We start from the raw sequence: 264659 nt of genomic DNA, 5'->3' as shown, positions 1-264659 counted from the left end.
TCTTCCCACTGTCAACATTGTGCAGCTTTCACAGAAAGACCATGCTAGTAAACTGGGAGTCTTTCTTGATCCTTGGTATAGTGGTTAGGAGTGCGGACTTCAATTTGGCATGCTGGGTTTGATTCTCCGCTCTCCCAAATGCATCCAGCTGGGTGACCTTGGGCTTGCCACAGCACTGATAAAACTGTTCTGACCGAGCAGTGATATCAAGGCTCTCTCAGCCTCACCTACCTCACAGGGTGTCTGTTGTGGGGAGAGGAAAGGGAAGGCAACTGTAAGCCTCTTTGAGATGCCTTCTGGTAGTGAAAAGCAGCATATAAGAACCAACTCTTCTTCAGTAATATCAGAGCTCTCTCAGCCTCACCTTTCTCACAGGGTGTCTGTTGTAGGGAGAGGAAAGGGAAGGCAGATATAAACAGTGGCATATAAGAACCAACTCTTATTCTTGTTTTTTGTTTGAGAAACAGATGTTCATGACAATGAATAATGTTTTTTCCCCAATTATATTTACTTATTATTATAAAACTGACTTTCTATTTGTTGATGCCTGATCTGGCCATGCCAATCCATGCTCTGGTGTTCTTAAAGCCAGATTACTGTAATGTGTTCTCGACAAGGCTGCCCTTGAAGATGATTCAGAAGTTGCGGCTGAAACAAAACACATTTAGAAGCCTGGACCCTAGTGTTTTAATCACCGGCACAGGGTGTTTTATATTTTACTAGGAAATTTATTTAGACAGTCGATATGCTTGTGCTTTCATTTTTCTTGGTAGTTATGGCGAGTCAACCAACTCCCTGGTTAATATTGAATATAATTCAAATTCTACCCATGTTTTCTCCTTTTTCCTACAAACAAAAGTTATTTTCTTTTATCTTGAATAAAACTGTCTCTCTGGGAAGTTTTCTAGCCCGTTTCCCTACATCTGACCAGGGACCAACCCCCCTAGGGTCACCCCACATGACATCAAATGCTGTTCCGAGTGTTTCTTAACAGGTTGCATATTAATATACTCTTCCACTCCATTCTCTTCAGAATTTCAATTGTAGACAAAGCATGGGACTAGTAAACAGGAAGAAGGGAAAACCAGATTTCAGTTCTTAATGCATTCTCACTATTGCCCATGCAGGGAGAGTGACAGAGTGGAACTAAAATATGCAAGGCGGACAGGCGAGGGAGCAACTGAGAGGATTGGCAAGCAAAGCACAAGGTTTTGACCTACTTCTGGTACCACACAAAATTAGCTCAATGGCCACATGTTGAAAATCTTCATGCTGGCAGCTACTCTGTAAAACATGTCAAGTTATAGGCACTTATCTCTATTTGCCAGAGCCCCAGTGCTGGGGGATGGTCCTAAGAACTGCAAGCAGTGAATTGCATAGAGCCAGGGATTCTGCAAGGTCAAGAGAGTATAAGGAAGCTTATGCAAGACGGTCTGTCAAGTCCTTAAAAATAAATGTAATCTCAGCTAAATTGGATTTCTTGCATTCAGCATTACAACAATCTGCCAAAAGGTGGGAGGGCCGCCCTCCATGCTGATGCTAGCAAGAAAGTTCTTTTAGAAAGAATAAACCAGCAATCCCACTTTATATGAAGAACTGGTTTAAGCCAGGAGCACTTGGATATGAAATTGTATGATTTCTTCCCCTTTACCCACTGGCCACTTTGTGCCTTTAACATAACCATTGGAATGAACTCCATGTGACAGGAAGTATCTGAATAAAATAGGAACATGCATAGCTACATCAGTCATTAAATGTCCATTTTCTTACTGGCTCCAGCATTTATCCTTTTCACTGAGATGATGCAAATTTGGGCCTTGGAAAGATGGATTTTGGTGTTTTCATGTGATCTGTTTTTAAGTGCTAAAAGGTCTTGGAATTAGGCTGCCTGCATAGTACAGAATGTGATAATGGATGATATCTGCCTGTATCTCAGCCAAAAAATTATTAAAGCCTTTGTCTAAGAGCCAGCGCGATGTAGTGGTTATAGAGTAGAGAAATCTAATCTGGAGCACTGGGTTTGATATCCCACTCCTCCATATGCAGCCAGCTGGGTGACCTTGGGCCAGTCACAGTTCTCAAAGCTCTCTCAGCCCCACCTTCCTCATAGGGTGTCTGTTGTGGGGAGACTATCGGACAGTGAAAAGTGGGATATAAAAAAACCTCTTATTCTAAGATAGGAATTAAGGCATGCAGAAATTCACCCATGCTTCAAAAACTGTGCATTGCCTATCAGACTTGCCACCAACTTGCCTACCATGGGAGCAGCATAGTCTGGCATTTAGTCTATGCATCACCACTTTTCCTTTCTCTTGTATTATTTCCAGCATTGTTTTTGACATTTCCTTCACTTATTTCCACGGCCATTCTGTGCCCTTAATTTCGAAGTGTCCCCCAAATTCTTGTTAAATATTCAAATAGTCCTGACCCTGTTGCCCCTCAACCTATAGAAGAACAGAGAGATGGGCTGTTGCTGCCTTGAACCTTAGTTGTAAATGAGACCTCACAGTGCAATCCTCACCTGTGTTGCACTGCAATTGACAGGCTGCATGATACTGCTACTGTTCACACAGTATATAATTCAAGGTAGTATAATTTACAATTTCTAAGCTTTTGGGCATGTGGCATTAACTATTAGCTATTCACGCAAAAGTAGTATTAATTCATTAATGTGTTCTTTCAGGTGAAAAAAAAATTATTCTAGAATGTCCCAGTTCAGAAGAGGAAAAAAATCATGAAATTTTATGAGTGGGGAGAAGTGGGGAGAATTGTTGCTGTGTTTTTTCTTGTCTTTCCGTAGAAGGGAAGCCACATTCCTATGCAATGTAAAAACAAGAGAGGTTAATCTTGAGGGAATTTGTTATGTTCATTGTGTTGCTAATCCATTATGATACTAGGTTTCCCTGTGACACACCTTTTACAAATACATGCAGTTGTGGCTGAAACCCCTTTTATTCCTTCTGCCCCCCCCCCCCAGGACTCCTTTTGTTAAATAACCAGCTGTGCTACTGGTTATCTGCCTGATGGCTCCAGGTTCTACAGGACAAGAAACTGCCTTTGAGGGAAGAAGAGACATTTCACAGAGAAATTTTACTTTATTGAAAGCTTATAGCTTACCCTGACTTCAGTGAATTATTTAAATGGGTATTTTGCCATTTCATAACGTTATGAATGCTCGGCAGAAAACAAATAGTTTAGTTCAAATGTGAATTTTTACATGATGTAATTTTGCAAAAACTGAAGGTATATTTTGTATATACAAAAACTGCTTGCAAACTTAAAGATCAAAGTTGTCTTAAAGATCCATTCTAAACTCATCCCATTTCTTTTCCCTGCTAGATTTTCTGTGGCACAGTTAGACTGATGGGACCTGATATTATGATAATCAGGGATTACAATAAGGCACATTTATTTTTTCCCACTATTTTAAAACTATTTTCATTAGTAAAAGAAGAAACTAGCATACCTTCCTTTGTGCAGATGGAGTATGTGGGCTAACCATGGTTGGTATAGAAGGATGATGATTCTGGTAGCCTTCCCAACCTAAGACTTGAGAACAGGGAGCAGGATACCTTTTCCACCTGTGTTTTAGAGAAGAGTGACACTGAACTGAGAAAGCATGCTAATGTTGAGATTCTATGCAGTCCGTAGTCTATGTTTCTACCCAGGAGACGCTAAACCGTCCATATTGTACAATGGCCCAAATTATCATATTTCAGGAGTGGTTTCTAGAACCATTGGTGTCAACCTCTGGGGTAAAAGAGATTGCCCGAATCTGAAAACTAGTATTGACCTATGTCATCTGTAAAGTTTGGTTTACTAAATTTTTGAGCATGGAGAACTGGAATATCTCCAGGGACAAAGACCTATTACCAATTCAAGCCACTGAAGGCAATTATTTTCCTTTGCAGGGTCATTAACAGTGGTGCTTCCTGATAACAATTGACACAGGTAGGTAAAATCTTTCTTTAACCTCTACAGGGGCTATCATGTCACAGCTGAATAGAACAGAAGCAGGTGGGAATGTCTCCTTAATTTATGAGCAATTTGTAGTAGCCTGAAGCTGTAGACAGATTTCTTCTATTGCAACAATATGCTTTTTAATACTAGGTAATCAGAAGAGAAATACTGTTTATTCATATTCCCTGAGAAAATGTTAGCAACTAATGGGGAAAACGGTTATTCTATCCCATTTTCAAATCAGAAGATCAAAACTGTAAACATTTTTAGATAGCATTTTCTTAGCAGATTCTTAAAATCCTATGACAGATAAACAAAAAGATCTGCCTTTAAAAGTAAAAAATCATGCAAGCAAGCATTGTATTATACTCCTAGCTAACTAACTGGTCTAATTGATGGTGTTCAGGGAAACATTCAGCTTTATTTTTCTGCTGCTTCATGAAGTCAATTCATTGGAAATTCTCCTCTAGGCCTTCATGGTGTAGTTTATATTGTATTGTGTTACAGAATGGGTAAGCAATGACATGACAATATGACCATGGAGCAATATGCTTCTTGCCCATTAAATCTCTTGTTATAACAAGAGATTTAATCACTGCTTTCTCAAGAACAAATCATGTCAGACTAACCTTCTCTCTTTTTTTGAGAAAGTTATTGCCTTGTTGGATCAGGGGATTACAATAAAGCTTTTGACAAGGTTCCACATGATATTCTTGTTGACAAGTTGGTAAAAGGCAGTATGTATCCTATTACTGGTAGATGGATCAATAACTGGTTGACAGATCACAGCCAAAGGTTGCTTGTTAATGATTCACCATCCTCTTGGAGAGGAGTCACAATGGGAATGCCTCAGGGATCTGTTCTGGGCCCTGTGTTATTCAACATATTCATAAATTTGGATTAAACAATAGAGTCAATGCTTTTTAAATCTGCAGATGATACTAAACTGGGAGGGATCACACAGCAGAAGACAGAATCAGGATACAGGATGATCTTGACAGGCTGGAAAATGGGTCTCCCCCATCCTATAATGATGCATTTGATTTTTCCTACCTAAATGCAGAACTTTAAAGTTTTCATGCTGAAATTCATTTATCCCATTTTCCAGCCTGTCAAGATTATCCTGTATCCTGTATAGCAGTGGTCCGCAACCATTCTAAGGCTGCGGACTGGCGGTGGTGGGGAGGACGATCGCGCTGCCGCGCATGCACGTTTGCGGCCACGCATGGTGCAAATGCGCACGCGCGGACCTGCTTCACTCTCCCCCACCCTCCCACAAAACGAAGCTTGCCGGACCGCAAGCTAATCAGCCGCTTTTGCGGCCAATTTGCTTGCAGCCTGGGAAGTTTCTTACTGCGGGGGGGCGGGGAGAGGGAGCCGCGGCCCGATGCCGGGGCCTTCACGGCTCGGCACCGGGCCATGGCCCGGTGGTTGGGGACCACTGCTGTATAGGATGGGGAAGACCTGTCTTGGCAGTAGTATATGTGAAAAGGATCTGAAGTTCTTAGTAGACCATACACTGAACATGTTTCAGCAGTGTGACTCAGTCGCTAAAAAGGCAAATGAGATTTTTGGGCTGTATCAAAAGAAGTATAGTGTCCAGATCGTGTGAGGTGATGGTTCCGCTTTACTCTGGTTTAGTCAGACCTCACTTAGAATACTGTGTTCAGTTTTGGGCACCACAATTGAAGAAGGATGTACACAAACTGGAGCGCATCCTAAGGAGGGCAATAAAAATGGTGAGGGGTTTGGAGACCAAGATGTATGAGGAAAGGTTGAGAGAGCTTGCTCTGTTTAGCCTGGAGAGAAGATTACTAAGAGGTGATATAATAGCCATCTTCAAGTACTTGAAGGGGTGTCACATAGAGGAAGGGGCAGAGTTGTTTTTTGTTGCCTCAGAGGGTAGGACCAGAACCAGTGGGAGGAAATTAATTCAAATTAATTTTGGGCTAAACATCCAGAAGAAGTTCCGGACAGTTAGAGCAGTTCCTCAGTACCTCAGTAGAACAGGCATCTTCAAGAGGTGGTGGGTTCTGCTTCCTTGGAAATTTTAAAGCAGAGGCTAAATAGCCACACAGAAATGCTAATTCTGAGAATTTAAGCAGTTTGTAAGTGGCTGGATAGAAGGTATTGTTTCCAGTGGCCGTTTTTTGCATGCCCAGAGAAATGCTGATTGCCTTGGAGTCAGGAAGTGAATTATCTTCCTAATTTCAAAGTTATCAGTGGGATGAGTCTTCCTAGCCCACCTCTCACTGAACCCAAAAATCTTACTCAGATGCTCCCTCAGAACAACTTGGGTAAATCAATAAAAATGCCCCCCTTCTGTCAGTAGAAATCCATAATGGGATCCAACCTGGTGTGTTCTGCTGCAGACCACTTTGGCTACGCAACTGAATCTGTCCTAAATATCAGTTATTCAAAGATCAGGTTTTGTGGTGAAGTGATTTTCACTAGTCAATTCATTGTCAGCTTTCAGTTGACCTGTATAGATGTTTTAAATATTTGGGTATCATTTTAAGTGACACATTTTCTTGGAAGGATCATTTAGTTTCTACAAAATCATCAGCTCTTCGGATAATGGTGGCCTTCCAGCTTGGTGTAGTGGTTAGGAATGCAGACTTCTAATCTGGTGAGCTGGGTTTAAATCTGCGCTCCCACACATGCAACCAGCTGGGTGACCTTGGGCTCACCACAGCACTGAGAAAACTACTCTGACTGAGCAGTAATATCAGGGCTCTCTCAGCCTCACCTACCTCACAGGGTGTCTGTTTTGGGGAGAGGAAAGGGAAAGTGATTGTAAGCTTTTCTTCTTCTTCCTAAAATTTTATCACACTAAAAGGGTCTTCTTTTTCACATCAAGGTAAATCATTCAACTTCTTTATATTGCAGTAGTTTGAGGGTGGAATGATGCCTTAGCTAACCTGGAGAACATTCAGAATCTCTTTATTAAAAGGCTCTTAATACTCCCTCTGAGCACTCCTGCTGCTTGGGGCTGAATTAGGTCTTCTTTCCATTAATGCTGAGAGCTGAATTAGGTCTTCCATCCATTTGGGCTCATGTGCACATTGCTCTAATTAATTACCAGCATAAACTGAGGAGAGTTCCAACTAGTCATCTTTCAAGTCTGTTTTACTCTATTCTAACAAAATCCTGTTTGGAGATTGCCTGTTATAATAATATCCTTCATCTTTGTAAGTTGTCTGACATTATTTGGGGAGAGGGTGTCACTTTGACTGACTTCAACTGTCGGGCTTGGGTATTTGTGCATTATGCCATTTTTGACAGGCAAGCTATTTTATGTTCTGAATTCTCTCCTTAAATTAATTTAGAAGAATCATAATAGAGTACACTATCAGTCTGATATTACCTTCTGTATTATATTACCTTCTATAAACTTCATTCAGCCTTTGTTGCTATTCATTTCCAAACTATGTAATCTGCCATACTCATAGGCTATTATATAAATAATGTAGTGCAACAGCATCTATGGAGCATCTTGTGGAGTCCCAGAACTGGAAGATCATTCCCACTATCTGCTTTTCTGTCCATCATATACAATCCCCAGACAAAAAAAATTAGATTCAGTCTTGGCCAGTTTAGGCTTGAGTTCCGCAACAGAATAAATGTTATTTCTTCCTGCAAAAGTAGTGCCTTCAATATCCATCAAAGTTGCTCTTTTAGCCATAAATTACTAAGAAAATCCTGTCTAGGTCTGAGCCTGCCGCCTAGGCTAATGGTTTGCTATAGTTCCTTTTATTGTTGACTGAATATTCACAGATTTATTGGATCAATTTTAGTAAAATAATTTTAACTGTTCTGTATTTGTCTTTTTTAACACTGTTCAGAAGCAACCTGGTTTGCTTTGCAGGGTCTTAATAGTCGCACCTAATAAGGACACTGTTATTTTGGGCATGAAAATGGCCACAGCCATTTTATTAATAGAGAGTGGCTCAAAACGGTTATGCCCTCTTGTGGTCAGCTGACCACAAGGCAGCCCATTTCTTCTCCAGGTCTCTTTCAACGTGTAATGCTGGCTCACATGCCTGCTTATTCCCGGACATATGACCTGCAATCTGTGGGAGGTGGGCGTTTTTGCCTCTGCTGGGTGTCTCCTGTCACCTGGAAATGTGAGCCCACCAAACAGGCTCTGTATCCACACAGCCTCTTAGGGGGGGGGGCCCATCTGCAAGCTGAAAAATTCCGCTTCCAGCTAACCATCCGCCAGCTGTGACAATAAATTTGCAAAACATTTGCAACATCTTTGTTTCGCTCAAGCACAGAGCAGGAGAAGAAGCTGGGCCCGCTGTCACGGCTCCTTATAAAGAAGCATGGCCCTAGCCCCTCCCTTCACTGCCGTCACTCACGGTGCTGGGACATGTAGCCCCAGCTTTCCCCTTTCAGCGTCTGAGGTCTTTGGCTGGCCTGGTGCATAGCTGGGATCCCAGGGGCAGAGTACAAGGTAGATGCTGACCTACTGGATCTCTACATTAATAAATATATTACAAACAACATCAAAAATGTGGTGAATTACAGACAACAAAACAGAATGATAAAAGTGTATCAGTTTGGGAGGAGACTATCCCAGCAAATGTTTGGAATTCACATATTAGGCAGCATCGTCTCTCTGTATAGCTTGGGTTGTGTTGAGACAAATGTAATATGAGATGATGGATGCAGAAAAGAAAACATGACTTAAGTCTCTTCATACCCAAAGAAATAACATGTTACTCGTGGAAATTACTTCTCATTATGCATTTCAGAGAATCAATGGGAATTCATTTATGAAAATATGCTGTTCATAAATGTGATATGAAGCAAATATGTTTATCTCTTTTAGCTAATCTACTTACCACTTTTGGAGCAAGAAGGGAGAGCGTATTATTCCACAGCGTGGTGTAGTCTAATGCTAATAATTGGTTTAATCAGGTGCTTAATGGTACTTAATAGGGAAAAATTAAATTGTGTATGTATATTCCCTACTCTGGAAAAGCCCAGTCTTTCTTGTAGACTGAAATTGTACTCCAAGGCTATCGTATTTCTAGTATGTTGGATGGTTTAATAATTCCCTGCACTCACAAATGGCATTTCTGCTGTTTGAGAAGGGTGTGTGCGTGGGGGGGGGGTTGGGGTCTCAGTTCCATGGTGATGTCACAGGCACAGTGCTGATTGCTACTTATAGATTCCAGCTGGGCTTCAAATTACTCTGAGGTAATGCAACCTAAGCAAATCCTATTTTCCTCTTTACAAGCAGCTTCCCAAAGAAGTGTCCATGCCAAGAACTCCTTGCTAAACATCATTTTGTGGTCAGGAGGATATTGGGCTTGCAGTGTCTATTAACTGTTTTACCCTGCTGCTTTAACAACTTGTGGCAATTGATGCCAATATTCACAAATCATTACAAAGCTTCCATATTTTAATATGTATACCTATTGTTGTAAGAGTTGTCTGAGGAAAGAAAAATGCAGCATTAATGCTAGCTCTCATTTCATAGAATAATAGAGTTGGAAGGGATCTCCTGGATCATCTAATGACTAGACCAACCTTTTTATCACTGGGGACCACTCAATGCCGGGGACCACTCAACGCCTTTTACTGAGGCTCGGTGGGGGGTAGTTTACTCCTCTACTCTCAACCACTGCCCTAACGCTCTCTGATCGCTATGGTAATGTTTAAACATCCCTTCAAAATAAGATACAGACACGCCACAACAATGAAGTGTGTTGTAAAGAGCTGGGGGGGATGAAGTAAAGGGCTGGGGGGGGGAGAAGGTGTCCTTCGGGGCCCACCTCCAATTAGTCGAAGGACCACATGTGGTCCGCGGCCCACAGGTTGGGGATCGCTAATCTAGTCCAACCTCCTGCACTATGCAGGACACTCACAACCCTATCGCTCATCCACTGTAACCTGCCACTCCCTTGAACCTTCACAGAATCAGCCTGTCAGATGGCTATCCAGCCTGTTTAAAAATTTCCAAAGAGAGAGAACCCACCACCTCCTGAGGAAGCCTTTTCCACTGAGAAACCGCTGCAACTGTCAGGAACTTGTTCCTGATGTTTAGACGGAATTTCTTTTGAATTGATTTCATCCCATTGGATCTGGTCCATCCTCTGTATGGAACCATTTTAAATACTTGAAGATGCTTATCAGATCCCCTCTCAGTCATCTTATCTCCAGGCTAAACAGACCAAGCTCCCCCAACCTTTCTTCATATGTCTTGGTCTCCAAACCCCTCCTCTGGACATGCTCTAGTTTGTCTACACCCCTCTTCAGCTGGGGTGCCCAAAACTGAACACAGGACTCCAAGTGACGCCAAACCAGAGCAGATTTCTGAGGGAACATAGTCGCAAGTCGTGCTACATTCTGCCAACATTAATAATTCCTGCAAAGACAAAGTATTTTATTCTTCTGTGGAAACTGATACAATTGCTCAGTGTTTACATGTATTTCAGTGTGTCCATGCTTGCATAATGAATGTGAAAAGCAAAGAAAACAGTAATTACAGTGGGAAAATATGTGCATAGGCCTACTTTAAGATAATATATTCATTGTGATCCTTGTTTTTCTTTGGAACATTCTTTCATGAAATTTTTAATTGCCTACTAGTTTTGCTACTCTAATATAACTACAGGAACCTATAGGTAATATTTCAATGAAACAGTACCTGGGTTTAAGATTGCAATTTTTCTTATGGTCAAAGTAAACAAAGTTATGTTTTCATGGGTAAAAATGACTAATTGGTTATTATTAGAATTATGAATCTGAAAGAAACTGAGGAAGTCTGCATCCACCACCTTCTGTTTCAAAGTTCCAGAAATACCTTGAACACATGCAGACTGTCATGCAGCATTGAGTAGGTACAGAACTTGCACTGAAGGCCTGTAAGTCCCATACTGGGCAGCCAGAGATTTCATATTCAGGACATGGAGTGGAAGAAGGAAAGATACATCCACTTATGTTCTAAGTGGAGGCAACTGAAAAATGGCACACACCTCACATGCTAAGAAACAAGTTCAGCCTTTTGCTTGAGATGGCAGGTTATTACAGACATTGTAAAAAGTGAATTGCTGTCCCTTTGAATGACTAATGCTGGGAACAATTGTCCAGTAAGGTGATCTGAACTGACTGTGTCAAAAAGCTAATCCTGCAGGTACCTTCCTACGGACCTGTATGCAAGGCAATTGATAGCAAGATCAGAATTTTTCAGTGTATGTTTGGAAAGTTAATTTGCACGATGCTCAGGATGTAGGTTATTACAAGAATGTATACTCGACCTATGTATAACAAAGGAGGCTTATGCATGCATGTTTCATAGAATCATAGGGGCTTTTTGCACGCCTTCAAAATCGCACAATGGTTGCCAATTGGAAACGCTATTGATTTGCCATAACCCACGACGTCGTAGACAATCTGCCACACACCTGAAACCAATCTGCAAAAAGCGCTTCCTTGTAGCGCTTTCAGGGGAATCCCAAAAAGTGGATTCACCCTCCAGAAAGCGCTACACTCTTGCAACCAATCTGCAACACTAGCGAAAAAGACCTGTGCGTTAACATTGTTGCGGTTTCTTCAAAGTCCCTCCTCCTGAGCCTGTCCTCCAAACTTCCGGCTAAGCGATCGCCATTTTTTTTTCTCCGAGCGAGCGGGGATAAACGCACCAGCGAGCCTCTTTCTGTTTAGAGGCTTCCCTGGCTTCAGTCCTTCACCTTTAGTCACTAAGCACAAACCACAGAAAAGCCCGTTTGCTGATGTATTTTCCCATTAATTTTTACACATTCATTCAGCCGAAAATCGGGCCTGTGAGAGGGGGGGGGATTTTTTTTTTTTCACTCGAGGCAGCGTGGCCACGATCATACGATCAAACGACAGCTCAAACACATTAGGCAGCTGGATGGGTCTCTCCGTTGCAACGAATCTACACAGATTCGTTACAATGGGTCTGTTTTTTTTTTTTTTTAAACCTTTCTTAAAGGGAAAGGGGCTGTTTGGGAGCATGCTAACGGCTGCCCATTGGCTGCTTGATGGCCAGGGGTGGGACGAGCTCGGCAATAGCGCTTCCTTTCTAGCGATTTCTGCTGAGACCGGAAGCTGTGGGAAACGCTACAAAACGCAACTGGATTCCACTACAAAGGCAGGTATGCATAACGACGAATTCCACTATTTTAAATGGCGATTTTTCATTCAGTGACCAATTTGCAACAAAGATCCCGGTGCGTAAAGCCCCATAGAGTTGGAAGGGGCCATCCAACCCCTTGCTCAATGCAGGATCAGCCCTAAGCATCCTAAAGCATCCAAGAAAAGTGTGTATCCAACCTTTGCTTGAAGACTGCCAGTAAAGGGGAGCTCACCACCTCCTTAGGCAGCCTATTCCACTGCTGAACTACTCTGAGTATGAACATTTTTTCCTGATATCTAGCCTATATTGTTGTACTTGTAGTTTAAACCTCTCCTCTGCAGCCAACGGAAACAGCATCCTGCCCTCCTCCAAGTGACAATTTTTCAAATACTTAAAGAGGGCTATCATGTCCCCTCTCAACCTCCTTTTCTCCAGGCTGAACATTCCCAAGTCCCTCAACCTATCTTCATAGGGCTTGGTCCCTTGGCCCCAGATCATCTTCGTCGCTCTCCTCTGTAGCCTTTCAATTTTATTGCTCTTCGCTTTTGCCCTGCATTCCCCTCAGGTGTATTTTTCTCTTATGCATACCAGTTCATTCTTACTTCACAGATCCCCTTCAGGGATCAGTTCATATTCCATTTGCTGTATGTCCATTTCTTTTTAAAGTCCTATAGCCCCAGTTTTTCCCCTTTCTTGGCTCCCAAGGTAAAGGAAATTCACAAGCAGAATGACTCCTCAGATTTTCTCCCCATGCAAAGGCCATGCCTCCACTCCTGCTCATTGGTCAATTTCAGGTGGGTGGGGGTTCCTTATGAAATTGTAAGGAGAGATTCTTACAAGCTTCTTACGATTCTGGGTAGTTTTCATGGTAGAAGGTTTTCCCGCCTTCATCTTGTCTAAGCTCTTGTTTTGCTTAAACATTTAATTTATAAGCCCTCCTTAAGTCTTACAAGAATTGGGGTTCAGTGTTAGTGTCAGAATTATAGACAATTCTTCCTTGTGGATTTTCTTCCAGCTTCTCCCCCCTCTTCTTCTCAACATGTGCATCACACAGTGTGGCGTGTGTGTGTGTGTGTGTGGGGGGGGGGGTTGATAAATGCTCCCAAGGATCACCATCTGACATCTGCCCTTCTCCCCTTCCCCTCCCATTCTGTCAATTTCTTTTTTAAAAAATTAAGGGACCTCAGTATAGTCTGATTCCTGGTTTGGGTTTTTTAAAAAAGAACATTCTAGCCAGGCATTGCATTGCTGTTTAGAAAAAAAAATCAGAAAAACCTTTATATACTTTTTCTCTGCTCCAGAATCCAACTCAGGCTGGATAACTCAGTCAGTAAGACTTTAGTCTGAGGATGAGAAATTTATGCATTCTAACCTAGCTGTGGATATTAACTTTTTTTTCTCATAGAAGTGGCCATGCCATTTTTTGCTTTTGAAAAGCTCATGTTTTAAAAATGGCTGTACCATGTTTTCAAAACAAAGCAAAACTAGGTACTAGACACTGTGTGTAGTGCTATAACTGCTTCTCATGCATTCTCTCACTCATTAGTGTGTGTTTGTGTGATTTATACACAGCTCTACTCTATAGGCTCTATATTGCTTAACACTAACACCAGGAATTATGTTTGAATCATGTTTGTGTCATTTCTTAAAATATATAGAAAACTGTTTCCTATAGGCCAACTGTGGCCATACTGTGGCATTCCAGATGTCCATGGACTACAATGCCCATGAGCCCCTGCCCAGGGCCTCATGGGACTTGTAGTCCATAGACATCTGGAGAGCCATAGTCTGGCCATCCCTACTACAGGCTATATATATAGAGAGAGAGAGAGGGGGAGAGGGAGAGGGAGAGGGAGAGGGAGAGGGAGAGGGAGAGGGAGAGAACTTCTGTGTGCATCATTCAGCCCATTTTCAGGAAGAAAACAGGACGTGCTGTTGATGTCCTTGCCTCCCGTGAAGCTGTCCAATACATGACGTGCAATGACACATGCTAACTGCAATTTTACAATAATAATTTTACAGAGATGAAAAGCTCATATTCTAGCTTCAGTTGAACACATGTGACATTCTTTTTAACATCATTTCCTTGCCAACCCCTTCCCCTAAAAAACTCATCCATCTGGTTATTCCTATAAGCAAGATGCAAAATAGTTTAAACAACAAAAAACAGTTCTCTGCTAATTCAGTTTCATTGTGTGGTAATACATTTGAAAATTCCAAGATATGCAGGTGTTGGAAAAGCTGATATCTTTTTTCCTACTTTTGTTACCTGCAACAGAATTTCCTACAAATGTCACCTGCAACAGGTGCAAATTTCCTACAATTGTCACCTGCAACAGAAATTTGCTTCAAAAGCTTGCCTGATTTACACACATTGTTCAGGGTTACTTTTTGCTATGTAGAAAAAGATAAGGAATCAACCAATGATTTGGAGATATCTTTTGGTCCTCAAAGACCATTTACACACTGGAGGTTTCATGATGGGCTGCAGACTGGAGTTTTAGTCGTGGCAGGTTGCCCCACTTCTTCCTGCACCCACACGGGGGAGCATTTGGCCTGGTGCGCCTCAATTTATGCTCCTGCACGGGAGCTGGGACAGTGAAGTTCTCAGTGCATAAATGGTCAAAGAGCTTCCGTTCGCTTCAGACTGCCCAAGAACTAGAGAATATAGATGTTGTGATCAAAGTATGATATCTGTAGCATGCATGTCTTGCTGAGAACATCTGTGCACATTTCACCTTAAGGGAACACTCGGATAAATAGCAAGCAAAACTTGAGTGTAAAAAATATGAATACTATTTAAGCAATCTTATTTGGTTTGTACATTTGGAATGTAAATGCACAGGCAATAATTCTAATACCAACTAGTAGACTGGGTTCTTGCTCATAGTCTGTGATAGAGAGAGAAGCCACAATAACCAGAAAAGGGGGGGGGGACATTTGCTAGTTCTTTTATTTTCATGATAACATATACATGTACAATATAATTGTAAACCTGCCTGCAAACATGGAGGCTTATTTATGGTTTAAAGAAATTGCAAATGTTCCATTCCCCCCTCCTTCTGGTTATTGCGTTTTTTCCTAATGATGGTGAGATCTCAAAGGCCTGGAGACATTAGAAGGAGACATTGATCAGTTCACTTATGTCAATAAGTTAGAATATCCCAAGGAAGACTAAATACATGAGAATAATTTTACTTGGGATAGATTCCCCCTCAACAGTGCTCCAATTTCTACCCTCATGTGGACCAACTGAGTTAAAAATAAAAGGTGGAAAGGAAAAGCATAGAAGCCTGATCCTGAAGAGAGGAGATGGCTGAAATACTAGTGGGGAGCATGGCAAAGAGTAGATCCAGGAACGGAGCCAACCCCTGGATTGAGGCAAAAGGCTCAGGAAACAGAACCATCTACCAATTTGGGAATGCTTGAGAGTTGTTTTTATGTACCCCAAGATAAGTATCTGTCATTGGGGATGCCAAATACAGAATAGGAATTCAGTTTCTCTTTGGGATTGAATCTGAAGTTGAAACTCCTATTTTCTGGAAAACTTGAAAACTGACTGCTAACCTGGGAGGGATTGGAATGTGTGTTGGGCACACACACATATTGGGCAAGAACTCTGCCCTGCTGATGGTGATGAGGTTAGACATTGTGTTGGGGGTAAACAGCCACTTAGAAAGTCACTTGATTGCATTAGTCTAGGGGTTGAGAGTTATTGTCATGTTTCAACTCTTTTAGTTATTATCCAGCAGATCTTGTGGTTGAAGTTTAGCTAGATTTGGAGGGGCTCTTAAGTTGGGCTTTCTAGAACCTGCCACTCCTCCAGGAACTCTGAGTCACATGTCAAAATGGGATATTTAATCCAAGTACCTGGTAGTACATAGTCAGTAGGTACACATATGTGAGGTTCCCTGATGCAGGGGAGTAAACCGCACAATAGTACTGGTAGAGTTGAGGCACATAGTAACTAAAGACAAGACTTTTTCAGTGATGGTGACTTTTTTCTGAATGCTGTCTTCCTTGAGGCTTGCCTGGCACCTGCCTGCCTATCCTTTATTTGCCAGCAAAAAATTCTCTCTCTACTCAGACTTTTAAATAAAGGGTTTTATCTCTCTTACAGTCTATTTTAACAGTATCTATTTGGGTTGCTCGGTGGTTGTTCTGTGTTGCTATTATGCTTGTTAATTAAAAAAAAATTTTTTTAATTTAAATATTTTAAATTTAAATTAAATTTTTTTTTAAAAAATGGTTTAGTTTGATTGTACTAGTTATAAGCTGCCTTGAGCAAGTCTCTGGAGAGATGGCATAAATATTTTCCAAAAAAATAAACAGATAAGAAACTAACTTCTAAACGTGCTATTTATGGACATATTTCACATGAATTTGCCTTATACTGAATCACACTGTTGGTCCATTGAAGTCAGTATGCTCTCCGGGGTCTCAGGCTGAGGTCTTTCCCATATCACTTCCTGCCTGGTTCTTTTAAACTGAGATGCTGGGGGTTGAACTTAGGACTTTCTATATGCCAGTACTGCCAGTGAGCTACAGCCAGCTCAATGTGGTGGCTTCTAATATGGACAGCCGGGTTTGATTCCCCACTCATCCGAATGCAGCCAGCTGGGTGATCTTGGACCAGTCACAGTTCTCAGAGCTCTCTCAGCCCCACTTACCACACAGGGTATCTGTTGTGGGGAGAGGAAGGGAAGGCAATTGTAAGCCACTTTGAGACTCCATGTAGTGAAAAGCGGGTTATACAAACCAACTGTTCTTCAATGTTCATTTGCTACAGTTAAAGTCATTTGGAGCATTAGCTGGCTGTGTCCTTTCCACCTTTTGCCCAGAAATCTATGTAAAATGCAACATACAGTGCTTGCTAACAAAAAAGCTTAGTGAGAAAAATTGCTGGGGTGCTTTCTGAAATACACAGTAGCAGAATTTTTTTCAAGTTGAAGACTATAGTTTGAATTCCAAAGCCTAGAATATGGACTGAGAACTCAGTCATACAAAATAGGAACAAGAACCATTTTTGTGTGAGAGATCTTTATGTTGATTTCAATAAGTAAACAGAGTAGAAAGAATTGGAGAAACCTATTTAGATATTCAACCATGTATAGTTTTTCTTGATCTGCACTGTCACCATGTTGTATGAACAGGGTCAATGGGTTAGGATATGCAGTGCATGACAGAACAGGATATGATGAATATTCTACAGGGGGCATTTGAGGAGATTTGTAGTTAGCATGGTTAGATTAGGAACTTCCTGATATGCCCTGTGTCCTGATCGACTCATTTGGAGACTTCTTGCTTATTTATTTATTTGTTTATTTGTTTATTTGTTTATTTGTTTGTTTGTTTATTTATTTATTTATTTATTTATTTATTTATTTATTTATTTATTTATTTATTTATTTATTTATTTATTTATTTATTTATTTATTTATTTATTTATTTATTTACCGGCCTCCCCAAAGGCTAAGGGTGGTTTACATGGAACTGAGAACTATACAAATAACCATACATATAAATAACTAACATTAATAATACTAACTGATGATAACAGGGTAACAGAGCAACATTAAACTGCAATAATTCAAATAGGTCTAGGGGCAGAATGCCCTGATGGATTTCTGGGGATGGGGAGAGGGAGGGGGCAGGGGCCCTGTAGATGTTGTTGGTTGTGCCTGATCTCAACCAAATGTCTGGTAGAAGAGCTCCCTTTTGTAGGCCCTGCAGAACTGTTTTTGAGCTTCCTTCCTGCTTGCTTCCAGAATGAACAGACAGAATGAGGACAACAAAACAGTAAGACAATTAGGTCTCTATCGTTTTTCAAGTCAAATTTTGTTCCTCTTGATGACATTATTCTTTAAGGCATCCTGATGCTTTACTCCTCCTTGCATATTTAAGCTGTGCCAACACAATGTACATATTTACCATTCATGTACATCTCTGGTATGCATGAACCGGATTTCTCAGGGTCTGAATTCAAGCATACCAAGGCTGTAGGTGCATGGCAAGTATTCACTTTGCTCCTTCTTCATGCATGACCACATATATTGGAAGGATCTACAAATAGTTGGCTCCTGGGGTGGATGATTATAACATCTGAAAAGGGCTTATGTGAGTAGTCTGTTACTAAAATAATTACGTAACCATTTTAAACATTTATAAGTGGCTTCAGTTTAGTCATTTGCCTAATTCAAGTAGGAAAATACTATGTCTTGTGGGAAATCCTGAAAAGGACAACTACTACCAAATTGTACATTTGATCAGAAATAATAATAGTATCTTTTAACCAATGCCAGCAACATCTGTACTCATTTAACTACTGGCTCATGGTTAAATTCCTTTCAAGAATGTGCTAATTTCAAGAGGGCAAGAGTGTGTCACCATGATCCACTCTATATAAGGGTGCCTCATGTGTATTTCAATTGAAATCCTTTGATAATAAAAGCACACGCCTTTAGTTTCCAACCCCTGCTGGATGATCTTTGGTTTCCAAAAGCTTGGATGATTACATATGAACGTAAATGTACACTTTGTGGTTTTGATGGGGAAAGAGGAGGAAATGGGATCCAAATTGTGTTTGCAGCTGTGAAACTATGGACATGATCCAGCCCTGCATGTGTGCAGAAAAAACTAAGCATGAGGATAATTAGAACCTTTCATCTGCCTTACTATTTACACCAACATGAATAGATGCTGCAATGGTTGGGTCACATCTGCTTCTTCTGACTCCAGTTCAGCCTTCACTTCTACCTGATACAAACTATTTCGACTGCAATAGACAGTGGCAATTTCAGAGTTTTTACACACACACCATAGCTCTAGTCAACCTGGTTCTAGAGAGCCAGTTTGGTGTAGTGGTTAGGAGTGCGGACTTCAAATCTGGCATGCCAGGTTCGATTCTGCGCTCCCCCACATGCAACCAGCTGGGTAACCTTGGGCTCACCACGGCACTGATAAAACTGTTCTGACCGGGCAGTGATAATAGCGTTCTCTCAGCCTCTCAGCCTCACCCACCCCACAGGGTGTCTGTTGTGGTGAGAGGAATGGGAAGGCGACTGTAAGCCGCTTTGAGTCTTCTTCGGGTAGGGAAAAGTGGCATATAAGAACCAACTCTTCTTCTTCTTTTGTGCTCCAGAGTAAATTGAGCTTTAGGAAAAACCTTTTCCCTTGAATTTCCACATCAAGAAAATGTTGATAAAGGACATTCAGACAAAGGATGCAGACAACCAGAAACTGAAACATCCAGACATCAAGTGTTTTCAGTGTGAACCAGTCAGGAAATGTTTGCATGGTTCTGCCCCGAATCTGTTCTGATACTTCCCAATGACCGCTATACCATGTATGGTGTTTCCTTCATTGTTTTTGAATGTGTAATTGCTGTTAAGGTCAGTCGTTGTCCTCCTTTTGAGGAAATCAAATGACAAAAAGGAAATGGTAGTTTGAATAGCTTCTATCTGAAGAGAATAGATGTCCTTGTGGCCAGTGTACACTTTAAGACCTCTGGGAGAAGCTGCAACATCTTTTTAGGATGGAAATGTTGGTTATCTGTATAGCAGTATTTTATTCCATTCTCCAAGTCAGCCACTGTAGCTATTCTACTGCTACTGAAATTTTAAACAAGCAGTGGGCCAGCCACAGGAACTTAGGGTTGGGTAGGGATGCCAGACTCCAGGTTGGACCTGGGAATCCCCAGGAATTACAGCTCATCTTCAGACTAAAGAGATCAGTTTTCCTGGAGAAAATTGCTACTTTGGAGTGCAGACTCCCTAGCATTATACTCCATTCAGGTTCCTCCCAGTCCCAAATCCCATCCACTCCCAGCTCCACCCTCTGAAATCTCAATGTATTTCCTCATCCACAGCTAGCGACCCTAAACTGCAGCAGTAGAATGTCCATCTGAGCAGCTGGCTTCAGATTCAGAAGTAGCAAAAGAATAGTGTGTTTATGTCACTTTATCAGGAGTCTCAAAGCGGCTTACAATTGCCTTCCCTTTCCTCTTCTTGGTCAGAACAACTCTAGCAGTTTTGTGATGAGACCAAGGTCACCCAGCTGGCTGCCTGTGGAGGAGCGGGGACTCAAACCCAGCTCCCCAGATTAGAAACTGCTGCTCTTAACCACTACACCAAACTGGCTTGGAATGAGGGCTGTTCATTCAGGACAGTGGAGACAAAAGGTGAGATTAACAGCTCAGGAAAGGCAAAGGGGTGCTAGGCTATTAACATAGCATCAGTCATGGCCTCCAATTCAGAGTAGCTGCAGGACCAGGGACTTTATGAAGCAGAACATCTGCATTTCAGCTAATTAGATTGATAAAAGTGAAGGTGTGGAGAAGGGCTGGTGTGTGGGGGCAACTCTGCAACCACTGCTCTATTATCCAAGTCTTTTGCTAAAACAGAGTCTTATCTGTGCCTTCTTGCTAATATTGTGATTATTTTCCAGAAAGAGATCCTTCCTGATACCCTGCCTTGACTGTGGACATTGAACTCTGGTCTTCCCTACTTTCTTGGCCTTGGATAGAACACCTGGTTCCCAGACCAGCTGTGGACTGGTTTGCTAAATCTGACTTGTTATTTACTTTAATACCTTGTAATTGCCTCTGAGTCTCCTGGAAACTCTCAGGCAGAGAGTATTCAGGCACTGGCCTGAATACAACAGTTGAATTATTATCATTGCCTGTGTGCACTCCAAAGACTGTGTTGGTAAACACCAGGTGTAGTTTTGAATGTGACAGTGGATAAGAAGAGGCTCTCAAAACAGTGCATTGTGCATAGCAGCTTAAACCTTTCTCTCTCCCCCCTACTTTTAAAAACACATTGTGACCTATATGAAGTCTAAAGACTAGATACTCTACCTAATATGGAATTATTATCCATGAAAGAAAATGGAAATTCTCCTTCCTGTTGACAATTTCTGAATTCATTGTGTTGAAAGAATCAACGGGTGTGCCAGAAAATATCAGAGGCTAAAGGCAGGTATCATTAATTTTTCTATGAAGCATCCATGAATTTTGTTAGACAGGCACATCTTATTTTTAATAATAATGTATTTATTACCCACCCTTTCTCTGGTTACTCAGAGTTGGTTACAAGTCAAAAATTACATTAAAAAGATAAAATCCAGCATAAAACTTAATCAAATCAATTAATCACAAACATTAAAACTATTACCAAATATTGCCCCATTTCCACTGTCCTATCAGAAGGGGCAGGGGGTGGGACTTAAGACCTTTTAGCGGGAGTAAATTTGGTGGATTTCTGTCATTGAGACCAGCACGTCCAGAGGGTATTCTGGCCTCAGCAATAGGCCTATCATAACAGCTCCATTTTACAAGCCCTGGCTAATATCGTTATCAGTTTCTATATGAGAAACACTGAACTGAAATCTAATTGAGGGCCTAGTTGTGCCAAACAATAATATAGTGTGCGTGTTTGAACTTGAACATTTATCTTGACTGCTGCAAGACTCGTGAACAACAATCCAGTATAAGTAATCATTTAAGGTAGCTATACCCTGTATTTGATATATTTACTTTTTGTTTATTTATTTTATTTATCATCTGTCCTCACAGCTGAAAGAAACTGCTAAATGTGAAGTGAACCTGCACCCTGGTGTGTGAATGTTTGTAATGCCACAACTGTGTAAGTAAGAAAGAGGTACGCTTGGACCAGTGGTTCTTTTTTATAAGCCACTGAGTTTTGGCAACCCTCTAGGGTTTTCCAAGGCAAGAGGCTGTTTCCAGTGCTCTGCCTCTATGTAGCAACCCTGCTATTCCCTGGTGGCCCTTGGAGACCAACCTTTTTTAGCTTCCATGATCTGACAAGATCAAGCCAACCTGGCTGTGTGGTGTTAACTCTTTCACTGCAGTCTAACAAGGATTCATTCTCTGATGTTTCAGGTGTCAACTATTTAGCCAGACCTAATTCTTCCTTAGGAAAAGTGTTACAGAAAAAGAAGCATTTGGGGCTTGTTACTTATTTTTCTTTCCAAAATTTCCCTGAATGTATTCAGATCTCGACAACTGAAAATTGAGATCCAAGAAAGGCAACTATTTTGGTCCTCATGCGGAGGGCTTGTTTTAGTGAATTCCCTCCAGCCAACTGAAATCCGTGCAGCATTGGGGAACATTAATTCCAATAATCAATCCTACTTTTAGGCACTGTCATCAATTGGATGATGACCCGTCAGCAGTAATGAGTAATAATCAGACGCAGGCGTCAAAGTCATTCCATTAAACGTTGCACATATTGACAATACTGCCTTACTTAAGTGTCAATACCTGGTAAACTGACATAGAAAGATTGTTCAAGTTAAACTAGCATATCCCTACCCAGGATCTGTGTATCGCTGAATCATCTCAAACTCTTCTGCTGGAGGAAATATTTCAGCCTGTCAAAGAGAAACAAAAGCGGTATGTTGATCAGGCATGTTTATCCTGCACTGACCCTTGTCCTTAAACTTTGGTGGCCATTCCACATGTTATGAAATTAGCAATCACAGTTGCACGAAAGGATAATACACTTCAGTGTGTACAGAAATGCAGCGACAATTGCTCCATGTAATGATTCCTAGGGCACTCCCATACTGAAGCTAATGCCATGGGTATATAAGGTAGATATGCAAAAGGGTCATAAGGGCTGCACTCTCACTGTTTGTACTTTTGATACAGTACAAAGAGACAAGTTCAGTAGGAAACACCTACATTATGGTCAGAATAAGCACAACATCATGTGGAAGTTCCTTCCAAAAGCAGGGGAATCCACCTAGACACACAGGGTGAAATCCTAGTGCAAAAGCATTCAGGTACTTGCAGCTTGCCATTACTTAGCACTGGATAGTAGCTGAAACAACCAAGCATTACAAATGGGGTGGGTGACCAACAATCTGGAATCTTTCCTTCTGTAAACTATTCTTGTCTATTGGCATAATTTATGCATGTGCACTGGGTGTTATATATGCGACAATATATCTGCTGAAAAAAACAAACAAAACCACATGATGATTCTAGTAGAGTTACTTCCCACATGGCTTGCTTAGTTGGAACCCCACTAGCTCCACTCCAGCCAGCTTGGTGAAGTGATAAGGAGTGGTGGCCTCTAATCTGGAGAACCAGATTCAAGTGGGTAGCTGTTGTTGGTCTGAAGCAGCACAACTGTAGCACCTTTAAGACCAACAAAGATTTATTCAAGGTGTGAGCTTTCAAGTGCAAGCACTCTTCCAGGTTTGATTCCCCATTTCCTCCCATGCAGCCATCTGGTGGACCTTGGACCAATCACAGTTCTCTCAGAGCTCTCTCAACCTCACCTTCCTCACAGGGTGTCTGTTGTGGGGAGAGGAAGAGTGGGCGATTAAAAGTCCCTTTGAGATTCCTTCAGGTAGTAAAAAGTGATGTACAAAAAAACAGCTCTTTTACTACTTCTTTTTCAGAGGATTGTGTGGATATGATTTAAATGGGTCAATGGAGAAGAAAGCCATTTCAGGACTTGTATTTCTACTTGGTGTTATCCCCAAGTCATTGTGCTATCTCTGTGTAAATGGAATGACTGGAGTTGGTCCTTGACAGACATCCTGAGGAGCTAGGATATGATAAGTGGAATGTTTCCAAGTCCAAACTCGACTGATTACAGAAGTTTCCTCATTTATTTCCCTTTCCTGCAAAAGGGAGACCACAGCACTGAGGGATAGGATGTTTCGCCTTTTCCTTGTCACTGCTTTCCTGATCTATAAATTACCCACTTCATTGTTAATGTCAACTAATAATGTCCCGTATTGTCTAACCAGCCAATTAAGAGTTGCCTCACAGGCCCTGCTTCCTGTGACCCGCCTTTAGAGGTGAGCAACCAGAGACTGGGGCATGGTCACCTGGTGCCTACGTTGCTTTCTTTCAGATGCCAGGCCAAAATGTTTCTGTTCACCAAGGCTTAATTAAGGGCCTGATTATTTCTACTATTTAAGTGTAGACACTGGCATTTTAAGCTGTCTGTGGTCTGTTTTTATGGTGTATATTATGCTGGACTGTGATTTTAAACCTGGATTTTAACTACTCTCTTAATGTTTTGTTCTTATCACATTTATTTTGTAAGCCACCATGAGCAGGTTCCTGGAGGGATGGCATACAAATGTTCTAAAGAAATAACACAAGTAACATTAGGTGATGAATCTTCTGGATTTTATATTTGACTGGTACTGTGTGAGTGTAATTCTAGAGGTGATATCTCTCTGTGATATATACATTATGTTTTGTTCGGACTACCACAATTATTAACGGCAACATGTGGAACTAATCTTGTTCATTACAACACTGAACACTCTATAGAATACTGACAAGGGGGGAAACTTGCATTATTTAAACATGAGGAAATTAGCTACTGCACTGAAATTACCTAGCTTGCAATCACGAGGGAGCTAGACTGTCACAGTCACCTCATGAGGCGTTTCAGAAATAGAAATCAGTTAGTTACCATAATTGGCTTGCTGCTGGGGATGCTTCTTCTGTTGAGATAGCCAAAATCTACTACCCCCCAGCCAATTTCTCCCACAACACAGTGTCTCTTGAGCCACGCAGGAGGGTTGTGTGATGCAGGTCTCCACAAGTACTTAGCTTCACTAGTGCCCTCTTTTGGTGAACTTGTTGCTCCTACATAAGTAGTATGCGCTGGGAGCCATGACCGGTAATCACCTGTACCATCTGGTCCTTGACAAGAGAAAAGATTTGAAAAGACATTTATAGGGAAACCAAGGTGGGCATGCATAAAACAAGATTAGCGCTTCCATTATCGACTCTGAATGGATTTTAATATGAATTTGTTCCAATGCTTTTCTTTACTCATTCCTTGCTAACTCAACTGATATAGGCTTTGTACTTGGGTGGGTGTGGTTGTCCCATGGCCACGTAGATCTGACAGCTGCAGGCAGCAGTGGTTCAAGAGGCTGGAGTTACATAACATACTTGTTTGTCCAAAGGTGATAAGAAAAAGAAAAAAAAACTAAAAGCTTCCAAAGAATCATCATCAATAATAATAAAAAGCTTTAAAACAACAGCCAGCCTCCCACCCCAAACAGGCTAGTATCCCTTTTCCAAAACCCCACAAGACAGCATATCAGTCCAGGAACATTTTCAATGTCAAGGGCACCAAAGACACACTTCAAAAATTCAGCTTTTGCACCCCAATATGAAAACTGGCCACAACCAGCCCCCCCCCCAAAAAAAGGTGAAATAGCCTCAACAGAGATGAATTTCCCTAGAGAGAATGGCTGCTTTGGAGGTTGGTCTGCAGGGCATCTCCCTGCTGGGCTTCTTCCCCCCACCCAGCACCCACCCAAATCTTTAGAAATTTCACAACCAGGGAGACGCAGCACATAAGGGACACCCTGAGATAACCAATGAAACAGTCTCCAATGGAGGATTCACTTCTTGTTTTCAGGTGCTCATCCTCCCAGATGCAGGGAATTGGAACGAACAGTAACACAGTAAAGAGATAAGACATAAAGCAGGTGGGAACAGCAGAAGAGGCCTTTGTAATCAAGGTCCCCACCCATTATTTGCCTTATCATTTTAATGTATTCCTGTGAGAACATGCATTCCGTGAGCAAATGGCTGTGGGGGATGGGAGGGGCTCAGGAGTTTGCAGGCAGGCTTTCTATGCTCAGTCTGTTTGTTTGTTTTTAAATGGAGGGTAAAATCAAGCATCGGGAGTCTATGTGATTTTAAATATACACATTGGCTCCTTTGATACCTTGAATGCACAGAATTTTCTCTCCTCAGGCATTAGCCTTTACAGACCATAAATTGAAGAGGCCCCCAGTACATTAGACTTGACTAACGTACACTAGTACATATGTTGTGACTGCAGCACTACTCTGGCGTAATCTTTCTGTGTTGGTTTTATAAATGGTATGATCTGATAGCACCCAGCAAGTTATGCTATGAACTCTATGACTCATTTCATTGGCACTCAGGAATCGGCAACATTACAAACAAATGCTAAACTCTGGAAGCAGTGACTGAATCCTTTTCAACTCTGTCGCGATAACCACGGCTACCTGCCTGACCCCCTAACCTGCAGTGGGTCAGATCTTGGAAGCTAAGCAGGGTCAGCCCTGATTAGTATTTGGGTGGGAGACTGCCAAGAAAGCCCAGGACTGCAACCTAGAGGCAGGCAATAGCACACCACCTCTGTTCTCCCCTAGGTGATCTCCAAGGGTCGGCTGTGATCTGACAGGACCTTCCACCACAGCCACCTGTCTGAACCTGAAACTGCCTGGCATTCATAAACGGTGGGAGCTCTAAGCTGTTGCCAACATCAGGATGAAGTAGAAGGTCTTTATTGAATTATGGGTCACAATAATGAGAAGCTAACATTACTTTTTTGGAATTAATTACTGATGTTTATGATTATTACAAAATCCATTAAATGGAAACCATTTGTTGGTTATGGAGGATATGAGAAGGGTGTGTGTATGTGTATGCATGTATGTTATGGTTACCAGCCTCCAGGAGGTACCTGGAGCTCTCCTGGAATTACAACTGATCTTCAGACTACAGATATCAGTTTTCCTAGAGAAAATGGCAGCTGGGGGGGGGGGGGGCGAGAGGCAGTCTCCATGGTGTCACATTCCTTTTGAGGTCCCTCCCATCCCGAAACCCATCGGCCTCAAAATCTCCAGGAAATTCACAACCCAAAGTCGGCAATCTAAATCTATATATGCATCTAGGATTATTTTTTTTTTACTCTTCATGTTTTGTCCTTGGTAATGTAAGCTTTGCTCACTGTAAGTTCGATGTTATATAAACTATCTTTGTAGTCAGTGCTGAGGGACTTTGAAAGCTTGTGAGTGGACTGTGTGGGATGTAAATATAAAAATAAACTAAAACAATAATAGTTGTTGCATAAATGCTCCACACTTTTTCCTGTTTAACCTATCACAGTATGGGTTTCTCTCAGGGCACACCTGGGGACCAGACTGCGTCCTTCACTTATTCATCCGAATCCTCCGACATCTATTTCTCGTCATTAGTCCTCTATCTTCGTTTCACTCATGAACTACCACAGATAACTTGGGCAGTGGGGGGGGGGGAGAGGATTTATCTGTAGTTAGAGTGAAGGTGGTTTCATTAAAAAAAAAACTTATGTTACACTTAAGCTTTTTTGCTTTTTTCCCTATTGGAATGTTTTCTACAACTTGTGGTTAGCGTGTCAGACTAGGCTCTTGGAGACCCAATTAGGAATCCCCACTCAACCACGGAAGTCATCCGGTTAACCTTGGCACTCTCTACCTAACCTACCTTGCAGAGTTGTTGTGAAGATAAAATAGGACAATTATGTAAACTGCTTTGGGTCTCCAGTGAGGACAAAGGCAGAGTATACATAAAATAAATCCATTATTTATTACCCATTTTTGCTACCATGTTTCTTAGAGATCCCTTGAAAGGAAGGGTTGTTCTTGTTTGTGTAGGGGGGGAGTCACTGAGTATATTGGCATTTTAGAAAAGTGACTTGATTGAATTTGTTTATTCAGATATTTATTATCTGCCTTTCCCCCAAAGGCCCCAAGTGATATAAAAATATATGCCCACAGGCATGAATAATAACTGTTTAAAGGAAATCATTTTTAAATGGCCCAGCCAGAAATCAACCACTAACTCATACCATAAAATCCATTTTTAAAAACTCATGCAGGTTAACTGATCCATGCACTTAAAGCATTATTAAAATCAGAGACCAGTAGCATCTTTAAGACCAACAAAGATTTATTCAGGGTGTGAGCTTTCAAGTGCAAGCCCACCTATCAAGTGCCAGCCACCTCTCTCTTTCATAAAGAAACTAAAAATCAAGTAATAAAAAATACCAATCAGAATGTACATAGTGTGCTCTCCTCCCCACTGCAGCCTGTCTCCTTATGCTCACGGCTTCCTTCCAGGGCAGCAGATGGATGCTCCTATGCAGCCGTGATCCCTAGCGTTTCTTTTTCGCATGGCCCCACCTTCTCAGAATAGCAATCTGTGAACACAGTTCTATTTTTTTTTTGGGGGGGGGGGGTTAAATTTGCATAGTTTATGGTGGTCCTTCTATCCCACCAACCTTATGCCTGTGCTATGTTCCTGAATGGCCCTCCTAATTGGAAGGGTCTGGGCTTCAGTGGTAGACAATCTGCTTTTGAAACAGAACGGCTACATCTCTCATTGCACTGGCACAAAAAAACAGGAGTGGTACCAGTCCTGCTGTTGCGTGATGAAAGAATGGGCTGTGATTTCTTGTGCTTTCAGACCTGCATATACTACACAGGAAGTTTCAGTGGGTGATCAAAATGAGATACAGGCAGGTGCTTCTTGGAAATATCTGATGTGATAATAATTGTCATAGTTACACTACTTGACTATAAAAGCTAATTATTTCCCCCCCATTATTTTCTTGTATAGAGAAAACCAATGTTTGATAATGGATCTTGGATTCTAGTTGGAGGAGATCCATTATTTAGATTCTGGGTCCAAGGTGTTTGCCCTCAGAGAATCTGAACTGTTTTTTCAAGGAGAGGACAGTATAGCTTGAGATGCTTGGTCCCCAAGATGTATGCTTGGCCTTTTTGGTCCTGCCCCAGGTAAGTGGAATGAGATTCTGGAGCTCTTCCACCAGGCACTTGGGTAGGGCCAGTGAACATCTAACTGGTATCCTCCCATGAAACCGCAGAAGAGCTTCTCTCTGAACACAGGATCTGAGGGATCTAATATCAGCAAGTAGGCTTTCCTGAATTTGAATTTGAATTATCCTATAGTTTTAATTCTATTGTTTTATTATTTTATGTTGTATGTTTTAATGTATTGATTATGTTGTGAACCACCCCAAGCCAATATTCAGGAAGGGCATTTATATAAATCCAAATATAAATAAATGAATAAGCATCCCAGGTTCAGTACCTAGCATCTCTAGCTAGAAGGATCAGGCAGTAGGTGATGTAAAAAGCCTCCCTCTGAGACCCTGGAGAGCTATTGCCAGTGAGAACCAACAAGGATTAGTAGACCAGCAGTCTGACTGGGAGCCATTCCGCACTCATTCAAAATTGCACAATGGTTGCAAATTGAAATCGCTACTGATTTGCTGTTATGCACAACGTCGTTGACAATCTGCAACACTCCTGAAACCGATCCGCAAAAAGCGCTTCGTTGTAGCGCTTTCAGGGAAATCCCAAAAAGTGGATTCACCCTCCAGAAAGCGCTACACTCTTGCAACCAATCTGCAACACTAGCGGGAAAGTTCTGTGCGTTACCATTGTTGTGGTTTCTGCAAAGTCCCTCCCCCTGGCCCTCTCCTCTCATCTTCCGGCGAAGCAATCGCCATTTTTTTTCTCGGAGCGAGCGGAGATCAACGCACTGGCGAGCCTTCATTTACCCAGCGAGGCTTCCCTGGCTGCCATCCCTCCCCAGAGCTGTTTTAAGTCACCAAGCACCAAGCAACACACAGCCCCATTTGCTGGTTTATTTTCCCTTTATTTTTCACTCTATTTTCGGCCGAAAATTGCGCCCGTGCAGGGGGGGGGGTATTTTTTTTCACTCAGGGGGAGCGTGGCAACAATGAAACGGCAGCTCAAACACCACCTGCTAGCTAGATGGGTCTCTCCGTTGCAACGAATCAACGCAGATTCGTTACAACGTTTTTTTTTTTAAACCTTCCTTAAAGGGAAAGGGGATTTTCGGGAGCATGATAACGGCCGCCCATTGGCTGCTTGATGGCCAGGGGTGGGACAAAGCTCGGCAATATCACTTCCCGGCTAGCGATTTTTGCCGAGACCGGAAACCTGTGGGAAATGATAGAAACGCAACTGGATTCCACTGTATGCATAACGACGAATTCCACTATTTAAAATGGCATTTTTTCCTTACACAACCTATTTGCTACATAGATCGTGGCGTGGAATGGCCCTGAGTATAAGGAACCAAAACAAAAGATTCAGGAGAACATAGTGAAACAAGCAACCAAAACAAGAACCTGTGTTGACTCTAAACATCAACATGAATAAAGTTTATGCAAAGAAACTCGTGTACAATGTCTTCTTCCTTTTATTCTGAAAAACCGTGTGAAAGGACAGTTTCTAGGAGTCTTACTTGCCACAGCATGCACCTGGGCTGATCTTGATGTTTGGAGCTAACAGAGGTTCTAGTTTTGGTTGTCAGTATAAGGAACCTTTGTGTGTTGCAATACTGTCTTGTGTGCTATGAAACCCTGCGTGTGCAGCTCCAAGAGCTGCTGGCAAGCCATAGGAACTGTATATTCTGTTACATTTGTCAGGTTCCATCATTTCTTTGTCCTTCTATGTTCTTTTAGCAGTGCTTGTAGCAAAGCACCTATTTATAGTATCTAATGATGATGATATAAAGCCAGGATCCGCAACACTACCTGTGATGCTGCATCTTACAAAGTAGCCTCACTTTCCAGTCTGGGCCATTTATCTGATGGATGTTATTGCTCTGGCATCATCTGCTCTAATCCATGTAAGCTATTGTTGAATGACTGCTGTCACCTGTATAGATAATTCTTTTCCCTGTGTCCTCGGCAACTGGTGGGGCTCTGGAAGACAAACCACATCTTTGTGTCTTGCCCTTGGCAGCCTGGCTATCATCTGCAGCACCATCCATCAGTTATTCCTTGGCAGACTCCCTCCAGCTTGGAGCACTGTGGCAGCTGTTGTTGCTGGCTGTCTCTCTAGACAGCACAGACAGGAAAGACGGCAAGCCAGACCATTTGGGAGGATGCGAGGCTATTGGGTGTCATGTTCTACATTGTGACATATTGTCCTTCTAACCTTGGAAGCCATTCAGGATTCCTATGGCTGCCTGTGCTCCCTCCCCCCCCCCCCAGCCTGCAGCATGAGATCAAGACCCTGGAGGGAGGCTGGACTCTGCAGCCCCTTCACACACTCCAGGTGGGAAGATACTGAGCCAGCTCTTACGTGTCCTCCCAGACAATTGGACAGCTCAGGGACTATCTCCTACTTCTGAAAATAACATATGAGCGAGAGAGAGCTTTTTCACAACTTTCCCAGGAGTTTTGGGCTCAGTTTTTATCAGTCTGGCTAGGGGCTTGTAACAAAATTTTCTTTTTATTTAAAGACTACTTGGTGTTCAGAAAGAGAAACTGGGGTTCTGTTCTCCAGTTCCCTGGTCCTTGTCTCTTCCTTCTCCCACTTTTTCTCACTGTAATATACACACCTGCCAGTAGTTGGAGCACTGCTTTTTTCTCACACTCTTAAAGGCTGTGTGTGTGGCAAGGGGCATGAGAGAGGTGAAAGAGAAGAGGGGACTGCCACACCTTGTCTCCTCCATGCTGAGTCTCATCCAGCTCTGACAGGTGGACCCCCTTCTAATTGCCCTGTTCATGCTAAGTATGGAGCTGAAATCCACATCTTTCTTTCCCCCCTGGTGTTCTTAGTTCGACTCCTCTGACATGCCAGAAGCATTTGTGGCCGGGAGCTCTGCATTCTCTGCACTGGGGACTGCGGCAGCTGCTCACTAGTTAACTGAGCCCTCTTCCAAGCTGTGAGTTTCGGATGCTGGCTGTAATGTGCATTCCGGCATGCCAGGCAGTCTGCTCCTGTACTGATCAGCTGACTCCAACAGGAATAGACTTTTCCAAGTGAGAATGACCTTTCTCGTCAGCAAGGGTGTTGTGCAAGTGTTCATATAAAGTGACGATATGCTCTTGGCAGAAGCTTTCACTAATGAAATGCATTTGGCTTTCCTTAGAGAACTGGGATCATGATCATTGGCTTTCAAGCCCCATTTAGTTTGGGGTGCCATTTGGCACAGTCATAGTGGGGACGGGATGTATCCTACCATTCTGTTCCAGTAATGCAAGCATGGGACAACAGAGAAAGGCTCCTTGTGCTGGAGGAATGTGCTACTATTGGACAAATGGAGTGGTAGGATGGTTTGAGATGGTCTAGAGCAGCCTTTTTCAACCTTTTGACCCTGGAGATGCCCCTGAAATATTTTTCAGGCTTCGAGGTACCAGGAAGTGATGCCAGCTGGTCATGCCTCCCTGCCATACCCTCCCCCTCGGAAGTGAGAGGAATTTCAGGCAGGAAAGGTTTGGCATCCCTGGGGACTGGGGCCCTGAGGCGCTGATGTGTGTGTGTGTTTGTGGGGGGGGGGGGAGACATGGGAGGTGGAGGATGCTTTTTTTTTTTCTCATCGCCAAAGTATGTTGGGGTTTGGTTTTAGGGTTTTTGTGTTTTATGTATTGGGGTTTTATTCTTCTTGTATCCCGCCGTGAGTCAATACTGAGAGTGGCAGGTAAGAAATCTAATAAATAATACTAATAATGATTATAGAATCATAGAGTTGGAAGGGGCCATACAGGCCATCTAGTCCAACCCCCTCTCAATGCAGGATCAGCCCTAAGCATCCTAAAGCATCCAAGAAAAGTGTGTATCCAACCTTTGCTTGAAGACTGCCAGTGAGGGGGAGCTCACCACCTCCTTAGGCAACCTATTCCACTGCTGAACTACTCTGACTGTGAAAAAATTTTTTCCTGATATCTAGCCTATATCGTTGTACTTGAAGTTTAAACCCATTACTGCGCGTCCTTTCCTCTGCAGCCAATGGGAACAGCATCCTGCCCTCCTCCAAGTGACAACCTTTCAAATACTTAAAGATCATGTTAAAAATCATGTTATGATAATAAATAGTAATAGTTGAGGCTCTCCCCTTTTTACTCCCTCCAGGAACGTGGCCACTTTGGAAGGGGGCAGGCCAACCTGACCAAATAAGGATAGAAAATTATTTTTAATTTAAAAAATTATTTCACAGGGTGGGAGGGATCTTTTTAATAGTGATTTTGTAAACCCCACATAGTATCCTGATTTAGTGTGATTTCACATAGTGTAGAACACTGCAATGGATGTAAGCTGAAAGCAGAAACTTAACCACTATTTATTATGCCAAATGCAGCTTACAACTCAATAAATATTTACGATGCTAATGTTTAACTTCATTTTGATATCTTTGCAGCAGCATAATGTGCATGGGCTGAGCTCTGAACCAGATGTCCTGTGGACCGCTCACCTCATTACTTCTCTATGGTGTAGTGGTTAGGAGTGTGGACTTCCAATCTGGCATGCTGGGTTCGATACTGCACCCCCCCACATGCAACCAGCTGAGTGACCTTAACAGAGCACTGATAAAGCTGTTTTGACCAAGCAGTGATATCAGGGCTCTCTCAGCTTCACCTACCTCACAGGGTGTCTGTTGTGGAGAGAGGAAAGGAAGGTGATTGTAAGCCATGTTAGTAGAGAAAAGTGGCATATAAGAACCAACTCTTCTTCTTCTTCTGTGTTCCGAATTCAGCAGCATCTTTCTAGGCCACACTGCCTGCACTGTCAGTTTGAGGGTGACCCTGGATTACCTTTCTATATGGTTTCACAAACAGCATATATACCACTCCTGAACTGTGGTCAGGGAAATCCACACTTATTTGTCTTTTTGAAGCAGGAAAGCACAGAGATGAATGAAGTGTAAAAGTGGATATCTGAGATAATTCATGATCCATGGACTTTGGCATCTCTTCAAGTATGCTTGGTGCTTCATGTAAAATCCTTTCAAATGCTGTGGTGTGTTAATCTGACAGAAGAAACTCTTTGCAGTGTTAGTCATAAAAGCAGATAAAGTGATACCTTTTCCTGAGCAAACAGGAGTCATTACATCAGCCACCAAGTGGAACTATCATGCACAAGATGCTGTTGAGCCCCCCATCAAGTACAAGAGGTTTCCACTGAACAACATTTATCCAACAACATGAGTGTCTATTCGTATGGCAGTTCTTTTGGGTGAGTAGCCTTTTCTGTATGTTAAACCACGCCATGCTACATGACTTCTCTGCACCGTTCACATAGCAACACAAGGCAGCCAAAATCATGGCAAATGATTTAGAGCCCAATTTGCCTCAGCTATGAGTCAGTCTGGGTAGAGGGGTCCCTAGAGCTGTGCAGACGTGAACTGATCTTCTCATTTTCTTGATGAAACCTGTGTTGTTTTACTGGTATAAAAGGGTAAAAACAAGCTTACAGTACAATCCTACACAACCTTCTAAACTCACTGACTTCTCTGCGGCCTTCCAGATGTCCAGGGACTACAATTCCCATGAGCCCCTGCCAGCAATTGCTGGCTACCCCTGAAGGTTACAAGTTGCTTAGGATGACACTTGATATATTTGTTATTCCAGTCATTCAAGAGAAAGATTTACCCCTATGTTTTAACAATAAATGATAAATAATAACAAGTCATGACCTGCTCTACACCTTTGGGGATTGCTGCCTGAGACCTGCTCCCTGACTCTCTCTTTGGCAGCTCTGCACTGAGATTGAGTCAGCAGTGCTATTGCTGGGTGAGAAGAATCCTCCTCACCCACCTACAGTGTCCTTGCCTCAGTCTTGGCATCCTGCAGCAATTTGAGTCAGGGAAGATGACTTGGGTAGTGCCACTGCATGTGAGTGGCTTGATGAGGAAACTTCTTCTCATCCACTTGGCCAACTTGAGTGGCAGTGCCTGAGCTGCCCTCCCCAATTCTCTCCACAGCTGCTGAGTTCTGAGATTCAGATGAAGATGCTGCAGTTGGGCAGGTGGGTTAGGAAGATTCTTCTCACCCAGCCTCCTATCTTCATCGCCATCACCTGAACTGTGCTCATATGAACTAGAAGAACCCTGCTGGATCAAATGAAGAGGCCATCTAGTCCAGCATCCTGTCTCACACGGTTCCTCTGGAGAGCCACCAGTGGGGCACAGAGGCTGAGTTCTTCCCACCATATTGACATCTCTCTCTGGGATTCAGAGGCTTAGTGTAGTCTAGTATTTTGGAAATCTAGAAATAGGTGCATAATTTTTAAACCACTATAATGTCCCCCTTAGTTGTCTCTTTTCTAAACTAAAAAGTCCAATTCAAGAAGGTGCTCCAACCCCCTCATCATCTCAGTTGCCCTCCTCTGTACTTTTTCCAGCTCTGCAATATCCTTTTGGAAATATAATGACCAGAACTGTACACAGTATTTCAAATGAGGCCACACCGTGGACCTATACAGGAATATTACATTATTGCCTGGTTTAGTCTCAATCCCTTTCCTCATAATCTCTAAAATAGAGTTTATCCTTTTCACCGTTGTATCACATTGGATTGATACTCACTATGACCCTGAGATCTTTTCCCCTCTCAGTCTCAGCAATTCAGAACCCATTAGCCCATGGGTAGTCAACCTGTGGTCTTCCAGATGTTCATGAACTACAATTCCCATGAGCCCCTGCCAGCATTTGACTACCCCTGCATTAGCCTGTACTTGAAGTTGGGATGTTTTGTTCCAATGTGCATCACCTTACACTTACCAACAATGAACTTCGTTTTCCATGTTGATGCTCACTCATCCAGTTTGTGGAGATTCTCTAGGAACTCTTCACAATCAACCTTGGTTTTCATAATCCAGAATACTGTGCTGTTATCTGCAAGCCTAGCCACTACACTACTCACTCGTAGTTCCAGATCATTTATGAATAATTTAAACAGTGCTAGACTAATACCGATCCCTGTGCCCTTGAACAAAGACCCCACTGTTTACTTCTCTCCATTGTGAGAGCTGTCTCTTCATTCTTCCTGTCATTTAACCAGTTTTTAATCCATAAGATTACCCGTCTTCTTGTCCCAGTACTAGGTTTTCACAAAGGCCTTTGGTAAGGTAACTTGTTAAAGGTTTTTTGGAAGTCCATATGCTTATTCACTTTCTTCCCTTTTCAGAAGTTATGCTGATTTTTCCCTCAGCAAGCTTTGTCCCCCCTATGTGCCTAACAATTCTATATTTGATTACAGTTTCTGCTAATTCACCTGGTGCAGACCTTAGGCTGACTGTCCTGTAATTTCCTGATTCCTCTCTTTTTACCTTTTAAACCAGTGTTTTACTTTTTTAAAACACCGAGAGTGAAACTGCTGCTGCCTCCCTTAAAAAAACTCTCACACTTTTTGGGGGGAAGAAGGTTTAAGATTTATTTGCAAACCTACAGTCCCTCAGATTCTGAGAAAAATCTGTCTTCTGTCAATTGATAGATGGGCTACAGTAGGCTCTTAGAATGTGCCACCAGGCAACCCACCAGGATTTGTGGGTCAGTATCTAGTTCCCCCCCTCCTAAAATATTTTCTCTTTCCCTTTTTTGAAAGCTCTCATAATCTTTCCCTTTACCCGTTTCCTTCTCTCCTTCCCAACCAACAGCCAACCTACTATTATCTGCCCCTCTGTCTTCAGCTCTCCCTACCCAATGACAGTCTTTACCTGGGGAAACTATGGCACAGTTGTGTGACGTTGGACACTGAGCCAGGCCTACTTGCATGGTAAGAAAACCTCAAGGACTTGTAGGGGACACCTCACTTTCCCCTGTGTCCTCTTCCTCTTTCCTTCCTCTCAGAAACTCCCATATCATCTCCTATTCCCTTGCCTCACTCTCATATTAAACTATATTTATTATTTATTTACTTCATTAATACCTTTCTCCACAGTGGGGATCAAAGAAGCTTACATCATTCTCCTTTTTTTTATCCTTAGAACAATCCTTTGAGGTAGGTTAGGCAGAAAGAATGTGACTGGCCCATGGTCACCTAATGAGTTTCCATGGTAGGCTGGTGATTTCAATCTGGGTCTGCCAGACCCTAGTTCTAACCACTACTGGTTTGGTGGAGTCTTGCAAGTCAGGTGGCAGCAAGCCAGGGAGTCTGGTCCCAATAAGTCCTCCTTCAGACGCCAGCAGAGAAAAGGGCTCTTTTCTTGCTGTTCACTGATAGAAACCAAGCATGGCATATTGGAGAAACTGTTTTGGTTGACTAGCAACAGTCCAACTGGGGAAGCTGCTCCAACGCCCTCATCTTAAAGCTACAAGCACTTATCAATGGGGTACGTGTGTGTTTATACCCTGCAATAATAATAATTAAAAAAAAACGATTTCAGGTTTTTCTGCCAACCTGAGGCATTTTTTCAGTTTTGTGGAATAATCTGTTTTGTCTCTTCATGGTTCCTATCTGTGGACTGAAGCACCTTCAGATTTAGCCGGGTTGTGAGTAGGAATACATGGCAATGAAGATGATAATTCAAGAAACAAGAGAAGTCTCACCCTTTAATTTGCTTCTGTGTACTTTGTTGAGCAGGTTCAAAAATTCAGTCATTCCTTTAAATCTCATACACCAGACAAATGTACATAGATCAAGAAGGGAAATAATAAAGAATGCTTACAATTTTCTATGAATCCATTGAAGTGGAAGGTGACTTTTACTTACAAGCTTTAGAAAGTTAGGTGCTGTTTGGGTGAGCGATGCTTTCCTATCAGTCAGCATCAGCTTTGCTGAGCATGGTGGCTTTGATTCAGCTGGCCATATGATAGGAAGAGCCACAAAACTAGAGCATTTGAATCAGCACACTTGGTTGCAGGCTATTCACCACCACAGAAAAAGCAGCTCAGTATTTGCATTGAATCTGATTCTAACAGCATTGTTACATATAGCAATATTCATTCCGAACATGCATTTAGCCTAATCCAAAATTAGGAGAGTCTAAAGTTAGGTAGAGGAAATCTGGGTATGGTTTAATTTACTGTTTTTGGCTGCTACTGCTGTTATCAAGCCCCGCCTCTCACCTAACCCATTCCTGGTATGCTTTGCTTGCTTGCTTCTACACGATGACATGAAAACACACCCTAGCAGTGCCAGCATGCAGAAATGGCATCCATATACTCCCTCCTTATTCTGTATTCTATTGCCACCACTCTGTTCTCCTTGCCCTTACCTCAATTGTGCCGATGCTTTTGATGGTGATTCCGGGGACCCCCCTTTGCCCAGTAATATTTCTGCCCCCCTCCATTTCCCCTTCTCTGCAAAGTTACAACACAACTCAGTTGGAGAAAGGGGAAAAAACCTTTCAGGAGCCAAAAAGTAAAGGGATAAATGCAGAACTTGCGGCCTCTATTTTAATGTGGAGTTCAGTCCCTCTATTCCAGTACTTGCTGCAAGTAGTGCATCTACTCAAAGATTTCACTTGCAGCCATCTTGCAGTGATTCCTTTGAAATGGATCAAAGGCAGTTTAATCCCATTTCTAGGGGAGGTCATTGGTGCACTGAGAAAGAGTATACTAGTATATGGAAGCTCCCGTTTAAATCAGGGGTTTCCTTGTTCCATTCAGGGAAAAATCCCTGTGAGGAATCAGTCATAGATAAGGCATTTGTCCTGTTAAATGGAATTGGTGAAGATATTAGGCAGCTCTCTTAAGTTCAGATACAGGTTAGACTTTATAAGCAGCTGCTCAAAGTTTACCTGTTACCTGATTCTAAAGCTCTACCAGATAAAAAGGCTGAAAAGGATACAGGAAATTAGGATTCTTTTTTATACTGATGGCCAGCTCATTTCCCAATTACCATGTACCCAATAAATCCTCGAAATTCACATGACAGAAACTGGCATTTGAAAAACACTCACATGATTGCTGAAGATCACAAAGACAATAGAATTCTACTTGCCATAGCAGCTCCTAAGCATTTATCTTCTTTCTCCACATCTATTATTTCTACCCCAGAATGATTCCCCCCTCCTTAATTATCATCCTCAGCATTATCCTCCCTAGAGTCTTGCAGCTAATTGCTTTGTTCTCTAGCATGTAGTAATTAAAGTGGCCTGAAATACAATCTGAAATTTGGTGATTTCTCTTGCATGTACAATGCTGTCATGAACTGGGAGAGTGCAAAGAAGATGCCAAAACACACACACACAATCCAAGGGAAAGGAGCATCTAAAACACACCTGCATGGTCATAATTCAGTTGTGACACATCAGTTGTAGTCTCAACTCAAAAGAATGCTGATACTATCCATGACACCAGAAAATGTGAATATTCCTGATTGAACAGAATATGAAGAAGTGTCCTGCAGGGGGTATCAGGGGGCATGTGTATTTGACATAGACTCTCAGGGGGAGGAGGTATAGGGGGAAAGGCAGTCCTGTGAATACAAGGATCCCAGACCATTTAGAGCTTTGCAAGTAAGAATCAAAACCTTGAACCTGATTTGGTTGCCATCTGGAGCCAGTGCAGTTGGGAGAGCATAAGGACTCAAACTGCTGCATTCCGGACCATTCTATGATAAAGGTTTGGTCCCAAGGAGGGGACCTTCATAAAAGTGGTGAGGTTCAGGTAAATGTGCCTGACTACAAAACGTCTTAAGCTCCATTCAACTTCTCAGGAAAGAGATTCACATATGATTATTATGGACTATAATTCACAGTATTTTGCCCAATCTCATTCCATTTACTGTGTATACGTTCAGATAGGGATGTCAGTCCCTAAGTGGGACCTGGGGATCCCTTGGTCTTATAGCTCATCTCCAGGCAACAGAGATCAGTTCCCCTGGAGAAAATGGCTTCTTTGGAGGGTGGATTCTGTGGCATTATATTCCATTGACGTCCTCCCCACCCCCAAATTCCACCCACTCCTGGCTCCACCCCAAGATCTCCAGGTATTTCCCAACCTAGAGCTGGCAACCCAATGCTCAGGTGCTAGCCAGTGTTATTGGGCCAAGCTCATCACCCCTCTGTGCCCTTGAACGAAGACTGCATTGGATTCTTCACACAAATTAAACAAATATTCCCTGTCCATCCTTCATGTGTGCTGTGTCTTCTTCAACCTTCTGAATCAGCCTCTCCCAGAGATTCTGAATCAATAGCCTCTTTTTACTTTTTATATAAATGCACACTGTTTACATTACTCCAAGCAGGCGATGAAAAAAAAAACTGTTGTGATACCACTGCAAATCTCAACTGTTACTCTGTATACTGACACTGTGTGTGTGCATGTGTGTGTAACTGGCAACACAAAATGCACACAAAGATGCTGGCATCTCCAGCATAAGCCTCTTTGTCACAGTTCCAGCCTTCCTGCTGACTACTATCGCTAAACCCTAGGCCTTTCCTAAAAAGAAAAACATTTACTGTAGTTTGAAATAAACAGTATATATGATGCGGAGGAGGGTTAAAATAGCTTTTGAAATCACATATTTTATGAACAGTCCCAGAATCATCTTGGCTTGAATTCTAAAGCAACTTTGTCCACTGCTTTTGCCCTCTCACTCTCCCCCATCAGTAAATTGGTACCACTGAGCATGCACTGCTACTTGTTTCCATGTGAAACTTGAGGAACAAGACATTTCTACCAATCAATGCTTTTATATCATCTGAGGTCTACAGGTCTATGAAGCCTATGAAGTGTGAAGACTGAGTTCACCCTCAATTCCATGGAAGTCAGGAGAAGCACTGCAGGATTGCAATGGTGGCCGGTTCCCATGCAGCTCCTGCTTATCCTGGGCTTGAAACCACACGTGCTGTGAATGAGACTATTGATAGCAGCAACCTGAGACATGATTCACCTACAGCAGTGACTAAAAAGGGAGATGCCATGACTTAGCTGGCTTTAAAAAGGATCTGACAAGTTCATGGGGGAAAGACTAATATAGTTTAATGGGAACTAATGGGAATTTTTAATGGGAATAGTTTAATGTCCAGAGAAGTCCACCACTAAATATTGGATATTGAAGACAAAGGACAGGAAGAGGCCTGTACTACTTGCAAGCAAGCTCCACCAGACATCTGCCTGACATTTGAGGGAAACAGCGCTCAGCTAGATGGATCCTGACTTGATCCAGCAGAGCAATTTTCATGTACTCAAATTGGCATGCTGTTTGTGATGGAAACAAATGTCACAAAATAATCATGTTATCTCCTCCTTTGATCTTCTCATAGCCTAAGGCTAAGTAGAACTCAGCCTAGCCCATGTCTTAGTTGAAAATGTTCAGAGGAGGAGATGCTTCAGGCTTCAAACACTAATTTTTGGCCTTCTCTGAAAACTGGAAGTGGGCCAACCTTCTTCCAATGACCATTTTGGTGCTAGTCCGTCCTTCCCCCCCAAACAGCCCTTTCTAACAAGGCCCTGAGAGAGTTTCAGGTTAACTGGGAGCTCAGGGTTGGGGTATTGTTACTGCACATCTATACTTCACACTTTTCTGCCTATACAAGCTTCCAAGGCTGCCATAGAGACCCACAGCCAAGAGCACAGTTATTTGGAGGCTGGGCTTAGCCTTGACCTTGTGAAGTAATTGTACAACATGTGCCGCAAAGCACGTGCAGAATGCCTTTTCCTTCCCTATTAATCTTCAAGTATATAGAATTGTTTCTTACTAGAAACACACGAGAGGCCACAACCTCAGACCTAGAATGCTAACAGCTCTCCTTTTAGAAATTCTTTTATGGGTTTGTGTGGGTTTGCCTCTACCCCATGCCAGAAACATGCTGAAATACACAGTATGCATTCCCATGCATCTCCTAGTAGTAAACATGCTGCATATTAACATTTCTTCCATTAGGACTACGACAGCTGACCCTTTATCATGGGAGGAAGAAGGGTTTTAATAGCTCAGCTGGGAAGACTGACTGAGTTTTCTCTGGTTCAACATTGAATTTCTGCATGATGCACCTGTTCGAGCTTTTGCACAACATGACTAAGGAGGTACAAGAGGCGTAATAATCAGAAACCAGGGGAAAACTCACTGGGTGCAATTATGTATGTTTGTTCCCAGCAGTCTGATATTAATGTGCCACTGTGGCACAGCATGAGTGGAAAAGTATCCACAGATGGCTAGACACAAGAAGGGGGTGGGGGGAGGAAAACAAGCTACTGAGATGTATTGTCTGGCGACAGAAACCTCAGATGGCTTTCCATAGCAGCCTGTAAGGCCCAGAGTCTCCTGTGATGAGCCACATTTGAAAGGGCCCTTGGAAGAGGCTGGGCAGGAAATTTATTTGCCAAAACAAGAAGGGAAACTGCAATCCTAAACGTCTTTTCTCAGGAAATAAGTACCTGTAGGACTGCAGCTGAGCAAGGAGCTCAGGATGACCATTTATGCACTAGGAACTTCACTGCACCAGTTCCCATGCAGGAGCACAAATTGGGGGTGGATGAGGTGCACCAGGCCAAATGCTCCCCCGGGTGGGTGCAAGAAGAGGTGGGGCAACCTGCCACAACTAAAACTCCAGCCTGCAGCCCAGCATGAAATCTCCAGTGCGTAAACGGTCGATGTGAGGCATAGGTCTCTCCTCAATTTTATCTTGAAAACAACCTTATGTGGTAGACAATGAAATAGAATGACTAGCCGAAGGACACCTAGTGAACTTAATCATGAGGAGGGACTTCTGCCCGGGTCTCTTAAAGCCTAGTCCAACTTTCCAATACTTTTTGGCTCCCGCACAGAATCATTGGGGCTTGTTGTTAAGGGAATGCATAGGACTGCGGCCTTGTGTGCTGTTCTTTTAGCAGCTTTTAGTTTTTAAGCTTCCCTCTGATTATTACATGTGGGACACAACAATTGGAAATCTCCAGTGTATTCTACTTTATGAGCTTCCCAGGGATATTGAGCACACATATTTTGGGCAGAGAGTACCAGATGGGCCTTTGTTTCTCTCAGAATCTGTGTCTTGGGCTCTAAAAAATTATCAACTGCTGAGGGGAGCTTGGTTCATACAAGTTTTTATTTTCCTGGTTGTCTGTCATGGGGTTCTGTCATCCATTCCATGGGGAACTGAAAACCCTTTTGTGGTAATTAACACTGCTTTCAACTTCCAGAGCATCTCTGTTTCATTTTTAAAAGCATGCATAGCTAGATATGGCTGCATCTGTTCTATTACTGTGGGTCTAGCAGACACTGGAGTTATGCTAGAAAGAGAAGGTAGTAACTGAATCATCAAGCAGCTAGAGTCAACCCAGTTGCTTTCTGATGGCCTTGCTGTAGGCTTCATTTTGTGATGCACTACGAGGGGAGGAAATATTTGTTTTGGCATCTGATGGCAGGCTACTTTCTTACAGGAAAAAGGATGTACAGCTATATGACCAGAGAGAGCTTGGTGGATGGGCTTCCCATTGCCTTAACTGGTGCATGGTGGGATACTCCTTGCATTTTGGCCTTTATAACTAACAGCCACTCTTTGACGGGGGGGGGGGGAATGATCAAAGAGTGGCTGTAAGGACCACTATGAATTATCCCACAAAGGACATGTCCAGAGAATTTACCGCATGCATCTGAGAATGTTGGTAGTAAAAGCTCTTCAATCAAATGACACTTTGCACAAATAGCTGATTCATAATAAATATTAAAGGTAAAGGTAAAGGTATCCCCTGTGCCAGCACCAGGTCATGTCTGACCCTTGGGGTGACGCCCTCTAGCGTTTTCATGGCAGACTCAATACGGGGTGGTTTGCCAGTGCCTTCCCCAGTCATTACCGTTTAACCCCCAGCAAGCTGGGTACTCATTTTACTGACCTCGGAAGGATGGAAGGATGAAAGGCTGAGTCAACCTTGAGCCGGCTGCTGGGATTGAACTCCCAGCCTCATGGGCAGAGCTTTCAGACTGCATGTCTGCTGCCTTACCACTCTGCGCCACAAGAGGCTCATAATAAATATTAAAACGTCATTATTGACTCTCAGAAAACAGGTAATCTGCTTTAGGACTTAAGCAAACAAGAACCCCCAACAGAAATCTTAATTCCTCTCCTCTGCTGTTTGCAAGCAAAAGGCTTAGGGAAGCAAAAGAGGCAGTCTCAACCGAGAACTCTTTCATTGTTCTTAGTTACTAAATATAATATTCCCATGACCTGCATGGGAGTTGTTAAAATAGTGGTGCTAGGAATTGGAGCCCATTTCATGAGAATCCTCATCCCCTGCAAAGTACATTTAGGGGGTTGTCATCCAGGGCTTTGTGAAACCTTGGTGTTTCTTGACTGTTCTAGAAGGGTTTCCCAAATAGGTGGGAGTTCATTCATTTTGTATATTTTTTAAAGAATTGTTTAAAATTGTTAAAAATTGTTTAACATTCACCGGGTGAGCTGACCATATATGGTAATGACCTGCCTCTCCCTCCCAAAATGGTCCTGGAGGGGGTGGGAAGGGGTCTTGCATGAGCATGTACACAGCTATGCTTCCCAGCCATATTCTGCATAATCGTGCCACTTCTGGGGGTTTTTGAAGCCTAAAGAATGTTTCAGGGGTTTCTCAGTGGTAAAAAAGTTGAGAAAGGCTGCTCTATAACCAAGTGAAACTGTTTGCCCATTGAGTGAGAGGACAGGAAGAACTGCCCTCACTCTGATTTGGTTTTGTGATAACATCATATAATCAAACCTTACTTTATAGGTGCTTTTTAAAAGGACTGAAGCTACTGAGAGAGGCAACAAAGAAGACCGAAAAGATTTTTAAAGGTAATATTTGCTATGGTCATTTGAAACACACTTTAGGCATTCCTGAATTATTTTTCTTTAGATTGAAAATGTTCATTTAGTTATCTGCCCATACGTACATATGTCCTGTCAAATCACAACATACATATGGTGACCCCAGCAAGGAGGTTTCAAAGCAAGTGTGAAGCAGGTGATTTGCCATTGATTTATTCTGCAGAGTTTTCCTTAGTGGTCTCCCGTCCAAATACCAACTCTGCTTAGTTTCTGAGACCTGAGAAGTTTGGGCTGTACCATGCTGCCTTCTCTACCATTCTGCCCATAGTTCTTGAAAAAATTTCTCAGCAAATAAGAGGAGAAGAAGAATTGGTTCTTATATGCCTACTACTAACCTGCTGGAGACCTTCCTCACTGAAGTGCCTGGCAACTTTGAAGAAGCTTGTTGAGCTATCTATATTTCCTGGCATCTTGTCCTGTGCATATATTTCTGAATGCACCAAATGCAACAGCTAGTGCTACCTTAGAGAGCAGTCCACAGTAACTTACATTGAATGAGATTCTGTCTTCCAGATTCTTCCTCTGAGCAGATCATGGCTCCTTCTGCTTAGCCCTGGCCATATGGTATTGGGTCCATAGTGACGTCCACAAAAATCTTGGGTTAAGCCCTCTGATTTGGCAAATGTGCAACATGTCCTTTGAGTTTTATTAGGTGGCAGATTTGACTTTACCATGAGATGAATTGTTAACTGGATTTTAAGCCTGATGTTTTTTATTGTGTTGGCTGTGTATGAATGTTTTGATTATGTTTACTGGAGCCAACTAAGTTTTATAGGGAAAGGGGGTTTATGAATAATGTATATTGGCATTGAGAATAATGTTGATAGTCTATGCACATTTTGAGTTGCTGTAAATGCACGGGCGGTCAGTCAGTGTGGCCTGCCTCTTTTTTCTCCCTTGTCTTGTATTTACCACTGAATACTTTGGCAGCAGAGAATGTTTTCCTTATTTTTCTCACCCTTCACAAAAGCTGTCCTCTGCTTAACATGCACATTCTTTCTTTGAGTGCTATTTGCTCCCCCTCCACCATCTATTGAGATTGGCTATGTGCCAAACAGTAGGGTGGTAGGGGGAGGAAACTTCATCATGGACAAGCTGTCTTGCAGTTTCTTTTTTGTACTCAAGGTGCATATGGATGCTATTACAAAAAAGTTTTTAAATATGGATAGGCACAGCTTTTTACAGAACCAATACACAAAGCCACGGCTACTGAATACTTGTTAAGTAGACAGGATGTTGTTGCTTTCAAAAATAGTAATCTTCACAGTTGACTGACTGCTATTATATGAAAGAAAGAAGTGGCAGGAAAGGGTTTTTTTCTAAAAAAATAGAAAAAAATAGATGAATTTTATGTACATTTACCCAAAGGTATGGCCCACTGGTCAAGACAGCTTCATGCACAGAATTAAGGTGTGTGGCTGAAGCGCTATGCATACTTCCTAGGAAGTGAGTGGCATTAAAATCAATGAGATCAGTCAGAGTAGCTTCTTTCAGTTTATTTGGGACAACTGCTGCTGACCAAACCAACAGTAAAAGGACAGCTAACCGGGAGATCAGTTTAAAAGCTGGCAAATCCTAATTCTGGGTGGTGCTTCTAGGATACCTGGATGAGCTGGACTAGATGAACAAATGTTCATCTAAAGGTGCTCCTGGACTCAAATTTTGTTCTGCTGCTTCAGACCATCACAGCCACCCACTAGAATCTATCTGAAGTAGGCGGTATAGTGAAGCTGGGCAGCACTGGAAACTGCAATGGCCTGCCACAATTTGGCTCTATTTTAAAATGAAGGCGCTAATGGAAACGAACCTCTGAAAAGAGTTCACAGAATCCAGATCCCAAGTCTTTCCCAACGTGTGGGAGAAACAGACTCCTTTCCCCTGCCTTACACCTGCGCAAAATGCTTCAACCCAATTTCAGCTTCAGACAAAGAAACAAACACAAACTGTTCCAATTAAATCTCCACATCTGACAAGGTTCACCCCTCAACTGAACAATATGGACGGGGGAGGAATACTGTTTTCCCCTTCCCCTTGTAATTTTCCAGCCTTCTTTCTACCCACAACTGGAAACAAATGCATGGATGTGATAGAGATATTTCAAAGGGGAGGGAGAGTTGAAGGGAGGGAAATACAGCTGGCAGACATTATCAACATTCTATATGTTCTGTGCTTGCTGTCATCAACATCAGATGCTCTAATTTTGCTTTCTAATAGCATAAAAATATACATCTGGCACGATTAAGGAGCTCTTTTTTTCTGCTGTTGTTAATTTACTAGGGAGAAAGAACCTTCAACATGATGCTCATTTGGGAGATGCAAAGGGAAGTGCCTTGCATTTCATTCTGAATCCAAGAGCTGGATTACTGGAAAAACTCAGCACCAAAGAGATCAGTAAAATGCCAGTGACAGAACTCTAGCATGCTCCATCAGATCTATTGGCTGTATCTAGCTGCCAACAGAAGTTGCTGGTGGACATGCATTTCCCCCATATTCCCTTTCCCCTAAGGATCCCTGTGTAGAGAAGATAAGGAAGGATACACAATGATTTAAATGATAAATAAATGTGAATGGCTGGGTGGGCTGCAGGGGGTAGGGGGCATTGGATGAGATTGCCCCATCACCACGATTAGAGTGTTTTGTTCATGCAGGTCACATGATTTAAGGCCTCCACTTTCCAGGGTCCAAAAGGGACTGGGGGGGGGCAGGAAAAATCCACTGTGTGGTTAATTGTGCTGGTTGTGCTGATGGTGAGTTGCCATCAGTCCTCTGTTTTTGTGATGTTACATTGTACAGATAATACTCTACAGGCACAGAATCCTTTGTAAACATTTTGGGGAAGGGTATTGATCTGACAAATACTGATCATCCAAAGAAGGAAAGTGCCTGAATTCACTCTACCTGGATGTTATTCTAGGGCTGGACTAGGATGTTTTTTTGGTGTCCTAGGCAAACTACAGCCTTGGTACCTAACTAGTTCACCATTCCATTTTATGCAATGGCTAGGCAGATGTTTTGAAGAACCTAACAAAGATTTCACCAAGGACACAGCTGCCACCACTATAAAGCCCAAGCCAGCAGCATGTCAGCATACATAGCTTTTGCATATGGAGGTGATGTTGCAGCCTTTGCCCACCCTCTTCTCTTCCCTCCAATCCTCATTAAGAGTCTCACTCATGCTGGTGAATGAACATCAGGACACATTTTACTTGGTCAACAGCACTGAAGAAAAAAAATAACCTATAGTATGACATGGAAGATACTGCTTCCAGGGTCAGACCATGGTTTGCAAGATACAAAAAAGAAAGAAATTGAAAGGGCAGGGGTAGCCATTAGGAAGGGGTGGCTTGCAGCCTACTTGCAGAGGATTCACAAACCACTTTTGGACCCTGAACCACAGACTGGAAAACACTTTTCTAGGTGAAGTTCACAAATGTTTCTTATGGATTGATACAGAAGATTATATGTGATTCTATCCCAGGTTCTAAATTAATTATAGGATGTCTGATTGAAATGTTTAAACTTGCTGCCCAAAATTAATATCAGAAAGAAACCTAGGCTTTTCACTGACAACCCAGTTGTTTGTTTGTATACACCATTCTATATAGAAGAGAATAATCACCACTTTAGGGGAGGAGCCCTAGCTCAGTGCTAGATCACTGGAATTTATTTATTTAATACAGCATTTAGCCAGAGCATAATATACATGCATAGATTATGAACAGAATAAAAAGTATAAAAACAATATCGATACACTGAAGTTAGTTTTAAATAATAGAATCCTATTTTTACCACTAATGATCTTTGAGATCTAAATAATAGAATCCTATTTTTACCACTAATGATCTTTGAGTGCTCTATTTGCAATGGCACAAAATTTAGCAACCTGCCTATAAGTGGACTCTTTCTCTTTCCATAGGAGGAATATGCTTGAGCATTTATTTTGCATGGAAACATTTATGCCAAGAGGTCATCTAATGTTCTAGGATTTTTTTCCAATCAAAAGCAAGTTACCTAGAATGTTGCCACAGACTATGGCTATTTGGAGTTTTTACTTTCTTATCTAGATGTTTAGCATTTTTTGTTTATGTATAGACAGACACACCCATCCTGAATATCCTGTCTTTGATTTTTCTCCCACCCTCCTTATCTAGATACTGATTAAGATTTTAATATGTTCTTATGAATGTGAAGAAATAGCCAAAACATCCTAGTAGCAGGAAGTACCTTCCACCCCATTGTCATACTAAATTGCCTGGGGAGGGGAGGGGAAACACAGTCCTCGGCCATGATGCTCTTTCACCTCTATTCCCTTATAAGGTGGACAGCTATGGTCTGGAACAATAACGGGGAAATATTGACAGTGAAATGTAATATTATGGCTTAATAAATGTTATGCCTAATGTTTTCTGAACTATGCATACAGCAGTATATATCTTTTTTTTATATTAACACTTCTGACTGATTATACAGTAATGTTCCATTAAATGCATTTTTTCATAATGAGCATTCATGTTCAGACAAATCTTTGGGCAGGAGAAAGAAGTCGTTTAGGAAAAGCAGAGGAGTTTGGCAGTCAACACCTTAAGATCTGAATACCATATTTAACAGCCATATCAACATTTCAGATTTTAAAGACACTTTTCAGATTTAGCAGGTGATGCATGAAACTGACTGTACTGGAACCATTAAGATGTTTTCCATAGGCTCTAAAAGAGATGCTGCTGCCTTGACTGTACTCAGTCATTTGGAGTTAAAACGAATCAGATGTTTTGAGCTGCTGCTGGGAAGGCTTAAATAACAGATGCTCAAGTGTATCTTGAAATGAATGAATAATGAAAAAAACAAATAATTTGCTTCTATTCATGAGATCAGGACACCTGCAACTTGTTAACCATGTACAGGCATCTATGAAGACAGACTGAAAGATAACCATATGACTTTGTTCTTTCAGTTGCGTCAGAATGCAGTGGTTTTTAATGGTCGATGTAGGCATGAGGGCATGCAGGGGAGTGAGCACCAGCGGGAGCGGGGTCTGCAGTCATTTGCTTTGCGGATTACCAGACCTGGGGCTTCATTGCAAATGAATTATGTTGTCTCCTCTTGCAAAACTTGTTTTTTAAAAATAAGGCACTTAATAGTACCTTTGGAAAAGGAGTGTTCATTTTTGTGGGCAGGAAGTCAACAGCCCTTCCCTCCAGCCTTTGTTTATCCCTACTTTGTTTGGCTCAGGTGTGTTTTGCTACTCTTCAAGAAAGAACTGGAAAATAATGATAAAGATTCAGAAGCCAAAGATCTAGCTTCAAAGTTCAAATCTCCCACCATTTGAAAGGACTGTCACACAATAAATACACTGTTGTCATTCTGTTACTACTGTGGGTTCAGGTGTGTCCTCCCCATTCTATTTGTTTGACAGTAAAACATATCATCAGAGCTGCTCATGTGGAGACAGGAGCTGATATGGCCAGAACAGGTCATGATGAAGCATCAAAAACATCTTGTAAAACACTTATGAATGCTTACGAGATGGCATTGAAGGCTTCTAAGAAGGAATTCTATGTGCCATTGCCTCCATGAGCTCATGCCTGGCACAACTGTTTAAAACAATTAAATCACTGACATCCTTAGGATCATCCCAAATCTTGAAACTGGATATTTGCTATGAGGCTTTTGCAAGCTATTTCATGGAGAAATCTTGTTGCTTCACCAGAACTTTCCCACCAGGTTTGATGCAAAAAGTGAACTAGAGGCTCCACGACAGTCTCTCCTACTTTGGATTACTTCAGTCTAATCTCCCAAAGCAATTTATCTATCTTCCTTCATCATCGCACTCTACTAGTGTGTGTTTCCCTACTTGTGTTTCTGTTTGATGTTCCCTGACTGACCCTTCACTGAATTCATGAGTTTTTAATTGATGATTTTGTTTTATATGTGTTTTTAAAGTTTTTGATTGCTGCCTTAAGCTCGTGGACAGGCAAACATAAAACTGTTTTAAATATATATATTAGAGCAAAGACAGGGTGGGAGAACAACCTCACAATGACCTCATCTGCACTAAAGCTGCCTTGCCTGGTATCTGTGTATGGGATATTGTTGCTATTGTTTCTGATAAAGACATTTGCAGGAATTTCCTGCAGCGGCTAAAAATGCACTTCTGACATGTGATTGAATTTATATTTAGTATACTTTTGTATCCTGCCCCTTCCTCCAAGGAGCTCAGGGTACCATACATTGTTTTCTCCTCCTTCATTTTATCCTCACAACATGATGAGGTAGGTTATGCTGGGTCCTGCTTTGAACCTGGCTGCATGATCTTGGGCCACAGTGGGGGTTTGGCCCTGGGTCCCCCAGATCATTGTCCAAGGCCCCAACTACTTCATGCGGACATGCCCATGAGCCTTAGTCAGAACAGCTGCATTTTGGGTAGTGCTTTATGCCTTCTTCTGTTTAAACACTGATCTGCAAGCGGTTTGATGACTAACGCTTAGCATTTGGTAGTTTTTGGATTTGTAGAGATCCTCAAGGAAAATAAAGGTTGTAGTCTGAGCTGTATGGACTGAGGTTTTGAGAATAAGAGTTATGATTGACTGGCACATTCCCAGCAACATTTCATTACGCCAATGGCATATGCTGTTAGAATCATAATAGTTGCAGAACAGTGTCATGAAGTCACTGCTTGCTGAAGCCTGTCACAACCAGACTGGCATAATAAATGAGACTGCATTAAAAAAACACTCCTGTCCTTCAAAGGAAACAGAAGTCTGATTCATATTGTTTTCAGTAATCCCTATTACTAATGAATGCTTTAGGTAATCTTCTCCAATTGCCACTTGTATTAAGAAATGCTTGTGATTTTATTTACAAGGAGAAATGGGTTTTTTTCATGAGGTAGGAGAAAGGAAGGATATTCCGTACTTAATCTCCCTGGGTACTTAAAAGTAATGCTACAGATGCAATGAACCCCACCCCCTGCATATTTCATTTTAGACTTCCTTTATAGTGTGATTGTGGTGGGGGACACCTCTGAAAGCAAAGAAGATGAGCTGGTTTGATGACTGGGAATGTTCTTGAAATGATAGAAGGGAGAACAGGCCAGCCAATAAGGTGAAGACATCAGAGCATAGGGTTTGTGGGAGTGTGGAAAAGGGATCCTCTGGGCTATCCAGAGGCAAGGCAGATAAAGAAAAGGCTGAGAAAAGGGGGAACCAAAAGTAAGGTAGGTGGAGAAAGAGGCATGCTATAAAGGAGGCAGGCAAATGAGAGAGGTGATTAATCTGGTAAAATCAGTGAAGAAAATTCATTTAAGATTAGGAGGGGTTATATGCTGCGTTTGGGGACGGAACAGAGAAAGAGCTAGGGATGCTGTCCAAGAAAAAAGGGACCAGCTAAGGAAGTGGGATTAGCTAAACAGTGAACAAAAAAGCAAGGCATTTCACTTTTTATTTTGAACTAACCAGACAATTAGAGCCTCTTGTGGCGCAGAGTGGTAAGGCAGCTGCCTGAAAGCTTTGCCCATGAGGTTGGGAGTTCGATCCCAGCAGCCGGCTCAAGGTTGACTCAGCCTTCCATCCTTCCGAGGTCGGTAAAATGAGTACCCAGCTTGCTGCTGGGGGGTAAACGGTAATGACTGGGGAAGGCACTGGCAAACCACCCCGTATTGAGTCTGCCATGAAAACGCTAGAGGGCGTCACCCCAAGGGTCAGACATGACTCGGTGCTTGCACAGGGGATACCTTTACCTTTACCTTTAACCAGACAATTATTTACTTGCAAGCTTCTAAGGCCTGGGCCATGCATATAACAGGAAACTATAGTAATGCGAAAGTAGAATGGATTGTGCCTCTTGATCATGTGGGTGAGATTTTGCACTTTTCTGTATGTTCCTTTACATTAATAATTCTGTGTAAGTGGAAAAATTAGCACTGCCTGAAAAGGACTAGGCTGCTGTTTTAACATTTTTGCATGTTTTTTTTTTGTACAAGTGTGTCTTATTCACCTCCAGTGGTACAGCCCATTCAGTCATTCGGAAAGTTACCACCTAATTTTGACGCATGTAGAGACAGGCCTAATATAGCCAGATCCCATGCATCCCAGAAGGAGGTTTCAGGTGGCTACCTGGGTTGATCTGCAGTGAAAGAGCAAGGTTCAAGACCATGGCACCTTAAATTCAACGTTTCAATGGTATAAGCTTTTGAGAGCCAACATTTTCTTTGTAGATAAAGGTAACTTTGACTGTTGAAAACGTATGCCTTGGAAATCTTGTTGATAGAAAACGTTCTCCAATTCCTTAATAGTCTTGCCAGTTTGGTGTAGTGGTTAGGAGTGCTGACTTCTAAGCTGGCATGATATCAGGGCTCTCTCAGCCTCACCCACCCCACAGGGTGTCTGTTGTGGGGAGAGGAATGGGAAGGCGACTGTAAGCCGCTTTGAGCCTCCTTCGGGTAGGGAAAAGCGGCATATAAGAACCAATTCTTCTTCTTCTTCTTGGTTGACCTCTTCTGTATTTTTTCTAGTCTTAGTTTGCTTGTCGAGGTATGCCAATAGGAAAGCATTCTGCACAGAAAGCACCTGTTTCCCAGAATCTAAGAATAATACTGTCTTGTCATTATCTGCTTTTAGTACCTTTTTGGTTGCAAGATTTGTAGTCTGCATGATTCAAAAGGATATGAAGAATTTCTACAGGGGCATTGGAGGAGATGTGTATTGATGCACAAGAGCCAGCGTGGTATAGTAAAGGGTAGCGGCCTCTAACCTGGAGAACTGGGTTTGATTCCCCACTCCTCCACGTGCAGCCAGCTGGGTGACCTTGGGCCAGTCACAGTTCTCAGTGCTCTCTCAGTCCCACCTACCTCGCAGGGTGTCTGTTGTGTGTAGAGAAAGGGAAGGCAATTATAAGACACTTTGAGACTCCTTTGGGTAGTGAAAAATAGGGAATAAATGCCAACTCTTCTTCTTTAGCATAGTTAATTAGGAACTTTGTGATATTTTTCAAATAGTATTTTCAAGTGTGCTGATTGGTTCATTTTGAGAATTCTTGCTTCTTTGACCACATTTTGACTGAATGAACATAACAGAAAGGTTTGTCAGGACACTCTCTCCTCCTTCTATACTAAGTTATTTCTCTTCTAAATAAATCTATTTTATTCTTTTAAGCAGCTTGGTGCTTTGCTGTCTTGCATTTTAAAACTCAGGAAGCACTGTGGGGAGAGAAATTCTGATTGTTGTCCCATGTGGAAAGTAGGGCAGGATGGAAAATTGGAATCTCCTTTTGTCCCCTTATAGTGGCAAGTGAATGAGCACTCTTTAAGGTGAGCTTCCCTGATGTACATCAGACTGTGAGTCTAGTCAGACACCTGTGACCCTGCACATCTTGGGCATATTCAGGGCTGGATTTACATGAAAAGAGGCCCTAAGCTATTCCACGTATGTGGCCCTTTCACCTCCCATTTTTAAGCTTGTAAATTACATGAGAGATAATAAAATACATAATTACTGTGATATATATCAATATGTTAAATGAAACATGTTGTTATTGGTACTAACCTTTATAAAAATGTGGAATATAGGCCCCTCTTGATCTTGTGGCCCTAGACTGAAGCCCAGTTAGCCTATAGGAAAATCCGGCCCTGGGCATATTGTATAGTCTGGCCCTTAGCTGAGCATGGCTTGGGAAATGAGGGGAAGAGAAGAGCATGGATGGAAAAAGGGAGAAGTGTACCTCCACCAGAGAGAGAGAGAGAGAGAGAAAGAGGTTTCTGAAGAAGGACCCTAGATAAAGGATAAAGTAAGAGACGGGAAAGTAAGGACAGCCAGACACCTGGGTGAACTGAACAGAAAATGTTGAAGATGGGGGTGAGAGGGGAAAGGAAACAGAGTGTTTTAGGGGGAGAGTTCCATATATTGTCTGATTCTGAAGTGAGAATATGTTTGTCATGGTGGTACATAGACAATCCTAGGGTGAAGATCATCAGTGGCAGGCCAAGCTAAAAGCAGGTCCTTTTATCCTTGATGCTGAGTTATTCTAAGGGAATGCTAATGGAACAGGCAAAGGAGTTATCCTGTTAATTAATTACTTGATTATGTTATCTGGCAAGACTGCAGTGTGAGGAATGCCTTTGTGTGGAATAGAAGGTTATTGTCCTGTGAGTACCAGTTGTACCATCTCACCTGGGCATGGGATACCCCACAACTATGGCTGCATGGATCTAGAAACCTAGATCCATTTTTGATAACAAGGGGTAAAAGTTTTGATAACAAGGGGTAAAAGTCTAATGGCAGCCTTGCCTCTTGAGGGATTCTTATTCTACACACATGCAGGGTAAGTGCATTAGAATCATCTTGTCAGGTGTAATTTGAGCAATTCCACAACAGGCATTAGACTGCTTTAGCAGTTCACTTCAGCTTTGACTTACATCGAATGAACTTTGATGGGATGAGGTAGCGATTAGGTTTTAATGACAGCTGATCCCCAGGATTCCTGAAAGATGTTTGAAGTACCTTACGGGGGAAAAGGTAGCTTTTGAACAATAGGAAGCTGCTGATTTATAAGTGGCACGGAAATTTTCTTGTCTCTCTTGTTTGTAACCTTAACTGCATTTTAAATCTGCTTTTCATGAATGAAACTGAAACCTTGTAGAACATGTCATACTATTAGGTGGGTGGAGATTCAACTAAGAATTTGTACTTGGAATGTATAACCAGACAGACATGCATTCATTCTCACGCCCACGAGTCCATATGTTTTGAACAAATTTGAATAATAACCATGGAGTGAATCAGATAAACATCCCGTTTCCAGATAATTACATTTAAAGCAACAGAACTACTTCTGAGTGAGTCATGATTTTTTGGAAAGAAATATATGATATTAAAACAAACAGGGTATCAAAAGGATTGAGAGAGCTTTACTTAATGAGATCAGACAACTAAGAACAAAACATGGGGATGGTTGCCAAGAAATGGTTTTGTCACTGGCTAATATAGTAAACAATTTTTATTGACAAAAAAAATTATCAGTAATATTCTAAGTAGGCACAGAGCCAGATTTTTTAGATCTTGGTGGAAGGAACTCCTTGTGGTCCTTATGTCAGTCCTACACTGGCTCCCTGAATACCATGGTATTTATATTTGAGAATTCCAGGCATATATTGATGAATTGCTTTATTGCTCCCCGACTCACTCAGTGTGAGTATGTTCCTGGGAGTAGCCCCGTTGGATAGACCTCAGTAGGATATCAGGTAGTGCTACTATTTAAATGAGCCAAGTCATGTTCTCCACATCTTGAAATTCTGAGGTCTGCATGTTAAATTTTTAACTTAATCGTTATTGATATTTTTGCAATGTTCTGCCAAATAGCTGACATTAATATTACATCAATGGATTCATTATGCGGCTTTACAGACCTGCTCTGAACATGTACAATGGAGTAAAACATTTCTATGTACTTTCTATCTTTGTGTGGTTTTCACATTACATATGGAAGTTCCCTTTTGCCACCATGGTTAGTTGCCATTCATGGATTTCTCTATGAGAAATGCTTTTGAAAACATTCATACTTAAACCTATTACTGTGTTCAATGGCAGAGAATTATCCAGTTTAATTACCTACCGGGTATTTCCTTTTGTCTATATGAACCTTTTGCCCAACAACTTCTCTGGATTCTAGTATTATGGGGAAGGGGAAAAGGTCTCTCTATCTACTTTCTCTACCCCATGCCTAGATTTATAAACTTGTAATATGTGTCTCCTTAGGTGTCTCTTTTCTAAGATGAAAAGTTCCAGATTCTTTGGCTTTTCCTCATAGAAAAGGTACTCCAATTCCTTAATAGTTTTGGTTGACCTCTTCTGTACTTTCCCTAGCTCTACAATGTGCTTGTCGAGATATGCCAATAGGAAAGCATTCTGCACAGAAAGCACCTGTTTCCCAGAACCTCAGAATAATACTGTATTGTCATTATCTGCTATTAGTACATTTTTGGTTAATGCTGCACAGAGTGCATTGGGAACATTTATGATAAATTAACGTGTGCAACGTATATGTTATGAAAAGTACATTGTATTAATTGGAATACTCCTTTTTCAGCATGAACAACTTGATTTTCTTAACCAGCCAATCATGAAAAAAAAATCTATTTTGTCATTAATTTTAATCCCTAGAGATACACTTTTACAATTTCATGCTTCCTATTTTGGGATAATTTATTGGCGCAACCTGTTAAGTCGTATAAAATAAATATGATAACAAACAGAAAAATCCAGATGGACAATTTTGCAGTACATACATGTATATAATAGAACTTAATGCCTTTTATAGAGATACATAATAAAAAAGAACAAAGTATTGTTAATAGCAAGGAACTGGGAGTAAATTAACAGTGTGGGTGCTTTTCTTCTGGAAAATACTGCAGTACCATATACAGCAGCCATTCTCAACCTTGTTTTGACCACGGTCCTTTTAGGAGCTTTTCTGTGGTTCTAGGGCCCCCTGTAGCAGGCTGGCCACTTGCACAATGAGCTAATAAAGGCCTAAGCTATGATTGAAATAACTATACTCAACATACCTTGTCTTATTCACATGTGTGAGAAATGTCTAGAACATTTGACCAAGAGAAGCATGTGCATCCATTTTTTTTTCTTGAATGCATTAATTCAAGCACAGACAAAGGAACAGAGTACATGATTTCTTTTTCTTGATGAAGGTGAAACTTTCTAGCAATTAATTATGTCATATGTGATAAAAATAGTATTTTATCAGTTCTGTTACCCTTTGGGATCCCCTTCTCACATATTTCAGTTTGTGGTCCCCTTCAAATCTGCCAGACTCCCCCAGGGGGGCATATGCCCCCTGTTGAGATTGGCTGCTCTATAGCAACAGGTATATTGTCGGCACTGAAAGAACAATTAAACCATTAGTATGTTACATTTTTAAAAATTCATTGGGATATGCAAACTGGGTATCCATAAGCCCTTTGTAAGGACAGGGAGCAAGCCCCTTGTCTTGTCAACCCAGCTAATGTGAAAGTGGAGCACTTTTCCTTTTTTAGGAATGGGGTCCAGGGAACAGGATCAGTGGAGGAGCTCATGGAATCATTACCAGTTCAGACCTGGTTGACTAAGGGGCACCAAGGAGATACAAAATAGAGCTAGTTTTCTATTTTCCAATGTAAAGGATTTTTTCATAGAAATAGAGATGTGTCTCTGGATCCATAGACGACAATAGGTGATAGCAATTTTCAGTTGAATACTGGAAGATCAGATTTCTATGGAATGCAGATCCTTTTTTGTTTCTGTGAGCAGTTGTAAAATATTTTTCTGGGTCTCTTTCTATGCACTCTCTATAAGTTACTATCGGCAATCATGCAGAATATGGTTGGGAAGCATAACTGTGTATGTGCTCACCTGGGGCCCCTCCCTTTCCCACCCCTTCCAGGCCAATCATTGGCACAGGTCGAATAAATGTTCAACCAATTTTTAAAATATATAAAACATTAACTCCCATCCATTCGGGAAACCCTTCCAGAGCCATCAAGAAACCCCGGGGTTTCATGATACCCTGGTTGAGAAACCCAGTAATAAATTTTAGTGCAAAATTCTTTCAAATCAAAAGGTGAGTCTGTTTAGAACTTAGGATCACCACCTACTGACCTGTGGCCCAATAGAATCAGCTATCCCACTCAGACCTGACCTCATCAACCATGTATGAGTATTTTATCTTACACTTAAAATGTAGTTGATGTAATTCTTGCTGTATTGTTTTGATGATACTAAATGCTTGAGACATCCATGGGGCGTAATGTGGCTTTCTGAGCACTTTTAAAAAGGATTTGTCCGGCAAGTGGAAGATGCTGATGACTGATGAGAAGAGGGTTTGGGGATTCATGTAAAATTGCAAATCCAAATGGGAGTCCTTGGGTTGCTGAAATTTGAGAACAGCCACATTAGAGCATGCCCTGACCTGGATGGCCCAGGCAAGCCATGCCACAAAAGCTAAGCAGGGTTGCCCCTGGTTAGTATTTGGATGGGAGACCACCAAGGAAGTCTGAGGTTGCAATGCAGAGGCAAGCCATGGAAAGTCACCTCTGAATGTCTCTTGCCTTGACAGCCCTCTGAGGTTGCCATAGGTTGATTGTGACAATGGCACTTTCTACCACCACATTAGAGCATAAAGCTAAGGGTCTTTGGAATAATAGCCCTGAAACACTTGCAAACCACGTGCTTCAGTACTGCTAGGGAATTTTCCTGTCAACTTCAATATTATTTGGGTTGCTAGCAGAGTTATGCACACTTGCTGGCATTGTCTCTGCTCACATTGACTTCTGTCATCCCTATGACTTTCAAGTGCTTAAGAACGGCACAGTTCAGGCTATTGATACTCAGCATTTGGTAAAATGAAAACGATTCATTGTTAATCATCAGTCTTTGAAAACACAGTGGCCTTCAACCTAGTGAAGTTCAGCATTCATAAAATCTCATTTCAATAGCTATGGCTTCTTTTCTTGAAGTTTAAATAACTCTGATTCTGCTTTGAATTACTGAATTTAAAGAAAATGAAAGCATAACTAGAATGTAAGAAAATAATCTCTAGATAATTGTGTAAAAAGGATAAAAATCAGTTTCCACTTAACAATACTTTCAACTCTTGATTAGTTCTACTATGCAACAATAAAAGGCTATACTGTGTGTACTCACTACCAATTATCAGGTCATCAAAGAATTTCTGGAAAACTGTTTTTGTAGTGACAGTATCATAGTTTTGATAGAAATCCGTTGAAAGTCCTCTGCTGATGGACAGATTAAAAAGGAGCAATAATTTTAGAAGTGTTTTGCATATCCTTTGCCAGACCATTTAAGACAAGTGAGTTACAAATAATTTGTTGTCTTAGGTGACTAATATTTGACTTTGTTGAGGAGGGAGCATATTGTTTGCTACATGTGGAAAAGGTGATGACAACTTTTTTGAATGAGGCACTACACATAAGACCACAGTGTGAAATAAGGGAGCACGGTAACCTCTTTGATCTACCCATTCAGTTGGCTTCTCTAAAACTAATAGCATGTGTCAATCATAATTTCCCTTATTCATCTTGTGTCATCATTATAGGGGACCATAAATATTATGTGATTTTTCAGCTGAAAAAAATTAGCCCTGAACCTAACCATCTGTTACTGAAGTGTATGTTGACTGTGGAAACGAGTGAGGGAAATTTATTGGAGTTTCCACAAAAAGCAAATGTAGTACTTTATAAGTATTCATTTTGACATCCAGTTACTTTGATATCTGCAGGCCTGTAAGGTTGAGCTTTTCCATCAGACCTTCCCAGTTGTGACTATTTACAAAGATTAAGTATGGATACTTCATTATCAGTTGCGAGTTATTTGCTTGTTTATGCTTGGTATTTTTTATCCTGTTTTAATTATATTGTTTGTTTTATGTTGTGAAGCACTCCAAGCCTTGCTTTGTGGAGGAGGGGTAGTAGAAATGAATATCTACCATGTCCAATTTTTATTTGCTTCTGTTCTGTGCAAAACCCTTAGCAGCTCTGCCACAACACATAGACAAACATGAACACATGAAGCTGACTTACACTGAATCAAACTCTTGATCCATCAAGCCAATATTGCTTACTCAGGCTGGGAGAAGCTCTCCAGGATTCAGGATGAGGTATTTCACACCACTTCCTACCTGATCCTTTCAACTGGGGATGCTGGAGATAACATCATTAGTTCATGGCTAGAAGAAACCAATCAAGAAGAAGCCCTCCCTGGGGGCTCAGAGCAGTTTACATGGAACATATGAACGATACATAAAACAATCTATAACACACAAATAACCATACAATAATATTAATAACTGGTAGTTGTAACAGTAAAACAGTGTAAACAATACTACAGTGCAACAGTGCAAACAGGTCCAGAGCACCCTGGTGGAGTTCTGAGAGGGAGGGGAGCAGGAGCCCTTTATTCGCTGTTGGTTGTGCCTGGTCTCAACCAAATGCCTGGCAGAAGAGCTCCCTTTTGCAGGCCCTGCGGAACTGTTCAAGCTCTGTCAGGGCCGATCTCCTCCGGGAGCTCAGTCCACCAGATGGGGGCCAGAACAGAGAATGCTCTGGCCCTGGTTGAGGCCAGGGACCATTAGCCGGTTGGTGGTGGCGGAGCATAGAGCTCTTTTGGGGGTGTAGGCAGGGAGGCGGTCCTCAGGTCCACTGGGCCCTGACTGCATATGGCCGCGTAGGCAGGGAGGCGGTTCTCAGGTCCACTGGGCCCTGACTGTGTATGGCCTTGAAGGTAATTACCAGAACCTTTAGTCTGATCCGGAATTCAACTGGCAACCACTGCAGTTGGTGGAAAATGGGCCAGATGTGGGACCTCCATGGCGTTGCTGTGAGGATCCTGGCCACTGCGTTTTGGACCAGCTGTAGTTTCCGGGTCAAGGCTAAGGGCACGCCTGTGTACAGCAAGGTACAGAAGTCCAGTCTAGAGGTGACCGTTGCATGGATCACTGTGGCTAGGTGTTCTGGGGCCAGATAGGGCGCTAGTACCTTGGCTCAGAGGAGGTGGTAAATTGCCAGCCATGCTACCTTTGTGACCTGGGCTTCCATTGTGAGGAAAGCATCCAGAATCATGCCCAGGTTCCTGGTGGAGAGAGCCGTAGTGAGCTCTACGCTTGTTTCTCATATGTTAGAACAGTTACCAGTGATCCCTGTCACTTACCTTCATGTCCCTCATTCACATAAACTTCTTGCAGCAGCCTTGGAAGTTAGCTTGTAAAACTATCTTACATATTATTTAAAACATTTATTTATTTATTTGGTACACTTCATACTCCCCTTCCTTTCAAACAATATGTACCCTTTTAATAAGTTCATATTAACTTAGAATTAATGTAGATGTGCCAATCAGTGCTTATTCTAACCTTGTCTATTGTTAAGATTGTTTATATAAAAAGCTAGAACCCAGGAAAACAAATTGTTTAAGGCGAGCAAATGCAGTTTGCACCTTGCTTAAACTGTCATTGCAGTGAATGTAATTACTATTTAAGCATGTGTGGTAATGTGTGGCATTATACAGAAACACAAACATAAATCTCACTTATTCAGTTTAAATAGGCAATGCAAGACAAAATCTCTCACACAATAAAAAGATGCATTCAGTTTTATTAAAATCATTTTTGCTTTCACATACTGATAAAGCAGGGACAAGTGTCTGAAGTGGGAAGTGAGAAAGGTGGCTTTGCCAATTAAATGACACATGCTTTCCCCAAAAGGAATAGGACTTTAACTCATGATCCTTTATTAAAATTTGGTCCCATTCCTGTTGAGTCTCATACCCATTTTGCAGAATGGTTTGTTGAAGTTGTCCATATCTAACACCTTTAGATACAGATTAAACAGTGTTTCTTTTACTGATATTAATCCTAAATAAGTGTAGGCCCCAACTCAGATAATCACAGTTAGCATGATTAGAGATGGCATAGCACAATGACAAAGACCACTACAAACCAGAGAATCCCTGATCTGACTCTAACTTCTATGACAAAATCACCAGAAGGCCTTAGTCAATCCTCTCCCATTTTCAATACAGCATTGTGGCCATAGTAATTAATAAAATTCCAATATATGAATAGCGTATACAGTGGATAAAGTATCATTCTTATGTACATACATATGCACACAAATATAGGCCTGCAATACTCCCTGGAGGGATTCCCTTTTTTGCCAGGCCTGTGCCCAGAAGAACTCCTGGGCCCCTGATACCAGCTGGCCCTGTGCAGCTCCTGGTGGTGGCCAGGTACAGTGTCTCTTCCAGTGTTCCCTGTCAATGTGGCTACCCAGAGCAGCAGAAGCAGTCAGCCCCTCAAAAGTAGTGTTTTTCTGCATACACAGATGATACTTTTTATTGGGAGTGGGGATCTAAATCCTCCATGATTAAAAAAAAAACATTTCAGATTTTCCTGCATTCCTGGGGAGTCCCCCTAGTTGGCTGAAAAAATCTGTTGAACCTTGGTGTGGGCCAGATTTAGCTATCTGCAGATGGGGACCATGGGTGGCTAATAGCTTAGACTACAAGACTCACATGAGTTTTGTTTTGGATTCATCTGTACTGGATTCTGTTTTACCAATGCTGAACAAAATTTGGTTGTACAGCCCAGTGAGCTGTATAGACACAATTGTTAATAAATGGAAACGGTAGTTTTTGAGGATTTTACTCAAGATATCTAAAACTGATACTGAACTCTTCCCTTTGGTTACAAATCATGCATGTTAAATTAATGCACACATGTACAGGAGCTGCTTCCCTATGGTGCAATCATATATTGAGGAGGTATGTATGTAAACATGGAATCATATGGGTAGGACCAACTGCATCAGTCTTTTCATTTCCAAAAGCTCCAGGAAGGGAGAGCAGGACCCGGATGAAAAATAATTGTGATTGGCTCTGCTCATAAAAATCTGTGATTCACAAATGCATGGAAACTTGTTAGTAGGAAATGACTCTCACACTTCTGTGAATGCAAATGATTATGCAATGAACAGCATAGAGTGTTCATAAGGATATTTTTTTCTATTATGCCATACTCCAAATTATTCTAAAATTATCCTCTGCAGCCTGGTCCTTTGGACTGGTGATGCCAAATAGATGGCACGGCATGTGATCTCCCACTGAATCACAGCCTCATCCTCCAAGGTTGGGTGTTGCTGCTCCAGCAGCTGGCGCATGACCCAAAGCCAGACTGTTCATTTAGGTTCTAGAAGCAAAAGTTATTATCAAGGAACGCAATCTAGACAGCAAACAAGGGAGAACACAATCCCATTCAGAACAGGTACTTCTCCTGCCATATACTTCACCTCTCTAGTTGCCAACAGGCTCTGAGTGTCTGTGTGTGTGTGGGGGGGAAGTGCTGTCTCTTTAACAGAGGCTTAATGGAAAGAAATAGTTGTTGATGTTTGTCACGGCAGGGAGGTAAAGACCTGGTAAATAACGTCCTGCGAACCCCTTGTTCACTTTTCCTCCAGACTGTCTGGCAGTCGTGTCACCGTGTCTCACCTCTTCCCACACACAGCTTGTCAAGCACTCGCATGATCCCTTCAGTCAGGGGAGAAAGCGGGTCCCCTCCCCAGTGGCATGACGGCCGGTATAAATTTAGGATGAAATGCCGGCAGGTGTCCTATAAAGTTCCTCCCCTGCGCGAGGGGCCGGCCTCGGGAATTCTCCCCGGACTAATGAGCAGGGGCTGAGGGGAGCGCGGGAGGCCCGGCGGGGGTGTGCCTCTGAGCCGAGCCCAGCGAGCAGGAGCCCTTCCCGGGCTCTTTTGTGCGCCGTCTCCGGCAGTAGCAGAGGCCGAGTCATGCCCCCGCCGTGAGGCAGGCAGGCAGGCAGGCAGGCGGCAGCGGCGATTGCGGCTGCCGAGAGGAGGCGAGGAAGGCTCGAGGGGCGGCCACGGCTCCTCCTCCTCCTCCCTCGCTGCCGTCGTTGCCGGTGTGGCGGGGCGGGCGCTGCTCCCTCCCCTTCTCCCCATGGTGGCCGCGGCACAAAGCGCCGGCGAGCGCAGGAGGCCGCTCTCGCCGTGAAGCCTCGGCTCGCCCCCCGCCCGCCCGCCCGCCCGCCCTCCTTCCCTCGCCGAGCCACAGCCCCTTCCTCCTCCTCCTCCTCCTCCTCGTAGCAAGGCCGCAGACGGAGCCCCAACTCGACGAGGTCGCGGCGGTCCCTCTCCCGCCCAGCCGCCCGAGGGGATGCGGCGGCTGAGCGGGGAGGAGGAGGACGACGACGACAGCGGCGGCGGCAGAAGCAGCAGCAGCAGCGGCGGCGAGGAGGAGGAAGCTGCTGGGCAGCCCGGCAGAGAGGGAGGCGGGACTCCTCGCGGCCCCCGACGCCGCCCCAGCCCCCCGCGAGGCGGGCGAGAGGCCGTGACCGCTCGGCGGCGCTGCTGAGGCCGAGGGGCTGGCCTTTGCCCTCGCCGGGGAGAGGCGCCGGCGGCTTCCGCCCGCCCTCCCTCTCTCTCTCTCTCCCTCCCTCCCTCCCTCTCTCCTCCGCGGCGCCTCCCGCTGCCCGGCCGCCAGGGCTGCTCGCGAGCTCCGCGGGGCCAGGACGAGGCGCCTGAGAGCGGCTGGCAAGCAGGCGGAGGGGCCGGGACGCCGCGGCCGGCCCGGAGCCAGGAGGGGCGAGATGGCGTCCTACGTGGATAACAACTTCCGTCAAGCAGTCATGAAGAACCCGGCCGACAGGAGCCCCCAGGTAGCCCCCTCTGCCGCCGCCGCCTCGCCCCGCTGCTTTGCCAGGGATCTCACTCGGCTGAGCCCCCCCCCCCCACTTTCAGAGAGACTCCAGCTGCAATACGGCCCTCCCCCTTCTCTAACCCCCCCACCCCACCCCCTTTAGATGTAATTTGCCCTCCTTCAGCCTGATGGAGGCGGGAGCCAAGCCGTGGCTATTTTGTCTCACTACTTTTCTCTTTTTCTCGCCCCCCGCCTACCACCTCGGGCCCCTTTCTTGGTATGCGCGCTCTGTTTTCCGTAGCTCATGTAGCCCCCGAGATACGTTGACCTCATCTGTCTCCACAAAACTGGGAGGGGGTAAGGGCTTGAGCAGTGAAAGACGGCATTCTCTGCTTGCATCTCTCCCCCCCCCCCCCCTTCCCCAGCCTTTATGTATAGAGTTGTGGTGCTAGAGACTGAATGAATACAATGAGTGAGTTACTAGATTCATGACAGGGAGGTAAGAGGGCGACTACAGATTTTGGCTTGGCTAGAACCATTCATTTTTACTGCTTTGTCTGGCTTTTCAAAAGTTATGCATGGTGTGTGGAAACCACAAAACAATTCATTTGTTTTTAAGTCCTTCCTTTTAACTGCATATGCTTGCATCAGCTAATCTATTTTCAGATATCTTTCCCCACTTAACAGGAAGGAAAGCCTCTCATTCATTCACAAGCATGCTTAGGCTTCCCTTCCCCCACCCTCCATCATCCATGGTACTCTTAGATGAGTGTATGCATTTCCTTGGAGTACATAAATTAAGTTCTTCTTTTAAGCAGTACTTCTCAGTACTGAGAGCAATATGTCTGATTTTATGGGGCAGTAGTCTGGTTTAAGACTTAGCTCCTTCAGTTTAGTCATTGACTTTACTACTTTAGATGCAAAGGAGTTATGTTAAAAATCTACTATAATAACGCCCCCCTCCCCAAGAATAACAGTATTTAAATTTTCTAAATGCCGTATCCTGCAGATTTTGTTGTTAATGTTTTGATGAGTGTTTAGTATTCTATGGTGAGGAAGCAAGGATTGTTATGTCAGTTGCTATATTAGTTTGTAAATAATGATGCAATAACAATGCTTGTGGTGTTTAAACAGTCTACAGCAAAATGTTGGTGGTAAGCTTTGCTGGAAAGAGAACATTTCGGTAATACAACTTTTTGCACATTATAAATATTTATTTTCCTTTACTGATGATTATTGGTTAGGTTTCTAGTACCATCTTCCAATAACAATAAAGTATCAAAGAAGTAGGTGGCTTCAGTTCTTATTCAGTATGTTTTACTATTCTGTGTCTCTGAAGTCTTCCTGGCCAAATATGTGACTCAGAAGTGGAATGAAATCCTTGAACAATGGAATAAGAATACATGGCAAATGGGGTCTAATGCAGAAGAAGATGACGATAGGATCATTATTTTTTATAAGAGAACCCTTTTAAATTTGTTAAACAGAACAAATTCCCTTTGCTCTGTGGCTGTAACCGTAGGGGCTTGTATTGTTAATTGCATAAAGATAAATATATTTTAACCACCCCATCAAGCCTTAGCTTAATAGCTAATGCTTCATGGTGTTAACATTGCTTATTGGAGTCAGTGCCATCTGTCCCTTTTTCTAAAGAACTTGTATTGCCTGTCTACAAAATTCTGCATATCTGGTTTTAACAAGAGGTGTTAATTTTTAATTGCCATGGTTACTGGGAATCTTGAGGCATTTTCAAGTAACAATGTTAACTATGAATACACGATGGTCTGGTGTTATTAATTGATCCGGTGGCTACACAGCCTGTATGTATGTCAGTGACAGAAATAAAACTACATTTATAAGCTTTTGTCTGAATATTGTCCTCTGCTGTCCTTTTGATAGTGCTAAATTCCTGTGTCCTTGCTTGACCCTCTGTTCCAACTATAGTTATTTCTCAGGTAACAAAGGAACATAGTTTTGTTACCTTGGAAAGATCCTGTTTGTAAAATTGGGTTTTTAATCATGTCACTCTGACTTGTATATGAGAATATGAGAGAAGAAAAGCCAGTTGGTCAGAAGCAAGAAGACTGACAAGTTTTGAGCCTCTAGCAGTCATGTAGCGGCCTGTGAAGGTAGACTGTGAGAGACAAAATGTGTGTTCTGTGCCAAATAAAGTGATATGTCAACTGTCGTATCTTGGTGCATATCTTAGACTAAAGGTAAGAAGTGACGCAGTGAAGAAATCAGCTTCAGTGCAGAGATAGGGCCAGCACAAGAAACAGTATGGAATGCCAGAACACGAGGCCCGCATTAGCGCTGCTACTGTTTAGTATCTGTAGACCTAAAGCCACTGATACTTGATGAGTGAGACTACAGCTGGCTCAAAATTTTAGTGATGAATAGTCAGCAGGCAGGATGGGAGTGTTTTAAGGCTAGCAATACAATAGGGTTTCTCTCAGAAATGTGTAGGGAAGGAAATGTATTGTGCTTTTAAATGGCATTTTTGCTTTTTAAAGGTAACTTGTAATTTCTGGGCTAAAATTTGAAGCAAAATTTAAATGTTTGTTGAAGTTTCTTTAATGATTGTGTATTTTTCTTGTCATTGTAATTAAATCTTACAATAGCTAATCTAGTTCCTAGTTTACCTCAGATTTTAATGAAACATATGTAGTTATTTCTGGGTGATCTTACAGAAGAATTGTTCAATAAGACTCTACTGGGAATTTTGATACTTTGTTTCTGGATATAAGTTGAACCTTCTTGTTGGTTAAAGTGACTTTCAAGTCTCTAAATGTCCCATTTCTGTGAGCACGTGCTATAAATGGGCAATCCTAACATTTTACAAGTATGATTTTAAAGCCAGTATTGCCAACTGGTGGCCTGCTGGTTGCTCTTCTGCTTTCACAGAACAAAATGTAATAGGTATTCCCTAGTGCAGGGGTAGTCAACCTGTGGTCCTCCAGATGTCCATGGACTACAATTCCCATGAGCCCCTGCCATCAAACTCTGGCAGAGGCCCATGGGAATTGTAGTCCATGGACATCTGGAGGACTACAGGTTGACTACCTCTGCCCTAGTGAATGTGCATTATAAAGTGTTTCTCATTGGTGTAGTGAGTTTTTGTTGTTATATTATCCTCTCCCATACCCTTGACTCAACATTAGTTTTCTCTGGAACCCTTTGTATGAATTACACAAGAGGACATGACTGTGCTGTGATGTTGCTGAAGCCAAGGGAGTCACTTTGTCTGCTAATAGTCTACATACAGTGTTGGGGGTATGGGAGGGCTCAGTGTACCTCCCATAATCCCAGCAAGCCCCCCCTTGATATAAAGGGATGGCTGGGCTAGTTTATGGGGGGTACACAAAGATCTGTAGTTCCTTTCCTCTCATAGCTTGATGCATTGCCTACATGGATGTAGTCAGGGAGTTTTATTAGGGCTTCCTTGTGCCCAGGTCCTGCACTTGTGGTGTACTAAAGGAGCATATGTCAATAGTAGTTTGACAAGCCACAACCCAGCATTGTAGATGGGTAATAATTATTACATTATCTTAAACTGTTTAGGCAGCTTTTTGTTATTTGCTGGCAAGTTTTAAATCGAAGCAGGTTGTTGATTTCTTATTACTTGCTTTTGTCCATTTTGGCTTTCAACCTGTCCACGGGGGGGGGGACAGCTCTGGTCACCCTCATGAAGAATCTCTGGAGAAATCTGGATCGAGGTGGGCTGGTGCTGCTGTTTTTGCTAGACTTGGCAGCAGTTTTTGACACTGTAGATCAGCATTTTCCAACATTTTCCCTGCTGCCTCAAGACAGATGGGGGCCAGGTGAAGGCACTTCATCAGATGAGGTGAAGGCCACGGCTGTAGCTGGTTAGGCACCGGCATGGGGTTGTAATTAAAGGTAGAAGGTGGAGCACCAACCTCGGTGCAAACATGTGTTGAATCTGCTAGTTGCTCCAGGTGTTTGTTCCTGCTTGGGCTCTTTTGCTGGTGGCCTGCTGGTTGCTCTCCTGTAGCTCATGCTTTTTAGGTTGGGGATTCCCCAACTGGCGCTTTAAAATGGAGGATATAGCGAGCAGTTTGCTGCTTGGATGCTGGCAATGTTATGCGGAGCGGCTGGATTATAACAACTACCTAAGGTAAGCATTTCACTACATTTAACGCGTGTGGAATTGCCCGCACTCTATGCAGGGCTGCCATTGAAACTGTTCCAGAAACTCCAACTGGTACAGAATGCAGCTGCTTGGGTCTTTACACGAATTTTACCAGTGTTCTCCCAGCTGCACTGGCTCCAGATTGGAGAAGTTCAGGGTTTTGATACTGAGTTTTAAAGTAATAAATAGTCCATGACCCTTGTATCTGTGGAACCATATCTTCCACTAGGCCCCCTAAGTGCGCCCCCCCAAGATATAGGGACAAGGATCTGCTTATGGACCCTGGTCCCAAAGAAGTGAAATTGGCCTCAACCAGGTCCAGGGATTTTTCAGCCCTGGCCTTTTAGAATGCTCTACCTGATGATCAGGGCCCTGCAAGATGGAGCTGTTTCTCCAGGCCTATGGTTGAGGCTGAGAAACAGTACCAAGATATAGCCTCCCTGCTTGAAAGTCCACACCTAGACAAACCCTCTAAGGACTCTATTTGGCTCCCTCAGTTCAGTAACCGTCTATAGTCTATAAGTTCCACATAAAGAGGAGGCGGCTGTAAGTTTTGAATTAGGTTGATTATTAATTTAAATTACTAATTTGTAGAATTTTAAAGCTTACATTAATATTGGATTTGCTGTGTATTTTAAACTTTCTTTATGCCACCCTGACATTCCGGGGAAGGGTGTGTGAATGAATGAATAAAGTTGATGGAATTATTCATTTTAATATTAAAAGCTAATTCACACAAACTTTGATAAACAGTAGGAGTACATGTACTCAGGACAATTATGCCACCTTTCAGGGTTTTTTTTTTTAATAAGCAACTTCCTAAAAGTAATCTGGCTTGTAAAAAGCTACCCCTTTGTTTACCTACTCAGAAGTAAATCCCACTCTCTAGTGAAGAATTTACTGCTATGTAAGTATGCATAGGATTTCATTCTTAGTGACGTAATATACAATGTTAAATTCTTTGATTTGAAGTATATGTCAAGCAGGCATCTTTTAGGTTTCATATCCAACTGTTTAAAATATTGCCTTCATATTCTGAAGCTGTGTCTTAATGACCACTATCTTAATCTTCTATTTGGCTGTCTGTCCCATTTTCTACCATGTAAGTTTTTGAACTAAAATTCTGCTTGGTACGCATTCCAGTACAGCAGTGCCAAATTCCCATGAAAAGAATGCGTGTAGAGAAGCAGCTTTGTTAATCAGCAGATTAACATATATGGTTGCCATATATTTCTTATTACTATGTTTGTGATAAACTCAGTCATTCTCCTTATATATTGTTTTAATGGATGGCCTGGCCTATGCAACTTTAGCTAAAGGTTTAAAGGAATATAACACTGCCATTTAGAACATATCCCCTGTCGCAAATCACTGGCTGATGAAGGCAGGGAAATATACAGAATATGATGATCATGTCACAGGTAAAGGGAAATATGTATTATCAGGACAGAAGTGAAAATGTGATCTGGTGGTTGCCTAATAGCTTGGGATTTAAAAATAGTTTTTAAGACTATTTTGATATATGGACAGTGCCATCCTAGATGGCATTGCACTTCTTAACTCCCATTGATCTGTGGACTTAGAAGGGTGTAATTCTGTTTAGGACTGCACTGCTGGATGTTTAGACTTCAAGAAGGCAGCAGTTACAGTGTAGATTTAAATTTGGACCTCTTTGTTATTGGAAAACAGACCTAGGCAGAGTCTGCACTTACTTTTTTTTATTCCATTGTCAATCCTGTTGAATTCAGATCGCTTTGAACTCGGGTCGTCCTCTTCCCCCCCTCCCCATTGAAACAGGAAAGTCTTCTGCACGTGGTTAGGGAGGCTCAGAAGAGAGGGGGGGGAGGCAAATGGAGACTCTTTCTTTGTTTTCTTGAAGGGGGAAGAGGATCCAAGAAGTCAGAGGAGAGAGGAAAAAATCCAAGACCAACAGAAGTTGAGAGAACTTAGAGGCTTCTCCTTTAAGGCTTCACCTTGTCACATGACCACCTGCAGCCAATCACGGGTCCTCTACCACGGAGGAGAGCCCAGATTCAAAACAATGTGATTTTCTGAATATATTCAGGCTTAAAAGCACAGGAAGATATTGCACAATAAAGGTAGGGTCACTCCGGATCAATCCTTCTTGCTGCAGAAGGAAAATTTAAATTGCCCCAAATCCAAACGGAAATCGCATTCTGTGTAGAGGGCAGGGACTGAATCGACCTGGGCTTGGAATAAAAGCTCCGTGCAGTTTACACCCTAGTCTCTCTGTAAAATTAATGGAGTGATCCTGTGTAGTGTTGCTGTGGTCTGTGCCATTGAACTATGTGGTCCTACACAGGACGAATCCTGCATAGGATTGCTCTCTGAAACTCCTTTCATGCAAGAAACTCTGGCACAAGTGTTCATGCTATGAGTAGTTCTCAGGGTCTTAGAACACTGGTCCCTTTGTTTCTTCTGTTTTCAGCACACCTGCTAACTACAGCCTTGTTGGGGGGGGGGCGGGGTTGAAGAATTTCAGTTTTCAGGGGGCATCTCACAGTTTAGGTATATATGAACTTGTGCCATACATGAATAGTAAACTAAAATAGACTGTTGACAAAGAGTCTGATTTAAGAATTTGTGCTGCATGTCATAAAATGTTGATTGAGACAAGAATAACTTCAGCTTCTCAGTTGTATGGTATTTGATCTATTTAGAAAATGGCAAGAAAGATCGCACGGTGTTTAGCAAAACTATAATTATTAGCTGACTATGGTACTTTATTTTTGTATTCAGTCATGCCTAGTAGTTTCACTTGGTATCTGTGTTCTGTTTTGCTGCTTCTGAGATATTACTTACTTTTGTGAGAACTGCTAACAATAAGGAACTAAAGAAATAGACATTATGAACAAATTAGGAAAGGAGTGTAACTAATAGTTGATAAAATTGCATGCCTATAAAGGTTAACTATGCAAACTGATAAATTAAAGTATTTTGAGAACTATATGTAAACATTGCTCAACACTTTCCCTGTGTTCAGTTGCCTGAAGATCTGATGAAACATTTATAGTTCAGTCTGGCTTTGTCTTGCTTGTTGCTACTATTAGAATATTAAGTTTCAGATATTGAGTCAGTGAGGTAAGAGATGCCAGTACAAAGTGGTTTTCTCTTAGAAATTCTTACCACGGTTGTTTTTAAAAGAAGTTTTTGCTAACTTTAATTTTTTAATGAATGTCCACAATATAAGGAACAAATACCCCATTTCATCGATTGGAATTTACAGTATCTTCCAAGTTCTAATTATAACTATCAAAGAGAAGGCAGGTCAGTAAAGGGATAGAAGAGTGAACTAAAGTACTGGTTTCAACTGGTACCACTAGTGGTAGGTACACTGAGGTACTCTAGGTGGGATTCATGGTTTTCATAAAAATTGCTAAGATTTCACTCTCCCTTAGTCTGTTTGGCCCCCTGCAAGTGTGTATGCTATCTCCTGCCAACCCTACTTGCTACTGATTATTATCTGAGATTTTGGCATGCTAATGGTAACATTGGAGAGCCAGGGCACCCCTTACTGAACTTATCTGTGAGATATTATCAATTAAAATTATGCCAATAACATTTACTCCCAACAGTCCAGTGCAATTTTTATGTCTTTAAAGTTTACAGTAAATTAAAACATACAGTTCATGAGAAAGGCGGGATTAGAGGAGTCACAAATTGGGATCAAGATTGCAGGGAGAAATATCAACAACCTTAGATATGCAGATGATACCACTCTAATGGCAGAAAGTGAAGAGGAACTAAAGAGCCTGTTGATGCGGGTGAAGGAGGAGAGTGCAAAAGTTGGCTTGAAACTCAACATCAAGAAAACAAAGATCATGGCATCCGGCCCTCTCAATTCCTGGCATATAGATGGGGAAGAAATGGAGATAGTGACAGATTTTATTTTCCTGGGCTCCAAGATCACTGCAGATGGGGACTGCAGCAAAGAAATTAAAAGACGCTTGCTCTTGGGGAGGAAAGCTATGGCAAATCTAGACAGCATCCTAAAAAGCAGAGACATCACCCTGCCAACAAAAGTGCATTTAGTCAAGGCTATGGTCTTTCCAGTTGCAATGTATGGCTGCGAAAGTTGGACCATAAGGAAGGCCGAGAGTCAAAGAATTGAGGCTTTTGAACTCTGGTGCTGGAGAAGACTCTTGCGAGTCCCTTGGACTGCAAGGCGAACAAGTCAGTCCTAGAGGAGATCAGCCCTGACTGCTCTTTAGAAGGCCAGATCCTGAAGATGAAACTCAAATACTTTGGCCACCTCATGAGAAGGAAGGACTCCCTGGAGAAGAGCGTAATGCTGGGAGCGATCGAGGGCAAAAGAAGAAGGGCGTGACAGAGAATGAGGTGGCTGGATGGAGTCACTGAAGCAGTAGGTGCAAGCTTAAATGGACTCTGGGGAATGGTAGAGGACAGGAAGGCCTGGAGGATCATTGTCCATGGGGTCGCGATGGGTCGGACACGACTTCGCACCTAACAACAACAAAACATACAGTAAATTATATAATAGAATGCTTTTTAACCATAAATGTCCTTGTTGGCAGAATGGGTCTTTCTGTTTCTATCAGTAGAAGCCACGCTGTTTAACTGATTGATAGGTGGGATGTAAGATGTGAGGACTGAGAACTGAAGTAAAGGAAGCACATGAACTTTAACACTGATGTGTCTGCCCAATATGTGTATTAGGCACCTCCGTACTACACTTTTCTTAAAGAAAGTATGACTGATGATCTCTTCAGCTAGTGTCTCTCATTGCCCTGATGAGAAAATTCTTACATTTTAATCCAGGCACAAGTCCCTCAAGCTAATACATTTCCGTATTGTTGCATGTTGATTGAGTTTGAAAGCAGAACGATGTAAGTCACTTTTGGTTCCCATTAGGGAGAAAGGTTGGGGTGTAAATGAAGTAAATAAAATGAAACTCTGTATAGAGGGTATTTCTTTGACTCCTATAAATGTCTAATGTAACATGCCCACCAGCACAATCCTAAACAAGTCTGCATAGAATCCTCTTGAAGTTTACACAATAGAGCTACATGCAGGAAAGTGTTCTCAGGATCAAATGATGCATGGCTTCCATGCAGAGATTTCTGTGAAGGATGAAGAGAGTATTCTAGTTTGAAGAATAAAATATTTTACATATGCCTCAAAGCCCAATAATTTGTATTGACTAGGGCAGCTTTTCTCAATGTTTTTTACTATGGAGAAATCCCTGAAACATTCTTCAGGTTTCCAGAACCCCCTGAAGTGGTGCAATCAATGCATAATATGGCTGGGAAGCATAGCTGTGTACATGCCCACCTCGGGCCCTTTCCCTTTCCACCCCCTTCAGGCCCATCATTGGCCATTTTTGTTTGGGGGGGGGAATGGGTCGACATGGCCATATATGGTCGACCCATTCCCCCCCCCAAACAAAAATGGCCAATGATGGGCCTGAAGGGGGTGGAAAGGGCCCCAGGTGGGCATGTACACAGCTATGCTTCCCAGCCATAAATGTTTAATTTATTATATCTAATTTATTATATCTTTTCAGTCCTGGCCCCTGCCTGGTGGAATGAGCTCCCGGCTGAGGTGCGGGCCCTGCGGGATCTTCCATCGTTCCGCAGGGCCTGCAAGACGGAGCTCTTCCGCCAGGTTTACGTTTGAGGCCAAGGCTAACATCTATGCCCTCCCCGGGACTTGGGATTGGGATTAGAGAGGGGTACCTCCAATATCCCCTCTCCACCTGCTAGTAGGGGAAAAGGGTAGTGGACTATCCAATCTTGCCGGGTTAGCTTGATAACTAATAATTGCTGGATTGTAGTTGTTTTAACTGGATTTTAATGGATTTTATGGGGTTTTAGAATGTTGTAACCCGCCACGAGCCGCAAGGGAGTGGCGGGCAATAAATCGAATAATAATAATAATAATAATAATAATAATAATAATAATAATAATAATAATAATAATAAATGTTTAATAAATTATTATATATATACACACACACACATTCACAAAGCCTGCTGTATCTTGGGGATGCTGCTAAAAATAATCTGTTTGTTCAATACGATGATTCTGTGTGTAGCTGCTGATACTTTGCTTTATAAATCCATGGGGGAATTTGGATAGGGGGCTTTGTGCAGTGTGGTAAGCGCCTTTCCTGACAGGCTTAACAAAGTAGTAATTTAGGGTTGCCAGCTTTGGTTTTAGAAATTCCTGGAGATTTGGGAGCAGTAACTAGTGAGTAAGGAATTGGGGAAAGGGAAGGAGCTCAGGTGAAGTGTGATGCCAGAGCGTCCAGACAGAGCTGTCATTTTCTCCTGGGGACTGATCTCTGTATCCAAAATAAGTTGTAGTTCCAAGAGAACCTATGGCCCAGCCTAGAAGAAGAGTTGGTTTTTATACCACACTTCTCACTACTCAAAGGTGCCTCAAAGCAGCTTACATTCATGTTCCCTTACTCTCTCCACAACAGATATCCTGTGAGGTAGGTGAGACTGAGAGCTCTGACAGAGCTGCTCTGTGAGAGCAGCTCTAACAGGACTGTGACTAGCCTAAGGTTACCCAGCTGGCTGCATGTGAAGGAGTGGGGATCAAACCCAGATCTCCAGATGAGAGGCTGATGTTCTTAACCACTATATCAAGCTGGCTCTAGAGGATGGTAACCTTATACCAGTAACCACAAAACCCTGCTGCTACTGGGGACTTAATTAATTCTATTCTTAACCCACATTCCTGTTAAACTAAGCCCTCCTCAAACTTTCCTCTCTCTGCTTCCAGCTCTCAACGGTCAGTTTTTAACTCCCTGCTTTCCATCATACTGTTGTTTTAGGGCATCACTTATTAGCTCCTGCATTGTTAGGGTCATTTTCAATGTTCTGTCTTTCACGTGGATGCTCTGCTCATGTTTCCCTTTCACATTCCCTTCTGCAAATTACAAAGATGTGCTACCAGTTTGGCTGACAATGCTTCCTGTAGACCTTGAGGCTCTTCTTAGTCCTTTTTTTGTCCTCTGTGCCTTGGCTTCATATCACCTTCCAGACTAGTAATTCTTACAGATTATATTACTGCAACTTTCTGTGTTCCTTGGAACCTGGTATGTTTCAAGTGTGTATATAGGGTAATTTTAACTGTTCATCAGAATTTAGCAGCCCAAATCAGAGATGCTGATTTCAACGATTCTGTAGATGGTTAGGTTCAAAGATCACAAAACTTTTATAAAGGAGGCGATGTATAAACTTCTCAGTTACAACCACAACTTCTTGTGCTTCCTTATGTAGGGAAGTAGAAAAGGGAAGAACTACGTACACACTTACACACACATACATATACAATTAAATCCTTTCCCCTCAGTTTTAAAAACAAGCAAACAAAATACCCTTGGAAGCATACTCCTGTCCATTGCTAGTTTTTGAATGTCTTTCTGAGCAGGGGTAGTCAACCTGTGGTCCTCCAGATGTTCATGGACTACAATTTCCATGAGCCCCTGCCAGCACATGCTGGCAGGGGCTCATGGGAATTGTAGTTCATGGACATTTGGAGGACCACAGGTTGACTATGCCTGTTTCTGAGTATTACTGATGTATATGGCACATAATTCTCCACAACCAAAAAGAGAAAATATCCTGGACCAGGTCAAGAACCCACCCCCAAAAGGGTCAAAATAGAGTAAAATGTGTTGTAAAATTAAATATTAATATTTATTAGAAGCCAAGGCTTGAAATGTAGCCTCATTAAAATCCAAATATACATTCATGCTAATGCCGCTACTGACCAGATGCGTTTCGGCATCCCTGCCTTTATCAGTGGTCAGGCATAAATAAATAAAGCAGCATACCTAAAATACAGGAACAGCTATGTTAAATATACAGTTGGCTCCTTTACATGCAGTGATTTAATATGTTAAATATGTAGGACACTAAGGACTTTACTTGATTTGATGGACCAAAGGCCAGAGGCCTTCTTTGAGGCCTCTTATGTTTCTAAAGCAGGCCCTGGTCCAAAAGAGTACTTCCAGCGTCCAGTGAGTGTCCTATAGGAGCCAGCCTTTCTCCAAAGTATGCTGAGCACATGATTCTACTAGGGAAGTGGAAAAAAGGAGAGTACCAGAAAATAAGGCCCATATAGTGGGAGTGTGGGGAAATCAGTTTCAAGTTGATGCATGATAGTTTTGAAAAGCATGCAAAAGATTCAGGATTTACTGGTAGCAGTCTTTTGTAGAAGGAAATTATCTTTCTATATCTTAGTATGATATATTCACTAAATTGTTGAGTCAACGCATAAGCTTCACAATTTGTCTGTTGTCCAAATGTATATACGTTGTAAATTGGGCAAAATCTAATCTGCTGTAGTTGTGGCACTCACATGTGGAAGAACCTTGTTATTATCTTCTGCTGCCAGCTCCCTGGGGAGTAGCTGTAAGGGTGCATGGGGAGGCTTGTGACTTCCTATGTTGGTATGGGATCCTTGAGCTCCAAATTGCCATAAGTCACAATCTCAGCATTAGGCAAGAAAAGATGCTGAATGCTGATTTTAGTCATTAGTGATTTTTCAGCTAGTGTGTGACATAAGATAATTCCAGGTTAAAAATTCTCATTCCCTTGCAGTAGAGTAGTTTTCCCAGACAACTTGCAGAATTCCCAGATGGACATTTAGTCACAGTTCTTTTAGAGCGTATTTCAGAGATGCAGAGCAATTCTACTGTCGCTCTGTCAGCCCTATCTACCTCACAGGGTATTTGTTGTGGGGAGAGAAAGGGAAAGGTGTTTGTAAGCGGCTTTGGGTCTCCATCAGGTAGTGAAAAGCAGGGCATAAGAATAGTTCTTCATTTTTGAAAATAGTGGATTAGTGGGTTTGAACTAGTTGTGATTCACTCATGGAACATAAATTACTGGATGAATCCTGTTGATTTTGGCTGAGAGAAGGTGGAATGGATGTTCCTTGCCTCACTTTATATAACTTTCCTGCCTCTCCCCTCCCATCGCAGCTCATTATTAGTTACAAAATGCTGCCGCCTCTCATGGTCAGAGAGGGAGAATTAGAAAATTGTACCAAGTGGAAATGATTGGCAGGATCCAAATCCACTTTGATGCATGCATTAGAAACATTCTGGTGCATGTGTTAATAAATCCCACAGCTGGGTTACAGTGTCTCAGGCTAGAAGAATTACAAGTGGCTGTTCTCTTGTGTTCCTAGCAAGTTGAAATGTATTTTCATCTGTTCATGATGTTGCTAGTAAAAAAAGCTTTCTGTTTCTCTCCATTTACCCTATAATGTCATACATGAGCTCATGTTGCCTTATCAGACCACTGGTTAGGAGTCCTCAATGTGGTGCTCGTGGATTGCCACGGTGCCCGCTGGACACCTTTCCTGGTACATGCCAGGTGTTTTTAGAAAGTGGTTGGAGCTGGGTGGGACTTCTCCCGGCAAGTCTTCTGAGTGGATACTGGAGATCTCATTGGATGAGATAAAAAAATGTTGCTTTGGTAGCAGCTGCCATCTTAACAAGAACCTTTACTGTGTGACTGAAGGAAAACTGCAGCAGTTATTTAAGGGCTGGTCCCACCTCTTGTGGCAATCACTTTGTGGCAGTCACCCAGAAACTCTTTCTGGGTGGCCAGAGTGGTATTTTTTCAAGCAAGTGACACTAAAATTGTAGTAAAACTGGTCCTGCCTTTCCACTGACATGTTTCATGTGAATTGGATGAAGAGGTCCAATTCTGTGGGCTTGTGAACAAGGTGCCCCCATCCATCCTACTTGTCTCCATTGTTTCCTCTGAGGAAGCCAATAGCCAAACATACAATAGCAGCCACTGGCCAAAAGCTCCAATATGCAAACAGAATCAACAAGCTTAGAAGAACCAGTATCAAACCAGAGAATCCTGCCAGAATCATTGACAGAATGATCTCAACCAGTTCTAAGCCAGAGAATCCAAGCTAAACCAGTTTAAGCAAGGGAAATGTATCAAGTCTAACAGAACCAGAAAATCTAACTTAGACATCAGCTCATACACTTTAAAAATTAAAAACTTTTTAGGAGCAGGTTGTTGACAATCACCAAATTTACCTGTCTTCTGTTACCCACCTTACATTCTCTGTAAACCGCCTTGAGCCACAGAGGGATATATATAAATGCAAATAAATAAAATAAATAGTGAAAATGCAAAACAGTTAAAAAATCTGAAACAGGCCAAGAGCAGAGACCCAAAGAAAGCCACACAAGTCTTTTAAACCCTGCTAAAAACAGTACAAAACAAAGGAAAACTATTTTTAAAAGAACTGAAAAGAAACAAAACACTTCCTTCCCCCCAACTATACCCTCCCAGCAAAAACAAAACAAGAAACTCCAGGAAAACTTGAAATGCTATTTTTAATAATATTCTAAAACAAAGTCCACTTGAGCACAGCTGTGCTGAAGACGGCCCAGCACAAAACAAGAAGGTCTTTGCGCACAGTAGAAATCCAAGGCATTGAGTGGTAGCAAGCATCACTCTTACCTAAAATAGACTTGTCTCCTAAATTTTGAATAGGGGAATTAGTGATTTCTAGGAGACCTGAGCAAGAAAGGTAACAAATGAAACCTCGACCTGAGTTTTTATGAGGGTGTTCCTACCAGCAAACTTGTACAGAGACCAAATTTAAAATGAAACAAAAATGACCGTAATTAAAAAACAAATTAAAAAAAGATGGCACATTTGTATGCAATTTAAAAAACTAGTGCGCAAGAAAGTAAAGGGTTCAGATGGTTTGGTAGGGGGTATAATAATTTTGATCAAAGAAAGATTAATAGCTTCTTTCTGTAATGTCAAGAAGTCCAGAGGAGAGGCACCAATACAGCCTGAGTACTGTTGGTTGCATAATTTGGATCCAAGAACAACACATACACACACAGCTGTAACCAAGTGTGTCTGCTTCAGTACCCAGTTTCATGTCTGGAGCTTAAGGCTGGTTAGCTAGCCCCTAAAACAAGAGCCTCTTGTGGCGCAGGGTGGTAAGGCAGCTGACATGCTGTTGGAAGCTCTGACCATGAGGCTGGGAGTTCAGTCCCAGCAGCCGGCTCAAGGTTGACTCAACCTTCCATCCTTCCGAGGTCAGTAAAATGAGTACCCAGCTTGCTTGGGGGTAAACGGTAATGACTGGGGAAGGCACTGGCAAGGCCACCCTGTATTGAGTCTGCCGTGAAAATGCTGGAGGGCATCACCCCAAGGGTCAGACATGACTCAGTGCTTGCACAGGGGATACCTTTACCTTTAAAACATAGGATTTAATGTGTTTATCAGTGTGAGGCAAAGAAATAGCTCTGGCCTTTTATTGGTTTACCAGTGGCTTCTAGGTAAGGGAGGACACTGATAATTGCATCAGGATGCACCCTAATAGGTTCCCCAAGTGAAGACAAAAGTGGCTAACAAGAATGCCAATGTGTTTGATGTTCCAAGTAATTAAGAAAGGGTGATTGCTGTAGGGATGAATTAATTAGGGAAATAATGGCCACAGGTATGAGGGAACTCAAGAAAATGAATAAATGTATGGGTGCCATTATTCATTAGAATTAGGTTTTCTCATTCAGGGTTTTGTGATGGCCCTAGAAGGGTTTCTCAAATGGGTGGGAGTTAATTAATTTAAAAATTTGTTAAATATTTATTGGGTGGTATGACCATATATGGTCATGTTGACCTGCCCCCCCCCCTAAAATAGCCATTGATAGGCCTAGAGTGGGTGGGAAGGGAAGGGGTCCTGGGTATGCTTACCAACCATATTCTGCATGATCATACTACTTCTGAGGTTTCTCAAAGCCCAGGGTTTCTCAATGGTAAGAAAGTTGAAAGAGGCTGATTTAGGGTAAGAGTAAAGTAGGGAATATAGATTTCATTTGCTGTGGGTGCACAAAGGCGTCTGGTTCAGCTTCTTAGGTGAAACTGACATTTCTTAGTAGATTTCTGACTAAGCAGTGTTTTGCTTAAGATGCAAATATAAATATAAATATAAATAAATAAAATAAATGCAGGCAACAAACTGACCCTTTGCCCAGGCAGTGGTCTAGGCACTAATATCACCAGGACACCCCCCCCCCTGACACACACACACACACACACACACACTCACTGTGAAGTTGAGGCAAGTTTCAGGGGAAGCCTGCTTTTTATCCTCTTGGTCCATTCTCAGAGAACCATGGAGGACTATAAGAGGACCATCATGATTTAATGATCCACCTAACATCTGATTCTATTACCTGGGAGAGCTGCTTTCCTCCTCCTCCTGTTGCCTGAAAAACCTGCTAAATAGATGGAGGGGTGGTGGTGGTGGCTTCCCTGAAGCAGCCAGGTCATGGGCTAATTTCTGTAATGTCCTCTGAGACACTGGACCAAAGCCTGTGGAGCGGGGTGGGGGGTCTGTTTGTCACCACTATGCGTGGGTTTTAACTGATTTTAAGGGGTTTTATTCTGTGCATCATATATTGTTAACTGCCACGAGCCACTATGTGGCAGTTGTTATGAATCAAACAAATAAATAAATGAAAGAAAAATAGGCCTGGGGACCTTAAAACACTGGAGCTGCATGTTCACAAATAATTTGGGGGTATGTATTGAGACCAGATTTCACTAAATGTACCTCTCTACTCTTGAGAGCCAGCCATGTACTCTCTTTCTGATAGATGATTATTTTGTACAGCTCAAGTTCAGGACCCTTTGACTCTATTACCATGGGTAAAAGCCCTCATAATTGCATTGACCTGGCACAACGTGACCCTGCATCAAGCTGCCCCCCATACCTACACTGGTCTAGACATGGGCAAGCCAGACCACCAGCACAAGGCACCCTGAGAGCACCAGTAGCCATCTTTGGACCAGCTGACTCTGCCCCTGAAGTATGCCTTGCTACACAAAGACTGGGTGTCATGTACACATTTTTCATCAAAACAAAGAGTATTTGTCCTTTCAGACCCTCTTCCCCTCTCAGCCATTGTATTGCAAAATAGTGGCTAACAGATTTTTTACTCAAAGTCTCATGCTGAAGCTAAATCTTCCCAATCAAATCCTCTTGATATGGCCATTTGTTAAGTACCAATATGCAAGGTGTTGTTCAGCTGTGGCTAACTAGCTGGATTGCCATTAGGAGTACATACTTACTAATAACAAAGACCTGAGTGAGAGGTGCCATGACTCAGTAGCAGAGCATTTGCTTGTGCATGCTGATGGTCCTTGATTCAGTGCCTGGCATCTCCAGTTTCAAAAAAGGATTAGATTACTAGTGATGTGAAAGATCTCTGCCTGATACTCTGGAGCGCGAGGGCTAGGCTGAATAGACAATACTATTCATGCATATGATTGCCCCCAGCTCCTCTCCACCTATTTTAATGGGGGTAGGCTACATTTCTGTTCCCCTTTACACTTTGTAAGGAGCAATGAATTTCCTTTCTAATGCTACCAAAACATTTTAATTCCTTTGTTACTAATTAGTATGGGCATGGTTTGCTCCCCAGAGGCAAATCCCATGGGTTGGAAAGTGCAGCACCAACAAGTCTGAAGGTTATTTTTTTATATGACTGGTATTTTAAATCTGCAGTTTTTGTGGATTTATAACTCTGTGCAGCATTTAGGCTCAGAAGTGCTGGAAATCTTGCTGGGAAGGGAAAGAGGTTGAACCGTATTTGTAAAGTAAAGACAAATTGTGGCGTTTGCTTGCTTATGTAACTTGGCACCAATGCAAGCATTTTTTTCCAGAGACCTGAAGAAATATTTGACCTGTGTGTAATACGCCTGCCAAATCTATTCTCAGTAAAAATTCCTAGAGAAGACACAATAAAGAGATTTAAATAACACTGCATGAATGAGGCTCATAGAAATACTCCTCTTGGTAAATATTCAAAGTGGTTTGCTTCCCGTTCTATTCCCTTTTCCTCTCCCATTTATTTCCAGTATGTAAAATTAGCTCAGTTGTGGGAAGATTTCTAAATTGTTAATGTCAGCTTCATATACCTTTAACAAAACCTTCAAATTTTAAGGTGCAAGTAATCATAGATATAGAGCCCCTTGTGTCGCAGAGTGGTAAGGCAGCAGACATGCAGTCTGAAGCTCTGCCCATGAGGCTGGGAGTTCAATCCCAGCAGCTGGCTCAAGGTTGACTCAGCCTTCCATCCTTCCGAGGTTGGTAAAATGAGTACCCAGATTGCTGGGGGGTAAACAGTAATGACTGGGAAAGGCACTTGCAAACCACCCCATATTGAGTCTGCCATGAAAACGCTGGAGGGCATCACCTCATGGGTCAGACATGACCTGGTGCATGCACAGGGGATACCTTTACCTTTAATCATAGATATGTTGTGGATTTCATAGAGACCCTCTATGCATTGCATTGACCTGGCACAACGTGACCCTGCATCAAGCTGCCCCCCATACCTACACTGGTCTAGACATGGGCAAGCCAGACCACCAGCACAAGGCACCCTGAGAGGCACCCCCCCAGCATTGAATAAATGTGGGTAATATAGATACACTGCTTTGTAAATCTTAACTAATTTGATAGGTTTTATTTTGGCATAAACACAGTATGAGAAGAGGGGAATACTAGAATGTCCCTAAAATAGCACTTGAAAATCAGATTATGCTGTGGAAATAACTGGAGAGATTGATTCATACTTAATATGCACAGTGCTTGATAGATTTTCAACTTAATGTTTGTAATCTCTGCTGATTGACTGTGATGTAGAAGTTCTGTCTGCAGTACTTATGATCTGTTCAAACTCATTTACACTTGCAAGTCATCAATGATACATGAAGAGACAAAACTTTTATATTACATGAACATACATGTGCAGATCATTTAGAATGGCAGAGATGCAGTTTACATTATTGAGAAATAATGTAATTCAGAAATAATTCAGAAAACTGAATTAGGCTTGGTTCAGAAGTATTTGCTTTTAACAGTTGGAAATATATTTTTTGCAGTTAAGTGAATCAGTTGAAATAGCTGCATGAGAAGGAACTGGATAAGTGAGAGGAGGAAAATGTATCTAATTTGAGATGAGATGTATACTAAGAACATTCATTGCTAGGCCTGGGGGAGAGGCATGTGTAAAAATAAAGTAACTTAAGTGACCACGAAGTGTGAGTTTTGCAGTGAGTGTAATACAGGAGCCCTTAGCCACAGGCCTTTTATGATTCAGGAAACAAACAGTAAACACAAAAAAAAGCAAAAATAAAAAGATTGATAGAAGAAGTCTGTTGAAAGAACCTCCTGTCAAAAAGGCAATGAAGCACTGCACTGCTGACTATTAATGTGAATCTAAATGGAGAGAGAATGTTTTCAGGTTCTTGATTAGCTGCATATAATGAATGCAGGTAAATAGCATAATGTTTCTTCAAACATGTTATGTATTGCCTATTGACAAGCACCTGCAGATCGTGGCAATTATTTTTAAAAGATTCGGTAAGTAGAAGTGCTACTCTAACATTATAGAAAAGACTGAAGTAGAAGAGCTACTCCAGTCTTTTCTATAGAAAACTACACATCTACAGGTTAATTCACTGTATTTCAAGTGAAGTTAATTCACTTGATTTCATAATAATAGGCTTGAAGGACAGTGTTTCATTTCAAAATGAATGAATGAATTTCTTATAAAAGTAGAGAAGCCTTAAAATGCTGTCTGCTGAAGTAAAGTTACTATTTGGTAATCATATGCACTTCAACAATAATATGGATCCCCCTCCAATAATTACTTTTGTGAATTAAAAGTATGGGGTTTTAGACGGAACTGATCTCGGTTAGTAACCAAGCATGTTAGAATAGTTATGGGCTTCTGGTATTCTTTAAGAAACAACCATTATGTGCTTTATTATGTACATTATTAGGGATAGATATGAACAAGCTGACAAACTAAATTTTGTTACAAATGTTGGCCAGTTTGTGGTTTGCAATGCAATGTTTGTGAACTAAAGAGCTACCATGATTCATGAATTTTGTTGTGATTCTTGGCTGTTCATGAACAGCAGAAAATGGGTTTAAACTCAAGCTGCTTAAGTTGCTCCGTTTTCTGCTTTCCACTAAAAGCTACAGGAATCAGAAAACGGGATTAAGCTGACATGGCTCAAAAAAATGATACAAACTTGATCAGTTCATGAATCAGCCTCCTGGTTTGCATGGGTTCATATTTCAATTTCATAGGTCAATCACGACCACAACCCAAATTGCAAAACTGTGGTTTGTGCTCATCCCTAGTAACTATTGCTATGTAATGTTCTCATGACAGAAATATTTGGAAAGATTTCTATGCGTAGGCCATTTGTAGAGGATTATTGGGGGCCAGCAAAACAACTTGAAATCCATCCCAAGAACACTTTCTTACAAATAAGCTCCATTAAATAGATGGGATTGCTCTGTAAGTCAAGAAATGGTAGTCATATGAAAATGGTAAATAAATAGTTTAATGAAAAGAAACAATTAACTTAACACAAGGTTCATTTGCAGCAAGCACATTCTGTGGAGGTAGCTTTAGGAAAACTTTGTTCGTGAGGGCTGGAAAAGTATCTCAATAGCTAATTTTAGGGGTGGGTGTGATTTTGCTGGATTTGTTACCAGTGACTACTGTAGTACTGTGACTTGGCATACCAAAGGGAACAATGCATGTAAACAAAAAACATGGTCAGATTACATACTGACTTGAACTAATCAGCTTATTGCTTGGCTCCAGGATTTTTTTTTTAAACTTTCAGTCCTCAGGGAAGGTAGGTCAGTATTATTGACCCATATTACTGGAAGATGTGGACAGTGTGTGGCTTGCCTAAAGCTACCTAATGTAACTCAAATCAGTAGGAATGAGAATAAATCAAACCATAAAGCAGAATTCATCACAATTTTTGTGACAGTCTGCCAAAACAAACTTCCATGAACTTTACAGAATTTCATGGGGGTTCATGAATAGAGCAGAAAGAAGTTTTTAAAGAGACTGAGTCCCCTTAAACCTCTGCTCTCCATTCCCTGTGAAATCCACAAAACAGCTGAGTTATGGGGAACAGACAGTTCCTTGCCTTTCAGCTATTTTGTACATTCTTGTACAGTCTCTTTAAAATTTAAAGGAGGTATGCAAGAAAGCACCAAAAAAAACCCCAAAACAACTGAGCGGTGGGGAGCTCCCACTCATCTCTTTCTTTGGGCTTTCTGCAAGTGCTGTTTAAAGGAACTGAGGTCCCTTTCATTGGGGTTTGTGGAACCATGAACTGGTTTAGGAATTGAACCCCCCCCCCCCCCCGTTCAATTTGATTTGTGACTGGTCACAAACCAACATAAACTGCATTTTTCCTGTTTGTGCCCATCCCTACTAATCCGATTCATAGCATAGTCATTGAACAATTGTGCTATAGTCTGTTTGCAGGAGTGAAACTTGATAAATAGTTTACATTCTGCTGTTCTTTTCCACTTACAGACATTTATATTAAATTCAACTTTAAATGATGCTTGTGTTTTATGTCTTTTAAAGGCTATAAATGCCCCATAACGTTTCACTTCAAACATTTTTCAGCTGATTCTGAATTCAAAGGCAACAGTTACGGGCAAAATGGAACTTTTGGTATCAGTGCACTTCTGTATGAATTTCCTTTTTCATACTTAATTTAAAACACTATTTCTGCTAACACAGCTTTTGAACAAAAGCTGGGGAAAACTCTTTGTAGATTATCTCCATAGATGTGATCTGGTAATACATCGATTGCTTATTTTCAGTCTTTTCTTGCAGGCAACTTCACCCTTAATTTCAGAATAACAGAAGCTAATATCACTGACAACTGACAAGAATATACTACACAGACGGGCAAATGCAATTTCTTTTTGTTACTGAGAAACTGGGATCTTGGATGCATTTCGTAGCAAGTTCAAAAAAGTGTCGATGGAGGTCTTTGCTGCAAATTAATACATTCAAGGTTAATGTGTAGCTGACTGTTGTTCAATAATGGCAGTATGCAGCTGAGTTTTGTAGAAGCTGTTTTCCCCTTTGATCAGAAGCTCAAGTATATAGCTAAATACATCCTGTTCCCCCCCCCCCCACTTACCCACCCTCTTAGTCAGGCTTCTGAGGGGTTGGCTAGTTTTCCTCCTGCCTCTTACAGTTACACTTTGGAATTAATCTCATCATGTAGCTTTATTACTAAACTGGGTATGCAGATTCTTATTCAGCTGTTTGTACAGCCATGGTCTTTCCTTGTATTCAGGGCTAAATATTTGCACTGGAAATAAAATAATTATATTTAAGAGAACTTTCCCCCAAATACTCTGTGCTAAGAAGCTGAATTGATTTTCCTTTTTGGCCAAAATTTTCAAAGCAGATGTACAAACTCTAGTTGGCCCCCTCTTACCTAGTTGTTGCTACTTTTCAGTTATAATATGAATAGGTCTCCAATCCTCTATTTCTTCTGCTATCCATCTTCTCCAGATAAAACCTTATGTTTAAGAGCAGATTGTAACCTACATTTAAATGAGTATTTTGGAAAACAGCTCCTGCCGCACTGTGTTAGACATCCACAATAGCTTGAGAGAACATGGATGGGATGGGTCAGATATGTTCCATAAATAGTGGCAAGAGATAAAAAGGATGTGGAAGCATCTGGTAACTGGGTGAAAATAAGAAACCAGAAAACTTATGAAGACTATGATGGATTGTTCTTGAAGGTCAAAAAAATTTGATGAATGGATGCAGTTTAATATAAGAATGATGAATACCACCTGTAAAGTTTGAAAAGTTAGAAGAAATTACTTTCATATGTGTCTCTTCTGTGATGAGCATTAGTTTATTATGTGATTAATTTGCTAGAAAAATTATGGATTTGTCTCTGAAAGTTTTTCACCCTTTCATTAATAGGCACACTCTGTAATTTACATTAATGAGGAGATTAAAAACAAAACAGCTGTTGTCATAGATGGAGGTTGCGCCTCTATAACAGTAAAATAATGGAATTCTGTTCGTATGTATTAAGTATGAAGCTCGTCTACTGACTTCTTTTTTTAGTATATAACTCTGCATCCTGTTTAGGCAGCATTCCAGTTGTATGCATAATAAGTCTTCTTGCAAGAGGATTGCTAAATCAGGTGACTAGGTAAATTAGGTAATTCTCTTTTATTAACTGAGGTTAAAAGTTTATTTTGAACTTGCCCTTCTAGAAGATGCCACCAGTGTTAAAAAGAAACACTGAGAGCAGGATGTTGGATGTCCTGGTTATAGCCAATTGGACTATTAAATGCATTTAAACAAAATGCTATCTATACCATACATATTGTCAGTTTTCCGTACTCTGTCATGGAAGATGTTTTTGCATCTAAAGTGTGGCCAGCTGTAACCTGCATCCATCTTGCCTAATTGAAATCAATGGAACACTTCTGGATTTTGTATCAGCATGTGGGTAATTCTTTAGTGGCTGTGACTTGCCTGGCTCTCAAGACTTTTGATCTGGAGCTACAGAAATTTCAGATGCCCACTCTGACATGCAGCTTACTTGATGACCTTGTTATGATAATTGTTGGGATAAAAGGGAATAAAGGAATATCATGCATATGCCACCTTCAGTTTCTTGGTGGAAGGACAGAAGAAAAATGTGACAGATGTTAGTAAGTTCTGTGTTCTTTGAGTTGCCTCTAGATATTACTGTTTATGCTGTTTGTGCGCATTTATAAAATGATGACGATTATGTCACTTGGGAAAAGCATGTGTTAAAGATTTGTGTTAAGTGTTCAAGGGTTAAGCTGCATTGTGAATGTTATTCATATGTGCTTGTTCCTTGTGCATTTACAGCCTGATTCTAATCTAATAGTAATAATAACTATTTTTATAGCCTGCCCTTCCCGGTTAGGATGGGTAACAACAGGACTTGTACAATTAACTTTACACTCATAAACAGTTTTTTTGAACATTTTAAATTACATTGTATTAATTAAATTATATTAAATTACATTCTTAAACTGCCTTCTTAATTTTATAATGGGAGCTTGATTTTGCTGGGCAGGCTGGTGTTTCTGTGGATAGTGTATTTGCTGCTTTGTGGGTAGGGAGTGTTTTCTTGGTGTTAATTTCCTGGCCTCAACCGTAGGCCTAGCGGAAAAGCCCTGTCTTGCAGGCCCTCCGAAACTGTTTTAAGTCCCTGGAGAGCCCTGTTCTCATCAGGGAGAGTAGTCCACCAGGTAGGTGTTAGGACTGAGAAGGCCCTGGCTGTGGTCGAAGACAGTTTTACTGTTTTTGGGACTGCTGTTTGCTCTTTGGGGGCTATAGTGGAAGAGGCAGTTATGCAGGTACAGGGGTCCCAGACTATTAAGGATTTAAAGATTAGCACCAGAACCTTGAATCTGATCTAGTCTCTGATCTGGAACCAGTGCAGTTGGGAGAGCACTAGTGTGATATGGGCTCTTCATTTAGTCCCAGTAAGGACTTGTGCCACTGCATTCTGTGCCAGCTGGAGTTTCCAGATCAGTTTCAAGGATAGCTCTGCATAGAGCGAGTTACAGAATTCTAGTCTGGAGTTGACACGTGGAACACTGTGGCTAGGTTAGTTTATGACAGATACGGTGCAAGTTGTTGTGCTTGACAAACGTGGTAGAAAGCCTGATGGGCAACTTTTGTGGTCTGGGCTTCCATGATAAGGAGGCATCCTGAATCATGCCCAGTCTTCTGATAGTGATCGTAGATGCTAAATAGATGCCATTAGGGGTAGGGAGTTGAGTTGTAACTGCTTCGGCATGCTAGCCCATCCATAGGACCTCTGTCTTTGCTGGATTTAATTTCAGGCAACTCCTCTTGAACCAGTCCGCCACAGCTTCCAAGCATTTGGCCAGAGAGCCAGGGGGTGTTGGTGGTTGACTATCAGCTGAGTGCTGATATTCCAGCCTGAAATTGCAGACCAGTTGGGCAAGGGGGTACATGTAGATGTTAAGTAACTTCAGAAAGAGAGTAGTTCCCTGCAGGACTTCACATATTAGGGCTCTCCACTTGGATGTTCTGTCCCCGAAAGCTACCCTCTGTCCCTGACCTTGGAGGAAAGACTGTAGCCATCTTAAGACTAGACCTCAAATCCCCACATCATCTATTCCAGTGACAACTTCTCTGTAGTATGTAGTTTAACATTAGTTTTCATTAAACAATACCTATTGCTGCGCCTTGACAGTGTTTAATTTTTTTTAAACAGTGTTTAATTTTGTTCATTTTCTCTGCATTCATGTGGATGGGTGAGAAAAGCCTAGGAAAAGACAGGAGGAGGGAGACAGGGAGCAAAATCTACAAAGAGAGGCAATAGTAAATGCAAGTGGGGTAGGAAAAAAGGAAGGAATATGGGAAGAAGAGAATGAAGCTTGCAGAAAGTGGGGAGAAGAGGTTTCAGGCAAGAGGGGGGAGTGAAGCCTGAAAATCCAGAGATTGGGGGGGGGCAGTGTGGGAGAAGAGGATTTTCTCCCCCTGCAAGTTTTGCTGATGTCCAGGTTTTGAAAATACCATTGTGACAGCATTAGAAGTTTTGTGTGAACTATAATAAACTATTAAAGCAGCAAAGCATGCATAATGCCTGTTTAATTCATAACAATAATATAATAATAAACCCTTATTGTCATAAAACAATAAGAACATAACATCTATAAATGCTAGACTGGCAAGGATTTTATGGCGATAGAGTTGAATGGAGCCTGATGTATGCAGGAAAAATGTTGCAGAAACTTGTTGGATATTACAGACTGCTTGGGATCTTATTGGCATATATTTCCCATTTTGATTAAACTATGACAGAAACGATTACACTTTTGGTTGGGATCTTTCAGTGTATGTTGGATTTATTACTAGGATACATCTACTTTATGTTTGAGTTGTATTAAAAGGGGTCACTTTGACAAAGGAAAAAGAAATTGCACAGCAAAACTTAACTCCTTCCAAAGCGTTCAATGGCTTATGGATGCTGAAGATAAGCACTTTTTTGCACACACACAAAAAGGCTGAAACTGCATTCTGAGCACTGATTTACCAAGGAAGTTACCTTCTTGACTTTGTACGTTAAATGAATAATTTATGTCAAGTTGCAAGAGAAGCAGCACAATATTTCTACAATTTCTAATACCTATCTTGAGTCAAATGGCTCAGTTTGAATATATAACAGTTGTGCCCATTATAATTAGGGCTTTTTAGTGGGAAACCTTGAACAACTCTACACTTTTTTAACCAGAACCCCTAGGGAGGTCAGATTGGTTCAGGTCATGGAGGGAGCTGTCTCAGGGGGGAGACCAGCAGATTTTGTTGGGTCAATCAGCCTTAAGCAAATGTCTGGTGGAGGAGCTCCCTTTTGCAAGCCCTGCAGAATTGTAGGAGTTCGGGCAGGGCCCTGATCTCTTCAGGAAGCTTGTTCCACCAGGTGGGGACCAGGACAGAGAAGCCACTGGCCCTTGTTGAGGTCCAACGTGCTTCTTTGGACACTTTGAACACTGACTCTTTACCACAATAAGCCTATCTATACAATCTATGTAATTAATGATTCAGTTAATTATTAGTTTGATTGAACTGGCAAAGTGCTGTGTACTTTGATATGGAATTCGTAAAAGTAGCTCTTTGATCCTCTTCAGAACATAGCTGAAATTTTTCTTAGCTATTAGGTTTGTATTTAGAACTCAGTTTTGAATGGATTCCAAGTGGTTATGTGGTATTCATTAGAAGTGGAAAAGCAGTGAGCTAAGCTGTTATTTCCAAGAGTGCATTCCCTGGAACTTCATTGCCAATACAGACATAGTTTCTACTATCAGTGCAGGAAGAAAAATAAATTGGAGAGTTTTGGACAGTTCCCCTTCCCTGTTTCCAAAGAAGACAGCCAGTTAGCTTGACATGGGAAGTTTTGTTGGCATCTCAGAGAAAGAATGCATTTTTATATTTAAACATTTTGCGGGGTTCTGTGATTTATCTTTGGATCTTGGAATGCATGATTTATTCCCAATATCAATTGTGATTTTGGACTTCCTATGATCAAGGAGGGAGAAGACAGGAACAAGTTAGCGTTGCTTTTTAACATCCATTCAACTGTTGGAGCTTGCAAATAGACTACCGGGGGAGATAAACATATTTTCATCTTCAGTCTTCTGTGCAGTCCCACATTGGGACTGTGATTGGCCAGCCCAGCCACTAAAGGCTCTCCTATAGCTAGTAATTTCAGTGCTCTTTGAATTAAGAATTCTCTAACTTAGGACATACACTAGATTTTTCAGCTGCAGGTCCATAAGAAATAGTTCACTCCGCCGGGAACCTGGGCGTGATCCTGGATGCTTCCCATGGAAGCCCAGGTCACAGAGGTAGCACGGCTGGCATTTTACCACCTCTGCCAAGCCAAACTACTAGCTCCCTACCTGGCCCTAGAACACCTAGCCACAGTGATCCATGCAACGGTCACCTCTAGACTGGACTTCTGCAACTTGCTGTATGCACGCCTGCCCTTAACCTTGATCTGGAAACTATAGCTGGTCCAAAATGCAGCAGCCAGGGTCCTCACAGTAACACCATGGAGGTCCTCCATCTACTGCATTGGATACCAGTCAAATTCTGGATCAGACTAAAGGTTCTGATAATTACCTTTAAGGCCATATGTGGGGTGTGCCCAGTGTACTTGAGGGACTGCCTCTCTGCCTATGCTCTTCAAACAGCTCTGTGCTCTGCCACCACCAACTGGCTAATGATCCCTGGCCCAAAAGAATGCCGCTTGGCCTCAACCAGGCCAGAGCCTTCTCTGTCCTGGCACCCACCTGGTACAATGACCACCCGTAGGAGATCAGGACCCTGACGAAACTAAAACAATTCCGCAGGGCCTGCAAAAGGGAGCTCTTGGTTGAGGTCCACCGCAACATCTACAGGCCCCTGAACCTCCCTCTCAGGAATCCATACACAATCTGAACCATGGACCTCTTTTAATTGTTATTCTTATTAGACTGTTACCTTCAGTTACAGTTGCTAATGTAAATGTTATTATTGTTACAGTGCATTTATGTGTTATGTAGAAACACAGTACCATGTACTGTATTTATATTTCATGTAAACTGCCCAGGGGAGTCCAGAATATAAATATAATGAATGAATGAATGAATGAATGAATGAATGAATGAATGAATGAATGAATGAATGAATGAATGAATGAATGAATGAATGGGAATTTATTTGGGTCAGTGGAATGGGGGAGCTTTAATTTTCTCTACACTTCCCCTACTACAGCTTCACCACAGAGAAATTTCTCAGAAGAAATTTTGGCCTTGTGTACCTTCAAATGACTTATCCTTTTCTCTCTTCTTGCTTGTTATTCTTGGCATTGCTGCCCAGCAGACATATAGGGATTAGAGTCTCAAAACTATCTCGTGACACTTTTAGCCCAGCACCGCTTTCCTGTTACTTAGCTAAGTAAAGGTAACTGAATTGCATGCTGTTTACTTTTTCCCATTTCCATCTTTTTTCCTTCGTTATGTGAGATTTTAGGTTGTGAGCTCCTTGGAGCAAAGCTCTTGTAACGTGTAAAGTGTTTTACACATTGATACTATATAAAAAGTAATCTTCTTAAGTAGTGAACATTTAAAGCATGACGTGGTTTGCAAGTTTTGTCTCTTGAATTGCAACTCTCAACTAAATCTGCTTGCTGTACCCATGATTTTAGTATGACGTTAGGTTATCTTGAAGTTCAAAAATTTAAAGAAATTGAGGATAGAAAAATAGGTTGATGGTTGTTTGTGAGGAGGAACAAATATGTAACATATTTTAATTGTGGATGTATCTGTTTTGTTAATTAAAAAAATATATATAGGCAGTGCATGCATGAGATGAAAGGTCTTTCTGCCATCTTCATCCTTTTTGTTTTTATTCCCTCAGATAATGTATCTTTCAAGCTGGAATGTGTTCTGTTTAAGAGTTTGATCGCCAGTAAAAAATATAACCCTAGGATGCCAATGGTGGCCTGACTGTAGTTCTGGCCAGCTCTTGTTGAGTTGTACAGCAGAATTTTGTAGTGCATTGCACTCTGGGCACAACTTTTTTTTTTTTAATGTTAAGTCACAGCTGCCTTATGTCAACCCCAATAGGGGCAGGAGACTTTCAGAGGTGGTTTGCCATTACCTGCCTCGTGACCCTGACATGTCCATGGACTTTCATCCAAAAACTAGTGAGGACTGACCCAGCTTAGCTTCGGAGATTTGACAAGATCAGGATAGCCTGTGTTATTCAGGTCAAGGTAGCACAGCTTTAGTTGTGTATGTCACTTCATAGGAGAGAGCCTGCTGAATAGCAGTAGTACTAGACATATTAGGCCCTCCGTTAGTAATGTGAACTTTCATTTTGTAGAATCTTTCATACCGTGTTGGATTTTCAAAGTTTTTTTTCCTTTTAGTTGCAGTGCAGATACACCCTGGATACACCTAATGTCATGTTGTAGATTACATTAAGCTGTAAATTGCCTTAGATCTCTGTCAAGCTTAACAAAATCTTTCTGAGGAATAATTGAATGGGAAAATAAGTCGGGATCCTCTGAAGAAGTGTAATCAAAATGTAGATACCACATGAAATGAAATCCTAACAATTATAAAATGCTGCTGTAGTGATTCCACAGAGAAGAAATATGCTCTGACAGTAGTAGCCATTCATAATTAGTATGTTGTTAAAGGAAACATCAGTTGTATTGTAGCTCTTTTGGTGTAAACATCCTGTTGGTTTATTTAGTTCTTTGTTCAATGGTGACCTAGAGATAAGTAGACAGGAATTAGAAATTGATTGATAGTTGATGCTAAAACATTTTAATAAGCTGGTTTTACAGGTTTATGGTAGGTGGTTTTAATTTGGGTGATTAGTCTCCTACACAATTGATTTGAGATGCCGCAGGCATTTAATTCCAAAAGAGCATCCATTAGCCTATAGGTGCCATATGACATAAAGATATATTATTAGTATCAAAATGCTTAATGCAAGTGGGTTCACTTTCTTAATACCCCAAGGTATGACCCCAACATTAAACTCATCAGTATATTTTTCATTTTAGATAGTTTTCAGTATCTTCACCATTCAGCATTATATTCCCAGATGAAGTACCAGTGTACTCCAGACAGCTTGAGAATCACCCCTCGAACCACTAACTTCCTTTTGTCCCTGGAGGCAGAAAACAGTATGCTTCTTGTTCACTGTCATTTACAGGGATATTTGTGTCTCTCAGGTGGCTTATATCACTTAATTTCATCCCCTAATACAAGAATAGGAAGACATATACAATCACTTTCAGCAAACAAAACCACCCTTACAACAACCTGGTAACACACATGCCAGTCCTGTTTCAGGGTTGTATGACTAGCCTTAAAAGCTCACTGTACATACTAAAGTTGCAGGAAGTAAGAGGTAGGTTTACATTCCTGCCAGTGACTTTGGAAAGCTGAGTAATTTGCAATCCTTTGTTTTTTTCCCTCATCCTTTATGTGGTTTGGTTTTCTTACGTTGCTTAGCCAATGTGGTGTGTTTGGTGTCATTATTATATGTCTCCCAAAACATTATTCACAGCACTAACAAGAAAGCAACTTAATTGTAGGGTGCGTGTACGCAAAACTACAAGAAATGCATTGTGAAATCAGTGGCTTCTGGTTTTCAAATTGGTATTTGGTTTCTGACACATTTCACTTTATTGACTATTTGTTGAAGAATAATCATTTGCTGTTTTTAGATTGTCCTAAAACCAAAGAGGGGGGGGGGACTAGAACTGGAACCATAAAAACCCAACTGATAACAGTTAGGACCTTCAAAGGTTCAATGTTTTATCGTTAAAATTATATTACTTTTATTGTGCACAATTTTTAAAAACAGCTTTAGGAATTAAAAACATATATCCAGCCTTTAGGCTATTGCAAACCAGTATGCTATGCACGATGCAAACCGATGCGCTTTGGCCCTTAGAGGACCTTCTTCAAAGGTCTGGTTTTAATGCATTTAAAATATGTACAGTGGCCAATAAAAGCTCCAAAGTAAGAGTTGTAAAGTATCAGAGTCACTTAATGAAAGAAGATATCTAGTTATCAGTCATTAGCTCTCTTCCAAGGGCTGCCCCAAATTTTCAGTGGTGTGTTTCCTTATTAGTGCAATTAGCGTCATCCAATGAGTGAAGTCCTAACCATTCAAAGAAGTTAGAAGTTATGAAGGATTGGAGGCTAGGGGGAAGCAGTAGGCTCTGAAGAGCCCTTCTCTTGGTAGCAAGTCATGGTGGCAGAAGAAAATTGCGCCTTGACCTGAATGAAAGGGAGTTGGATTGGTGTGGAACATGGTAGCAGTAACTGCTGAGGAATGGCTGTTTTTTTCCACCTCCAGTAGGAAGGGCTAGGTTGATTGGCCTGGTTCACCACCCTTTCTCTGTATGCTGATACTTTCTGCTATATAACACCTGAAAGACCTTGATATGGTTACTTTTTCAGCTGCTAGAAGATCAGGATCCTCAAAAGTGCTCTTTTGGTGAGTGTTAAATGGTTTACTAAGCTTCCACCCTGAGGATTCTACCTTAGAATTATGTTTGCTGATTTTTAATAGAATATCTTGCATGCAAGCAAGAGTACTATCTGTCTTCAGGATAAATTTCACAGTCATTATTTTGGGAGAAGTTTATTAAGCTTACTTAACAGTCAATCAGTCAAGCTTCTCAGAAGAAATGGTAATCTGCAAGATTTGATGTACACATGAAAGACAGGACTTCTGGTTGTTGTGTGAACTCACAAGCTACACAGTAGCATGACAAATGACCCTAGGCAGCTCTGTGTGTGTGTGTCTACAATGAGAGGATGAGAGCAAAGACTGCTGCTACTTATTTTCCTGTACGTCAAGCTCAACTTGAATGTGACAGTAAAATTATTATTTTGGACAGTAGTAATCTACGTAAAGAAGATGCTCTGTAGATTTAAAATTTTTCATTTTGTTTGAAGTGAGATTTAAATAAGGCCTGAAGTTGATACTTTACCCCTGGGGATAATCTTGAAAAAGATAATGTATAACCATAATGCTTTCAAATATCCTTTCCCACTCTCTTCACAATGGAGACAGGAGGTTACTTGAACTGGACAATTTTACATTTATTGAAGAAGCTGAGGGAATAATGAGGTGATAAAGGCTTTGGGGCTGTGGGCACGTGTGTTTTTTAAAGTTAATTAACACTTACATTCTTTCTGCATATCTGAGAATCCTGTGTCTGCTACTTCTTGAATAGCTTTCTGGTGTTATGGCTTTAAGAAGAAGGTCAGGTACATGGAGAAATGCTACTTGTCACTTGTTGACCCAGATAGTTTTTTATTTGCTGCAGAGCTCATAAATCATGTGAGGAGTTGGTGGTATTAATGAAAAAGTTTTATTTCTCATCTACTATTGAAGTCAGCTTAATGAAACCCAGGACAAATATTTAGGCGAATCTAGCTATTGGAAGTTTAGGAGTGCCAGAACAATAGAGATTTAACATTTAGCTATGTTTTTTGAGCCTCTTGTGGCGCAGAGTGGTAAGGCAGCAGTCATGCAGTCTGAAAGCTCTGCCCATGAGGCTGGGAGTTCAATCCCAGCAGCTGGCTCAAGGTTGACTCAGCCTTCCATCCTTCTGAGGTTGGTAAAATGAGTACCCAGCTTGCTGGGGGGTAAACGGTAATGACTGGGGAAGGCACTGGCAAACCACCCCATATCGAGTCTGCCATGAAAACGCTAGAGGGCATCACCCCAAGGGTCAGACATGACTCAGTGCTTGCACAGGGGGATACCTTTACCTTTACCTTTGCACAGAAGTCTCTTGAATCCATATTAACTTAGTTGCTTGCTTATCAATAAGTCATGTGGTACAGGTATATGTAGCACTGTTTAGCGCATTTGTAAATTTTGATTTCTCTAGAAATTGTCGACCGAACTCTCAAATTCTTGAAAGGTTTCTGCATTGGCTGTGGCAGAGAAATTCCATAGTTTTCTACCCTCTTCGGTCATACTTCAGGCCTAGCTTTGGGGCAAAGAGGGCCTTAGAGTTTGTAATGGAAAAGCTTATGAAACGCTCAATATCCTGAAACAAACTAAAGTCTCTGTATTTATTGGGTTACTTCAGGGTTCTATATTGAGTGACCTCTGATTTTAACTGACCTTAAATATTTTAGTAATTTGGGATTTTAAAACACCTTGAGTGCCATTTAATTTAAAGTTAAAGGACACTCTCAATCCTTGTCTCAGGTTCCTGGATTGAGTCAGTAGCAAAAATATCAAAAGGAAATTTCTTAAGGAAAGAAGAAAACATATATCTAGGGTGACTCAGTTGGAATCTAGCCAGATACTAATTGGGAATTTTGAGATACACTGTTTGGATATTGAAAATTGCCAAAATAAGAATTATTGAATTGTATATATCTTCACACTTTCATATCATTTGCTCTTTAAAATATTATTTGTAGCTTTTCAAAATATTTTTATCATTTCAAACGACATTACTTCCGATCCAGAAAAGGCTGTATTATTGTTTTGACTATTGTCTGTGAAAACAGCATACACCAAATTTCCATATAGCCTACATTCAATAAGAAATGCTGCCACCTACTGTTCTTATGATCAGAATGGATCTGTTATCTCAAAAACATTCTGCAGTTGTATCTACCGTTTAAAGCTCTAGCAGTGCAAATAAAGCAAGAAAATTCAAAAGTCCATGCTCAGCTATTGTAGATGTCACAAACTCTTTGTCATGAGAAAACAGTTTTCTGAAGAGCTAACACAAGAGATACAAAAACCAATAGAGAGAGAATTGATTGAACTGTCAGAGGAGAATTGTACTGTGATCCCTAAGCCCAAATTGAGAGTCAACAATTTGCATCCTCAAGAGAGTCTAGATGTAAAACCAGAGAAAATTTCAGATTCAAAGATGACTCCTTGAGAGATCGTTTTCAGCTATAGGAAGATGAAAGGAATGCTCCATGGAAATGTACTGGAAGAAAAAGATTCAAATGAGCAGCCATGTTGGTCTGAAGTAGCACAATAAAATTGAGAGTCCAGTATCAACTTTAAGATCAACAAAGATTTATTCAAGGCGTGAGCTTTCGAGTGCAAGCACTGTCTGAGGAAGAGTGCTTGCACTCAAAAGCTCAGGCCTTGAATAAATCTTTATTGGTTTTAAAGGTGCTACTGGACTCAGATTTTATTGGGGGGAAAAGAGACATACATACCACAAGAAATATCTCCAAGGACAAGCGATCAAATAATGTACCGTATTTGCTGGTGTATAAGATGACTGGGCGTATAAGACGACTCCCCACAGTTCCACTCAAAATATAGAGTTTGTTACATTACATTACAGTACTATGGGCCACTCTGGGCAGCTATGTCTATCCCAACTGAAGTGCACCCGACGTATAGGACGACCCCCCCCCCACTTGGAGGCATGTTTTTCTGGGGGGAAAAGTAGTCTTATACGCTAGCAAATACTGTAACTTAATCTGACATGTGAGATGCAAAGGTTTGTTTGTGGGAAATGCTTTTGGGACAATAAATTTTTTGGCATAAAGGGTGACCATATTATTTTTGAAATTTGGGATTATGTATATTAGCAATTATGATATTATTATACTACTAGTAATCAAGCCCGCTGTACTCACAATACAGCGGGGGCTCCCTGGCCGGCGGCCTGACACGGCGAGAGGTGCTTCGTGCCTCCAACGCATCAGGCCGCCGGCCAGGGAGCCCCCGCCAGCGCCAGAGCAACGAGCGAGACTCACGGCTCTGGTGCTGCTGCGGGCCACCTACTGGCTTGCTCCCTAAGGCAGGACAATGGAGGTCACGTCCGTTATTTTCATTGTAGGGACCTCACCAGTATATGTTCCACATCTAAAGAGAATTATTGTAAGTGGAAAAGATACGAGGCAATGATATTGTTGATAGTTTCCTAGGAGAAAAATCTAGATAATGTTATATGTAACATTCCAGACTAATATGTTCATATGATAAGAAAATTTAGGTATGTGGAATTTGATGTAGGGCAAAATTTTGTTTATATCAGAATTTAGAGATTCGATGTCAGTTGATAATAGAATGGATGTAATAATTAATATTATAATGCAAATTTTATGTGTAATCCTGTTCTACTTTCAGATTTTAAAAAATGTTAAAAAGAAAGCTATGAGACAAAAAGAGTATCATATGACATGTGTGTAATATACCCGGGAGATCCTTGGATTGCCTGGCTGCCAGGCAAGAGACATTTGAAGGTGCTGTTATGCAGATTAATTTTCGTTAAGCAAAAACACAATTCATGACACTTTTTATTAGGACTAACCAGAATTACACAAAACAATGTGTAGATTATCAAAACTCCTTATAAGGCTGGAAGTTAAAATTTAAGAGTGTGTATGTGCACTTGGGGAAGCTGTTGTCTCAGGCTATGATCTTAAGACCCATTGAAGTCCACACTAAGTACTTAATGATGACCAGGCATTCAGGTTTTTGGGTTGCATCCTGGGAGCAAGAAGTAACAAATGACATATATCTAAAAACTAGCTATAGTACCTATATCTCTGTAACACCTGGAGAGTTTTGCAAATCGTTTTTAGACTGAGAGCAATGAAATTAGTTGGTAGTCACTAATCAACAGTTCTGGAGATAAAATTAAGGTGAGGCATATCAAGTCAAGCTGAACTGAGTAGCTTTAGCTCACATTGCAGATGAATTTCCATATGCACAATCTCTTGCTGGTCACATTCTTCTCCATTTGACACATCCCTCTCTATATTGACTGAATTCAGGTGGCCTCAAACAATAGAAATTGACTGAAATCATGTTGGTCACAGGGTCAGGTCCAAAACCAAGAACACCATTCATATAATACCTTTTAATACCGGAAAATTGTGTGGGCAAGCTTTGAAGTTCACCAGAACTCTTCATTGGTCTGATCTATATAATAATAATAAAAAGGTGTGTGGGAGGGTTGGGAGGGGGCATGTAGGACAGATGTCAATATGAAGTAACCCAGCATCTGATTCTTCAGTCTGTCTTTGCTGTCTAGACACCGCTAAGAAGATCAGAACAACACATGTTTGTGAGCTGAATAGGTGGCATTGTAAAAGTTAAAGGCCTAAGTAAATCAGTAGCAATTGCTGATGTAAGCTGTGAATGCCTTAACTATACAGCATAAATCTCTCATATGGAGAAAATTAACTCAGGTGCCACATTTCTCTTTTGTGTCTCTTCAATAAAACTGGCTCAACCATTGGTTTTAAAAAAGAATAGCATATATTTTTGAATTTGAGCTGTAAAATGCCATCTTTGTGTTTAAACCACTGCCATTCTGTTAAATTATTGGGGTTTTTTAAGTGATGATTCTGGGTGACATTGCTTTTATGTTAGAATTGCTGATTCGGAGAGCAACTGTGGGCTGTTGCTGGTAAATCCTGTTACTTGCATCCCCATCCCCTTCTACAATATCTGTAGATACCACAACCTATTGGATTTGCTTTTGGTACTTTATCAGTTAAGAGAGTATGCTTAATAAATTGGACTCTTATGCACAATAACAAGAAAAATGTTCTGATAAGGTGAGAAATACTACTATGGTTATTGTTTCTTGCTAATCTTTCCTGCATCTGATCTAAAAACTAATTTCTGTAATCTTTGTCTTAAATTTGTCTGCTACAGAGGTTTCTTGTTAAATAAATTAATCCTTTGGTCTTGTGATTACATGAAATGTTCTTGTTCTTTAAGCTCATTGTGTGATTGGTTAATAATTAGGGCGACTTGAGGCTTGTTCTGGCCTGAAAGGATTATTGTTTCACATAGAATTCTGAGGCTAGAATGGGAAACAGTGGTGACAGCTTAGATGCCAAGATAATTTTATCAACCTTCTACATAGCATTAATGTTATTTGTGGACTGCATTTGCTAAACATGTGCACCAGGAACACCATATTCATTAGAAGGATTCTCAATTTTAAGCATCTGTACTGTACAGTGGGCAAAAAAATGCACTCCCTTGTTTTCCATTAAATGCATATTGATTTGCATCTTTAGCCCAGTGTGAAGCAGTGGTTTATCAGACAGCAGACTCTAGTGGAAAAGGCTGTGACCTATTGACTGCTGACTTAAGAGAAAAATCCTGTTTTTATAATAGCTGGACTCAACTTGCTTTCTAATGACCTGCAGAGTTTCTGTTTTCTTTGAGTTTTACCCTTTCACGTAGAACTAAAGCTGTATTTAAACCCCTTACTTTGCCAAAATATTAGCATGAAGAAATGCAATGAGGGAATGCATAAATTTTCATTTCTTTGTGGTGGTGAATATTCTGAGCATTTGTGTTGAACTGTCTCTTAGTATGACAGATTTTGAAATCTGTGGATATTATCCCTACCATTTCATTGGTGGGTTGTTAAAACCTAGTAGATCATACTTCTTCTGCATACATTATTTCAAATAAGTGATGGCTCTAATAGTGTGTGTGTGTATACATATGTGTATGTACACACACACACACACACACACACACATAAATACACAAGCACACAATTGTTTCTATTTTTTAAAAAGATGTTTGGGAGAACATGTACATTTATTGTAGATGTATTCAACTTTTTTTCCACTAATAAAGTAAGGGATTCCTTTTAACTACCAAAGATTGACTATATTGGGGGATAATGGGCCTGTATGGTCAAAGGCCATGTGAAATGGGGACTGTAGGGGGAAAAGATAATTGAACATGGTTGAGTGGAAAAGGTAGCTGTATCTAACCTAGTTTGTCTGTTGGTATAAGTGGCATGAAACAGTGCATGTTTCTGAAAATAAGGATAATATTTTTATATTATACAAAATGTGACCTATACCTTTATCTCTCTACAAATGTCATAGCTAAACATATTAAAGGGTTGTTGGCTATCATTACTAATTTGCCCTTTGTGAAATTGCTATATATAGCCCCCAACTAAATTCAGGGTTTGAAAGGAGGAGGGTCAAATCTTTCCAATCCAGTTTTAGTTAATGATAGTGAGGCCATGTACCTGGTGTAACAGCTCTGTCTTGCAGGTCCCTTATCTCTCCTGGCAGAGTGTTCCATCAGTCCAGGGCCAGGTCAAAAAGGCCCTGGCCCTAATTGAGGCCAATTTTACCTCCTTTGGGCTGGGGATCCTCAACATGTTTTGATCGGATGAACTTAATGACTTTTGGGGGTGTAGTAGAAAAGGTGATCTCATAGATACATTGGTCCCAGACTGTTAAGTCTTTGATTAATATCAAACCTTGAACTTTATAGTCTCTAATAATCAAGTTCATCCTCCAGATCAGCTGGTGACAGCCCAGCACAAAATCCCTAATGCCACTCTTTGTCCCTGACTCTGTTCCTGAAAAGACTGCAGCCACTTAAGGGCTGTGCCTCGGATCCTTGTGCTGGCTAGGTGATGGGTCAAAAGCTTGTGGGTGACCATGTCAAGCACCACTGTTATTTCAAACAAGAACAGTAGCGCTGACCCACCTACATCCAGTTTCCTCTGGAGGTAGAACATAACAAAAGTATTTATGAGCTTTAATTGGTAGAGAATGATGCAAGAGTGTTTCATAAGGGACCCTATCAGCCCAGTTCTGGTCCAATCTTCACTAGCTCCCAATTTTTCCCCAGCCCCAATTCAAATCCTAATAAACTTTGGGACCAGCATAATTTAAGGATCACCTACTTATGTACAAACCTGCAAAATTGCTACAATCATTCCCTGAAGCCCTACTTTGGGTACCCACACTTTTTGAGCCTAGATAGGTGGCAGTCCATGAGATAACTACTTTGTTATGGTGCCAAAAGTATGGTATTCCCTCACAATGGATATTCATTTATCCTGTTTTTACTGCCGTCCAACTGTAGACGAAGACTTTTGAATACTGTCAGTCTTAAATAAATTTTGTGGCAAAAATAATCACTGTCTTCCATTATCATATCTGAATTTCTTGCTCTGGTCTTAAACATTACGTCCTTTAATTGTCTGACTTCTGACAGTGTCTCTGAAAGTCGCAGAGGAAGATAAGAACACCCTATAATTTTTTTGGGGGGTGGTGACTAAAAGAGGTGACAGGCTGTAATTTTCCATCTAACATCTTGCACATTTATCCCTTCCTTACGGGATCATTATAATTGTGGATGCCTTATTTTCTTCTTTATTCTGTTAAAAGCTTTAGCAGAAAGTAGCATATATATTGAATAATTTATATCAATTTGAACCCAAGTGCTTAAATACCTGCTTGTGTGAGTTTCATTATTTTGTTTGTAGACTGTGTTTGTAGACATGACTTCACAAAAAATATGGTTTTGCATCACTTTTATATTACACAGTGAGACCATACATCTTTTTCCTATTATTTTTCTTTAAATAATATTTTTTAAATGGGAAGTTATCTGATTTAACTCAGAGATCCAGAAGATGGGGCAGCAGTCTACTTTTCATCTGAGCTACCAGTTGGATTTCCAAATGTCAATAAAAAGGGCTCTGATTAAAGTTCTGTGTAATATTTTTGATTGTTTTCCCTACCATTTATTTTCTATGATTGTTTATCCACACTACTTGCAATATTCCCTTTGTTATAGGACCAAGGTATTCTCAAGAAATATGTTGAGCTAACTTCTGAAATCTTATTTCAGAAGTTATGCGAGTTATGAGGTCCCATGGATGTAATGCTGCTGGAAATGGGGGGGGGGTTGCTGTGAGGAGGGCAAACTAGGTGACATGATCCTTCAGTCAACAAAACATTTTCACATATAGGATCATGGATGGTAATTTAACCTTAACATTGGTCCAAAAACTGTTTGTACCCTTTCCTTCCACCAAGAAACACAGATTAAAAAAAATCTTTATACCGTCCAGAGCAGTATGGAAAGGCAGTATAAAAATCAAAATATTTTTTGCAGTTTGTTCCTGTATCTGAGCACCAGGTTTCCTGATGAGGGAGGGGAAAGGAGTACAAATTCCTGGTGCCAAAGTGCTTAAGGGCTTAATGAAGCCAGCATCACTGTGCATTCAAGAAATGTATCAGTATCTACACTGCAAAGTAGTATCTACACTGTATCTACACTGTATCAAATGTATCTACACTGCAGCCACTGGGGGTGCAATTAAGGGAGGGCAAATAAGTAGGCCCTTTTCTTAGTTTGTGTGTTTGCCACCCCTTTTTAGCAGTATTTTAAAAGACAGATTTCCATGGCTACATTTTTTTAAACTACGAGGCTGAGGAAAACATTTTCATGCTCTAAGCCTATCAACCAAGTTGGGATGACAATTTATTCTCTCACCATCTAATTGTTCTATATTTGTCCCTTTACCATCCAGCCTGGTTACTTCTCATCTTACCTTGGCCACTGAGTTAAAATATACTTCATAGTAGAACAGGAAACCTCAGTGTCAAGTTAATATTTCCCAACTATTTCATTAATATTTCCCAAACTATTTCATTAATGGAAGGGTGGTTTCCATTCCTACTTTATAGTCATTGTGATCTGCATTAGAATATAATAGTAGATGCCTTAGGTGAGTTTTGGGTTATATGACATCACATGCTGCATAACTTATTCATTGACTAAATACTATGAGGTAACAGCTACTGATTCAGAAGAGAGACATTATGTTGTAGTGCAGCTTTTCTCAACCCTTTTACCATTGAGAAACCCCTGAAACATTCTTCAGGCTTTGAGAAACCCCAGAAGTGGCATGATAATGTAGAATATAGCTAGAAATCAAAGCTGTGTACATGTCCACCTGATTAATGTTTAACAATTAAAAAACATATTAAAATTAATTAAATCCCACCCATTCAGGAAACCCTTCTAGGGCTGTCAAGAAACCCCAGGGTTTCACAAAACCCGGACCTAGTGGTTAACAGTGTTGGACTCTAATCTGGAGAACCAAGCTTGATTTTTCCCTCCTCCACATGAAGCCTACTGGGTGATCTTGGGTCAGTCACAGTTCTCTCAGAACGTTCTCAGCCCTACCTACCTCACAAGCTGATTGTTGTGGGAAGAGGAAGGGAAGGGGATTGTGAAGTCAGGTATAAAATTACAAAAATACAAAACCATATAGCAGAAACAATAATGATAACCCCCATTAACATGCATGCTAAGGAAGCTTTGACACTTTATATTTGTTAAATATATAAGTTAAATTTTAAAAAGCTCATATGCAACGGAATTGGTAACCTAGAGATAAGACCTATGAATAAATGGGACTTGCTTCTAAGGATAGTTGTTTAAAATGATTCCCCAAAGAACTAACCTTTGAACTGCTAAGGATCTGCAAGTTCAACATGGATTGGGTCACTTTGGAGATCATTTCTAAGGTAATTTCAGTTGTCCAGGGAGTCCACGCTCTCCTGTTTTCTTTCTTTTTTCTGCTTTGAGGCATCAGCAGAAGGAGAGTACGGAGTGATGTGGGATGAGAAATCTGGATTTCCGCATCTGGGGACTAGAATCACTTTCTAAAGTTAGGGAAGACAATATCATCTGGATATTTGGCTCACTTGCCTCCTCTCTTTGGATGATGAAACTGCCTTCTCACATCTCCCTCATTTTCCTTCCCCCATTAAGTATAATTTGTCGATAATTTTTTGTTTGTTTTGACTTAGTAGCAGTATTTTTAAATGCTTTTGTAGTTAGTACCATTTGAGGGAGACTGCTATCTTATTTAATTCAATGACATTTATTCCAGGTAACAGTTATTATTCTGTTCACAGTAACAGAAAGTCAGGTGATTTAATTTACTATCCTTAGCGATGGTTCCTCTATATATTTGTGAAACAGCCTTGGAGGTGGAACGTGTCTAGCTGTCCAAGTTGGAATAGGGCCAATCAGGGTACAGCCAGCAACTCTGGCTACACCCTGATTGGCCCTGCCCTTACAGCTTCCGCCCTCCCTCCCTGGACGCTAGCCACGTTCCTCTCAGACATGCCAGAGACAGAGAGAGACACACAGAGCCCTGCCAGACCAAACACAAACCCTCATTCCCTCCTATCACTCCTGCTGTGAGGGAGGCACAGAGAGAGACAGAGAGAGCTGTTCCTGCTGTGACGGAGGGAGAGACAGACAGAAAGAGCTGTCCCAAACTGCACACCAGCTCTCCTTCCCTCCTAATTACCTGCTATGCCTTCTGCTACGAGGCCCGAGAGACACAGAGACACGCAGTGACAGGGAGAGAGAGATACACAGAGATCTGCACCTCCTGGTGTCCCCTGGGTCCTAGCACCATTGCATTCCTGCTTTCTTGCTAATATGCCTATAAAGGTCTTCTGATTCTGGTTTATAATATTTGTTTTGGATTAGGGTTACAGTGGTGGAGATGGAATTTTATCTAGAGGTCCATAGTGGCTCTTGTTGGCCATGCTGAGCACTAACTTTTTCCCATTGCCTGCATCTGCGTTATAACCCTGGTAGCTGGGAGAAGGGAGAAGATGGTAATGATTCACTCTGTATTCCACCTTTCTCCCTTTGAGTAGTAGGGACTAAGGTGATGGGAAGGTCATACTGGAAAGGCTGTTAGTTTATCCTATTCATAGTGAAGCTATACTCAGGAAGGAGGACTTGCTTTTCTGTCAGCAAGGGGATCATTCTGAGAACCAGTACAATTAATCATTGTGACTAGGGTGTTGAGCCGGGACTGGAAGACCAAGCTTGAAATTCCTGTTGAATCAATTTGGCCAGTCATTGTGTTTCAATCCAACATACCTGACAAAATGGCAGAATGAACAGTGTAAATCCCTGGTTGGCCATAGTAATGGTGTGTAAGCACCTCAATATTGACTAGAATGTGCTTCAGTTTCACATATTAGGCTCTTCCAGAAATCAGTTCTGGGCACTGGCTTTTACCGTTCTCTTTAATGTAGAAAGGAAAGAAAAGGCTGGGTGTTACTGGCTTTCTATTAATACTGCTGTGTGAATGCTTCCCAAATGTTTCATGTAAATGATGACAAAGATCAGAGGCAAGGCTGTGTGTGTGGCCCCACACCACAAATGACACGAACCTGAGACGTTATCTCTCAGCACTGCCTTCACATACCAGTAGGCTAGGTAGGACCTGATTATTAGAGCAGAATGTTTTATTTAGATTTCTAGGCCACTACTCTCCAAAAAGCCTTGTGGTGGCTTACAATGTAAGAGTTTATTTTTACAATAAAACCTTTTTTTTCAGTTTTAAACACTGTAATCCCATCATATCAACTACCACCTGGGCCAGATGTTAAAATCAATAAAGTTCAAATAATTGGCCTGGTTATGATGGTAGGGAAGCAGCTCAGGGGAAAGCCTGTGCAGAAGGTTAGACAGGGGGGCTCTTTCATATGGTAGGAATGTGACCTTGGCCTCAATCAAATGCCTGGCGGAAGACTGCAGTCTTGCAGCCCCTCTCGGAACTTTGGAAGTTCTATAAGGGCCCAAATCTCTGCCAACAACCAGGAACATTTCACTGGGGTTGGGGACAACCAACAAGCTGGTATTTGCAGAATGAAGGGCTCTTCAGGGGCCATATAGGGAGAGACAGTCCCTCACGTATGCAGGTCCCAGACTGTGTAAGGTTTTGAAGGTTAAAACCAACACCTTAAACCTGATCCAGAATTCAACTGGCAGCCAGTGCAGCTGCTGGAGAACAGGTTGTATATGTACTCTCCAACAGGTTCTTGTTAGGACCCAGACAGCTGCATTCTGAATCAGCTTTAGTTTCCATTCAGGAATAAGGCAAGGCCTGCAGAGAACTAGTTATAGTAATCTGGCCTGGAGATGACTGTCACATGGATTACTGTGGCTAGATGTTCTGGGGGCGGGTAGGACACCAATAGCTTAGCCTGATGTAGATGGAAAATTGCCTGGCAATCTGCTCCAGAGTCCTGCTTCTCTATTGATAAGCAGACATCAAGGATTACTCTGGATTTCTGGACAACATGAGCAGCCTGAAGCTGCGTCCCATCAGGAGTGGGGAGACAGGCTTCCTCATCTGGTTCCTTCCTCCCTAGCCACAGGACTTCTGTCTTCAGGGGGCTTAGCTGCAGGTGGCTTAGCTGGAGCCAATCCGCCACAGCCCCCAGACACTCAGTCAGTGATTCAGGTGGAGTATTCGGCAAGCCACCCATTATCAGATAGAGTGGAGTGTCATCCACATATTGGTAACAAGCCAGCACATACCTCCAGACAAGCTGGCCTAAAAGGTGCATAAAAATGATAAAAAGAATTGGGGAGAGAATCTCGAATTGAGGAACCCCAGATTGGAGTTCCATGTCTTTCTTGTTCAAGAGGGTCAAAGTGCATCTTGGTCAGTGGTACTGATAGCTGTTGAAAAGTTCAGGAAAATGAACAGGGACACACACATGTCTCCTGGTGAAGGTGGCCTATCAGAGTAACCTAGACAGTAATTAATATCTCAGCACTTTGAATGCATCTGATCTTCAGTAGTGTGTGACCTACCTGTGCTAACAACCCTAGACCATGCATAACCATGAAAGCCAGTAATTTTACATCGATAGCAGTTACTCAGATGTTCGAGGTGATGAAATGTTTATTTGGCTCAAAGTAGAACAGTATGAACAATATACACTCTCTGCTTGTAATGATGCAAGCAGAACAGTAATGAAACAAAACATCTTGAATTCTGAGTTGTGTTTTTTCATACCGCACTTAATACAAACCATATTAATTTATAAATGCATGCAATATGTATTTTGTTGAATGATGTAGAGAATTTATGCCACTTCCATTCAATAAACCATACTTTATGTGGAATACTATTTCTGTACTGTACTGCCATTAGCAGTTTGAATATGTATCTGGGGCAATTACAGTCTTCACTACCCACAGACAGATTCTGAACCTCGGTTGTGGGTGAGAAATGGTATATTAGAATCTATTTCCCACCACAACAGAGGTTCAGAATCCCAGTTACATTCAGGCATCACACCAAACTGGCATTTGATCCGAGCCTTCTCAAAGTAGGAAGACTATGGTAATACTTTGTATACTGGGAGGGGAGAAGGGTGGAGGAGTGAGAGGAAGAGGACATGCTCATGTACAGCAACAAGATACATTTGTGCCCATTAGAAAACAATTCTGTTGTGGTATCTCATCTGGATATACAGAGAATTCTTCCTTTCCACCCCTCCCCAACTCTAGTGCATTCATACATATCCATAATAGTAGCTCCAGACCCTGTGAAAGCCAAACTATTCCAAACCGGTGTGTAATATAAATGAAATACATGATGTTTGTCTTACTAACAGAATTACATGTTACTGGGAACCTCAAGTTATGTTCCTTTTTCAGAGATAAAGATGGCTCAGCCTGCCACCTTGTGGAAAATCAAATGCTGTTTACATGTTAGTCAGGAATTCTTAGAACACAGGAGTGTTCACTATTTATTTACTTCATTTATCTTTGTCTTTTACTTCATCTTTGTCTCCTGTGGAGAGTAGCTTACTTTATTCTCCTTTTCAGCTTCTGCTGTATTATAGCACAGTAAGTTTCAGAGATAGTCTCTGGATTGTCATTAAATTATACGTGTGTTGCAAAGCCTTGCAGCAGCTCCTTGCTTAACACAGCTTAACAGTTCTGTGTGTGAAATGCAAAGCTCATGTGATGTTTCATTACAAAATTCAAAAGTCTGTAAGACACGTACAATATCCTTTCTCATTTACTGTAATTCATAACATACGTTGTCTAATTATGTTAAGCAGACACAGCCATAGAGGCTGAGAAAGGTGTCACCTCTTTAGAAGACCTACTTAAGTGCTGTTAAACCTATTAATAGATTTGTGATTAAATCATTTCAAACTCTAATCTCCAAGTTCTTTAAGGTGAGTGAATTTCAGGTAAGGAATAGAGGATACCAGAATATATCCCCATGTGACTCGGTACTTGCACAGTATGAACAGTATGAACAAGCACTGAGTCATGTCTGACCCTTGGCGTGACGCCCTCTAGCGTTTTCATGGTAGACTCAATACGGGGTGGTTTGCCAGTGCCTTCCCCAGTCATTACTGTTTACCCCCCCAGCAAGCTGGGTACTCATTTTACCGACCTCGGAAGGATGGAAGGCTGAGTCAACCTTGAGCCGACTGCTGGGATTGAACTCCCAGCCTCATGGCCATAAAGGGGAAGCCCTAACTTCTCTCAGCAGAGGCTCCAGAAGCCCTAACTCCTGTCAGCAGAGATTTTTCTCTTGGATTTATTCCCCCTCCTCTGTTGTCTCCAATCCCCTCCCCCCCAATTTAAGAAAAGAAAGAAAGGCTCCTGCTGTAACTTGGCTCCCCCCTTCTGAGATTCCCTAATCACATGCATAACACTTTTCTGATTCAATGGGGGGTGCAGAGGAAGACCTGAGTTCAAATCTGGATTCAGTAGGATCCACAACGGAATAAACTAAGTGCAGAATCGGCCCTTGTCTCTAAAGCTGCAATAAACAAGTTACCCCCTCTTCAATATGTCTACCTTTTTATGTGGTTAAACGCAGCTATTATATATCACCTCTTGCTTCTCCTTTTCTCCAAGCTACACATACTCAACCTTTCCTCGTAAGGCACAGATTCCAACCCCCTCAACCATCGTAGTTACCCTTCTCTGAACATGTTCCAACTTGTCAATATCCTTCTTGAACTGCAGCACTCAGAACTGGACACAATATTCTAAATGAAGAATTTGTATAGACTTACTTGCTTTACTTCCAGACACAACAGAGAGTAATAGTTTAATCTTTTTGAAAGGTATGCTTCTTAGTTCTATGCCGAGCATATATAGATGTGAGAACATGAGTAGGCTTTGCCCAGATCTAGTGTGTTTATGATGGCCTGATTTAAGGAGAGAATATTTAAATCCTATAATATTTTCGAGGTTGTACATTATGTAAAAGATGAGAATTTAGATGTGTGCTTAGTTTACTCTTTTACTATTACAAAATTTGAGATGTTCAGTGAGGACCCTGCTTATTGTTTTACTCTTCTCTCCTTCATTCCCAATGAATGCCAGGGGGAGCTGTTTCCAAATAGACGCTCTAGTGTTCTATGGAACAGCTTTTCAGGAATTCTCTGTCTTTAAAGTCAACTGTTTATCTAAAGCACTGCCGGACAACAAATGACAGAAATGCAAATTCTGTAGCAGATAATATTTGCACAGTTTTTATGCATTTCCATTGGATTTCTCCTCTGTTATATGCTGCTTCTTTGTTCAGATTCCTGCATATATTCAGAACACATGTCGGAAGTAGCTTATACTTTCCTCCTTGCTTAATTGTGGAATAATATGCGCTTGTTACTTAAGCTAATGGCAGTTATTGATCTTTCCAGCTTGAAATTGCCAACTGTTTAAAGGTTCTTAGTAGCTATACCTCTCTGTTTCACACTTGATCTGTTCAAAGACATCTGTTGGTAAAGAAATTCCATTGAACAGTACATGGAACAAGAGAATTGAAAACAGTAGTGCAAAAAGTTTCCTTAATTTTCCTAGTTTCCATCTTCTGTGACCCAGGGAATAACATTACTAGAAAAAATGTCTTAATTTCATCTTGGTGATTCAGCTTATTCAATCCCAGCAGCCGGCTCAAGATTGACTCAGCCTTCCATCCTTCCGAGGTCGGTAAAATGAGTACCCAGATTGCTGGGGGGTAAACGGTAATGACTGGGGAAGGGAATAGCAAACCACCCTGTATTGAGTCTTCCATGAAAACACTAGAGGGCGTCACCCCAAGGGACAGACATGACTTGGTGCTTGCACAGGAGATACCTTTACCTTTACTATTGAAGATAACACGTAAATTAAGGCAGAACCTTTCTTTCCATTTGTGTTAACAGATGAAGTATATACAGCAAAGACACAAAGAACTATGATATTACTTCTGCTTATGTGTCTGTGGAACTTTCTTTGCAGCAGACTGCTAAAGAGCACTTCCAAAGTCTGGGACCAGAACAGATATGGCTGACTGCTGTTAGGGTACAGAATTAGCAATCACCATACTGAGTGACTCTGCACAGACTTCTCTAGATCTAACCTCGTGTGTTTATCTACTGCTATAAAAACAAGGTTATCATTTATATAGCTGGGAGACTAGTAATGACTGGGCTTGGTTCTCCTGCAGTCCAGTTTAAGCCTGCAGGCTTCATGACAAGTGAGCCCCATAAGCAGCATACAGTGCAGCCAATTTTGGCTGGGCTAGCTTCTGGTTTAAACTGGGCTGCTGGAGAAGTGACCCCCAGAAGCTGTTGCAACAAGCTTTATGAAATCCCCAGACGATTATGAGCATTTTGCCAATGTGATATTACGACTACTACTATGACAGTATATTGGAAGAGCAACCACTGACGAAGATAAAACGGGAAAGCGGGTCACTTAACCTAGGATCCCGTTTTGGTTGACTCTTTATGTTTGATCATATGTTTGACCATTTAGACTTTGTTATAACATTTTCACCTATAAACATAGAGAAGACTACTATATCATTGTGCCTCGTGATTCCTTTTTTCTTCTGTTGCAACAAGCAGAGCACATTGCTCCACATGGCACTGGAGATCATGATTGGGCTTGTTTCTTCTGCTTTCATTCTTCATTGTTTCCAATAGGGGTGGGAAGGTGTTTAAAGATATTATGGTCACTTTAAACACCTTTTGCAAACACCTGTGAGTAAATTCTGAAGGCAATTAAGTGGCTTGCATTTCTTTTAAATGCCTTCTCTAGGTTGGGAGTTAATTCTGAATTCATTTAAATGGATTTGAGGCCTTTAAATTTACCTTAACTGAAGCTATCTGGCAGTCCCAAAATCCCAAATATTTTAAGGATTTTGTTGGGATCAGCCATTTTGATAGACAAATAAGCATCAGCTCCTCCTCCCTCCCATTTTGGAAAGTACTGGTAAAGCCCCCCCCCCCCCAAGCTCAGAGAAACCAAATGTACATTTCTGGTCCTGTGACAACACTAGGGCTTCACCACATTGTGTGATAATATTCTACCTTCACTGGAAACTGGAAGTAATTTGTCAGATCACATGTTATCCAGGCAACAGTTGAACACTGTTGTTCCACTGGGGGGCACTGTAGCTTGAAGGCTGCTGTTTTATGAGTGGGGCTGAAAAGTAATACAATGGCTGGAGATAATTGTGGTCCCAGTTAGGAAGGAGAGATAACCAATGATAAACCAATAACGACCCATCATCTGACCCTGTTAGCCATAATTGCTAACTTCCATGTTTTAAACCTCTACATACCAGTTATTGGGGAAAAGCTTTAATCCTGTTTGTAGGTCTCCCAGTATCTCATTGGCCTCTTAAGGGAAACAGAGTGATGGACTTCTGGTCTGTTCAATGAGAACCATTCTTTCTTTCTTTTTTTAAAGCATACATTATTCCAAATTTACCATATTCTTTAATACGCTCTTGTGTGCTGTTCGCTACTATCTGAAGTTACAATTAAAAATATATATATTCTGCCAGGTACATATAGAAAGCAGCACAAACTATTACTTTCTTCTTTTTGATTATTTAACATTATTCTTGGAGACTGTCTGGTTCTTCCATGAAATACAGCTGGCTTTGTATAAAACCCAGAAACAAACCAAAATGCTTCTATCTAATAGAAATTAAATTTTAATCTTAATTCTGATCTACCAGCATAAAAAAAGAACTCATCAAGGAGTCTGGACCTGAACATCATAGGCTCCTAGAGCTGGTGTACACAAGAAAATAGTGTGTGTTTACATAATGTTCATTGAAATATCAAGTTATCTGTTAGACCCATTATGCACGGGGGAAATAACGCACATTCGGGGTGGAATGGCGGCGACTAAAATCACTGATAACGCATGGTGCCGGCTGCAACCGGCCGCAGCTTCGGTGCATGCCGCCAAAAAAGCCGCGTTTGCGAAATGTGGAAGAAAGCGCAGCTTCCGGGTGACCGGGGCGCAACCAGAAGTGGCACCGGGATCGCCGCGTGCATAATCGGTTACTCTGGGTTTTGCCGCCGTCACGCCCCGCCCCGTGCATAACCAGTGGGCGTCGCGTCTTCCCCCTCCTCGTTTTCCATGTGACCCGAAATCGCCGTTTCGGCAGCCATGCATAATGGGCCTTAGTGACAACACACCTCTAAAATCATGCAAAACCGAAAACAAAAAAGCTATCAACTATCTGACACCAAGATCTGTATTATTAGATGGCATAATCTTACAGTCATGAAATCAAAGGCTGCAGTTCAAGAGTTCAGTACCTTGCTGCAAATCAGCAGATCACAGAAGAGGCTTTTGTCCATCACAATCCAAGCTAATATCTCTTTCTTAGCCCAGCTAAAAGTTTTGGCTAATGAGACCAGGCAATGATGGCTAACCAATCAGAGTGTGTACTTGCTTAGAACCCTTCAGAAAATTTACTCATCACTTCTAACTTTCCCCTGCCCATCCTGTGGCTCACAGATTCTCATTATCCCATTCCTTACTTTGTCCTTAAAAATGATAAGAGCTGAGTAGGCGGAGAGTCTGAATTAGTAACATTTGCTAGATGGCATGAAACTGTGACTATACACATTAACCCTTGGGAGGAATTGGCGTACTTTGCTTCCTAGGTTTTTGTTTAAATAATGTTCATTCATTTTAATCTTTTATTTTAAAACTTTGCTGTGGTGTGTTTATAAATGGGCACTTAGCTTTATTAAAATATGCTCTAGGGATGCGTGTAGTTAGTTATGTGTATTTCAGCTATTATTATAACAGCCAAGCTTGTGAAATAACTTAACATTTGTAATAGGAGAAGGGTGGGCATTAGTAGAGAATTGATTCATTTCATTGTTACAAAACCCTTTTCCTTACAGTTTTTCTGTTTAAGTACTCAAAAGAAATGGTTATATTTTGGACAGTACTTTCTAAACATTCTAGCATTGTGGACTAGAGATATTCAATAGCTTCACTAGTACAGTTCTGTTTTTGTTATTACATTTTAATATTTGCTATTTCTCTAAAGAATCTCAGGAATGTGAATATATCCCCTACCTTATTTTAAGAAGCCCATTTCCCTAATGTTGAAGACTATTTCTTTAATCCTTTGACATAGCTAATGTAAATAAGAATTTGTGACTTGTGTTTCTGTCACAAATTATAATGATTGTCTTATTTCTTTCTAGGATCTGGAGGTTGTATATTCTTATTTGCATGGAATGGAAGCCTTGTCAAATTTGAGAGAACACCAGCTCAGGTATGACATCCAATGTTAATATGCTATCCCATGATGGCTGGTGATACTTATGTGTTACATTGTTATTCTTTATGAGATGGAATATCTTTGGCAACAGAATAATAAATATATTGAATATTGAACTAATAGCAGAAATCAGGAAGTAGGCATAACGTAGGCTAAAGGGATCATCATGAATGATGCCTGGAGAGATCTAGTTCTTTTTTAGTTTTAGTTGATTTTTTGAAATATTCATTGTCCTAAAATTAAATTCCACAAATTTGGGATAAATATTAATTTTAGGCAGTGTCTTGCTAAAGTTGCATCAACTGATGTCATGAATGATAATTTATACTCCAGATTGATCTATAGTCTCTGTATATCTGCTGTTAATTATCCAAGTGGTTCAGAGATTCAAAAAGTGTCAGCTATATTTATTTAGGTGTCCTGTCACGGTAAGTATGGTAATAAAATAATACATTATTTTAGTGTTTGTATGTGTTATATTTGATATTTATTGATGCCTATCATTTTCTTTGATCAAGCTACATTTGGGAAATTATTGACATAAGATGTGTGTGTCTGCGGGAGAAAGGAAAATAGCACTCAGTCTTGCATTGAGAAATACTGTCATTTGCTAATTTCTGCTCTTAAATGTGAAGTGGGGAAAATGGCTTCCAGAAACTGCCTTCGGTGTGAAAAATCCACTAAGAGGTGTTGAACCACGTACTAAAAAAAGGTTGTTCGTTTTCCATCTTCAAAAAAATTTCATTTATAAATGCAACATTTTAATGTACTTAATGTACTTAATTGGAACACAGGTATCCTGGGAATTGAGCTCTTATGAAATTTTAAAATGAAAATAGTTTGCTTCTAAGTAGGTTATAAGTAAAGTGTATAATGGTTATCATGCATCTCTATAGAGAAGGGAGCTGGTGGGAATTGAATCTGTTAAACACTTTTAGAAGTTTCTTAACTACTAAAATGTGAACAGAATTATTTTGGAAGAATGCTGATATGTAAATTTAGCAATACCAAACAGTAATTTTGTCAAGCAGCACCCACATTTTACAGTTGCCTTCTGAAATAGAATGTATTTATTAATGACCATAATGTAAAGATTCTAATATCTGCCTTAATGTGTCTTACCAGTACATGCAGCTTGATATAATTGCCATGGTTACTGCATTTCCCCCCAAACTGTAATTTTCATGAAGCTTCAGGAGAAATTCAACTTTACTGGAGTTCAGATTTTAATTGCTTGATCATAGGAATTTTTCATAGGAAATGTAAAAACAAGTATAGTGGCATAAACTGGCAATGGGGAATCATAAGCTTCTGTCACAAATCTCAAAAGCTGTAATCTGTTCGGATAAATCCTTATTTATTTATTTATTTTATTTATTTATTCAATTTATATCCCACCACTCACAGCTTTGCCGCCTTGAGGCAGCTAACAATTAAAGCCATAACAATTTCCCCATTAAAACCCAGTTAAAACAATGGCAGTACACATAAAAACCCACAAGATGGTGGAAAAAACATAATTTACACCCAACATAATTTACTAAGTTCAGCCCAACAATCAGCATAAGTTGTTATAAAATACAGGGATGTTCAGCTAGGGTACGATCCCTGATTGAACTCTGGTCAACCCCCTCTCGGCCTCAACTAAATGCCCGCTGGAAGATCTCTGTCTTGCAGGCTCTGTGGAATTTAGACAGCTCTGTCAGGGCCCTTAGCTCTTCCGGGAGCTTGTTCCTCCAGGCAGGGGCCAAGGCCGAAAAGGCCCTGGCCGTCGTCAAGGCCAGGCGGATTTCCTGGGGGAGATTTCTTTGCCTGACATGGAATAGCAAGAATAAATAAACAAATGTATTAATTTTTCCAGGGCTAATATGTGACTTGGAGCACATAGATTACTTTGTCTTTTTGTTACATTGGAAGATTTCCCCTACCACACAATAAGAGTGTGCCTGAAATTTAAGAGGAAATATTTTAATACAACATTAATAACAGTCTATTTAGTATACATGGCATATTTCTTTATTCCTGTTCTCCAGTTACCCTTTTTGTTTTCTGGTCTGGTTTGCATAAGCTTGTCAGGAGTCAGGTACAGTTCATTGAAATACACTGTTTTTTAAATTTCCTGAAAGTGTTACCTTTTTGACTTTTAATTTTTTTTTACAGGGAGTCAGTCAGAAGAATTCCTCTAGATATATTGTTCTGTTAAATGTTTAAAAGAATATTTTCTTTTAGGGATATACAATGCTTTAATGAAAGCACCTTCAGATATAGGAAATTAATTAGTAACATGATGGAACCATCACTGCTAAGAGGCTGTCATCTATAGAGATGTGATGGCCTGGGGGGGGGGGGAATCCTCTAGAAAGACTTAAAAAAGAAGCCATCAGAAAAAGTGTGAATTTTAGGGAGCATTGGGGGCGGGGGAGAGATCCTCAGTATAAATAGTTTCTCTTTTGGAATGAGTTAAGTTTTACACTATAGTGGTTTGCTTTTTATATAGAACAATCTGCAGCATTTAACAATTCCTGTGTACTAGAGACCAATACATATTAAAGAATGTTTATTTTAAAATGATTAATTTTGTCTACAATTAATATGCTGTGTGTGATAATACACTGTTGAAAAGTTCAGTGTCACAAAGCTTGACTAAGTAGTAGAATATACTGCTGTCTGTATTATGAGTTTACAACAAAACTTTTGTTTTCTATTTTCAATTCCTCCCTTTAGCACAAATACAATGAGCAATGGTAGCATAGAATGCAGCCATTTTCAGCTCTCTTTAATATGGGGTATATTTAAAGTCTTGCTTATAGGAAATGATGATATATATTTTTTTAATTTTTAAGAATATGCCAAGGAGTACAAGATTTATATGCCAGTTCAGTTCTAAATGATGCTTCTTTTGTTACTAAAATGTTAAAGTAAGTTCAGGCATGATAGAATAAGTATTTGCATCAATGTCATTTTCTGGCAGCATTTTCCATTTTGCTTCAGGAAAAGATGTTCTCCCTTCAACATTTTTGCAAGTTGTACATCTCAACACATCTGGAGCTCTTTTGTTCCAAGTTGACTTTTAATGGGGGAGGTGTGCAATGCAAATAAAGTTTTTCAGGTCACCTATATCTTCCAAATCACGAATTAGTACTAGCAAATTTAATGTTTGTTTACTTACTCTATTTTTGGGTGTGCCATTTACATTAATTTCCTTTGCTGAACAGTTTCTGCCTTTGATTCCTTACCTTTTAACATGCCAATCCATTGTGGAAAACATCTGTACTACTGTACTGTAGTGTCCCATTTCCTGTCTGTGTTCTGTTAGAAATATTTTTTTTCTCACAGCCTTTAAAATCCTTGTTTTTGATGATGGTGAATTATGTGAATTACCTGAGAACAAACATAGCAGACAGTGTGCTATACAGTTTTGTTCTGAGCAAATCTGTGTGAATATGTTTTTGAAACATACACATACAGCTAAAGAAAATATAAAGAGAAACTGCTAACCGGTAAACAGGCAGCTTTTATCAGCATGTACTGCTTTTAGATTGGATAGTAACTGCAACAATCTGAGTGGTAACTATAACAGTGCGCAGATTTGTGGAAAATTTAAAATCGCTGAAGTATATTGAATTGAAAGCTAGATTGTTACATGGTTTAGAATGTTTGATAAGCAAAACTTTTAATTATAAATGATCACACCTTTAAAAACAATAAATGGTTAACTTTTATCCTTGCAGAATGATGTGTGAAACAGTGAGATACGAGAGGCATGAAGCCAATGAAGTTCTGTACTAGTAAGTATGGTCTCAATTTTTATCATAATTGCTTATGTGAAGACTTGTAGATTCACAATTTATGATTTTTACATAGAATGGCAGCTTAATTTGCACAAGGGAATTCAGCTTTCTACAGCAGATGTAAAAGGCTGTAATCAGTTTTATCATGTCATTCTTAAGAGAAAAACATTCCGTTGGATAGTTCTGACCATATAGTACTTCTACTTTGCTGGTTTATTCAATAATTTGTATGTCTCTTGGTTCTCCTGGTAGGTTTTACAGTTCAGCCTTTAGATGAAATATGTAATAGTTTGCTCTTGTAGTGATGTGGCAGAATGGGAAAGAAACTTAGCAGCAATTTTCATTGTGCAGCAGACGATTAGTAGAGAGAGGGCAGTGCTGAGCTGGTTGCATGCATATAGCACAGATTTCATTTTCTCCTGTGGCAGCCATTGCTGGCTTTGAAACGGGACATTTCTGAGTCCAAAATCATGGCCTAATTATTGTAGCCAGTTTATCTTTGACCTGAGGAAATTTCTGAGAAAATTTGTGGACGATAGACAGTCTCTTCTCCTTAACCATCATGTTGGTTGTTTGCTTTGCATTTGGGAGTAGACTACCACCTGAAAACTTCTAAAACTGCAGCACTACCAGTAAGTTTGACTTCTGGCTACTGTAGTTCCCAAACATGAATCTGATTTTGGAAACCTGCTTAGCAATACCAGTTTCCTTTCCTTCCTCAAACGATTCAGATTGCAGCATATGAAGTACTAGAGGATAGATTATGATGTCCTTAACTTTTATATGCACCCTGGTTTATTTGACCTGTTATAGTAGTTCCATGCAAACTGATTGTATAGAGTGGTCTGTCTGTATATGCTAGTAATGCGATCTCAGGTGGAGGAATTGATGACTGTTGTTCGTCATGGACAGATTATTACTTGGGTTTAAAGTCTCAGGGATATCAAGATTCTGCAGGGGTTAGAGGATCTATTAAAATGATCTGCCCCTTGAGACACTGCTTAGGGGATTTTCCTATTTATATGATTGATGCTCCTGATAGTGACCTGGTAGACTTCTGGAATGGTGAGATGATCCCATGGTTGTCATGGTCGCTTCTAAGCACCCTCTCACAAACTTTAGAGACCAGGTAGACCGTTGGCTTACCATATGGCTGCAGGCAATGAAAGGTCGAGGGAGACGACTACAGCAGCACTGGAGAAAACTCAGAACGAATCTGGTATGACATAGACAAAAGCTTATTATAAAGCATACTTTGGCTGTGAGGCACACCCCCCCCCCACACACACACACTGTTCCACCACCATTACTTCTGTACAGTGTAGGCAAACTATATGGTCAGAAGCCTGTGGACTGCTTGGGGCTCCTTGTGACCATTTTGCTCAGTACTTTGCATGTACAATCTCTTCATCTGTTTCAACTTGGCCTCTCCATTTGCACAGTGTCAGAATCAGATAGTGCCAAGGTGCCAGCCTGTCTGGTTGTTTGAGATATTTTTTTAGCTTATTCAGTCTGAGGATGTGGGCAGGATCCTTGTGGGTTTTCAAGCCTTCACTCTTTCTGACTAATTAAATTGGTCTGTGTGTGTGTATGTGGGAGTGGGGGGGTGACTGGGTCTGAGAGGTAGTTAATAGTTCCTTGAGAGGGGGGTGGTTAATCTAGCCTTGAAAGACTGTGATGCATCCGCTTCTAGTTGTTCAGGTTTCTTAAAAATCCCTAAAATAAAATATGAACATTTATTGTAGAGTGCATTTAATCTGTATACTGTAAATGTATTGTGGTGTGTGTGAAAATTGACTGCTGTCACTTTATAAAATAAGTGGTGCTCCTTTAATGGAAAATTTAATAGTGTTAATCTCTGTTAAGTGCATAAGGGTCTTTTTAGACATAGTTTCATCTTCAAGATTCTGTATGAGGGGAGACTGGTAGTCCAGGAAATCAAGAGTCTAGATCAGCATCAGGGAAATCCCCCATTCAGATAAACACTGGAACATTAGTTTGGACTTTGGACTGTAGTGAGGAATATGGTGGAGGGAGCATAGGAACAGTTACTATGCAAGGAGTACCCAACATTTTTGATCCTGTGGTACGTTTAGACTTCTGAGCTGGGATGGTGGTACAGCCACAAATTGAATGCTCAGGAGGTTGGGCCAGATTCAAAATGGCTGCTGTAGGAGATATTACCTGGATTCCATTTTGACAGAAGTCCTACAGAATAAAGAAATAAGGACAACTACAAAAAAGGACACTTTTCTTTCTTTTATGAATATATTTACTGTATTGCCATTGGATAGGTCTGTTTCTCTCTGTTTGGTTTAATGATTAGACTGTCCTTATACTCTTGTATGCTGTAGGAGATGGCCAGCCACAGAATGTTTCCTTCAGTTGCAGCTGACTTATGGTGACTCTGTATGGTTTTCAAGATAGGAGGTGTTCAGAGGTGGGTTACCATTGCCTGCCTCTGTGGAGCAATCCTGGTCTTCCCTGGTGATCTCCCATCTAAGTATGAACCAGGGTTGATCTGTCTGAAATCTGATGAGATCAGGTTAGCCTGGGCCATCCAGGTGTTGCATACACACAGCTTGTGTTCAGTCAGTGAAGGATTTTGTGCTTTGGAGGCAGCCGAAGCACTGTTTTTTTGAGTCTGAACAACCAATCAGATCTGCAGCGGCCAGTTAGAAGCATCAGCCATGGAACCATACCAGTCTGGTTTTTGGCCTAGCCATAGGGTGGAAATGGCTTTGGTCATCCTCATAGATTGGAGGTAGCTAGACTGAGGCAGGTCAGCAGTGCTAGTGTTATTAGATCTCACGGCAGTGTTTGACATAGTCGATTACAAGCTTTTGGCTCACCACCTTGCTGACATAGGACATGAGAGTTGACTGACCTCCTTCCTCCAAGGTCAAGAAGAGAGCGTAGCTGTCAGCTGTCAGGGAAGAGCAGTCCCATGACTGTCCACTCTCTTGTGATCCTCTCCCCAATGTTATTCAACATCTGTATGAGCCCTCTTGCACAGCTGGTCCACAGGTATGGGCTAGGGTGCTACCAGTACACTGTTGATATCCAGCTCTATCTGTTGATGGCTGGCTGGCCAGATACAGCCTCAGATTCACTCGTCAGATGTCTGAAGGCTGTGGTAGGATGGCTCTGGTAGAGCCTGAAACTCAATCCCTTGAAGACGAAGGTCCTGTGTCTGGGAAAGAAGGGCCCATGAAAGTAAACGTATATCCCCTTCTTGATGGAGTGCAGCTGACTGCTTCACATGCTGGCAAGAATTTGGGGATGACTTTTGATGCTTCCTTTACAATGGAGATACGTCACAAATGTATGTGACGAACTGTCTCTCCCAATATGTTCCCCAGAGATAGGGGAACATACAGCTTCCTGAGGCATATTGCCCTTTATTGCTAAGATGTGGAGACAGTATCTTTTGTTGTAGTTTCCTGTGGGCCATGGAGTCAATAACATGCAGAGTTTTGATTTTGGAAGGATTAAATTACTTGCCAGCACTTTGTGGTTGTGTGTGTGTGTTAGCATTCCAAAGCTGCCTACTGCTTTACCAGTCATGGTTTATACAGAACCAGTCTTATGTCTCCACCTGATCTTACAGACATTGATTTCAGATCTTTTTATCTTGCTTACAAGGACAAAGAAGCGGTATCTTAAAATGTGAATAAATTAAACTTGGGTGAAGCCTTAGCAAAACTCAGAATATTAACTTAAAGCAGTATGTTGAGGTTTTTTCAGACATTACTATGCATTCACCTTCCATTGGCTTTTGTGAAAGTCATCCAGGGGAATATTTAATAATGCAAAGAGTCACAGCAGCAGGGGCTAGTCTGTTGCTTTTTTCACTTCCCCAAAGGTATATTATACCTTCTCATAGCTAGACAATTGGCAAAGCCATCTTGGGCTTTGGCCAGAGCTGTACTGCAGTAAATTACAATAGCTTATTTATAGATTGTATTTGGAAAGTGTCTCTCTCTCCTCCTCCCCCTGCTGGGAGATTTCTATGCAGCATTAGCCATTAGAGCAACTTTGTTCAAGAATTCAGTAGCTGGATTCCATAAATCCTTTATCTCTCCTAGTGAAAGTAAGTCTGTGAAAGATGGTGGCTACTTATTTGGGGGTTATTTCTTGGGAAGAAAGGGAAGCCTAACGCTTTTCAAGGGGAGGACCTAGATACTAGCTGCAGCTTTCATACTAGTAAGCATGATAATAAATATTGCAGTGAGCTGATTCAGTCTACTGATGGTTATTTCAAAAACAGAATTGCTTTGAACTTTTCAGATCCATTCACAGACATTTTCAAAAAGCTGAATCTGTAAGGGACTTTCAAAGTGCAGGTGATTTCCTCCTCCTAATAAATATACAGTTGCATTTCTAAGCAGTGCTTTTTATGTGACATTTGAGCATGATGACAATTACTTGAAGGTGATTTTGAGTTGATCTCTTCCTTTCCCTGAAGACTATAGTTAGCTCTGTGTTGAGTTGTGTGTGTGTATGTGAGAAAGAGAGAAAGAGATTCTGATATCTAATAATGATGGAATGTTACTTATTTCTTAAATTAGTACATAAAACACAATGTTTATATCACTGAATTTTTCAGCTTGCAAATATATACAGTGCATTCTGCAGTATGGATGGGAACAAACCGGTTCACAACCTTAAATAGGTTATAAATTTGACCGATTCATGCTCCCTGAACATTTCTTGGACCTTTTTCCTGGTTGGGTTTACGGTTTGGGCCATTTAAACTTTATGTTTTACTTCTCATCTTCCAAACAAACAGAAGTGAAATGGAAGGTTTAAATGGCTTGGCTGGTCCACTGGTCAGCTGGGAGGTTAAAATGACTGGCAGCCAGTTAAAGGAGGGAAGCAAAATGGAGACTTTAAATATCTGGCAGCCATTTCGACCTCACAGTGGATAGGCCCACACCTCCTTTGATTTGCTTACTTCTTAGGCATTCAGACATACAAGAAGGGAGGTGCTTACCAGATATGCCAGCCTGCCTCTGCTGAAAATAGCTGGTTGGACAGTGCCAAGTTGAAACAGAGATGGCCACATAAACTCACTTGGATTGACTCACCCAAGTTAGGACTTGCTCCTGAGTAAATGTTCCTCTCTTACAGTGCCAAAAATTTCTCCAAGCACAGCCCTGGGTTAAGCAGCCCTCCCCATAGAAAGCCAAAGCTCTCCCTCCCCCAGATCAACTCTCACCAAAAGCCAACCCACAGCTGCCCCAAATAATGTATCCAAAAGAGAATATTTTCCATGGATCAAGGCTTGCAAAGTTTTCTCACCCGACAATTTATCAGAGCTGCATGTGGGTGAGTTTAAGCCATTTGTGTGCATAGCCATTTGGCTTCCCTTTCAAACCATGCTCCCCTCAGTAGATGACCTTTTATAAAGAAGAGCCCCAAATGATGGTCTCCTTACCAGTGGAAGCTTGAGCCAAGTCTCCAGTTTCCTTCCATTCCTCACAAAAAAGCTACAAGTGATGGGTCTGCATAAAACCTAGTTGCCTTCATTTATTGGCAGTCTTTTGCCCATTTCAAAGCTGAGAAATGCACACCACGCATCAAGGGTCTTTGTTTTGCACTCTCAAAAGAACCACTGTGCTTGCTTTCTCCCTACCCTGGATGTGCAGGGCAATCAATTTCCTCCCCTTCTAATTTCCACCAATTTCTCATTCCCAAAATGGAAAATAAAATTCTCCCTCAGATCAGCTTTTTAAAACTGGTGTCAATTTCCCATGAGTGCAGGTCTTTTTTGTTTTTAAAGTATCTTGCACCTTTTCTGGGGAGACGAAGAGTAGAAAGAAAAGCAATTAAACTTATTCAAGAGGGGGGTAGGTCACAACAAACCATTTTAATTGTGGGGAGAAAATTGCTTCCTTATCCCAGTACTGCATAAGAAAGATAAGTGTGCTTAGTTATGCAATGGCCACAGCTTTGTACTTTGGGAGTGGGTGGGCTCGGCCCAAGGAACATTTCACTTCTCATGCCATTTCCCATTTCTTTAGGGGAAGCCCTCTTTATTTCCAACATTTTCCCTATGCCATTTCTAAACAGGGAAGCTCACTGCAAGCCATTTCATGGATAGGTTTTGTTCCCTCCCGCTTACGAGTGCATGCCCTGCTATAAGGCCATAGTGGTTGCAAGCCATTTTGTTGCAGGATCAATCCCTGAAATGGCATACACACCTGTCCACTGTGAGGCCTGAATGGCTGCCAGTCATTTGGGTGTTCCATTTCACTTCCCCCTGCTTCTAAGCCTCCATTACATTTAGTTTGAACCTGGACACCCCATTGTAAATTTCAGTAATGTTACTGACATTTTTGTTTTTTAAAAACTTTGCCTAGCCCAGCAGTTCTCAACTACTCTGAGTTGGCGACCCCAACTGCGGTGGCTGGGTCTGCATGTGCGCGTGTGAGCAGTGTGCGTGTGTGAGCGTTCGCAGGTGCACAACAGTCAGGCAGTGTGGAGGCGGCCATTGCCATGGCTCCACCATCACCACCCACTGCCGCTGCCTGCTGTCTGCCTGCTGCTGCTGGCCACTGCTGCAGCAGCGGCAATCAACCTGGGGACCCCCCCCAGAAGGGGCTAGGCGACCCCAAATGGGGTCCTGACCCACAGCTCTAGCCTATGAACCACTGGACTAGCCTATGAATTCTGTTGTATCCCATAGTTAAGGATTTGGGACTTCCAAGCCCTACTAAATGGAATTATTTTATTCAAATATACTTTAAATGTATATCTTGTAATAGTTGTTATTGGGAATTAGAAATAGATAATAATAAACTGATGACGAGATATGTGGCTAGGTATAGCATGAACATAGACTCTGCTGGAAGTATTATAGAAACTGACTATTTTATGCTGATTCCTTATTTTTCCGAAACAAAAAACTAATTAGCTTTCTAATTAGTTTATGTGTTCAAAATAGTCTTGGAGGTTTTTTAGAACTAATATTTTGCTGCATAGAACATCTTCCTGTCACTTATTTTAGTACTACATGAAGAAATGGGATCATGTAGCTATCTCCGTCAGACAAAATACTTAGATAGTACTCATCTCCTCAATGAAGGTTCCTGTTACTCTCAACCATATCAAGAAAAAGACTAAATTTCTGTAGTACACACAATGTAGTACACACGGACTCACCCGTGCGGCTCTTTGGCGGGTGGGGGGCCGGGAAAGGAGCGACGGCTCCGGCGGCCACGGCGCAAGCCTCTGGAGGCGCGCTGCGTCGGCGGCGCGCGCGGCAAGGGGCGGGGCTGGAGCGTCCGTTTAGGACGACGCCTGTCTCCTTCCCGCCTCTTTGCCAGCCGAGAAGAAGTCTCGTCTTCTTTACCAAAGGTGCCCCCTTGCCTGCCAATAATTCATCTGCAACATTGTCACTAAGTTTTCACTAGACTTCCTCCAGCATAATTACATTCAAGTCAACTTCCATTACAATGTAAAAAATGTGAGTTGTGGGACTTTTTTTCTTGGTATGTGCCTTATTTTTATTACGCAGATTTTGGGGGTGTTTTTCCTCTGTGTAAGTAGCGCCTTCTAATACTATCTCTTGTTTATTTACAGCCCAGATGATATTGGGACCTGTTGGTATATTCTTCTGTCTGGTTCAGTATTTATCAAAGAATCAATGTTTCTTCCAAGGAGCAGGTATGCCTGGAATTTATGGTTTTTAAATATTAAAGGCAGTATTAACTGTATATATCTAATATTAAACAAATACATATTGGTTGCTGAAACAACATCAAAGAATGCTTAAAGAGCTAAGCATTGTTTCCAGATTCGAGATCATTTATCAGTCTATTATAATGTCTCTGTTTACAATAATAAGTTTCAGAAAATGCTCATTCCATGAAATGAGATTGCAGCCAATGATCCTTGCTATGTTTGTCAGCTAGGTATACAGATCTGCTTTCAGTGACTTTATTATGCTCTCTAACAGGTGGAAAAATGAGGGAGGGATTAAGTTGGAATGGCAAAGCACCTTGTCATGTGGAAGTGATTTTTATTTGTAGCTGTCCTAAGTAACTGAAGCCAGGCAATCTTTTAGAAGGACATTTTATTTTGTTAAGAATCCAAAACTATAAGGAAGTAAAGAGGGTAGAATGTATATGCCTAATGGTATATAATCTGCATGACTAATAAATTGGGAATTCTCAATTCTAAAATTACCTGGTAGTGAACCCTTTATTCCTCCATCTCTTATTTGGCTGGACTTGGCTTCAAACCTTGCTAATAGCCAAGTGTTCAAAGAAGCCCAAACCTGGGTGGTGAGGCTGTGTGTGTGTGTGTGTTTGTGTGTGTGTGCGGGGAAGCGGCAGTGGGGAATGGCCATCGGGAAGGGACCCCAGGTGGGAAAGGAGTAGGGATGGGGTGTCTCCCCCGGGCGGCGGTCATTTGGTGGGCAGGGAGTCCCCGGCAGCCGCGCTCTGCGCGACTGCCGGGGGCTCCCTCAGACGGCGGCATGCGTGCACGGGGCTGAGGGAGGCCCGTGGGCTGGGCGTCCGCCTGCCCGTACGCCGTGAGGGAGGCCGTGGCGGCGGGCGTGGGCTGGGATGGTGGCGGCGGTGCCGGAGGCGGGGGGGCGGCGGCGGCGCGGGCGCGTTGGGTGGCGCTGTGGGGCCGGGCGCGGGGCCTGTGCTGGCGTCTGCGGGCGCTGCAGGCGGGTCTGGCGCTCGATGCGCGGCGTGGGGCGGCCCCCGCTGGGCTCGGCGGTGCTGGGCTCGGAGCTCCGCCGCTTGGCCGCCAGCGCCTCCGCCCGCCTTCGCGCCACCCGGCGCGCCTGCAACTTCAACGCCACCGACAGCGCCTCCCCGCCCGCCTCTGCGCGGCTGCCGGGGGGTACCTTGCGGCCGGGCTGATGCGCCGGAGGCGCTTTGCGCCTCCGACGCGTCAGCCCGGCGGGAAAGGGAGCAAGTGCGAGCTGCGCTGCGCGCGGCTCGCAGTTGCTGGGGCTGGGAATCGGAGGGACCCATCGGCAGGCGCTGTGCGCCTGCCGATGGGTCCCTCCGAATGTCTGTCCCGGGGAAGGGTCCAATCCGGACCCTTCCTCATCACGGACAAATCCCACCTTAGAACCCCTTAACCATTTATTTAGTCCGTGGCGCCCGCGGCGCCACGGGCGGTTTAAAGATATGGAGTATTATTTAAATAGCTAGTGGATCTTCATTTGAATTTCACAAGCTGTACTTTAAGGCTTGTTCCAAATTTTCTTTTATAATGTCTAATGGAAGTTCAAGGTCCACAACCTTAATACTGAATGGCCACTAAGTATTAGTGCCATCTAAGTATAATTGGGTTCTGAAGAAATTATCTGACTCTTAAAAGAACTGCTAGGATAACTGCAGCATGAGGTACACTCACAATAGGTGTTTCTGCTTGTTACTTGGCTGAATAAATTTATATAATTGCTGTATTACCAGTTCCCTTCTTTATTTATGCTTAAGAGTTTTAGGTCCAAAACCCTTTATTGAAGTCCCTCCTTCTCCAGCGTCTATTTGCATTATTTAAATGGATCCAAAGATCAAGCGTGCATGTGTACATGCATAGAGGAATATGGGTTGAAAAATAGATTGTTTCATGCAGCAAAACAGGTGGGACCTTGGGGTTGAAAACTGGGGCCATGAGAGACCAAAGGATTAAGGCCCCTTGAATTTCAGAAGTAAGTAAACTGGTATTTGGAGGAGTCATCCTTTGTCTGATTTTTTCCCCTACCATCAAAGCTGGGTCAATTATTTAACTTACTGAGTTTAACATCTGGCCCAGATGGTGTTTGTGACAGGTAAACTGTATTGTTTTAAAATTGAATTTTAAGATTTTAATGTTTTTATTGTAATTCTAGCTTAAAAGCCTGTTTCTAAGAACGGGCTTTGAAAGGGTCCCCTGCCCTGGTCCCTGGCCAGGCAACTTAAGGTGGCTTTGGGCTGCAGCACAAGTGGGGCGGGCGGGGGCTGGGCAGCTTGTTAGCAGGGCCAAGACAGAGCTCCTTAGCAGGCAGTCAGCAGGCCAGGAGGCTCTCGTTAGCAAACCCTTCACCACGACCCTTTGCCCAGGGCCCTCTCATCTGCTGCTGGCTCCAAGCACTGAGGCATCTGAGAGCAAAGAGGCTAGAGTCCAGGGCGAGAACCTCGGGGGAAGGACCAATCAGGACAAAGCTGGCTGCACACTGGCCCTATTCCAACTTGGACAGCTAGACACGTCCCAACCCCTAGGCTGTTTCAGAAATATATAGAGGAACAACAATGGATAAGGACTAGTATCAAAGCCCATTTTAAAAATGGGCTTTGAAAGGGGTAGCAGGCAGGAGGGCGTGAGAGGGTGGCTAATGGGATTGGAAAGCTCCTCCCCCCCTGCTGGCAGTGACAGGGCTTTGCGACCCACAGGGAGGCTGCACACTCTTCCCCCCCCCCCCCCGGCTCCCTCTCAGCAGGAACGTACCTGCGTGCCACAAAGCCCTGTTGCTGCCTCTTTCCTCATGGGTGAAAATGGAGGCCGCAGCCACAAGGCTTCTAGCAGGCATGGAGGGAGAGAGGGAGCTGGAGGGGATGGGCCAATCAGGGTGGACCTGGATGGATAGGGCCCCGGATAGTCTCCTCCCAGGAGGCTGTTTCCCAAATATATAAGGGAGCAAAATAGTGTTAAGGATAACTGTTCTGGTGAGGGGTGGCATAAAAGTAAGTGTGTGTGTGTATGCATGTAAAAATATATTAAAAGGCAAAAAATAAAGATCTGTTTGTCAATCTGGCAAAAAGTCAGAAGTTTTGGCAATAAAAAGAGAAATATGGAGAAAGAACAGAGAAAGCACAGGTCTGAGGTAGGACCATAGGATAAATATACCCTGTTTGTCTCTATTGTAAAAGCTGATTTTGGACCACAGGGCCAGTTGTTGGGATACACTGTCAATAGTTCATTAAAATTATGGCTTTTCAAATAACGCTTTTCTCACTGTCTGATGCATTTGGCTAGCACGTGATATTTCAGGCAGAATACTTAATTACGTAATTGAATTCTACAATACGAATAAGGTTTCTGTTTTTCAAATATTTATTTGCATTGAGGAAAACGCAATATTTTTTCTAGTTTTCTTCTATGTGGCTGGTTGACACATTTAATTTTGCCTTGAAAAGGTCTTGTTTCTTTCTTCCTTTCTCTGTGCCTCAGTTTGTGATGTCTCATAGTGTTTAAATCAGTTTTATGCCAGTTTGCCTGAGGCTGTCACTAAGGTAATGCAGGAATGTGAATAAGAAAGAACCACTAGAAAACTGTAGCTACTCTTGTCAGGATTTCAGTAGCAATAGCTTATAAATGGATATTGTATATGCTGATTGAAGTAGTAGCAGGGGTATATTTTTAAAAATAACAGTGACTACGATGGGCTCTGACCATCTGGGATACCTACCAGAGTCTGATCCCTCATTGCTTATTTAAAGAACTTGAGAGGGATCCCTGGCAAACCTCCTTGAACGAAACGTTAATTGCATAGTAGAAGTGATTGATGTATGATGCTTCCATACCTTGATCCCCACAAAAGTGATGTGTGAACAAAAAGCAGACTTCCTATGCCATATCACCAGGATCTGTTGGATGTGCATCTGATTACTGAAGCTGACTGTTAAGTTGCAATGAGAAGTGTGTTCAGAAGATCATCCAATGCATATTGCCATTTATTATACTGGGGTGGTGTGTGGACAACACACATCCTACCCAATTGACCCTCACTGGTGATATGCCCCCAGTAGGGCCAGTCATGGCCTTCCCCGCTGCCGTCCTCCTCCACCTTACTGCTGCTTCTGGGTTCTTGGGAGGAGGAAGATCCGGCAACTGGTAAGCCCTGTGGCTGGTTTGTACTCTCCTGGAGGAGTGGGAGGAAGGTCACAGCCCAGCTTTTGGAGGCAGCCCACCCGTCTCTTGTTCTCTGGCAAGCACAGCCTCGGGGGGGGGGGGGGGGGGGTTAAAGATTTTAAATTAAATGAGTTATATCATAATTTAACTCCATGACTTATATTGCATGCCAGGTTTTAAGTTGTCTGAAATACTATATTTACTTGGACACAACAAACAAATGTTTGTTTTGAGTCCTGTTTTGTTTGTTTTGAGTCCAGTTTGCATTTTTGTTTTTGTTGTTTTATTTTGAAAATGTGTTCAGGCTTGGGAAACATAATGTATGGGATTTTCATAGCACATTTGTTTTCTGCATACATTCGTTGTGATACTGTGTGCATATGTATAGGTACTGGTGTGCATTTGAAAACTGTGTTATAAAATATACTAGGGAAAAGGTCACTCACCCAGACTAAAGCACCATTCATGCTAAATGAATGTGAATTCAGTTTCTTTTAATTATGATAGATGTTACAGCAATGCCATTTTTGTTGCTGCTTAATGTAGAGACAGACAGAGGTTGAAGGGGAGGGCATCTTGACACGGGGGATTCTGATGAAGTCCATCAAGGAGGCAGAACTAACATTCTTCAAGACTTAATGCCTCCTGAGCGGAGTCACCAACTTTCCTCCGTTCATTTCCTGCCTTGTTAAGGGAGAGCAGGATTTGGGTAGGAGGTGGTACGCTTAATACTTTTAATACTTCTGTTTCTACACTTTTATATTGACTTCTACTTGCTTCTTTATTCTACACAGTTCCTTCTTTTGGCCTTTTGAGAGTGGTATGGCTGTTAATGATTCTTCCTCTAGTAACTGCTGCCCTTGTTCTTGCCAGAAAATGCATGGCTCAGAAAATCTATTTTTGCAGTACACATCCAATATATCATTATGATATCTTAAATCTGCACTTTGCCTAATAATTGGAATTTGTTTTTACCCATCTAAGGTGATGCAAAAAGAATGGGGGGGGGCTGGGGGGGAAGCTAGATCTTTGGCAAATATCAAGCAGACACAGGACCCTCCCCCAATCTTTTCTTATTTTTATAGTAATAAGAATGTAACATCATTTGCAGTTAATGAAAATGTAAACTGATATTTTATGGTTGTAACTCTTTTGCATAATGAAGCAGAAATTCTGTAGTATGTTGTAAATAAGTGAAATACAATATATTCCAGAAAAATGGATGGAAATGAGTAAAATTGTGGCTTGTTATTTTAGAAATAGTGCTGCAGATACTAAGAACAAGTAATTTAAAAACCAAAATAGAATATGATGTAATCCTTCACAACTCTCCCTCATGTTACCCTTAATCAGTTGGTAACAACACTGTTGCCATAACTACAACTTTCCAGATGTTTTAGTATAGATTACATAGGCAACAAAACCGTTCTCTGAAGATGCATGAATCCACAATAAATCTCTTATTAGAGCACTAAAATAAAGACTTCAAACTGAGAAGAGAAACAGAAACTTACGTTTGGTTTTTAAAGGCAATCCTGTTTTAAAATCTGATGAGTCACCCGCATGAGACTGCAAAAATAAACAAGCCAATATTCATGAATACTTCAGAAGATTCTTTGCAATTACTTTGCTTTTTTTTGTTAATGTAATAAATTCAAAGCAAGTTTATTGAAAATAATAATCACTACAGTAGCAGATTTGGCCTTTCCACCTATGAAAATGCTCCTTCTGTATGTGAGTGTTCTGAAAATAAAACATTGCTGCATGTTGCTCTCGGGTCTCCTTGTTTTCATATGTAATACACCTGAGCCCAAAGTGCACTGTGATGGTTCAGGAACCTTGAAATGTATAATGCTAAAGCAGGAGCACTTTCATTAGTCTGATAGGTTGTTTCAGGCCAGAATTTCCTTGTATCTCTGTTTGTTGAAGAGACATTAAGGTATATCCTACCAGACTAATCCAGAAGGTGAATCCTGATGGTGCAATTTTGGAGTATGGCAAAACTTTACAAAATATATGCATCAAACGTATTCTTTAGAGAGCCACCATTTAAATATTCCATTAATGGAAGCAGTACTATCAGTTCAAGATAAAAAGGAAAGTGTGGTGAAAATAATATGGCTAGAGTTCAACACGAGTCTTCCCTAAATTCAAGCTTCTGTTATGAAAATAATATGGCCAGAGTTCAACACGAGTCTCCCCTAAATTCAAGCTTCTGTTATGAAAATAATATGGCCAGAGTTCAACACGAATCTCCCCTAAATTCAAGCTTCTGTTTATTCATGGCTAGCGTGTTTTGGTAAACAAGCTTTGAACTGTAAAGTGACATATCAAAGACACCACAGCGAGGGGTGGTATATAAATTAAATTAATAAATATAAATGGAATGAATAAATATTATTTGTTACTGCTTCTGTTGAAGGTTTGTTCTTGGGTGAAATTACATTGTTCTAAAGACGTTCAGCCACATTTCCTTACCTGTAATGGTTTAGGTTATCTTTCCCAAAGACACTGAAACTTGTGAATGAGTTTTGAAGATTGTCCTAAAATGAAAGAGGACATCGTACGAACTTGGAAAGATCTGTGCATCCCCCCTCTCCCCCGAAGGATGGGATTTAGTGACAGCCTTCCTGTCAGTGCCACTGCCTTGGCTTTTAGCTGCCTCTTACTTGGGGAAAAACATTGGAAGACTGTACCAAGGCTTGGCTTCAGCTTTGTATAGGCAACAGCAGCCATATGGCACTAAATGTAAGCTGCTGGGAGCTATGTGGATAACAGCCATGGGAATGGTTGTGCAGGTTTCATTAAAATACGCTGTAGACCATAAGTGGCTCATAGCCTGGAGATTGCTTGGTATAAACAAAAACTCAGAAAGCTAACTCAGGAAAAAATAATTTGTAAACATCAGTTTCTTGATAACTAATTTGCATTCACGATGCAAAAAGAATGAGAAATGACTACATTATTTCTCTTGCATAATCAATATGACTGGAGGAAAGATCTTTAAAAATGGAATTGGATTAGTATAGTTGCCACTGTAATTGTAGTTGGCAGATTATTGTAATTCTTTATACAGAGATTTTTTTTTTCAAATTAAGAGATGCACACCCATTCAGTATTGCAGAGTACATGCATGATTGTACCTTATACTGAATTAGACCCTTGGTAGAGAAAGTCAGTATTGTCTACTCAAACTGGTAGCACCTTTCAAGCACAGGTCTTTCATATCCCCTATTGCCTGGTCCTTTAAACTGGAGATGCTGTGGATAGTATCTGGGACCTTCTTCATGTCAAACAGATTCTCTACTGCTGAACCAGGTCACCTCCCTGTCAGTGATGTGGAACCAACACTTTTAACAGTGCTAGGATAGTATTAAACAATATTATAGAATGGTAGTGCGTTTAGTCAAGGCTATGGTCTTCCCAGTTGCAATGTATGGCTGCGAAAGTTGGACCATAAGGAAGGCCGAGCGTCAAAGAATTGAGGCTTTTGAACTCTGGTGCTGGAGAAGACTCTTGCGAGTCCCTTGGACTGCAAGGCGAACAAACCGGTCAGTCCTAGAGGAGATCAGCCCTGACTGCTCTTTAGAAGGCCAGATCCTGAAGATGAAACTCAAATATTTTGGCCACCTCATGAGAAGGAAGGACTCCCTGGAGAAGAGCCTAATGCTGGGAGCGATCGAGGGCAAAAGAAGAAGGGGACGACAGAGAATGAGGTGGCTGGATGGAGTCACTGAAGCAGTAGGTGCAAACTTAAATGGACTCCGGGGAATGGTAGAGGACAGGAAGGCCTGGAGGATCATTGTCCATGGGGTCGCGATGGGTCGGACACGACTTCGCACATAACAACAATAACAATAGAATGGTAGAACACTAAATCAACTCATACTGAAAGCCCAGTGGGTTGGGCGGATCTGTGGTGTCGTAGGAGGGAAGCTCAGGGGGCTGATGGGAAGCGGTGGTACAGGTTGACCTCAACCAAATGTCTGGCCGTGGAGCTCCCTTTTGCAGGCCCTGCGAATAGCCAGGGTGACAGAGTAATAATGATAGATGCAACTGTGTAGCCGTCTTGGTCTGAAGTAGCACAATAAAATCAGAGTCCAGTAGCACCTTCAAGACCAACAAAGATTTATTCAGGGTGTGAACTTTCGAATGCACTCTGACGAACAGCGCTTGCACTCGAAAGCTCACACCCTGAATAAATCTTTGTTGGTCTTGAAGGTGCAACTGCACTCTGATTTTAGAGTAATAATGAGTCTGAGCAGAAGATTTCAGCTGCTGGAAGATTTGACTTGCTTACTTCTGTAATGACAATGTGGATATTTGTGCATGGAATTCTTGGATAGAAAAAAACTTCTATTATTCTGTTACCATGATATTTTTCAGTATTGTGGACAGATTAAATAAATTACTTGGCATACATAAGATACTCATTCAGGCGAATAGCATATTGGTCTGAAGCTACAGAACAAAGTTTTAGTCCAGTGGCACCTTTAAGACCAATAAATTTAATTGTGGGTATAAGCTTTTGTGTGTTTGCATACTACATGTAAGGCTTGCTGTACATGTAGATATGTGTTTTTGTGGGGGGTTGTTACCAGGAAGGGCTAGTTCATCTTGATTCTAACTAGCCCTTCTTTGCAACTTCCTGTTCTATAAGCTAATCATGTTAGATCTATTGCTATATTTCTGTATCTGTATCTTTTCAAAAGCTCAAGCTGAGAAAGATGCATGGCTTGGAGGCAACACTTATAGTTTTCGGAAGTAATTGCTGTTATGGTATCTGTTTCCACTCTCCAAATGGGAATGCTACTAGCAGTTTTTTTAATTTTTAGTTAGTAAAATTTTGATTCTGATATTATATATGGAGTTCTGACATTATAATTTTAACTGCATTTTTTCATCGTTGCTCATATTTCCATGCCATTTGTTGTTTTGGTGTTTAGTGGTTTATCAGACATCTTTAGTTATAGGAAAATGTTCAGATCATTGTAAGACAAAAATATTAAGTTAATTCTGCACTAGCTATTGGTTGTTCTCATACATATAGAGGTACTTTAGTCTTAAAAAATGTATTCTGAGTGATTAGGATGACACAAAGTCATGCTGCAGTAGCTAAAATAGAATGACTGTATGTTAGTAGACTTGAACAGCAAAACAGAAGCTAGTGTCATTATCTAAGCTCTCCATAGCTTTAAAGTCAGCTTTGGAAGTAGCATAGCTAGAAGGCATATTTCCTATACAGATCTATTAGTACAGCAGATTAGTTTGTTCCCTTGGGAACCATTTGCTTTTTATAGAACCATATGGAGCTTTTTCTTTTGAAATGAATATTGTAGTAAAATCAGTTAAACAAATGTGAGGCATCTTTAGCTTTGTTAGTAAGTAAGCTGGAAATTTGTTAATTTTGTTGTAAGCATATTTTAATAGACTGTGTTAACATGAAATGGCTGTGAACATGGAGGCTAACCTTGGCTTGGAAGAGTGAAGTCAGTTTTGTCTTGAAATATTTTTATGTCTTAAACACCAAGCTGTATTCATATGAAAACATGCTAGGCAATCACTAGCCATTTGGTGCCTAAGTACATATGTGGGCAGCTGTCAGCCTGTGGGCTTGAATTGATTTACAGAAGTATTTTATCTCATTTTTGATGGCTTTACCAAATGCTAATATGTCTGTGGTAAACATTTCACTCCAAGGGAAACATGTTTGTGAGAGCCTAGGTGTATAGAGGAACAGTTTGCTGAAGAAGAGACAGGGCTGGTGGGGGTAAAAGGAGGATGAGGGCCGGTGCATGGCTTGGAAGGTAGCTGGTCATGCTGCTCTGAGGAGAAATACATCCTGATCTCGGAAGCAAATGGAGGAATGAAGTGGGAAAGGGGACCAAGGAGAGGCAAGTTCAGAGCCCACTATTCCTGATCCAGGACCCTGTCATCATGGGGCTGGTCGCTGGCTCACCTCCCAAGATTTTTGGTGTTGATGGGGCTGGGACAGTGGAGGTGGGGGGGATCTGGTTTGCCTTCTCAAAACTCTCAAAGGTTGGAAAAGAAAAGGAATTAGCCATAGATGGATTATAGTGGTGCTTGATTACCGAGTTCTTTTTTTTTGGGGGGGGGGAGGGGTGTTAAAAACAACTTGCAAAGAAGATTACTCTTCTTCTAAAAGTGATATATATATATATATCACTTTTAGAAGAAGAAAAGCTATATATATCGCTTTTACATCTCAGGATCAATTGGCTTTGTTTGTATTTTAAGTAAAAAATAATATCAATTGTATTGTCTGGGTCATTTATAAAGTTTATATCTCCTGCACTTGGCATTGCTTTTTATGGCACATAGCGTGGCCCAAGAAATATCTGGCCCTTGTAATAAATGAATTTGATACCTCTGACTATGTAAGGCAAGCTTTTTCAACCAGGGTTTCCTGATATCCTGGGATATCTTGAGGGACCTGGAAGGGTTTCCCAAATGGGTGGGAGTTAAATGTTTAATAAATGTAAATATACACATATACACACATATACACACATATACATATAATCAGGTGATGAGACCATATATGGTCATGTCAACCCAATCTCCCAAAATGGCCAATGATGGGCCTGGATGGGATGAGTAAGGGAGGGGCCCTGGGTGGGCTTGTACACAGCTCTGCTTCCCAACCATATTCTGCATGATTGCACCACTTCTGGGGGTTCTTGAAGGCTGAAGAATCTATTGGGGGTTTCTCAACAGTAAAAAAGTTGAGAAAGGCTGATGTAAGGAGTCTTCATGCTATTGAATCAGTGCTTGTGATTCAAATATGCAACTGTTCATATGGTATAAAATATTTCCTTTTCATTAATTTCATGTTTCCTCCTTGTAATCTACTATTGAAACTTATTGCACATACATATGTCCTTGGCCACCTCTGAACGGGGCTCTTAAAAGTTAGCATAGATGTATTTTAAATATAACCCTGTAAATAAACTCTTTAGACTGCTTCTGATGTCTGTAGTTCAGAAAAGCATATACTTTTGGATGTATCTACCTTCTTATTCCTCATCCACAAAGTTATGCTTATTTTGCCATTAAATTATACTAAATTATAGAAGATGGTCAACTGTGGAGTCCTAAGTAGAATTACACCCCCCCTTAAATCCAATGAAATCAATTGGCTTAAAATGGTATAACTGTTTAGGATTGCCCTGACATGTAAAGGCTGCTCTGTGTACCAAAACTGTGTTTCAGGTTTATAGAAATGTCACATTATGTTGTAACAGTTGATCAAATTACTTGAATTAAATGTATCGTTTTAAAATATTCATTTTCCCCATCATCCCAGTAAAGTTTGATACTTGTTTGAATAAGTACTCATGTTATGTGCATGTAGTATTTTGTAGTGATAATGGTTTGGCTGGTATTATAAAGTGGTCCTTATTTTCAGCTTCTCTCTTTTCTCCTCCATTTCCTTATCCAGTTTTGGCAAGCGTTCTGCAGGAAGCTTCAGGCGTGGCTGTGAATGCATTGTTTTAGAGCCATCTGAAATGATTGTGGTAAGCATAATCAGATCAAGATTTTATTAGAGGATAAGGGAAAATACTTGTTTAATATTTTGGATTTTATCTTTGTTTTTCCCAGTAGTTTCTTTCTTTGTCTGTCTCAGTGGTTTAGAATACCTGTGCATTTTAAAATCTGCACATGATCTTTTAAAATAGTTTGAAATCATCTATGTATAGGTCAGAGGTACTTAAATAAGTGAACATTCAAGGTATCTATAGTTGATCAATGTGACTGAAACCTTTCATTGGAATCGTTAAAAAAAACCACGCTTATCTGGTTGTTATTGTCAAAATAGCATATGGTATCTATGACATTGTGAAACAGTATGTTTTGGATTTTGTGGCACTTTGAGATATTCCCATAGAATGTAATTTAATAAGCTCCAGACTTCAGTAAATTTAGTCATACATTAAGAAGCATCCTTATACCATAATTGATGTAATTGATAACAAAATACTTAGGGAAATTTTTGCCCATTATGTAATATTTTTCTACCATCTTAGTTGAATGAATTTTTATTTACATGTATATTTGATATTTCTGCCCATTTGGGGCTACCAAAGTTGTTGTAAAGTAGCTGTAGAATCTCATCAGTATATAAATAAATTTATGGAAAATATGGAAAACAAAAGAGCTGTGCTATTACAGTGTAACGGAATGCACCTTCTTGAAAGAGTAGTTATTCAATTCTAAAGCATATTTGAGACCAGCAAGATTTTTCAGGTATAAACTGTCAACAATCAGTGTGCCCTTTGTCAGATGGAGGTTTGACTCCTGAAAGCCTATACCCTGAATTTATTGTTGGTATCTAAGGTGCTACTGGACTCAAATCTAGTTGTTCTACCACAGAGCAACATGGCTATCCTTTGAAACATTCATAAAAGAGTAGTTACTAGCACATTAAAAATAATAACAATGAGAGTTAGCCAGCTCTCCCCCACCCCAACACATTAAAATTACTGTTTGTTTTCTTAGTTCATCAGCATCTCTATCACAATTAGTTCTAGCAAATTCTAGAGAAATAAAGGTCCATCTGTATTAGATTGCAGCAAAGAAAAAAGTAAAAAATATAATTGCTGAAATGTTATTGCATATGTATTTTTATTAGGTGGATTATATGGATGAAAATGAAGAATATTTTCAGCGGCAAGCATCTCATAGGCAGTCTCGAAGGAGATTTAGAAAAATCAACCAAAAAGGAGAACGACAAACTATTATTGATACTGTGGATGCCTATCCTTTGGGGAAGCCTCCTTTACCTAGAGGTTATCATACGGTAAGCTGTTCTTGAAACTCTTGGTTGGTCTCACATGGAATAGGCAATCAAGCATTCTCTGTTGGCTGTATATATGCTTATGTGACTTAAAAGATGGCCATATATACATGCAACTTGCTTTAAAGTTAAATTCAGAGTGAACTTGGAACAGCTATGAATGTAAAACATGCAAGTAAGAACATACTATCCATCTTCAGAATAGTATGGCTTCAAAACATATTCATCTTTAATCTCCATTATAGAATGCTGCTTCTTAATGGGAAGGACTTTCTTTATCAATAAACAAATTGGTGAAACACCCATTTATATGGATAGTTAACTATTTTATCTAAGCACAAGACTTGTAATGGGCTGTCATCTCTTTAATGCTCTCTTCTCAGTATGAGAAATTAAGATATGTGTGTTATTTCAATGGATGTGATTTACTTGAGATCAGATCACTTGACAAATCTGAACCAGTTCTTTACCATCTGAGAGAGCGTTACATGCACCTTCTCTTGGTAGAATAATAATTCCACTTCATCATAGTATGATATGTAGAAACAACAGAATGCAAAATTCACTTAAAAACAGCTTGGGAAAATATATTGGGTCAGGTTTAACGTTCTGAGGCATACGTTCTTTAAAATATGCAGAAGGGGTAATGATTTTAATTTCAGTATCTAAATGGCAGAGAAACTAACCTGACATACATGTAAAGGACCCATCAAGATGGGTAGCCATGTTTGTCTGTAGCAATAGCAAAGAGCAAGAGTCTGCTAGCACCTTAAAGACTAATAAAATTTGTGTCAGAACATGAGCTTTCGTTAGTCACTGCTCACTTCTTCAGATATAGCTATCTGAAGAAGTGAATAGTGACTCACAAATAGTCATTCTCCGGCACAAAGTTTGTTGTTCTTTAAGGTGCTACTGGACTCTTGCTCTTTTCTATTTGTAAAGGACAGTTCTTGAGTAACACATAGCATAGGGAAAAATGTTGCAATTTTATCCATATTACCAGAAAATTTTTAAAAAACTTGTTAATGCTGTATCGCAAATGCTTGTGTATGCTGTACTGTAGTTTAATGGGGAGTTCTGTAGCTGTTCTTATGTTTCCGCTTTATGTAATGTTTTGCATAAGCAAAAAGACATCTTTAGTTTTGATTTATTGCTCAGTTTTATAGCGTGAACCATACCATAAGCAGAAGCATACCTTTAGATCCAACATATTATATGCAGATATGCTCAGTAGTGAGCATAATGGCTACAGACAGTACTGCCATAATAGAAGTTGATACTGAATGGTATGTGTACATTTCCTGTTTATATTTTTTCCCCATATAATTGTGTATCTGTTCTTGCCCAAGCATAACACTGTGGGGAAGAACAGTCTCCTGAAAATGTCTGTGCAAATGAATCCTAAGTGTTTGTAATAATTTCTGTTGGCTAACGGAAACTGTTGTGAAAAGAAATACCCATATGGGATGCCAGAGGTCTTCATGTACTCTCTCTTTGATCCTAAAGTACTGGAGATTTTCTGGTGTGTTTCTTTTTGCTAATTTCCATTTGCAGTCAGCCTACACAACAGTTACCAAATGTTTGACTACATCCCTTGCTAACTGAAGACTTTTCTCTGCCTTATGAAAATATTGTTTTTCACCTTTTACATGTTTGTCATGTACAATAAGATAGCTTGTTTAATTTATAGTGTAGTTTATGAAATTTGGGGTCATGTTAAAATGATATTATAATGAGCAAATTAATTTGGCTCAACTCAATTCTTCTTGTATGGAAGAACACTTACAAAGTGGATGTGTGATGTACTAGGGAGGAATAGCTTTTGTTGATCCAGCTACAGAACTAAAAGGGAGCATTTAAAATTTGTTTATATTTTGCATTTGTAAGTAACTTAAGACTTATTGGTTGACACTTTGACATACAAAGGTTCCCATGTGCTAAAGAGTTTTAGTTGGTTATGGCTTCCTGACATGTGGATACTGCAGGTGCAGAGATTTGAATCTCCTTTTTGTGTGTACACACATAGGCAACAAACACAACCAGCGTGTGTAAGTGAATTGCCTTTCAGAGGACTGTTGTCCCCCCCAATTTATAATATAATGGAAATAGTTACTGAGACAATTGTGGGACAAATGATTGTATTTTTGCATGGTAATCTCAAAAATAAAGAGATTGCTATAAATAGTGACAATACACGCACAGATAAATGTTTTTTTATATATTTATCAAAAGAAACAGTTTAACAAGGAACTTCTACTAAACTATGGGTTGGATCCTGCAGAAGAATTCATAGTGGGGATTAGTAGAATGGGTCTTTCCTTATCTTCTCTTTCCCTAGTCAGCTCCTCTTTGCTCTAAAAATCCTTTTAGAGGTTGGAAGAACCCCACAAAGGAAGTGCACTACAGTATGGGTGCTGCACAAAGAGAGAGATGGGATAATTTCCTTCTTTCACTTCTGCTAGAAGCTTTCATCTGTGAAGGAGGACAGAGATCAGTTTCACTTAATTCCTGCTTATTGTTGCAGTGACTATAACACATTGTCTTCACCAGATTCTTATGAGTGTTCAGGAGGATTTTTGGAGCAAACAACGCATTTTAGGGAAGGAGAAGACAAGGAAATGTCAAGTCTGCCAACTCCTGTCAACTCTTGGACTGGATTCAGGCCTTTATCTTGTAGACTATATTTAGTGGCTGTATGGCTTAGACAGAATTATTAACTCTGATGATGATGAAGTCCACTTAGAAGCTTCCTTGCATAATAACATTATTTTTATAATAGGTGGAATATATATTAGCACCACTGATAATGTTCATCTTTTCCTTTCCTCCTATGTGGCATTCATTTCATTTTGGCTCACAGGAATGCACTAAACAGCAGGTATTGTAACTTCTGTGTATGGTCCTCTAACTCTGTACATTTCCCCTCAGTTTGGACTGTGACTAATGCTGAATTCTAGTTGCTAAATTTCTGTTGCATCCCTTCTGTTTTATTACATGTTATATACCGTATTTAGATGTTGTTGTTTTTTTAAATCAGAACTGGGTGGCATTACCATTATCTCCATTTCATAGCAATCTTTTAAAATCCATTGCCTTTGTGGCATATTGCGCCTTGTTAGAAGTTATATGGCATTCGGCATTTAACATATGGGAATGATGAAATTGTCAGTGCTTCCCAATATTGTGTTGAGTCTTTGAACATCCATTCCCCAGCCACTGTCCATATTACAGTTCATTTATTACTTTTTATAAGACGTTTATGGTATCCAAAACCATAGGTTTCTATGTTTATGAACTTCCATTTGAGCTGAATGTTTATCGTACTGTCTGTTGCAAAGTAAACATTTTAATTCATCTTTGTATACCTAAAGTATATTATACAAACTGCCTAAAACATATTAGACAAACTGCATGTTATTAAGCTATGGAGATGCTGAAAGCTGAAGCTATGAAAGAAAATATAGAAATACAGTAGGAAAAAAGCAGAATGACTGGCAGCATTTTGTCCCAGTCTTAAGCACTGTGAAATTTCTTTCTGAATCTGTAATTACAATATGTGACACAAGTTGTAAATCTTCAGTTAAAGTATTGTGAATTAGCAGGAGTTAGCATGATTTGAAATGTACAATCTGTGTGATATATTTTATGTTAAGGATTTATATCCATGATTTACAATTTGTAAAATTCTTAGGGACTTGGCATTATGATGGTATGAAAAAGTTTGTGTTTAATATATGTAGTCTTGTTCTTAAAACATGTTATAAATGAACGATCCTCTATAAATGAGAGGTGCAGAATAGGAATGATTTTATTAGATTAATGTGGCTCAGTGAATAGAAAATAGCAGTTCCATAAATGGACATATAGATAATCTGGTATCAGAAACAAAAAGGGAGAAAAATGTTTCAGGCAGGAGAACTCTAGAAGTATGTTGGAATTTCCAGGCTCTTAGCCTCTCTGCCTTTGCTCTTTTTTTGCTCAAATAGTTATCTCCAATGCCTTGTGGAATTTTCCCAGGCCATGTCCTATGCAGAAGTTCCACCATTATTAACATTTAATAACTTTGTTTCTGAGCATTTGCTATTTTTTCACACTATATAGTATTACAGTAGCAGGTTTTACCCATTTTTACTTTATTTACATACATATGTGCGTGTGTGCATGTGAGAGAGAGAGAGAGAGAGATGCTGATAGTAATGACAATAATCCCTTCAAGTGTGGTGCTTTGGCTGTATGCCAATTCAAGGGCTTTTGCCTTAGTCATTTGGTTTTGATCTAATCTTTTTTCTAATGAGGTTTAAACAGGAACACTTAAGGATGAAACCTTCGACAGGATTTGAGCAGGAATAGCCACCATGATCAAGTTACCTAATATAAACTTGCAAACCAAAAATAATTTTTACTCTGTTATAAGCTAGTCATGTGTTAAGTGATAAAGTAGGTGACCACTGAATAAGGATTTGCATTTCATGAAGCTGACCAGAAGGGAAATATTTTTTATTTTGTTTTTGTGACCTTCCTGTGTGTAGTTTCTGGAGGCAATTGAATGTATATCCCAAACTCAGTGTTTCAGGTACTACTTTGCTTTCATGCATATTATTGTAATTAGGCAAGTATGGATAACAAATCAATACACTCTGTGCAATGGTGTCATTACTGGGGATATGCACCTTGAAAAAAAGATTATCATAGAATCATAGAATCATAGAATCATAGAGTTGGAAGGGGCCATACAGGCCATCTAGTCCAACCCCCTGCTCAACGCAGGATCAGCCCAAAGCATCCTAAAGCATCCAAGAAAAGTGTGTATCCAACCTTTGCTTGAAGACTTCCAGTGATTATCAGAGGACCTGAAAAATATCAATATTCTGGGTTCTTCAGGTTCCCATTACTGGTTTGTTATATGGCTCTTCCCCGCCCCTTGCAGGATTCCAATATTATTCAGCTTCATTATTTGGTATGACAAACCATTACGGGGTACTGTGGAGTAAATGCCAACATTACAGCATAAATGGGTAGAGCCTGTCCGCTAAATACTCCCAAGATTTTATTAGACCAAGTGGTCCAATTATGTGGTCCCCTGAACATGCTCTCATTCTTTTTTTGGGGGGGGGGGACTTCATGCTTTCTCCAGAATAGCCAAATACACAACAGCAAGCAAAGCAAGTACTGCCCAAAATGTCCCAATGCAAATCAAACCAACAAGAAAACAGAATCAGGGAATCTCAGCAGAACCAGGGGACAGTGTGGCAAATCTAACACAACTAATGTCAAACCAAAGAATCCAAGCCAATGTCAAACCAGATAAATATGATGAAACAATGACAGGATTGCACATTGGGAGCAATGGAATAGTCTGGGATGCTAGATCTTGGCCTTCATGCCCTGTTTTTAGCTGGTTGGCCACTGTATGAGACAGGATGTTGGACTATATGGGTGGCTGGTCTGAACCAGCACGGCTCTTCTAATGTTCTTGTTATTAATTGTATTCTGCAAAATCCAAAGAACCAATTTAAAAGCAAGGAATACAGGCAAAACTAGTCTGGCAACCCAATAACAATTCCTGACACTGGGAAACACTGTTAAAAAAAAAGTTCTGGGAGCTTTAAAACACTTTCAAATATTTAATGGACTTTTGCCCAATTTGGTTTGGGATTTGTGCCAAAAAGTTCATGAAATGTTCGAAGGAGGTGTTTTCCCCAAATTGCGGTTCATGACTAATTTTGGCTCATGAACAGGTTCATGCCCAGCCCTACCTCTGATATTCCTGCTTACTCCTGAATTTTTATGGAATTTTCAAGATCGATTTACTGGTATCCTATAAAGACATCCGGAAAATACCAATAAAGGCATTTTTAGGTTCTATATTTGGACTGGAAATACTGAGAGCACATCCCCACTTTACTTCCATTGAAATGTTCAAATTATGAAAAAAATGTACAACAGTTCAAAGTAGTAATAACTATGTTTACATAAATTTTAGTTTCTAAGGATGTCTTTTCTGGCTATATATTACTGCATCATGGCTTCTGTAGCTCTTAGGTGTTCCTTGGGATTTGCTCTTCTTTTTTTCCTCTTGGAAGAAAAGCTTGTATTGATGTCATAATTGTACACTTCTTTTTGTTACTTTGGAAATTCAGCATAATGATGATGTTATGTATCAAGCTATGGTGCATTTCAGGCAATTTCTTTTAGTAATATGTTTGCCAGTCTGGATCCTCTTTTGAATTGGTAAAAATTGGCAATGCTGGATGTAAATTTCTAAAACTGTTGAAAGTAATTGAAATAATACTTCAATAGGTGGGGTATTTTTGTTTCCAGGTTTTCTTTCTGCATATAACTTAAATAATTGATATGTCCCCCAAAAAGTTAATGTTAAACATGTTACTTTTGTTTTATGAGAAATTTTCTTAAATCTTGTTTGGAAGGACACATTTGAATGAGAAATGATAGCAAATAACTAAAACTGCAGTTCATGAAGTTCAGTGGAAAACTGATTCATTGCAATTAAAATCTTTGGACATTGTGTACACATTATGTTTAGTCATTTCTGATCTCTTTCATGAGGCTGTAAAAAAAGCCAGAGATCTAGGTAACTTTGTGTTGATAATAGAAAAATATCTATAGCATTCTGTAAGTTCTTTTGCTTCAAAATGTGCAAGCAGACTGTCATTATTAGTGTAGACATGTCTGCTATCATCTGGGCTGAGCAGTGAATGTGCCTCAGCTGAATAATCAGTTTGTAGAGATCATACCACAATCAGTACTATGTGAGGTCAAGAAATTCTACTTTTATCTAATATAGGGAGCTGAAGAAAATTGTGCCGAACAATTTAGGGTTTTTATAAATTGCTAGTCTTTGATCACTGTGTCATGGAATGCCTTCAGAAAGTGTTGTTATTGACCATCTTTTGGCCAATCAACTTTGATAACTATTGTAAATTTGAATATCTGAATTTTAAATATATGCTTTTTATTGCTTACCATACTATAAGCATCAATAATATCATTATGGCAACTTTGTTTGGTGTTCTGCAGAGCTCATGAAGAGAATCCTGAGCAAGGTCCAAGATTTTAACTTTTGTGGAACATCCCAAAATTTCTTGAACACCATTATTGAATAAGTCACAATGCATAAAATATTCACTTTACAGTTTTTTTTTACTATTATATGGAGTACATCAAATGGAATGTTCCATTTTCTGTATATGTGTAAGACATTTCCTACAATACATGGCACTCACATAGTTAACTGATTACCATATTGTATCATCTTATAGTAAACCAAGTTTCAATTAATCATCACTTTTCTAGACAAGTCGCATTTTGAGCACTATGCGCCAAACAGGTAATGGAGGCATAAAAGAATAAAGATTGATTATGATTATTGTAGACCAATTTCAGAATTGTCTGATACGTTCAGTTAAAAACTACAGATAAATTTACACAACAGCTGTGGACAATAGTTCAGTGTCTGTTATCTGTGAACTACAAATAGAAAACTTTAAGACATAACAGTGGGACTTATTTCTAAGTAAATATTCTATGCATACATGTAAAGAAATAGGGATAAATCAGAATACACTGCTGTATACATCTGTTACAAAGAATCAAACCTGTTGCTCCCGTACCCTTCACAGGCAAGAATGTACTTCAAGCTGATGTGTTCTATGTCAGGAAGGTCTCCTATTCTTAACCCTAGACCTCAGTATATATATATGCCAGGGGTAGTCAAACTACGGCCCTCCAGATGTCCATGGACTACAATTCCCAGAAGCCCCTGCCAGCGAATGCTGGCAGGGGCTTCTGGGAATTGTAGTCCATGGACATCTGGAGGGCCGCAGTTTGACTACCCCTGGTTTATGCAGTCATAAATCATATTCAGAATATACACTGAAGTTATGAAACCCTATGCAATAGGTTATGGTATTAAATATGTGCGTTTCTTTTTAGACTGAAATATTACACAGGGTTGAGGATAGACTCTACGGCATTATACCCTGCTGACATTCCTCTCCAAACCCCATCCTCCCCAAGTTCCATCCCCCAAATCTCCAGGTATTTCCCAACCCAGAGCTGGCAGCCCTACGTATGACTTTGGTTTGTAATCTCTGCCATGGTATTGATGTGAGCATGCAGTGCCCTGTTAACCTGATTAGATTTGTTTCCTGGTCTGCATTCGTACTATTGATCCTGAGATGTTGGTGACAGAGATTCGTGAGACAGCAGTCACGTGATTCATTGCATGATAAACAGCTGTCTGATTCTATATATCACTCTCTAAAGCAGTCTTTCTCAACTGATATTTGACATTCATAGAATTTAAAAGTTTTAAATGTCTTGGTGACCTTTTGTCAGTGGAAATGTTCCATAGGATCCACACCTTGGTACCCAGAAGCAGACACAGAATACAAACTGTATTTATTCACATTTTGGCACCTAGAAGCAGCTTCTTTTCTACAGGCTTGCTTGAACTGAGTACTTGAACTTGTGATCCTGGGGCATTTCTCCTTGATATTCAAGAAGTGGCTTTGGTCAGTTTAGATATAGCCCCATGCCTGTGCCCTTGCACATGCCCTGTTTACATCCATCTGCTTTGGGCCTTACATGATATGACTTTTTGGTACAAAATATGACAGTCAAAGTATTTGATCATATCTCACCCTTTTGGTTCCACCTGTGGTGGTACCTGATCGGTTTTTAAGCCCAATTCAAAGAGATTTTAAAGATCAAATCATCAAGCACTAGTACAGAATTCTAATTGGTTTGTGACTTGATTGCCACCTCATCTGTCTGCAGTGGGTACAGTGGGTATATGGGCACTTGCATTTGAACTTTGAGCTGCTGTTCTTGTGCACTTTATCCTGTGATGTTTGGTTGGCTCCCACCTGTTGCGTTCCAGATACCAAGTGAGGTCTTAATTGTTGTTCTGTCCTTTTTGTTTATGGTAGCAGAATTTATTTTTCTGTATGATGACAGATACCCTCAATGGATTATGGTGCATTTTTTGTTTTTACTGTATTGCTCACTTAATAGTGGTCTTGGAAATTTTGCGAGGAAGGAAAGATGGCATATAAATGTTAGAATCTTTACACCGCTCCATGGTATAAATAAAACGCTAAGGGGTGTGGGGGTGGTCATGGTCTGGGATGGAGGGGGCAACGATTGGCCCCTTGGCCCCAGACTGACAAGCGGAGGGACCAATCGGGAGGTGCGACAAGTGGAGATGCCAATCGGGAGTCATTGCTGAATTGTTTCATGGATGCGTGGTGATGAATTGTTTCCTGTAACATCATGGTTTCACAAACCATCAGGTTAATGTGTTGTGTGCGCTGGGACATGAAGATGGAACATGTGTCTGGGCCAAGAAAGTAGCAGAAGTACAAGGTATGGGAAGAAGTACACAGGTGCAATGTTAGTGGGCTAGCCTACCATCCTAGACCTGAAGAGTCCAGGACAGTGGTAGGGTTAAGAAAGCCATTGTTTAATGGGGATGCAAATAAAACACTCAGCTGCATCAAGATTCAGTTTGAAAACTACTATATCACTCTACATCTGACCTCACCATAAATTTGCATGCTCCTTGAAGTAATTTATTATATATGGGTCATAAAAGGACATGTGATTACAGTAACACAAAATAGAATTGTCTAAATTAGTGAGAGATGCTGAATGTAAAACGCCAATGACTTTGTAAAAATAGACTTTTGCTCTGCATTTTCAGTGAGTGTTTAGCCTCTGTGACCTACAATATAGCTAGCAAAGCATCACAATATGGTTGATTAGATTAACTGAGGCTGCATGTGTCTTGTAGTTTTTCTTAAACATTCTTCTGGATTGTTCACAAGTGCACATGCAACGTTGCTACATACAGATTCAGTCCTTACTGCAGCAACAGAAATTAGCAGTTTGCCCCTCCCATTCTTTCCCAAATCCTGCAAAGCAGATGAGAGCATATATGGACTCCAGATTTGGGAATGCAAAAGAGGTCAAATTTGGTAGTGAAAATCAAAGGCAAAAATAGCAATTAATTTCTCTCTTATATATTACTGATGATGATTTCTCTTCATGATGACTTGCATAAAACCAGCATGGATTCATACTGCTTATAGTGTTTGTAATAGACACATGCAATACTAGTTTCTTTGCTGGAGTATGTCCTTTAGCTTAGTTTATGCACCAGGTAGGGGTGGGGTGGGGGTGGAAACTGCTTTCACATGGAAGTGGTTAGGTTTTTGCTCTGTTTTCAAATTAAATACAATTTAAAGAGACATATTGAAACTGCAGAAGTTAAAACTGCATGTCTTGCCTTTTCCAGTCTTATATTCTATGGACTGTCTTGGTGAAATTTTTAGTGTCTTAGACTATTTTAGAAAACATTGTACGTTTAGGTAAGTTTAGGATTTAAGCAAATTGAGGGCTGAGAAAATTCATGCCCATTCCTCTTTTAGTTCAGTGTTGCCTACAGCGTGAGCAGTATCATACCTGAATATCTATGAGAGTTTGTCAAGTGTGCCATTAATAAATATTTGATAGAGGTATTTACAGCTTAGCTGCTACATTATTTTTGGACAGGGAAGGAAGAAGAGAGGGTGTCAGCAAACACCCTTGCTTTTATATTCACCTTGGTGAAAAATGATATTTAGTTCAGAGCTTGTTCAAGTAAGTCTTTCCCCCTTATTCCAGCCCTGCCTTCAGTGGTATTCACTGGAGCCAGCAATCAATGGATTCCTTCCCCTCTGGGATTTGGTTGACCTACAGAAGCTGACATAATACAGGCAAGCGCTTGTTACTCTATCTGAATTGTCCATCTGTACCTTAATGAGTGAAATAGTTAAGCAGCGGAGGGGGCGAGCCGTAAGGAATGTGTCTTCCATTTGAGTTGGATATTTCGATGTATAGGGGGAGAGGGAGGGCGGCAGCGAGAGATCCACTTACATCATTAGAACTGCATTGAGTGTGCCTGTGTGCAGGTTAAGAGACAGACTACAGTGTCTTTGCTTTCTGCAGGAAGCAGCAATGCCGTTTGTATCGTAAGAGGAATTTTTTATTTAGAGAAGGAAGCGTTCTTTCTACCCAGGAAATGGCTTTCCTTGTGCGTTGCTATGCCAACTGCCTGCAGCCATGGTCTTCCAAAGTAAGCACAATAACGTAATTATATTGGCGTATTACATTCAGACTCATGATTCTCTAGGTTTTTCTCTCTGTGATGTGCCTATGTTACCCCCTTTCCCCCCCCTTTAGTGATTCTTTTTGTGGTAAACATGGTTTCCTTGAATATTAGAGACAGGCATCATGAAATTAAATGTCCGTCTATGTCATGCTGCTTGTATTAATTGTGCGAACTTGGTTAGTTGAGTGGAACAGAGATCACTGGTCACCCTGTCAGCATCGTTAGCAGCCAGGGAGGAGGTCCCTATTCACATGCTCTGCCCTGATTTTTTTTTTTTTATGTGGGGTGAGGGGATATCTCGTAGTGTGGTTGCAAATTAAACAGGACTATTAACAAGGCTTGGCTGAATGCAGGAAGCTGGTTTCTGCATCCTGACTAATATAATACTGTATTAAGCTTTTTTGAAGGAGTCTGTGTGCAGTCAGCCATTTTAGCTTTTTTTCCCCCCCTTCCTCTTTTTCCTCCCTTTCGCTCTCAGGGAATGCTCTCATTCTTGTAGAAGAATGCTGGATATGTATGGTGTTGCCAGGCTCTTTACATCCTTGCACGCTTAAGACTTCAAGTGTTAGAAAAATGGAGACAAATGCTGCTGTTTGGATTTCTTTCCTGCACTACAAGTGTGAAGGATTTTGTGAGCAACGCTTTGAGCTCTTGGCTTCTTTTTTTCCCTTGAGTTTTTTGTTTAATTTAATGCAGTAGAGGGTTATTTGCTATCCATGAGATATTGGTACATGATGTGTACATTCAGTTCAGTATATGTTTGTTCATTATGAAACCTCTTGCGATCCCAGCAAACCATGGAGTTATGGGCCAGCAGGAGAAACACGCTGTAAGTATAACAAATTATGTCTGTTTGGGAGTGGGGCTTCCCTAAATTAATTTTTAAATTACACTGGTTTATATTCATGTCCCTTTTATTTTGATTGTGAATATAATGGTGCGGATGAATTGTACAAGAATACAGGTGTGTACTTTAGTATCAGTTTTTCTTTTAATAGGCAGTAGCTTGTTTGTTAAACATCATACTGTGATATATTATACTTCGAATAGATAGGGTTAACATGCTGTAGTTGAACTTCTTCTGACTTCTTATTTCTTTTAAAGTTAAGATTCGTTTCACGTGAATACTTCTATAGGCAATGCTAATTTGTGCCTGCCCTGTAAGTATAGCATAAGTATATATGGTTTAGGTACATCATTAAAATGCAAAAATGTTTGAAGGTTGGAATAATTTAAAAGGAGCAAGCAATAAATGCTGGCGCTTTTAATTGATCCCTTGAGTCAACTACACCTCTGTCCTGCTGCAATCCCATAGGTAAATGCTTGTTGTTTGTGAAAATACCACTCATAGGCAGAAGAGAAAATCTTTAGGAGTGTGGGCCTTGAGTGCCAAAAATTTGAGGCTATAGTTCTGTTAGGTTATTACCCAGCAGGGTTTCTGAGTTTTTTTCTCTTTCTTTTAACAGTTCCCTCCTGCCAATGCAGCATTGATCCAAACTGCTTTGGAAATTCTCTTGAGTTTCTAAAGCAGTTTGCCATGCTGAGCAGAAAGCTGCTGCTTGAAAAATAGATTTCAGTCCCCTCCTTTGGGTGGTGCTGATGTCAATGAATTGCTCTTTGGCTTGTGGCCTAAATTTGTTACTTAAGTTTTACAAATAAATAAATAATGAAAATGTTACATTATTAACATTGATTAATTCATTATTTTGAGATATCTTCAGGAGTGGAGTTTGAAACTATTTATAGACAAGCTTTGAAAGTCTTAAAAACATGTGACCTGTATAACCCTACAGAAGTCACGTATGAACTAAATGTAGAACAAGAAGTTCTCCAAGTATATATGGGGACACACGCAAGGAAATGCCATAAATTATAGCAAAATATAGTAAAACGTTCATATAACTGATTTTTTATATATGAGAGAGGATGTCCAGAATGAATCCATTAACATCATTATTTTATGTTACATATATATTGTCAATAAATTGTTAACTAACTGGAGGATCATTGTCCATGGGGTCGCGATGGGTCGGACACGACTTCGCACCTAACAACAACAACAACAAACATTGATTTATAGTACACCTATATTTTGAAGTGTCACATGATGCTGCAACTATGAACTACTTTACTGCTATGGACGAGAGAAGTGTCATTGGGAAGGAAAAGAATCTGTAGCTCTCCCTGCCATACTCCTTGCCTATTCTTTTCTTTCAGGCAGGAATTTAGTTTAAACCTTTAGTTTAGTTTAAACCTTTAGTTTATTCTCTGCCCTCATTTCAGTTTGCTTAGCAACCAGTACTCTTTTCCCTGATAGTGGTGCCAGTGGCTGCCATGCTTAATAAGTCTGGCACTAACGTATCAAGAATCAATTTGAATATAGAGATATCAGCAGAGAAAACTGTGCACATTTTCCTGGGAAGACAGGCACACCATCTCCAGACCTTTAGATAATCAGCAGTAACAAAATAATAAAATCACCTATCCTCTCCTACTCCACTTTTCATTATGCATCCAACTATCCAGTGAGTGTCCCATTAGTTAAAGTGTAATGAAGTAGCAAATTACTTGAGCCGAAGCTCATTGTATAAGGGGTATTGAAGATGGCTCTGCTCTTAATTTTGTCAAGGCAAAAGAAGTTAAATATATGAAGATTTTAGGGTGCTGCTTTTTCAGTCAAGAAACTTTGGCATTGGAACCTTCTTCTGAGAAGGGTTTGCCAGATTCTAACCATTTATTCTTTTAGAAATATTAAGATATTTTTATTGATATTTGTGTTTATGGGTTAAATATTGGATGTCCAGCTTTAGTAGCTACTTGACTTGATATTATATAGTTTTTAATGGATTTTACAAAGTGTTTTCTATTTTTCATTGGTAAAATCCATAAGCTTCTTGAAGGAGGAGGAAAGGTTTTATCAAAATACTAGTGGAAGCTAGTTAGGGTTACTGTTATGGGCTCATCCCCCCCATCTGTTGCTTATATGCTGAAAATGAGCTAACATATATTTAATTGAGAATTGTTTATAACAGATGGTCTAAAAGATTGAAGTCCTGATATATCCTTAACACTATTTTGCTCCCTTATATATTTGGGAAACAGCCTCCTGGGAGAAGACTGTCCGGGGCCCTGTCCATCCAGGTCCACCCTGATTGGCTCTCCCCCTTCAGCTCCCACCCTCCCTCCTTGCCTGCTACAAGCCTTGTGGCTGCGGCCTCCATTGTTGCCCACGAAGAGAGAGGCAGCAAAAGGGCTTTGCAGCCTGCAGGTACACTCCTGCTGGGAAGGACCCGGGGGGGGGGGAGTTTGCAACCTCCCTGCGGTCCACAAAGAACTGTCGCCACCGCCAGGTAAGGGAGCTTCTCGGTCCCTTTATAGCCCGCTTTGCGGGCCAAAGGGAGCCACGGCCACCCTCTCACGCCCTCCTGCCTGCCGCCCCTTTCAAAGCCCATTTTTAAATGGTCTTTGATACACACACACACACACACAAACACACACACACACACACACACACATATATGTATATATATTGCCAATTGGTATCCTATGATTCTGTATCAGTTGTGTTTTGTGACTGGGTGTTTTAAAAGTTCTATTCCACTTCCTGGTATATTGATGGAGTTTTTCATACTGTTGACAGTATGGAATGTATTTTGGATTTTTCTTCTTTTCTCAGTTTCATTAGGCAGTCAATTAAGAAAATCAACATGCTAATGAATTATTTAAGTTATTTATTTATTTTTCATTTATATTCTACCTTTCTCCCTGACATAGTCTCAAAGTACCTCATGTCAATCTCCTCTCATCCATTTTATCCTCAAAGCAAACTTTGTGAAATAGGTTAAGCTAAGAGTGTGTGATCTAGACAGATGTCATCCAGACTTCTGGAACAGATCCATAGAAGTTAGTTACTTTTCTATTAAATTTTCCCAATATATGGATTGTGAAAATATTTATTTAAAATTACCTTGGTAACAGCTCTTAGACATTACTTCATTGAATCTTACTGTATTGAATCCTGCAGTCCTTATCTGCTAACATAGGTGTTTATTTCCTGGAGGGTAAGGGACTTCTTCTGCAAGAGGAAAACACCTTGATCAGCAAACTGGATCTGTAGCATCCACCCATTGATCTTTAGGGTATATTTTGTTTATTCTCACAATTAGAACAGATGGAACAAGCAAAATTACTCTAAATTTTGCTATGTGTCTTTTTTTTTACATTATATAGTTCAGTATGATCCTGTAGGGTATGTATGAAAGCTCTTATAATTTTGCTTCCAATGAAGTTATATTGTATTTTCGTGGAGTTATCAGAAGTACATACTATTGTTTATGAGACAGTATCATAGCATGATGTAAAAACCTTGTCTGGAAGTGTCCAATTGTTTAAACACGGGCTTAGTTGAAAAACTACCATTTGTTCTTAAGGAATAAAAGATTGGAGTCACACAAGAAATGTCGACAAACTAGAGAATCTTCATGCCTTTGGTTCTGGCTAATTTCTGAAGATGAGTTTGTAGCACTTATGAAAGAGTGAATTTCCTTAGATGTTTGGAGCGATGAATACTGAAGTTATGGACCTGTACTGTTTGGGCTGGCGTAACATGAACATGATTACAGCTACTAACAGGTCCTAGTAAGTCACAATTCAGAAAATGTAGGCATTTCTAGAGATTGGCAAATGCACCACGCCTCCTGACATTTTCTTGTGAATTACTTGCTTCTAAAACAGTCCGTCTGCCATGAAAACGCTAGAGGGCGTCACCCCAAGGGTCAGACATGACCCAGTGCTTGCACAGGGGATACCTTTACCTTTACCTTAAGACAGTCCCATACTTCCAAAGCAGTTTCCTATAGAGTGGAGTCTGCTGTTAGGGGGGAAAAGTCAAAAGCCCCGTTGATTACACATTGTTAGTAATGTAGCTTTACCACAGGGTTCACTGATTTATTGTAGTGTTAGTTTAACTTTGGGTATTTCTGTTCTCTCCTGATGAGTGAAATTGCAATATTTGACATATTCATTGAATTTAAAAGCTATAGATGCCTTATAATATTTTTTATTTATATACCACCATTCTGCATCACTCAGAGTGAATAACAGTATTTAAAACATACAGAGCTAAAAATTAAAACTTCACAAATTTTCCTAATTTCCTAGATGGGGTCTTGTAAGGATCTGGTTTTCCTCACTTCCTGCTCCAGCAGCAATTATAGGTGATGCTTGAGATAAAATTGCAAGCTAATGCACCCTGTGCTCTCTTAGCACACTTATCTTAATTTTTTATATCAAGAGAAAGCTAAGTTCTCTGTTAATTTTTCTGTTTTAGTCAGAAACTTTGGTGTCATTTCTGCCCCATTTCCTTCTGATCTATTTTCTCCTTCTTTCACGATAGGGCAATAAGTTACTTTTTAACCAGTCTGTGGGTAAATCTATCACAGTTGTTTGAGGGAGAGTTGAAAAGGTCAGTCATATCAGGTCAAAAGAACAACAGAAAGATATGCAATATTTGAGAAGCAATGAAAGCACTAGACTTTTATGTACAGTAATGCATCTTGGATTTAAGAATTGTATATGTCTAGAACAGGTCCACCTCGTCTTTAAAAGCATTTTATTCTAAAAGACAAAATATTAGGAGAGTCCGCTCCCCCATACTCCCCCCAATACTCCCCAATATTTCCAATTTTCTAATTGGAAAAAATGCCCCTCCCATATTTTCTGGGCTTAACGTCTCTACTAGCCTCTTAAGCAGGAATGCCTGACTATGAATGTACCAGATGAGCTAGTGGGCAGAAATGGGCTGCTAATCTGGAAATTACACTTGCTGTACTTTTTACTGTGTTGAGGGGCAAATACTGGCTAGTAAAGAACATAGAAAAAATTGACTAAAAGTTGATATTTAGGTGCTGTATATCATAAAGCATATACAAAATATATACAAAATAAGTTCATGAAGAAATGTGACACATGGAAAATAAAGAAAACCAAAAAAGTAAAAAGCAAATGTTTACTTAGCAATATGATACAAAGTAACCTATCCCCCTAATTAGGGATGGTCACGGACTGGAAAGGGGGGGGAGGGAACTGAAGCGCTGAAACTTCTTGCTGATGATGCAGTAGACATGCTCAACCCCAGCACAAACTGCCAAACCCAGAACCAAGGTAAAGGTTGAATAGGCTTAGGGTGGATCGTCGCAGGTTACAACCCATCCAATTTTTGTGGGGTTTTTTTGTTTGTGCATAGAATTGTGCCCATCCCTACTTATAATCATCTTCAAGCTGTGTAATTAAAAACTAATCTATGTCTTGTTAATTTAGCTTAACTCATAATTACATATTCCGAAGTCCAGTGACTTCTTGAACATGTTGGGGGGGGGGATCATAGAAAAGGGACAAGAGCATAGTCAAAGAAGGGCCATGGTTGAAATAAAAAGGGAAGCTGCTGCTAAGAAGACATGAGTCTGGGTTTGAGGACCAGATTAACAATGGCTGTCCTGCAACAAAAACTTGCCTGAGACTTACAGTGGCCAGGCATTGATGTAGCAGAGGGCTTGCTAGGAGGTGAATGCGACAGCCTCAGAGGCCCACTAGTTGCACACTGTGAGAATGCAGTGGACACAGTGTCAAAAGCAAGGTGGGACCTTCAGTACCTATATAAGGTGCCACTTTCGTGGGTCCCACCCTCTTTGCCTGGGACACCATGGGAGCAGCTTCCCTGCCACCCACCCAATGTTGATGTGTACCCAGCATTGTTCAGAGTTTGAAGTGACAGTTTTGTAGTCAATAATTTGTCACAACTGCAGGTTTGCCTGGGATGGAGCCTGTTGGCAGGGAGTCTGGTGTATGATCAGACTCTCTGCAAATCAAAACAGCTTTACGAAAAATGTCTGCCTTCACAGTTTCTTCTACCCTTCCCAGTTTCTTCTGTGCTCTTAGCAATGTTAAGGATGTTGTGGAGTGTGAAGTGGCCGGTGCTGATTGCTACTTTAAGATTTACAGTGAGATGCTGAGTAAGGACCTATGAAATGAGAAGGTAGTCAGGAATATTTTCCACCAAAATACCATGTTTACAAATTATTGCCACCGCTTTAGTCAGCGTTGGACCCAGCAGCATCGAGGTGGAAAGAGTTGTGGAACAGGAATCTTCACCCTGTCCTGTGTGAGCTTTATCCTATAGACATGTAGCTGCATCCAATACCATCTTGGCAAGCTGTAGCTGAACTCTGTATGTATATGAGCTATCATATGAAGAGTTGTCTCTGTTTCCTGGCCCTACTAACCATTCTAAGGGAACTTCTGCACTATGAAATCTCAGAACAACTAATATGTCCCCATGTTGTCTTGAATGGTGGAATGAATGAATGTTTGTTTGTTTGAACAAACAAACAAACAAATTAATTAATTTTCAGGGACACGTGCCACTAGTAATGTGTTGGGAACAACTCTTCTTTTCTATTCCACAGTGCTATTTCTTTTTTTCTCTGTTTATAGGAAGACCTGGAGCAGAGTCATCCTATGTGTACAACATATGTGACACTATTATTTGCTGCTTGATTTCATTGGCAGGTAGTGGTGTAGCCAGTGGCTGGCTCAATTCTCTGTATGGTTAGAAATATATTTAAGAATCTGATGAATCTATTTTAAATTAGCATTTTTGTGTTCCTTTCTTTTGCCCTTTTCTATTGGAAAGCAGGAAGTGCTTTTTCACAGCTGGTGATTAGAGGAAGAGATTTATTAAAAACATATTTCCAAGAAAAAAAATTAGTATGCCAGGAATGATAAACAGAAAGAGTTGCCTATTTTGCACCTGCTGAAAGTAACTGTGGAAGGGAACTTTGGCTCTTGAAAGCTTATACCCTGAAAATTGTGTTGATCTTGAAGGTGCCACTGAAGCACTTGCTTCTAAAATATTCTTTAGTAACTGAAAGCCACTTAGTTGACCCAAATATCTTAACTCACTGTGTCCCAAGGCCACAGCAAAGGGAACTTTCAACCTAATTTGTGCTGCTTTATTTTATTTTATTTATTTAGATTTTTTTTGCAGGGTTCAGTGGTGTACATATCCTATTTGGTATCAAGAGCAGATAATATTCTACCCCTCCCCCCATTTTGGCCATCAAGTCACAGTTGACTTATGGCAACCCCATAGGGCTTTCAAGTCAAGAGGCATTTGGAGGTGGTTTGCTGTTGTCTGCCTCCACATTGGCCTTCTTAGCTTCTGAGATCTGAACAGATCAGGCAAGGCTGAGGCTATCCAGGTTATATCCCCTTCTGCATACCACTAAATTGTTTTCAGTAATAATAAGATAAATAATAATAATAATGGGCAGAAAATAGATTCAGGTGGGTAGCCATGCTGGTCTGAAGCAGGAGAACAAAGTTGGTCTTAAAGTTGCCACTGGACCCAAATTTTGCGTTCAGTGGCCAGAAAAGAAAAGACAGTAAAAAGTTTCTTATATTTTATTTTATTGATTGATTTGATTTCTATACTGCCCTTCCATATGCCTCAGGGCAGGTTACATACAACATCATAGAGGGATACATGGAACAAATCAACATACAATATAGTCAAATACAACAATAACAATCTTACAGTGGTTCTAAACAACACAATTTTGTATATATAATCATGTCAAAACACTGTTTCATCATGGGAGCCAGTGTGGAATAGTGCTTACTTGAAGTGTTGGACTAGGTCCTGAGAAATCCAGGTTTGAACTGGGAGGCAAACTTCCCCAGCATCCAAGATGTAAAACTAAAGACTTGGAGGGGTGTGGAACATAGAGAAAGAATTGGTGGTGAGTCATAAATACATGAGAAGCATGTGGGAAATGGAAAGAAATCAAGAGAGAGAAAGGTTGCTGAATGATGCTGTTCTCGAGGGTCCCCTTCAAAGGCCTTCCTCGAGGTGCACCCTGGGTGGACTGCACCCTACCTCCCTGGTATGCCACTTGCAACACTGTTCCTGTAGATGGGCCAGCCAAATCGGGTGACACAAGGAGCCAATAAAATCCTACATGGTACTGTGATAACAGCAGTATCCCAACTCGTAAGTTAAAGGAGTCTGTTGCTCTTGGCAGGTTGAACTACTACTGCTTGTAAGTCCTGCCTGAGCCTACTAAATTGGCAACTTGACTCCCAAATCCCCAGTGCTGAGAATAATGTAAAAGAAGGCAAATAAGAGCAGTTTTACTATCACAAGGCTGGGTAAAGTGGTTTGCTGTAATCATCTAGATAATAAAATTACACGACTTCGGCTACTTCAACATTTTCATTAATGAACAATTGAGATCTGATTAAAATAGCTGACAGTGATAGATAGGAGCCTATCCTATTCCTGGAGGGAAAAACAGGCACTTAGCTGTTTCTTCCCTGAATCTATAGGAGTGCTGTTCCAGCATCCATTCACATTTCAGAGAGATAGTGGAATGCTAGAAGAAAGCACAGTTAGTTCAGGTCTGTCTCAGGGAGAGTACAGTGAGAGTTTTGGGTCTACCTCAGCAAAGGACTTTAAAGCAGTCTTAACCTTTTACCATTGAGAAACCCCTGAAACATTCTACAAACTTTGAGAAACCCCAGAAGTGGCACGATCATGCAGAATATATTGGGAAGTATAGCTGTGTCTACACCCACCTGGGGCCCGTCCCCTTCCTAACCCATTGTGGCCTATCGTTGGCCATTTTGGAAGGTGAGGGGTGTGTGTTGTGCTGACTATATATCACCCAATAAATGTTTAATAAGTTTATACACATAAACACACACAAAATTAATTAACTCCCACCCAATGCGTGAAATCCTTCTTGGGCTGTCAAGAAATCCCAGGGTTTCATGATACCTTAGTCGAGAAAGCCTGCTTTAAAGGATAGCTGTGTCTGGTAGCTTGGTAGAGTAGTTTAACTTCATCTCTCACAGAGGACAGCTTATGAGGCCTGTGAGCAGACCTGGCAACATTTATTCTGGCTCTTGGGAAACGCCAGGTGGTGGAATCCTTTGTCCATGTAGTTGAAAGGATCAAACCTTGGCTTGTCAGTGAATGCCTTCTTGTATCGGTAAATGTTAAAGATGATTCAAACCACATTATGAAGCTTAAATGTATCTGCCAGATAGTTTTTCCTCTAGCTGTCTGGATACCTATGCTGCTGCTTTATAACCAACCTGTAAATAAATAAATCTTTACTGGATTTCAGTAAAGCTTTTGATAAGGTTCCACATGATATTCTTGTTGACACGTTGGTAAAATGTGGTAAGGGTCCTAATTCTGTCAGGTGGATTGATAATTGGTTGACAAATCTTACCCAAAGGGTACCTATAAATAGTCCAGCATCCTCCTGGAGAAGAGTGACAAGTGGAGTGCCCCAGGGATGTGTCCTGTGTCCTGTGTTGTTCAACGTAATTTATAAATGATTTGGATGAGGGATTAGAAGAGGTACTTATTAAATTTGCAGATGATACTAAACTGGGAGGGGTAGCAAACACAACAGAAAACTGAATCAGAATACAGGATGATCTTGATAGGCTCGAGAACTGGGCTAAACTAAATAAAATCAAATTCAATAGGGAAAAATGTGAAGTTCTGCATTTAGGTAGGAAAAACCATTTACACCAACATAGGGTGGGGGAGACTTGTCTTGGCAGTAGTATGTGTGAAAGGATCTAGGAGTCTTAGTAGAACATACATTGACCATGAGTCAGCAGTGTGACTTGGTGGCTTAAAAGGCAACTGGGATTTTGGGCTGTATCAAATCAAGTATCATGTCCAGATCACAGGAGGTGATGGTTCTGCTTTACTCTGCTCTGGTTTGGCCTCACTTGGAGTGCTGTGTTCAGTTTTGGGCCCCACAGATGAAGAGGGATGTAGACAAACTGGATCATATCCAGAGGAGGGCAACAAAGATGGTGAGAGTTTGGAGACCAAGAAAGGTTGGGGAGATTGGTCTGTTTAGCCTCTCTTGCCCCGAGGGACAGACTGGAACCAGTAGGATGAAATTAATACAAAAGAAATTCCATCTAAACATTCAGAAGAAGTTCCTGACAGTTAGAGCAGTTTCTCAGTGCAACAGGCATCCCCGGGATGTGGTGGGTGTTCTCTATCTTTGGAAATTTTTAAACAGAGGCTGGATAGCCCTCTGACAGAGAGGCTGATTCTGTGAAGGTTCATGGGGGTCGCTGGTTACAGAGGATGAGCGATGGGGTTGTGAATGTCCTGCATAGTGCACGGGGTTGGACTAGATTACCCAGGAGGTCCTTTCCAACTATATTATTCTATGATTGTTACATAAAATTCCAGCCTTAATGGTCTCCATGGTCTTCTTGCTCACCACAAACTTATTTCACGGCTGTGAAACTGAACTGAAGGGAATCTTTTCAATTTTAAACTGTTGTGGTTCTCCAAAACCGTAAGAGGGTGCATGGGTCCCCTTGGTTCCAAGAAAGTACCTGTCACACTGAGTTCCAAACATTTTGAGTCCTTACGGTACATGAGGGCAAAGAGTTCAGTTATGTATAAGCCATTTATTTCTTTATGTAATATTTGATTTATACACTGCACCTCACATCATGCTGGGTTGGGATGGTTTCTGACATCTTAAACCCATAAAATGTATATAACTCTTCCAGGAATTTATTCCAGGTTGGGGACAGGACTGAAAAGGCCCTGGCCCTGGTTGAGGCCAGACAAACTTCTTTTGGGCCAAGGTTTACCAGCTTGTTAGAGTTGGACGATGATCTTAATGTCCTTTGGGGAACATAGCCAGCCAAGCGGACCCTCCAGCTCTGACCATGTATGGCCTTGAAGAACCCTGGGATGGGTTCTTATTTTGAACTGTGGCATTTTTCTGCTTCTGTAGTATCTTTGGAACAGCTGCAGTGCTTCCTTGGAGAAATGTCAGCAATTGGTTTTTCAGTCCATGGGGTGGCAGTTGCAGGATAATTTCTGTCAAGCAGGAGTTGTTCCATTTCCCCATTCTTTCTTTCCCCTGTTATATATCCTTTATCCCTTCCTATTTGTTGTCTCTACTGATCTAGCATATTCAGCTTTTACCCTCAAACATGTTCCCATTGCATCTGGTCTGCAATAGCACTTCCTGTTTTCAGCTCTCTGTTGTATATTTCCGTGCCCTCTGGGGTTCTTGAAAAGTCAACAAGGAGGTATTTCCTCCTTATTTGCATTTTTGTCATGCAAGTTAATGAAGTCCACACAACTGCTTTAAAAACTCAGCTCCTACCCCCGCACACACAAATTAGGACTGCCTTGACTTTTCAAAAGTGAAAATAATTTTAATATTGTAAGCTTCAGGTTTTTAGGTAGGCAGTGTTTAATGTCCATCTTCATATGGAAATCCTGGCTAGCTCTATAGTTGAGGCTTATATCCTCACATGGGGAAGGGGGTTCTCCTGTCCATGGAGATGATAGCTCCATCTCATATCATTAGTATAACTTGAAACCTAGATTAAGTACTCCCCCGTAAAATGCAGTTAATTTGAATTTAGAATATGAAGAAATCAAGGTCTTTAAAAGAAGGGGGGCACTAAGTAGTTCTGATCTCTTTAAAAAATTACTCCAAAATTAGGGAATATAAAATGAGCCCAGCTTAATCACATCCTTGCCTGTTTCTTATTATTATTAAAATGATGCTTAATTGTTAATGGATGCTTAAATAGCAAAGGCTAGCTAGATGGGGTACCCAGTGGAGCTCATTAAGAGTGCTGCTTTACTGCCTGGTAGCTGTTATGCCAGTATCTTACTTTCCCTTGTGGTTCTAATCGTGCTACCTGCACCTCATTCAGAGTGGAAAGCAGGGAATACAGGCCTCCTCACCTGTTGCTACTTGGTATGCTGTGACACTTCCTTTTACAATTGCAGGCTGTTAGAGACTGTGAGAACTCATTTAAATAGTATTCTTGTTGATCACTAAATTCTTTGATATTTTAAGTATACAACATTTACCTGTGCAATGTGCATTTTTAACTGTACAATGTAACTTCATCATATTTTGGTTTCTCCAGCAACTTCCAGAAAATACATATTTCTTCATCTTAATACTGAGGAGATAAGATTTATAGGAAAGCAATGAATAATAATTTTGCTCTCAAAGTATAAAACTGACTTGGATAGTCATAGCAAATGTTAGTTTTGTGATCTGCATATTCAGATGCCACAGCTCCATGGAGATTTAAGCACAGGCTGCATTGTATTGTGGCACAAAGATGTAAATCTGAATTTGTGAATGGTATATTTCTCTTATATTGCATTGGTTGGTAGTAAAAGGCTATCTCTACATTGTCATGTATGTGAAGTGGTTAATACATTCTCACTATTCTAGGTAAGTGTGTTGAGTAAAGAATTCATTTCTTCAGCCGATGGCAAGTGGAGAGTGACGAAGATAATCTGGGGCCAAGGGACCAAGCCCTATGAAGATAGGTTGAGGGACTTGGGAATGTTCAGCCTGGAGAAAAGGAGGTTGAGAGGGGACATGATAGCCCTCTTTAAGTATTTGAAAGGTTGTCACTTGGAGGAGGGCAGGATGCTGTTTCTGTTGGCTGCAGAGGAGAGGACACGCAGTAATGAGTTTAAACTTCAAGTACAACGATATAGGCTAGATATCAGGAAAAAAATGTTCACAGTCAGAGTAGTTCAGCAGTGGAATAGGCTGCCTAAGGAGGTGGTGAACTCCCCCTCACTGACAGTCTTCAAGCAAAGGTTGGATACACACTTTTCTTGGATGCTTTAGGATGCTTAGGGCTGATCCTGCGTTGAGCAGGGGGTTGAACTAGATGGCCTGTATGGCCCCTTCCAACTCTATGATTCAAGTGCAAATTTAGTGTGAATGACAGCCATTTTATTTGCTGTGTGTATATCCCAAAAGGGTCATGACTGGGGAAGGCACTGGCAAACCACCCCATATTGAGTCTGCCATGAAAACGCTAGAGGGCGTCACCCCAAGGGTCAGACATGACCCGGTGCTTGCACAGGGGATACCTTTACCTTTACCCCAAACTTGGGTCTTCCTGGAATATTCCTTCCAAGTGCTGATCAGGTCATGATACCTTACAATGTATATTTGTGAACAGGTCCTTCTGGTATGTTTTGGGAGGTTAATAATAGTGGTTATGTGGGTAGAAAGTAACATTTATTGAATGGTGTGGTTGTTAAATTAATCTTGGTTAGGAAAGTAGGAATTGAATGAAGGCAGCATATGAGCATTTTTATTTGTATTTACACACCAAGATGAAAGTGTATTCCCATAATTAATTCTTAGATCAAATATGCATGGTATATACATATGAAAGGTGGTCCATAAGGGCCTTCTTGCTTGTGGTGGCAAAGCTTTGGAATTCCCTCTCCAGGAAAATATTTGTGTGTCTTTGACTGTTTCTGCACTTCGTGCTGGGCTGCAGGCTGGAGTTTTAGTCAGGACAGGTTGTTCTGCCTCTTCCCTACTCCTGCATGGGGGAGCATTTGGCCTGGCACACTTTGTCCAACCTGGATTTGTGCTCCCGCATGGGAGCTGGAGCTGTAATGTTCTCACTTTGGAAACAGTCTCCCTGTCATCTTTCACCAGTAGGTGAAGAGGGTTTTCTGGGGGGAGGGGTCATATCTCCAGTAACTCTTATTGCCCTTCTTTCTGGTTGCGCTGTTATGTGTGTTTGTATGCTTATATGTTTTTATTGAACTGTTTAAATAAAATATATATTTTATTTTAAATGCTGCTTTAATGTTTTGATGTCTAGATGTTCATTCTTTTATTGGTCCTATTTGGGTGGAAAGGCAACATAGAAATGTTTTAAATAAATGCGAGGTCAGCATGGTCTGTAAGTTTATAGAAGTTTTAACACTTTGTTGAATATGTCTGTGTGTCATGTCTGTACATGAAATCAAGTAGACCTCAGTTCATTATTCTGTAATGAAATATATTGACTGTTCCATTTTAAATCACTGAAGCATACAGCTAACATTCCCCCCCCCCAAGTCTCATTTGTTGATGAAATTAATTGCCTTGTAGTAGGGTGTAAGATGAATATCAAGTTCCTGTTACAGCCCCACTTTTTATTATTAGCCTTGTTATTGTTCAACTGAAGGTAGAATACTGTTATTCCAGAATGTTTATACTTTTCACAGTGCTTTTATAATTAAGACTTGCCTTTAGTTTGCATCTAAAGAGAAGTTTTCTAAGATTCCTGTTTAGTGCTTCTATACTAAACCATACATGTTAGAAAAGAAGGTGTGCACATGCAGAAGGGCCAGAGCAACAAGTAAAAACATGACTATGTGTCCAGAAGCATTTTAGAGACCTCAGCCACAATGTTTTATATTATATTGACCTTTATATCCAGGGTAAAGGCTGCTTTTTTCGTGTACTGTACATAAGAGAGAAACTTGATGTGCTCCATAGGTCTGATAATTCTACCTGGAATTGAAACATGAGCCAAACATTTATTCCACTTGGATTATTAAGCCTTTTCTCCCAGTACTTTTAATTTATGGAAGCCACTGTAGCATGTGCTTCTCCAATAATGACAGAAGATCCAAAGCTGCTGCTTCATCCACACCAGCATTATTGGGCTTGGAAATCAGAGCAGTGTTAGTTTGTGGAGTAGCTACAGGCAGGATGCCTACCACATTAAAAAAAAATTGGGAAACACATTTGTCAGCAACTAGAACACCCTAAAACTAACATCAAAGAGGGTTCCTCTCAAGTCCTTATTGCAGGTTTTTAAAATATAAGGTAGAAGTAACAATTTTATCTTCAATGGTGATTAAAACTTCGGTCAAGTGAACTAAAGAAGAGGCATTTTTAATGTGTTTTGAAATTGTGGAACTGAACAGTTATTTAATATATTCTTTGGATTAACATTCTAGAAACTGAATTGTGAAAGATTTATTTTAATCATTTCCCATGAGACCTTGAAATGACTTAGTATTTGTCTCTGGAGTTAGTTGAGCAGTGTCAGCAGTCTTCTTGATTCTTCATAAGGTCATTCAGAAATGATGGATAAGAACATTTTATCTTCCCTTTCATGCTTTTCTTCATGTAAGCAGTGTGCTGGATTAATCCCTACACATTTTCACTGAAATACTAAAATATTTTAACATTCTGGAATTACTGTTAAATATTTGGTGATATATATAAGCTCATATTTACATCTACATTTTCCACATCATTTTGGAGAAACATGCTTCTAGTATATAATATGTTTTTACTGCATGCCCAGTATGGGATGTTTTCTGGGAATGGAATTATGTTGGCTGTGCTCATTTCCATTACTTAATGAAATTTGCTTTGTTTAATAAGCAAAAAATTGTCAAATAGCACTGTTTATTATTGTGATACTTTTATTGTAAATAAAATATTTTAAGATCAGATAGAAATCTATACATATCAAACAGCAGTACTGAATGGCAAAAGAATGAAATAATTAAAAGATATACAGTGCTTATCACAGAACATTTTAGGACTTCATGATTAATCTTTCTCTGCGTTGTAAATAATTAAGTACCAGAATTACTTTGCTACTCTCTTACTGCATCCTTACTCCTATCAAACTGTTAAGAATGGTTAACTGGAGCAGAACTTCTAATGAAGCTGATAAGTCATAGGTAAAAAAAAAAAATATTGAATCTATAGTGCTTTGGGGATGCATCAAACATTTTACCAACATTTTAGCAGTCTGTCAGCTTTATAAAAATATTCTTCCATACAGATGTTTTAGCTGTATTAATCTTAGAAATTTTAAAATGCAAATGCAGCTTTAACTACTGGATTTAGAGCCTTTGAACTTTAAAAGAAAAACAAAACAAAATAATTTTCCAGTTCCTCAAGGGAAGATCTTCCCTTTCCTACCATGTCTTTACAGTGCAAAGAAAATGCTAAATAAAATCTGCGAGAGTAATTCATTGTACATTTGTATAGTCAAAATGTTAAATTTCAGCCTATAGTAGGACCTATACAAGTAGATGTAGGGAAAGTTATCCATATTGGTATTCTTATTTGGATTCCTATACTGTTTTGGAATTTGGACTCTCTCTTTTTATATATATATAATAGAGTAAAATAAGCTAATATTATAGACTAAAATACAGTAAAATCAGCTGATTAAAACATCTTAATTCTAGCTCGATAAACAGCCATTAAAAATTCAGCTACACACAATGTGGTCTCTGCAGAAAGATCATTAAGCAGAAACTGGAGTGAAGCTTCATCATTTACTAGACCTCTGGGACAAAGTAGAGGAGCCAGAAGTTTTCTGCGAAGACTCACATGAAGTTCACAATCTAAAATAATATGTGAGGTTGAATCGGGACAGTTCGTAGAACACTGACACAATCTTTCCCTCCTTGGGACATGCTGGTATCTTCCTGCAAGGGCGCTTGAGGGAAGGCAACTCATTCTTGCCAGCAACCAAGGCTTGGCTCTCTCTTTTTAAAAAAGTTCCAAAATTCCTTATACGGGACTCTTTCTGGGGAAAGGTAAATAAAGTGGCTCTTTCCCAAGCTAATGCCTCCAAAATTGCCAGAACTTAAACTTGCCTGTCTACTTAAGACAATTTGGATATAGTGTTATAATTCTCTGGGACCCAGAACAAGGTGTTCCCAGGCATCCTACTTGACTCTGTGGTTTCCTATAGTGGAAGATATTGCATGTTTTCTCCAGGCCAAAGGAGACAATTGCCAAAGCAACCACTGGTCAAAAGTCTCCACATGCAAAAAGAGAAACAGCAGTAAACCAGTGAATCCCACTGACCAGTGTGGCAAGCACAACTCAACCAGTGTCAAACCAAACGATTTAAGCGAAACTAATTGAAGCAAGTCCCAGCATCAGAACCATTGTCAAACCATAGAATTCAAGCCCACTGACTTGGAAAGCCTCTGCCAAGGAAGCTAGCCAGACCTGGTTGGACACTGACACAGAAATGGAAACACTAAAGTCAGTTTGCTAAAATGGAGTCAAGCTGCTGGCCTACTTTTTTTTCCCATGAGAAGAGAGCCATGAAGGGCTGTGACTGGGCAGACAGTTCTAGTGATTACCCTTTTTCCAGTTGCCCAGAAATCCTGTATAATTGAAGAAAAACAGGCCTGAGAGCCTTAGAATGTTAACCCTGAATATGCCCAAATATTTCTGAAATTTCTTGAGACCTGATTATTAGTGTTTTGGAAGACCAGATATTGTTCTAGATACCTGAATATATCTGACAAATACAGATGCACCAGCTCATGTTGAATATCTTTGTACTAAAAAATAAAATGTACTCAGTGTTACTCTTTCTACCTCTTGTATAGCATTAAGCATAGAAAGTGAGTGGGACGTGTGTGGGATGATTTATGTATATGGAGACATTTTGCATTTACTTACCAAGTATACTTTAGTCTATTTTAAACCTACATTAGAGTGAGCCATGTAGATGTGTAAAACCAATGCTAGCTGATATGTAAAGCTCTCTTACACTGTGCAGGTAACTAATTCGCTAAGAGAAGAGCAGTGGTCTTCTTTAGCAGTTACATGTGGAAACTGAAAAGTAGGTTCCTGGTGTTAGGGAAGGGTATGAATGCACCAGGGCTGCTTCATATTCAGATTAGAGCAGTAAAATTCCTCTGCCTTAAAAACCTTAGTGTGTGCATGGGTGGGAGGAGGGAGTGAACTGCTTTTTAGAGGGAGCAAGCTAGACAGTTACCTGATCAGTTAAACATCTTCTGATTTCATAATTGATTTTAAGAACCTCCTTTGACATTGGAGGGAAAAGGGAACAAAGATGGAGGAAACCGGAATTAATTTTGTAATTAATAAAAATAATCTTTGGAAGGGGAACAGAGAATGATCAATCTTATTTTTATATATAGAAATCAGTATTCTGACCAGTAAGGCCAAGAGTATTAATATTGACAGTGAAATGGTTTGTGTTGTTATCTGTGAGCTTTGAAAGAGCTGACATGGCAGCTAGTCACATATTTTCAGTTTATAGACCATTGTAAGGTATTGTAGAATGCCACATGTGGCAGGCTACCCCTTTCTTTATGTTAGCAAAGGCATAAGAGCGAGCTGTTGCTGATGGCTACTTGCTGTCACTTCAGGTATCGCCATATTTAATGCTGTTCTCCAAATGATGATATGCAACCTTTTCTCTGTTAAAGTTCATCTGGAAGGCAAACCTGCAGACATTATAGTTTAAAACCAAGATAAGAGCTTTATATTTAATCGCATGTTTACTTGATGTATTTAAACTTCATAATAATTCATTACTTTTGAAAGTTATTTTCATTTTCATGAGCAAACTAAATTGCTTTTGTACCAACCAAATGGCAGACTCACTGCCATCCTGCCTGCACAAGATTATGTGTAAAACTTATTGCATAAGATTCTGCAAGAGCTCTAATTCAAGTAGAAATTGAGTGCTGGAACCAACAAATAATCCAATGGTGTACTGGCAGAAGTCAACAGCTGCAATTCTAGTCATACTTATGGTAGTTCCCATTGAGTTCTGCATGATTCCAATGGGAATTAATTCTGAGTGGACATTTAAGGGATTGTTTTCAATAATGCTTATTTTGTTGGGTTTAAATTAACACCTTATTTCTGACCTGGATAAACCAGGCTAGCCTGATCTTGTCAGATCTCCGAGATTAAGCAGTGTCAATCCTGGCTAGTATTTGGATGGGAGACCTCCATGAAATACCAGGGTTGAGGCACAGAGGGAATTAATGGCAAATCACCTCTGAGCATCTCTTGCTTTGCAAACTCTATGAGGTAATCGTAAGTCAAGTATCACTTGATTTTTGTGTTTCTCACAAACATAAAAGTGTAAATCTTCTGTGCTACATCCTCAAAATGTCATGTTTTCCTTAATAAATGTTGTGTGGTGTTAGTATTGGCAGATTGTTGTGTGCTGTTAATCATTTAAATGTTATTGGACTTGTGTATCTTAATACCATTTTAACTATCTTTTCTGCTCCAATCTACAGCTTCCTGCAGATTTCACAAAACTGCACCTTGCTGACAGTCTCCACCCACAGGTGACCCACGTTTCATCTAGTCATTCAGGATGTAGCATCACTAGTGACTCTGGAAGCAGCAGTCTTTCTGATATCTACCAGGTATGATAATTGCTCTACTAAGTTTTAAAAATGAGTTTTCATAATGATGACAAGTAGAAATGGCTATATTATATCCAGTGTGTATTGCCTTTGATCACTATAGTTATATGCCCCTGTTGTACATAATTCCAGAGTCATCTACCCAAATGCAAATTTGTACTTCCCATTTCGTCTTCAGATGCTTATGTGAAGTTTTGTTTTGAAAATGAACAGCTTTATTTCAGTTTATTTGGAAATGTTACCATAATCTTAGGAGTCAAATGCTGTTTTATAAGCTATAGTAATTTTGAGACTTTCCTAGTTATTTAATACAGGAAGTACTTTTCTCTGCTTTTGGTCAGTAGTTATTTGGTAGAAGTTTGAATAATATGCTGGTGGTGAGCACCAAGACACATACTATGCATCACCTTATATGTATAAACGTTATATCCATTCTTTTTTCTTATATTCTCTATTAGACTAAAATCTGTGTAAATTCACAAGTTGTTTAACTGTTACCATAATGTTTTATATGGTTTTTAAAGCAAACTATTAACCAAAATTAAACTGAACAAAATACAAAAGTTAACATATTTACTGATGCACAGGCTGAACCTTGTTCAGGAAATAGAATGTGATAAGATTCTTTGTTTATGATAACATAAATGTACTTCTGTTGTTTTAATTTGTCATGACTACATACTGTAACTTAATGCAGATTTTTCAAATTATTCAGACTAGAATTTAGATTAAGAATACAATTACCACTCTAGAACCTTACATACCCAGGCATTCTGGAAACTACTTGTACACAAGTTATTTTGTTGCTTCTTTCATGTCATGGTTACTATCCTTCAGGGGTAACATCTAGTTCACTGACCTTATTAGACACTAAATTACAACAGAATTGAGCAGTCTAGTTGTCAGTCTTTCTTCAGATACAGTGAACCTTTAAAAATCGCTATCCCAATTTTACACTAACACGAATTCACATGATTTGTGGTACTAGAGACAACCTAAGCAAACATTATTTGTTACATTAGTTGGAAGGAAGCTTCTTGTGGAATAAGTAATAATGAATGCTGTATATTTCTATAGTCCATACAACTATATGTATGGATTTAATGCTATTGGTATTTTATCCCAAAGCCTGTTCTCTGTACTCAACGGATTGGGTTCTATTATTTTTATTTTTTTTGCACAACTCTAGATGGTTGTTTGCATATTGGTTAAATGGACTTCTGCCCTATAACACCATATAAATGTTGAAAGCAAATGTTTAAACTAGCTGAAAATTCTAGACTGCCTTCAGTCACCCCCCCATATGTGACAGAATGAGATCACAGAACTCTAGATATAGAAACAGACATAATTCATACAACTGAACTGACACAAAGAACTTCCTCCTTTGCTTCTTCCACTGAAACTAGAAACACCACAAGCAATGAACACTTCCTTTTGGCCACATGACACTTTTTCACAAACTGTTCCCTGAGGAAAAAAATAATTTTACAGCATTTAATTAATTAATTAATTATGTTTATACACTGCCCTCCCTCAGCTCAGGGCAGTTTACATTGGAACTGTCTCAGCATCGTACAATAGAACAGCTTGGCTTGAATGCATACCATTTTTTAAACAGTAAGTAAACAATAAGAATTTGAACAAACTTCCATAGCACCATAATATGATGTTCACAATCAGACTCAATTATACTGTTGCTTCAGATTTTTCTATGAGTGTAGATGGTAGTGGGAGGGGCCTCCCTATATTTCCTGCCTATATTTTTCTGGGACTTCACATCTTTTAATAAAGAGCTGCTTTGTCCATCTTATACAAATATCCACTAGCTGGTGTGTATATGAAATTCAATCCAGAAAATTTAAACCGGGCCACAGGAGAAGTCCCCAGGATTTATGTATGCTGGGGAAGTCTCTCATCATCGCACACAGCCCTGAGAGGATCAGCTGGGGCAGCAGGAACTAAGACCTCCCTGCCAGCTTAGCTGGGGCTGGTTCCTGTTGCAATTCTCACCTCCCACCTCCCCAGCTGATTGGTATAGCTGAATATCCCTGATTAAAATCTGAAAGAAGTGGCTTTTATTCAGGCTTGGCTATACCAGTAGCCAATCAGATCAGAGAATCTGTAACTGGCTTAAATTGGGTATATTTTTGGCCCAGTTTAGTTGAATGCATACCTCCTTTTGAGCAGTGGCTTGCTCTAGTATCATGTAGTGATGTCTAGGATCTGGGAGACAGTGGTTTGAATCCCGACTCTACCGTAGTTGGATGTCTCTAGGCCAATCAGTGGAGATTTATAGAAGACTGAAGAATTAAAATGAATCAGGCAAATCTTGAGGCTCTGAGTTCAGGGAAAGTTTGAAGTGGGTGGGTGGTGAACTTGGTGGAACAATTTAAATGAGATACCTGGAGATTGATAAATGTTCTTACTGGATTACTTAAATTTCATTTACAATTTTAAAAACTTGTGGGAACAATAGGTTTTGAGTTAAAAATGAAAATATTTTGGAAGCAAAACAAATATTGACTAGAAATAGCGAGTTTAAAGTATTTTGAGTCTTATCCTGTGGTCTTGTAACTGAGATTCAATGGACTATTTATTTGAGGATACTAGCAATTCGTTTTAAAATGGTATGCAAATGTTCTTAATCACATGATAAATTATGCAGAACTATTGTGGCCATCTGTTTTGTGTTATTTCTGATATATCTGTTGAATACTGTGTTGCTCAGTCCTTGAGTAGATTTCCTCTGTAATTAAAACTGAGTCAGAATTCCAGTTATATTTACCCGTCACTAGCATTTGGGAATTTGCCAATCAATATAATTTGGTTTCATTAAAAATTTCATAAAATAATAGACAACAATTCAGAAGAGGTTTAAGAATTTAGTGTCTTGTATTGAAATATCAATAAATAAATTTTCTTTATTCATTTATTTTATAAATTTCTTTAAAAATTAGATTACAAGTTTCTCTGACTTGACTATTTTATTTTAAATACTTTTTAGTTCATAGCCTTGTTGCGTCTTGATATTATCCTGATTTTCACATAATGAGACCTCTGATTAAAAAAATTTGTTTTTAGGCTTGTGTGTCAAAAATTAACAAAATATAAAACCTGAACAACACATCATTTTTTTAAAAAAAGTGCTCAGAATTGTGAGTCTTATTACATTATAATGAAGTTATTGCAGTTGCTTATTTCATATGATTGATTTGAAAGATACATGGTAAAGCATTGGTTTTTAGCAACTTGTCTGCAGTGCAGTATGTTTTCTAGGTCAAGTGTTGCATTTTAGTAAATTACTTTAAGAATACATTTTAAACATGAAAAGTATGTTACCTACTGCATTGCAGATGTTTATGAGAATTATTATCATTCTAGTGGAGTCTTATTGGCATTTAAGAACTTGTGGGAAATGAGACTTTTATAGTTATCTTTGTGAGAATGTTTGTACTTCTTTTCCTTCTCAAAATTGAAGAGCATTGTCAGTGTCTGTGTAGGACCCTCCTCTTAAAAACCCCCAACATACCTGTAAATTATAAAACTGTTGTTTACATCATTGGAGTTATTTTTAATATATATTGTGCATTCCTTATGTTTAAAATTTATTTTTCTTACCTGGTCATTTGAAGATTACACCCAGACTTCATTGTTTACCATGCTTGATTATGAAGTCGAAACTATTAGATACACACCTTATTTATATTTATAATGTCCAGACAATCAATTTTTAGATTTAATTATTACCAATATTTAAAAGTGCAGCTTTTAAGAACACCAGTTCACAATGAAAATACATTCGTAAACCTTTGATTTGAATAAAACATGAAGCTGGATCTTGAGACGCTTTAGGCAATAATCTGGAAGTAGTCCTGTTTAAATATTCATGTTGTTTCTAAATTTGTGTTTCATGTGCTATACATGAAAGAGAAATCCATTTAAGACATGAATTTCTTTTTAAAAAATGAAATATTTGTCCTTCTAGATGAACTATTTGTATGAGCATGTTGGCTTTTTGAATGTTTGTCTAATATATTTTCATTAATATTTTTTCAAGGACAGGATAAACAATCATCTCCTTCCTTGTTCCATAAACTAAACTATTTTAGTGGTACCCAACTTCATTATCAATCCTTAATTGTTTTTCATTCTTTATCTTTAAAGTCAGGGGTAATCTCCACAAATTATATGATTTTGTTTAAAGCCAGACAGTAAATAATGACAACAGTCCTTATTTTTTTCAATTCTTCTGTTGAAAAGGTATACCACTAGTATCTGGCATTATGCTTGTGAGATGTGACTTGTTGAAAGTAAAGTTCAGCAAAACCATAATGTAAAAACAACCTCAATGTGAAGACATATTTCACTCTGTTAGTCTCAAGCCTGTGCTGAATTTTTGAGAAACAAATCCAGAACCTTCACCATGTTTTTATGGTCATTTAGTATGCTATCAATTACATTCTAAAAGAATTTCAATATCATTCAAAGAAGACTATCTTAAACAGCTCTACCTTGCACGATTTACAATTTTCTGAGAAGTGGTTGTCTTGGCATGCCCAAAAGAAGGCCATAGCAGCTGTTCTTATCTACCTGGAGAGGTGTAAGAGTGCAGCTGCCACATGGATACATATTGGGTTAAACATATATGCCCCAGGCTATAGCTGTTCTGAACTACTTGCTGTAATGCTACAACTACATATACTCCAGGTCATAAAGCATTTAAAAAATGAACTCTGGAATGAATTGTCAACTAATGTGATATTTGCATGGTGGCTAACTCTGTTGAACTCTGGTAGGTAAATACCAATAAGCTGAAAGTCTCCATCCATAGCCCCCTGAATAGTCCGATAGAAACTCTTTGAACCACTAAAGCACACTCCTTCTGACTCTTAGCTTCCACATGTTTTGACAGTAATGTTATCTGGGGCAACTGAAACTTTATCTCATGCTTTCTTTAATTCTGTGTTGATCTACCCTCTGAGAGATGTGTATGAATATAATAGGTGATCATTTCCAAGGTTTCCCTTATTTCTGTGACTTCTTTGCTAGTTGATACTGATCCTGGTATTGCTTTGACTGTGGCTGAATTTCTGACAGCAGTGGCTTCTGTGCAAGTATAAAAATATAAGGTTTATTTTTAATACTGGTTTTATCCAGACCATTGGATCATAAAATTGTTAAAAAGAAGTAATGAGTGATCAGCCTGTCAAAAGCTTATCCAATCAACATGCTGATATAATCCAACCACTAGGGGAAAATCTAAGGTCAGAGGAAACTTTTCTATCTAAATAAACACCTCTCCAAAGTCTGGTACATTGTATGTGCATTCAGCCATTTAGAACTTCCATTGATGACAATTCTAGGTGGAGGAAGCACATGCATGTCATAATGAGAGACAGGTGATGTAATCACCTTTCCTTTTTAAATTAGTCTTCAGATCCGTACATTTTGTACTCCTCATGAGTCCTGCAATCCCAGGTGAGAGAGGAAGGGAACATTGGGCAGATCTGTCTTCTCTTGGGGTTTGTAGGATCCAAGCCATGGGGGTATAACCAGCCATGTAGACATTTAAGGGCACTTAAGTTTTCTAAAAAACTTTTATACAAAGAAAATTTATACAAATGTGTCCCCCTTTGTACTAGAGACATCCACTTAATCTCTTATACTGTTCCAGAGAGTTTATTGACCATCAGCAACAATATTTCATGAGGTTTAGTGAACAGGAGAAAATGGCAGAGATCACCACCACCACCACCACCACCACCACTACTACTACTACTTATTGCCTGCCTTTTATAGCCCCTGTGGAACTTTGGCAACTCTATCAGGGCCTTAGCAGGGAGCTCATTTCACCAGGTCAGGGCCAGGACCAAAAAGGCTGTGGCCCTGATCAAGGCCAGAGATATCTCTCTGGGGCCAGGGACCACAAGCCAATTAGTACTTGCAGAGTGAAGAGCCCTGTGGGGGGCATGAGACAAACGGTCCCTCAGGTAGGTAGGGCCCAAGCTGCAAATGACCTTAAAGGTCAAAACCAAGACCTTGAACTTGATCTGGGCCATTACTGGTAACCAGTGCAGCTGCATTCTGTACCAGCTAGAGTTTCCAAGTCAAGGACAAGTGTAGGTTAGCATAGAGTGAGTTACAGAAGTTTGCGCTAGAGGTGACCATCACATGGATCACTGTGGCCAGACTGTATAGGGGCAGGTAGGGGGCGAGTAGCCTCGCTTGGCAAAGGTGGTAGAATGCCATGTGAGCTAACCTTGTGACCTGGGCCTCCATTGAAATGGAGCCATACAGAATCAGCCGCAAATTCCTTGCTGTGGGTGAGATGTTAAGTTATGCCCCTGCAAAGGTGGAGAGATGTGCTTCCTGTCTTGCCCCTTTCCTGCTCAGCCACAGGACCTTCGTCTTAGAGGGGTTGAGTTTCAGGTGGTTCTGCTCTAAGCAATGGTTTCCAAACATCTGTCAAATGTATCCAGGATGGTCATCCATGAGGATGGGTGACATCTGTATATTGATGGCAACCCAGCCCAAACTCCGGACCAGCTGTCCTAGAGGACGCATGAAGAGGTTAAATAACATGGGGGAGAGTATTGCGCCCTGTGGTACCCCTGGGAATCTGAAGGGGTGTGACAGAGTCTCCCCCACTGCCACTCTTTGTGTCTGGTTCTGGAAAAAGGAACACTCTCCTTTATAAGAGAGCTTAAGTATCATAGGCCTTGGAAATGTGTGATTGGCTACAACTGACAACCTATAAATTGAATTATTTTAAAAGCCATGGTGTGAGAAGATGAACCCAGCAATCTAGGCTGAAATAAGAACCTTGTTTCACTGTCCAGGCTCTGAAAAGTACCCAGGTCCAGGGACAGGCCTTCCTAACAGGCCATGGCAGATAGTTAGGTATCGTAATCATCTTCTTCAGCAAGCAGTGATCTGACCGTGGCACAGATCTGACATTGGACTTAAAAAGAAAGTAATGTAAAATTTATATACATAGCTATCTCTGGTCTTTAGGTGCAGTTCCTTTGCTTGTTTTGCAAATGTGAAATAAAATTACCACTAAATTGAATTCAGGTGTGTCAAAATAAGGATAATAATTGCACCTCAGTGTGGGCCCTGTGGGCACTATGGCGCACACCTGTGTTTTCTTGTGCCTACTTTCTTCCCCCTCGCCCCCCCAAAAACATTTTTTTTTATCAAAGACAAAAGCCAGTCCTCGTTTTCTTCTACCTACCCTGTTGTGCCCAGCCTGCCCACTTACTGTGCCAGTGCCTTCTATTGTCTTAATTCCTGCGCAGGTGATTCCTTAAGCCTAAAATAGAGAGGAAAGGAGTTTCCAGCACCCTGGGTCCTTTCTCTTCTCTCACTGGCTCCCTACTCCAACACTGAGAGATCACACTGGCTTTTCTCCTCCCTGGCTTGTGTCTGGAACCTTCCTTTTATCTACCTCCCTGCTCCCAGTCTCAATCTTCCACCATTTCCCATTGGACATACCTCCTGGCTACAAAGGCTCCATGTTATCCCACCCCCAGTCCTGCCTAGCCCTTGGATTGAGTTGGACTCAACCCACCCAAAATGCCCTTGCTGCCTACAATGCTTCAGCTGCTTCCTATTTGCAGTGTGGGCCCCACCCTTCCCACAGGGTGGGGCCCACTGGTCTCTGGTGCTCTGCTGCCACAATATCAGTGTTATGCCCTGTCTCTGCCAAGATCCTAGGTACTGTGCTTCCTGCTGAGTCAGGCTTCCATGCCATTGGGGCCCCTGTGGCACACTGTCCCCTGCAGTGCCCAGACCTTGGCTATTCCCAGATGACTCTGTTTTTTTCCTCTTTGCCTTGGTTTCTGTAGGCTGTGCCAGTTAGCCAATGAATTAAATTGAGGGTGGGAATTTCCCCGGGCTGAGCACTGGAGTCCCAGCTGGGCAAGGGCCAGCAATGATACTCACCAGAGTAGAAATTGCTTCAGAAGAATCTAGGAGGCACCAGCATTGTGTCTGCATGAAACACATATTCTGAAAGAACTACCTCGATTGGCAGCAGATGCTTGACTTCAGTTCCCAATTTTGTGGCTAGGTATCCCTTGCACCACCACCATCATCTTTTCTGTAACACTAGTTGTTACAGAACTAGTGCCCACTAGTTCTTCTTCAAATCCAAAAGTACATACAGGAACAAGAAGATTGGGGAATTGTCTATATGAACATAGGGAGAGCAGCGCTGGATCAGAACGGTGGTCTCTTTAGTTCAGCATGGTGTCTCATATAGTGGCTGATTAGTTTAGAGGGCCAACCAACAGTGCACAGAAGCCAAGGTCTTCTCTTGAGATTGCTTGCTACCACTGGCATTTAGGCTTGGTGACCCTGAATACAGAGGTTCCCTTTAGTCCCCATGGTTAATAGTTATTGATGGGCCTTCTTTTCATGAATCTATCTACTCCCTTGTTTAATCTTTTTAAACAACTATAAACCAGTTACTTCTCCTTCAGAAAGAAAATTAGAGCACTTCAAATAAAGAGCATTAACCCTAACTCTAACCCTATCCCTATATCAACTATCAGAATATTATTTCACCTAAGAACAAGCTAAAAGAAAAAAAAAGAAAAGAAAGGGCAGTTCATTATTACTGAAGCATAATTGTTAGAGATTTGGAATGCCTTTTTAGTAGGGAATTAATAGCAAAGCTCATCTCATTTGGAAAAATACACAAGCAGGGACAAAATATGGTGTTTAGGTAGGTTAAGAAACAGTGTGATGATTGTGATCTGTCTGCTGCCCTAAGAAATAGGTACACAATACATCTTGTTCAGTCTGGTAGTTGAATGGAAGTACATCCCCATTGATATGCAGCCTTATCCAATAATTTGTATGCTGTAAGTAGTTATAAAGGTAAAGGTAAAGGTCTCCCCTGTGTAAGCACTGGGTAACGCCCTCTAGCGTTTTCATGGCAGACTCAATACAGGGTGGTTTGCCAGTGCCTTCCCCAGTCATTACTGTTTACCCCCCAGCAAGCTGGGTACTCATTTTACCGACCTTGGAAGGATGGAAGACTGAGTCCACCTTGAGCTGGCTGCTGGGATTGAACTCCCAGCCTCATGCACTTCAGACTGCATTTCTGCTGCCTTACCACTCTGCGCCACAAGAGGTTCTTCGTAAGTAGTTATAATAAATAGAATTGGAAGACTCTGCTTTATTCTCTATATATGTTTTATATTTCTCAGGCTACAGAAAGTGAAGCTGGTGATATGGACTTGAGTGGATTACCGGAGACAGCAGTGGACTCTGAAGATGATGACGATGAAGAGGATATTGAGAGGGCATCAGACCCACTGATGAGCAGGGATATTGTTAGGGATTGCCTGGAAAAAGATCCAATAGACAGGACAGATGATGATATCGGTAAGCACCATGAAAGCCATGGTGAAGGAATGAGGGAAGATCACTTCCTTGTGCATCTAGTGGGAGTCAGAATTTGTTCATGTTTTCTTTTCTAAAACTTAACTAAGTAAATTGAATTGACACCTTGAATTATAGAAGTACAGCAAAAACCTAACAATGAAATATTTATTTATTTGATTTTATACCACCCTGCTCAGTGGTTGCCATCTCAGGACAGTGAACAACATGACCAGCATTGAATACACTAAAATTCATAAACAAATAACAATAAAATTAACAGTTAAAACAACAAGTCCGTTTGAAGACCCTAAATTCCAGCAGCCAGCAACTACGTATTGTCAGCTTCTGGGCCCCTCCCTGAGTACATAGGAAGGAAAGGGAAGACAAGAGGAGGCCAGATTAGATGTTAACTGTTGCTCTGGTCTCAACCAAATGCCTGGTGGAAGAGCTTTATCTTGCATATCCTGTAGAATTCAGCAGGCTCTGACAGGGCCCTAACTTCCTCTGATAGCTCATCCTGCCAGGTGGGCGCCAGGGCCAAAAAGGCCTAGCTCTGGTGAAGACCAGGTACACTTCCTTGGGGCCGGGAACCACCAAGCGGTTGTGTAAATGCTCTTTGGGGGGTATATTTGGGGAGGCAGTCCCTTTGATACACCGGGCATGGCCCACGTAAGGCTATAAAGATCAAGGCGAACACCTTGAATTTGATTTGGAATTCCACTGGAAGTCTACTCAGCTGGTAGAGGATCAGCCAGATGTAAGCCCTCCAAGGAATCCTGGTAAAAGCTTGAACTGCTGCGATTTGGACAAATTGCAATTTCTAAATCAGAGACAAGGGAAGGTCCATATAAGCCTTCTCAAATAGATCTCAAATGAAATTGTCACAATGGCTCGTTTCTACTGGAATAAGATCAGGATATTAAGGAAAATGGGTTGCTTCAGACAAAAAAAGTAGGAAGCCATGTTGATCTGTAGCAGCATAGAAAATCATGTTTAAATACTTGCATCAAGGTAGATGAGCTTGCATTACTAGGTCAGAGTGCAACACCTGGGATGCTGTCAGATACTCAGAATGCCACTGTTATCTGCAAATGTGTATACTGATTTCAAACACAAGGAAGCAGGAGTCCAGTGGCACATTGAAGACTAACAATAATTAATACTTTGCATTCCTTCTACATCTTGCTGCTACAGATTAACATAGCTGTGCTTCTAGGATTATAACCAGGAATTCACCTGATTTCAAACATTGAATTGCATTTAAAATTCAGGCATGATTTTCCTGTGGAATGTTTGATATGATTGTTCTTGACACAGTACAGCTCTGAAACCGTGTTGGTGATTGTACAATCGCAAAGTAGTACAAACTGATTTTTATCAATAAACTCAACAGATAACACAAATGGAATTAGTAAGTGATGGCTGTTTTGAGATTTTAATTGGCTTATTATTAGTTCATAAATTTTATTAATTTATGAATAGTATTTCTGACGTTTTTGGCTTTCTGTGTATACCAGAATTATGAGAAGCATACAATGACAGATAATATACAATGATAGATCATAAAAATATATAACATTGTCAAATACTAAAAGTCAGAACATCTATAAAATGCTACATTGTTCCAAAAGTGTATCAGAAGAGGTGTAGATAGGGCTATAAAAGGGCTGTAGGTACAGTTAATTTTTAAAAGAAATGTTTTTGTATGGGGGAGGAGCTCTAGTGTCTCAAAGAGATACAGCATTAAAATATTCATATATAGCATTTGGGATACACTGCCTACATTTGTTAACTCACTTATTTTAAATGGCCTTTTAAAATGTTAATACTTCTTGAAATTTCATATGCTTCACAACTGAGTTTTTTACTCAACAGTCATTAACTGATATTTGGGAACTCTGCTTGTTGGTTTGAGAGGGATGTGTGTGTGTTATTGTGATGGTTTTCTTTCCTTTTAGAACAACTCTTAGAATTCATGCATCAGTTGCCAGCTTTTGCCAATATGACAATGTCAGTGAGAAGAGAACTCTGTGCTGTGATGGTGTTTGCAGTCGTAGAAAGGGCAGGGACCATAGTTCTAAATGACGGGGAAGAGGTAAGTAGGTAGTACTCCTGGAAAGGTGCAATATTTCTTTCTGATGCTCTGAAGTAAAGATTGCTTAGGAAAAAATGTTATTTAAAAATAACTGGGAAAGCAGTATGTTTAATGTTGAATATACTGTGCTATGATATTGATGTTTCTGTTCTTCTATATACTACAACTGTAAAAAGTAGGAATAGACACAAACCAGAAAAGTTTAGTTAAGGGTTCAAGGTGTTCCAGAACAAAACAAAAACAAAAACAAAAACAAACGGAACAATTTAGGCCACTCGATTTTGCTCACCCCCCTCCACCCCCGTGAACTCATCATTAACTGAACTGAACTGAACAAAATTCAAAGAAATATTTGGGAAAGTCACCTTCCTGAATCTCTGTTTGGAGGGCATGAACTCGGCCAAATCCACAATGAAATTTGGCTCGTGGCCCAGTTCATGCCTATCTCTAGTGAAAAGTTCATTTTTAACTTCCCAGTGTCCAATCAATTGAAATTAAAATACAATTATTGCTAGAAGGTCCTGTAGAACTTCTGTTTCTTTGGTATACCATGCAGATGTGTAAAGTATATGTTGGTAATACATCTAAGACCTTGTAAGAGGTGTTATATAATCATCATGTACATCTGAAAATCCTAAGTGTAATAAAAATGTTGATAACAAACATTCGCCAGGTATTGGAATTGCTGGTTAATCAAATATGTTGGTTAACAGTGCTCTTACCTACCTTAGGGGCCCTCCTGAGCTTCTTAGCTAGTATATCAGTTAACCTTTCTTTATATATGAATGTCATTGCAAGTGATTTTTTTTCTTTCTCCCTATATAATTTCAAGTAGTCTTTAAAAAGAAATGTATATAATATTCTATAAGGTTAAGTGGCTTTCCTTTGTTCTTATCTACTTTTAGCTGGACTCCTGGTCCGTTATTTTGAATGGTTCTGTGGAAGTAACATATCCTGATGGAAGAACAGAAATATTATGTATGGGAAACAGTTTTGGTGTTTCTCCTACCATGGACAAGGAATACATGAAAGGTGTAATGAGAACCAAAGTAGATGACTGCCAGGTAGAACATGAAATCTCATTTGGGTATTGAAACAGCATGCTTGTATCATGTCCTTTAAATATGAAGCCAGTTGTTCTTGTAACTGTGTTGTCATGTTAAGATTGATGCTGTGTGTTACCCATATTGCAAGATTGACCAAGGCTAGTATTGTGCTAGGCACTGATTAAGTTGTCAGTCTTTTATGCTAGGAAGGATGGTTATATAAATCAAATAATGAAAAATAAATAATATAGCCGATCCATACATATTGTGGTTAATAAACCCAATTATCATCTTTGACAGTAAATCTTGTTTTTTTTCTTGTGAAATGTATATCAAGCTGCATATTAAAAAAGATCAAACACATAGAATAACTAACACACTGAAAAGTGGGCTATAGTATATGAAAGTTGACTAGACTATATAGAGGCTGTATTTAAGAAACTTAGATATACAATGAACATGTTCTTACTATAAAGTTATTGTAAAATTAGGAAGGAATAGGGGACGTAATTGCTTGAAGGAATCAAACTTTTAATTTTATTCTTTGCACTGGAGCAATAATCTGACAATAGAAGAATGCTATCTATCAATCAATCATGAGGATTTTCCTTCCGTCATAAAAGCCCTTAAAATGAAAACTAGGAATTTCCCTTTAACAGCCAATTTTAATCCTGGGGAATATAGATGAGAAAGGAAAAATTGTGAAATTTTTATGATTAATTTGAATTGAAGAAATTAATTATATACTTTCCTAAGACAGTCATTAGAACCTCTTGTGGCGCAGAGTGATAAGTGGCAGAAATGCTGTCTGAAGCTGTCTGCCCATGAGGCTGGGAGTTCGATCCCAGCAGCCGGCTCAAGGTTGACTCAGCCTTCCATCCTTCTGAGGTCGGTAAAATGAGTACCCAGCTTGCTGGGGGGTAAATGGTAATGACTGGGGAAGGCACTGGCAAACCACCCTGTATTGAGTCTGCCATGAAAACGCTAGAGGGCGTCACCCCAAGGGTCAGACATGACTCAGTGCTTGCACAGGGGATACCTTTACCTTATTAAGACAGTCATTATTGCTGAATTTAAGTCAGGCTAACTTGGAGTTTTGTAGTTACTATCTGCAACAGGAGTTCTAGTAAGGCACAGTTAGTCATTCACTGATAGAAGACATTTACTGTAATCATAGACAAATTTTATTTTTAAAGCAGTTTTCTTGATAAATCAAGTGGGATAAATGGAAATTTGGGAGTGAAATCACAGGAAGTTTATTTTTAAATGATTTTAAAACATAAACATTATGTACTTTGCATGCCCAGAAAAAGTCAATGAAAAGTAAACCTCAGCCAAGCTGAGGTTTTAAAGTCAATATTTTGATACTGAAGATTAAATGTCTAACATTATGACTGGTAATATGGCAACTATATTGGCAATAAATGAGACATTAACAAATCCTAGAACAGAAGACATGTTGGAAAAGAGAATTTAGAAATAAAATCAAGTTTACAAACCATTGCCTTTTTATGCAACTACAATATTTTGTTTTTAGTTTGTGTGTATAGCCCAGCAGGATTATTGTCGTATTCTCAATCAAGTGGAAAAAAACATGCAGAAGGTAGAAGAAGAAGGGGAGATTGTCATGGTAAAAGAACATAGGGAATTGGATCGCACTGGAACAAGAAAAGGTCACATAGTTATCAAGGTATTTTTAGTATGTCACAGTGTTTTAATGGCCATTCTACATATTCTTTTGCAAAAGTAGGTTTGGTTCTACAGTCCATGGGTGAAAGGATTGCAGATCTTTGCTGCATTCCACTCCAACTCCCACCCCAGCGGTCTTTTCTGGTTCCAGGAAAGTTGATTCACAAAGCCTGAGGAGGAGAAAGGAAAGTTCTTCTCAGCTTCACTGAGGAAACAGGCAGCATAATTTCGTCTCCTCATGCCATCTTCAGTAAAGCTACTGAACTTAGTATGCATGGGTCCTGTGAGCCTGGAAATTAAATTTAATCATAGTCCCACATTGGGACTATGCACAAGCAGGTCAGTAGCAAATAGAAGTTTGTAGCTTCTAGGGAACCTAGGTGTAGGCACCCCTCCCACCAAAGTGAATGTGATGTTTCCCTCCACCTAAATCAACATGTGCTCTGGAGGAGTGGCTCAGCCTTCCCTCAGTTCTTTTGTTGCCACTGCTAGGATGGAGCTTACTAACATTTATTGAATCCTATCAGGTCTTTTTGTCACCTTTTTTCATCCATTGTTGGGGAAAGGGTATTATTTTCTTTTTGATTAAACTCCCTGTGATCTTTTAAAAAAAAGTAACTGGAAAATTCTTGAGCTACCTGGCCAGGTGTTTCACTGTCTAAGCCCTTCCCGCATTCTCAGTCCCCTGTTCGGTTCTCTAACTTGGATGCTGAGAGACGATGTCAGCAAAGGCACTTTTCATGTGGTACATAAAATAACTCATACTGGTGAACATGAACTGTGCCTTATCTTCCTGAGTAAAGGTCACAATGTGTCTGCCTGGAAAATGTGTCAGCAGTTCACCACCAATGCAGTGACAGGCTCACGAGGCTAAAGGCTGCTTTGTGGGAAAAGACACTGACATCAGTTGAAGTACCCATGAATACCCAAGCACCATATGAGTTCAGTGTCAGTTCATTCGGTTCCATTGGTTCTGTTGTTGGAACCTAGGCAATAGCATTCCCATCATCTACTCCATCAGCCACAAAGTTTATCAGAACAAAAAGACAAAGCTGAGAGCAAACATAAGAGGAGGTCTAAATCAGTTTTGAAGGAGCATAGACCACCTCCATCTCCCATGCCTGTTCCAGCCCAAGAGCTCAAAGTAGATTTTGGGGTCAATTTGTACCCCCTCCCTATATTCAGGTTCTCCATAAAGATCATCCTGTGAACTGGGGATTGAGCTTGCTGCTATGGCTTCAATGGAACATTGTTTGGTTTCACAACTGGATCCAATATTTCCAACTTAATAGCTGAAGCTGTGCCTACACATATCATTGCATATTTTGAATATTAGGGTTCTAGAATGGATCATGGCATTGTTGGATCTGGATTTATCAGGCCTAAGGTACCCCAATCCCACACCTCAGTTCCCTCAAAAACCTTTGGTGGAGTCCAAAGCTGAAAATGAAGGAAGTGTCCACAGTGAGAGAGTATACCACTAGTCTCTCCCAACAAGGATATCAGGTTGCATCCCAAAAAGATCCTCTGGATGGCTATGTTCCTGGAAATTAATATCACCATGGATAATAAGCTAAAGGAAAAGATCTTGAGGCGTTTATACTCTGACTCACAGGGTGTATAGGCCTTTCCAATGTTAAAAGGGTTCAGCAACATCAAAGCATCTGTCTGGCAGTAACTTTTCACAACACCTGCTCTGTAGGGGATGCCTTTCAGATACTTGAAAATGGGCCCTTTTCTACACATACGACACAATGCCAGGCAGGCATTGATAGTACTTTGTAATACTTTTTTGGTTTTCAGAACTACAACAGTTGGTAAGGGGGAAGTACAAGCAGTGGACCTGCTGTCCAAGGGACCACTGTTACAGTATGACATACCCAAGTGCACCTAGCAGCATGGAGAACCCACCCACTAGTTTCTCTGCAGGGGTTCAGGAGGTCTTTAATCAATCCAGGAACTATATGTTATTATATGTTACTCTTGTTTTAGAAAGTGGAAATGTTTATCTTCTGGGCGAAATCAAGAGGTCAGTGACCTGTCCACATTGAGGATAGATTCTCCTTTTTCAAAAGTGTTTACTGAAAATGTTGTTTTGCCCTTCAATTTACATTTCCTGCTAAAGATAGTTTTTAGTTCACTTAAACCAGGAAGTTGTACTTTCCTTTCCCTGTTCCATATCTTAAAATGAATGAGTCTTGTACTCTCTTGTCCTGAAGAAGGCTTTATTGTTTTACACAGGAAGAGCTGAACCGTTCAGAAAACCTTTATTTTGTTGTTACTCTGACACACAAAATGATAACGCTGCATCTGCTCAGTCCCTCTCTAGATGGGTGATATCCACAATAAGACTGTGTTAAAAAAAATGCTGGTTACCTTACTGCCTGAACATTCATGCTCACTCCACCAGCATGCAGAGCTCTTCGGCTGCATACTATTTCAGGGGACCACCTGTGGACATCTGCAAGGCCATTTGGTCTTCTAAGGACAGTCTTATAATACTCCACATCTTAGACATGCAAGCAAGAAAAGATGCAGAGATTGGTAAAGCATTTCTGCAGCCATTGTTCCAATGAAAGCATCACCCTGCTTATTGTAGAGTGTTCACACTGGTCAATCATGAGCTGAGGTTGCCACTCCTCCAGAGCTCATTATGGCTTTGGCAGGAAAAAACACTGTATTTGCTCTTTAGGGGAGGGGTGCCCCCGTGGTTTCATAGGAGCTAGGAACTGTCTTTGGCTGGCCTGCACATGCATAGTCCCAATGTATGCCCGCGCATAAAATGTGTTTATGAACAACAGTTACAGTTAAGTACAACTAGGTTTTCTTGGGGTCAGATGGGATGAGTGGAGGGGAATGTGCTGATGGGTCACTGTGCCCATTGCAGTTGTACTTTAGATTTACGTATATATTACTTATTACCATTTAAATTTTGAAAGAAAAAGTTTTTGAGACAGAAACAAAGAATGCTTCTTTTAGTTTTCCTTTAGTGTATTTAATTTTGGTGGTAAATGTACTGCCATATGCACTGTGCCAGTTCAATGAAGTAAGATAGTTGTTGATGTTTGTTGATATTTGAACTTTTACATGTCCTAGGGAACACCAGAAAGGTTAACAATGCATTTGGTGGAAGAACACTCAGTGGTGGATCCAACATTTATAGAGGATTTCCTGTTGACCTACAGGACCTTTCTTTCCAGCCCAATGGAAGTGGGAAAGAAGTTGTTGGAGTGGTTCAATGATCCAAGCCTCAGGGATAAGGTTGCATTCTAATTAATACCTAAATGAAATTTCAAATTGTAATTATTCATTTACGTAGCCAAACAGCTAGTAACAAATGTTCAATATAAGGGGGGAAATCACATAAATCAGTGGTCCCCAATCTTTTTATCACTGGGGACCGGTCATTGCTCGACAATTTTACTGAGGCCCGGGGGGGGGGGTAATCTTTTGCCGAGGGATGTCGCCACTGTCGCCTGAGCCCCTGCTCCACTTGCTTTCCCTCTGGTGCCCCTGACTTCCCGCCGCCCACTGGGGGGAGCTGCCAGCAGCAGCTGCACAGTGCCACACCGAGGGGGAGGCCCAGCCATGAGGGCCACCGGAGAGCATCAAAGGTGAGCTGGTGGCAGAGTGGCAGGGCAGCCCCCGAGGCAGCAGCTGGGGAGGAGGACGAGGAGGAGCCACAGCCCGGCACCGACTGATCCATGGACCAGTCCCAGTCCTTGGACCGGGGGTTGGGGACAGTTGATGTAAATAATTATGTGTTGTATAAGGGTCATCCTTACATCTGTTTTATAGCATATACCACAGACATTCACCACTTTCGTTCAGAATTGATGTGTATGTAAAGTGCCATCAAGTCACAGCTGGTGTGGTGACTCCATGGGGTCTCCTATCCAAGTGCTAAGTAGGAGTGTGCATTTGGTTAAACTAAGCTGGAAAAAAAATATTGAAAAATGCCTTACCAATATTTTTCTGATATCATTTAAGCCAATTACAAATTCTCTGATCTGATCAGCTACTGATATAGTTGAGTGCAAATAAGCCAAATTATTCAGCTTTTATTAAGGAATATTCAACTATACTGATCAGCTGGGGCAGTGGGAGCTGACCACTCCCTCCTGCCTTGGCTGAAACTGTTTCCTGTTGCAGCTTAAATTGACATGTAACTCTTAGCACCTGTCACCCTAGCTGATTCTCTCAGGTCTGCATGCAGCATCAAGACATCTCTAGACCTCATGCAGATCCTGGGAACAACTTCTCCTGCAGCACAGTTTAAACCATGCCACAAGAAACCAAGCCACCCCCAGGATCAGGATGGTCTCTTCATAATCTTTTTTTTTTCCTACTTGGGTGTATTGGACTCCAAAATTTTGGGATTTTTGAAAATCCTAGATCTGAATACCAGGGGTCAGATATAGGATTTTCAGAAATACTACCCTCTTTCAAAAATTGGGTCCCTTGAACTAAAAAAAATATTTTTGCATACCCCTAGTGCTACCCAGCACTGACCCTGCTTAGGTTCCAAGACCTGAAGGAATCAGACTAGTCTGGATTATCCAGATCAGGGCACAGTATTGATAGTGAATTTCGAAACAGTAGCCTTCTGTTTAGTTGTTGCATACATTATTTACAATTCACTGTTTGGAACAGATATTTGAAGTAGAAAAAGATTTCTGTCTAAATAAAAATGTTCTGGCTGGCATTAGGAATTAATTTTAACAGCTCATCCTAGTATTAGAACTAGCTTCTCTGGCAATGTTTTTCAAACTTTTAACTGTGGACGACTCCCTGAAATATTCTTCAAGCTTCAAGGCCCCTGAGAAGTGATGCCACATCCCCAGAAGTCACATGTCACCAGAAGTGACATCATCCAGACACTCCCCACGGATGTGACACCATCATACCACTCTCACAATGCAGGAAGTGGTTTTGCCAAGCCTCTTCATCTCTTTCTGTGTCACCAGAATTAACACATCAGACTCACCTCACTCCCAACTACATTTGCCTTTCACACATTGCTAGAATTGCCAGCCTCCGGGGGGAAAATGGAAAGACCACCTGTTAGTTTGTGGAACAGCAAATAAGCAGGAAGTACTTACAATTAAAAAGTGGACCAAAGCGATGTTGAACCTTTCAGTGAAAGGAGTTGCATTTACCAGGCAAAAAGCAACAATAAAATATCATGAGCTAGCCTAACATGTATCATATTTTTACATTGTTCATCCCACTTTTTCCTGTCCTCCCTGCCCTATACCTTGTGCTTCCTCTTTGCCTTCTGTATCAATATAGATTTGTAATCTTACAGTCTCCCATCATCTTTAGTCAATCCTCAAGAAAAAAATCCAATAAACTTAAACTTTAGAAGAATTTAAAAATAATTGTTTTCTAATACTGCTAATTTCCCTAGTTTTAATAGAAGTCATTTCCTTTACTCTTAAAAAAAAAAGTCTGGTTTCTCATTGCCTTACAAAGGACTGTGAAATAGGATGCTGATAAAGTTACAGTAATGTGCTAAGTAAGCTTCTGTGGGAAGTTCAGGTGATTAATCAGACTAGAAAAATCAGACGGTATTTCAAAACATAGGATCCTAATTTGTTTAATATCAAATGATCAGATTGTTCAAAGCAGTTGAAAATAAGCTTGTTTGTTATTTAAAAAAAATATGTGCAGCATAATTTTATGTTGCTTCCTTCAGGTAACACGGGTAGTATTGTTGTGGGTGAACAATCACTTCAATGATTTTGAGGGAGATCCTGCAATGACTCGTTTTCTGGAGGAATTTGAGAACAACTTGGAAAGAGAGGTAGGAATAACATGCAAGAAAGGTGATACGTGATACTGCACTGGGGCCAGTTTGCAAACACTTTGAATGGCTGTGGATATTTTTTTCTTCTGCAGAAAATGGGTGGACATCTGAGGCTGTTAAATATTGCATGCGCTGCTAAAGCCAAACGAAGACTGATAACGTTAACAAAGCCATCTCGGGAAGCCCCTTTGCCTTTCATCTTGTTGGGAGGATCCGAAAAGGGGTTTGGAATCTTTGTTGACAGTGTAGATTCAAGTAGCAAAGCAACTGAAGCAGGCTTGAAACGTGGTGATCAGGTATGCTATTTATACTGCAGCAGCATGTTGTTGAAATGCCAACACTGCTTTGTGAATTAATGAAAAGCACAGGAAAATGTTGCTTTGTCTTAAATTCTCTAAGCATTATGAATTTCTGGCATTCAAATCTCCCCCGCCCCCTTCTAGATATTGGAAGTGAATGGCCAAAATTTTGAAAACATCCAACTGTCAAAAGCCATGGAGATTCTTCGAAATAATACACATTTATCTATCACTGTGAAAACCAATTTATTTGGTAAGTTTTATTTTAATTGTAATACAGTGGTTTCAAACTCTTTTCTTGCAGTGCAATGCTATGTGGAGTTCAAAGCCTATTGATTTTAGTAGGGTTTTGATTGTTGCAAGTGTGCATAGGCTTTCACATTTAGAAATCTAGATTCTTGATAAGATTGTTTGGGATTCCATCTGCCAAATGCCATTCAAAGTAGACAGGAGGCTGCCCAAAAGATAGTCTGGTCCCCAGTATTAATTTTACTGTGCAGTGCCTAGCTATTGGGTAGTGTTGAGCTTGTTCATTTTGCAATATAACTAGCTATTGTTTCATGCTAACAAAACATGAATATACCTCTGTACAATTCAGACAAATCAATATTGGAGGCTTTCCTGAACAGGAGGAAGTATGATATTAGTAAATAGATTGTATTTTAATCTTCCTCTTACTATAAGGAACAGCAGCACAATTCTAATGCTAATATTTTTAAAGACAAATCTAAAAAGATTAGAACAAGCAGTTGAAGAAATTTATTTAAGTATTTACAGCAAAAGGGGTGTACGTGGGAACAGCAGAAACAGTATGTGTAAAAGAAGCATTTGGTCTTTAAGCTCTCTTTCATTATACTATTTAAGTGTGATGATATTTGTTTAGTACCTACATCAGGTTTTTTCAACCAGGGTTTTATGAATGGGAATTAATTTTAACATATTTCAGGAGTTCATTTTTAACATATTTTCAAAATTTGTTAAACATTTTTCATATGACCATATATGGTCATGTTGACCCACCTGCTCCTGATGGCCAGTGATGGGTCTGCAGGGGATAGGGAGGGGCATGTATGCAGTTACGCTTCCCAACCATATTTTGCATGATTGCTCCACTTCTGGGGCTTCTTGAAGCCTGAAGAATGTTTCTCAATGGTAAAAAAGTTGAGGAAGGCTGATGAAATTGAGGAGATAGTACTGGAAAAGTATTATACATTATGAAGGTTTGGAGAGCTGAGTTAAGTGTTCAAGATAGATCCTTGCTAAGTAATAAAATGTTTCACAGTCAATTAACTTAAAATACAAATAATCTGTTTTGCAGGTTATTGTAGATTAAGGCTACAAAGAATTTTTATGATGATAAATTACATCCTGTAAATATATATATATTTATGCACAGATATTTACATAGGCAATACAACCAACTTGCATTTGCTACATGTATAATATGTTTTGAATTGTTTTAAGCAAGCAGTAGAAAGACATTAAACTTGTTTGTGAATAATCATTCTTAGTCCTTAGTGGCTTGCAGCTATACTCTCATTTATTTAATATATATGTATATACCCCTACTGTTCTGCTGATAAATCAGGACACAAGCCAGAAACAAAATACAATAGATATCAAAACATCATAGCTGCAGTAAAATGCTCATTATAAAAGCACTCAGACTCAAAACCATCCCAATACTCAATAATAATTTTGTTTACAGTCGTGTCCAAAAGTTCAGAAGCTCGCCAATGACCTCTAGCAGCCTGTTCACACTGTGAGCAATCCCTATATTGTATGTTACATCTTCTTATCCAAAGTTTGATTTTGTGGATGGAAATATACTCAGCTGGTCATCTAGTATTAAGAATGGCCCCCTCTAAGGCATCTTGGTAAAATATAATTCATTTATACCACCAGTGGTCAACATAGTGTGGGGACAGAGCCTATGAAAACAGTCTTGTAGACTGTTTGGTTTTGTGGATTAACTTGCAAGGCCTTCTGAAAGATTGTGCCATGATGTTTCATAGACAGATGCCAATAATAACATAGGCTTTTGCCATAGTTAATGGGCTGGACTTTCCTAAGTCTTTATTAACTAGTCTTCATTTCATCATGGCCACCTGGCTTCTTCCAGAATAATAGTTCTTTGTCAGTTCTCTGGTCCACTTCATCCCAATTTGCCGGTTCATCCCATTACTGGTTGAGTCATGAACATTTAGCATGAGATGCAAACAGTGCTCTGTTATATGGATATAGAAAAGCCTGGGGGATTGGGGTTGGTGGTAGGAGGAATGAATATGTGAAACATGTATTTGCTCCATTACTTGCTCAGGCATTATGGCCCTGCCATGATTTGGCTTTTAGAAATGAGTTTTCTCCTTCCACAGATGCCCTTCTGATGTCTCTTTCTTAGCAACTACCCATAAGTTGTGCCAGCAAACTTTGACTCTGCTTGACATGAATCCTGGAAGATCTCCCAACATTTTAAAAATGAAAATAATAGACACTTTTTCCCCTTGACACAGGGAGGGAGTAGGTTCAGTCTGCCGGAGAACAGTTTCATTGATTGAAACCAGCCCCAACCCACACAGATATATGTATTGTTAGTAGTCATGTTATCCTTTCCAGGGGTGGTTACAGGCATAGGAACTATTGATGGCTAATATCGGTGGCCCCATACAGGAACAGAAGGGTTCCATTCTTTTACTCTCAGAGCACTGTCTGCAGTCTTGTGCTTATATGGCTGTATGCTTTCCATCCTTTGCTTTGTTCTGCAGTATTTAAAGAACTCCTTACAAGGCTTTCTGAGGAGAAAAGAAATGGGGCTCCTCATCTTCCTAAAATTGGTGATATTAAAAAAGCAAGCCGTTATTCCATCCCAGATCTTGCAGTTGATGTGGAACAGGTGATAGGATTGGAAAAAGTAACCAAGAAAAGCAAAGCCAACACTGTTGGAGGACGAAACAAGTTAAAGAAGATTCTCGACAAAACCCGCATCAGTATCCTGCCTCAGAAACCTTACAAGTGAGTGTAGAGTTATACCAATTGCAGGGTGTTTTTCTTCTCAGACTGGGTACATTAGGTTAGATAGGTGACTGCATTTGTCAGCCTTGACATAAACAAAAAGTGCAAGAATAAACTGAGGAGGTTGAAGGAAGGCTCAGGAATCCTTACAGAGCAGAATCTGAATGCAGTACTAAAAATTCTAAGTGTTGTAACTGAAACAGAACAAAACAGATTGTCTCTGACAGTTAACATCACTAATTTGTGCCATGGCGTGGAAGTGGCAGTTCAGAGGAACACGACCCATTAATGACATGCTAATGACTCACACAGGGAATAAGGCATCTCCCAAAATAGTGTAGTGTAGTGAACTATAAGAGTGGTAACTAGCCCAAAATGGAAAGTACATATTCTGCATTGTGCTGCTAGGGGATTGAGTAGCTATAAGAATTAGGTGCCTAATTCTGGGTTTCTCCCAGGGAACAGACTTGTTGAGAGAACAAACTGGTGTGGAAGAATGCTTGTTTTTTCAGTACTCTTGAGCAACATAAAAGTAGATAAGCAATGAAGTATTTTAATCTTAAAATGCTAGAGCATCATAAACCAATTGTGACAGTACATGGGAAAGTTTGCTAGAGTATTGCACACTTACTGAATTTCAGCTGATTAAGATTATTAGAAATATAGTTTAATATTTTCAATAGGCACCATCTGTCTATAGAAGACCTTTCCTATATAGCTACAGGTCAATATGCTATGATTCTTCAGGTGTTAGGTCCACATCAGGAGTAGTTGGAAGTGGTCAGTCTGCTTCCTCAAGAAGAATAAGCAAATGCCACAATCTTTTGACTCTGAGAGCTAGAAAAGATTGAAGCACCTACAAATTATACGTATGGAATATGCTCTGTGCTGGCAGCTCCAGTGTTATACCAAGTCAACCAGAAGAAATCTGGAAACATGCTAGTTATTCCTGTTATACCAAGACATTTAGGGGTTACAGCTGTCGCTCTAGGACACAATGACCAAAGGGCTGAAACAGGCACTAATGGGTGGGCGGCTGGAGTGACACTTAAAATCCATCTACCCACTTGTGTCTGCATGTTAAAAAAACACTATAATGTTCATTCAAACACCACAACCAGTTAATTTTGTCATGGTATTATGTATTTTTATCATAGAATAAATTGATAATAGAAATTGATATTACGGCAAAATATATCTTTTATCCATCACACTTTATCTTATTGTCTTGTTCAACAATCTTATTCAGCCAACTTACGTATTGCCCTCCATTTTGTATTGTTGACCATACATATCATATATAAACACTTTTGTTTTTTTATTTTTCACTCATATATTTTTCACTCATATTGATAGTTTAATTTCATGCTACACTTCCTGTTTTTCCCGTCCATGTGCTTTGCTGGGTTTTGTGCAGGGATCAGTTTAGGGAAGTTAGAGAATAATGATTGTTATAATAGTATTAGAACACTTATTTAATCCCCCTGTTCACTGAAATGTTCTAGGCAAAGTGCAGTAGTAAAATCATAAAATACATATATTCCCATTAAACCTTAAATTAAAAGTGGCATCAAAAGGACAGGTAAAAATATATTGACCCTGTAGTCCAACTCAGATCTTTCCAAAAAAAGAAACATCTGTTCCATTTCAAAAGAAGGGATAGTGCCAATCTAATTTCCAAAGGAAGGGAGTTTTACAATGATGGTACAGTTGTTGAAAATTCTTCCAAGGATTCCAGCCAATCCAACTGCCCCTACTGTTTATTTTCAGTAAGAGAGCACCATTCATGGATCTCAAAATCTGTGCAGATTGGTGTGGGTAGCATAATCCACATGCTCATATAATAGCAACACACATTCTCAAACCTTAGAGGTCCTGGCCCAATTTAAATCCTTAATATGACTTAAGTATGCAGTTTATTTTTTCTGTGGAAAGTTCTGTGGTTGTCATCTTGTATTAAACATGCCACTTCAGCATACAGTCGCACATAGAGACTGCTATAATGAAAACTACCAACACTCCTAAAAGGGATGGCCAAGTGCTTGAGATACTTATAAGAAATCTCCTAAAACTGTGTCCATAGTTCTCTATGCTATTTTTTTCTTTTCAATATTATGTACAATTGGATTCAAAGATAAAGTAAATTATAATTTTTTAGTGGCTCTTCATTTTTGATATTGACTCCAGGCAGTTTAGTTTCACATGCCAAGAGAAGATTTTAGCAGTTTGTTTTGCACAATTCATAAAGTCACAATACAGAGACTTGGAAGAAGAGTACTTTTCAAATCCATGAATAAAGTGAGAGTCCAAAGGCACCTTTAAGACCAACAAAGTTCTGCTACTTCAGACCAAAATGACTACCCACCTGAATCTATCATTTCAGATCTGTGTTTGCATTATTTTGTTTTCTGCTAGTGCTGCATCTGAACTAATCCACTTATTTTGGTCTCTGCCTAACATACAGTGATATTGGAATTGGCCAATCTCAGGATGACAGTATTGTAGGTATGAGGCAGACCAAGCACATTCCTCCTGCTCTACCAGTCAGTGGAACATTATCGTCAAGCAATCCTGACTTGCTGCAGTCACATCACCGCATCTTAGATTTCAATACTACCCCAGGTAAGCATTGTATATTTATTGTTCCCTGAAGACTCTTTCTGATATTGTTCATTCAGGTAAGAATAGAAGGTGTGTGTGAAAACTATCAGCTTTTCCCCTTGACCTCACAATTCCTGTCCTCACTGAAGCCCTATGTGGATTCCACGATGACTAGCCTCTATGGTGATCAACCCCCCCCTTGCTTTGTCAGTAGAAAGAAGATAGCCAACTCCAGTACCTTCCATCAGCTTAGAATTGTATGTTTAAATTTATGCTTCTCTTGGGCCCATTATGCACGGCAAAACTCTGGGTTTTGCCGTGCATAATGGGCCCAAGAGAAGCATAAATTTAAACATACAATTCTAAACTGATGTTGGCTGGAGCAGTGAAACGCGGAAGAAAGCGCAGCTTCCGGGTGACCGGGGCGCATTATGCACGCGGCGATCCGGGCGCCGCTTCTGGTTGCGCCCCAGTCACCCGGAAGCTGCGCTTTCTTCCGCGTTTCACTGACGCGGCTTTTTCGGCAGCATGCACCGATGCTGTGGCCGGTTGCAGCCGCCTCCGTGTGTTATCGGTGATTTTAGTCACCACCATTCCACCCCGAATGTGCGTTATTCCCCCTGTGCATAATGGGTCCTGGTGAGACAATATTAGTAAGCATTTTGGTTAGAACAAACAGAAATATTCATCATTTTTAGCTGGCACAAAGCAACATATAGAATACAGCATCAGAAGTGGTCCTTTGTTTTACTCTTCTACAATATCCAAGTCTTCTCACTGTATTTCTTTAAGTGTAGGCTATGTACTTTTAAAATTTGCAGCACTATTTTTACCCAATTTCTTATAATCCCATTATTGCTTTTAGAAGTTCTACTTAATTGAATATTGGGAATGGTATAGAGAGCAACAGATTAAGAGTTTTTCCACCAGATTGTTACGTTATAAAGGTTTCTGACTTCTGAGTCTTCCACCAGCTTCTTGTACTCAATTTGTTTAACACTCAGTACTCCCTTAAGGGTTTTAAAGAAGCTGGGCTGCAATTTCAAACTATAGAGTATACTTTAAACTTTAGAAAGTGCACAGTTTAAATTGTTTTGTTGTTACTTTGGACCGTGTTAAAGATGGAGATTGGGGAAGCATTCAGGAAATGGAATGTACTAGAGCAGAAAGAAAGGCAGTTTGTCAGAATTACCATTGCTTATAGCTTGGAGCAATTGACCAGACCTAAAGATGGAACATAAAGCTACTTGCTATGTTAGGTACATTTGAAATTCAGCATTTTATTATGCTGGTGGCCAGAGCCAAAGGGAACATTTCTTTAAACTTGCAACACATTTTTCCTTTATAGTTCAGATGGCTTGGAATACGGATTTTCCTGAGTTGTAATACTCAACATGTAGAGATATGTTTTACTGTACATATGCTTAAAATAAGGAATTCACTGGTAGAGGGTAGTAATGATCATAAACACAGATGGCTTTAAATTCATGAAGGAAAGTTACTAGCATTGGTGACTAAAGGGTGCCTCCACTATCAGAGGTATTAAAGCTTTGAATGCCTGTGCTAGGAGGCAACATCAGGGAAGGTCTTGGCCTCTAGGCCATTTCTAGCCCTTTAGACTTACTGGCCAGTGTGAGGGCTGTATGGATCTCTGGTCTGATCCAGCAAACTTTTTGTTGTGTTCTTATTGTAAAAGTACATGAGTGTAAAGCAGGACTGTATACATATAGTGTGTTTCAGCTTCTTTTGTTGTTTAAGTTTGGAATTTGAGTAATGAGAGCAAAGCACATTCCCTGAAAGATGATCCAGGGTTGCTGAGGAAGAACAAGCTAAAAATGAATCTGTACAAGACATAGTTGATGTTGCTTTTCCCGAATTAGATGGCATTGTAGTGAAGACAAACTCAGCATTTTATTGGATCCTCCATAATGTTTTTATTTTATTATTACTATTTTTTTGCTTGGGCATGGTGTGGAAACTAGTTCACCTCCATTCTTCTTTAACTGCAAGTCTACACATTCTACATGGAAATGCCCTTATTGGAGAGAGCCCAGAGGTGGAAGCTTATTCCTTCTACCTGAAGTAACTTCATAGGCTTCCCTTATGATTCTGAGGTCACTTCAAGTTGCATACTCTGACCTGTCACTATCCCTGTCCCAGGATGAACAGGTTCTTTCAGAATTTCCTCCTGTTGGACCTCCTTCCCCTGGTCCACAAGCTGTATAAGTCTGATCTTTTTGCAGGGTTATTTGCCTAGGATGAGGGTTATATAAGATGCCTCTGCATATGTTGCAGGCTATTCAGGTTGGGGTGTGTATTTGAGTTTGGGCAAAGTCAAGGATGGATCTTCCTTTCCAAAGGTTCTGGGTTTTCCCTAGGCTTGCCTACAGTTCTCTAGAATCTACGTTTCATTCTCCCCAGTGTAAACAGTAAGTCAAGGTGTCTGTCAGAGGTCAGCCATATCTGTCAACAAAACATTAAAATAAATTGTGTTGAATGTACATTAAGCCAAGATGCCAAAGGATTCTTAGTCTGCTCTTGTGTTTTTAAATACTTTGACAAAGGTGTGGTGATGATCATGAAAACAGGAGATAGTAAAAGGATGCGGGTTGTTAATCTAAGCTTTTGGCATTTGTTTATAGAACTATGGAGAAGAGTGGAAATAAGAACAGATAACAGCAAAGGAAAGCAGCCACCTTTTATGCAACAAAGAAATTTCTTTAGGGCTTTGTTAAAACTGGGTAGGGTATTTTTCCTGTTCTAAGATCATTTTTTCATACTAAAGTATGATAGGAAAATGAGAGCAGATTAGATAGATGCTTCTTAGATTATCACATTTTTAATCTATATATTACAGCAAGTCAAATGTGTTTATATCAGTTGCAGTTTGCTGGAAAGTGCCTTTAAACCAAATAGAAAAATTATAGCAGAAAGATAGAGAACAGCATCATCCAATAACAGTTTTTTATGAAGAAGTAGGGGAGGGGGAACACAAAGCAAAATGTATATCTAGTCCTATTTTGGTACTGATGAATGAACAGAGCAGTTTTCTCCATTATATGGTGGACAAGGATTTATTTTTTGTTTCAGACTTACCAGATCAAGTTCTGAGAGTTTTCAAAGCAGACCAGCAAAGTCGCTACATTATGATCAGTAAAGACACAACTGCAAAGGAAGTGGTTATTCAAGCAATCCGAGAGTTTGCTCTAACTACCACACCCGATGCATATTCTTTGTGTGAAGTCTCAGTCACTCCAGAAGGCGTAATCAAGCAAAGGAGGCTTCCAGATCAACTTTCCAAGCTTGCTGACAGAATACAGCTTAGTGGAAGGTGGGAATGCCCCATCTCAGTTAATAAATTAGCTTTTCAAATATGTCACATTCAGAATATTCTGTTTAATATTTGGGAAATTTCATTTCCACAGGTATTATCTGAAAAACAATATGGAGACTGAAACATTGTGTTCAGATGAAGATGCTCAGGAATTGCTGCGAGAGAGTCAAATTTCTCTACTGCAGCTCAGTACTGTTGAAGTGGCTACCCAGCTTTCAATGCGTAACTTTGAACTGTTCCGTAACATTGAGCCTACAGAGTACATAGATGACTTGTTTAAGTTGAAATCTAAAATTAGCTGTTCTAACTTGAAGAAGTTTGAAGAAGTAATTAACCAAGAAACCTTTTGGGTAGCATCTGAGATTCTGCGAGAAACTAACCAGCTGAAAAGGATGAAGATAATTAAGCACTTCATTAAGATAGCATTGCACTGCAGGGAATGCAAGAACTTCAACTCCATGTTTGCAATAATAAGGTAAAGAAGACTAGAATTCTTTATTTTCTATGGTTTCACACAGCATTTGTAAGGTTTAGGATCTAAATTGATACTTTGTAGTAAAAAGGTACTAGCCAGTTTGGTGTAGTAGTTAGGAGTGCAGACTTCTAATCTGGCATGCTGGGTTCAATTCTGCACTCCCCCACATGCAGCCAGCTGGGTGACTTTGGGTTCGCCACAGCACTGATAAAACTGTTCTGTCCGAGCAGTGATATCAGAGCTCTCTCAGCCTCACCTACCTTACAGGGTGTCTGTTGTGGGGAGAGGAATGTGAAGGCGAGTGTAAGCCGCTTTTTCCCTTCGGGTAGGGAAACCAACTCTTCTTCAAAATATCACAGGGGGGGGGGGTTGTATTAACATTACAAAAATAATTTGCCTTGAGATAATCTATGTCATATGTCCTCTAAATTGGGTAGAGGAAATGTGTGGGGTGTGTATTTCTTTCAAAAACAATGTAATGTTTAAATAACCACCATATGTGTGCCTTTACCACGTATCTATCTGTAAGTATTTCTAAAACACTGCACAAACAGACTGTCTATTGGATTGGATTTGAGAAAGGAAATACAATTTGGAGGATAGGGTGTCTAGTATGAAATTCCCTGACCGCACTTCATCTATAACTATATATATGAGGTATTATTCTGTTTGTGTGGATGCATGCATTCAACATTATTAATTTCAAGGATATGTTTATAGGCACCAGTGACTCTAGTTGTCAGCTGGATAGGTTCCCAGGATGAATGATGAAAAGTAGCCAGCAGAAGTTAATTGTTAAATTCTCAGTGTTTCTTTTTGAGAGCACTTGATGTATTTCTCAAAACAAAATTTGATTCTGAATTGTCTGATTAGTACCGTATTTCGAACCTTCCTTTTTGGAAGGAAAGTTGTGGACAGATTGCTTTTTACTGATTCAGATACATCTCTGTGCTTATAGGTCTCTAGTTTGATTTCTGATCCAAATGTAGTCCCAAAACAATGAATAGCTGTTCATTGCTTCTCTTAACACACTCAGCATGTACATATCAGATGCGGATGTTGTAACTAGGTAACTTGTCATTTCTATAAGACTTCCTTCAGGTTGCCTTAAGCTTCTAACTTTATTCTTTTGCGGATACCTCTTCAAGATGAGATGGATTCTGATTGTGAGTTACCCACAGTATATTAATGATATCCACTTTCTCTGTGGCTTGGAGCCTACAGAATGTTTGTAAAGACTTTTACTGTACATGAGAACAGGATTTAGAAAAATAGTATAATGCTAAATGTGGATGCCTTTGGGGCAAGCTGTCATTTAATGAAGTGTCAGCAAGCACCTAGACTGTTCTTAAAAAACAAAAACCCTTCATTGGATTAAAAAAAATCCCATGTAATTCAAAACTGGCAGCTATCGTAACCTCATGACCTCTACCCTAAATTACAGTAAAAAAGTCAAATTTGTAAGCAATCTCAAGCAGGACTGGAATGGATTACCACTGATTCAAGAATAATTCTAAATCACAACTAGAATTTTTTTTGTCATTGTTATCTAACTCGATGAGGTAAGACACCATTGCTCAGTAAGTAAATGGATTTGATAATTAGGGGCCTCTTACAATCATTAGTCGGGTCTGAAATAATTTGATCACCAATTAAGGCATTTTGGTTGTCCATTTTAACTGCTGACACTGTTGTAGGAAGCAAAGCTGAATGTCAGATCTGGAACTCTGATAACTGAGGGCTTTTATAATAAATATCACCACTGCATACAAATGAACATGTCTAGTTGATGTCTCTTCTGGAACTCTGGTAATAACATGCTCCTTTTGCTTAGTACTAAGGAGATGATTCATAGTGTTCTACAGCTGCAATTGCTGAATAGTCTTTACTGTACTACTCATTGCAGTTCTTCCATCTGGCAGTAACAAATGCTTACTGATGATCATGGCAACATCTCTACTTAAAAGTATCCCTTGTTTATGTGTGTCTGTTGCCCTTCTACTGTTTGAAAGACAACATCGCAATGTGTCTGACAGTTTTTTTGTAAAACAATGAAACTCTATTTTACTTCTACCAATTCCTGTTGCGATTAACCTTCAGCTCACGAGAACTGTTCAGATATGTCCATTTTAAATACTTAAAATGTATAACCCTTGAAACCAGAATATGTATTAACTAGTACCAGATTTAATGGCTTCATTAAATGCTTTAACTATTTTTCTTCTTGCTTCACGATTTTTTTATTTATTAGAACATATTTGTGAAATTCTTTGCATGCAAGTTTAAATTTAAATGGGGGTCAATTTAATTATTTCAGTGGCCTGAACTTAGCTCCTGTTGCAAGACTTCGTACCACTTGGGAAAAACTTCCAAGCAAATATGAGAAATTGTTTCAAGATCTTCAGGATTTATTTGATCCATCACGTAACATGGCAAAATACCGCAATGTCTTGAACAGCCAAAACCTACAGCCCCCAATTATTCCACTGTTCCCTGTAATAAAAAAAGACCTTACATTCCTTCATGAAGGTAAGTAAAAAACAAATGATTTATTGTTTTCTAAATTGAAGACTAGTGGCAGATGACATACTTATTTGTGCCTAACTCTTTTACCAATGTAGGCAATGATTCTAAAGTGGAAGGTTTGGTCAACTTTGAGAAACTACGAATGATTGCAAAAGAGATTCGCCATGTGGGCCGAATGGCTTCTGTTAACATGGATCCTGCTTTAATGTTCAGGACTAGGTGAGGTTGTTTTGATCTTAACAGACATATATATAGTTATACTGAAATTATTTTTTTACTACCAACAGAAGTTAATGTGCTTTGCGGTCAGTCTAAGCATGAGTCCAAAAGTTGAGAAGGAGTCCAGTTCACATTATTTCTGTGGCTGCAGCTTATTTAATCATTACCATGTATTACTAGATGCATGCATCTGAAAATGAGCAGTAATTTTTTAAACTATTTTAGTGATATTTTTGTAGCAAATGTGTCCACAACCTCTTACAATGTAGATTAAGCATCCAAATACATATGACAAATGGTAAGTAACTCCTAATTTCATGTAGTCACAATTCAGCTGCCCTTTGTTTAGAAACACACACATCCTGCTTTTTTGTGGTATTTTATTTTTCCCTGAGGCTTGCCAGCTTCAACCACGTGGCACAATAATACAGTTCTGTGCAACTGAGCAGCTGTATTTTGCCTTTTAAAAATTACTGTTGCAGTTTAATGGCTACATTCATGAAGAACACTCTTCTCTCTTTGCATACATGCTGCTCACACAAATCAGGTGTATATCACCTTTGCAGCTGAAGCTGTTGCAGGGAGTTGATGAAGAAGTGTGCCTCTAGAAGTGTTACCATGCTGCTTTTTCAAAAGCAGCATGAAGGCCTGGAATTGAAAGTGCTTTGGTGAGACTTTATTTAATACTTTAGAAGGTGGGGTATTACACATGCTCTCTGGAACACACCAGGATGTCAAATGGCTGAGATTTAATAAATGAATATGAGTAGCATATATTCATTCTCATTAATTATCAATTAGTTAATGTGACTTTGTTTTGTCTAATATTAACCTATAAAACCTTATGATAACTTTATAAATTACTTTTGCTTATCAATAAAGGATAATTTCATTTTAAAATTAATTTGGACATCTGAAAACATGCCACTTAGTTCAGTTTATAGGAAATGCATGCATAAGCAAAGTATAGTATATGAAACTTGAGAAACAAAGAATCATTGAAATATTATTGTGAAATCTTGCAAATTATTGCAAAATGCAAATCTTGTTGCTCTGCCAGGACCTCTCCTCTAGGTTTGATGCAGGAAGTGAACTAGAGGTTACTCGACTGTCTCAGAGTCCTACTATGGACCACTTTAGTCCTCTCTCCTTAGCTGAAGTAGACAAGGCCTTGGTCCAGCCAACCACATTTCTTGACCGGTTTATCATGGCTGATAAAAACTGGCAGTGAGATCCAGGTTCCTCTCCAGGATATTAGTAATCTGTCCCTGAGCTCAGGGATGTTACCAGAGAATCATTGGTAACCTTTCTTGAAAAAAACAAACGATGTGGATTCCTCCAACTCAGCAAGTTACTGCCCAGTTTCACATCTAGCGTTCCTGGGCAAGGTGACAGGCAGTGGCAAGACAACTCCAGGGATTCTTGGAAGAAACTTCAGCTCTTACTCCTTACCAGTCCAGATTCTGACCTGGCCACAGAGTGGAGATGGCTCTGGTCACCCTGAAAATCTCCAGAGAAAGCAGCACCTAGGTGGGTTGGCACTGCTACTTTTATTAGATATGACAGTAGCATTCAGCACGATCAGTCACAAGCTCTTTACCCACCACCTAGCCATCATAAGAATTGGAGACACAGCCTTGAAAAGGCTGGAGTTATTTCTCCACAATTGGTAACAGAGGCTAGCAGTAAGGGGAAGTAGTCCTAACATTTGTGGAATCCCACTGAGAGCCGTACTGTCCCAGATGGTATTTAATATCTATATGTACCCCCTCACCTAACTGGTCTGGAGTATGCTGATGAAATCCAGCTATTTTTGTTAATGGACAACCAACTGTCAACATCCCCAGACAATCTTGTCTGGTATTTGGTGCTGTGGCAGATTGGCTGAAGCAGAGTAGTTTGAAGTTGAATCTAGCCAAGACAGAGGTATTCTAACTGGGCCAGAATACAGAGAGACAGGTGATACAGTTCCCAGTACTTAATGGGGTGCAGTTAACACCAGTGCCTTTTATCAAGAGTTTGGAGGTAATTTTTGACCCCTCTTTATGGAGGCCCAAATCGCAAAGACAACCCACCTAGCTTTTGTACCAGGCTTTATTCCATTTGCACCAAGCAAGGCAGCTTGCACCTTATCTCTCAACCTGTACCTAGCCAGAGTGATTCATGTGGTAGTCAACTGTAGACTAGACTTCTGAACCTTGCTCTACACAGGGCTGCCCTTGAGACTGCTCCAGAAACTCCAACTGGTCCAAATTGTAGCAGCTCAGGTTCTGACAGTGACTCAGTGGAGAGCACACGTAACACCAGTGCATTCCCAACTGATTTGCTCCAGGTTGGGGACTGAATTAGGTTCCAAGTGCTGGGATTAACCTTTTGAGCCCTAAACAGTCTAGAACTGGTATACTTGTGGGAATGTCTTTTCCCTTATAATCCCTCAGAAGCATTAAGATCTTTGGATCATCACCTGCTCAGGATCCCCAGCCCAAATATTGGCCTTGGCCCCAGCCTGGCAGAATAACTCAAGCCATCCAAGATGGAGTCCTGTGGCTAAGCAAGGCAGGGCCAGATCAGGAAGTGTGTCTCCCATGCTTGGACGGGGTGCAATTGGAAATCTCACCCTCAGCAGGAACTTGGGGGTGGTCTTTGTTGCTTCCTTGTTTATTGAGGCGCACGTCACAAGAGTAGCCCAGTTGGTGTTTTTCCATCTTCACCAAACGAGGCTATTAGCACCCTGTCTGACCCCAGAACACCTAGCCACAGTGATCCATGTGGCGGTCACCTCTAGACTAGACTTCTGTAACTCACTCTAAGTGGTCCTATCCTTGTTCTTGATCTGGAAGTTGCAGCTGGTACAAAATGCAGCTTCAAGGGTTCTTACACAAACAGCTTGGAGAGCCCACATCCAGCCAGTGCTGAGGCAGGTGCATTGGTTGCCAGTGAAATTCCGAATCAGGTTCAAGGTCATGGTTTTGACCTTCAGGGCCATTTGTGGTCTGGACCCAGCATATCTGAGGGACCATTTGACTCCCTATTGTCCTCACAGAGCTCTCACCTCTGCAAGTTTAAACAGGTTTGGTGATCAACCAGGACCAGGTCCTTTTCAGTCCTTGCCCCTACCTGGTGGAATGAGGTTCCTGCTGGAGATACCATAGTTCCACAGGGCCTGAAAGACACAGCTCTTCCGCCAGGCATTTGGTTGAGGCCAGGGCATAGAACATATATATGGCCCCTCCTCCAAATCTTCAGATTTCCAAATCTTGAACATTTTATTGAACTAACGTCTGATATCCTCCCTGTGGCACAGAACTTGGTCAGCCAGTTGAACCTCATGGGGTGGTTTGGGGAGTCAGGTTTGTTGGGAAATTTTACTTGGGGGCTTTAGTGGATTATATTATATTATTATTATGATAACACTATATATTGGAGGTTGAAGTCAGTAGTTGCATATGTAGCTTAGACTACAATTTTTCATTTGAGTACATTTGTACATTCTATGGAGTTCTTGTAATAAGGCTGTTGTGGGCTTTCTTGTACTGCTTGTCCTTATCTTTTTCTTCTGAGCTTATAACCTTTCTCTGTCTCTTCCTTAAATCCATGCTACAATATTCATGGCTCTCACTTGCAGGAAGAAGAAGTGGAGAAGTTTGGGGTAAGTGGTTGCAGAGGAAACACACAGACAAGCATTATTTCCTGGACATCTGCATTATTTCTTCTTGCTTCCCTTAATTTTCTGATGCTCTGGCATTTCCTTTTTTAACCCATTTGTTCTTGCATTAAACTTAACCCAGTACTGCTTGTGCTTGTGGACAGCAATCCAAGAGCTGTGAAACTTTACAAAAAAGCAAGTAATGATAACCATAGTTTCATCCAGTAGCCCCAAAGTTGCCATTCTCAATAAGACTAGTGTTCAAAATGGGGTTGTAGAATGGTGGTTCAGATACTGCATAAATGAACAGAACCATCTAAAGTCTCATATTGTATTAATTTATCTATGACACATTTTACAGCTCAACTAACTAAATCTTTCTACAAAACAGCCTTCATTTTATGCTGTTAACAAATTAGAAACAAAATAGCTATCATTCATGAATACAATCAAATTTGCATGCTGTTTTCCTGTTAACTAATAGAACATTGTATTTAACATTAAATTCTATTTAATATTTGCAATTCAAATACAGAGGGCTGTTGAGGTATGTTATAAATTGAATAAAATATTTTAATATGCACCCTCAGAAAGTATATTGTGAATTCTGCCTGCTGCATTTTGAAGTTCAGCTTCAGTGATACTTTGAACACCCTCATTAGTCAGGTATATAGATATATATGCACCAGTATAGCTGAATTAAGAGTGTTCTTGATTCTTAACTTTCTCTATGTTGTAGCTGTATGACTTACTTGAATGAGGCATGTAAGCTTTGACATCATGCAGACCTTTGCATGTTTCAAGTTCATTGAGAGATACTGTGATAAGCCAAGTTACACATTTATCATCTTGTCTTGTTTCACCCCAGGTCTCTCAGTCAAGGTAGTACAAACACAGCAGTGCTTGATGTTGCACAAACAGGTGGACACAAGAAACGAGTCCGTCGCAGCTCATTTCTCAATGCCAAAAAACTATATGAAGATGCTCAGATGGCTCGTAAAGTCAAACAATATCTCTCTAACTTGGACCTGGAAATGGATGAAGAGAGCCTCCAGGCATTGTCCCTACAATGTGAACCAGCCAGCAATACATGTGAGCAATTCTCTTTTAAAAATGAGAGAATTATAAGGGGAAATTGTAGAAATACCTTGTTTCCCTTTTCTGTTCTATGGCAGGATATGGTTGTCTACCATTCTACAGTTTTGAAACTCTTAAGAGTAGGAAAGTGCTGTTCATTATTTCTGCTATTTCTTCCCAATTGATTTTTTCTGAGGTGAGGGGTGATGGTGGTCCAGTGTAATTGTTATAGTATAACTTGTTTTGAGATGGCAAGATTATCACTTGATTAGATCATTGTAGAAGCACTTAGAGGAACTAAAAAATCTTAAATAGGATGGTTGTTGTCTTAAAGTTGGTTTTCAAAAATTATACTGTGCAAAAATTATACAACTAAGGGTTTTTTAATGGTAGTATAGCTATCGTCCACATCCTGAATTATGTTTGATGTTGGTCTGAATACCAGAAGAGAATTCATTCATTCCACCCTCAGTATTGGTCTTTACTTTTGACTTGTCCCCCCCCCCCCCCAAATTCTGGATCAAGTCTCACATAATCTTTACTTGCACATTCAAACTGTATAATATGAACATGGGTGCAGGAGCCATGGTCAATTTGGTATAGTGGTTAAACACAGGGGCTTCTAATCTGGCAAAGCTGGGCTTGATTCCCCACTCCCCCACATGCAGCCAGCTAGGTGATCTTGGGCTCATCACAGCACCAATAGAGTTGTTCTGACCAAGCAGTAATATCGGGGCTCTCTCAGCCTCACCTACCTCACAGGGTGTCTGTTGTGGGAAGATATAAGAGAATGTGATTCTAAGCCTTTTTGAGACTACTTCAGGTAGGAAAAGGCAATCTATAAGAACAAACTATTATTATTATTATTATTATTATTATTAATCTGGCCAGTGTTTAATAATCAAGAATTCTCAGAATAGTCTTGACTGCAATACATTAAAATTATATTTTGTTATATTTTTGCTGAAGTACCCAAGACTCCAGGGGACAAACGGTCTGGAAAGCCTGAAACATCTCCAGTTGCACATAGGTCAGGTATACAGCAGAAGGTGCAGCAGCAACAGCAGCAGCACAAGGCAAACCAAGCATTGCAGGTTCCTGCTGTATCTCTTTATCCCTCTCGTAAGAAAGTACCAGTCAAGGACCTCCCACCCTTTGGTAAGTGATGTGAGAGCCAAGTTAATGTTTCAGTATTATATTTTCACAGAATTTTACTTTATTGAAGCAGCTGCAAACAAAGATTTAAAATACATTTTAATTAAGTCATTTAATTTAATTGAGTAGATTATTTTGCTCCTGGCCATTTAGACCATTGAGTGCTGCAGTGACAGTCTTGGATCCTGCAAACTAGCAGTGGAAAACACAGTCTATAATCCTCCCCACCCTTCTTTCTTCTTGCAGCTATTTGAGATCCCAGGTAGGTTTATTCTTGGGGTCAAGGGATATACATGTTCTTCTGTCTGAGTGATGTATTGGAGAGAAGGAACGGAATGAGATCATTTTCTGCCTATTGTACAAGTGGAGGTCTGCTCATGGAAGAAAGAGCAAGGACTGATTCTACCCCTCCTCACTTTGTCCACCATTAATGAGCACATACAAAATTGGAGTTTTCCAGATTTCAGCTCTTCATACTAGATCAGGGGTATAACTGACACCATTTGTATCCCATCTAAGATACCCTGCTTGTTAACTGTCAGGATGCGAGGTCATGTTACAGTGCTAGCCCCCACATTTCTTTAGATAGTAGAACTGTTTGGCCCCTGACTTCACTGTGAACCAGAAGGCCAAGAAGGAAAAAAGCTTGGTTTGTCTTTGTAGCTTCTGTGGAGTCCCACATGTGACTGTGTGTGCACAGGCCTCCTGCAGAGAGGACCTACAAGAGCTTTCTAGTCTAAGAGATTGTTCTCCCCCTTCCATCTGGAACCTGCTTTTCCCACCCCAGTGGGCATGTGACTGGGAGAGGGAGAACAATCCTCCCTCAGTCATGAGTTTTTTCTCTCTTTGATTTTCAGTGGTCCTTCTCCTTAGCTATCATTGGAGAATGGCCCTCTTTAAAAAAACGTGCGGACTCCAGCACTGTAATGGCCCAGCCCAATAGGCACTCTTTGTGCCTACAGGGTTTGGGAAAAGAGCATACAGCTGTGGCATGTGATCACCGCCACCTGTTTACACTGAAGGCAAGGAATGAAGGGGCCTACCGAACAAAAGTGGCAGTTTGGGAGAAGGTTCTGGGAGCCTAGCAAATGTAAACATGTGTGTTTTAATGGCATTTTAATTTATTATTTAAATAGTGATTTTATTTTACTGTAAACCGCCCCAAGGGCAGTATATAAAACAAAAAATGAATAAATTATGAACCTACAGTGCAATCTGTTGTGGGCCAGACAGTTTGCCACACAGCCAAGATACTTGTTACATAGTCTTAGTCACAGCCTAGTCTACCTCACAAAATTGTGCCCGTATAAATGACGGGGGGGAATTATGTGCTTCAACGAAAGGTGTGATAAACTATGCTGCGTTCTATGCTTCAACGAAAGGTGTGATAAACATGTCATTTCAGTGATTTCAGTGTTATGTGTGATGACTGTATCTGTTCAACACATCTTCCAAAAACGGGAATGGTATGGATGCATTTTGTTTACAAGAAGTCCCTTTTTCTTTTATTAAAGGCATAAACTCCCCACAAGCTTTAAAGAAAATTCTTTCACTTTCTGAAGAGGGAAGTTTAGATCGTCATAAGAAACAAGCCGAGGACACAATTTCAAATGCTTCTTCACAGCTGTCTTCTCCCCCCACTTCACCACAGGGCTCTCCAAGAAAAGGTACATAAATACCTTTAAATATTTGTTTTCTTTCCCTCTGTTTTTCCTGCATAGCCATGGCTGGCAATAACAAATGTTTGCTACTTTTATTATAATTATTATTATTTATTAGGTTTGCATCCCTGCCCTCACCAACATCTCAGGGCAGCCAACAATGTGATTAGATACAGTATAAAAATACATTCAAATACAATATCTTAGAACAGTAAAATACACCAAATTAAAAGACTGGGCAACCAAATCAAACACCTAATGGCCACATACGTAGGTTCACTCAGTTGGTTTGTGGAGCAATTTCCAGTGCTGTAATGGAAGGTATGTTGGGGAAGCCCATCAGATGTATATTGTGCGACGCACTTAGTGGTTGTGCTGGCCTTAACCAAAGGCTTAGCGGAAGAGCTCCCATTTTACAGACCCTGTGGAACTGTTGGAGCTCCAACAGGGCCCTGATCTCACTTGGGAGCTCATCCCACCAAGCCAGAGCCAAGATCGAAAAGGTCGTAGCCCTGGTTGAGGCCAGACTTGTCTGGGGCCAGAGATCACCAGCCTGTAGGCATTGGCTAAGCGTAAAGCCCTTCAGGGGACAGATGGTCCTTTAACCATGTTGCCTCTTGTGTAGTCAAGCTGCAGTATTAACTTCTTATCAGTCCAGTCCAGCAGGGCAAATAAATGTTCAGTTGACTGCTTGAACTATGGCTTGCTTGGCGCAGATGTAACATTGAAAGCATCGTTGAAAACTCTCTTCAAATAATTGCTTCATACCCTGGTTTATGGTCTGTCAGTCAGATGTAACACTGATCCAGTGTTCTGTGTGTGAGGGAGGGATATCTCACTCTAATTATATCCAGATCTATCTGATTCTTTTTTCTTTTACTCAAATGCCTTGCCTTGAAAAGTAGGTGCTGTTATGCTCCATTATAGCTTTTGTCCTTACCATAAGCAATTAAAATCAAAAAGTAACCATTTACAGGACCTCTTTTATTTTGAATTCTTATCTCAATATTGAAGGTTTATTGCGGAAATCTTCAGATTGATTTAAATGATTCTGTTCCTTGTGCAGGTTATACTTTGGCTCCCAGTGGTACAGTGGATAACTTTTCAGACTCTGGCCACAGTGAAATTTCTTCCAGATCTAGCATTGTCAGCAATTCTTCATTTGACTCTATGCCAGTTTCAGTACATGATGAAAGGAGGCAGAGGCATTCTGTCAGCATTGTGGAGACTAACCTTGGAGTGGGAAGGATTGACAGAAGAGCCATGCTTGAACCAGATCAGTACAGCCTAGGGTAGGAATTACTTGCCTGCTTTTTACATTTATTAGGTATACATGTTCTAGGACTTCATTTTTTCCTTCTTCCTTTTGAGAGCAGGCTTCATTTGGGTTTTGTGGCATGAGTCATGTGCTTCTCGGTGAGTCATTAGTGAAGCTTACCTTTCGGTAAAAAGTGAAAACACTACATTCCTGAACTCCTGTGACTATAGCATGGCCGTAATATACTTTTATCATGATTCTATTAATTATGTTTGTTGTAGCATTCACATTTAATTTACTAACAAGCAGCCCACCTAATTCAAGTTGGGAGCTGTTAAAAGAATAATTAAGAAGGCATCTGCTGGATGCTAAGAATTTTTATTTTATTTATTGGTTAAATTTATAGCCCACCTTCTTCCTAGGACTCAAATTAGGTTGCATATAAAAATATTCCCATGAAACTCAAACCCAAAAACAGCATTAGTCCAAAAATACTGAGACGTAAAAATCCCTTCTACCTCCCACAGTCATCTAACAAGGGTGAACTAAATATTATAGCGGAGAATGAGGGCGGCCCGTTGATCTTGCTAACCCAGCCTCAACCATAGACGTGGTGGAAGACCTCCATTTGACAGTTCCGTCAAGGCCTTCAGCTCTCCTGGGAGCTCATTCCACCAGGCTGGGGCCAGGTGTGTATCTCTGGAGCCAGGAATCACTAACAGATTAGTACCCACAGAGTGCCCTGCACAGGGCATAAGCTGACAAGCAGCCCCTCAGACTGGGCCCGAGCTGCGGATGACCTTAAAGGTCAAAACCAGAATCTTGAACTTGATCCAGGCCAGAACTGTACCAGCTGGAGTTTCTGGGTCAAGGACAGGGGCAGGCCAATTTATACTTAACATATGACTCATTTCTAGTCAAGTTCCTGCCAGCAGTCCCTTTCCCAAGATTTCTAAATTGAGGTGGGCAGCTGAGGCAGTTGTGCCTTTGGCTTTAGGTCTGAGCACTGCCTATCCATGCATGGTAGCATTCGGCATATTAGAAAGCACGGAAAATGCAAGGGAAGTCTTGTTCTACTAAGACAGTGAAGCTTGTTTAGTTCTTTTCCATGCAATGTAGGTGGTAACAGCATATTCCCAAGATTCTTAGATTCAGAATTTTTCTCTTTGTAATGTCTGAAAGGAATTTTGATATGATGCTTCATTTGTTTAACAGCACATTAGAAGTCTGCTCAGCAGTTACTCCCTTTTTTTCTTGGGTGGTGGCACCAATCTATTAACAGAAAGCTGCTCTGTACTTGAAATTGAACAAGCTACTTTGTAAATACGTTGTGTATGGGCAGGAATGCTATGCCTTTTCCATGCATTAACTGGGAGGGTGGATATAGTAGATTAAAAAATGCCTTCCATTTGTAGTCAAGTAATGAATATTGCACAGTTCCTTTCATATGCAGGATGCCAGTGGCTATACCGTGCATCATAACTCCTTTCATTGCTGTGTCTTTTAGCTCCTATGCACCATTGACAGAGAACAGAGGCTTGTATGCTGGGGCAACTATGCTTTCTTCTCCCAGTACAGAGGAGCTGTCACAGGATCAGGGAGATCGAGCATCACTGGATGCAGCAGATAGCGGACGTGGCAGTTGGACTTCTTGCTCAAGTGGTTCTCATGACAACATACAGACAATACAACACCAGCGAAGTTGGGAGACTCTTCCTTTTGGACATGCTCATTTCGATAGTTCAGGCGATGGGGCAGGACTGTGGGCCTCAGGCAGCCACATGGACCCGATGATGTTCTCCGATCATGGCACAAAGTATGGCAGGCAGAGTCAAGGTAGGGAGGGCCTTGATCAAGCACAGTCCAGAGCAAGCTGGGCATCCTCCACAGGCTACTGGGGAGAGGACTCTGAAGGTGATACAGGCACCATAAAACGGCGGGGTGGGAAGGATGTATCAATTGAAGCTGAAACCAGTAGCATAACATCTATAACAGCAGAGGATTCAAAGCCAGTCCCCATGCCAGCTCATATAGCTCTGACAACAAGTAATGCAAAGGGTCTTATTGGTAAGTTTAACTTTGTTTACCACCAAGTATCCTACATATTTGTTGTAAATCTGAATTACTTTACAAATATTTTTCTTTTACTCTTTTTTTTAAAAAAAAGCAAAACAAATCATACCCATATGTCACGTTTTGCTTTTTTCAGTAAAGTTTTTTGTCCTGTGAAAAGTGATGGGTTCTATTGTAAATATTTTTGTTAAGAAGCTTCTTGACCACATCATGGATCACACACCTCAGTTAATACCAGCACTATTTTTATTCCAACATATTTATATGCTTAGGTCAGCTTTTTTTTTTTTTTTGCCCTTAAAAAAAATGTGCTCCTATTTTTGTTTTCTGTCAGCAATGCCAATAGATTGTTTAGAAATCCTCTTACCAGAGAGAATTGCAAATTATTTTTCACAAGTTTCTTTTCCACTGTAATGACTAGTATAGATGTGGATATGTATGAGGTGATCTAATGGTTTGGAGTGCCCTTAACTACAGGATATGTTAAATCATTTTAGAATACTAATGATTTCTTTAGTTACATTGCATTTTTCCAGATTTTTTTTTAACTTCATATATACTAGTTAATAAATAAGCAGTTAAAAAAGGTAAAGGTATCCCCTGTGCAAGCACCAGGTCATGTCTGACCCTTGGCGTGACGCCCTCTAGCGTTTTCATGTCAGACTCAATACGGGGTGGTTTGCCAGTGCCTTCCCCAGTCAGTACCGTTTACCCCCCAGCAAGCTGGGTACTCATTTTACCAACCTCGGAAGGATGGAAGGCTGAGTCAACTCATGGGCACTCCGGGGTCATTCTCAGCAGCCATCAATAATATGCATGAACCAAAATTATGTCAGTTATCTCAATCAGAGTAATTTTGATTACTTCACTCACTACCTCCTCAAAGGGAAGAAAAAGGCAAAAAACAACCCATTGCATAAATCTAGAGAGGCTTTTAGTTTATATGTATATATATATTTCTTTTTGGACTGATAATTTGAGAGGTCCAAAAGGTATGTATGAAGAATGTTTATATACTTGCATATTGTTTTTGTACCCAGTTTCAGTCACCCTTTTTCAGAAGCTCAGACACACTGCTTGCAAAAGGCAGTCCCAGACAATTTATGGTCTGAAATGGCACATCTTGAAAGTAGGCCATTGCGTAGCCAACTGAATTCAATGACATGAAGTTATAAAGCCATATTAGATTAAGAGCAAGATATGCATTCAGTTAAGCTGAGCTGAAAAAATACCTTACTGGTACCTTACCGGTATTTTTCAGGTATTAATTAAACCAAATGTGTTTGGGTCTTTTTGTTTTGTTTTGCTATTTTCAGCTATCCTAAATGGTCATGCCCAAAAAATATTTGGGAGTTTTCGGTGCTGACAGATACCCGCAGTTGGTCCCATTAAATGCGTTTTGAACAAACCCTCAGCTTGGAGAAAACATTTAATGGTATTGCAAGCCCTTTAAAATGCATTTGAAGTTATGCTGCCACCATGGCTTGCAAATTCTCTCCCAGAGCTCCAGACTCCCTCAGCCCATTAAAAATAATGGTCATCTTAGTCTATAATGGAGATTTAAAAATTTGGCATTCCCAAATATTTACTGAACCCCAACACCATACCAGTATTGAGATTCAGGAATATTGGGAAATACCGGAACCCGAAAAATGCTTTTGGTTTGGAGTTTTTTGCTCATCCATATATTACAATGCTTCTTCATAGGTTGCATGACAGTGCTTATCCAATCAGATTTAGTAATATAGTTTCATATAGCCAAATGATAGTGAGGACCATGCTTTCTACATTATGAGTAATCAAACATTCCTGTCTCATTTTGCAGATCCTCTATGAAATATTACAGTTATATTCACAGATATTTATTTTTTTTGCACGAAGCATTCCCTCCCCCAAAATCTATGGGCTTTCCTAATAGTTTACATTTGTTGTATTTTTGTATGTGAATAGCCCTAGGCAATCTGATTGGAAAGACAATATAAACCATTTTTAAAGTAAATGTATAACTCTGCAAAAGGAATTAATGAAAACCAGGGAACTCAAGGAACAGATATGCTTAAATTTCAATCATACTTTTTGATTATATTGCTTTTATTGAGCCCGTACTTGAAGAGTAGATATAATAGAAATGAGATAAAATTATCATAACATGAAATCAAGAGTTTAGCAATATACACCTGTAATACTTCTGTATATGTAGTTTGAATATAATCTGTTCTATAAAGTATTTCAGTATGCAAGCTGAGTTAGTGCTATTTGCATTTTCTTCTGTTTTCCCCCCTAAAACATGAAGGCAAAGTCATACGTTGCACATTTTTTTATCAGCTGTGTTCTTTAGATATCTAAAGGATTCTTGTTGTCATCCTCTGCATGCATAATTTTAAACCTTTCACTAGCTGGTTTTTCTAATTGTCTCATAACTTACCATATGCATATAGTCACAAGCCAACCAGAACTATACACTTCTAGATCCCATTGATTTGGTTATGAGAACTTCAAATACATATCCAATTCTTTCTTTGAAATTAGTGACATGTACCTGTTCTAAATTTTGGCTGGATTGTATCCATACTTTGTTATTATATGCCACACTGTTATAAAGTCTTAACTTTATTTGAAGCACATCAGAGTTACTTGAATGATGTTAATATAGCCAAAATCCATGGATTCTTAGTGTTTGTGACAAATATGTGTAAATGATCACCATTGCTGATGTTCTACTGTTTTACTGCAGCTCGAAAAGAGGGCCGCTATCGTGAACCTCCACCAACCCCACCTGGTTATGTAGGAATACCTATTGCTGACTTTACAGAAGGAGTTTCTCACTTGGCCCGAAAACCTCCAGATTACAACGTTGCACTTCAGAGGTCTAGGATGGTGGCACGGTCGAGTGAAGCCTCTGGGACTTCGACTTCACAACAGCAATCACAGGGTCATTCATCTAGCAGACCTGTTAACAAACCTCAGTGGCACAAACCAAATGAGTCAGACCCACCACATCTTGCTCACTATCAGCCTCAAGGGTTTTCCACAGAGGAGGATGGTAAAAAGTTTATCACATTTTCAGAATGATACGTAAGAGATTCATTTCCAAAGGGCTTTTTGTATCCAGAAGAGTTTTCACATATCTCAAAAAGTGGCTCTGAGCTCAGATGTATTTCTGTTTTGCTGCTTAATGATTTTCTTGTGAAATAACAGCAGTTAAGATGAGCTGTTAAGATGAGCTGTTCTTGTGGCAAAAACTCTTTGTTTGCAGCCCTGACTTAATGCTGAAATATATCATGCCAAGAAAACAGAAGTTAGTTCTATCCAGCTGTACCTGAAAGTCTCAGGGACCTGTTAGCAACCTCTGAAAGATGTGATAGCTTTCTGTAAGGGCTGAAAGCTCATACCTCATTTTCTTTCTTGTTTGATATGGCATCTAGCTTTGTTTTTAGATGGTCCTTCCCCAGGCATAATTTGTAAGATGTGTATTTATGGTGTAAAAGCCGAGAGAGGTCTCTGTTTTATGCCTAAACCATTATAAAGTCAGTACTGTCTCTGAGACATCTGCAGAGCTCCCAGGGCAAATACCGAACAGATTCAAGTATAGTGAGATTTAATGTTTGTGACAAGTATAAAGTAGGATTTTATTGAATGAATGTAAAGAAAGGGGGAATCACATTGGCTTTAATTAAAGTACAGGGGACAACGCCTCTTTTAACAAGTATTTATGTTACTTGAAGGAAAAGGTTGGGGGAAATACTTTTAAAAAGCTTCTTCATTTAATGGAATTCCAAATGAGAATAGATTTGGGTAAATTAGCTACTTATTTTCAAAGAGCCTGAAATGTATTTCCCTCCTGTCCTATTATGTTTGCAGAAGAAGAACAAGTTTCTGCCGTTTAAGAACTGGGGCTTTCTGGATCCCGGGTGAGCTAACATAAAGGAGAGCACAAGACGACGCCCCCAGTACAGGAGCCTTGGAACTCTAGTGAAAGGATGGTGGACCTGTTTGCCTCCTTCCCTGCCTTAAAGCAGCATGGGGCTTCTTCTCCCCCTTCTTCCCACCCCCCACCCCCTTATTCCCCTTGCATGTGAAATACTGTGAAGAAATTGCCCTGGCACTTTTCAAACTGTGTTGCTTGAAATGCACAGTGCAGCATTCTCCCATCTCCCACTGTCGCTGTCTGCCACATCACACAGTATCATTCCAAATTCCAAGGTCAGCGCATCATGACTGCACTCCCCTGAAGCCTGGAAGCATTTTAAAAATTCTTCCTTGGATCTTAATCACAATTGTAGCACTTCATCCTTTTGGGATAATGAGATCAACCAGTTGACAAGCTACATTTGGCCTTTTACCTACTAAGAGATACATGCTGAAATTCTTCAAGTACGCAGTGCTTGTTCACTTGTTTACATTGCCTTTGTTGCTACTCTGTATGTTGTGTTCAGAGGGGAAAAGTTACATCTGCATAATTACAGTATTATTTTGTACTTTTAAGAAGGGTTGCCAGCCTGGACTACTTTTTAAAAAAAGAATATATATATATATATGTATGTATGTAGTGTGTGGCTAAGCAAAGATGGCATAGTTTATAGGGAGGATACAGCCTTTCATTTACCTTGAGCTTCACTCAAAGCACAGCTGACAAATTTTAGCATTGCTGGTGTTTCTTATTTGCATCTATAATAACAGGGGGCTGTTGAGTTTTGCAAGTAAACAGTGGAGAAAGAGGATGTTTTGGGTCCCTTTCCTGTGCCTTGAGGAAGACAGGATGGTGAGCAAAAACATTTGTCTCATTCAGATGACAAATGGCAAACTTACCTTTCAAATAAACTATCTTTCCCTTTTTACTGTCCCCCTGCAAACATGATTCTCACATAGAATTTACCTGGAAAACACTACTGCTAAGGTAATTTGGATGCTAATGCCAGCTCTTAATCCTGATCTAACCATCTCCTTCTTATTGGTTTAGCATGGGGAAATAAAGATGCCATTAAATAAAGAGAAATAATCAGTATAGCTCAACCAGCCTTTGTCCCATGGAAATATTTACAATGGTTTATGGTTTTTAAGGAACACTGCATGTGTAGAGAAGGCCAATGGATAGCAATCATCTGCTCACAGCTGCTATTAGTCCTTGAGTGACTGAATGACACTCCCCTCCCCCCTTCTATTTTTGTGTTGGTTTTGCACAGACTCCGGAAAAGTGAAGGCTGCCAATCCAAGTAGTACTCAGATGTGAGGAACTGCTGGTCTTGGATTTTTTTCATTGAACTCAGCTGATCATATTGATCAGTAGATAAACGTAAATAGCTTCAACTTTTAAAGATCAAATTGCAGTGTTTTTTCACTGTATTGAACAATGTCAGTGCTTTATTTAATTATTCTCTTTCTCCTGTAATCATTGCTTTTTGTCTATTTGCTTATATATCACATTGTCAATTATGCATTTGTAATTTTACATGTAATATGCATTTGCCAGTTTCATGATATAGTCTATGGACCTCATGTGCATATAGCAAGACAGAAGAAACCTAGCTCTATCACAAGTTGCACAAATGTTATATAGGCATTTAAGTAATTGTAGACCATAGGACTGCTAATCTCAGTTCACTCTGTGATGTCAAGTGCAGAATGTACGACTAACTGGTGATTTCCTCATACTTTTGATACTACTTGTACCTGTATGTCTTTTAGAAAGACATTGGTGGAGTCTGTATCCCTTTTGTATTTTTAATACAATAATTGTACATATTGGTTATATATTTTTGTTGAAAATGGTAGAAATGTACTATGTTTATGCTTCTATCCAGTTTGTATGAAGCTGGAATATAAATAAATATAACATTAATGATCCTTGTGTTGTATTTGTGCAATCTGACATGTTTGGTATGACATTTGGGTTAAATTGGGTATTCATGTACATGTGACAGCCAAATGTGTACAATTCAGCTTCACATGTTGGTCCAAATGCTGCTACTGGAGGCTTGTCTATCAATAGCATAGATTAGCATGCAATAGCTACTAGGAATAGGCATCACTGATTCATTTCAGGGTGTGGGTGTTCCCAAATGGAAGCAGAAGCCACAAAATGAACTAGACAGTTTGGGCAGACCCATTTTGCTTTCTCCCCACTTAGAAGCAAGGGGAAGCAAAAGCGAACACACAGCAGACAGGCACACATGCTCTGCTGTGAGGCTGAATGGCTGCCAGCCATTTAAAACCCACTGCTTCATTCCCCTCTGTTTGAAAAGGGGGAAGCAAAGTGGAGATTTTAAATGGCTACCAACCCACCTCACAGCTGATGGGCAGACATGGCAAAGTGGGAAGTTCAAAGGGTTGGCAGCCATTTTAGCAATCCATTTAGCAGAATTAGTCACTGACATGGCTTGCACCCATTTTACCCATGTCAATCACTTAAAACCTGTTTTGTTTTCCTCCATTTCTTAGGGAGGAAGCAAAACAGAGGGTTTAAACAGCCCTGAACCCAACTGGACAAATGTCTGTGAAGTGTTTGGGGGAGGTGCCTCCTCTCAACGTGGGTTCTAGGAGGCACGAACAGGCCAAATTCATGATGAACTTCAGGTTGTGAACCAGTGCATGCTCATTCCTAGTTACACCACCAGCAAATCTTGGTATTCAGAGAAATGCTACCAACTCTTAAGATTTGTAAAGCCCAGATCATACTGATAGATAAGTTCATGTTAATTAAGTTAACTCAACTGTTTGACACTATACTTGGTATAAAAGTAACTGGAGAAGAAAGCAGACTTGAGAAGCCTTTTTTCTCTTTGGTGTTTTTGCCTTTCTTTAAGGTATCCGTGAAGGAATAGACTCACCACTTTCCCCTGTTCCTTCTGGTTGACGAGGGTCAGAAGAACCCTACAACCATTCCATACCTTGCCCTCACCCCCCTGGTGTGCCAAAAATAAACTGGATACCACCTGCTGCCAACAATGATTCAGTGTTACCTGCTAGTCATATGTCTGACACTCTGTGTTACTGTTCACTGAGCTGAGCCTGAGGCCAGGGTAGGCCCCCATCTCCCTACAGCCTATCATGCTCCAGGCTAAACTTTCTCAACTTTGTTTACATTGATAAATCCCTGAGACATTCTTCAGACTTCAAGAAACTCCAGAGGTGGTGTGGTCATGCAGAATATGGTTGGAAGCAAAGCTGTATACACACCCAACTAGGGCCCCTCTCCAGGTCCCTCACTGGCCATTCTGGGAGGGGTGGCTGGGGCGACATGACCATATATGGTCATATCGCGATAAATGTTTAACAAATTTTTAAAATATATTAAAAATTAACTCCTACCCATTTGGGAAACCCTCCCATGGCTGTCAGGAAACCCCAGGGTTGAGAAAGCATGCTCTACGGGTAGCAAACTTCCCCAGTGCCCCTCCCTGTTACAGCATTTCAGATTGTGGGACCAAATAGGCATGATGTTTTCTCCAGAGATCACAATTAAAACATTCAAAATACAAGAAAGTTTAATAAATACAAATATTACCCATGTTCAAGCATTTCAAACTGAGCAAGGGAACAAAGAAAAACAAGCATAGTTATTTTCCTACATTCTGAGCTTATTTTAAAGGATGTTTGATTAGGAGAGGTTAGCTTTATTTGAAGGTACAATATGCTAAAGGTCATCATTGCCTTAATTTTCATGGCTGGTACTTTGTTGTCTCCTGCTGCATGGACACTGGACTTTGTGAGTAAAAATGAAGCTGTTTTGTCCATAAGGTCTTCAAGACAATAGGGTGTTTGAACAGAAAAAGACAGCAATATAAGAAAGAGTTATTGCTGTTGAATACTCATTAAAAACAAGTGATGTTTAATTACAGCTGTTATATGATTGCATATTTGAGAAATCCAAGGTTTTGGTTTTTGTTAGCTCTTGTATGCCGGAATTATTATGCTGAAATATCTCTGGTTACATCATGGAAGAAGTTCAATCTTATAAATATCTGGGAATTGCATCCCGACATTCACTCTCTGACATCTCTATGCTAAAGAGATATCTATGAAAGCCAGGAGTACAGCTGCAATTTTGAGGATTCTTTTTTTCACCAATGGTGCTCAATTTGTCCCTGCATCTTTGGATGCATTTCAGGCAGAAATAATCTCACTGTTTTTTTATGCTATTCTGGTGTGGATTGATAGCCCGGCAAATTTCCATTTACTGGTGGTGACAGATGCATCTGTGGTTATGGTTTTCCTGTCCCAGGAGTGGCAACTCAAGATTTGGCCTATGGTACAGAAGATCGAACAGAATCTTAAGAAAGCATCCTGACATTGGCGAGTATCCTTGGCATATGGTGTCCTGCCATGATGTTTGTGTTTCAACTTTGTGGCTTCTGTGCAGGCACACATGGGACTACATGGGACTATATGATTGCAGGTGAGCCACAGTGAGGAGCTTCCAAGCTTTTCTGAAGAAGCTCTCTCCTCCCCCTGTCTAGAGAAGCCCTTTTTCCAGCTCAATGTATCCTGTGACAGACGCAGGGAGAGCACTCCTTCCCTCAGTTCTCTTCTTGAAGTGCAGAGTGAAAGGGTAAACACATTTCCTGTTCCGCCTCCTTCCCACCCATCCATAGGACCTCCATCTTGGAGGTTTTGAGTTTCAGCCAATTCTGCTCAAGCCATCCAGCCACTGCTTTGAAATATCTGGCGAATGGTTCGGGGGGGGGGGAATCTAGGCGGCCATCCATGAGGAGATAGAGCTGGGTGTCATCAGCATATTCATGACGGCCCAGCCCAAAACTCCAGAGCAGCTGGGCCAGAGGGCACATGAAGATGTTAAAAAGAGTGGGGGAGAGCACCGCCTCCTGCGGAACTCCATAAGGGAGCCTACAGGATCGTGAAAACTCATCCCCTACTGCTACCCTCTGTGACCGGTTATGGAGAAAGGAGTATAGCCAACTAAAGGCTGTACCCCGTATTCCCATCCTGGCCAGGCAGTGAGCCAACTACTCGTGGTTGACCACATCAAATGCGGCTGACAGATCTAACATAATGAGGATGGTTGACCCGCCCCTATCCAGCTGGTACAGGAGGTCATCCAACAAGGCGACTAACATAGTCTCTACCCTGTGGCCAGGACGGAAGCCTGACTGGTATGGATCAAGTGCTCTTCTTTAAAAAATTATGTCCAACAGATAACAATGAGTCAAACACATACAGAGACTTTAAGTAATAGGGCCTTCTCAACTGATGCTTTGCTCATAGGCTGGGGTGCCCATTGCCAAGGGTTGAAGGTGAGAGGGATGTGGCCTAATAAAGAATCCATCCTCAACATTAGCCAGTTGGTACTGAGATCCACCAAACTTGCTCTTACTTCATTTACAGAGATTATCAGAGTAAGGCATGTTTTGATAGTAAGAGTCCATGTCACCGCAAAGTTCTACCTGAGCAAGCAGCGAGGCACAAGATCTTTGCAGAGAAGTCACACTCATTTGGCACTGGACAATAAGACACAGAGTGCAGTTGACAGCTGTTCATGTAGAGGGTCAAAGTGACACTGTACCAGACAGCCTGAGCAGGAACACAAGCACAGACCAAGAGCAGTCCATATCAAACTTCTATCTGGCCCCAACCTTCAAGTAAAAGGGAATTTCTGAGGTAAATTTCTGAGGAGAGTCAATTTGGTGTAATGGTTAGGAGTGAGGACTTCTAATTTGGCATACTGGGTTTGATTCCACACTCCACTACATTCAGCCAGCTGGGTGACCTTGGGCTCCCCACGGCACTGATAAAACTATTTTGACTGAGCAGTGATATCACGGCTCTCTCAGCTTCACCCACCTCACAGGGTGTCTTGTGGGGAGAGGAAAGGGAAGGCGACTGTAAGCCACTTTGAGCCTCCTTTGGGTAGAGAAAAGCGGCATATTAAAACCAATTCTTCTTCTAAATTTATTGGCACCTGTAGACAACAGGAAATGCAGTCTATTCAGCTCCAGAGCAGCCAGGGGTCTGAGGGATCTATGGGGGATGCCTTCCAGTGGTGCTGGTATTGCCACCTATTTTATGCTCTCCCTCTTGAGGAAATCCTCCATAAGAATATTCCCATGATAAAAGTGGACTGATTGTCATGCATTCTCCTTTCTCCCTTCTGGCCCAAAAGGACATGGTTCCCCACATTGTGAAAACTAGCCAGAGGGAGGCACATACAATACCTCCAGATGAAGAGCTCCTACATATAGGCCCTGTTACCATCTGCGGGGTACTGTCTCTGTACCTGACAGCATGGCTAATCCTACAGTAGGGAAATTTGTGAATAAAGTGGAAGAGGGGAGATAACTGCCTTGTGCAAGCCTGCAACGAGGCGGTTATAATTATAAATGGAAGAGATTTGTGCACTGGAATGAGGAAGATGGCCTTGACCCTCAATCATGTAGTTTGAGGATCATATTTGATTACCTGATAGAATTGCGGGAGAATGATCCAGCCGTCTCATCTATAGAAGTCCACCTGGCTACCAGCTCAGCATTTCATGGCTGAGTTAATGGGCAGTTGGTTTTCACTGACCCACAGTCCAAAAGGTTTCTTAAAGACTTGTCTAATATGTTCTGACCTATTGTACTCCCTGCGCCTCAGTGGAGTTTGTCTTTAGTTCTTTCGTGGTTGATGTATAAACCCTGTGAACCCCTGGCCAGCATGGATTTGTCTTTTCTTTTATAAGCCTGTCTTTTTAGTAATGTTTACTTCGGCTAGAATTTACCCATTCTATTATCCCAGCTCATAGAATCTTTGTTTTGCATATAATATTTTTATGGATTTTCCCCATGCCCATCAATTTTAGCTTCCTTTCTCTAGGGATGCTTTGTAGTGTGTTTCATTCTTCAGGTTGTTCAGCACCAGGATAATGTGTGGTTTAAATCTGATGTTCAGCTGAACATGCACTGAATATAACATGAGTATTCGACTTGTATATAAAGTAAAATCAAGTGTACTCTTTACACTGACTGCAGAATTCCTTAGTGTATCATGAGGATGAAGCTACAGTTTTTTTCTTGTTGCCATTATCAATAAAAGATGATATAAGTATACATCCTATACAAGCATTACTAGTCACCTTACTTTATTTCTTTGCTTCTGTTGCTTTGGCAGTTTATTTTTGCACACAGCAAATGGCCTCACAGACACCTACTGGCAATGTGCAATTCTGCAAAAAACAATGTGATACACATGCTATCAATGCACAGTTGGAAGGAAAAATAGTTAGGAAATCCCTGATACTGAGGATTTAAACAAACACTCAGCTTACAGGCCTGAATGGGATGGAATGGTTGAACCAGAGTTATGTAATATATACATTTTTCTACAGTTTATGCCTATAGAGTAGCAGCAGACTAAAGGAGCTGATACAGGGGGAAAAACAAGTTGTTTTTATGAGATACTGTTAAGAATGGGTCAGAACTGCTATTTTTATACCACTGAGTTATGTGTAAATTGTATGCTACTGTACATAGGGTGCAGATCTAATTATTATTAGCCTGTTTCATATGCATTATATTGTAGTGCATCTTCAAAAGCCAGTCCCTGTCCCTGTGGAAATATATGTGCCTTTGTCAAGGTTAATATATACAGTTTCCATATACACGTGCACCTCTGAGGTTGTTTCCTCTAATAGACTTGAAAAGACTCTTCATTTGGTGAAGGTCACTTTCCTTCAACTATGAAATATGCTTTTTCAAATGAAATTAGTCAGTATCTAAAAACTGTGGAATTTGATGGTCTGAATCAATACATACTTTGCAGTCTGCCAAAAATGAATGGGTGTGCTTGATAGATGCTGGCCTGAGGTTTTTTGTGATGTTTAATAGCTGCAACAGCTGCTTAGTCAGGACAAAATTCTTCAGACTTCCATGTGAAATCGGATACCTTTATAGTATCTTATTCTCTCTCTCTCTCTCTCTCTCTCTCTCTCTCTCTTTGGTAGCCTAAATATTCTTTTGACCAAACACATAGGATTATCAATTGTTCTTCACCAAAGCAGTATTCCTGGGAGAAACCACCACCATGCCTCTTCATTTGGCAAGATCTCAAGTAATGTTACTGTTTCCCCACCCTTAAAATAGCTACGGTTGTTTCTGAACTCATTCAGAAGTGTTAACCTCATGTTCTCAGTAGCTGGTGAGAGCATGACAGGGTACAAATCTTTTGAAAACCAGTGCCTGTTAACCCTGGAGTTCTCTATGGTCTTTAGTCGTAGAGGTCCTTAGAGATTCCCATGCTGGATCAAACTGGTAATAGGACTTAAGTGCAAAATTTCTCCCTGAGAAAAACTGCTACGCCTCTTCATCAAAGACTTCTTATGACTCCATGGGATCCCCCCACACTTAGGCCAAAATGAGTGACAAGTGTTTGTGGAACGATAACTTGACATCTTATTCCCCTCAAAGAACATCCCTCACAATGTTTTTGATTTACTTTTATATTGAACTGAGCTGAAGAACATCCAGACTGAGCAGTTTACAGTTCATCAAGCAATTTTTGCTATCAATTGCATATTTTTGTTGAAGGAAGAAACTGTAATAAGTTTATGAATGATGTGATGCTATTGTTATTGGCAATTACTGACACACAGCATTTCTCTTTGTTTCCCACCTGGAGCCTGGCATCCCTGCACCTCCATGTGATCCAAAGCCCAAGAGTCCTCCCTTCCAAGAAGCCCTTTTCTCCAGGGGGACTGATCTCTCTTGCCTGGAAAAGACCTGCCATTCCAGAAAATCCACAGGTCCCAACTTTAGATTGGCATCCTGCAACCCCTCTGGGGCACAGTGCCACAGAGTTCTCCTCTCCCAAGCAAGCCCTTTTATCTCAAGGAGATGAGTTGCCATTGCAGAGTTCTCCCTCCAAAGCAGCCATTTTTTTGTGGGGTGCTGATCTCTATAGTATGCAGATGACGTCCAATTTCAGGAGACGTCCAGGCCAGACTTGGAGGTTGATGACCCCAGACTCAGGAATGTTGCTTGGGGTTTGGAGGCAGTGCCTCTAGAGTCCAGGGAAGGGCAGGAGCTTTTGCCATGTAACCTGCCCCCAGGAAGGCCACAATGCAGGTGTGCATCCTAGTGTAGTTTACCTGGGAGCAACGGGCTTTGCCTCTAGTAATTATATGAGTCTTATATGTATTCCCCTCCCTGGACAGCTAGCTTTAACAGTTAGGTGTAACAATCCCACATCTTTTCTCTTATACATCTTTTCTCTTTTATGGATCTTCACATCCCTGCATAGTAAATCTGTTCTGCCTTGGCAGCTCTCTTCCTTTCTCAATATCAAGAAAAAAAGAATGGGTATTCAGATGGAATGAGCAATAAATATATTTTTAGCAAGGAGGAAGAAAACTGTACCTGTACGTGCTTGCTGCTTTTCACAATCTTGCTTTCTTCTTGTGATGTGGTGTGATGTGGTGATTTAAATGTGTTAAGCTTTTGTGCTCTCTCCTATGCTCTGTTGTCCTGACAGTAAGACTGACTCAAATTTTGACAATAGCTGATGAACCATTAAAATGTTACCCTACGTTACATGGGAACTAAGCTGGCTCCAAGGTGGACAATCGCAAGGATAAGACAGGGCTTAAAAAATATGAACAAAGAATGTGGAATAATTTATTGTAGCATTATAATTTTAAAAAAATTAACTTGGAGAGAGAAAATTTAATTATAGGGAAATGCTTATATGTTGTTTTTTTTCACATGTCAGGAATTCATGTCCAGGAACTAATCTTTTTTTCCTTTTTCTTTTTTTAGTGTCTAAAGCAATTAGTAGAAATATTAGGAGCACTGAAATAGCTCCAGTGACTTAAACAGACTGCTCTACAATCTTGATAAGATAATAATGGGAAACGTGGATAAGAAAATGGGTAAACAGGTAATAATTTGTTCTTACAGAATAAAGTAATGGTTTATAAATTATATTCTGTGATGGGGCAGTTTTTCTAACAAATACATAACATAAGTTCTCAGAACTTACAGTTTGGGAGACTAGTAAAGCTTGTATAAGAGGTATACTTATATGATATTTTATTGATAATGGTAATAGGAAAAAGCTGTAGCCTATCCTCAGGTAACAATGAGAAGAAGAAGGTTCTTATATGCTGCTTTTCTCTACCCAGAGTCTCAAAGCGGCTTACAATTGCCTTCCCTTTCTTCTCCCCACAACAGACACCCTGTGAGGGAGGTGAGGCTGAGAGAGCCCCGATATTACTGCTTGGTCAGAACAGCTTTATCAATGCTGTGGCAAGCCCAAGGTCACCCAGCTGGCTGCATGCGGGGGAGTGGGGAATCAAACCCAGCTTGCCAGATTAGGTCTGCACTTCTAACAACTACACCAAGCTGGCTCTCTGTGGAAACTGCATTTCTGAGTTATTTTGGAAGAGTTCCTTTGTGAAAATAAAAAGTAAAGACTCTGAGAAAAATGAAAATTAGCACATTACAAAGGTGCAAGTCATGATAATGTAGCTATTCCCTACAAATTAGAAATCAAAACACCTGTTTTTAATTATTTACAAGTGAAATGTTTTTTGTTTGTTTTTATGATTGCACTTGAGAAGGATAAAATCCTTAACAGAAGGATTGAGAAATTGAGAAATTAACATTAGTAGATACCCCAGAGTTCTGTTCATAAATATACTCATTGTTGCTAAAATTAGAAAGGGAATAAATGTCATAAACTGAAATTCCAGAAAATACTCAGATACAATCTGGACTTAACTATGTGGCAATATGAATATATGAAGGGCTATTTTCAGTGAATTTTCAGATGTGAGAAAGCTGCTTTAAGCTCTTATGTCAGTGGTACTTGTCTCCATGGAGAATTGGAGATTATGTAAAATCCCCCATAATTTATCTAGAGAATATTAGCATTGTTCAGGGGCGGGGGTGGGGGCAGAGAGAAAAGTTGTACCACATGTGGTTGAATAAAAAAGCTCAAGCTTTTTGAAAACCAGTAACTCAAATCAATGTAGATATTTTTAAAAGAAATCTGCCTTTCAAAGCTTAGACCAGAGGAGCCAAGGGGCTGGATCTGCCATAAACATCCTTTTGCTGGGCTGGGCCATGAGGGCCATAAAATGTAATGCTACTGTCATGCCTCCCATACCTGCCTCTACCATGTGCAAACCTAGTATGCTTTTATGAATTCCTGCTCCCATCTGTGACCTTCACTCAGTGTTTGTATCCTGGGTGTCCAGGGAGTATGCAAGCATTTTGGCTTTGCCTCTTGTTTTATCCACCACATGCTGCTAAGGGAGGGAGGTGGGACATTTGGGTCAGCAGGTTAGCAGGTTCTGACTCAGTCAATTTTACAGGCCTCCTGAACATCAGTGTGCTGCACATGTGGCACCCCTTTTATGAGTGCCGGGCTTTTCTCTCTCGCCAGGGCTACAGTGCACAGTGTGTCCAGCACAGCCAGTCACTCCATTCACATGCTTACATTAGCAAGCTCATTCGGTGAACCAACCAGCTTTTCCCCACAGGCTTCTGTTCTGGGGATACCTTATCCAGGCTCTCTGCAAGTGGAAAACTGCTTGACTGGGCTTGGGGATATGGAGTCAAGGAGTTTCTGCATGCTGCACATGAACATCTTTCCAGATGCTGAGCCAGCATACACAAGAGCCCAATGTACTCTGACTGGAGGGGGGGGAGTGTGTCCCAAGGAGGCTGGCTGACCAGAGCTTGGGGCTAAACCAGCCCTCCATGCCCCTTATGATTACTTTAAGTTGGGCAATCCCGGGAGATCTGGGTGAAGACTCTGGGAAGGACCTGAGCTTTGGGAAGGAGAGACCTCAGCAGAAGGCATAATATCCTAATATAGGCCCTTCTGTTCCACATTTGAACTTGTTTTCCCCCAGAAACTCATGGGCCAGATAAAAGTCCCGGATGGGCCATTTCTCTCTTGTAGGCTGTATGTTTGATGTGTCTAGTTAGATTTATTAAACTGCAATGATTCTAAGTTTGTTTAAGGACTGGTGTTAAATTGACTGAATACTGCAGAATGATCCATGCTCAGCACTGAAAATGAACTGGTAGACCAGTAGACAGACTAGAGATGAACTGGTAGACAGACATGGGTTAAGAAAATACAGGAAAACTATTAGAACATAAAGTTAACTGCACTTAAGCACCCAAGGGAAATTAGAAGTTGGGAGATATGTTGGTATTCTGTCCTATTATGCTGAAAATGTTTTGACAATGAAGTTCATATTTATGATCATTTATAACTATGAAAATGCTGTACTGTCTTCAGGATCGTGGACAGAGGGTTGCAATAGGAGAGAAAACATCAGACCGCCGGCAACTTACTTGTGGAGTCCCACAAGGAGCGGTCCTCTCTCCTATCCTATTTAACATCTTCATGCGCCCTCTCGCACAACTGGTACGGAAGTTTGGGCTGGGTTGCCACCAATATGCAGATGACACCCAGCTCTTCCTCCTGATGGATGGCCGCCCTGACTCTCCCCCAGAAGCATTAGCCAGCAGTGACGAGATGGCTCAAGCAGAGTCGTCTGAAGCTCAATCCTTCAAAGACGGAGGTCCTGTGGCTGGGTAGGAAGGGGCCATGTGAGGAAGCGCGCCTGCCTACCCTGGATGGCGTGCAGCTCTCTACGGCTTACTCCGCCAGGAACCTAGGCGTGATTCTGGACGCCTCCCTCACAATGGAGGCCCAGATCACAAAGGTAGCGCGGCTGGCATTTTACCATCTCCGCCAAGCCAAACTACTAGCGCCCTACCTGGCCCCGGAACATCTAGCCACAGTGATCCATGCGACGGTCACCTCTAGACTGGACTTTTGTAACTCGCTCTACGCAGGCCTGCCCTCAGCCCTGACCCGGAAACTACAACTGGTTCAAAATGCAGCAGCCAGGATCCTCACAGCAACACCGTGGAGGTCTCATATCCGGCCTATTCTCCACCAGCTGCAATGGTTACCAGTTGAATTCCGGATCAGACTAAAGGTTCTGGTTATTACCTTCAAGGCCATACGCGGTCAGGGCCCAGTGTACCTGAGGGACCGCCTCCCCGCCTATGCCCCCAAAAGAGCTCTGCGCTCTACTACCACCAACCAGCTAAGGATCCCTGGCCCTAAAGAAGTCCGTCTGGTCTCGACCAGGGCCAGAGCATTCTCTGTTCTGGCCCCTACCTGGTGGAACGAGCTCCCAGAAGAGATCAGGGCCCTGACGGAGCTTAAACAGTTCCGCAGGGCCTGCAAAAAGGAGCTCCTCCACCAGGCATTTGGCTGAGACCAGACATAATCAACAGCGACCAAGGGCCCCTGCTCCCCCCCCCACCCCCCCCTCAGAATTCAATAAATAAACCACCCCCCTCAGAATCCCATCAATAAGCCCTGGACCTGTTTGTAGTACTATATTGTTATACCGTTATATTGTGCTGTTATTTTGGTTACAATTATTAGTTATCAGTTATACATGTTACAGACTGTTTTATGTATTGTTCTCTGTTATGATGTAAACCGCCCTGAGCCTCCGGGGAGGGCGGTATATAAGTATGATAAATAAATAAATAAATAAATAAAATAAATAAATATTCATTTTTAACCAAATTAATGTAAACAATGAAATGCCTATAAAGCTTTCTTCCAAGCAAACGAGACCCAAGGTGTACTTGCCCTCAAACTCCTTGGGCAGAGGGAAATCATGTTGATTATAACCACAGAATCTATGTCCTGCTGGAAAGAAAAATAACACTTCTGTAGGAACTGGGCCCCCACGGTTGGATTATTTCAGTATAACTCCAGAAAACAATTAAGTACAGCTAGATTGCAAGTTTATTTGACATTTTTATTTATTCAAAATAATATGACATGATGTCAATAAATATACATGAAAGTACACTTGCTTTGTTCTGTAAAGGAGGATGTGGCTTTTCCCTCATGACAACTTGAGTGATACCTGTCTGGAGTCCTATGGGTATAAAAGTATAAATAAACATACATAAATAAATTACAACTTATTGATAAAGGCACAACCCTGCAGTACTAGAGGATGGTGCACAAATGCAAATCTTGTTAATAGAGGCCTCTTTTAAACAGCCTTTGTATTCCATTTCAGTAATTGGTTACTAATGGATTTTTTCTGTTATATGAGAACGTTTTTGTACCCAGCTGCTAATGGATTTTATTTACCTTTTCATATTTCATACACAGTTGAGGAAAACTGCTTTTTCCCCATTTTCACCTCTTTGTTGCACTTCTGAATTGCTGTGGTGTGCTGTTTAAAATGCCCATAGCATTTCCTACAACCCCGATCCCCACCTATTTTTTCACGGCACAATCTTTCTCCAACTTTTTTTTCCTACAGTGGTACCATTTAGATGCCTCATCACCACTGTATTGGTCTAGTGCTATACTGCTTAACTTAGAACATTAAAAAAAAAGTTCATGGAAGATCACACTGTGAAAAAGAGCGTGGGGAAAAAGCCACACAGCTTGAAATGACCATAGTGCTTCAGAGTCGGCTCATTAACAGAAGGAAATTCACTGTACGAAACCCCCATCCCTGTATCGCTTTACTCAGAACCAGGCCAACAAACAACAACATCCAGTTTAGAATGGTGATGTGAAAGGGGCCCATAGTGAGTGAGTCAGACATCAAACACCACCATTAAGCCAAGCAACTAAGGAGATTCAATTCATGCCTAAATAAGGAATGTGATCAAGGTCATCTCATGGGCCAACCATATTTGCATTCCGAGTTCTTAGCATCTTAAAGGAAAAATAGGGCTAGACTGAAAATATTGATTGGGTATTTCCTGTGTAATTCACAGCAACATGTCTGCATCACTGTTTTCAGAGAAGATTTCAAGGTGTTGCAAAAGGAGGGGGAAGCTTTAAAAATAATGAGGTCAACAAACATTTTATCACTATGTGAGTATTTTGACAATAAAGCTCCAAAGCATGAGAGGAGGGGCAACAGTGAACTTGGAATTAGAGCAAACAACTTGTGGCAGTCCCTGGGCGATGATAAAGGAAAGTAGAACTCATTGCACAGAAAATCCACAGTCTTACTCTTGTTTCTAGGCACGTAGGCACACTGGGTTGGATCACCCGGATTTTTCAGTCTACATTGCTCAATTCACCTTCTTAGCACAGTCCTCATCTCATGTGGGTTTTGCCCACACAGGTCTCATGGTTCCTTCTATAGATTTTTTAACTGATCAAATGGTACCCCATTTTTACTACCAGAAATGTTGGTTGCCACCAACCCATCACCTTGAATTGGCTGTATGTGTCATTTTAATGCAGTATGTCAATAATGTTTTTAATTTCAAAGGAGCTTGCTCCAAGTAGAGGGGAAAAAATCAGTTGCATGTTCCTTATTCCCAGCCTCCAAGTGTCTTGAAACCAGTTGGTTTCTTCTTCGTTGGAAAAGGAAATAATTAGGGTATGTCTCTAACCAAAGATGACTGTAAGGACTGAACAATTCAAAGGTGTGTTCTCTGCCGTCTGTAACAAAACAAAAAATGCTTTCTATCTTGCCTTAACGCCCTTCTTTCTGCTAAGCATTCACCATGGAAATCTGGAGCTCTTTCTCCGCTTGCCAGTTGCCATAGCAATCAGCATGTGATCACAACGAGGTAGGGCCAAATTAGTCTTTGGAATAATGCCAAGGGGATGCAGTTTTTCTAAAGTGTTCTACAGGCGGCATGCCCTCTGTCTGCGAAAAGAGAATGGCTAATTAGGCTTGCTTATGGAGATCATTCCTCAAACAGCAATTGTGGGTTTGTGGGCCCCATCATGAAGACATATCATGCCTTCTGGCCTTGTATTTTCAAGCTCCGAAGGTGATCAGGAGGGCACTAATCTGAGGCACATCTCAGCATATGTAAAAAAGGAAAATCAAAGCAGCAGCTTCTTTCATTCTCTTATGATGAAAATGACTGTTTCATGCAGATGGAAGAACGAGGACACAGATGCTGAGGTGGGCAGCTCAGCTAGAGCCTGGGGCAAGCAGGAAAACTATTCCATACCTGCAAGCCCTCATTGAATTGCCTTCTGCAAAAAAGAAACCTGTAGGGAAGGCTGGGGCAGTACCTGTGGAAGCCAGCACAGGCTGGCATTATGACCTCAGAGCCAGAGAAGGCTGAGCCAGAGCCAGAAAGGAGGGGCTCAGGGCAAGCAGGGGCCTGGCTAATTGGGAAAAGTGAGGTGATGACCAGAAGGGGAAAGAAAATAAGACAGCCTGCCCCAGGAATGTCCCAAGATGCTGAAAGGAGTGGGACCAAGGGGATTGGGCAAGCATCCCAAAAGGGTGGGGCCAGTAAGGGCTTAAAAACAGGTTTATCCCAGTGGCTGGGGATGAAGGTCAGGTGTGGGTCCAGACTTCATGAGGAGCTTCTTGGGGGAGAGAGGAACAAGTCAGAACAACCCTCTCTACTTCACTTTTGGAAGGCCATACTCAAAGTGGCCATTGCTCTGGAGATGGTGGTGCAGTACTCAGAAAGACAGCCTGTGAACACAGGGTGGGAAGAGTGTCACAGTGGTGACAAAGTTGCTGATGGATCCCTGTGATTTATTTGTGTGTGTGTGTGTGTGTGGGGGGGGGGGGCTGGCCAGGAACTATCATTCTCTCTATAATCCAATTTCTTGTCTATCATAGTGGATCAGAGTAACTAGTGGCAAATTAAAACTAGAAATAACCCAGGTCAAGAGGATAGGATCTGGACTTGCACATAATTTATCCAAACCTGGACACAACTGTGGTGGAACAGGCAGGAATTAAGTGGTTTGCTTTTGAAAGTGAACCAAAATATAAAAGGTGGGGGCACAAACTGAGGTCAATATTAACACTTAACTGGGAGCTGTGAGATATTTTCTACAGGTTCAGACTGGTTTGTAACGTTTTTTGTTTTTTTTTACAGATTTATATAGTCCAAGTCCTGTGTTTCTTACACAGGGCTTACACTTTCTCAGCAGCCAATACTCAGCTCAAACAGTCAGTTGTAGTTCTTGTGCCATGGGGCAGTATTTTGGGTCTGTGGATTTCTCACCCGAGCAGTATAGCATCTGCCAATTGGCTAGGGAAAACAGCTCACTGATCTGATAGCTGGCCTGCCTCACCTGAATTTGGTTAGAAACAGAAAAGGAAAGGCAAAATCTGTAATGTCAGCCAGGCCCAAGATAGGAAGTTAACAAAAAAATCCCCATTTTTCAGAACTCTCATTTCATGGTTCTCCCTTCCTCCTCCTTATCCTCCCAATAACAACCTTATGGAACCCGTTAATCTTAAACCTATGAGAACAAATTCAGAGTCTAGTAGCACCTTTAAGACCAAGAAAGTTTTCTTCAAGGTATGAGCTTTTGTGTGCACGCACAATTCTTCAGATACAACATCATGGAATGGAAGTGTGCGTGCACACAAAAGCTCATACCTTGAAGAAAACTTTCTTGGTCTTAAAGGTGCCACTGGACTCTACATTTGTTCTGCTGCCTCAGTCCAAGACAGCTACCCACTTGAACTAAACCTATGAGCTGCAACTTTTGGAGCGAGTACCAACAGGAAATGGGTATTTGTTTTGTGTAAATAAAGTAGTGCTATATTATGTGGTATTACTTACAATACTGATGATCTGTATTTAAAACCACAGCTTTTTGATATTTACACATCATGCTATGGAATTAGGTCACTTTACTGTTTCTATATTTTCTGATGTTTCTCAACGTGGTGCTTGTTCATGTGGTGAAACCCAAAAATAATTTCAAATGAAACCCAAAAATAATTTCAAATGAAATTTCAGACTTGGTAGGGTTATGGTAAACCTCAGCCACTTGAACTTGACATGTTCATAATATCTTTGTCAAAAATGTTATGCCAAGTCCGGATTCTCTCAGAACTTTCTCAGCTACATCACAGGGGGTCTGTTGTGAGGCAGTGAATGGAAGGTGATTATAAGCTGCTTTGATTCTCCTTCTGGTGCAAAAAACAATTCTTTTCCCCCTCTTGTGCAGTCCTGTTTAATGGAGATGCTGCAAACAGATATTAGCACCTGACCAGCTATTGTGGCCTGAGCCTGGTTGGTGAGGAAACTGCTCTTGACTACTTAGTTGTTCTGGGCTCCCTCGTGCAGTCCCTTTAAATACACCCATCTAAAGGGACTGCTAAAAAGATCCACAAATAACTGACCATTGGGGAAACTGCTCCCAGTCAGCTCAGCTATTTTTCAGGCTGTCTTCTGCACTCCCCTTAAATAGATTGCCCTTGACAGCACTGTGGAGTGGTGGAGAATGTCTCCCTACTTCTCAGCATTTTTGTAGCTGCTGTGGGGAACAGAAAGCAAGAGCTTAAAAGTACTTGGAGTCCCCTTAAATCCCTGCTTTCTGCTCCATCTACAAATCACCACAAACTGCTTTAATTTTTAGAAGTTCATGATGGTAAACCCAGTGCATCATCTTAAGAATTTTCAAACCATGAACAGACAAAAAATTGTGACAAATTTGCTTCATGGTTTAGTTTGTGCTAATCTCTCAACATATTGGATGAAGAACAATGTGGCTGCACTGTGGTGAACAAGTCTGAGGAAGAAAATCCACATAAGTTATATTTGGAGAGAACACAAGGTACAAGTGCCATTGTTTCCTACAAGGAATTAAACAAAATTATGTATAAATGCAGTTCTTCAACCCCTTAATTGTAGCTTATGCTGAAGCAGCAGTGATTGGGTCGGGTAGAATATGTGAAGCAAGACTTCAGTGACTCAGATGTGCTGTTCCTTTATGTAAGATGCACTTTGTGAGTAGGAGATGGGCCAGCTGTTTCTCAGGTTGTGCAGGCTCCTTTTGCTTTGAGTGGCTGTAGTTTGTTCTGTGTGCTGTGACTTTTGCTTGTTTGTTTGGGCTCTTCTCCCCTGTGCTGCCAAGATAAAACGAGCAGGTTACCAGAACCAAATACTATCTAACAAAGTTAGAGTCCAGTGGCACCTTTAAGACCAACAAGGTTTAATTCTGGGTACCTGAAAAAGTGTGTGTACATGCAATAGCTTATCCCCTGTATCCAACACTGACCTTAAAAGTGCCATTGGATTCAAAGTTTGTTCTGTTGCTTCAGACCAATATGACTACCCACCTGAACCTACCCAATACTACCTAACAAGTTGAATTAAGCAATGGTAAGAGACGGTAGTCAATCATGACTATACTGCCACTAAAGCTGTAGAAACAAGCTGCCAGATGTTCCAGCTTGTTGTGTTATAGAATAAAGTCTAGGGAATTGCTGTGACGATGAAGTGAAGGAGCAAACCATTAAAATACAAAGACTGATACAAAACTCAAGTCACCGCCAGAGAGCAGAGAGATTGTTAGGAAAAGATGTGAAATTTACCGGAACACCAGTATCCACATAGGTGAACCTGCTCTTTCCGGAACACTGTGCAAACACATTTTACTTTCATTGCTTGGAATAATGTTGTAGCCAACATTTCCCTCCTTGTGTATTACCTGAGGTCAAGTGTTGCAGCAATAGTCAGTTCTGTGTCCACTTTGGGGATGGTAATAGAAATATTAGCCTTTGCCCTCTGTCTTTCTCTAGCTGTGTCCCGTTTCACCCACTTCTGTGCTGTAACAGGTGTGATTGGAAATGCATAGTACACACAGTTGGTAAACTGGAGGGGAACCCAAAGGGTTCAGTGCCATTGTGCTTTCTGTCTGCTTCCTTCATTTCCATAAGAAGGCACAAGATGTTTCGGGATCATGAGAGTGTTGTGGTACAGGGATAACTGCTTTCATGTTTCAGGTGTGAGTTCCTTCTCATGCATTATGTAATCACTAGAAGTAAATCCCAGTGCGGCCAGGAATGCACCAGGAGCTAGGTAGAGGCTTGGGGTATTTCAGTGTCCCCTTGTGGGGAAGGAACACCCTGGCACCTATAGTAGTTTTTGAAGTGATTTTTCTGACTGTTTACTGGGCTGGTAGGCCACTTGCTAGTCTGTAAGTCAACAGGCCTGTGCGGAGTCATGTCCTGTGTAGAGTGAGCAGGCAATAGTTGAATTTGGCTGGTAGTCACATATTAAGCTTGGAGGTAGATGAAAACTGACGTAGACCGTTTACACACTGGGAACTTCACTGTCCCAGCTCCCATGCAGGGGCACAAACTGGGGGCGGATGAGGTGCACCGGGCCAAATGCTCCCCCATGTGGGTGCAGGCAACCTGCCACATGTGGGTGGGGCAACCTGCCACAGCTAAAACTCCAGCCTGCAGCCCGGCATGAAACCTCCAGTGCAAAAATGGTCATAGCAATGACACAGGCAGCGGCGAACCTTTGATTTATATTTTTAGAAAAAGGAAAGTATCAAAAGGAAGATGCCCACCCACCATCAGAAGCGGATTATCCTGTTCTGAGACCTCAGCATTCCACGGCTTGCTGGGTTCCCCTGAGCCATCAACTCTCAGTGTAATGAACCTTACAGGGTTGTTGTTGGGAAATGGTGGAATGGAGAAGAATGCAGCAAGCGAGGGCGGGAACTGGAGGCGGAGATAGCACTCCTTCGGCTCTGCACATATCTTTAGCGTGTGGCCTGCTGGTTGCTCTCCTCTAGCTTGCGCTTTTTAGCTTTGGGAATCCACTTAATTCAGTTCCCCAGCTAGCACTTTAAAATGGAGGATGTAGCAACTGGTTTGCTGCTTGGATGCTGGATGTTCACAACATCATACAAAATGCCAAAAATATGGCATCTGCAGAAGGTAAACATTTCATTATATGTAAGGTGTGCAGAAAAGCCCTGAGTATAGCCCCCCCCCTTTATACTATCAGTTTCTATACCAAGAATTTTGAGTTTCTCCTAGCTTATCTAAAAATAACAAAGCAGAGAAGCCTAGATTTGCTTTAACTTCTATCAAGAAGTTTGCTCCAGTTCATGCCTTCAATTTTTCTTGATGATTCACTGTCTCCCTAATGTGGCCATTTGCTGTTACTGCAGGCTGTGCTTAAATGTGCTTCATGAGGAAACTTGAAAACTGAGAACGCATGGCTAATTATAGTTAACAGGAAATGGGCACAATAAATAATATAAACAATGACCTGTACTGCTGAATATTTTGGCAAAACAAATTACCAACCCTGTGTTCAAAGAAAAATCATTCTCAGTTTAAAAATGAGTACCAGCCCAGTTGAAAGCAAGGCAGTGAGCTGCAGGGGAAAAAAATCAGTTCAAAATCCCGATGATCTAAAATGTATACTTTAATGTGCCAAGGAATTACATAGCAGCAGCCATGGAAGGAGTGTTGACACCTTTGGCATTTATTGACATTCTAAATTTTGGAAAAATGAAAACAGCTCTTGAAAAATTTGGGGTATCTTCTCCAGTGAGGAAGACCTAAGCTTCACATTGGCTCTAGAGCAGTGCTTTTCATCCCATGGGGTTACGAAGACTGTTTTGCTTGGCTATGTCCCCTTCAAGCTGTCATTTTGGGTGCAGTTTGGAAGGACTTGCTGCCTAAAGATCATGATTTCCATGTCTCCTCTCTCTCTCTCTCTCTCCTTGTGCATGTGCACACACGAATATGCACATGCACATACAGTCTAACAAGAACAGTAGTCTAAGGCGATGTCTGGTGTTTGCCAACAAAGTTTCTGGAACATGCAAAGGCAATGGCAATAAATGAAATGTCATGTACAGGTCACAGGTTGATGCTTTTACTCTTCCTGGGAGCTTCCTGGCACAGAAGCAATTAGAAAGTTTAAATATAATAATTAAAACATAGTATACCAGTCCACCAAGAGGTCTGAGACTCGTGTTCTATCCAAAGTAGCAGGGAGAACCTGAGTTCAAGGTCCAGAGGCAAGATAGGTTAACAGGATATAAGGATCTCGCTCTGGAAAACAGAGACAGGGTTAGCAGCAACACCCTGTTTACTAAAAGACTTGGAAGCTAAAGTGGTGGTAGTGAAATATTGCTCTAATGAATTGACTGTCCTCCGTTACTTCCTTTTATCAGACTAATTAGCTGACTGATGGCTGAAACCCAGATACAATAAGCCCATGTTCCTGTGTCATCTGTTGTTGCTGTACTTCTCCTCTCTTGAGCTACCCAATCTCCACTTTCATCTTTGATACTCTGCCAACTCAGGTGAGAGTTCAGAGGTGAGAGATAAACTGATTCCTGTCCCTTTGTCCCTTGCCATAATGAACAAACCTTATGGTCTGGGGTTTCTTTTGCTGGCTCTGACTCTAAATCCAGCTGCTTAGATGAGCATTCCAGTGGTATCTCCACCCCCTCATCCACAGAGCAAAAGACAGCTGGATGACTCATGACAATGGTGAGACAAGTTCTCTCAGTGGCAGAGAAGATCTCTCCAGAGCTTTTACTTTTCAGTGAGAGGGAGGGAGAGATGTATGGTTTCTTATTTTATTCTGGTTTTATCTGAAAATGTTAAAGAACTATTAATGTAATCCATCTTGTACCACAAGGAAATGCAGGATATGTTTTAATAAATACATTTTGTCTTGTTTCTCACTATGATATACCTTCTGGTGCTTTGCTTGTGTCTCCTGTCTTTGTATCCCTTGGTCTGCTGCCCATAGTAGTTTTGAAAGCAGTGAGGTTATAACTCTGGCTCCCTTCATTCTGTCAAGTGGCACTAATATCATGTGGCTTCCAGTCACATTTTTCAGTCCTGTGTAAGTCCTGGGGGTAGAAAAATTTAAGATCACTGCTCTAGAGCCTGGAGGCTATGTCAAAGGAAGCTATATATTGTTCACAGGAAGTCGTAGGGAGCTTTAGTCATTGAAGCATTCTATCTAAGAACTAAACTGAGGTAGAATGAAGCTTAATTGATGGCAGTGGTAGGAAAAGGAAAGACTTTAAAAACTATAAAACTCCTTTTGGTATTTCACGTTTTCTCTGCCTTCTGTTAAGTCCTAAGTCTTGCCCTAATTATTAAAATTCAAGAAAAGTCCAGTCGTCCTTGGCCTAGAATCCATCTTATCCAGCATTCTGTGTCCAACAGTTTTTGAAAAGGCTACCCACAGGGACATCAACTAACAGACTTCTGCTACTGTGTTTGACAGTACACTGCCTATGAACCTGGGTGTTTCATTTAGTTATCATAGCTAAAGAGTATCCTAATCTGAAACCATCTAAAACTACATTTTAAGACAATAAATTCTATTTATTGATTGACAAGCTAGCTGTTTCCAAATAGGTGCTATTTGTGGACAGAGAGTTGAAACCTCCTGGGTTCATCTAACATACTTCCTGCTCCAATTGGGTAAAGAAAAACCAAGAGTGATATTTGATTTGGAGTGCCCATGACTAACACATTCCAGGTGAGGCATCTACTAAGGTATATCTACTAAGGTAGATATACCATGGCTCAAGATCACAGTCCTGTTTGGTGACTGGGATCATTATTCTTGCTGTGATTGTGGTACCTGGTTCTCAAAGCCTAATATATATTCTTTCATGTTTATTTTCTCCCATCTACTGTTGTAATCTCTGCTTTAAAAATCCACATCTGGCAAACTGTGGAAAACAAAATATTGTTCCTTTTAAATTTCCATATTTATTTGCAATAGTGTCTTAATTTCTTGAAGTAAGAATTTAATTGGGAGTTGGTGGGTTAAAATGATTAGCCACTGTTTTTTTTTAAGCTGTTCTCCCTTTTTGACCCACAAGTAAAACTGGAGTTAGGTTATTGGAACATAGATAATTCAAAACTTTGTTTACATAAAATATGTGTATCTAGATGAAAACCAATCAGTTTGAACATGATGACTCCTAGAGATTATTTTATTATGGCAAATTTATTCTTCATTAACAGTGAACATCATTAGCATCCCAGAAACTCATTATTCTGATAGAAACATGTGTGTTTGTATGGTTTAGTTGGCATATTAAAAATGAATTTACACAAAGCAAGCATTGCTGTTCTACTCTATTTTAATCAACAATGGCATGATCACCACATGGTCCAATAGTTTTAGCATGCTTTAATTCTACTAATCAGAGAATACACTGCATTCTTTAATATTGTAATTTGCAATGAGACTCAGGACAAGCCCACTAGGCTGGTCTTTCAAGGAAATGTTAAAGAATCTGAGACATTCTCTATTTTGCCTAGGCTCATAGTTGGAGTTTGGTGGATTTGATCCATCTGCTTTCAAAATCTCAGTGTTTCATTATTTTATGTGGCATGTATTTATTAATGCTGGGGTTATACTTGTGTTGCGGGAATGTAATTCCTCATCCCACAGGTATGAATAGAAACTACTGCAGACAAGCAGATTCATGGTGGAACTCTTGTGTTTTTAGCCTCTTTTGCTGACCCACTCACTGCCCGTGCACCAGTGAGCTTGTCTGCTTGGGGTGCTGCTGCCAACAGCTGACTATGTGGGAGAGGGTGAGAATGTCACTCCTTTCCTGGCTGTGTGGCTGGACTGAAGGAGGCTCCAAGCCAACACCTAGGTCCTGTGGGGGCAGCCCTCTACATTGTCCATGCAACCACATATGGGTCTGCAGTTTGGCTAATAACACTTAGCATTTATAAATTGCTAGGGCTCAAAGCCCCTCCCATATATTATCTCAATAATAAATACCAAAATATAGCCACATAAAATGAGCCATTATCACCATGACTATCACCACCCCATACTGTGCATATGCCGAAGCCAAGGCACGAGTAGTTTGGCTCAAACTGGGGCCTTTGGACTGGACACTGGTTCATCACCTGTGCCTCAGTACTAAGGGGAACATTAACCTTAATGTTAACTATCAGTGATGGGAATTCCTTTTGGCAAAACATAATCACCGCCACTGTTATAGCAATAGTAATACTAGCTACCAATTTGAATACATGGACATTGTCTGAACATATGCTTCCCAAGCAGGTGTGGCTTCCCATTGGACTTTGGGGGTCATTGGATCATTCCCAGAATTCAGGTCTGAAGGCAACATGGCCTGGACAAGGGGAATGTTGAGATACCCACAAGCTCTAACAATAAATAGTGGTGAGAAACAGTAAGAGGGGAATAATGTGGGTGAGCTTGGGTGAGAAAGGCAGCAGGAGAGACATGAATAAAGCGCAAGCTGGGGGTGGGGTGCAGGGAAGCCACAGGTCAGTTAGAAGCTCCAGGAACTCATGCCTTCACAAGACTTAAGGTTGGGAGTCTCTAATATGCCAGTGAAGGACAGTTACAGATCCAGCTTTGCTTCGGGTTGACTGGGGAAAGAATGTGTGGCTAAAGCTGAGGAACAAAGAGTCTTTGGGTGGTCAGAATCACTTCAAGTTGGACAGAACTGGGAGAGCTGTGGACCAGTGTAGTATGTTTCAGCAAGGGGCACCTGTTGGCATAGTGACAGGAAGAATAAAATCGCACCTAGGTGAGGCCCTAGGGTGCTTGTCTGAGGTTAATGGAGGCTGTGATACCAGGATAATGGATATGTCATCATGATATGCCTTGGTAGCATGTAGGTTTGACTACTTCAGTGTGCTGTACAAAGGGTAGCCCTTGAAGACTGTTCAGAAGCTACAGAATCCTGACTGAAATGGGCTGCAGGTACCACATTACTCTTGCCTTCTTCCACCATCATGGCCATCTTCAGGGGATCTTCTTTATATGCATGTGCTTTCTGGGCTAGATAGGTGGCAGCACAAAAAAGGGGCTTCTTAGTTTGGGCATCAAAATTAGGGAACTCCCTCCCCATTGGAGATCCACATTTCCTCCTTTATCACTGTCCACTGGTGGGTGAAATCATCCCTGTTTTGTCAAGTGGTCTTTCATGAACTCTCCATCTTGTGTATGTGTTTTGTTTAACTGGAGTTCTTACGCTGTTTATTTTGAAACTTGTTTTAACGCTTCTGATTGTTTGCTGTCCTAGGGACCTTACTCTGAGGGGAAAGGCAGCATAAAAATGTTTAAAATAAAATAAATGATCTCAGCTTTCTAGTAATGCTATCTGCCTAAGGCTTTGGAAAACTCCTGTCAGCTAAAAGAAACAGCCCTGCTCTAGACCAACTCCAATCTTCTGTTTCAGTACGAGAGAAGCTGTGTAACAAAGAGATGTTCAATTCATACGGATGACAGTGAGTTTTGTCTATGGAACCTGGGTGAGAGAAGGCTATAAAATTCTGATGAGAAACTTTTGGAAAAGTTATGCTACTACTTACCTTCTGCCAATGCATTTAAAAAAAATGGTAGTGGCAGTTTTCTTCTTGCAAGCAATTTTAACAGAAGAGAAGCAGCCTGTTGTTTGAAATGGCACAGCATTTAAAAAACTGATTTAAAGGCATTCTTTATGGCTTGTGGGCTGTAGATTACATTGTACTGTGGCTAGATGGCAAATGTATCTTAGGCAAAGTTGCTGCAGCCTATGGATTTACGCCAGTCCCAGGTTCTTTGGAACTGCTCTTTTGCTTCAGAATCTGCTTGACAAATACAGTTTTGGCTTGGTCTGGTGGTTGTAAGGGAAAAGCAAAAGCAGGGAGAAACTAAGGGCCGTTCCGCATTAGTCCAAAATAGCACAATGGTTACAAATTGAAATCGCTACAGTTTTGCCGTTATGCACAACGTCATTGACAATCTGCAACACTCCTGAAACCGATCCGCAAAAAGCGCTTTGTTGTAGCGCTTTCAGGGAAATCCCAAAAAGTGGATTCACCCTCCGGAAAGCGCTACACTCCTGAAACCAATCTGCAACACTAGTGGGAAAGTTCTGTGCGTTACCATTGTTGCGGTTTCTGCAAAGTCCCTCCTCCTGGCTCTCTCCTCTGATCTTCCGGCGAAGCGATCGCCATTTTTTTTTCTCTGAGCGAGCGGAGATCAACGCACCGGCAAGCCTTCGTTTACCCAGCGAGGCTTCCCCAGCTGCAGTCCCTCTGTTCAAAGTCACCAAGCACAAGCAACAGAGAGGCTGGTTTATTTTCTCCTTAATTTTTCACACTATTTTCGGCCGAAAATCGCGCCCGTGAGGGGGGGGGTATTTTTTTTTCACTCGGGGGAGCGTGGCAACGATGAAATGGCAGCTCAAACACCACCTGCTAGCTGGATGGGTCTCTCCGTTGCAACGAATCAATGCAGATTCATTGCAACGTGTGCTTTTTTTTTTTTTTTTTTAAACCTTCCTTAAAGGGAAAGGGGCTGTTTGGGAGCATGATAACGGCCACCCATTGGCTGCTTGATGGCTAGGGGCGGGACACAGCTCAGCAATATCGCTTCCTGGCTAGCGATTTTTGCTGAGACCGGAAACCTGTGGGAAATGATATAAACGCAACTGGATTCCACTACAAAGGCAGGTATGCATAATGACGAATTCCACTATTTAAAATGGCGATTTTTCGTTCCGCAAACAATTTGCAACATGGATCCCGGTGCGGAATGGCCCTAAATCTTTTTGTTGCACTCCTCTAAAAAAAGGCCCTCTCTGACAGTATCAGATGAGAAACAAACACCACCCGGCTGATCTCTTCTAAGATGTAACTTTAACATCTGCTGCTGCAGCAACGTCATCTCATAAGGAGATAGGAGTGGGAATCATTAATATCTTTGTACATTTAGATTTAGGCCCGACTAAGCCCTCCTGGTTTAAGGAAGCACCAGAGCTGGAGCAGGGCCCTTGTTAGCTGATGGAACCTCACAATGACTGACTCATGGTGGCTTTATGAACAAAGACCCACCCCCCAGCTCTGTCTGCAGTCATTTCTTTACAATTTTGTAAAGTCAATCCACTTATGTCTTTAAGACCAACAACCCTACCCACACTGACTTGGCAGCAGGAATTAGTGAACATGCACCTTTCTTAGGATCACACTGCATCCTTCAACACAGAGCCATGTGGCAGAACAAACTGGGGCAAAGAAACATTGAGTCCAGTAGCACCTTTAAGACAAACAAAATTTTATTCAATGTAGACGTTTTTGTGTGCTTGCACATTTTGTCAGGTACAGTAAAAAAGATTAACTTTGACATTAGCCATCAAACTTGCCAATGATGAAGCTAAATCTTTCCGTTCTTTTGCTGCTTCAGATGGAAGGAATAGACAAAAACACCCTTTAAGGGAATCCTTCAATGCAAACAGTTATTCTCTAAACAAATGCCTTGGAGGGGGGGGGGGGGCATTTGTCCTGCCCTCCAACCCTCCAGCGCTTTTGTTCAGTCCCTGCTCCCTAGATGACATGTAGCCATTACTTACTGTTGAAATAGCGAGTGAAGTACTAAGGGAAGCTCAGACTGCTTGCTTCCCAAGCCAGAACAGAGGCTTCTAGCAGCAGACTTGGGGCTCTTTCTATTGTCATAAATGTGTGTTTGTGTACACACTACTCTGTCTCCAAGCAGGCAGGAGTTGAGAGGCAAAGGGTGCTCCTGAGAGGAACTGAAATCTCCCACAAATAACAGCAAGTAATCCAAGAATCCCCGCCTCTCCCAGCTACTACATCCAATCAGAACCTGGAGGTAGTAAGGCAGGACGGGCTATTGTTTTGTATTGTCCTCTATCAGAAATTAATTTGGAGAGGGCTGCAGACCCATGGGCTTCTTTTAACTTCCTCCTCTTATCACTGGGAAATAAATGGCCTGGAGGGGGGTAGGCAAAGCACAGGGCCTCTGAAAGTGCAGGGTCCATAGCACGTGCTACACGGTTAAAGTGGCTATGTGGCTGAGTTTGAAAGACTTGGCGTGAACCCTGTACCTGGGCCCCTCTCAATGATCAGCATCCCTCATCATGGCCCTTTGTGGTCTGGGGTATCTCAGCTGGCATGGAGCTGTCATGCAACTGAAATAGGGCCCAGCTTGAAAAGAAAAAAACCTTTTAAATGAAGGCCTTGCTTGCTGATGGTGTGGTCATGCAGACACATTCCATTTCCAGTTTGTTTCAAGAGCATTATCTGTGCCTCATGCCATCTTTAAAAAATGATGGATGGACACAGTGGTAAGTGTTAGTGTTCTATGGTTTAAAAGTAGACGTCTAAAACTGTGAAGTAGGCATGTGGTAGACAGGTGTTTGAAACCATGCTTCTTACTGGCCCACTTGTCAGAGAGCGAAGAGTGGCACAGTTCCCTGTTGGTGATGCTTATGCTTAGTGACAAGCTCAGCTTTGTTGTTAGCTAATATGTAAAGCCCCTACAGGTTTCTTTACACAACAGGTATGTCAGTTCAACATATTTTCATTCTTGATAGTTTCCTGAGAGAATTGCTACAGGTGAACTCTATGTAAGTGACATGCATTTAAAAATTTCTCACATAGTAGCTCACAGTTCTGTGGATAGTATACTGCTTGGGAGTGTTTGTTAAGTGTACACAATTCCTCTAAACGAAATATTTTGATGTAGTTATAAAAGGTAGTTTTATTTTACAAAATTATTAACATCAGGTTGGCTGCTGGTGAAAACTTTGATGTTGAAATGCATCCTGGGTTGGTTGTAGGTTTTATCATTTCCCTCTGTTATTCTACATTGTTGTAGTTCACACTGAGCCATATGTTGGAGCCACACGGAAAACGAAATGGCAACTGATGATTGGTACTTCATGAAAAAAATGTAGCCATGTGTCATTTTGGCCGCAAAATTTCCTGGTCATATTCAACTTGTTGGGCCTGGTTACAGGTACAACGATATAGGCTAGATATCAGGAAAACATTTTTCACAGTCAGAGTAGTTCAGCAGTGGAATAGGCTGCCTAAGGAGGTGGTGAGCTCCCCCTCACTGGCAGTCTTCAAGCAAAGGCTGGATACACACTTTTCTTGGATGCTTTAGGATGCTTAGGGCTGATCCTGCGTTGAGCAGGGGGTTGGACTAGATGGCCTGTATGGCCCCTTCCAACTCTATGGTTCTATGGTTCTATGATTCTATGATTCCACTAGAAAGTGAGGGGATCCATTGGCTGAAAGAAGGGTCCAACCTCTTCCTTCCCCTCATGCGCCAAAAAGACACTTGAATGGTTTCCCAACAACTATAGATGCAATTCCTCCATTACTACTTATTGCCCTTTTATATAACATATATAACCAATAGTGAAGGCACAACTTGCTGAATAAAACCCTAGTGAGGTTCAAAGACTTTAGTGTAGTGGTTAAGAATGATGGCCTCTAATCTGACAAGCAGGGTTTGATTCCCCAGTCTTCCTACACAAGTAGCCAGCTGGGTGACCTTGGGCTACTCATTTGTTAGAGCTGTTATCACAGAATTTTCTCAGCTCCACCTACCTCACAGGGTGTCTGTTGTGGGGAGAGGAATGGAAGGTGATTGTAAGCTGCTTTGAGATTTCTTCAGGTACTGAAAGTGGGCTATAAAAATCAACTTTTCTTTGTCTACTAGTCCAATAAGCATAAATGCAGCTTGGAAAATGTCTTTTTCTCCTCCCCCCTTCCTAGAGAGATACGATCTCTTCAGCTTTGTCCTCGATTTCAAATAGCCACTGCCTTCCTGACCCATCCCCATGCCTAACAGTGAACTTGGTGACTTGAGGCCATCATAAAAGCCAGAGTCAACTAGAGATGTTTACATTCCTAGGTATGCAGTATTGACAGTCTAAATATGCAAAGAAAGTGTAGTAGCAAACTACTAAAAATAGTTTTATTAGCAAGAGAAACAAATTTCATATAATAAAAGGCTCGAGAGAGACCTATCTTCCTCTCTAATTGTTATTTTGCATCCATTCGGTATGTTCTGGAGGCAAGAAGTGAGGAAGTCTGGAAGTTTCCAATGAGGCAATCAGGACAGTAGAAGAAACTATATGAAAAAAAAAATATCAGGAAGCTTCTAATCTAACTATGCTAAATACACGTTTTCTTTGATGCCCCATGTGGGATATTCTTCATATGCTTTTGAATCATGCATGCTACGGATCTTGCTTATTCCAATGGGCAAAATGACTTGACTTTATAAATTGACCAAAATGAAAAGCTTCATCTCCTTTTCTAGGAAGCTTCCACTATCTTCCAAAGAAGGATAGAGGGCCAGTCTCTTTGAGTCAAGCTTTCAATTTTTGTAACACGGACTTCAACTGAGACATATTTATTATGGTGGTATTGAAAATGAAAAACCTACAGTATTCATTATTGGCCAGTAGAGTGCGCTCAGTCCTACCTTAAAAATCAGTGATTGCAGCTCTCAGCTCAGCGCATAGAATGCCTTCACAGGCTGGTCTTATAAATAGATCGCCTATAACCACCTCACTGTGTGCTGCTGCTATCTTTGCAGCCTTATTAGCCTAAGTTAGAAATCTGAGCAAATGCCATGCTTGTTTGCAAGGTTAAGGTGGGCAGAGTATGTGCAATTTGTTGACCTTTTTCCTTAATGGTTTTTTAAATGCTTCCAACATGCCAGGGGAAGTAGATTTAAAACATTCGGGGGCTCTTAGTACCAGCTGGTTACCTTATGTTCCCTGGCTGAAGGCTGGCTGGGAGGGGCACAGACATCCATCTGTTCAGCCCGCCCACAAGACAAGAACTCCCTTTTCTGCCCCATCTGTGAGGCAAGGCTGCCGAGTCTGTTTTCACAGAGTTACTTCGTGGATCTCCCTGCTTTGGCAGAAGTTTCCTGTACTTTGGAGGCAGATTTCAGTTAATGAAGATGGACTGATGCTTCTTTCATGCCTTTGTTTTTATGTCTTACCCTTGTGTCTGTGTTAAAAAAGCACCCCTCTATGATGTAATTCAGTAGTCTGAGAGGGTTAAGAGTCATAGAATCATAGAATTGAAAGGGGCCATACAGGCCATCTAGTCCAACCCCTTGCTCAGTGCAGGAACACCCTAAAGCATCCTTGATAGGTATCTGTCCAATCACTGCCTGAAGATTGCCAGTGTGGGAGAGTTCACCACTTCATTAGGAGGCCTAGTCAACTGCTGAACTACTCTGACTGAATCCCCCCCCCTCGATATCTAGCCTGTACTGTTCTACATGTAGTATAAAGCCATTACTGCGGGTCTTATCTTCTGCTGCCAACAGGAACCGTTCCCTGCCCTTCTTCGAGTGACAACCTTTCAGATACTTCAAGAAAACAATCATGTCCCCTCTCCACCTCCTCTATCCCAGGCTGAACAGTCTCAGGTATCTCAGCCTTTCTGCATAGGGCTTGGCCTTCAGGTTGCTGCCTACTAATGCCTTTGTATATTTTCCTTTTTTGAGGAATTCCTTATAAGTTCTGTGCCCCAAGTTAAAACATGAGATGTAACTCAATGAAGCTATCATGTGCTATTCTTGGCGTTTTGCTGCCTGGTTTCCTTCATTAGAGCAACACCTGTAAGCACTAGAAATGTGATTTGTTAAGAAGTGATGAGAAAGGGAAAGTGAGCTCCCTTCAAATAAGAATATGGGGAATCTTTCTTGAACAAGCTGCTTCAGACTTCTGGCTCCAATTCTTGAACATTTAGCATTCCATTTGAGATGCAATTGCCACACTGAACACATGAAAATGAAGTCTGGGTGATTGGCTTGGCACTCAAGTGCATAACGTGAGCTTTGAATGTCAGCTCAGCTTCATGTCAGTTCAAAGGGGGGGGATGCAATCCAACCAGGTCCCCACCCTACTGGCTTTCCAGATGCTCAACAGAGAGGTTTGCTCAGGCAAAATGAAGTGGATCAGAGAAAGGTTATGAGCATGGGGACTCTGGACTATGTGCCTAGTTTGTACTGTTGGCTGCCGCATGTAGGCATCTCCTGGTACTTTTTGCTTTTGTTAAATGTACCTTGTTTAAGGTGACTAGATTTTAACATTGGTAAAATGGGACACCATTGACCGGGGGGGGGGGGGGGGTGTCTTGATTAAAAATTTGGTCTATATGGAACAACAAAAAGTTTCATAGAATGCATAGAACACAAAAATAGTATTGCAATATATATATTTAAATTTCACCTTAAGTACAATTTGCCAGGTACCCCCAGATGTCCCTCCAAAAGTGAGACAATCTTAACCTTGTTAATATCTAGACTGTTCTTCACCTCTGTTTGGCTTTCCAGATCTCTGCAAGTCAAATCCCTCATAAACGTCTCTGGAGAAAGGACTAAGGATGGTGGTCTGTACTGCTATGGATGTTTTGCTGTAAAGTAGGATCCTGCTACTTTTACATCATTTAATGTGTCATGTTAATACTTAGGGTTTGCATCAGTTTGGTGTAGTGGTTAGGAGTTCGGACTTCTAATCTGGCATGCCAAGTTTGATTCTGCGCTCTGCCACATGTAACCAGCTGGGTGATCTTGGGCTCGCCATGGCACTGATAAAACTGTTCTGACCGGGCAGTGATATCAGGGCTCTCTCAGCTTCACCCACCCCACAGGGTGTCTGTTGTGGGGAGAGGAATGGGAAGGCGACTGTAAGCCGCTTTGAGCCTCCTTCGGGTAGGGAAAAGCGGCATATAAGAACCAACTCTTCCTCTTCCTCTTCCTCTTCCTCTTCCTCTTCCTCTTCCTCTTCCTCTTCCTCTTCCTCTTCCTCCTCCTCCTCCTTCTTCTTCTTCATCATCATCATCATCATCATTTCTGGTTGAATCTACAACCCAAATTCTATTGGATTATTTATTGATTGTGCCATTTTGTTGATTGTATTGCCTCCATTCTGTGTAATCCACCTTGCTTCCAAGTTGGAAAGGCTGCTTTCTTTCCTTGAGCATCAGTTGAAGGAGGAGAGGTTTCTCTCATCTGTTTATAGATTCTTTCTTGTATATCTATAACAGCAACATGTGGCCCCAATCTGCAGATACTTAAATCTATGAATCAGGATCATAGAAACACTAAACAGATTTTTCTGCGTAGCTGGAAGTCTCCCATCTGGAGAGAAATATAAAATGTTGAAATTTCCCCCAAAATTAAAATGAATAATTAAAAACCTTAAAAAGCATTGCATGCAAAGACAATGTATTTATTTGGCTTCTGCAGCAGCAAGTGAGAGCTATGGTGGAGCCAAACATTAGCTGCAGCGGAGCCCTGCAGGCCAGTTGTGGTGAGGGTGGATGCCGGGAGTCACTCTGGTCCTGTTTAGGTCATCAGCTCATGCCAGGAGCTGCTCTGGGCCTGGCCACAATGGCAGCCACTCTGCACCAGGCTGAGGTGACCATCGGCAGGAGGCAGTCCTGGCTCAGAGAGCCTCCCAGAAGCTAATGCCACAGCTAGGCACTGAGGTGAGTGATGGGCCTGGATGCACCAGCTCAGGCGGTGTGTGTATGTGTGGGGGAGAGATGGAGTTCCTCCCTGTGAGTTTGTTCACATTATTTTCTCTCTCTTGATAATAGTCGCATATCAGATAATGGCCTCATATTAAAGCACCATAAGAGCAGCAAGAAGAAACCATGTCACAAGAATACGTGGGGTACCTAACAAGGTGACTAACTCAATGTGAACAAGGCATCTGAATCCCACCGGAAAACATGCCTCCTCTTAAAGAAAACATCAGCTGGGCATTGACTGCAGCATAGGTCAGAGTACACAAGCAGATGATGAGTAACAACCAAGTGTCATGTAGCTGCACTGTAGAAGAATACAGATTCCAACCAAATGGCCCTATAGTCAGCGTGTTTATTTAAAAGGGAATGCACTGAGTTTCAGATCAGGCTCATGGCTGTTCTTAGCATCTGACCTCTCAATGCATGACACAGAGCATTTGGGGAAACCAGTTCCTGTACCGCATTGCTATTTCTCTTTCTTTAGACAGGTCAATGTGGACAAAAGAGGCAGAGTTGGCTTCTGAAAATCTCAGATATCAAAAAACTAAAACACAAACAAATCTGGGAGGGAAACAGCCCTTTATGCTACTTTAAAAATTAGCTGATTTAGTCTGGCATAAGCAGAACAGTCCAGTTCTGTGAAAGGCATCTAGGGATGATTACAGCAAGGGGTGGGTATGCCCAGCCTGGAAAGACTTCTGTTTTGTTCTCCTGATCTTCCGTGCTGATCCTCATTCCACTGAAAATAGATGCATCTCTTTTTTCCTTTGGAAAAACAACAGTCATTTGGGACAGGTCCTCTATTATGAGAAAATGTATTCGATCATAATCCCCCAGCATCCTTTTCATTTAGCTATTAGATTTTTTTTCTGTGATTTTTTTTCAAGACTAGTTCACACTGTTTGGATGAGGGCATACCCCATACATAACAGGGCACCTTTTGGAGCATCCTACAGAGGGTGGCTGGCACCTGCCCCTCCCCCCTGACTCCAACGACACATTTGGGTCTCCAAGTGGGAGAGATCTTTGAACTTAGGCTTTTTTTAGTGGAGTTTGGGCTTGAACTGAAAACTAGGTAGTACTCAAAGTGATACATGCCTAAGGTATATGTGTGTTCTGAACCAATGCAGAGGATCAAAATGAAAACCACCAGATCTTATGTGGGTTTTTTTTTTTGCCTGGGATGATATAAAAGCATCAGTAAATTTTAGGAAATCTGTTGTTCCATCTCAGTTCATCAAGTTCCCAACAAGAATGCTATCTGGATGGCTCCATATCAGGACCTGGGACTCACAGTTTCCTTGCTATTCACAATTGTACTCCCACTGATTCTGTTATACGTAGGCTATGCTGCTGCCTTATACTGATGCAGATCATTGATCCATCAAGGTCAGTACTGTCTACTCAGACAGGCAATAGCTCTCCAGGTTCTCAGGATAAGGTCTTTTCACATTGTTTATTTGTTTATATTTGGATTTTTATACCTCTCTCGGACTAGCTATCTCAGAGTGGTGCACAGCAAACATAACACTGGTTACAATAAAAGTATAAATATTCATATAATTTTTAAAATGAGCAAAGATAAAATACCCAATCTGAGCACTGATGATGTTACATTCTGGTCTGCTGGTAATACATACAGGTAAGGAGACTGTCTGGAAGGGGAGAAAGGGGGAAGGGAGGGAGGCCCAATCTGATGTTTGTCTGTACTTTCCGTTGGCCTCATCTGTAAGCCTGGAAGAAGAGCTTCATCTTGCAGGCCCTGCAGAACTTAGCAATTTCTCTCCTGGGAGCTCAATTCCACCAGGTGGGAGCAAGGGAAAAGAAGATCCTGGCTCTGGTTCAGGGAGATGTGGAAGGAATTGAACCTGGGACTTTGTGCATGCTAAGCAGTTGGTCTTACTTCACCAACAGCCCAATACTTTCTTCTAGTAGTTACAATGACTAAAGCTAGATCGGTAGAGAACAAATGTATTCATTATGTGTTCTATCATTCCATGTATCTGCATTTTATTTTAACATCATACAGACTAGAAAACCCTCAATTGGGTCCAGCAGAAGGCACTGGTGGTCATGCAGAAGGTACTGGTGGTCATGGATTGTTCTGGGCTCTGCTTCCCCCAGCTGTCCTTTCCAATCCTGATGTATTCCTCATCGACAACCCTTGTTTCTACATGGAGTATCAGCCATGGGCATGGAGGCTGCAATGGAGAGGGGGAAGGGGACAAAGACTGTCCTTTCTGCCACCTTTGGTTAGTGCAGCTCTGCTGAAAGAAGAGGTACCAGGGAAATTATGATCCAAAGGTGTGGTGTATTGGTTGAGAGCCAACAAAGAAATGGGTAATCACTGATTTTAAAGTACCAAGAACAAACTAATGGTTTCTATATATTCTAAGAAGCTGTTCAACTTTAGATAAACTTTGCATGGTATTTGAAGTTATAAGTTATTCAAGAATGTGCAGCCTTATAAAGTGGGATAGCTAACTATTGCTGGAAGATGTTTTTTTAAAAACCTGGAGAGATGAGAGTCTGAACTGATTAGGAGAGGTTCCCTGCATGCGATCTGCTTTCCTTTGGATACGATAATTTAATGGACTCACATAATTGTTCTCCTTTAATTATCTATGCAGAAGTAACAGATGGTGTAATTTTCTTTTGAGTTAGTCCCTGTTAAAAACATAAATAGTTACATTATAATAAAAGGATAAAATGGAAGCCAAGTTTCTCTAACAGTATTATATGTGTACTATGCCCATCACAAACCAAATATGTTACTGATTTGTATCTCTGGCCAGCAATTAAATGACTGGATATAACAGAGATCCCCAACTGATACCTGGTGCCTGCCAAGTGGGTAGAACCACCTCCTCTGATCTTCCTCATCCCTTCTTTTCTAGTGTATTGTAAAAATTACCCCTCTTCCCCCTCATTTGGACTTCTTCCGGGTATGTGTGGCTTCACCTCCAGCAGGAGTCAATTCATTGTTGCACCAGTATCCTGCATCAGAATTCCAAAAATAAAGTTGTGAGACAGGAAAGTTAATCAGAAGAGTTGTTTTTTTATGCCCTGCTTTTTACTACCCAAAGGTACTAGTAGTAAAGCAGCTTATAATCGCTTTTCCTTCCTCTCTCCACAACAGACATTCTGCGAGGCAGGTGGGACTAAGAGAGCTCTAACAAAAATGCTCTGTGAGAACTGCCCTCAGAGAACTGTGACTAGCCCAAGGTCACCAAGCTGGCTGCATGTTGAGGAATGGGGAATCAAACCCAGTTCCCCAGTTTAGAGGCTGCCACTCTAGTCTTAACCACTATACCATGCTGTCTTTAAATGCCTAAGGCTTCTTGAGTGCATGCCTATATCTGGATTAGGTCTGACTAGGGCTATTCAGGAAAGTACAACCATGCTACATTGGCTTCAGGATTAGGTTCTGAAAACTCTTGTCTAATTGCACTCCAATTCCATCAGAACTGCATTCTCTGCTGGTGCTAAAGAGCAGTGAACTCCAACATGAAATCCTTCCTCTGGCTCACAAAGGGAAAATCAAGAGGCTTCTTGGTGGTATAAACACACGTCAAGCAGGCAAGGCAATACAAGAAAGGAAGGTTTTCAGGAGTTTTTAGTAGTCTCTGTTTTTGTTCTGTGTGTCTGTCTTACATGGTACAATGGCATTGGTATTGCAAGCTCTATAGTATTAACGAGTGTGTCAGAACTTCCTTCCTAGATGCTGCTGTCTGCCTGCTCAACACTTTCTTTTCTCTGAAGCAGCAAATGCCTTGTCCCAGGAGAGGCTGAACAGAATACTGCTATCTATTACATGTCAGGACATCATTTATAGAATTTAACTGTAATATACTGTGTCATTTGAGATGGGGAGAATATGGAAGCTGCAGTATGCCAATCATCTGCACTGAATGTCACCTTTTGTTGAAGCATATGAAAGGGAATGCACTGTACGGACAAATGAAGCAGCCTTATAGGAGTCAGGCCACGAGTCCAACTAGCTTTTCATTGTCTACTCTGAGTGGCAGCAGTTCTTCCAGAATCTGGAGCAGAAAATGATTTTACTCAACACTTGCTCACTGCAATCCTTTAAGAGGACTTGTGAGGAGGGACATCCTGCAGGCAGGCAGAACACACATTTTGCTGTGGAGATACAAATACTTGCCAATGGCTGGCAGGAAGGGTAGGATCTTCTTGAAAGAAAGAGAATAGATCATTCTTGGCAATGGTATCTACAAATGGTTAGACACCTTAGATAATAGAAATGAACTCCAAACTAGGCCTCCCATTTACCCTGCCCCCACCGCTAACCTTCGACCCTTCAGGAACAGCAGAAAAAAATGGCTTCCATTTCCCCTAGTCTCTATAGTAAAGACCAGACAAACCATCCTAGACTTTTATCCAGAAGTGATATTACATCTTCCCTAGGAAACAGCCCCCAAATCTCTCAGCATTTGCTCAGCATTTGGAAACCCTACTCCAAACTGATTCACGACCATCAATTGCTTGAACTACTTGCATATCCAAATGTTTGCCTAATAATAGTAATAATTGTTACATAGTTTCACCAGTGTATGCGACGTGTTACTCTATAAAACACACATGAAAAGAAGTCCACCTCCCCAAAGTGCAAAGAAGTGATGCAAAAGTACCAAGGCCAGATGTATTTTGGCTTTGTTTCGGTTGTGGCTGCCACAAGCAAACTGGTTTACAAACATGTGTAATAAAAGCCTCCACCATCCAAATGGTGCTCTTAATTTCACAGACTTACTGAAACTAAAAATCAATTCAGGGCATATATACAGAACCTAGTATTTGGCACGTTGCCGACTAGGATCTTAATAAGCTTCCTGTAGGCAAACTGGAATTCCTGGGAGGGGTTTGGTTCCCAGCTCTACCAGATTAAAGTTAGCACTCGAGCATCTAATGAGGGAAACTGACATTTGTTGGGCTTCTTGCGATCAAGGACTTGGTTCCGATGATTTGGAAGTGGCAAATAGGCCTGTTGTGTCGTGAAATACGAAATGAAATTTTCCAGTTGCCTTTTTATCATCACACCATTTTTATATTGCAAAGGGTTCTGTACAGCTCGGGAATCACTGTGAGCCCATCCATTGTGGCTTGCTGCCCCAGGGTTTAATTTGAGCCGACATTCACTGGCGTGCAGCTTTGGCCTTCAAGTGAAAGGGCTTGCCTGTTCATTTCTGTAGAGTCAGGATGGGGAGGAGAGTGTTTCTCTGCACTTTTTACTACAGGCTCCTTCTTCATGTTTTGCTTTCTCTTAAAGCTTGACAGGAAGAGAGAAGTATGATGCTGCCTATAGGGTCTCGGTTTTCTTAGTAATGTCTGCCCCTGGTTCAGCAAAGGTTCAAAGGCACCACACTACTGTCCCTGAATCACACAAGTGACTCCCCGCCAAAGCTCAGCCACGATTTAAATTTATCACCAGTCTCTCTTTGGAATACATAAAAATGGCAAAAGTAGATCAAAAGCCTCATTAAAAGCACATCAGGGGGGATAACATTCAAGAGAATACCCACCATCGACTTACTCCCTATTCTCTGAATTCGAGCTCTGGCAAAGAATCTAAAGATACAATGACTGTGGCTGTTAGGCTACGAGTCTCATAATAAAAGATAAAGGTAAAGGTATCTCCTGTGCAAGCACCGAGTCATGTCTGACCCTTGGGGTGACACCCTCTAGCATTTTCATGGCAGACTCCATATGGGGTGGTTTGCTAGTGCCTTCCCAAGTCATCACCGTTTACCCCCCAGCAAGCTGGGTACTCATTTTACCGACCTCGGAAGGATGGAAGGCTGAGTCAACCTTGAGCCGGCTGCTGGGATCGAACTCCCAACTTCATGGGCAGACAGCTTAAGAGCATTTCTGCCGCTTACCACACTGCACCACAAGAGGCACACAAGTCTCATAATACGAGTCCCATAATATTATAATATGGACTTAGAAGGTTGAAATTCAGTTTAGACTGGCACTCTAAGTGCCCAAGTGAAGGATAACTCCTAGCTAGGCCTTAAAACCATATACCTTTCTTCCTCTAAATTTTCATTGACCACATAGAGGTTCCATTCAGCAAAGACCTTTCTAAACTCCATGAGAAAAGTCATTCTCTGCTGAAAGGACTCCTCCTCTATTGAAGGAAGACTTAGCAGTGGAGAGTCATAGGCTACAGCTTAGCAGAAGAAAACTGTGTTCAGTTTTGGGCACCACAGTTGAGCATGTCCAGAGGAGGGCAATGAAGGTGGTGAGAGGTTTGGAGACCAAGATGTATGAGGCAAGGTTGGGGGAGCTTGGTCTTTTTAGACTGGAGAGGAGACAACTGAGAGGGAATCTGATAACCATCTTTAAGTATTTAAAAGGCTGCCATGTAGAGGATGGAACAGAGTTGTTTTCTCTTGCCCCAGAGGGATGGATCAGAACCAATGGGATGAAATTAATTCAAAAGAAATTCCACCTAAACATCTAGAAGAAGTTCCTGACAGAGCAGTTTCTCAGTGGAACTGGCTTCCTCAGAAAGTGGTGGAATTTTTTAAACAGAGGCTGGATAGCCATCTGACAGAAAGGCTGATTCTGTGAAGGTTCAAGGGGGTGGCAGGTTTGTGAGCTGTACAGTTCCACAATTCCCCTTTGCCTTTTGGGTGGTCTAGCAAAATTTTGGTCTTGTTCAACAAGTGCCTCATGCATGTACTGAACTGGTACATCCAGTCTGATCAGAAACCTTTCAAAGGCACCCTTTATGCTTACAATATTTGTACAACTCATGCAAATACTTAAAAAGTGTAGATTAATTCCCCCTCCTAGAGTAGACGCCACCCATCTGCTCCCATAATCTATTCCAGCGGTGGCCATCCCTGATCTATTCTACAGTAATGCATAACATGTGAATGAAGAGCAAACAAGTGGTTAAGGAGGCAAGGAGGGAATTGTGTTTCATCAGCCCCCAAAGTCTCCAGAAAGTAGCTGTTGCCACTTTTAACTTTTAATTAGCTACACCTCCAGTTCAGAAACCGCAACCCTGTTTAGTGTGACCTCAGCAGTGTGGCATCTGGGCAATTAGCTGAGAAATAATGAGCCCCTTTATCCACAGCAGAACAACAATGTTCTCCCTCGGAATATGTAAGATCAGGGCCAATCCACTGCTCACCGGGGTGCCCGCCAACCCTTTGTGCAGCATCTTTCAAAACTAACCTTTCACACTTTGAATTAATTAAAAGCAGCTGAGATTATAAAATGAATGATTCCGTCTTTAGCAGCATATTGAGTTTGGGAAGGAGGCTAAGAGAGGAGAATGGGCACAAAATATAAATGAACTAATTACTTAGATTTTTGTATTTTAGGCTGGGGGGGGGCTGAGAAGAAATCAGAACTGTCTTGCATGTGAAATCCTACTTTTCTTTCAATTTATTAAGACACCTAATTAGCACAGGGCCTAATTCTTCTGTCAAACGGTTCAGAAAAGAATTAATTATTGCCTCCCAGTCACTCATGGATGCCACTGCAGGCTCTTCCATCTGGGTCAAGAAGAGTTCTTTTCTTCAGCTCTCAGGAAGCTGCACAGAGGCTTTCTTTTACAGCCGCCTTTAGGCTATCGATGACATACCACCTTTCCATCTTAGACATGCCAAAGGCAGCTTTCTGTGTCTGGGGGAGCGGGTTGTTCTGTTGCGCAGTTTTCACATATCAATAGACAAGACTTCTCTTCAGCCACTGCCACAGAATTTATCCTGAGGACCTTTGAAAAGAATGGCTGCACAGATACATTTATGTGGATCCAATTAAACCATATCTTTCCTTCTCTTTAGGTTGTGTTGGAAGCTGCTAAGTGGGTTGATTGATGGCCCAGACCAAATGATCCAGGAACAGCCTTAAGTCTATGAACAGAGGCTGGTGGGAGCCTGAGAGGCAAACTTCACAAGACTTTCTTGAGTTGTGTCTGGTTTCCCTGGACATGACTCACCCCCCTGGAGCCACCTAGCAGCTGTGGGGAAAATTGATTTAAACTCTGATTTAGCTTGTGAAATGGCCTGGGATGCGGCAGCATCCTACAAGTGCTGTCTTACACTCTTCTGTTAACACTAATGGGCTCAGAAGGGTGTGAACTTAGTAAAGCACTGTAGCTCTCCTTGTTCGAAGTCCTGTGCTACATGGGAGAAGTCACTGGATAGATACTTCTCCCAGATGTTTTAGGCTGGTTCTATATTGAGCAGGGGTTGGGCTAGATGGCTTGTACGGCCTCTTCCAACTCTAGGAGTCTATGATGCTATGTATATAACCTGAGCCTTCAATAAACTAATGAGACAGACATCTGCCTTATACTAAGATCCAACTAGGGCATGTACACAGGGAGGGTGTTGTGTATGCCGTGAAGTGGAACTGCAGAGTGGAAACTGCAATCCAAACAGCAGGGATCTCCAATGCTTTTAGTTTACACGCAGGACCTGTCCTGCTGCTGGATGGTTTGAACGGTCCAATTAGTTTAAATCTGGGGACTTGCACAGAGCCCATTACGTGCTGTGGTGGAAACCTTGGACTGTATATAAATTTGGATGGGGGCTGTTGTTCCCTAGTGTGATCTAAATACAGACCAGATGTTTCACCCCATGATTGACTCCATAACCTATTGAACCCCAATTCAATAGGGGGACAGAAGAATTGTGTTTTGCCCTGTGTTGGAAGGGAAGGACTTTGTAATGTCTCTTAGTCTCAGGGGCTTTCCGCACCGTGATCCTTGTAGCAAATTGTTTGCTGAACGAAAAATCGCCATTTAAAATAGTGCAATTCGTCATTATGCATACCTGACTTTGTAGTGGAATCCAGTTGCGTTTCTATCGTTTCCCACAAGCTTCCGGTCTCAGCAAAAATCGCTAGAAAGGAAGCGCTATTGCCGAGCTCGTCCCACCCCTGGCCATCAAGCAGCCAATGGGCAGCCGTTAGCATGCTCCCAAACAGCCCCTTTCCCTTTAAGAAAGTTAAAAAAAAAAAAAAAACCACACCCATTGCAATGAATATGTGTTGATTCGTTGCAACGGAGAGACCCATCAGCTGGCAGGTGTGTTTGAGCTGTCATTTCATCGTTGCCACGCTCCCCCCAAGTGAAAAAAAAATCCCCCCCTCACGGGCCCGATTTTCGGCCGAAAACAGTGTAAAAAATAAAGGGAAAATACATCAGCAAACGGGCTTCTCTGTTGTTTGTGCTTAGTGACTAAACAGCTCTGGGGAGGGACTGAAGCCGGGGAAGCCTCTAAACAGGCTTGCTGGTGGGTTGAACTTCGCTCGCTCGGAGAAAAAAAATGGCGATCGGCTGTGGCAGATTGTCAACGACGTTGTGCATAATGGCAAATCAGTAGCGTTTTCAATTGGCAACCATTGTGCGATTTTGAAGGCGTGCGAAAAGCCCCTCAGACTTCAGAGGGGGACTATGAGAGCATTAGTGAGATAGGTAGGCCAGTACACTAATATCCTTTCTATCTTTGCCTTATTTCTGACCCTTTGGTGTATAGATTGCTACTCTCAGGGAACAACCTCCCTCCCTCCTGCTCTGACACCTCTCCGCATTGCACATGCTGCCAGATCTCCCCATCTTTGACATCATGAGAGCAGGGCATGGATTCCTGCCTCTCTATTCAACCTAGATTCAAATGGGTAGCCGCGTAGGTCTGAAGAAGCACAATAAAATTAGAGTCCAGTAGCACCTTTAAGTTGGTGCTACTGGACTCTATTCATCCTAGTTAGCTAGAAATGTTTAGTATTCTATCTCTTCACTCTCCTGCCTAGAAATGGAGATCCTATAATAAAAAACTCAGAAGACTTAAAAAAAAACCAAAGGCGTCTCAATTTGTTTATGTCCGTGTCTGCACACAGAGAGACCACGCGGCCTCTGCTGCGTTCTAAGCCATTCTGCTAATTACTAGGAATACTGTCAGTATCTCCCAACAGCTTGGATCCCTTGCTCCCTCTGCTGCCACATGAGAGGAAGTGCATGGAGATTTTCTTTGTAATAAATTATTTAGAACTTGCAGTGCTGCTAATGGTTCATTGCACCACCTTAGACCTCCATCATTCCAGGGGAGAAGCCCCTCCAGGTGTTAGGAAAACCAGGAAAGGGGCCCATGTCAGTGGAGACCTTGGGACAGCCAAGCCAGATGCCATGGAGAGCGTGGCAGAATAGAGGCTGCAGATCACAGCAGGGCTGTTCTGCCACAGGGAGACACTTGTAAAGGTTGCCATTTTCAACCAAATGACACTAAAACTGCAGTGGACATAGTCCTGCCAGTCCATTAACCTTCCCTCATCCAAAATTCAAATGACCAAGGAATGAAATTCTATGGGCCCCTGACCGAGGTTCATCTAGCTATCCTACTAGAGGGAGTGCAAACTGAGAGGGGGAGAAAGGCCTTGGATAATGGCCCCATCTCCACAAGGAATGGAGGAGTGGGTGGAGGGAGAAGGGGCTAACTCTGGAGCTGCAACTCTGCTGGGCTGAGCACGTGGCTTCTGCTGGTGGTGCCTTCTTCCCCTTTCCCTTCCACTACCCTGGAAAACTGTTAAAGAATGGTGGTGGTGGTGGTGGTGGTGGTGGTGAACAGGCTCCTTAAAATGCCGGTCCCCAGATATAACACAGGGTATCTATTTGGACAGGATCTGTATGAAAGCACATCTCTAAATGCCACTCAGCACTTCCTCTGGTCTCCCGTGGTATTTACTGGCTGTCCCCTATTTTTATCACATGTTTCTTTAGTTATAACTTTTATATTTATTGTTTTTTAAATTATCTTTGAACTATGTTACTTTCACACTTCTAGCTTGCCTCCCTCGGAGCTAGTTAATCAAACACAAATAATTAATTTGCATTAATTGCAACCTGGAGGCATTTCATTATCATGTTGCAAAGGTGAGGAAATAAGATGATATTAATATGCACACGATCATCGCATAAGAAAGTCAGAAGGGCATTTTTAAAAGTGAAAATAACTTTTGCAGTCTCCCTAGATAGATTCCTCTCTTGGGTTGGAGAATATTATGGAATTGCAGCTGTTTAACCTTCACAAGTGCTGTGATCTGTAGAGATTGTTTTAAGTGTTTCATGTAATTTATATCACGCAGGAAACATAAATGGAGAAAGTGTTTATCCTTACAATTTGTCCCAGGGTGCACATTTCTGAAGCTCTTCCATGCGCTCCACATTACCAAGAGAGATTGGTTGGGTAATGTGTGGAAAAGGGAGAGGAGACCATGGTCTGATGAGGCCCAGCTACAAAGTAAGCTTCCAGTATTTTGTTTCTGAACTCATATCATGTGGCCTCATTTATCTCCTCTGATTTTGGTGCCTTAGTTTCCTCCAGTTCCTTCCAGATATACCATGTTTCTAATCCCTTTATGTCTAGGTACAAGCTACTGAGTTTTTTATTTGTATGTAACTTGAAAATAAGACCCACAAAGTCAAGACAGGAATTACTGAGACTGGATCCAACAGAGCAAGGTGCAAAGGATGAAGCAAATGATGAAGGTAGATTAAGTACTCCTGCAAAAAGGCAGATA

At 40.9% G+C, this 264659-nt stretch overlaps 2 protein-coding genes across 11 annotated transcripts; one reads left to right on the top strand and one right to left on the bottom strand.

Annotated features, from left to right (window-relative positions):
• Positions 1 to 2485: 2485 nt before the first annotated feature.
• SPMIP2 (sperm microtubule inner protein 2) lies at positions 2486 to 30821 on the bottom strand. The gene is given in 6 exon segments (XM_077299996.1): positions 2486 to 2769; positions 2772 to 2816; positions 3467 to 3581; positions 22407 to 22465; positions 24538 to 24770; positions 30593 to 30821. Coding segments are annotated over 6 exon segments (594 nt in total). The 5' UTR covers positions 30708 to 30821; the 3' UTR covers positions 2486 to 2742.
• Positions 30822 to 63629: 32808 nt separating this feature from the next.
• RAPGEF2 (Rap guanine nucleotide exchange factor 2) lies at positions 63630 to 220852 on the top strand. 10 transcript variants are annotated; one of them, XM_077299989.1, is made up of 30 exons: positions 63632 to 64635; positions 115831 to 115901; positions 119639 to 119695; positions 127286 to 127369; positions 139023 to 139098; positions 140214 to 140381; positions 143239 to 143256; positions 171506 to 171637; positions 180856 to 181033; positions 182992 to 183128; positions 184034 to 184192; positions 185712 to 185864; positions 188960 to 189124; positions 191562 to 191669; positions 191765 to 191968; positions 192116 to 192224; positions 194737 to 194983; positions 197448 to 197605; positions 200675 to 200915; positions 201010 to 201393; positions 203711 to 203922; positions 204015 to 204138; positions 207764 to 207787; positions 208653 to 208876; positions 209831 to 210019; positions 211531 to 211683; positions 212744 to 212969; positions 214509 to 215002; positions 217743 to 218051; positions 218870 to 220852. In XM_077299989.1, the coding sequence occupies exons 1-30, from the start codon at positions 64567 to 64569 to the stop codon at positions 218893 to 218895; spliced, it is 4899 nt and encodes a 1632-aa protein (XP_077156104.1). In that variant the 5' UTR covers positions 63632 to 64566; the 3' UTR covers positions 218896 to 220852. The 10 variants fall into 10 exon arrangements, with proteins under 10 accessions (XP_077156110.1, XP_077156104.1, XP_077156100.1 ...); XM_077299985.1 differs by having other exon boundaries at positions 63636 to 64635; positions 214443 to 215002; XM_077299990.1 differs by having other exon boundaries at positions 63637 to 64635; positions 214443 to 214771.
• Positions 220853 to 264659: the final 43807 nt, after the last annotated feature.

The sequence above is a fragment of the Paroedura picta genome, chromosome 10 (genome assembly GCF_049243985.1).
Source record: "Paroedura picta isolate Pp20150507F chromosome 10, Ppicta_v3.0, whole genome shotgun sequence".
Taxonomy (NCBI): domain Eukaryota; kingdom Metazoa; phylum Chordata; class Lepidosauria; order Squamata; family Gekkonidae; genus Paroedura; species Paroedura picta.
This window is presented reverse-complemented; position numbering and strand designations above follow the sequence as displayed.

Coding starts and splice junctions, on each gene's coding strand:
- RAPGEF2 (XM_077299985.1), top strand. CDS start 64,567: ATGGCGTCCTACGTGGATAACAACTTCCGTCAAGCAGTCATGAAGAAC. Junction 192,225..194,736: donor TGTGAAAACCAATTTATTTG/GTAAGTTTTATT, acceptor TTTGTTCTGCAG/TATTTAAAGAACTCCTTACA. Junction 204,139..207,763: donor GCTTTAATGTTCAGGACTAG/GTGAGGTTGTTT, acceptor TCTCACTTGCAG/GAAGAAGAAGTGGAGAAGTT.